General features: G+C 47.3%; 2 protein-coding genes, 1 non-coding gene and 1 pseudogene across 45 annotated transcripts; 3 read left to right on the top strand and 1 right to left on the bottom strand.

The window, feature by feature from the left end:
• The first annotated feature begins 29,526 nt into the window (after positions 1-29,526).
• On the top strand, positions 29,527-76,960 carry GINS1 (GINS complex subunit 1). Of its 2 annotated transcripts, XM_015149631.3 has the most exons (7): positions 29,527-29,670; positions 36,141-36,205; positions 39,717-39,815; positions 40,720-40,810; positions 49,378-49,494; positions 68,922-68,996; positions 74,023-76,960. In XM_015149631.3, the coding sequence occupies exons 1-7, from the start codon at positions 29,596-29,598 to the stop codon at positions 74,089-74,091; spliced, it is 591 nt and encodes a 196-aa protein (XP_015005117.2). In that variant the 5' UTR covers positions 29,527-29,595; the 3' UTR covers positions 74,092-76,960. The 2 variants fall into 2 exon arrangements, with proteins under 2 accessions (XP_015005117.2, XP_077807217.1); XM_077951091.1 differs by lacking the exons at positions 36,141-36,205; positions 39,717-39,815; positions 40,720-40,810.
• Positions 76,961-81,413: 4,453 nt separating this feature from the next.
• On the bottom strand, positions 81,414-217,725 carry NINL (ninein like). Of its 41 annotated transcripts, XM_077951055.1 has the most exons (28): positions 217,601-217,694; positions 214,511-214,596; positions 211,094-211,184; positions 201,557-201,751; positions 197,380-197,417; positions 151,209-151,399; positions 142,189-142,285; positions 139,707-139,879; positions 137,711-137,777; positions 131,567-131,757; positions 130,646-130,798; positions 127,859-128,029; positions 124,865-125,016; positions 123,325-123,465; positions 118,046-118,220; positions 116,572-116,682; positions 115,934-116,014; positions 109,863-109,995; positions 108,070-108,176; positions 106,861-107,144; positions 104,003-105,043; positions 97,553-97,657; positions 95,193-95,262; positions 89,875-90,033; positions 89,001-89,114; positions 85,848-86,018; positions 84,384-84,497; positions 81,414-82,350 (listed from the first exon to the last, which is right to left on the bottom strand). In XM_077951055.1, the coding sequence occupies exons 6-28, from the start codon at positions 151,386-151,388 to the stop codon at positions 82,159-82,161; spliced, it is 4,182 nt and encodes a 1,393-aa protein (XP_077807181.1). In that variant the 5' UTR covers positions 151,389-151,399; positions 197,380-197,417; positions 201,557-201,751; positions 211,094-211,184; positions 214,511-214,596; positions 217,601-217,694; the 3' UTR covers positions 81,414-82,158. The 41 variants fall into 41 exon arrangements, 40 of the variants coding, with proteins under 40 accessions (XP_077807181.1, XP_028683921.2, XP_077807189.1 ...); XM_028828088.2 differs by lacking the exon at positions 214,511-214,596 and having other exon boundaries at positions 124,865-125,001; positions 217,601-217,680; XM_077951063.1 differs by lacking the exon at positions 214,511-214,596 and having other exon boundaries at positions 108,070-108,146; positions 124,865-125,001; positions 217,601-217,680.
• On the top strand, positions 154,404-155,015 carry LOC706366 (mitochondrial import receptor subunit TOM6 homolog pseudogene; annotated as a pseudogene). The gene has a single exon (XR_001447657.3). The product of XR_001447657.3 is annotated as a mitochondrial import receptor subunit TOM6 homolog pseudogene (transcript).
• LOC114670704 (small nucleolar RNA U13) lies at positions 174,146-174,250 on the top strand. The gene has a single exon (XR_003720399.1). It is a non-coding gene; the product is annotated as a small nucleolar RNA U13 (small nucleolar RNA).
• Positions 217,726-237,699: the final 19,974 nt, after the last annotated feature.

The raw sequence follows: 237,699 nt of genomic DNA, 5'->3' as shown, positions 1-237,699 counted from the left end.
CTGTCGTGCCCCGGTTCAGTGACCCGAAAGGGGTGGCCCAGCGAGCCAGACCCGCAACGCCGGGCCCCTCGCGCTTCTGCGAACGGAAACCCAGAGGTAGCAAATCGCATTTCCGTTCTCGTGATTCTTAACTCTTCTCACAAGGACTTTACCTTTAAAAGTATGCTTTCCGGTCGTCAATTTTTAATTTGAAGCAAATGTATAAACTCAGTTTTTACTTTTGGGCCGAACATATGAACTGCTTGAAAAATTTACTTTTTAAAAACCTGTATTAGATTTTAGATTTTTGTAAAGCAATTAAGACTACCTGATGGGAGGAAAATCCATTTCAAAGATAAATTCGCCCTTGTGAAACCCAAATTTAGTACTAATTCAACCCATCCTAAAAAGAGAAAAGGAAAGAAAAAAGGGCAGTTTCACAAATTTAGTTTTATAACTTTGGCTTTCCTTAATATGGCATTGATTTTATATATAATCTATAACCAAGAGAGATATTTGCTTACTTATTCCAAAGTAACTTTAGAAATTTCAATATTTGTCACTTTGAAAACTATTGGCAATTGGTAATCTAAGGTCAATTGGAAATGCGTTTAGAAATTCAACAGCTTTTTATGTTACTTTTGTAGTGATACTTTGAAATTGCAACGTAATTTGTAGACCATATTACTAAGTGTTACAGCCTGCATTCATAATTGTGTCAATATCTCCAGATATACTTTTTAAAAACATTATGGGCTGAGCTCTGTGGCTCATGCGTGTAATCTCAGCACTTTGGGAGGCGGAGATGGGTGGATCACTTAAGTACAGGAGATGGAAGCCAGACCAGCCTGGCCAGCATGGTGAAACTCTGTCTCTACTAAGAATACGAAAATTAGCCGGGTGTGGTGGCACAAGCCTGAGTGACAGAGCAAGACTGTTTTTTAAAAAAAAAAAAAGACTGGGCGTGGTGGCTCACGCCTGTAATCCCAGCACTTTGGGAGGCCGAGGCGGGTGGATCACAAGGTCAGGAGATCAAGGCTAACCTGGCCAACATAGTGAAACCCCATCTCTACTAAAAATACAAAAATTAGCCAGGTGTGGTGGCACAAACCTATAATCCCAGCTACTTGGGAGGCTGAGGCAGGAGACTTTCTTGAACCTGGGAGGCAGAGGTTGCAGTGAGCTGAGATCATGCCATTGCACTCCAGCCTTGGGGACAAAAGCAAACTTCTGTCTCAAACAAAAAAAAAAAAAGAAAAAAAATAGCTGGGTATTGTGGCGCATGCCTGTATTCCCAGCTGCTTGGGAGACTGAGGCAGGAGAATTGCTTGAACCAGGGAGTCGGAGGTTGCTGTGATCCGAAATTGTGCCACTGCACTCCACCCTGGCGACAGAGGGAGACTCTTCTCAAAAACAAACAAATTAGCCGGGTGTGGTGGCGCACGCCTGTAATCCCAGCTACTTGGGAGGCTGAGGCAGGAGAATTGCTTGAACCTGGGATGCTGGGATTGGGAGGTTGCAGTGAGCTGAGATCACACAACTGCACTGCAGCCTGGGTGACAGAGCAAGCCTCCATCTCAAAATAAACAAACATACTATGAAATGTAAATGATAAATTCTTTATAGTGATGTAGTAACACATCCTGGAGAAATTGGAAATCTAGGAAATAACTAAAACGTAAAAGAAAAAAAAAGTTTTGACTCTATCACTCACTTCAATTGAAAACAAACAGGCCGCGCGCGGTGGCTCAAGCCTGTAATCCCAGCACTTTGGGAGGCCGAGACGGGCGGATCACAAGGTCAGGAGATCGAGACCATCCTGGCTAACATGGTGAAAGCCCGTCTCTACTAAAAATACAAAAAAAAAACTAGCCGGGCGCGGTGGCGGGCGCCTGTAGTCCCAGCTACTCGGGAGGCTGAGGCAGGAGAATGGCGTAAACCCGGGAGGCGGAGCTTGCAGTGAGCTGAGATCGGGCCACTGCACTCCAGCCTGGGCGACAGAGCGAGACTCCGTCTCAAAAAAAAAAAAAAAAAGAAAACAAACAAAAACAACAACAGCAGGGAGCGGTGGCTCACGCCTGTAATCCCAGCACTTTGGGAGGCCGAGGTGGGGGGATCACAAGGTCAGGAGATCGTGACCATCCTGGCTAACACGGTGTCTCTACTAACAATATAAAAAATGAGCCGGGCGTGGTGGCTGGCCGCTGTAGTCCCAGCTACATGGGAGGCTGAGACAGGAGAATGGCGTGTGTGGGGAAAAGAAAGAGAGATCAGCCTGTTACTGTATCTATATAGAAAGAAGTAGACATGGCCGGGCGTGGTGGCTCAAGCCTGTAATCCCAGCACTTTGGGAGGCCGAGACGGGCGGATCACGAGGTCAGGAGATCGAGACCATCCTGGCTAACACGGTGAAACCCCGTCTCTACTAAAAAATACAAAAACCTAGCCGGGCGAGGTGGCGGGTGTCTGTAGTCCCAGCTACTCGGGAGGCTGAGGCAGGAGAATGGCGTGAACCCGGGAGGCGGAGCTTGCAGTGAGCTGAGATCCGGCCACTGCACTCCAGTCTGGGCGATAAAGCAAGACTCTGTCTCAACAAAAAAAAAAAAAAAAAAAGAAAGAAGTAGACGTAAGAGACTCCATTTTGTTCTGTATTTGAGATGCTGTTAATCTGTGACCCTACCCCCAACCTTGTCCTTGCAAGAGACATGTGCTGCAGTGACTCAAGGTTTAATGGATTTTGGGCTGTGCAGGATGTGTCTTTGTTAAACAAGTGCCTGAAGGCAGCTTGCTGGTTAAGAGTCATCACCATTCTCTTAATTTCAACTACCCAGGGACACATACACGGCCAAAGGTCACAGGGACCTCTGCCTAGGAGAACTAGGTATTGTCCAAGGTTTCTCCCCATATGATAGGCTGAAGTAATGCTAAAAGGTTTATGGAGATGTTTGCATATGCATCTCAAGGCACAGCATTTTCCTTTAAACTTATTCATGTCACAGAGGTTTTTGTTCATATGTCTTACTGCCGATTTCCTCCCTACAATGATCCTATTGTCCTGCCACTCCCTTATCCTTAAGATGGTAAAGATAATTATCAATAAATACTAAGGGAACTCAGAGACCGGTGCCGGTGTGGGTCCTCTGTAAGCTGAGCGCCGGTCCCCTGGGCCCCCGCTTTCTCTTTCTCTACACTTTGTCTCTGTGTCTCATTTCTTTTCTCAAGTCTCTCGTTCCACCTAAGGAGAAACACCCACAGGTGTGGAGGGGCAGGCCACCCCTTCAGGCGTGAACCCAGGAGGTGGAGCTTGCAGTGAGCGGAGATCTCACCACTGTGCTCCAACCTGGGCAAGAGAGTGGGACTCTGTCTCAAAAAAACCAAGCAAACCAAAAAAAGGAAGGAAGAGCTGGAGAGGAGAAATCTGTACCGGGTATTGAATCTTTCTTACAGGCACGAGGCCCTGCCCACACAGTGCCCAACTCTTGGTGGTTGAGCCCATGCTAGTGATGCCCACATTTGTATCATTGGTCCACACCCCTCCTTGACCCTTAGGCTCCTCATCATCTCTGGTCTGATTTCTGACAAGTACTACTTCAATGCTGAGCTCCCAGCTCTTCTCCCACCCCCAACTCCATCCATGACCTTTCCCTCTTGGGGAATGGCAGTTCTGTTCTTGCAGTTCCTGGGGCCACAATTCTGCAGTCATCCTTGACTTTTCCTTTCTTGTGCTGTAGCATGTCTATCACCAAGCCTTGTCAGCTGTGCTTTCAAAATCTATGAGAATTTAACCATTAAATTTTACCACTTCCATGGTCCCCACCCTGGGCCAAACTGCTGTCATCTCTCACCTCCATTATTTGAATAGCCTAACTGGTCTCCTGCCTCCACTTTGTCTCACTTCTGTCCACTTAATTCAGCTGCCACATAGGATTTTCTTGTTATTACAAGGTCTAATTCTGTCATTTATTTGCTCAGAACACTTAAGTGGCTCCCCATCTCACTCAAAACCCAAGGCTTACAAAAGGGTTTAACATGGCCCTCCCTGACTGTAGAGCACCCAATTCCGTCGCTGATCAGAAGTGCCACTTGTAACCTGCACGGACCTAGGGGACCTGAACAAAGAGGGATGAATGCGGGAATAAAAGACAAGAGACGAAAGAGTATATTTTGAAGACGGGGTCAGGGGGCACCTTGCCTCTAGTGGACAAGGGTCCTGAGCTTTACACAGCCCTCCATATTTATTAGGCAAAACAGATAGCGATAAATGGGGGGTGATTGTGGGGTAGTGATTGTCGGTATGCTGTTTGGTTCACAGCAGGCTTGCCAGACTGCATCCTGTGAACAATAGGCGCTAGATTTCTCAGTAGATAACTTCAAGGAGCCCAGCGCCAGGGAGTGAGGCCCTCAGCAAACCTTTTGGTGGCAGGCGCTGTGTGAGTTTGCTCACATCCTGCATTCATGATAAACAGTAGCTATTTGACCATATAGCCTCCAGTGGAATGCTGAGTTGATCATGATCCCTTTGTCCTTTTCAGCTCCCAACATCTCTCCCTTCGTGTTTATGTGTTAATTGAAAGAATGTGGCCGGGCGCGGTGGCTCAAGCCTGTAATCCCAGCACTTTGGGAGGCCGAGACGGGTGGATCACGAGGTCAGGAGATCGAGACCATCCTGGCTAACACGGTGAAACCCCATCTCTACTAAAAAATACAAAAAACTAGCCGGGCGAGGTGGCGGGCGCCTGTAGTCCCAGCTACTCAGGAGGCTGAGGCAGGAGAATGGCGTAAACCCGGGAGGTGGAGCTTGCAGTGAGCTGAGATCCGGCCACTGCACCCCAGCCTGGGCGACAGAGCAAGACTCCGTCTTAAAAAAAAAAAAAAAAAAAAAAAAAAAAAGAATGTAAGGCCAGGCTGGGCAGCTCTCATTCTCTGATTGGCAGTCCATCCGATTTTACAGACTATGAGCAGAAGACAGAGACAAAAACAGCATTATTCCAAGAACTACATATAAGATGTTAATGAGGTGCTTTAGATAGGTCCAAGGGCTGAGGCTTGCCAGGCCTTGCTGGAATTTGGTCCAGTCTTTTTTTTTTTTTTTTTTTTTTTTGAGACGGAGTCTGGCTCTGTTGCCCAGGCTGGAGTGCAGTGGCTGGATCTCAGCTCACTGCAAGCCCCGCCTCCCGGGTTCACGCCATTCTCCTGCCTCAGCCTCCCGAGTAGCTGGGAGTACAGGCGCCCGCCACCTCGCCCGGCTAATTTTTTTTTGTATTTTTAGTAGAGACGGGGTTTCACCATGTTAGCCAGGATGGTCTCGATCTCCTGAACTCGTGATTCGCCCGTCTCGGCCTCCCAAAGTGCTGGGATTACAGGCTTGAGCCACCGCGCCCGGCCCAGTCTTCTAAAGAAGGCTGACATTTTTGAGTTCGCTTATTTAAATCAAGAATTTTGTTTTGTCATTCACCAATATCAAAGGTGATGTTGGATGTGAATGCTCCCTGTAAATGAGCTTTCACAAGGTCCCGTGGATACTCACTTTGGTTATATTCTAAGTTTTTTGCACAAATATGAATGTGGTTAAAATGACAACGCAATTGCTGCTGCAACTGCAAGCTCTGTACTTGTTCCCCTAACCATAGGACCGTGGATTTTAACATTGCCACTTCAGTTAACTCAGTGTTAATTTTATTCTGAAGTAGCCTCGTTTGATCAGCTGTGCGTGTCCAGTTCTCCAGGTCCTGAGCTGTTTGAATAGAATTATGCAAAGCTACAGGGAACATCACAACAGAAGTTATTAGTGTGACTAAGGAAACAATAGCAAAAATTATGCCTAAGGCTCTACAGACAAGATGAGTAAGCTAAGTTGGAAGAAGTTTCACAAAATGCAAAGCAGGTGTAGCAGCCCAAGGCTTGGACAGATTAACAGGAATCCATAGCCCAGGGATGTGACCCAAAATCATCAAGGTAGAAATGCTATGTGTTTGCAATGTGCTATGATTAATGCAGTGATAAAACTGGCAAGATTTACAGGTCAATTGGGTATTGTTTACCTGGAGCTGGTTCTCCTTAACTGCCAAAAAGACATGAGGATTAAAAACAAAAACTGTAAATTGAGTGGTGATATTCTTTACAAATGCAACATTAAGATTGTGTCACTTACTATTGCTTTTATTGGAGAGTATTCCAATCCAGATGTTGCCATTCATAAATGGGAGTGCTGCCTTCCATATCGTCTCTTGAATTGGTCCTTTCCTCCCTAGATAATGCCACGGAAGAAGAGGTGGGCTAAATCCTGCTCCATGCCAAGCAATCTGGGTGGCAGACTGGGATTGGATCCCAGTATTGTATAAAGAAGAAGCATTGAAAGCTTGCCACCAATGCCAGTGAAGTTTGTGCCATGATTTCTGATTTTCATCTTTTCGATCTAATTGACCTTTAGGTCCCCAATCCACAATGTCTCCAGTTGACATAGATTGTTTTCTAGCCAGTGGAACAAGACACTGGGTCCACGGAGTAGGGTAGAACTATTGAATGGAATCCATTCCTTAATCAGCACAATTAGGGCAACTGGGCCGGGAAAGGTTGGTTAGCACACCAGTTACATTAATAGAACCAAGACTTAATAAGTACATAATTTTTCCATAGTGACTCAACCATGTTTGAGCTTGAATTGTAAGACAGCTATGGCTGAGCGACGTCTTTGTGGTGATACACAAAGGAAGTCCTTCCAGTGGAGCGGTATAATTAATGCCATTATTCTGAGAGTTTAAGTGTTCTATGTCAGGGGGAGTTAGGGGTCCTGGAGCCCACACTCCCTGATCATGATAAATCTCAGGAGGAGTGTTGCTCCAAAGTATAGGTTGTACTGCTGGGGGATTGAGAACATATGCACAATGTTTTTGCCTCTGCACAGCGAAAACATACTAAGGGAGGAGACCACCCCTCATATTGTCTTATGCCTAATTTCTGCCTCCAAAGAAAGAAGAAGTAAAAACTAAAAGGCAGAAATGAAATCCACAGGCAGACAGCCTGGCGCCACACCCTGGGCCTGGTAGTTAAAGATCGACCCCTGACCTAATTGGTTCTGTTATCTATAGATTACAGACATTGTATAGGAATGCACTGTGAAAATCCCTATCTTGTTTTGTTCCAATCTAATTACCAGTGCACACAGCCCCCAGTCACATACCTGCTGCTTGCTCAATCAATCACAACCCTCTCACGTGCACCCCCTTAGAGTTGTGAGCCCTTAAAAGGGACAGGAATTGCTTACTGGGGAGCTCGGCTCTTGAGGCAGAAGTCTTGCCAATGCTCCCCGCCGAGTAAACCCCTTCCTTCTTTAACTCGGTGTCTGAAGAGTTTTGTCTGCCACTCGTCCTGCTACAATACTGCATAGGACACTATGGCTAACATGGCCAAGAACATGGAATCAGGGGTTTTGCCTGTCACTGATGCTCCAGTAGTTTCTCATCTTCCTGCGTGGTTTTCTTGAGTTGTCCCCAGGTAATGGGGGTGGATGTCATCATCACTCTGGTCGGCCTTCTCTCTATCTTTGCACTCAGGCTCAGCTGGCTCAAGGCTTGAATCGGAGGGACCAGGCCCATGGTTGGCCGCCCTGGGTGTCATGCGCGTCTGTGTGAAGAGACCACCAAACAGGCTTTGTGTGAGCAATAAAGCTTTTTAATCACCTGGGTGCAGGCAGGCTGAGTCCGAAAAGAGAGTCAGCGAAGGGAGATAACGGTGGGGCCATTTTATAGGATTTGGGTAGGTAAAGGAAAATTACAGTCAAAGGGGGGGGGTGTTCTCTGGCGGGCAGGAGTGGGAGTCACAAGGTGCTCAGTGGGGGAGCTTTTTGAGCCAGGATGAGCCAGGCACAAGATAATGTCATCGCTTAAGGCAAGGACCGGCCATTTTCACTTCTTTTGTGGTGGAATGTCATCAGTTAAGGCAGGGCAGGGCATTTTTACTTCTTTTGTGATTCTTCAGTTACTTCAGGCCATCTGGGCATATACGTGCAAGTCACAGGGGATGCGATGGCTTGGCTTGGGCTCAGAGGCCTGACACTGGGTTCCCCCAGGCTCCTACTCCATGGTTGCATGCACCTTGAGGGCACCCACACGGTTTGTCCATCGCCTGTGAAAACAGAAATATACCCTCTTCTCCATGTCAGTAAATCCGCTGGACGTTTCCATTTTCCTTCTTCCAGGGATTTCCATAACACTTTTGGATAAACTTTCCTCTTTTCCTCTAACACTTCCCAATGTCTTTCTGCTGGAGTCTTACCATCCATACCAGGAGTCAAAAAATTTAAGGTAAATAAGGCTAAATGTAGTTTTGATTGAGGTGGTAGTTGGCCTCCTATACCCCCTTTTGTATTTTCAACGTGCATTATAATGTTTGATGCGCCCGCTCTACAATGTGTTTTCCTCTAAAATTGGAATTATAAGGAATTCCAATATTATGGGTTATAAGCTGTAAGACATTTTGAAAAGCATGACTAGTATAAGTGGGTTCATTGTCAGTTTTTAATTGCTTATGTATCCCCATGTGAGCAAATGATGACAGACAATGTCATTGTACATGACCAGCTGTCTCACATGTTTGGCATGTAGCATGCAGCATATGAGAATAAGTGTCTATAGTCATATGAACATAGCTAAGCTTACCAAAGGTTGCTATGTGTGTAATGTCAGGCCTCTGAGCCCAAGCCAAGCCATCGCATCCCCTGTGACTTGCACGTATATGCCCAGATGGCCTGAAGTAACTGAAGAATCACAAAAGAAGTAAAAATGCCCTGCCCTGCCTTAACTGATGACATTCCACCACAAAAGAAGTGAAAATGGCCGGTCCTTGCCTTAGGCGATGACATTATCTTGTGCCTGGCTCATCCTGGCTCAAAAAGCTCCCCCACTGAGCACCTTGTGACTTTCACTCCTGCCTGCCAGAGAACAACCCCCCTTTGACTGGAATTTTCTTTTATCTACCCAACTCCTATAAAATGGCCCCACCCTTATCTCCCTTCACTGACTCTCTTTTCGGACTCAGCCCGCCTGCACCCTGGTGATCAAAATGCTTTATTGCTCACACAAAGCCTGTTTAGTGGTCTCTTTACACGGACCCGCATGACATGTAATATCCATTTGCCAAATTTCATTTGGAGCCAAACCTCGTGGGCAACAGCTTTCTACAGGTGTGGTTCCAGGGACATGCTGGCAAGTAGGACAGGCTTGTATTATAGCCCTAGTTTGGCTGCGAGATAAATGTAACATGCGAGTAAGGGTGGCAGTACTTTGGTGCAGAAGCTCATGAGACACTTGAGCTTGCTGAAACACAGAACCAACCAGCTTGTCTGCTTTCTCATTACCTAGACATAGTGGCCCAGGAAGTTGTGTGTGAGAGCGAATATGAGAAATATGAAAAGGACCTGCACGAGCGTGAATAACTTGTTGAAGTCTTACGTATAAGTTAAGCTGTCCGTGTGCGGTGGCTCACACCTGTAATCCCAGCACTTTGGGAGGTCAATGTGCGCAGATCACAAGATCAGGAGTTGCAGACCAGCCTGGCCAATATGGTGAAACCCCGTCTCTACTAAAAATACAAAAAAATTAGCTGGGCATGGTGGTGGAGGCTGAGGAAGGAGAATTGCTTGAACCCAGGAGGCAGAGGTTGCAGTGAGCCGAGATCATTCCACTGCACTCCAGTCTTGGCAACAGAGCGGGACTCTGTCTCAAAAACGAAAGAAAAGAGAAAAGGGAAGGGAAGGGGAAAGGGGGAAGGGGGAGAGGAAGGGAGAGGAAAAGGGGTAGGGGAAGGGAAGGGAAGGAGTTCTGGGTCTAGTGTACTTTTAATTGTAGCAGTTCCTGTGTGACTGGCTACATTTACAACATAAGCTGAATCACAGACAATGTTGATAGGATCTGAAGCTGTGAGCTGTAAAACCTGAATGACTGCAATTAGCTGTGAGTGTTGCGCTGAAACTCCAGAGGTCATTATTGTTTGAATATGTTTTGGTCCATAGATAGCGGCAGTACCTTTGGAAGAGCCATCAGTAAAATAAGTCTGTCCACCTGGAATAGGCTTGTGATGAGTAATCACAGGAAGAATGAAATAATGGATTTTATAAAACTGTAAAATTTTGTCTTGAGGGGTAGTGGTTATCTATAGCACCCATGAAGTCTGCAAAAGTAGTTTGCCAGGCAGTGGACGTTTCCCAAGCTGCGGCTTGTTGCTGGGAGTATAAAGGAACAATAATTTTGTCAGGGTCGTATCCCGTAAACATTTTTGACCTCTACCTGCCCATAGTCACAATCTGTGTAATTAAAGAAAGATAAACTTGCAGGGTTTTGAGTGTTTGATTAGGTAGAAAAGAGCCATTCAATTACTGTTACAGACTTGTCTATGAACTGGTCCAAAAGTCCTGTTGGAGAGTTGGGGGTAGGAAGAATAAACAAAAGCAAGGGTTTTTGCAATTGTAGCCTTGGGGCATGTCTCTGCAATAACCTTTGCTCTACAAGCCATAATTCAGCTTCTGCCTCTTTAGTTAATTGCTGCAGAGAATTTATAGAAGAATCTCCTTGCAGGGTTTGGTAAAGATGTGTAAGTTGGTAGGTAGCAATACCTAACATCGGCCATAGCCAATTAATATCTCCTAATAATTGCTGAACATCATTTAAAGTCTGTAACCTGTCTTTATGGAGAACTACTTTCTGAGGCTGTACACTTCTAATAATAGTTCCTAAGTATTGGTGTGGGGAAGTTGTTTGTACCATTTCTGGAGCTATTTGGAGATTCCATTTAGTCAAAGCCTGCTTTGTTTCTCTGAATAACTGATGTAGGATTTGATCTGTAGGAGCAGCCAAAAGAATATCATCCATAAAATGAATGGTGTAAGCAGTAGGAAATGTATTCCGAGGTTCCTTTAATGCCTGGCCTACAAAATGCTGACATAGCATAGGACTGTTAAGCATGCCCTGGGGTAAACTCTCCATTGATAATGAGACACAGGTTCTCTTTGATTAATAGAAGGCACAGAGAAAATGAATCGAGGCTTATCCTTCTCGTGTAAGGGTATAGTAAAGAAGCAATCCTTAAGATCTGTTACTACAAGAGGCCAGTCTCTTGGAATAGCCGCTGGAGATGGTAAGCCTTTTTGTAAGGCACCCATCAATTTTATATGTGCATTAATAGCTCTTAAATCATGTAGCAGTCGCCATCTTCTGGACTTTTTTGTAATAACAAACACTGGAGAATTCCAGGGGCTGACTCCTCTATGTGTCTGGCATCCCATTGTTCTTTTACTAGCTGCTGAAGTTGTGTCAGCTTCTCCTGAGATAGGGGCCATTGATCCACCCATGTGGGTTTGTCACTGAGCCATTCTAATGGTAAGGCAGTGGGTGGAGGAGAAATATCAATGACCCCTGTCAGAAATCCTGATGTCCTAGCCCTTTTCTATCTATTTTTCCAGTTACTGATAATCGGGTTAGGATTTCCTTGAAATTTTCCTAAACCTTTTTCCCTCTGATATCCCATGTTCTTCCTCATTTTAAATCCTGGGTTATCAAAGTTTTTTTTTTTTTTTTTTTTTTGAGACGGAGTCTCACGCTGTTGCCCAGGCTGGAGTGCAGTGGTGCGATCTCGGCTCACTGCAAGCTCCGCCTCCTGCGTTCACGCCATTCTCCTGCCTCAGCCTCCCGAGTAGCTGGGACTACAGGCGCCCGCCACTGCGCCCGGCTAATTTTTTGTATTTTTAGTAGAGACGGGGTTTCACTGTGGTCTCGATCTCCTGACCTTGTGATCCGCCCGCCTCGGCCTCCCAAAGTGCTGGGATTACAGGCTTGAGCCACCGCGCCCGGCCCAAAGTTTTTTTTTGTAAGTTTCATATCCCATGCTGTAAGTAAGTCTCGACCCCATAAATTGATAGCTATATTTGAAACATAAGGCTGAGAAGTACATGACTGTCCATCCGAAACAAGACAAGATAAAATCTCAGGGCTCTGTTGAACACTTTGAGCTGTTCCTACTCCCACTAGGGACGTAGAAGTTAATTGCAAGGGCCAGGATGGGGGCCAGTAGTCTTTAGATATTACTGATACATCAGCTCGTATATCCATAAGCCCATAAAATTTCTTTCCTTTAATTTGTACTACACAGGTAGGTCTATTAGAGGCTATGGGTTGGGATACCTAGATTCCCATGTAGTTGTGCTCCCAAACCCTTTATTTCCTTGTTTCTCCTTTTGTGCAGAAGGGTGTAATTTGCAGGGAATAAGCAATAATTAGCAATATATTCTCCTGGTTCAAAAATCTAAAGATCTTGTGACATTAAAACTACTTGAATTTCTCCTTCATAATCGGAGTCAATCACTCCTGGGACTACAGTCCCTTGCAAATTAAGATGGCTTTTGCCTAAAATTAGTCTCATGTATGCTGTTGGTCAAGGTCCCCAAATACCAGTGGGAACTTTGATAGGTTTGTCTTCCGCTACTAACATGATTCTTTCTCTGGTGGGTAGATCTAATCCTGCACTTTGTGGTGTTCCTGGGGTGAGGGAATCAGTGTGCCTCCGGGAACTTATCCCTTCCCTGAAATGGGATTGAGGTCTGGACTGGGAATGCCCTCATTGTTTGTGGGGCCCAGGTCTAGGCCCCGTCTCGTTTCCTGGCATGGGGGTGCCATTCTGATGAAATTTTGAGTGACGGCCGGGCGCGGTGGCTCAAGCCTGTAATCCCAGCACTTTGGGAGGCCGAGACGGGTGGATCACGAGGTCAGGAGATCGAGACCATCCTGGCTAACACGGTGAAACCCCGTCTCTACTAAGAAATACAAAAAACTAGCCGGGCGAGGTGGCGGGCGGCTATAGTCCCAGCTACTTGGGAGGCTGAGGCCGGAGAATGGCGTGAACCCGGGAGGCGGAGCTTGCAGTGAGCTGAGATCCGGCCACTGCACTCCAGCCTGGGCTACAGAGTGAGACTCCGTCTCAAAAAAAAAAAAAAAAAAAAAAAAAAAAGAAATTTTGAGTGACACCAATTAGCCCAGTGATTTCCTTTGTTACAGTGTTATGCCCAGACCGTTTATTCCCCGAAGAAGACCACCAGAGTCAAAGCTAAGCAGCAAGGATCTTTATTACAGGTTCGAACCTGGAACTCTCCCTCGCTCGTGAAACGAGACGGGCAGGAGAGCTCCCCCACTGAGCTCCGAGCAGTGTTATATAGTCTAAGAAAAGTGGGCATAGAGTTATTATACAAATCAGATATATGATTGGCTAGTGTTTGAACAAGGCGATTTGGCTATGATTGGTTCCCGCCATTTCTGATATTTTGGTTCAAACTTTGAGGCGGGAGAGCACGTTTATGGCAGCAAGAGTTTATCTTACTTAAACACGTCTTGTGACCTTGCCTCAGAACTTACAAAATCTCTGGTATGTGCAAAACAAAATCTCTGGTACGTGCAGAAAACCAGGTACTCACAGAACTTACGAAATCTCTGGTATGTGCAAAGATTAGAGAGCAGAACAAGGGTGTAGCGGGTGGGGGGCGGGTACACATCTATCTTTGTGTCCTTTCATTTCCCCCTTCTCATAAGTAACTGGATGTCCAATCTTGGATTTCCAGAGTCTTATAATATAGCCTCACTTTCTGGGTGCAGGAGAGGCTGGTGATGGCTACGGAGGACCATTAGTTGGATGGTATCAAACCTTTCTCTGACAAATTGTAAAATTTTATTTACCACACAGGGGCCTATAGTGAATAGAAGTAGTAAAGACATTAGGGGGCCTAAAAGGGGTGCCAGAAGGGAAAACATTGAAGAGCTCCACCAATTGTTAGCGGCTGTAGTGAATTGTTGCTTTTTCATTTCTAAGCTTAGTTTGTGTAGGCGTTGGACTCTTTCCTCAACTAACCCTGACTCATTTATATAGAAACAGCATTCTTCTTTGAGGAACATACAGGTACCTCCTTTCTCAGCCGTGAGTAAGTCTAAGGCTCTGCGGTTTTGAAGGGTGACCTGTGCTAGGGAGGTGAGCTGCCGCTGAAGAGAGGCTAGGGAATAGGCGGAGTCTTCCATAGCAACAGAGAACTGTTGTAACAGCTTGTCGTTTTCTATCATGGAGTGTTGTAGGGCCCCTCCTGCTAACCCCGCTGCGACGACAGAGGTGGTTAAGGATATTCCGGCAATTAGTGGTAGAAAAACTGCTCGTCTATGTCGCGCAGTTTCAGTTGGGGCAGTCCCTGCCCAGCCTATGAACTCTGCCGGGGTCAGCAGGGTCAGTCGGGGAACTAGTGTAACAGGGATGCACAACTGTCCGTCAGAGATGCTTTTGGACAGAGTTTTTAACAGAGTCATATTACACCAGAAGAACACACCAGGGGGAGCACGTATGGGGCTATTAGGGTATGTAGCTGTCTGGTTGCAGAGGCTGCTACTAAATGCTGAATAACAGTAGGGGTATTTCTCTTGGTATGGGTCACGGTACAGGGCTACATCAGGTATTGCAACTGTTGATGAATTAGAATCTGGCATATAGTTTGTGGGTGGGGAGGAAAGGGGAACAGCGGTTAATGGTGGTCTTCCTAAGGTTGCACACATAAAGCAAGAGGACAGGTCGCCTAAACCGGTGAGGTTGGCGAATGCTAGCCCTTCTTGTAATAGGGTTAGCCAGGAGAAGGGCTGCAAGTCTTGTGATAGCTTGGTTTCCTGTCTGTGGATTTGTGTATGGATTAAGGGTCGAATCTGGACTAGACTCCGCCACAAGTACAGGTGGCTACTAGGCCAGCTACTACTGGCATCGTAGTAGACTGCCCCATGTTGGGGCGATGTCCACCGGGAGTGCCCTGGATCTGTTATTATCCAAGTGAATATGTTGGGAGTCCCTGTCAGGTAGCGAGTCCTGAGGAGGTTAGACTTTCTCCGGTATTCGTCCCATACCCTGGCTGAGTGCATTTTACAATAGTGGTATGGGCAACCTGCATTCTGGTGCCACCAATAATTCTTACAATTATATTCAGTCTGATCATATTCAAAACAAATCATGGGTATCCCCGGTTGGGCAATTTGGAAATTAGTGAAATTGAGGTAAATTGGAGTATTGCACCCGGAGGGGGGGCAGTCTGCACTAGCTAGCAGTTTACCCGCTTGGGGGGTTTCCCCGGGGTGAGTTTTGTTCTCATAGAGCCAGAACCTCCAGACATAGGGATTAGACGGCGCAGCAGTTAGGAGAGTCAGATGTATAAGGCATAAAAGCATAGGCAAGCTAGATATGGTTACGGCTATGTGGGTGATGGCGCAGGGTTAGCTTTAAGGGATTGTTCTTAGCTTTGTCTACAGTCCATGTAACCGGTGCTCCAGACGGCTCGAGAAGGTCGGATGTTGGGTCCACTGGTTTGACGTGTGTGTAGTGGATCCACGAAGCGATGCCTTCTACTTTGAGAGCGGTGGGAGTAGTCAGGAGTACTTGCAGTGGTCCTTTCCACCTGGGTTGAAGAGTTTCTTGCCAGTGGCGCTTGACTAGGACCCAGTCTCCCGGCTGGAACGGATGAGGCGTCGGCGGAGGTCCTGCCTCGTACAGTTCTCGTAGTCTGGGCCAAATTTCCTGGTGAATTTTCTGTAAGGCTTGTAAGGAGAACAGGAGCTCAGAGACATTTTCAGTTTCAGGTTTGAGTAAGTCATCTTTTAGACTGGGGACCAGGGGTGGGGGTCTGCCATACATGATTTCATATGGTGTGAGGCCCAGTCTGTAAGGGGTATTTCGGGCCCGGAACAGAGCGTAGGGGAGAAGTACTACCCAATTAGCGCCAGTCTCCATGGTCAATTTAGTTAAGGTCTCCTTCAGAGTCCGATTCATCCTTTCTACCTGTCCTGAGCTTTGGGGCCTATAAGCACAATGTAATTTCCAATTTGCCCCAAGAATGGAAGCCAAATCCTGACTTACCTTAGCAACGAAGGCTGGTCCATTGTCTGACCCTATTTGGACGGGAAAGCCATACCTGGGGAGGATTTCTTCCAAAATTTTTTTGCTACAACCTGAGCAGTTTCTCTCTTAGTTGGGAACGCTTCTGTCCATCCTGAAAAAGTATCTACAAAGACAAGTAAGTACTGATACCCATATTTTCCAGGCTTTATCTCAGTAAAGTCTATTTCCCAATAGATACCAGGCCTAGTTCCTCTACACCTAATTCCTGCGGTGGTCTGGGTTTGGGGGCAAGCGTTGTTTAGTTGGCAGGCTTTGCAATTTGTTGTGACATCGCTGGCCAGTTCAGCTATGCGCCTGATTCTAAACTTGGTGTGCCTGATTAAGTCCATCATTCGCCGGGCACCCAGGTGGGTTGTCCGGTGGATGTGTTCCAACACCTGCCGTCCTAATTTTTCTGGTAGGATGGTTTGGTCATTTATATCAGTCCACCACCCATTTTTAACCTGTTTTAGGGGAAGCGTGTTCATCCATTCGCGATCCTGTTCGGTATAGTCGGGAAAACATGGCAAATTTCGCGGGCCAGGATCGGGGAGCTGGAGCGCGAGGAGCTGACTGGGAGCTTTTGCTATGCTCCTTGCGGTTTGGTCGGCTAAGAAGTTGCCTCGAGCAATTGGCGTAGTTGGTTTCTGATGCCCAGGGCAATGTACGATAGCCAATTTCTTTGGTTTCCACAAAGCAGTTAATAGAGCTAGGATCTCTTGCTTGTTTTTTATTTCTTTGCCTTCAGCTGTTAATAGTCCCCTTTCTCTGTAGATGGCCCCATGTATGTGCGCAGTAGCGAAAGCATAGCGGCTATCCGTGTATACTGTTAGTTTTTTCTCTGCCCCTAGGGTGAGGGCCTGTGTGAGGGCTATCAGTTCGGCTCTTTGGGCCGATGTCCCTGGAGGCAAGGGTTCTGCCCAGATTACCTCAGTCTCTGACGTTACAGCCGCTCCTGCATACCACTGGCCTTGGTGGACGTAGCTGCTGCCATCAGTGAACCAGGTGAGTTCTGTGTCGGGGAGCGGACGATCTTGCAGGTCCTCCCGCACCCCATGCACCTGAGCCAGTATCTCAGTGCACTCATGGAACGGGGCGTCCAAGTCTGGATTTGGCAGCAGTGAAGCAGGGTTTAAAGAGGTTCGGGGCAGAAAAGTTATTCTGAGGGGGTTTAACAGCAGTCCTTGATAGTGGGTGAGCCGGGCGTTACTCATCCATCGGTCCGGCGGCTGCCGGAGGACGCCTTCAATGGCATGCGGGGTTATAACGCGCAACTCTTGCCCCATGATAAGTTTATCAGCGTCTCGGACCATTAGGGCGGTCGCCGCGATTATCTGCAGGCAGGGTGGCCAGCCAGCAGCCACTGAATCTAATTTTTTTGACAAATAGGCAACTGGCCTCTGCCAGGGGCCTAGGTACTGTGTTAACACGGCTTTTGCAACACCCTTACTTTCATCTACGTATAAGTGGAAGGGCTTGGAGACATCAGGGAGCCCCAGCGCGGGGGCTGATAACAAGGCAGTTTTGATTTGTTGAAAGGCCAGCTCAGCCTCTTCCGTCCAATTGAAGGGCTGCCGTTCCTTTGTTGCCTGGTATAGGGGCTTGGCTAACTCAGCAAATCCGGGTATCCATAACCTACAGAACCCTGCCGACCCCAGGAATTCTCTCACTTGCCGTGTCGACTGGGGTCTAGGGATGCGTAGGACTGTTTCCTTTCGGGCTTTGGTTAGCCAGCGTTGCCCCCCTTTTAATAGGTACCCCAGATAAGTTACCTCCGACTTGCAGATCTGAGCCTTTGTTGCTGAGGCTCGGTAGCCTAGCTCCCCCAGAGTCTTCAAGAGGTCCTCAGTCCCTTGAACACAAGTTTCCGGGGATCTGGCTGCTATTAAGAGATCATCAACATATTGCAAAAGAGTTATTTCAGGGTGTTGCCGCCGGTACTCACCCAGATCTTCATGAAGGGCTTCATCGAACAGGGTTGGCGAGTTCTTGAACCCTTGTGGCAGCCTGGTCCATGTTAGCTGACCGTTGATGCCCCTCTCAGGATCCGTCCATTGAAATGCAAAGAGTCCTTGACTTTTGGGAGCCAGAGGAAGGCTGAAGAAAGCATCTTTTAGATCAAGAACGGTATACCACTGTTTTTCGGGATGTAAAGCACTCAGAAGGGTGTATGGATTGGGCACAGTGGGATGTATGTCCATGACCCTTTTATTAACTTCTCTTTTTTTTTTTTTTTTTTGAGACGGAGTCTCGCTCTGCCGCCCAGGCTGGAGTGCAGTGGCTGGATCTCAGCTCACTGCAAGCTCCGCCTCCTGGGTTCACGCCATTCTCCTGCCTCAGCCTCCCGAGTAGTTGGGACTACAGGTGCCCGCCACTGCGCCCGGCTAGTTTTTTGTATTTTTTAGTAGAGACGGGGTTTCACCGTGTTAGCCAGGATGGTCTCGATCTCCTGACCTCGTGATCCGCCCGTCTCGGCCTCCCAAAGTGCTGGGATTACAGGCTTGAGCCACCACACCCGGCATTAACTTCTCTTAAATCCTGTACTGGCCTGTAGTCCGTACTGTTGGGTTTACGAACAGGTAACAGTGGAGTATTCCAGGATGAGTGGCAAGCCCGTAGGACTCCCTGGTCTAGGAGTCGGCGGATATGGGGCGTAATTCCTTCTCTTGCCTCCAGGGGCATAGGATATTGCCGAACCCGAACCGGGTCCGTCCCTGGCTTAACTTCCACAAATATGGCAGGTCGATGTTTAGCTAGCCCTAAGCCCCCAGTTTCTGCCCACGCTTCAGGGAAACGCTGGAGCCAAGAGTCAATTTCCTGATCGGGGGGCTTTTGCTCTTGATGGAGTCTGTACTCATCTTCTAAGGTGACAGTCAGGATAGATATTGGCCTGTGGCCGGGCGCGGTGGCTCAAGCCTGTAATCCCAGCACTTTGGGAGGCCGAGACGGGCGGATCACGAGGTCAGGAGATCGAGACCATCCTGGCTAACACGGTGAAACCCCGTCTCTACTAAAAAATACAAAAATCTAGCCGGGCGAGGTGGCGGGCGCCTGTAGTCCCAGCTGCTCGGGAGGCTGAGGCAGGAGAATGGCGTAAACCCGGGAGGCGGAGCTTGCAGTGAGCTGAGATCCGGCCACTGCAGTCCAGCCTGGGCAACAGAGCAAGACTCCGTCTCAAGAAAAAAAAAAAACCAAAAAAAACATATTGGCCTGTTTTGGGACTCAGTTATCTTGGGCCCTTCTGGCTCAAAGTGGATTTGGGCCCCCATTTTTGTCAGCAAGTCCCTCCCTAGTAGAGGGCAGGGGCTCTCTGGGATGACTAGGAAGGAATGGGAGACTTTTCCCGTTCCTAAGTCTACAGTCCTCTGGGTTGTCTAGGGGTATTTTTTGATGCCTGTGGCCCCGTGCACCCAGGATGTTTTCTTAGACATTTTTCCAATTGGTTTGGTTAGGACTGAGCGTTCCGCCCCAGTATCGACCAAGAAGCGAACTGGGGACCCCTCCACTTGCAAAGTTACCCTGGGTTCGGGGAGGGGGTCCGAACCCCGTCTTCCCTAGTCAGAGTCCTGGGTAACGAGTACGGAGGTAGGGTTAGCTGGTCTCTGTTTCTTTGGGCAGTCTTTAATCCAGTGACCACGTTCCTTGCAATAAGCACACTGATCCTTTTCTAATCCTTGCCTAGAGCCTTGCTTTGTCTGCTTTCTGCTTTGGCTATTCCCTGCCTGGGGGAAAGCTGCTACTAAAACTTTGGTCATTTCTTTGGTTGCCTTGAACTGTTTTTCTTCTGGAGTATCCCTATTATTATAAACTCGCTGGGCCATCTGAAGGAGGTCCTGAATCTGCTTTCCCTCTAAACCTTCTAATTTCTGGAGTTTTCTTCTAATATCTGATGCTGCCTGGTTTACAAAGGACATTACTACCGCAGCCTGATTTTCCGGTGCTCCCAGGTCCATAGGGGTATACTGTCTGAAAGCTTCCATTAATCTCTCTAAATACACAGCGGGGCTTTCTGTCTTACCTTGTAACACAGAATATACTTTAGCCAAATTGGTGGGCTTGCGAGCTGCAGCCCGGAGACCCGCCATTAGAGTCTGGCGATAAATGAGCAGTTGTTCCCTACCTTCTGCCGTGTTGTAGTCCCATCTGGGCCGGGTCAAAGGAAAAGCCGCGTTAATGAGGTCAGGATTTGCAGTTGGCTGGCCGTCATCTCCTGGAACCAGCTTTCTGGCCTCAACTTGGATTCTTTCCCGCTCCTCCGTTGTGAACAGGATTCGGAGGAGCTGTTGACAGTCATCCCAGGTTGGCTGGTGAGTAAACATGACACTGTCTAACAACGAGGTTAGATCTTTGGGATTATCGGAGAACCGAGCATTTTGGGACTTCCAATTGTATAAATCACTAGTGGAAAAAGGCCAATACATGAGACGGGAGAGCCCGGTATCATCGAGCGATCCTATTTCTCTGAGAGGCAGGGCTACGGTGGAGTCAGGGAGTCGGGAAGCTTGGTCCCGCAGTACGCGGCCTCGCGTTCGGCCGGCCGGCCCCCCCGGGTTACTTTCGCTCTCGGCTGCTTCCGCTTCTTGGTTTCCCTCTACGGAAGCACCACCCTGGGGGACTGGGTCCTGCGGGATAAGGTGTGGATATGGTGGGGGAAGTGTGGGTTCTAACGTTAGGGGGTCCTGGCTGTCTGGCAGCACAGGGGCCGAGGGAGCAGAGGGAGTCCTTTGTCTTGTAGGTCGCATTACTAGGACCTTGCAAGGCTCAAGGATGAATGGAGTTATCCAGGGCGGTGGGTCTTCCACAAGATTTTGCCACACTAGAATATAAGGAATTGGATCAGGATGTCCTGACTGCCCTGGCAGGAAAATCTTAGTTTTTACCTTAGTAATAATAGAGAGACAGAAAATTCCTTCGGAGGGCCACCCTACGCCGAAAGAGGGCCACTCCGAACGGCAGAAAGTAACTAGCTTTCCCTTCTTTAGTTCTACGCTTAAGTTACGCCCCCGAGCCTTCACATCCTTAAAATTGGTAACAAGGAGTGAGAGCGGCGTGCTCTGGTTGTTGCCCATCTTTGGACTGCTCCTACAAAGAGAAGGAGGGACGAAAATGAGTGTGAAGCAGAGGGGAGTATCCGACAGGTCCGGTCCTGGAAGGGGAAGAAAAGGTTTTATGTTTCGTTTTGGACTTACACTTAACAATAACGGACAGACAGTGAGAAACGATGAGCCTTCGCGAGCGCGTGTAGGACTTCCGACCTGAGTGAGACGGGGCAACCAAGGATGGAGGCCCCCAGATGGGCACTGGGGGACGTCTCCCACCAGTCCCGAGTGCCTGTCTTTTAGCGCGTCCGCCAAGACCATGCCACTTATAAAACAGACCAATACAGATTACAGATTACGGATTTCGCGAAATTTCAGGGAGACAGACAGAGACAAAGACAGAGACAGTGACAAAGCCGGCTTACCTACAGATTAAGATCCATTGACTTGGGGGTCTGGTGGGCTTGGGGGAAATCCTGGACGAGCCCCCATTTGTTATGCCCAGACCGTTTATTCCCCGAAGAAGACCACCAGAGTCCAGAGTCAAAGCTAAGAAGCAAGGATCTTTATTACAGGTTCGAACCTGGAACTCTCCCTCGCTCGTGAAACGAGACGGGCAGGAGAGCTCCCCCACTGAGCTCCGAGCAGTGTTATATAGTCTAAGAAAAGTGGGCATAGAGTTATTATACAAATCAGATATATGATTGGCTAGTGTTTGAACAAGGCGATTTGGCTAACTATGATTGGTTCCCGCCATTTCTGATATTTTGGTTCAAACTTTGAGGTGGGAGAGCAGGTTTATGGCAGCAAGAGTTTATCTTACTTAAACACGTCTTGTGACCTTGCCTCAGAACTTACAAAATCTCTGGTATGTGCAAAACAAAATCTCTGGTACGTGCAGAAAACCAGGTACTCACAGAACTTACGAAATCTCTGGTATGTGCAAAGATTAGAGAGCAGAACAAAGGTGTAGTGGGTGGGGGGCGGGTACACATCTATCTTTGTGTCCTTTCATTAGCAAGGACAAAGTCCTGACGTTTTTTTCCGCTGGGTGGGACACTGTATTGTAAGGTCGTTTCTGTCCTGAGATCTGGCAGCATTCCTTTTTAAAATGTCCAGTTTTTCCACAATTATAACATTTTCCCATTTTAGGGTTTGACCCTTGGCTCCTTTTAGATTTGTCAACTGTTAAATTAGCCATTGCTTGTGCTAACATTGCAGAGTGATGAAGCTCAGTTCCCACATCCTGACAATTTCCCAAGTTTTTTGTACACCTCACCAGTGCCAGTGCATGTTTACAATCCGTGTTTGCATTCTCAAAAGCTAGAGTTAAGGTTAGCATTGCAGCTGCGGTATGAGGAATTTGACACTTCACTGCCTCTTGCAATCTTGCAAGAAAATGTGCATAGGGCGGCCAGGTGCAGTGGCTCACGCCTGTAATCCCAGCACTTTGGGAGGCCGAGACGGGTGGATCACGAGGTCAGGAGATTGAGACCATCCTGGCCAACATGGTGAAACTCCATCTCTACCAAAATTACAAAAAATTATCCAGGCGTGGTGGCGGGCACCTGTAGTCCCAGCTACTTGGGAGGCTGAGGCAGGAAAATAGTGTGAACCTGGGAGGCGGAGCTTGCAGTGAGCCAAGATCGTGCAACTGCACTGCAGCCTGGGCAACAAAGCAAGACTCTGTCTCAGAAAAAAAAAAGAAAAAGAAAGAAAATGTGCATAGGGCTCTTGCAACCCTTGCATGATATGTAAAAAGGATTGTACTGGGACTCCCTCTTCAGGAATTGTGGCCCAGGTGCATTTAGTGGCCTGTGCGCACTGCTGATAAGCAGTGTCTGGGAGTGCCATTTGATATTCCAGGTCTGAATAAGGGCCATTACCTAACAGCATATCCTCTGTAATGTCTCGGTGTCTAGCAACATGATTCTGTCTAGCCTGGTCTGCACATATTTCTTGCCAATTTAAATTCCATGTCAGATATGTGCTAGTGGACAACCAAGCTCGCTCCAAGTGTTTTACATCAAAGGATAAAAGACTCATAGCACCAAACACGGATTCTAGCAATCCTAAGGTAAATGGGCTCTGTATGCCATTATTTATCACACTTGCTTTTAATTCCTTTAACAACTTAAACTCTCGTGGAGTGTATTCATGAATAATCTGCTGTGGATTATTTGGATCAGGCCTTACAGAAATAGGAAAAGCACAAGGTCCTAAGGACTCTCCAGCTATGGCAGCAGAACGTAAAATTCTTTGTATTGGGGTCTCTATTTCTGCTACTTGAAGGAAGCGGTACAGATGTTTCTGCAACTGGAGGAGGCGGTATAGGCCAATTTTTATACTCCCTATCCTGTTCTTTATTTTTAATTGGAGCTGTGGGTGGGACAACAGATTCTTTAAGATTTTTAGATTCAGCCTGCTGCCCCGCAGAATAATAAGGAGATAATGGCAGAAGTGCAGTACGAATTAAACTCCAAGTGGAAAAAAACAGAAGAATCAACTTTAGGACCTTTTTGATGAGTCTGTTTTAATCTTTCTCCTGCTCTAGCTCAATTTTCCACATCAAGAGTGCCTGCCTGATGGCCGGGTGTGCTGGCTTATGCCTGTAATCCCAGCACTTTGGGAGGCCAAGGCGAGTGGATCACGAGGTCATGAGATCGAGACCATCCTAGCCAACATGGTGAAACCCCGTCTCTACAAAAATACAAAAAGTTAGCCGGGAGTGGTGGTGCATGCCTGTAGTCCCAGCTACTCGGGAGGCCGAGGCAGTGGAATCGCTTGAACCCAGGAGGCAGAGGTTGCAGTGAGCCGAGATTGCGCCACTGCATTCCAGCCTGATGACAGAGCAAGATTCTGTCTCAAAAAAAAAAAAAAAAAAAAAAAAGAGTGCCTGCCTTTGGAAACCATGGGTTATGTGTAATAACCTTTTATGGCTTCTGCAGGAGATTAGTTAGTGCCTGTGAATTAACCTGAGCTCCAGACTGTCTCAACAGAACTTTAAGCAACTGCACATAATGTTTTCCTTTAATAGACAAATTCTGCCCCTTGTTACCCTGATTCAGAAAACTTCCCATTCCCAGTACTTCTTTAAAGCACTGCTCCCAGTACCTCTTTAGGGCACTGACTTTATATCTGCTGCCAGCAGACTTGTCCTGGGGTCCCTGTTCACCTTGTCAATTTCAGTTCCTCTGCTCCAGCAGACCTTCTTTGTTCACATCCTTGAAGTCCCTGTTCAGGTGCCACTTTGTAGAGCACCTGATTCTGTCCCTGATTGGGGGCGCCACTTGTAACCTGCATGGACCTAGGGGGACTGAACAAAGAGGGGGCAAACGCAGGAATAAAAGACAGGAGACAAAAGAGTATATTTGGAAGAAGGGGTCGGGGGCACCTTGCCTCTAGTGGACAGGGGCCCTGAGCTTTACACAGCCCTCCATATTTATTTATTTATTTATTTATTTATTTTTGAGACGGAGTCTCACTCTGTCGCCCAGGCTGGAGTGCAGTGGCTGGATCTCAGCTCACTGCAAGCTCCGCTTCCCGGGTTTACGCCATTCTCCTGCCTCAGCCTCCCGAGTAGCTGGGACTACAGGCGCCCGCCACCTCGCCCGGCTAGTTTTTTGTATTTTTAGTAGAGACAGGGTTTCACCATGTTAGCCAGGATGGTCTCGATCTCCTGACCTTGTGATCCGCCCATCTCGGCCTCCCAAAGTGCTGGGATTACAGGCTTGAGCCACCGCGCCCGGCCAAGCCCTCCATATTTATTAGGCAAAACAGATAGCAATAAATGGTGGTGGGGGGGGGTGATTGTTGGGTAATAGTCAGCTGTTTGGTTCACAGCAGCCTTGCCAGGCTGTATCCTTTGAACAATAGGCAATAGATTTCTCAGTAGATAACTTCAAGGAGTCCGGTGCCAGGGAGTGAAGCTCTCAGCAAACCTTTTGGTGGCAGGCACAGTGTGAGTTTGCTCACATCCTGCATTCGTGATAAACAGTTTGCTGTTTGATCATATAGCCTCCAGTGGAATGCTGAGTTGGTCACAATCCCTTTGGCCTTTTCAGCTCCCAACATCTGACCTGAACACTGGCCTCTCCTATCATCTCCCTGCTCCAGCATCACTGCCTCTTTGCTGGTCCTCACCCAACCTTCCTGGGGCCTTTGCAGTTTGATTCCTCTGCCTGGAATTCCCTGCCTTGCCTAAGGCCCACAATCACTTGGGTTATTTTCTCCCTATTCAGGTCTGTGCCTTCTCTGAACACTTGAACTCAAAACCCTGACTCTTTCACCTTCACTCTGTTCACCTTCCTTGGGTTATTCTTAGTGCTTTATCACCAATATATTTCTTATCAGTGTATCTGTATGTTGCCGTTTTCCCACACTGGAATGTAGACTCTGTAGAAAGGACTTTGTTTACTGCTTTATTTTCAGTATCTAGGTCAATGCCAGGCTAATACTAGTGTAAACCAAAAATAAAATCCCAAACCCTCCATCCCCTGCTGACTGGATGGACCCCTTCTGGGCCAAAGGGACCCCAGAGAAACCTGAAAACCAAACCAAACCAAACCAAAAAAAACCAGAATTATTGGCTATGGACAAGAAGCAAAGTGGAACACACCTTGTTGTACCCCCTCCCTTTTGGAGTGTAGTCACAACTGGCCAGCATTAACATTAAAATAAAGATCCTAAGACTCACAAACACACTCTTTGTGGCAGTAAGGTCTAAACTCCAACCTGACTGATATAGCATCACATGACAGATAGCAGACTCTGAAGGAAATCAAGATGTTTTACCCCAAAATACATTTCTTTGAAATATTTTGAAATGGCCCTGGAAAGCCATCTTTTGTGTGTGGAATTTGTGTAAAGAATCTCCATTAATGCAGCCAGGTCTTTCCTGAATCTAGGAGAGGTTAAACAAGAGTTTAACATACCTTTTAAGATCCGAAAAGAGACATTTACCATCAATTCTCTCAGAAGGCTGCTGCCTATGAGGCTTCATCCATATAACAAGAACCTTGGTCTCCACAACCTTTCCCTTAACGCAGTAATTTCCTTCTGTTGACAGTCTTTAGACAAAACTTGACTCTTTAAACCAATTGCTAATCAGAAAATCTGTAAACTCCCTGCTTCAAGATATCCCACCTCTTTAGGCTAAACAAAAGTATACCTTCCATGTGTTGATTTATGATTTTACCTATAATTCCTGTCTCCCTAAAACACATAAAACCAACCTGTAACCTGTAACTGCACTGCCTCACGCACGCTTTCTCAGGACCTCTTGAGGCTGTTCATGGGCCATGGTCACTCATTGGCTCAGAATAAATCTCTTTAACTATTTTAGAGTTTGGGTTTAACTTCAACACTAGGCATTTCATAAATATTTGCAGAAGGTATAACTGAATCATCTCAACTCCTTAGAGGTGGTTCCACTGTTCTCATTCTACTGGTAAGGAAGTGAGTCTTGGGGTCATTAAGGAACTTTGCCTCTGGGCGGAAATTAAAAAGGCGTATGGCCGAGGAGGGTAGTGCATGCTGGTCCTTGATTCAGTCCTGCAGCATGGTCCAATCTAGAGTTGTGTATTTGAGAAAAACACCTGGATAAACTATTCCTTACTGTAGAGATGAAAATGAAATTGCCCAAGGGGTTCTCCTTGTCCACTGCCCAGACAGAACTGATCTATCAGGATGGGGGAGTCGTAATAGAGACCAAGTTTTTTGGTTTTTTTTTTTTTTTTTTTTGAGACAGTCTTGCTCTGTCACCCAGGCCCGAGTGCAATGGCACAATCTCAGCTCATGGCAACCTCCTCCTCCTGTGTTTGAGATTCTCCTGCCTCAGCCTCCTGAGTAGCTGGGATTACAGGTATGTGCCACCATGCCCAGCTAATTTTTTTTTTTTTTTTTTTTTTTGAGACGGAGTCTCTGTTGCCCAGGATGGAATGCAGTGGGGTGATCTTGGCCCACTGCAACCTCCACCTCCCGGGTTCAAGCGATTCTCCTGCCTCAGCCTCCTGAGTAGCTGGGATTACAGGTGTGTGCCGCCATGCTCAGCTAATTTTTTTGTATTTTTAGTAGAGACGGGGTTTGGCTGTGTTGGCCAGGCTGGTTTTGAACTTCTGACCTCAGATGATCCACCCACCTTGGCCTCCCAAAGTGCTGGGATTACAGGCATGAGCCACCATGCCTGGCCAGGCTACTTTTTGTATTTTTAGTAGAGATGGGGCTTCACCATGTTGGCCAGACTCGTCTCAAACTCCTGACCTCAGGTGATCCACCCGCCTCAGTCTCCCAACGTGCTGGGATTACAGGCGTGAGTCACTGGGCCTGGCTGAGAAAGAGTTTCATTCATGCAGACCCAGCTGTACAGGAGACTGGAGTTTTATTATCGCTCAAATCAGTCTCCTAGAAAACTCCAAGATAGGGATTTTAAAGGATAATGTAGTGGGTAGGGGATACAAAGTGAGGGGTGCTGATTGGTTGGATCAGAGATAAAATCATAGAGAGTCAAAGCGGCCCTCTTGGGCTGAGTCACTTCTTGGGTGGGGACCACAAGACCAGATCAGCCAGTTTATCGATCTGGGTGGTGCCAGCTGATCCCATCAAGTGCAGGGTCTGCAAAATATCTGAAGCACTGGTCTTAGGTTTAATAATAGTGATGTTATCCCTAGGAGCACTCGGGGAGGTTTCAGAATCTTGTAGCCTCCTGCTGCATGACTCCTAAATTTCTAGTCTTGTGGCTAATTTGTTACTCCTGCAAAGGCAATCTAGCCGGGCGCGGTGGCTCACGCCTGTAATCCCAGCACTTCGGGAGGCCCTGGCAGGCGGATCACGAGGTCAGGAGATCCAGACCATCCTGGCTGACACAGTGAAACCCCATCTCTACTAAAAATACAAAAAAATTAGCCAGGCGTAGTAGCGGGCGCCTGTAGTCCCAGCTACTCGGGAGGCTGAGGCAGGAGAATGGCGTGAACCTGGGAGGCGGAGCTCGCAGTGAGCCGAGATCGCGCCACTGCGCTCCTGCCTGGGCGGCAGAGCAAGACTCCGTCTCAAAAAAAAAAAAAAAAAAAAAAAAAAAAAGCAATCTAGTCCCCAGGCAAGAAGGGGTTTTGCTTTGGTAAAGGGCTGTTACGTGTTTGTTTCAAAATTAAAGTATAAACTAAGTTTCTCCCCAAGTTAATTCGTCCTAAGCCCAGGAATGAACAAGGATGGCTTGGCGGTTAGAAGCAAGATGGAGCCAATTAGATCAGATCTCGTTCACTGTAATAATTTTCTCAATTATAATTTTTTCAAAGGCGGTTTCAAAAAGGCAATGTTTGCTGGGCGTGATGGCCCACGCGGTAATTCTAGCACTTTGAGAGGCCCAGGTGGATGGATCCGTTGAGCTCAGCAGTTGTAGACCAGACTGGCCAACATGGTGAAACCCCGTCTCCACTTAAAATGCAAAATAGCCAGGTGTGGTGGCCTGAGCCTGTAGTCCCAGCTACTCAGAGGGCTGAGAGGGGAAAATCATCTCGGCCCGGGAAGTGGAGGCTGCAGTGAGCTGAAATGCCGCCACTGCACTCCACCTGAGCAACGGAAGTTAAGACCCGGTCACCAAAAAAAAAAAAAAAAAAAAAAAAAGGCAATGTGGTTATTCAGCATAAGCCTGAGTAGGCCATTCCCATGCCCATTCCTCAGATGACATACTTACTGTATATTTGCAAAAGATCAACATAGTTTATAGGGTTAGCTAGAATTAATCCAAGATTGCTTGTTAGAAATTAACATTGCTTTTTGAAAAATTGCCTAATAAAACAATTCTTTAGCAGTGATTCCCATCTTCTATTCTATGGTTAAGAAATATTCCATAACCATCTAGCCAAGAAAACGCCTAGTGAATTCGTGTTACTCTAAGGCAGATACTACAAATATTTTAAACGACTGCTTTAAAATCAAAGGGTGGTACTGTGGTGTTGGAAATGGAAAGCCTAAATGTCTAACCACTCAGGAGCTGTGTGACCTTGGGCAAGTTACCTAACTTCTGTTTCGTTATTAATCCCGGGTCTTAAAACACTTCGAGATAATCGTGGGAATGAAATACACACTGCAGTCCCTACCAGCACTAGGTACCCAATAAAAGATAGCTTTATTTTAATATCAAACAGAAAACCCGCACTGAAAAACTGAAACGCTTGCGTCCTACCAATGCATACCAAGTTTTTGGGCCTTTCCTCTTAACCTCAAAGTGCCGCCTTGAACCTAAACGAGAATGAAAAGGAAAATGAGAAGGAAGCTGCGGGGCGTGCATTTATTTCCAGCTCTGCTGCCTGTAGAGTCGCCCGGCCCGCCGCCTGAGAACTCGAAAAGCCCTCTCTGCTCAGCCGAGGGGTTCTCCCATCTCCCGGGCGCGGACCTCACCTTGGAAGGACCCCTCTCACTCCGCCCCTCCTGGAATGCGGCTGAGCGGCGGATGTCCCTTTTCGGGCGCCATAGGCCGCGTTCCTATTGGCTAGCTTTGTTTGGCGCCAAAGAGCGGAGGCGGAGGCGAGAGCCTGGCGCTGTAGGTCTTAGAACAAAAGGAGTCAGGCGGCCCAGAGCGCAGATACCGTTTTGGCGTGCCAGCTGGCAGTTGGTAAGGCTGCAAAAGCGGAAAGCGTCCGCCATGTTCTGCGAGAAAGCCATGGAACTGATCCGCGAGCTGCACCGCGCGCCGGAAGGGCAGCTGCCTGCCTTCAACGTGAGGGGCGGATAGACTCGGACGGGGCATGCCGGGGTTGGGCCCGGGGCTCTGGGGCGGGGCGGCCCCCCGGCAGGGTTTACTTTCGCACCTTGTTCCCCCCGAGGTCCGGAAAAATGTTGGGAAGCAGCAAAACAAAATTCGGGAGGAAAAAGCATTCGTGCTTACGCTACCCAGCGATTTGGTGAATTTCCTCATCTGAGCACGTTTTAGCATTTTTCCTTGGACAGATTTGTTCCGGACCCTTAAACAAAACGTTTACAGGTTGCTTGATAATTTAGCATATCTTGCCCACTCAGGCATCTAAGCGTGGTCAGGAAAAGCTAGGCCTCTGGAACCTGGCTGAGATTCTGGTTCTGTAGTGTGACTTTGGGGCAGTTACTCAAGCTTTCTGTGCTCTCTGTTTTCTCATACGCAAAAATGGGGATGGTGACGATAATAGTACCCAACGCGTGATGTAGTGGACGCAAAATGAGTGGCCCGTGTAAGGGTCTGTGCCTATGCCTTACATACAGTAAGGGCTGAGTCAGTGTTAGCTATTAATATTCTTGTTCTCCTGCTGCTACTATTAATATTATGATTATTTGTATTTTTCTACCGCTGCTACGCCAGGGAGAGTGCTAAGCACTTCATGTACATTATCTCCTGTCTTTCTGATAACCCTTCGAGGGCCCGGTGGCATGACTCCTGCCTGTAATCCCAGTACTTTGGGAGGCTGAGGCGGGAGGATCGCTTGGGGCCCAGGAGTTCAAAGCTGCAGTGAGCCATGATAGTGCCACTGCATTCCAGCTTGAGTGACAGAGGGAGACCCTGTCCCAAACAAAACAAAAATAACTTTTTGATGTTTAAACTATTGATTTCCACTTTTTTCAGCTATATATGCATAGGATTGGGGAGATTTAAGTATATTGCCTAAGGTGACACAGCAGGAAAGCTAGGATTTGAACCCTGGCACTCTGGCTCCAGAGCCTGCACTCTAAATTCTGTATTTCACTTCTGTCATAGAGCAGGCATTATATGGATATCAGGACACATTTTGCTGGAAGAGGGGCACAAAAACAGATAATGGAGTTCACCACAATAAGTGATACCAAGGAGGTGTAGCAAGGAGCACGAAGGAGAAACACCAGTATGAGCTGTGGTAGAGGAGGTGACATATGAGCCTTTCCATCCTCAAGGATGCGGTTACTGATCTGAGAAGGAAGTGAGGCATCCCAGCCAAAGGATGCTGCAGCACAAAGTCACGTGGTCACATTGGAGCAGGTGATCAATAGAATCTTTGGGGAGGCTAGGAAGGTGGTTCACAGCCTACATGAGTTTGTTGTTCACTCGTAAGGCATGCTGAGAGCTGGTAGAGGATTTTAGACAAGGAAGTGATAGGGTAATTTTTGTGTTTTGAAGATAACTGCGACAGCAATATGGGGAATGGATTGAAGAGAGGAAAGAATGGAACAGAGATGGCTACTGGGTGGCGGATAGAGCAGGTGAGAGGTGTGTGGTCTGAACTGTGTCAGGTCAGTGGCACTGAGATCAGTGTCTGGGTTTTAGAGGCATGAAGCAAACACGACTTGTAACTATTAGAGTAGGGGCTGAGATGGAGCCCATAATGAATGAGAAGGAGGAATCGGGATCTTGGAGGATCCTCAGGAAACTGGGTAAACGACATCAGAGTTCAGGAGATAGAGTGTGTTGGGAAAGGTAATGCGTTTTGTTTTGAACACTAAAGAGCACCTAGCCGGACAATTAGATTGTCTTACAAATCAAGAAACTGAGCCAACACAAATTATGGGTCCAGTTAAGGAACTCGTCTGAATTTACAGCATATTGGAGATAGAGCTTCAACTTGAACCCAGGTTTTCCAGTTTCCAGTCAATTGTTTTTTCAACTTCAGAACAGTTACCTCATTTAAAAAGTTAGAAGGCAGCAGTCTGCAGCTCAGTAGAGATGCTGGAATGCAGGAGCATGTAAGTGCTAAAATGTGGCTGGAGAAATAGGAACTTTAGAGGCCATCGTACATATCAGGACATGGGCCTAGAGAACAGAGAGACTGTGCCAGCAGCAGGTGCGGCCAAGCTGGATTTTGGACCTGACTCTGACACTTAGTTTAGCTCTGTTTTACTCAAATATTTTTTTTTTTTTTTGAGACGGAGTCTCGCTCTGTCGCCCAGGCTGGAGTGCAGTGGCGCGATCTCGGCTCACTGCAAGCTCCGCCTCCCGGGTTCACGCCATTCTTCTGCCTCAGCCTCCCGAGTAGCTGGGACTACAGGCGCCCACAACCGCGCCCGGCTAATTTTTTGTATTTTTAGTAGGGACGGGGTTTCACCGTGGTCTCGATCTCCTGACCTTGTGATCTGCCCGCCTCGGCCTCCCAAAGTGCTGGGATTACAGGCGTGAGCCACCGCGCCCGGCCGTTTTACTCAAATTTTAAAATAAATGTTGGGTTATCACTTTGTGGGGCTAGGGGCTGGTCTTAGAAGTTGTAGAATCAGGCCAGGCGCGGTGGCTCATGCCTGTAATCCCCCCACTTTGGGAGGGCAAATCACAAGGTCTGGAGATTGAGACCATCCCGGCTAACACGGTGAAACCCCGTATCTACTAAAAATACAAAAAATTAGCCGGGCGTGGTGGGACGTGCTTGTAGTCCCAGCTACTCGGAAGGCTGAGGCAGGAGAATCGCTTGAACCTGGGAGGCGGAGGTTGCAGTGAGCTGAGATCGGGTCACAGCACTCCAGCCTGGGCAACAGAGTGAGACTCTGCCTCAAAAAAAAAAAGTTGTAGAATCACTCTTTTGTAGGTCTTAATTTGGTGGAGCACCTTTTGTCTCACTAGTGCCTTCCACTGACAAACCCACCTGATGATCTCAAGGTGATTCAGCAGCCTGGAACACTCAGTCAGCCTGCGGAGGCTGGCTTCCGACTCAGTGGCACAGAGGAAGGCTGACGGTGGGTCTGAGAGGCCCTAGGACCACACAGGCTTTTCTTTTTTTTTTTTTTGAGACGGAGTCTCGCTCTGCCGCCCAGGCTGGAGTGCAATGGCCGGATCTCAGCTCACTGCAAGCTCCGCCTCCCGGGTTCACGCCATTCTCCTGCCTCAGCCTCCCGAGTAGTTGGGACTACAGGCGCCCGCCACCTCGCCCGGCTAGTTTTTTTGTATTTTTTAGTAGAGACGGGGTTTCACCGTGTTAGCCGGGATCGTCTCTCGATCTCCTGACCTCGTGATCCGCCCGTCTCGGCCTCCCAAAGTGCTGGGATTACAGGCTTGAGCCACCGCGCCCGGCCAGAATTGATCCTTTTTTTAAAAAGTGCATTTTTAGTAAAATTAGACCAAGCATGGTGGCTCATGACTGTAATCCCAGCCAGCACTTTGGGAGGCCAAGGTGGAAGGAACGCTTGAGCCCAGGAGTTCGAGACTATTCTGGGGCAACATAGTGAGACCCCATCTTCACAAAAAATAGAATTATCCGGTGTGGTGGCACAGATCTGTAGTCCCAGCAACTTAGGAGGCTGAGATGAGAGGATTGTATGACTCCAGGAAGTTGAAACTGCAGTCAGCTGTGGTCACGCTATTACACTCCAGCCTGGGTGACAGGCTTAATCCCTGTCTCAAAAAGGAAAAGGTAAAAAAATTACCTTGGGCTCATGTAGAAGTCATGCTTGCATTTTTCACCAGGAATTACATCTTTTGAGCAGAGTTGAGTAGTTGATTTTGGAATTGTGCCATTTGTATATACCACAGCATTTTTGCCAACGCGTATATTTTGGCTCTAAAAATAGATTGCGAAAAAGAGATGGGATTGCTTCTCTTTGGATTGTTGGCAGACCTATTGGGCAACGTTTAATCATTTCAGGCTGGACACGGTGACTCCCACCTGTAATCCCAGCACTTTGGGAGACCATGGCAGGCGGATCACTTGAGGTCAGGAGTTTGAGAGCGGCGTGGCCAACGTAGCGAAACCCTGTCTCTACCAAAAAAAAAAAATTACAAAAATTAGCCAGGCATGGTGGCTTACACTTGTAATCCCAGCACTTTGGGAAGCTGAGGTGGGTGGATTGCCTGAGGTCAGGAGTTCAAGACCAGCCTGGTGAACATGGTGAAACACTGTCTCTACTGAAAATACAAAAATTAGCTGGACGTGGTGGTGGGCGCCTATAATCCCAGCTACTTGAGAGGCTAAGGCAGGAGAATCATCGCTTGAACCTGGGAGACGGAGGTTGCAGTGAGCCAAGATTGCACCATTGTACCCCAGCCTGGGTGACAAGAACAAAACTCTGTCTCTCAAAAAAAAAAAAAAAAAAAATTAGCCGGGCATTGGTAGTGCACACCTGTAGTCCCAGCTACTCGGGAGGCTGAGGCAGGAGAATCACTTAAACCTGGGAGGCAGAAGTTGCAGTGAACTGAGATCACACCACCGCACTCCAGCCTGGGCCACAGAGTGAGACTCCATCTCAACAACAACAACAAGAAAAATCAGAATTCTAATGTTTTATTTTTCCAAGGGAAAATTTGCCCCAAACTGGATATTAGAAAAACTCTTATGGCCAGTTTTTGCAGTGCAAACCAAAACCACTATTCCTTTTTCTTTTTTTGGTATTAACGTTTTAAGATCACTTTTTAAGCTGGGCCCGGTGGCTCATCCTTATAATCCCAGCACTTTGAGAGGCTGAGGCGGGTGGATCACCTGAGGTCAGGAGTTCGAGACTAGCCTGACCAATATAGTGAAACCCCGTCTCTACTAAAAATACAAAAAATTAGCCAGGCGTGGTGGTGGGTGCCTGTAATCCCAACTACTCGGGGGGCTGAGACAGGAGAATCTCTTGAACCCAGGAGGCAGAGGTTGCAGTGAGCTGAGATTGTACCATTGCACTCCAGCCCAGGCAACAGTGTGAGATTCTGTCTCAAAAAAAAGACCATTTTTTAGTAAATTATGAATTATTTGCATTATTTTTCTTTATACCTCGTGCTTCAGTAGGACAATTGATATGTTTGTTCCTCAATTTTATTGATGTATAATTTACATACAACAAAATGTGTATTTTAATAGATTTTTGAATTTTGACTAATATGTACATCTTTATAACCAGCACCCTGATCAAGATTTCTGTAATTATCAAAATATCTCATGTACCCCATAAATATATATACCTACTGTGTACCTACAAAAATAAAAAAATTAAAGAAGATTTCTGTAACTTTGACCCCCTTTTGTAGCTACCTCCCACCTATAGCCTTAGGCAACCATGAATTTGCTTTCTCTGACTATAGATGGCATTATTCTTTTTGGCAAACTTTTCCTGTAAAGAGCCAGATGGAATAATTTCATTTATACTCTTAAGTGAGGCCTCTCTTGCTCAGTATAATGTATTTCAGTTTATCCTCGTTGTGTACGTTGTCAGTAGTTCATTCTTTTTTTTTCTTTTTTTTGAGACGAAGTTTCGCTCTTGTTGCCCAGGCTGGAGTGCAATCGCATGATCTTGGCTCATTGCAACCTCTGCCTCCTGGGTTCAAGCGATTCTTCTGTCTCAGCCTCCCAAGTAGCTGGGATTACAGGCGCCTCCCACCACGCCTGGCTAATTTTTGTATATTTAATAGAGACGGAGTTTCACCATGTTGACCAGGCTGGTTTTGAACTTCTGACCTCAGGTGATCCGCCTGCCTCAGCCTCCCAAAGTGCTGGGATTACAGATAAGAGCCACCGCCCCGGCCGATTCTTTTTATATTATTATTATTATTATTATTATTACTAGAGATGGAGTCTTGCTCTGTCGTCCAGGCTGGAGTGTAGTGGCACAATCTTGGCTCACTGCAAGCTCCGATTCCCAGGTTCACACCATTCTCCTGCCTCAGCCTCCCAAGTAGCTAGAACTACAGATGCCCGCCACCACGCCCAGCTAATTTTTTGTATTTTTTAGTAGAGACAGGGTTTCACTGTGTTAGCCAGGGTGGTCTCTTGACCTCATGATCCCTCCGCCTTGGCCTCCCAAAGTGCTGGGATTACAGGTGTCAGCCACCGCACCCAGCCTTTTTATTATATTAGATATTTCAGATAAGTGGAAGGTTTATCCATCTATCAGTTGATGGACATTTGGGTTGTTTCTGCATTTTGACTGTTATGAATAATGCTGCAAAAAACATGTGTTTTCTGTTTTCTTGAATATATATAAACTTAGGAGTAAAATTACTGGGTCATATGGTAATTCTGTGTGTAGCTTTTGAGGAACCGTCAAGTTTTTGCCCACAGGGCTATCGCATTTTACATTACCATCAGCAGTGTACGAAGATTCCAGTTTCTCTGCATTTCCAGTTTCTCCGCATCTCACCAACATTTGTTATAACCATGCTAGTGGGGTGTGAAAGGATTATTGCTTTTTGCTAAAGTATATAAATAAAATACACAGTTCAGTATTGATAGAATATTGCCACAGAATTGGCGAGGAAATCAGTGGATTTCAATATCGGTTTATATGTTCTAGGAGGATGGACTCAGACAAGTTCTGGAGGAGATGAAAGCTTTGTATGAACAAAACCAGTCTGATGTGTAAGTTTCATAAGATTGATATTCTAAAACAATTTAATAATTAAGATGTTGAAATCGGCTGGGTGTGGTGGCTCACGCCTGTAATCCCAGCACTTTGGGAGGCTAAGGCGGGTGGATTACGAAGTCAGGAGTTTGAGATCAGCCTGGCCAACGTGGTGAAACCTCGTCTCTACTAAAAATACAAAATGGTGTTGGGCGCCTGTAATCCCAGCTACTCAGGAGGCTGAGGCAGAATTGTTTGAACCCAGGAGGTGGAGGTTGCAGTGAACCAAGATTGCACCACTTCACTCCAGCCTGGCAATAGGGCAAGACTGTGTCTCCAAAAAAAAGAAAAAGAAAAAAAGATGTTGAAATCAGATAACCTTGCATTAGTTTTTGGATGTGATTTTTAAAAATTGTCTGTAAAATTATCTGCTCTAGCTGTACAAATTAGCAGAAGTCTGAAGGAATTTGTGCTGATCACTGCTTAATAAATATCTGTTGTTTCTCTGATAGGAGTTGAAAGGAATTAGAGTGGACCTAAAATAAATGACATACCTAAAATAAAAAGTAAAAATAGGCCGGACACGGTGGCTCATGGCTATAAGTCCCAATGCTTTGGGAGGTAAGTCCCAATGCTTTGGGAGGCCAAGGCAGAAGGATCAGTTGAGGCCAGGAGTTGGAGACCAGCCTGGACATATAGCAGGACTCTGTCTCTATTTAAAGAAATAAAAATTAGCTGGGTGTGGTGACACACACCTGGAGTCTCAGCTACTCAGAGGGTAAGGTGGGAAGCTTGCTTGAGTGCAGGGGTGCTTGAGTGCTTTGAGGCTGCAGTGAGCTATGATCACATTATGGCACCCTAGCCTGGGTGACAGAATGAGATCTCCATCTTTAAAAATAATAAATAAAAATTAAAACCTAACAAAGTGAAATACATGGTTCCCACTGTTTTTATTTTTATCAACAGATGCCTTAGTGAGTTTGTTAAAGGAAGAATAGGCAGTTTATAAATGGATATAAATAAGAGCAGCAATGATTTCTGATAGTTTGAGTGGAGTTCTCTGAGAACTAGCTATAAAAGTCTTCAGTGTAGTAGGTCCAGAGAGGTGACTAGATTTATTGACTCTTTAGAACTGAGCATGGTAGCTGGCACAGTAGAGAATTTGGGCTGTATGACAAACTTCATATGTTCCTGTGTGACACCAAAGGGAGTCAAGTACTAGATCAAAGTTGAAGTATTTAAGGTCTCAACTTAGAAGTCTGTCTGTGACATGAGGTTTCCTCTTTGGACTTGTTCGCTACAGTGTTTTTATCCGTTACTTGAATATAGAAATCAGTGTTATGGCTGGTAAGATTTGTAGGGCACATAAAATGATAGGAGCGTTTCCAACTCCTGTGTTTAAGGAGAGATACAGAAAAATCTTTACAGGTGGACTTAGGAAGTGAACCTCAACAGATCTGCAGTAAATATAAGGCAAATGTAAAGTCCTGAACTCAAGTCCCTAAGCCATTCATTGATTTACTCATGAATATGTACTAAACAAATATGTATCAATAAGTGGCTCTACTATTTCAGTGGTAAACAACAGTCAAGATGGCTGTCCCCGGGCAGGTGGATCACCTGAGGTCAGGAGCTTGAGACCAGCCTGACCAACATGGTGAAACTCTGTCTCTACGAAAAATACAAAATTAGCTGTGCATGGTAGTGCATGCCTGTAATCCCAGCTACTCGGGAGGCTGAGGCAGGAGAATCGCTTGAACCCGGGAGGCAGAGGTTGTGGTGAGCTGAGATCGCGCCATTGCACTCCAGCTTGGGCAACAGTAGCGAAACTCCATCTCAAAAAAAAAAAAAAGACAGATAGATATGAAATATAGATATGCCAAATTGGGATTCATGCAATGAAGGAAATCAGAAAAGAACAAGGAGAAAGAAAAACGAATAGAAGGTCTAGCTTAAATTGAGGGATCAGGGAACTTCTCTCCAAGGAGGAGACATTTCAGCTGAGGCTTGCAGGAGAGGCAGGCCTTACTTAGGGAGGCAGTAACTGTGGGCATAGAACATTCTAGGTGGAGAGAACAGCATATGCAAAAGCCCCTGAATCATGGAAGGGAATGGAGCACTCTAGAAACTGACACTTAAAAGAAGACCTATGTGGCTGGAGTTTGGCAAGTGGCAAAGGGTGGCACCAGATGAGGTGTAAGTGTGGACAGGTGGTGGCGTGTTTGTGTCTTAAAAGATCATCCTGGCCGGGCGCGGTGGCTCACGCCTGTAATCCCAGCACTTTGGGAGGCCGAGGCGGGCGGATCACAAGGTCAGGAGATCGAGACCATGGTGAAACCCCGTCTCTACTAAAAAAATAGAAAAAAATTAGCCGGGCGCAGTGGCGGGCGCCTGTAGTCCCAGCTACTCGGGAGGCTGAGGCAGGAGAATGGCGTGAACCTGGGAGGCGGAGCTTGCAGTGAGCCGAGATTGCGCCACTGCACTCCAGCCTGGGCGACAGAGCGAGACTCCGTCTCAAAAAAAAAAAAAAAAAAAAAAAAAAAGATCATCCTGGTTGCTGTGTGGAGGGGCTGAGAGGAGGGGGAAGCTGGTCACCACGTTACTAGAGAAGTGACCCGGACTTGGTAGAAAGCGAGAAGGTTATAGATGTTTTGGAGGAGACCCTATAGACATTGGTTCCGTAAGGGAATGATTTTCTTGTATTCTCTGTGTTTATGCCATTTGCAAATTCATGATCCAAAATACTGTCTTCCACCTTCCTAGTTTCATCAGACTTTCATAGGGTGGCAGAAGTATATAGAACAGCCCTAGAAGACATGACAAGATGGGACATGTATTTTGCCTGTATTATCAAGGCCTAGCACAGTGCCTGGCATAGAGGCAGGTACTACATGAATGAATTCTTTTTATATTCATCTGGTTGCTTAAAAACTCCAACGTAAATTCTTATTCATTCAAAAGTTATATGTACTTTTTATAGGGTAAAACCAAAATTTTCAGTGTGAAAAATACTGAAGTATAGTACGTACACGTATTTGGAGATCAACAGATATTTGTTAGATGAGTGAAAGACCATTTTGACTCCATTTTAGCTCACTTTATTGTAATGAGGATTTGGAAGCTCCACTGGAAGGGAGGTACTATGTAGAATAACAACATAATGTAAGTCCATAACCTCATGTCCATCGTGTTAGGTTTGTCTCTTATTTCAGCATGATAATGGAATCCCGAAAAGTGAACACAGTGTCTTTTAGAAAGAATAGAGATTAATCAGTGTGCAAAAATGCAAAGTACCAAATGCCTAAACAAAATGTATCTGATAGCATGATCTTAGGCAAGTTGTTTAGGTTTTGGCTTTTTAACGTATTAGTAAAAGCTCTGATGTACAAATAGTTATTATTTGCTTAGGTTAACTGCTAATCACAAATGGATTAAAAACAAGCATGTGACTCAGTTGTTAGTTGGCTTTGAAAATTTTACTTAGCCTGAAATTATGTTTTTTTTTTTCTTTTTAAATGCTCCTATCAGGAATGAAGCGAAGTCAGGTGGACGAAGTGATTTGATACCAACTATCAAATTTCGACACTGTTCTCTGTTAAGAAATCGACGCTGCACTGTAGCATACCTGTAAGCTTCTCAGTTTTTGCTTGGGTGGCAGGATTTTCTGTGTGGCTTCCCAGTTGACCATCTCAAATGGGTAACATGAAATCTTAAGATTTTTCTCTCTTTATAAGCATTCTAAATTTTTCCTCTGTTTTTTCATTTTTTAAATTTTTTATTATGAAAAAACACTTTTAAAAGTAGGGAGAATAATACTATTATGAACCCAAGTGGAGCTATTGTAGGGTTTTAACAATTTTTATTATTTTGCCATATTTTCTTCATTGTGTTTCGCTTGTTGGTGCCACACTATTTAAGAGCATCATGGTCTTTCACTACTGAATATGGTAGTGATCTTACTATTTTTCTTCTTTGTCTTAGAAATAAGGACCTTTGGCCAGGCACAGTGGCTCATGCCTGTAATCCCAGCACTTTGGGAGGCCGAAGCGGGTGGATCACCTGGGGTCAGGAGTTCGAGACCAGCCTGGCCAACATGGTGAAACCTCGTCTCTACTGAAAGTACAAAAATTAGCCGGGCATGGTGGTAGGTGCCTCATCCCAGCTACTTGGGAGGCTGAGGCAGGAGAATCGCTTGAATCCGGGAGCCAGATGTTGTAGTGAGAGGAGATCGTGCCATTGCACTCCAGCCTGGGTGACAAGAGCAAAACTCTATCTCAAAAAAAAAAAAAGAGGGGGTGGGGAAGAAAGAAATAAGGACCTCAGGGACCTTTTTCCCAGGACTACTGTGCTGTTGTCACATGTGGAGGAGGGGACAGTGCCTTCAGGCTGACTCTCAGACTGTGCTCATGTTCCTCTTGTTGTCCCTAAGATGTCTTTTTAGAGCTGGTGTGTTTGCATCAGGGGCCAAATGAAGTCCACACATGATCCCTCTTTTATTCTTATGCCACCCAATACCTTCTTGATGTCCTAGGTATGATCGCTTGCTTCGGATCAGAGCACTCAGATGGGAATATGGTAGCATCTTGCCAAATGCATTACGATTTCACATGTCTGCTGAAGAAGTGAGTTAGCACTGTTCAAGTTTATAAATTTTGAAAATGCTGAAGTTCTGGCATTGTTCTATAATAGTGTTTATTGGTATTCCTCTTTCTGTTTTTAATGTCTGTTTTCCCCCAATTTTTGTCTGGTGTTTAGTATACAATGTGAGGGGAACTATGTGGTGTGGAGTAATTCTAAATGATATGTGGAAAATTCTATTATTACTTAACAAAATGGAGTCCTATGATGTTACTTATTAGTGATCCAATCAGTGGGATTAAAAAGCTGGCATTATTATTTGGGGATATTCCATAAAATGTTTATGTGTATATATACTTTCCTAATGAAAATTCATATTTGCCTAGTCATTGAGGCAAAGAGCTAGCCCATTATTTAAGGACATAGGATTGGGCCGGGCACGGTGGCTCAAGCCTGTAATCCCAGCACTTTGGGAGGCCGAGACGGGCGGATCACGAGGTCAGGAGATTGAGACCATCCTGGCTAACACGGTGAAACCCTGTCTCTACTAAAAAATACAAAAAACTAGCCGGGGGAGGTGGCGGGCACCTGTAGTCCCAGCTACTCGGGAGGCTGAGGCAGGAGAATGGCGTAAACCTGGGAGGCGGAGGTTGCAGTGAGCTGAGATCCGGCCACTGCACTCCAGCCTGGGTGACAGAGCGAGACTCCGTTTCAAAAAAAAAAAAAAATGGACATAGGATTGGAGTCACGTGGGCTTAGGTTCAAATCCTGGCTCTCTTCTGTCTAATCTTGAGCAAGTCACTTGACCTGTTTCTGTGCCTAAATTTCCTTGTTACAGGATGAAGATCATATTACCTATCTATTACAGGTTGCAATGACTTCTGACACTAACTACCTGTAGTTATTGTCAACTAAGGAAGCTCACACAAGCTTTGATGTCCAGAGTGTGTATTGGGGCTTTATTACATAGACATGATTGATTAAATCACTGGCCCTGTGATTGAGCTCAATCTTCATCCCTCTTCCCCTCCCTGGAGGTCAGACTGACATCAGGAGGCCCAAAGGCCCAATACTTTAATCATATGGTTGGTCTTTCTGGGGTGGCCAGTCCCAACTCTGAGTCATCTTGTTAGCACAGACTATCTAGGGGTTCACCCCAAGTCACCTGAGTAGCACATACTATCAGGGCACATCATGAATAACAAGACACTCCTACTAGTTGAGGAAGTCCAATAATTTAGAAGCTACCTCCCAGGAATGAGGGAGAGAGGCCCACCAAATTATTTATTCTACAACAGTGTTATTACAAGGCCTATCAGAGGGTTACTTCAGGTGATCCATGTGAAGCACAGCATAGCATGGCACTCAATAAATGTTTTGTTTTGTTTTGTTTTGTTTTTTTGAGACGGAGTCTTGCTCTGTCACCCAGGCTGGAGTGCAGTGGCCGGATCTCAGCTCACTGCAAGCTCCGCCTCCCGGGTTTACGCCATTCTCCTGCCTCAGCCTCCCAAGTAGCTGGGACTACAGGCGCCCGCCACCTCGCCCGGCTAGTTTTTTTGTATTTTTTAGTAGAGACGGGGTTTCACTGTGTTAGCCAGGATGGTCTCGATCTCCTGACCTTGTGATCCGCCCGTCTCGGCCTCCCAAAGTGCTGGGATTACAGGCTTGAGCCACCGCGCCCGGCCAATAAATGTTAACAGTTATTACATTACAGTTGCATAGGACAGAGCTTAAGAAAACAATTATTCAGTGTAGCAAACCACCATGGCACATGTATACCTATGTAACAAACCTGCATGTTCAGCACATGTATCCCAGAACTTAAAGTAAAAAAAAAAGCAAATATTCAATGTGTTTGTCATTAGATTCTGCACATTTTTGAGTGATCTATTTTTTGTCATAACTTCGTTTTCATTCTCTTCATTTTCTGCATAAATAAATGAGTAATCTCTACCTCAGATTTACCAGTAACTACAAAATTGGTAACATGTTAGTACCTCACTTTATGCTGTTTGTGTTCAAATCAACTTATATTGATTGAACTTTGGGGTACTTCCTATGTATTATGGTGAGATGAACAGAACACTATGTTGTTTCTCTAACGACAGTAGCTTTAATGATTTTTCTCATACAATATTTTAGATTAATTTTTTAATGTATTTTTTTGAGATGGAGTCTTGCTCTGTTGCCCAGGCTGGAGTGCAGTGGTGTGACCTCTGCTCCCTGCAACTCCGCCTCCTGGCTTCAAGCAGTTCTCCTGCCTCAGCCTGCCAAGTAGCAGTGATTACAGGTACTTGCCACCATGCCCAGCTAATTTTTGTATTTTAGTATAGACAGGGTTTCACTATGTTGGCCAGGCTGGTGTCGAACTCCTGACCTCATTATCTGCCCCCCTCGGCCTCGCAAAGTGCTGGGATTACAGGTGTGAGCCACAGCGCCTGGTGATTAATATGTTTTTTATAGTTTTGTAAATGATTACAAGCTACATTTATTCAAGCACATCAATTAGATTTCATATTGGGCATTGTTTCTGTAAGGGTGGCAGTTTTCTGTGATGACTGAGTTCCCAAAGTCAGTTTCTATTTTTTTTTTTTTTTTTGAGACGGAGTCTCGCTCTGTCGCCCAGGCTGGAGTGCAGTGGCGTGATCTCAGCTCGCTGAAACCTATGCCTGGGATTACAGTGCTGGGATTACAGGCTTGCGCCCGGCCGTCAGTTTCTATTTTAATGAAATAAAACAATGTTAACAGCAAATAAAATAATTTTTTTTTTTGAGATGGAGTCTTGCTCTGTTGCCCCGGCTGGAGTGCAGTGGCGTGATCTCAGCTCGCTGAAACCTATGCCTCCCGGGTTCAAGCGATTCTCCTGCCTCAGCCTTCCGAGTAGCTGGGATTACAGGTGCCTGCCACTACACCGCGCTAATTTTTTTGTATTTTTAGTAGAGACGGGGTTTCACTGTATTGGCCAGGCGGGTCTTGAACTACTGACCTCGTGATCCACCCGCCTCAGCCTCCCAAAGTGCTGGGATTACAAGCATGAGCCACAACGCCCGGCCTTATATAAAATAATATTAATGGGTCTAGAGATTAAGTTGTTTGAGAATAGTGAAACCTGAGTTTCTTGGAAGAGTTTGTGAATTACTGCAAAACTGGCAAATGACTTCCTTCTACCCCAGTGACCTCATCTATAAAAAGGAATATACCAGCCTGGCCAACATGGTGAAACCCCGTTTCTACTAAAAATACAAAAATTAGCTGGGTGTGGTAGCGTGCACCTGTAATCCCAGCTACTCAGGGAGGCTGAGGCAGAACAATCGCTTGAGCCTGGGGCGATGAGCCGAGATCGCACCCCTGCACTCCAGTCTGGGGGAGAGAGTGAGACCCTGTCTCAAAAAAAAAAAAAAGAATAAAAGGAGTATACATGGTCTCATTCTCTTTTTTTTTTTTTTTTTTTTTTTTTTTTTTTTTTTTTTTGAGACGGAGTCTCGCTCTGTCGCCCAGGCTGGAGTGCAGTGGCGCGATCTCCGCTCACTGCAAGCTCCGCCTCCCGGGTTCACGCCATTCTCCTGCCTCAGCCTCCCGAGTAGCTGGGACTACAGGCGCCCACAACCGCGCCCGGCTAATTTTTTGTATTTTTAGTAGAGACGGGGTTTCACCGTGGTCTCGATCTCCTGACCTTGTGATCCGCCCGCCTCGGCCTCCCAAAGTGCTGGGATTACAGGCGTGAGCCACCGCGCCCGGCCTTTTTTTTTTTTTTTTTTGAGACGGAGTCTCGCTCTGTCGCCCAGGCTGGAGCACAGTGGCCGGATCTCAGCTCACTGCAAGCTCCGCCTCCCAGGTTCACGCCATTCTCCTGCCTCAGCCTCCTGAGTAGCTGGGACTACAGGCGCCCGCCACTTCGCCCGGCTAGTTTTTTGTATTTTTAGTAGAGACGGGGTTTCACCATGTTAGCCAGGATGGTCTTGATCTCCTGACCTCGTGATCCACCCGTCTCGGCCTCCCAAAGTGCTGGGATTACAGGCTTGAGCCACCGCGCCCGGCCTAATGGTCTCATTCTCTTAGTAGTGTTTTGGAAAAACTTAAAAATGAGAACAGATTAATACAGATATACTCTGTAGTAGACCACAGACATCCCTGCTTGAGCAATTGCATGGTGGCAACTTCATCAACCATTTTGGACCAGTAACAAAGAATATTTCCAGGTATCCCTGACAACTTACAGGAGCCTATGAGGTCTGAATGTCATCATAGGTATCTGTGTTACCCAAGGATAGTGCTTCAGTGGGTGACTGAAGCACGTGGACTTGAGTCTGCCACCTAAATTCAGATCCTTGCCTTGTTAACTCTGAGCCCTTTGCTGAATTATCTAATTCTCAAAGCTTCATTCCTTCATGAATAAAAAGAAGATAATAATACTAGTTACATCATGGGGCAATGACAAAGAGTAAATAAAATAAGCATATTAAAATTTTAGCAAATTCCTGGTATACAGTAAGCACTTTATTAGAGGGAATGATGATCTCAATATTGTTGACTTAGGGTAACAATAAAAGTAAAAGCAGAGCTAAAATAAGGTTACTGTCATGAAACAGATGATCATGTGTTAATAATGTTTAGAGAAAATACCATTGAAAGAATATGAAAGTACATGGATTATAAGTAAAAATCTTACTATCTGATTTCAAAATAGTAACATCTTTTGTTTTCAAAATAGTAACATCTTTTATGTTTTTAAAATAGTAACATCTTTTGTTTTTTGATTTCCTAAGTTTCTGTTTAGAATCTTCAAGACATTAACATATGAGAGATAGTGAAAATAGGGATTTTTTCTTTCCTATTAATATTTTTCCATAAGGAAAAATAAAATAAAAATTTGTGACTATATCAGTATGTTCTTTTGTGGAAGTAATGTGCTGATTCTACATTGCCCTTTTATCTGTGAAAAAGACTAAATGAGGGTAACACCCTCATTGTCAAAATAGCTTCTGATTTTTCTTCCACTTCATCTTCTCTTTTTTTTTTTTTTTTTTTGGAGACGGAGTCTCGCTCTGTTGCCCAGGCTGGAGTGCAGTGGCCGGATCTCAGCTCACTGCAAGCTCCGCCTCCCGGGTTTACGCCATTCTCCTGCCTCAGCCTCCCGAGTAGCTGGGACTACAGGCGCCCGCCACCTCGCCCGGCTAGTTTTTTTGTATTTTTTAGTAGAGACGGGGTTTCACTGTGTTAGCCAGGATGGTCTCGATCTCCTGACCTCGTGATCCACCCGTCTCGGCCTCCCAAAGTGCTGGGATTACAGGCTTGAGCCACCGCACCCGGCTTCATCTTCTCTTTGGGGTCTGTTACACTCTACTGTTCTCAGTGGAGACACCCATGTTTGACTCATTTGTCAAGATCTCTCTCAGAGAACTCTTCTTCATACTTATCAATACAAAATGTCATTTTTTTATCCTTTGTATTGTAAAAGGCAATGCAGTTTTTACCACCTTGGCCTACATACCTTTTAAATCTTTTAAAATCACTTAATTAACAGACACATGCAAACACATCTGGAAAGGTGCAGAAAACGAACATGTACAGCCCAACGATGTAACACTGAGGAATTCCTATGTATCCATCACCCTGTTCAGGAAAGAACATTGCTCCAGAACCTTTGTGTCCCTCCTGCCAGTGATCACTACCCTCCTGGCTTTTGTGCAGACTGATCACTTCCTTGTTTTTAAAAATCTTATTGCTCTGGGTGCAGTGGCTCACACCTGGAATCCCAGCACTTTGAGAGGCCGAGGTGGATGGATTGCCTGAGCTCACGAGTTTGAGACTAGTTTGAACAACAGGGTGAAACCCCATCTCTACCAAAAAAAGAAAAAAAACAAAAACAAAAACTTAGCCAAGTGTGGTGGTGTGCGCCTGTGGTCCCAGCTACTCAGAAGACTGAGGTGGGAGGATCGCTTGAGCTTGGGAGGCAGAGGTTGTAGTAAGCCGAGATTGCGCCACTGCACTCCAACCTGGGTGACAGGGTGAGACCCTGTCTTAAAACAGCAACCAAAAAAACTTGCTATTTACCACCTAAGCCTGCATTTCTAAACACTATAATTTAGTGTTCCCCATTTTTTGAACTTCATATAGATTCATGCAGTATCCTTTAATGATTGATGACTTTCACTAAATGCAATATTTTTGAGATTCTAACCTGTTGAAATATTAGCAAGAGCTCATTCCTTGTTTTTGATATATTAGCAAGAGCTCATTCCTGTTTGTTTTTTTTTTTTTAAGACGGAGTGTTGCTCTGTCACCCAGGCTGGAGCACAGTGACACGATCTCGGCTCACTGCAAGCTCCGCCTCCCAGGTTCGCGCCATTCTCCTGCCTCAGCCTCCTGAGTAGCTGGGACTCCAGGTTTTTTTTTTTGTATTTTTTTTTAAGTAGAGATGGGGTTTCACCGTGTCAGCCAGGGTGGTCTTGATCTCCTGACCTTATGATCCGCCCTCCTTGGCCTCCCAAAGTGCTGGGATTACAGACGTGAGCCACCGCGCCCAGCCCATTCCTTCTTTTTTATTTTTGTTTTTTGATGGAATATTTTGCTCTTGTTGCCCAGGCTGGAGTGCAATGGTGTGATTTGGCTTATCACAACCCCCGCCTCCCGGGTTCAAGCGATTCTGCCTCAGCCTCCCAAGCAGCTGGGATTACAGGCATGCACCACCACGCCTAGCTAATTTTTTGTATTTTTAGCAGAGACGGGGTTTCTCCCTTGTTGGTCAGGCTAGTCTTGAACTCCCGACCTCAGGTGGTCCACCCGCTCAGACCTTCCAAAGTGCTGGGATTGCAGGTGTGAGCCACCGTGCCTGGCCGAGCTCATTCCTTTTTATTGCTGAATAGTATTTCCTTTTTTTTTTTGGACACAGTTTGACTCTGTCACCCAGGCTGGAGTGCAGTAGCACAATCTCGGCTCAGTGCAACCTCCGCCTCCCCGGTTCAAGTGATCCTCCTGCTTCAGCCTCCGGAGTAGCTGGGACTACAGGTGTGTGCCACCATGCCTGGCTAATTTTTGTATTATTAGTGGAGGCGGGGTTTCACCATGTTTGCCAGGCTGGTCTTGAACTCCTGGCCTCAAGCAATATGCCCGCCTTGGCCTCCCAAAGTGCTGGGATTACAGGCGTGAGCCACCGTGCCCAGCCTACCCAGAGGATATTAAGAATTTTTTTTTTTTGAGACGGAGTCTCGCTCTGTAGCCCAGGCTGGAGTGCAGTGGCCACAATCTCAGCTCACTGCAAGCTCCGCCTCCCAGGTTCACGCCATTCTCCTGCCTCAGCCCCCCAAGATATTTTTCTGTGTAATCTTTTAGGAGCTATATTTTACCTTTTACAAAGAGATCTACAGTACTGGGATGAAGTTTTGTGTATACTATAGGAAGTATGCTTCATTTTGAATATAGATACTGAGATGACCCACCACCATGTATTGAACAGATGTGCCTCTCCCATCACTGTGTGCATGGTACCACCTTCATCATACACTGAGTGTCAGTATTCCTGTGGATTTTGAATGGGAGGACTTTTTCTTCTGTTAATGCTAGTCTATCTGTTCTTATACCAATTCCACTGTTGTAATTACTGTAACTATATACTATAGTTGGAGCAAGTTCCCCTCTTGTTCTTTTTTGAGAGCATTTCAACTATATTTAGCCCTTTGCACTTCCATGTAAAATTTAGACTCAGTTTGTCAGGTTCCATTTTAAAGAAAGTTAAGATTTTGATTGAGATTGAATTGAATCTATAGATTGTTGACATTATTACAATATTGAATCATCCAGTCTGTGAATGTGGTATATATTTAGGTCTTTCATTTTTTTCAACATTTTTAAAAATAGATTTACTGATATATGATTCATACACTGTGAAGTTTACCATCTTAAATTGTACAATGCAGTGGTTTTTAGTATATTCAGAGTTGTTGTGTATCCAGTACCACCATCTTATTTGAGAATATTTTCATCACCCTACAAATAAGCCCTGTCCCCTTTATATTTACTCTATATTTTCTTCCTTCCTCCCAGCTCCTGGAAATCCCGAATCTACTTTCTGTCTCTATAGATTTCCCTATTACAGGTTTTTCATATGAGTAGAATCATGTAATATGTGGCCTTTTGTCTTTCATGTGGTAATGGCAATATGTTTCAGAACTTCGTTGCTACTTATGGTTGAATAATGTTCCATCATATGGGCACATATCCATTCATCAGTTGGTGGACATTTGGGTTTTCTTAACAATGTTTTATAGTTTTCAGAAATAGCAATAATGCAGAGTTTGAAGATATAATTCTGAAATGGCATCTTTTTCTTGGTTCTGTTTCTGGTCAAAGATTCCTAAGGCTTATTATTAAGTATGCTGAAATGTAATCTCTCTGAGAACAGAGAATTTTGTTCACTTTATTGAATAATTCATCCTAAGTACCCAGACCAATGCCTATATCATAGGAGGCAATTAATAATATTTTAGCATAAATGAATGAATGGTTACAATAGTGATTTGTGTTGGGATGTGTACTGTTTTCAAATGGATGAGTACGCAATGTGTGTAAGTTTTCCTAGAATTTTGTCAAATGATCATCTCTATGTTTGCAGATGGAGTGGTTTAATAATTATAAAAGATCTCTTGCTACTTATATGAGGTCACTGGGAGGAGACGAAGGTTTGGACATTACACAGGATGTGAAACCACCAAAAAGCCTATATATTGAAGTATGTATATCTTTTTAAAATGCATTTTTCTTTAACGTGTAGATTGTGCTACCTTTTAAGAAGAGGGGAGTATATGAATATGTGTTAGCTTCTATTAAAATAGAAAAGAAGCATAGACCAAATCAAGCTACCTATAGGGGGATGACAGAATACGATGGAAGAGCTATAATTTTCTGAATATACCTGTTTTAATAGTTTTGACTATGGAACACTATAAATGTTTCATCTATTACTTAAACAAAGTTAAATCAAAATGGGAAATCAATCCCTAAATTTTGAAAGTAAAATGAAACAAATGTCTTTCAAGTTGGTGGATTAGTCAAAACAGGAAGTATTTTTGTTTCATTTTGTTTAATTTTTTTCTGTTTTTTAAATTGTAAAATACATATAAAATCTGCCATTTTAGCTTTTTTTTTTTTTTTTTTTTTTTTGATTCGGAGTCTCGCCCTGTCGCCCAGGCTGGAGTGCAGGGGCGCGATCTGGGCTCACTGCAAGCTCCGCTTCCTGGGTTCACGCCATTCTCCTGCCTCAGCTTCCCCAGTAGCTGGGACTACAGGCCACCATGCCCAGCTAATTTTTTGTATTTTTTGTCTTTTTAGTAGAGGCGGAGTTTCACTGTGTTAGTCAGAATGGTCTCGATCTCCTGACCTCGTGATCCTCCCGCCTCAGCCTCCCAAAGTGCTGGAATTACAGGCGTGAGCCAACGCGCCTGGACTTAGCTATTTTTAAATGTACATTTAAGTGGTATTAAATATTGTTTAATTTTCTATATTTTTTGCAACTTTCATATTGTTTTGCAACGGTCACCACCATCCATATCCAGATTTTTTTCATCTTTTAAAATTGAAACTCTATACTCATTAAACAATAACTTCTCAATACCCCCGCCTCCCATCCCCAGCAACCACCATTCTACCATCTGTCTCTATGATTTTGACTACTATAACTAGTTCATGTGAGTGGAATCATGCATGATTTGTCTTTTTGTTTTCTTTTGTTCTCATTAGAAAATAATTTCTGAGAAGCTACAAATGACAAGTATTTGTCTTTTTGTGACTGGCTTATTTCACTTAGCATAATATCTTCAGGGTTTATTTCTGTGGTATCTGTGGTAGAATTTGTGTCAGAATTTCCAGGCAGGCCCGGTGGCTCATGCCTGTAATCCCAGCTCTTTGGGAGGCCGAGGAGGGAGAATCACCTGAGGTCGGGAGTTCAAGACTAGCCTGACCAACATGGAGAAACCCCGTCTCTACTAAAGATACAAAATTAGCCGGGCGTGGTGGCGCATGCATGGAGAAACCCCGTCTCTACTAAAGATACAAAATTAGCCGGGCGTGGTGGCGCATGCATGTAATCCCAGCTACTGGGGAGGCTGAGGCAGAAGAATCGCTTAAACTTGGGAGGCAGAGGTTGCAGTGAGCCGAGGTGCCATTGCACAATTTTTTCTTTTTTTTTTTGAGACGGAGTTTTGCTCTTGTTGCCCAGGCTGGAGTACAATGGCGCTATCTTGGCTCACTGCAACCTCCACCTCCCGGGTTCAAGCAGTTCTCCCGCCTCAGCCTCCCAAGTAGCTGGCATGCGCCACCACACCCAGCTAATTTTGTATCTTTAGTAGAGACGGGGTTTCTCCATGTTGGTCAGGCTGGTCTCGAACTCCCGACCTCAGGTGATTCTCCCTCCTTGACTTCCCAAAGTGCTGGGATTACAGGCATGAGCCACTGCGCCTGGCCCAGAATTTCCTTCCTTTTTAAGGATGAGTAATATTCCTTGTCTGGCTATACCACATTTTGCTTATCCATTTATCCATCAATGGACACTGGATTGCTTCTTTATTTTAGCTATCATTTTATGATTAATGCTGCTATGAACGTGGATATATAAATCTCTTTGAGACTCTGCTTTTAATTTTGGGGGACATATATCCAGAGTGGAATTACTAGATCATATGGTAATACTATGTTTGAGGAATTGTCATACTGCTGTCCGCAGCAGCCATACCATTTTACATTCCAACATTACACAAGGGTTCCAGTTTCTCCACATCCTCATCAACACTAAATATTTTGGGTTGTTTTGTTTTGTTTTTGAGACAGTTTCGCTCTTGTCACCCAGGCTGGAGTGCAGTGGCGTGATCTCAGCTCACTGCAACTTCCACCTCCTGGGTTCAAGTGATTCTCCCGCCTCAGCCTCCCGAGTAGCTGGGATTACAGGTGCACCACACTTGGCTAATTTTTGTATTTTTAGTAGAGACAATGTTTCACCATTTTGGCCAGGCTGGTCTTGAACTCCTTACCTCAGGTGATCCTCCTGCCTCAGCCTCCCAGAGGCATTAGTCACCATGCCTGGCCTTGTTCTGTTTTTTAATCATAGCCATCCTAAAGGATGTAAAAATGTGGTTTTGACTTTTATTTCCCTAACGATTAGTGATGTAGAGCTTCTTTTCTTATGCTTATTAGCTATTCCTATGTCTTCTTTGAAGAAATGTTTATTTAAGTAATTGGCCCCCTTTATGGGGCCCATTTTCAAATAGGATGTTGTTGTTGTGGAGATTTAAAAATCCTTTATGTATTCAATATATTAATTTGTTATCAGATATATTATTTGCAAATATTTTCTCCCATTCTCTGGGTTGCCTTTTTATGCTGTTGATAGTATCTTTTTTTTTTCTTTTTCTTTTTCTTTTTCTATTTTCTTCCTTCAGTGGCATGTTAATATTTTAAAATTTTCATGCCGCCCAGTTTGTCAGTTTTTTTTTTTGAGATGGAATTTTGCTCTTGTTGCCCAGACTGGAGTGCAGTGGCGTGATCTCAGCTCACTGCAACCTCCGCTTCCTGGGTTCAAGCAATTCTCCTGCCTCAGCCTCTTGAGTAGCTGGGATTACAGGCATGCGCCACCACACCCAGCTAATTTTTGTATTTTTAGTAGAGATGGGGTTTCATCATGTTGGCCAGGCTAGTCTTGAAATCCTGACCTCAGGTGATCCACCCACCTGAGGCTCCCAAAGTGCAGGGATTATAGGCATGAGCCACCGCACCCAGCCAACTTTTTTGTTTTGTTGGCTGTGCCTTTGGAGTCATAGCCCGGAAATCATTGCTAAATATATTGTCATAAAACTTTTGACCTGTATTTTCTTCTAAGTGTTATGTTGTTTTACATTTACATTTCAGTCTTTGATCCATTTCGAGTTAATTTTTGTATGGTGTTAGGTGATGGTCCAACTTTATTTTTTTGCATGTGGAAATCTAGCTTTCCAAGCATAATTTCTTAATAAGACTGCCCTTTCCCCATTGTGAATGATTTTGACACCCTTGTCAAAAATCATTTGACTATGTAGGCAAGGGTTAGTTTTTATCTCTTTATCCTATTCCATTGTTCTATACATCTGTCGTAAAAAAAATTTTTTTATATACACATCTGTCTTTATGCCAGAACTGTAGTATTTTGATTATTGTAGCTTTGCAGTAAGTTTAAATTAGGGATTTTGGGTCCTCTACCTTCATTCCTCTTTTTTTTTTTTTGAGATGAAGTCTTGGTCTGTTGCCCAGGCTGGAGTACAGTGGCACGATCTTGGCTCACTTCAACCTCTACCTCCTGGGTTCAAGTGATTCTCCTTTCTCAGCCTCCCAAGTAGCTGAGACTAAAGGCGCCTACCACCATGCCTGGCTAATTTTTTATATTTTTAGTAGAGACGAGGTTTCACCATGTTAGCTAGGCTGGTCTCGAACTCCTGACCTCAAGTGATCCGCCCACCTCGGCCTCCCAGAGTGCTGGATTACAGGCATGAGCCACCACATCCAGCCCCATTCCTCTTTTTTAAGGTTGTTTTCACTATTTGAGATCCCTTGAGATTTTATATGCATTGTAGGATGGGTTTTTCTCATGGAGAAAGGTGTCTTTCTCCAAAAGACACCTTTGAGATGATAGTAGGGATTGTGTAGATCACTTTGGGTAGTGTTGACACTACCCAAATCTTAATATTAAATCTTCCAATCCATGAATATGGGATGTGTTTCCAGTTGTTGATGTCATCTTTAATTTTCTTTGGCAGTGTTTTTTAGTTTTCATTGTACAAATCTTTCATCTCCTTCGTTAATTTAATTTCTGTATATTTTATTCTTTTCACACTGATAAATTGAATTATTTTCATAATTTTTATTTTCAGATTAGTCATTGTAAGTATATAGAAATGCAACTGATTTTTGTGTGTTGACTTTGCATCCTGTTACTGTGCTGAATTCATTTATTCTAAAAGTTTTTTGTGGAATCATTAGAATTTTCTACATGTAAGATCATATCATCTTCAAACAGGTAATTTTAGTTCTTCCTTTTTAATTTAGAATCCTATTTCTTTGTCTTGTCTAATTATTCTGACTGTAACATCCAGTTATATGTTGAATAGAAGTGGCAAAAGCAGAAATCTTTGCCTTGTTAGTGAACTTAGAGGAAAATCTTTCAGTCTTTCTTTTTCTTTTTGAGACAGAGTCTTGCTCTGTTGCCCAGGCTGGAGTGCAGTGGCGTGATCTCAGCTCACCTCAACATCCACCTCCCAGGTTCAAGCGATTTTCCTGCCACAGCCTCCTGAGCAACTGGGACTACAGGCACATGCCATCATGCCTGGCTAATTTTTGTATTTTTATAAGAGACAGGGTTTCACCGTGTAGGCCAGGCTCGTCTCGAACTCCTGACCTCATCATCCACCTGCCTTGGCCTCCCAAAGTGCTGGGATTACAGGCGTGAGCCACCGCGCCTGGCCAGCTTTCAGTCTTTCACCATTGAATATGATGTTCGCTGTGGAGTTTTCATATATGGCTTTTATTATGTTGATGTATAGTTATCTTCTCTTCCTAGTTGGTTGAGTATTTTTATGAAAGGAAGTTGAATTTTGTCAAATGCTTTTTCTGTATCAGTTGAAATGATCATGTTGGTTTTTTCCCTTTGTTCTGTTTATTTTTTTTTTTTTGAGACGGAGTCTCACGCTGTTGCCCAGGCTGGAGTGCAGTGGCGCGATCTCGGCTCACTGCAAGCTCCGCCTCCTGGGTTCACGCCATTCTCCTGCCTCAGCCTCCTGAGTAGCTAGGACTACAGGCGCCCGCCACCGCGCCCGGCTAATTTTTTGTATTTTTAGTAGAGACGGGGTTTCACTGTGGTCTCGATCTCCTGACCTTGTGATCCGCCCGCCTCGGCCTCCCAAAGTGCTGGGATTACAGGCTTGAGCCACCGCGCCCGGCTTCCCTTTGTTCTGTTAATGACTTATATTAAATTGATTGATTTTCATATCTTGAATTGTCCTTGCATTCCAAGAATAAATCTCAATTGATTTATGATGAACTCTTTTACTATGCTGCTGAATTTGATTTGATACTATTACGTTGAGAATGTTTTTTATTTTTATTTTTTGAGATGGAGTTTCAGTCTGGTTGCCCAGGCTGGAGTGCAATGGCATGATCTTGACTCACCACACAACCTCTGCCTCCTGGGTTCAAGCGATTCTCCTGCCTCAGCCTCCCAAGTAGCTGGGATTATAGGCATGTGCCACCACGCCTGGCTAATTTTGTATTTTTAGTAGAGATGGGGTTTCTCCATATTAGTCAGGCTGGTCTTGAACTCCCGACCTCAGGTGATCTGCCCGCCTCGGCCTCCCAAAGTGCTGGGATTACAGGCGTGAGCCACCATGCCCGGCCTGTGTTGAGAATTTTTGCATCAGTGTTCATAAGGGACATTGGTCTGTAGTTTTCTTGGAGTATCTTTTCTGGCTTTCGTATTAGGGTAATGCTGGCCTCATAAAATGAGTTAGGGAGGTGTTCCCTCCTTTTATATATATATATATATATATATATATTTTTTTTTTTTTTGAGACGGAGTCTCGCTCTGCCACCCAGGCTGGAGTGCAGTGGCCAGATCTCAGCTCACTGCAAGCTCCGCCTCCCGGGTTCACGCCATTCTCCTGCCTCAGCCTCCCGAGTAGCTGGGACTACAGGCGCCCGCCACCGCGCCCGGCTAGTTTTTTGTAGTTTTTAGTAGAGACAGGGTTTCACAGTGTCAGCCAGGATGGTCTCGATCTCCTGACCTCGTGATCCGCCCGTCTCGGCCTCCCAAAGTGCTGGGATTACAGGCTTGAGCCACCGCGCCCGGCCCCTTTTATATTTTTTAGAAAAGCTTGAGAAGAATTGGTGTTCTTGAAATGTTTGATAGAATTACCCAGTGAAGCCGGGCACGGTGTCTCAAGCCTGTAATCCCAGCACTTTGGGAGGCCGAGACGGTCGGATCACGAGGTCAGGAAATCGAGACCATCCTGGCTAACACGGTGAAACCCCGTCTCTACTAAAAAATACAAAAAACTAGGCCGGGCGCGGTGGCTCACGCCTGTAATCCCAGCACTTTGGGAGGCCGAGGCGGGCGGATCACAAGGTCAGGAGATCGAGACCACGGTGAAACCCTGTCTCTACTAAAAATACAAAAAAATTAGCCGGGCGCGGTTGTGGGCGCCTGTAGTCCCAGCTACTCGGGAGGCTGAGGCAGGAGAATGGCGTGAACCTGGGAGGCGGAGCTTGCAGTGAGCCGAGATCGCGCCACTGCACTCTAGCCTGGGCGACAGAGCCAGACTCCGTCTCAAAAAAAAAAAAAAAAAAAAACTAGCCGGGCGAGGTGGCGGGCGTCTGTAGTCCTAGCTACTCGGGAGACTGAGGCAGGAGAATGGCGTGAACCCGGGAGGCGGAGCTTGCAGTGAGCTGAGATCCGGCCACTGCACTCCAGCCTGGGTGACAGAGCAAGACTCCATCTCAAAAAAAAAAAAAGAATTACCCAGTGAAGTCATCAGGTCCAGCGTTTTCTTTATTGAGAGATTTTTGATTAGTCATTTAGTCTCCTTGCTAGCTATAGGTCTATTCCAGTTTACTAGTTCTTCATCATTCAGTCTTTGTAGGTTTGTGTTTCTGGGAATTTGTCCATTTCATCTAGGTTTTCCAATTTGTTGGTGTACAATTGTTCATAGGACTCTTAGAACCCTTTTTATTTCTATAGGATTGGTAGTAATGTCCTCACTTTCATTTATGATTTTAGTAATTTGAGCCTTCTTTTATTCTTAGTCTGTCTAGCTAAAGGTTTGTAAGTTTTATTGACCTTTTAAAATAACCAAATTTTGGTTTTATTGGTTTTCTCTATTGTGTTTCTATTCTTTATTTATTAATGTCTGCTCTAATCATTATTTCCTCCTTCTAGCTTTAGGTTTAGCTTGCTTTTCTTTTTCTGGTTCCTTAAGGTGTAAAGTTAGGTGGTTGGTTTGAAATTTATCTTCTTTTGTTTTTGTTTCTTTTTTCTTTTTTTTTTTTTTTGAGACAGGATCTCACTCTGTTACCCAGGCTGTAGTGCAGTGGCACAATCTCAGCTCACTTCATCCTCTGCCTCCAGGGTTCACGCGATTCCCATGCCTCAGCCTCCTGAGTAGCTGGGACTATAGGGTGTACCACCACGCCTGGCTAATTTTTTTTTTTTTTTTGAGACAGAGTCTTGCTCTGTCGCCCAGGCTGGGGTGCAGTGGCGGGATCTCAGCTCACTGCAAGCTCCGCCTCCCGGGTTTAGACCATTCTCCTGCCTCAGCCTCCCGAGTAGCTGGGACTACAGGCACCCGCCACCTCGCCCGGCTAGTTTTTTTTTTTGTATTTTTTAGTAGAGACGGGGTTTCACCGTGTTAGCCAGATGGTCTCGATCTCCTGACCTCGTGATCCACCCGTCTCGGCCTCCCAAAGTGCTGGGATTACAGGCTTGAGCCACCGCGCCCGGCCGGCTAATTTTTGTATTTTTTGGTAGAGAGATGATTTTACTGTATTGTCCAGTCTGGTCTCCAACTCCTTACCTCAAATGATACACCCACCTTGGCCTCACAAAGTACTGGGATTACAGGTGTGAGCCACCATGCCTGGCCTTGTTTTTGTTTTTGAGACAGAGTCTCACTGTGTTTTCCAGGCTGGAGTGCAGTGGTGCCATCTCAGCTTACTGCAACCTCCGTTTCCCGGGTTCAAGCGATCCTTCCACCACAGCCTCCCGAGTAGAGTACCCAGGACTATAGGAATGTGCCTCCATGCCCAGCTAATTTTTGTATTTTTAGTAGAGACAGGGTTTTGCCGTGTTGGCCAGGCTGGTCTTGAACTCCTGACCTCAAATGATCTGCTGCCTCAACCTCCCAAAGTGCTGGAATTGCAGGCGTGAGCCACCGCGCCTGGCCGTGAAATCTGTCCTATTTTTTAATGTAGGTGTTTATGGTTGTAATTGTAAATTTTTCAATTAGTACTGCTTTTGCTGCATTCCATACATTTTGATGTGTTATGTTTTTGTTTTTTCACCTCTAAGTATTTTCAGATTTTCCTCGTGATTTTCTCTCTTTTCTTTTTTTTCTTTTCTTTTCTTTTCTTTCTTTTCTTCTTTCTTTCTTTTTGTGTGACGGAGTCTCACTCCGTTGCCCAGGCAGTGTGGCACGATCTCGGCTCACCGCAACCTCTGCCTTGCGAGTTCAGGTGATACTCTTGCCTCAGCCTCCCAAGTTACTGGGATTACAGGACTGCACCACCACACCTGGCTAATTTTTGTATTATTATTACTATTTTTTTTTTTGAGACAGAGTCTCGCTCTGTTGTCCAGGCTGGAGTGCAGTGGTGTGATCTTGGCTCACTACAATCTCCGCCTCCCGAGTTCAAGCGATTCTCCTGCCTCAGCCTCCCGAGTAGCTGGGATTACAGGCACATGCCACCATGCCTGGCTAATTTTTATATTTTTAGTAGAGATGGGGTTTTGCCATGTTGGTCAGGCTGGTCTCAAATTCCTGACCTCAGGAGATCTGCCTACCTCGGCCTCCCGAAGTGCTGGGATTATAGGCGTGAGCCACCACACCTGGCAGATGAATTGTTATTAGGTGTGTCTATACTTGTTATATCTTCTTCTTTGTATTATATATTTATTACATATTATGTTATATATTATGTTTATTATATGTTAATTTATTACATAATATTATATTTTTATATATTCTGTAATATATAATATTCTTTTTTGTCTCTGGTAAACTTTAAATTTAAAGTCCATTATAGGTAATATTAGTATAGCCACCCTGGTTCTCTTTTGGCGGCTATTTGCATAGAATATCTTCTTCCACCCTTTCACTTTCTTTTTTTTTTTTTTTTTGAGACGGAGTCTCGCTCTGTTGCCCAGGCTGGAGTGCAGTGGCCGGATCTCAGCTCACTGCAAGCTCCACCTCCCGGGTTGACGCCATTCTTCTGCCTCAGCTTCCCGAGTAGCTGGGACTACAGGCGCCCGCCACCTCGCCCGGCTAGTTTTTTGTATTTTTTAGTAGAGACGGGGTTTCACCATGTTAGCTAGGATGGTCTCGATCTCCTGACCTCGTGATCCACCCGTCTCGGCCTCCCAAAGTGCTGGGATTACAGGCTTGAGCCACCGCGCCCGGCCACCCTTTCACTTTCAATCTATTAATGTTTGTGTCTTTGGGTCTATAGTGAGTGTCTTGTAGACAACATGTGATTGGATCCTTTTGTTTAATCCATTCTGCTAATCTCTGTCTTTTGCTTAAAGAATTTAATCCATTCCCTTTAACATAATTACTGATAAGGAAGGACTTCTGTCATTTTGTTGTTTTTCTATATGCCTTATAACTTTTTTTCCTTGCAATGGACTAGGAAATTATAACTTTTTTGTCTCTCATTTCCTGCATTATTGCCTTCTTCAGTATTTAGTTGATTTTTTGAAACATTTAGATTTCTTTCTCATTTCCTCATTACCCCCTAAAGATACCAAGATCCATGGTTCTCAAGTCCCTTATATAAAGTAGTATGGTATTTGAATAGTACCTAGATACATGCTGTTGTATACTTTAAATCATCTCTAGATTACTTACAATACCTTATACAATATAAATGCCATAGATACAGTTGTTATACCATATCATTTTTAGGCAATAACAATAAGGAAAAAGTCTGTACATGTTCAGTGCAGATACAGCCATCCATTTGTTTAAAAAATGTTTTGATCCAGAACCCACAGACACAGAGGACCAACTATATTCTATAGCTATTTTCTTTGTGGTTAGTGATAGCTAGTACATTTAGTATCTTAAAATTATAACACTTTAATTTCAACTTACAGCAGCTTGACTTCAGTAACATACCAAAATTCTGATCCTTCCAAGCTTCATCCTTATTTTTTTCTATTGTTGATATCACAAAACTACATCTTTATATGTTGTGAGCCCCAAAACGTAAACTGATAAATCTTTTAAATGCATTAGTTTCTTAAATTGTGTAGAAAACAAAATGTAGGTTTGCGAAGTTACAGTAATACTAGCTTTTAGACTAATCAGTGTTGTTTTTAAAATGTGTTAGTCACTGAAATCATGTTAAAAACAAAAAATAGGGGCCGGGGGTGGTGGCTCTTACGCTTGTAATCCTCGCACTTTGGGAGTCCGAGGTGGGTGGCTCACAAATTTGAGACCAGCCTGGGCAACATGGCAAAACCCCATCTCTACTAAAATTACAAAATATTAGCCGGGTGTGGTGGCACGAGCTTGTAGTTTCTGCTGTTCAGGAGGCTGAGGCAGGAGAATCACTTGAACCAGGAGGCAGAGATTGCAGTGAACTGGGATCGCACAATTGCACTCCAACCTGGGCGACAGAATGTGTCTCCCTGCTCTCCCTCCCAGAAAAAGAAAACCAACAAAAAATAGAGTTATAAAATGTTACAATATTGCTAGGTTTTAGAATTCTCCATGTATTCACTGTCTTAGTCCATTTGAGCAGCTAAAACAAAATACCTGAGAGTAGGTAATTTCTAATGACAGTAATTTTTTTCTTTTCTTTTCTTTTTTTTTTTGAAGAGACAAGGTATTGCTCCGTTTGTCACCCAGGCTGGGGTGTGGTGGTACAATCATAGTTCACTATAGCCTTGAACTCCTGGACTCAGTCAATCCTCCTGCCTCGGCCTCCTGAGTAGCTATAACTTACAGGCATGCACTACCATGCCTGGTTAATGTTTAAATTCTTTGTAGAGGCTGAGACGGGCGGATCACGAGGTCAGGAGATCGAGACCATCCTGGCTAACACGGTGAAACCCTGTCTCTACTAAAAAAATACAAAAAACTAGCTGGGCGAGGTGGCGGGCGCCTGTAGTCCCAGCTACTCGGGAGGCTGGGGCAGGAGAATGGCGTGAACCCGGGAGGCGGAGCTTGCAGTGAGCTGAGATCTGGCCACTGCACTCCAGCCTGGGCGACAGAGCGAGACTCCCTCTCAAAAAAAAAAAAAATTTTTTTTTGTAGAGACGTGACCTTGCTGTATTGCCAAGGGTAGTCTTGAACTCCTAGCCTCAAGCAGTCCTCCTGCCTCAGCCTCTCAGTGTTGGGATTATAGGCTTGAGCCACTGTGCCCAGCCAGCCTGTCTCAGTTAATTCTGGAAGCCAAGATCAAAGTGCCAGCAGATTCATTTGTCTTCTGTGGGCTACACTCTGCTTCCAATGTGGTGCCTTGAATGCTGCATCCTCTGGAGGACTGAAATGCAGTGTCCTTGCGTGGTAGAAGCTGGAAGGACAAAAAGGACCAAACTCCTTCCATCAAGTCATTTTATAATGGCATAAATCCATTTATGAAGGCAGAACCCTTGTGCCCTAACCACCTCACCAAAGTCCCCACCTCCCAACACTGTTGAATTGGGGATTAAGTTTCTACCACATTGATTTTTGGGGACACATTCAGACACAGCATTTACCTATATTGAGATCTTTATTTCTTAACATGGGTTCAAGTTACTGTCTTATGATAGTTACCATATATAGGATTCTTGGTTGGCGATGTTATTTTTTTAGTACTTTGAATATATTGGCTCACTGCCTTCTGGCCTCCAAAGTTTGTAATAAGAAATCTGGTGAAAATCTTATTGAGGATCCCAGGTATGTGATGACTGACTTATCTTTTGCTGCTTTCTTTTTGAATTTTTTAGAGACAGGGTCTCACTGTGTCAAGCAGGATGAACCGCAGTGACACAATCATAGCTCACTGTAATCTCAAACTCCTGGGCTGAAGCAATCCACCTCAGCCTCCCAAGTGGCTAGGACTAGAGGCACATACTTCCAAGCCTGGCTAATTTTTAAACTTTTTGGGGCCAGGTGTGGTGGCTCACGCCTATAATCCCAGCACTTTTGGAGGCCGAGGCAGGCAGTTCATGAGGTCAGGAGTTCGAGACCAGCCTGACCAACATGATGAAACCCCATCTCTACTAAAAAATACAAAAATTAGCCGGGTGTGGTGGCGCACGCCTGTAGTCCTAGCTACTCAGAAGGCTGAGGGAGGAGAATTGCTTGAACCCGGGAGGCAGATGTTGCAGTGAGCCAAGATCGCTCCACTGCACGCCAGCATGGATGACAGAGCGAGATTCCATCTAAATAAAACAAAACAAAACAAAACAGAAAAAGCTTTTTGTAGAGTTAAGTCTCACTCTGTCACCCAGGCTGGAGTGCAGTGGCGTGATCTCAGCTCATTGCAACCTCCACCTCCAGGGTTCACATCATTCTCCTGCCTCAGCCTCCCAAGTAGCTGGGATTACAGGCATCCGCCACCATGCCCAGCTAATTTTTTTTGGGGGGTATTTTTAGTAGAGACGGGGTTTCACCCTGTTAGCCAGGATGGTCTCGATCTCCTGACCTCGTGATCCACTCACCTCGGCCTCCCAAAGTGCTGGGATTACAGGCGTGAGCCACCGCGCCAGGCCGAATTAAACTTTTTGTAGAGGTGAGGTCTCACTATGTTGCCTAGGCTGGTCTCAATCTCTTGGCCTCAAGTGATAATCCCAACTTGGCCTCCCAAAATGCTGAGATTACAGGTGTGAGCCACCCTGCCCAGCCCTCTCTTGCTACTTTCAAGATTCTTTGTCTTTTGAAAGTTTGATTATAATGCGTCTCATTGCGAGTCTCTTTGAGTTCATCTGGTAGTTTGTTGAGCTTCTTTGATGTTTATATTTATGTATTTTATCAAATTTAAGGAGTTTTCAGTTATTATTTCTTCAAAGATTCTCTCTGCCCCTTTGTCTTTCTTTTCTTGTTTTGCTTGATGGTGCCCGTTAGGTCTCTCAGGCTTCGTCCTTTTCTTCGGTCTTTTTTTCTTTTTGTTCTTCAGACTTAGTCATTTCTGTTGTCCTGTCTTCACGTTTGCTTATTCTTCTGCCTGCTCCAATCTGTCTTTGAATCTCTCAAGTGAATTTTTCATTTTGGTGGTGTGATCTCGACTCACTGCAACCTCCGCCTCCCGGGTTCACGCCATTCTCCTGCCTCAGCCTCCCGAGTAGCTGGGACTACAGGCACCCGCCACTACGCCTGGCTAATTTTTTTGTATTTTTAGTAGAGACGGGGTTTCACCCTGTTAGCCAGGATGGTCTCGATCTCCTGACCTCGTGATCCACCCACCTCGGCCTCCCAAAGTGCTGGGATTACAGGCGTGAGCCACCATGCCCGGCCCAAATCTTTATTGAACCCATGCCTTTCCTTGGACATGCATGATCACTTTCTAATTTTTACTGTATACACAGTTGCTTTTAATGTCTGGCTCCTGAAAGGGGGAAAAAAGAAAAATGAATGGGGGTGGGAAAATGGTGCTAGCTCTTTATTTTTATTTATTTATTTATTTACTTTTTTTTCTTTTTTTTTTTTTGAGGTGGAGTCTCGCTCTGTCTGTCGCCTAGGCTGGAGTGCAGTGGCCCGATCTCCGCTCACTGCAAGCTCCACCTCCTGGGTTCATGCCATTCTCCTGCCTCAGCCTCCCGAGTAGCTGGGACTACAGGCGCTTGCCACCACGCCCGGCTAATTTTTTGTATTTTTTTTTTTAGTAGAGACAGAGTTTCATCATATTAGCCAGGATGGTCTCGATCTCCTGACCTCATGATCCGTCCGTCTCGGCCTCCCAAAGTGCTGGGATTACAGGCGTGAGCCACCGCACAGGGCCGGTGCTAGCCCTTTAAATCCCCTGGAATTCACTTCAGTGGAATGTGGGAGGGTCTTGCAGCCTTTGAGAAGGTATGACAAAAATGTCTGCCAGCCTCATCATTTGCGCCTCTGTGATCAGAAACAGCAATCAGCAGTGAGGAGCAGGGTGCTTTTTGCACACACTGCTCCAGCAACCCATGTACAAGCTACTCCAAGAACATGCTCTGTGGCCTGCCACAAAGCTAGGAACAGGGGATGGTTAGCTGTTGCTATGCTAAGAGGCAAAATGGACAGTAAATTGCAGTGAATGTTTGTCAAAGCTCCAACCTCAAGCCTTCAGTAGACTCCAGAGTTCCAAAATACTGACGTCAGACAGAGTCTGCTCGTGCAGTTGTTGTGGACGTAGGGAGACAGATTCCTGATGTTTCCTACTGTACCATTTTACCTGAACCTAGGAGTTATTTACATTACTTTAAAACACATAAATTGTATATTCCTGGTACATATGTTCTGAGGACAAAAGAATTGCAAAAAGTTCTTAACCTGTTTTTACTAATCATATTATTAGTAATAATTTTGTTACTGTTATTTTGAAACAGTTTTCATATTGAAGAATAGAGCAAAAGGGTAATTGACATTACCAGCAGTTTTCAGAATAAGAGAAAAGGGGCTGGGCACAGTAGCTCACACTTGTAATCCCAGCACTTGGGGAGGCCGAGCGGGTGGATCACCTGAGGTCAGGAGTTTGAGACCAGCCTGGCCAACATGGTGAAACCCCATCTCTACTAAAAATACAAAAATTAGCCAGACGTGGTGGCAGGTGCCTGTAATCCCAGCTACTCAGGAGGTTGAGGCAGGAGAATTGCTTGAACCCAGGAGAAGGAGGTTGCAGTGAGCTGAGATGGTGGCATTGCACTCCAGCCTGGGCAATAAGAGCAAAGCTCCATCTCAAAAAAAAAAAAAAAAAAAAAAAAAAAAAAGAGAGAGAGAGAGAGAGAAAAGAGATTCAAAGTTGAAAAACTTAAGGGAAAATCCTATATTCCTAAATTTGAGTTTGAAACATAAGCAGATAGCCGGGCGAGGTGGCGGGCGCCTGTAGTCCCAGCTACTCGGGAGGCTGAGGCAGGAGAATGGCGTGAACCTGGGAGGCGGAGCTTGCAGTGAGCTGAGATCCGGCCACTGCACCCCAGCCTGGGTGACAGAGCGAGACTCAGTCTCAAAAAAAAAAAAAAAAAAAAAAGAAACATAAGCAGGGACTCATGAATCGTCCCTTCTTTAAAAAACAAAAAGTAGGGGTCAGGTGCAGTGGCTCATGCCTGTAATCCCAGCACTTTGGGAGGCTGAGGTGGGCAGATCACCTGAGGTCGGGAGTTTGAGACCAGCCTGACCAACATGGAGAAACCCCATCTCTACTAAAAATACAAAATTAGCCAGGCTTGGTGGCACATGCCTGTAATCCCAGCTAAGCAGGAGTCTGAGGCAGGAGAATCACTTGAACCCGGGAGGTAGAGGTTGCGGTGAGCCAAGATTGCGCCATTGCACTCCAACCTGGGCAACAAAAGCGAAACTCTGTCTCAAAAAAAAAAAAAAAAAGTATTGATTAATTCTGCCCACTGAAAAGGCCTAGAAACAATGACAAGCCAGTTAGCCATGAGTGTCCAGATTCTGTATCTAAATGCCACTTCCCACTAAAGTAAACCAGGACTCCTTGCACAAAAATAGCTGATTCCAGGTTCTGAATAAAAAATGTACAAACTGAGCATGAAACATCTTGTCTTCCCAGAAAGGAAGGAAGGTGTCAAGGACTAAGTGGGGACTGCTGGAAGGATGTGGGGGCCAATTTGAAGGAGCTCTTGCTAACCAAAAAATGGACAATTTTAGCATCAACGTGAATAATAACTGCTGTGAATTGGATTACATCAATTATGTTAGAAGCATGAATGCATAATGACACCAAAGAACAACAAATTTTTTTTTTTTTTGAGGTAGTATCTGGGTCTGTTGCCCAGGCTGGTGTACAATGGTACAATCTTGGGTCATTTGTTATTTAGGACGTGGAATCAACTATTTTAGTGCAAGGAGTCCTGGTTTACTTTAGGAACCTCCACCTCCCAGGCTCAAGTCATCCTCCCACCTCAGCTCCCACCTCAGCTTCCACAGTAGCTGTGACTACAGGTGCTCACGACCACATCCAGCTAATTTTTGTATTTTTTGTAGAGATGGGATTTCACTATGTTGCTCAGGCTCATCTTGAACTCCTAAGCTCAAGCAATCCTCTTGCCTCTCCCTCCCAAAGTGCTGGGAATACAGGCATGAGCCACCGTGCCTGGCCAACAAAATTTTTAAAAAATAAAACATTTTTGAGGTTTCCTTGGAGAATGTGAGGGATCCAACTCATGTGAAAGGTGGCAAGTTAGAGAATGGAATCAAAGCATCCATTGCCTTTACTATACAAACTCTATCTTAATGTGGCCCAATAGTTTACAAAGGAAATTTCTTTTTATAGAAGAATTCCAGCTAACAATTGTAGTAGGAATATAAGAATTAGATTAATGCTTGTAACCCTTTATTTACTAAAACCTTTCAGTGGATAATGGAGATCTTTATAATGCATAAGTATGGATGACACTTGGGCCCACTGATTAACCTCAATATCCAAAATGAGACAGCCAGGCACTTTGTGTTTTATGGGGTCTTGTAATAGAAAGTACATAACACCATTTGCCACAAAGTCACCTTATCTGATGTAGACCTAACTTCCATTTTATAGGAAACGCAGGGACAAAGGAACATGTTAAATGACCCCAAAGAAATTAACAACAAAATCTTGATTGTGAAAAGTTGTACTGACCCTGTGCAGTGACTCATGCCTATAATCCCGACACTTTGGGAGGCCAAGGCAGGAGTATTGCTTGAGGCCAGGTGTTCAAGTCTGCAGTGACAAACTACTCACCCAATTTTTTCAACAAATAAAATGGCAAGAGGAAGGAAAAAATAAAGAGGAAGTGAAACCTATAGATTAAAAAAGACTGACAAGACATAAAAAAAAAAAAAGTGATGTGTGGCTTTGTTGGATTCTGATTTCAACGTGGAAACCTTAAAAAAATTAATGAGACAAGTGGGAAATTTTGGGTACTAACTAGATAGTTCATGATATTAAAAATTATTAAATGGCCGGGCGCAGTGGCTCAAGCCTGTAATCCCAGCACTTTGGGAGGCTGGGACGGGCGGATCACGAGGTCAGGAGATCGAGACCATCCTGGCTAACATGGTGAAACCCCGTCTCTACTAAAAATACAAAAAACTCGCCGGGCGAGGTGGCGGGCGCCTGTAGTCCCAGCTACTCGGGAAGCTGAGGCAGAAGAATGGCGTAAACCCGGGAGGCGGAGCTTGCGGTGAGCTGAGATCCAGCCACTGCACTCCAGCCTGGGTGACAGAGCGAGACTTCGTCTCAAAAAAAAAAAAAAAAATTATTAAATAAGGCTGGGCACGGTGGCTCATGCCTGTAATCCCAGCACTTTGGGAGGCTGCAGGTGGATCATTTGAGGTCAGGATTCGAGACCAGCCTGGCCAACATGGTGAAACCCTGTCTCTACTAAAAATACGAAAAAATTAGCTGGGCATGGTGGCACACTCCTGTAATCCCAGCTACTAGGGAGGCTGAGGCAGGAGAATTGCTTGAACCTGGGAAGCGGAGGTTCCAGTGAGCCAAGATCACACCACTGCACTCTAGCCTGGGTGACAGAGTGAGACTCTGTCTCAAAAATAAATAAATAAATAAATGCCAGTACTCTCTCATCTTAATAATTTTTATTTATTTATTTGAGATGGAGTCTCATTCTGTCACCCAGGCTGGAGTGCACTGGTGTGATCTCGCTCATTGCAACCTCAGCCTCCTGAGTAGCTGGGATTACAGGCACGCACCACCACACCCAGCTAAATTTTGTGTTTTTAGTAGAGGCAGGGTTTCACCATGTTGACTAGGCTGGTCTTGAATTCCTGACTTCAGGTGATCCACCTGCCTCAGCCTCCCCAAATGCTGGGATTATAGGCATGAGCTGCCATGTACAGTCAGTATTGGGATTTTAAAAAAATTATCTGGTTTTATAGAAGTAGACAGTAGAGTATTTACAGATGAGGTGAAATGATATCTAAGATTTGCTTCAGAATAACCCACAAGTGGGTGAGGGGAACAAACTTGGCCATGTGTTGATGTCGGTTGATGGGGACATGGAATAGTCTTTTTACTGTTGAATGTGTTTGAGATTTTCCAAAATAAAAGTCTATTTAGAGAAGCCAACGCGGCCAGGCGTGGTGGCTTATGCCTGTAATCCCAGCACTTTGGGAAGCGGGGGCAGGCCGATCATTTAAGGTCAGGAGTTCGAAACCAGCCTGGCCACCATGGTGAAACCCCGGCTCTACTAAAAATTTAAAAATTAACCGGGCATGGTGGTGAGCACCTGTAATCCCAGCAACCCAGGAGACTGAGGCGGGAGAATTGCTTGAGCCTGGGAGGCAGAGGTTGCAGTGCGTGGAGATCACACCACTGCACTCTGTCCTGGGCAACAGAGCAAGACTCTGTCTTGGAAAAACAAACAAAAAGAAAATGCAAAGGGCTTGGAGGATTTTTCTGGAGTGATATTTCTCATATTTAATTAAAATATTTTGAGTGCTTTGGTAAAGTTCTGGAGGGATAGTAGGACATGATAAAATTATCTGGAAAAGTGGAAGACATAGTTGTTGCTGGCATTGACTCTCCTGGCGACAATAGCAGTTCATTGCTAGTACTTGTGAGAATAACCTTCAGTCTGAATTCTCCTAGAAGAGGAAAAGTGCCCGCTTACTTCCTGTGGCAGCACTTAGTGCTGTAGCAGGTCTGTAACCTGTACCTGGGAACACCTTTGCAGTTGCAGAGGTGGATGTCAGAAGGCTGCCATTCCTGAATCCTGTCACGTGAGGTGGCATCTGCTCCTCCATGGTGTACTTCTAAGTATTCCTGGGAAATCATCTGAATTTTGAATGGGATTGGAAGAATTGCTTCCAAAAACAAATACTGCAGACTTACCTGTGCCCCATTCTCAGATATTGATATTTTATGGGAGGGATCTATAAGAAGCAGGTTGGAGCAGATCTAAAGCATTCCTTGTGGATAGATATTTCACCTACTTAATTTTTCAAGATTTCAGAGGGGAAGGAGACAACATCGTTGTCTTCCTTCATCGCCTTGCTGTCAGCACTGACATTTATTTACCAGCAGAGATTTTGCGATTCTTCTTCCTCCCTGTCAAAACTGGACACTTGAAACTATTAGAATACCACAGTAGTAGTACTAGGCCTAAGTACACAGAGAGGAAACACAAAGTCCTTACTGTCTGTGTATTTGTATAATGCCGATTTATTTTTTGGTCACTGCATATTAAAAACTAATTTAGATAAAAATGTCTCACGTTTTTTCTTTCAGGTCCGATGTCTAAAAGACTATGGAGAATTTGAAGTTGATGATGGCACTTCAGTCCTATTAAAAAAAAATAGCCAGGTATTTCTTATCTTCAGATACTTTACTTTTTTTTTTTTTGGAGACGGAGTCTTGCTGTGCCGCCCAGGCTGGAGTGCGGTGGCCGGATCTCAGCTCACTGCAAGCTCCGCTTCCCGGGTTCCCGCCATTCTCCTGCCTCAGCCTCCCGAGTAGCTGGGACTACAGGCGCCGCCACCACGCCCGGCTAGTTTTTTGTATTTTTTAGTAGAGACGGGGTTTCACCGTGTTAGCCAGGATGGTCTCGATCTCCTGACCTCGTGATCCACCCGTCTCAGCCTCCCAAAGTGCTGGGATTATAGGCGTGAGCCACCGCGCCCGGCCCAGATACTTTACTTTAAATCTTATGAGTGCTGAATGGTGGAAAAGTTGGAATAGCAAAATAAATATCAACTTGTGATGATCGTTTATATCTTAGGCATTATCTTTAGTATAATACACCCTGTTCTGTACTTTTTCTGAATATTAAGACTGGAAGCAAATGTTGCATATATTAAGAAATGATTAATTCATTTAGTAAGATATTGCTTATATTTAAAGTTCCTAAGCAGTTTTTATACCTTACACTTTGCCTTATAAATCCTAGTTCTTTAGCAAGCCAATAGTGATACAGATTTTTCTATTTTCAAAAAAAGAATTTTCAAGTATTTGGTATGTAAACATAACAATTTAATAGAGGAAGATTAAAATTGTAAAGTTGTAACTTAAGCTAAATTTGTCCTTATAAGGAATCTCTCTCTCTATCTATCAATCTATCTATATCTATCTATGTATCTATGTATCTATCTATCTATCTATCTATCTATCTATCTATCTATCTATCTATCTATTTTTAAAGAAAATAGAGATGGGGTCTTGCTGTGTTGACCATGCTAGTCTCGAACTCCTGGGCTCAAGCAATCCACCCACCTTGGCATCCTAATGTGCTAGGATTACAGGTGTGAACCACCATGCCCAAAGTAATCTCAGTATATTAATTATTTCCCTAGAAATCTTCAAATTCACATTAGATGAATTCACATTGGCTAAATTATTACTTTTATATATTTATTTATTTTTGAGACAGAGTCTCGCTCTGTTGCCCAGGCTGGAGTGCAGTAGCACAATCTCCACTCACTGCAAGCTCTGCCTTCTGGGTTCACGCCATTCTTCTGCCTCAGCCTCCCAAGTAGCTGGGACTACAGGCGCCCACCACGACTCCCAGCTAATTTTTTTTTTTTGTATTTTTGGTAGAGATGGGGTTTCACTGTGTTAGCCAGGATGGTCTTGATTTCCTGACCTTGTGATCTGCCTGCCTCTGCCTCCCAAAGTGCTGGGATTACAGCCGTGAGCCACTGCGCCTGGTCTATTATTATTTTTTTGAGGCAGGGTCTGGCTGTGTTCCCCAGGCTGGAGTGCAGTGGCGCAGTCTCTGCTCATTGCAACGTCTGCCTCCTGGGCTCAAGTGATCCCTCACCCTCAGCCTCCCAAGTAGCTGGACCACAGGTGTGCACCACTGCACCCGTTTAATTTTTGTATTTTTTGTAAAGATGGAGTTTCACCAGTTGGCCAGGCTGGTCTTGAACTACTGAGCTCAAGCAATCCACCCACCTCAGCCTCCCAAAGTGCTAGGATTACAGGTGTAAGCCACTGTGCCCGACCACTAAATTTTTTATCCTATCCCTATTTTCTGAAGTCGTGAGGAGGAAAAATGACCTAATAAAAGCTGTTCTTTTTCTTTCCTTGCCTGCCATCTTGGGGTCAGCCATTTAGGATCTGATGACCCTAAGGATTTGGTGTTCACTTTGTTCATGGCAGGCAGCAAAAGAATGTTTCAGGTCATGTGGTTCTTGAGCTTATTTTCCTAACAGGGTGAGTTGATCTGTTATTTTACTAATACTCTTGGAGCTTTAAAACTGTTTTACTAATAGTTGACTAAAATTGTTTTACTAATACCCTTGGAGCTTCTAAAACAAAGGTTGAATATTTTTAAAAAAGATTTTGAGGGTTCCCTAAAGTCTTTGGTTGTTAAGGCAACAATTTCTGTCCCAGTATTCTCTTAGGACACTAATGAATTGAAAGTGGATAATGGGCCGGGCGCGGTGGCTCAAGCCTGTAATCCCAGCACTTTGGGAGGCCGAGACGGGCGGATCACGAGGTCAGGAGATCGAGACCATCCTGGCTAACACGGTGAAACCCTGTCTCTACTAAAAATACAAAAAACTAGCCGGGCGAGGTGGCGGCGCCTGTAGTCCCAGGTACTCGGGAGGCTGAGACAGGAGAATGGCGTAAACCCGGGAGGCGGAGCTTGCAGTGAGCTAAGATCCGGCCACTGCACTCCAGCCCGGGCAACAGAGCCAGACTCCGTCTCAAAAAAAAAAAAAAAAAAAAAAAAAAGAAAGTGGATAATGAACTAATGTTCTGATAAGCAGCTATATTTCTGGGGGGCCCAGGAGGAAGCTCTGGTTCACAAGAACAAGAAAAAAGCCATCCTCATAAAGCAAGATATGCGAAATGTCCCTTCATCCCAAATGCTGTCCTGTGGTTGAATTTTTTTTTTTTTTGAGACAAAGTCTCGCTCTTGTACCCCAGGCTGGAGTACAATGGCATGATCTTGGCTCACTGCAACCTCTGCCTCCCGGGTTCAAGCGGTTCTCTGCCTCAGCCTCTCAAGTAGCTGGGATTACAGGTGCCTGCCGCCATGCCTGGCTAATTTTTGTAGTTTTTTTAGTAGAGGTGGGATTTCACCATGTTGGCCAGGCTGGTTTCAAATTCCTGACCTCAGGTGATCCGCCCACCTTGGCCTCCCAAAGTGCTGGGATTACAGGTGTGAGCCACCACACCTGGCCTGGTGGTTGAATTTTTTAAGTCTGTTTCTCAGCTGTGACCCTACCCTCAATTACAAAAATGGAGGCATTAAAAAGAAACAATATCAGCCACAGTTGATGGTTGGTATTAGGGGCTTCTAATGTTCAACCACATCTAAATTTTCTGTAGAATCTGGTGTAGGTCATTCACATACTCTAAAGAATTAGTAGGAAACATTTTATATGTGTATATATATATATGTGTGTGTGTGTGTGTGTGTGTGTGTGTGTGTGTGTGTGTGTGTATGGTTTTTTTTTAGATGGAGTTTCCCTCTGTCACCCAGGCTAGAGTGCAGTGGCGCGATCTTGGCTCACTGCAACCTCTGCCTCCTGGGTTCAAGCGATTCTCCTGCCTCAGCCTCCTGAGTAGCTGGGATTACAGGCGCATGTCACCATGCCTGGCTAATTTTTGTATTTTTTTTTTAGTAGAGATGGGATTTCACCATGTTGTTCAGGCTGGTCTCAAACTCCTGACCTTGTGATCCACCTGCCTCGGCCTCCCAAAGTGCTGGGATTACAAGTGTGAGCCACCGTGCCTGGCTGGGAAACATTTTCTAATATACATTCTTTTATATTTGTCACTATGGCAAGCACTGTTTATTTTTATCCAGAAATCAATAATCTCCATCTGTTTTAATATCAGCATTAGTATGGATATTAAATGAACAACTCAGTTATTTTGTTTTTGTTGTGTTGTTTTACATTTTTCTTGGCTCATGTATCTTCAAGATTGGTTTAGAAGAATTTGGTCATGGATCTCTTGTAAGGCCTTTGAGTTTGTGAGGCAGGACCTTCACGTGCACATAGCTACTGAGGTTACATTTTGCTTCCTTGAGATCTTCCTTTGAGATTTTTTTTGACCCCCTGTGGATCGGAAAGCCTTCCTGCCTTCCTCAGCTTCCCTCCTCCAGGGCAGTCAGTGTTTTCTGTAAGTCCTTGTGTTTGAGAGGGAAGGGGACATCTTTCCACCTGCCCCTTGTTCCCTTAGAGCAAGAGCGACGTCCTCTTAGGAAGACACAGGACAAGCAATACCTGGGTGCTGGCATCTTCCCACGCACCATGTGAATAGCACCCGCACTGTGGGTCATGGATACTTTTCATCCTTGAGAAATAGAGGAGGAAGGTTGTCACTTGTTATTGGAAGAATGTTCAGACTCTGAAATCCTAGAGCAGGTTTTATGGAGAAATGAGCCTTTCATGCGTCTTCCTGATAGGCTGTTGGGCCAGTGATAATCCACATCACACCTATCTGGATTTCTCTGTGCATAAATTTAAAAAATACAAACACTAAGGACAATACCTACTAGATTCAGAAGTCCTAGTTGAATTGAACTGAAGCAAACTGAATTCATTTGTAAAAGTCAGAATTCCGTACAACTCTAAATAGCATCAATTTCACTGTGATTAACAGCAAATATAGTTAAATTTAACTTTTTTTTTTTTTGAGATGGAGTTTTGCTCTTGTTGCCCAGGCTGGAGTGCAATGGCACGATCTCGGCTCACTGCGGCCTCCACCTCCCAGGTTCAAGCGATTCTCCTGCCTCAGCCTCCTGTGTAGCTGGGATTACAGGCATGCGCCACCACGCCCGGCTAATTTTGTTTTTTTTGTTTTTGTTTTTGTTTTTTTTGAGACAGTCTCGCTCTGTCACCCAGGCTGGAGTGCAGTGGCATGGTCTCAGCTCACTGCAAGCTCCACCTCCCAGGTTCATGCCATTCTCCTGCCTCAGCCTCCTGAGTATCTGGGATTACAGGCGCCTGCCACTGTGCCTGGCTAATTTTTTGCATTTTTAGTTGAGACTGGGTTTCACTGTGTCAGCCAGGATGGTCTCGATCTCCTGACCTCGTGATCTACCCGCCTCGGCCTCCCAAAGTTCTGGGATTACAGGCGTGAGCCACTGCACCCGGCCCAATTTTATATTTTTTAGTAGAGACACGGTTTCTCCGTGTTGGTCAGGCTGGTCTCGAACCCCCGACCTCAGGTGATCCGCCCGCCTTGGCGTCCCAAAGTGCTGGGATTACAAGTGTCAGCCACTGCGCCCAACCCCTTAAGTTTAACTTTTAACTACTTACTTGTTGGAGTTTGAAAACTAATCAGTGCTACTTTTTAATGATACAAGAAATAATTTCAAATTCTTTCCCAATCATTTATTTTACTCTTTCTGCATCCCTTCTTGTCCCCTCAGCACTTTTTACCTCGTTGGAAGTGTGAGCAGCTGATCAGACAAGGAGTACTGGAGCACATCCTGTCGTGACCATGCACTGAGGCACTCCCACCCAGGCTTCACCCAATTCATGGATGCCTCTGTACTCACTCTCTCCACCCTCCCTTCACCTCCCTCTTTGATTTTACAAGCTGTAGACATTGTTGAAGGTAACTAAGAATACTTGGCTAAGAAGTATAATTTGCTATTAAAGACTTTCTTCTTTTTTTAATGTTGTACACTATTCTTCCTACTCCTTTTTGGTGTTGGTTTTGTTTTGTTTTGTAGAAACAGTGTCTCACTATGTTGCCCAAGCTGGTCTCAAACTGCTGGCCTCAAGCAGTCCTCCCACCTTGGCCTCTCAAAGTGTTGAGATCACAGGTGTGAGCCACTGCACCTGGCCCCTACTCCTTTTTCTAATAAGCTGTATCTATAATCACAGCATTCCTACACAGTTTTGTTACAGTGTATTTTTTAAATGAAAGTAAACATGGTTACATTTGAATCTCTTAAATAATCAGTCACTTGGCTGGATAGGAAGAAGGTAGATCCTGTGTGTCTTGTTTTCTGGTCATGTGTATTGTACAAGCTAGAGATGAATTTCTGAGATACACATTTTCAAATCACATAAGCAAGTGAAGATGATGGTCTGTAGAAATTTCCGGTATATGTAATGTTTAATGACATACTAATTTATCACCTGGATATTTGGAAAGGAAGGACACACATGGATTTTGCACATTTCCACCATGGTGGCTGGTGTGGCTTGTGGCTGTGGGATGGTCACCAGTATCACCACTTTGGAGAGGGACAGTGAAATTGGGGCTAGAGAAAGAACTTTGTACAGTTTTCCCTGAGATTCAGATTGACTGAAAAGTCACATGAAGAGTTGATTGGCTTTCAATGGTATTTTTTTTTTTTTTTGATATGGAGTCTTGCTCTGTCATCCAGGCTGGAGTGCAGTGGTGCGATCTCAGCTCACTGCAAGCTCTGCCTCCTTGGTTCACGCCATTCTCCTGCCTCAGCCTCCTGAGTAGCTGGGACTACAGGCACCCGCCACCATGCCCGGCTAATTTATTTTGTGTGTTTAGTAGAGACGGGGTTTCACCGTGTTAGCCAGGATGGTCTTGATCTCCTGACCTCATGATCCGCCTGCCTCGGCCTCCCAAAGTGCTGGGATTACAGGCTTGAGCCACTGCGCCCGGTCCTAATGGTATCTTTTAAACAGCTGACATTTTAAATTTTGATGAAATCCAGTTTATTCGTTTGTTCTTTTATGCTTTGGATGTTGCATCCAAGAAATCTTTTCCCATCCCAAGGTCACAATTTTTTTTTCCTTTTTTCTTCTGGAAGTGTTATAATTTTAAGCTTTATACTTTGGTCTATAACCCGTTTTTTTGTTCTGTTTTTTTTTTTGTTTCTTTGTTTGTTTTGAGACGGAGTCTCGCTCTGTCACCCAGGCTGGGGTGCAGTGGCGTGATCTCGGCTCACTGCAATCTCCATCCCCTGGGTTCAAGTGATTCTTTTGTCTCAGCCTCCCAAGTAGCTGGGATTATAGGTGCAGGCCACCACACCTGGCTAATTCTCGTATTTTTAGTAGAGACAGGGTTTTACTGTGTTGGCCAGGCTGGTTTCGAACTCCTAATCTCAAGTGACCTACCTTGGCCTCCGAAAGTTTTGGGATTACAAGTGTGAGCCACCGCGCCCAGCCTGCGATTCATTTTGAATGAATTTTTTATATGGTGCAAGGTGTCGATCCACCTTCACTTTTTCTTGGGCATATAGATACCCAGCTGTTTCACTACCATTTTTTGAAAGGACTGCCCTTTGCTCTATCAGCTTTGCATTTTTGTTAAAAAGTAGTTGTCAGTGTGTATGTGGGTTTATTTCAGGACTCTGTTTTGTTCCATTGACCTGTTTTTCTCTCCTGAATGCCAATACCATATTTGTATGTAGTGTATGTAACTTTTCTAATAATTCTTGAAATAGATAGTATTAATGCATCTTATTTTTGCTGTTGTTTGTATTTTTTGGAGATGGGGTTTCACCGCGTTGGCCAGGCTGTGTTGAACTCCTGAGCTAAAGCAGTCCACTCGCCTCATCCTCCCCATGTGCTGGGGTTACAGGCGTGAGCCTTGGCACTGGCCCAATGTACCACATTTTTTTTTGAGATTTGTTTTGGCTATGTTAAGTCCTTTGCTTTTGATGTGAAATTTGGAAATAGGCAGGGTGTGGTGGCTTATGCCTGTAATCCTAGAACTTTGGGAGGCCTAGGTGGGCGGATCGCTTGAGCTCAGGAGGTCCAGACCAGTCTGGGCCCATGGTAAAACTCCGTCTCTACAAAAAATGTAAAAAATTAGCTGGGTGTGGTGGTGCATGCTTGTAGTCCCAGCTACATGGTGGGCTGAGGTGGGAGGATCACTTGAGCCCCAGAGGTCAAGGCTGCAGTGAGCTGAGATCACACCACTCCAGCCTGGGTGACAAAGTGAGACTCTCTCAAAAAGAAATTAGGATCAACTTGTCAATTTCTACAACAAAAACCCCTCTTAGCACCTTGATTGAGATTGCATTGAATTTATATAAAAATGTTGGGAGAATTGACATCTTAGTGATACTGAGTCTTCTGGCCTGTAAACAAGGTCTGTCTTCCCATGTATTAATGTTTCTGTCTTCTGTTTCTCTTAATAATCCTGTAGTTTTCAGTGTACAGGTCTACCATGTCAGCGTTTCATAGTTTTGATGCTAAATGGTATTTTAAAATTTCAAATTCTAACTGCTTGTTGCTAGTAAATAGAAGTACAATTGATGTTTAACTTGTATCCTTCAGCCTTGCTAAACTGTGAGTTCTCATGGTTTTTTTGTAAATTACATCAACAGTCATGTGTTCTATTAATAAAGAGTTTTACTTCTTCCTTTCTAATCTGAATGCCTTTTATTTCTTTTTCTTGCCTGATTGCATTGGTAGAACTTTCAGTGGAGTACTAAATATGTGGTCAGAGAAGACACCCCTATCTTGTTCCTGATCTAAGAAGAAAAACAGTCTTTCATTATGATGATGTTAGCTCTTAAGTTGTTTGTAGATGCCCTTTATTGGGGTGAGGAAGTTTCCTCCTATTCCTAGTGATATGGTTTGTCTGTGTCCCTACCCAAATCTCACCTTGAATTGAAATAATTCCCACGTGTCAAGGGCAGGGCCAGTCGAGATAATTGAATCAAGAGGGTGGTTTCCCCCATACTTTTCTGGTGTTAGTCAATAAGTCTCACGAGATCTGATGGTTTTATAAATGGGAGTTCCCCTGGACACGCTCTTTTGCCTGCCAGCATGTAAGACATGACTTTGGTTCCTGTCCATTTGCCTTCTGCTGCGATTGTGAGGCCTCCCCAGCCATGTGGAACTGAGTCAATTAAACCTCTTTCCTTTTTAAATTACCCACTCTCCAGTATGTCTTTATTAGCATGAGAACAGACTCATACACCTAGTTTACTGAGAATTTTTTTAAAAATCAGAAATGGATGCTGGATTTTGTCATATCTTTTTTCTGCATCTGTTGAGATGGTTTTGTCTTTTAGTTTGTTAGTCTGGTGAATTACAGTGGCTGATTGATCAATTGAGTTTTCAGTGTTAAACCAACCCTGCATTCCTGGCATAAACCACACCTGGTCATGATATATTATCGTTTTTGTAGGATTTTATTTGAAATTTTTTTGTAGAATTTTTGCATCAGTGTGCATGAGAAAGATTGGTCTGTGGTGTTCTTGGGAAAATAGTCCCTCCTTTTCAATTTTTTGGAAGAGTTTTCTAAATAGAAAAAAAAACTGTTCTGTCACTCAATAACACAGAAGACTTCTGTGACCAAATGTGTGGGGGTTTTCCCCACATACCAAGCTCTGCAGTGGACACCAGGTGTGTCCTCTACTTCTACTTCAGTTCCAACACTACCTGGAGATGGCGTCAGATCCCACAGGCTCAGGGCTCAGTCCAAGACTGCCCTCCCTGCAGACACCGTCGCAAGTCTGGGCCTCTGAGATTCTGACCAACTAGCTTCAAGTTGGAGTTCCCATGATCCCCTCTTTGGATTCAATTAATTTGCTTGAGCAGCTCATGGAACTCAGAAACACTTAAGCTTACTGGTTTATTATAAAGGATATGGTACAATATGCAGGTGAAAGGATCCAAATGGAAGAGGTACATAGGGGAAGATGTGGGGAAGGCACATGGAGCTTCGATGCCCACCACCCTCCAGGAGCCTCCATTGTTCAGCAATCCGGAAGCTCTCCAAACCCTGTCCTTTTGGGCCTTTTATAGAAATCTCATTAGATAGGCATGATCGACAACCAAGTAGAGAAACGATTGGACAAAAAGGGTATGATCTAATGCTCATAGTCTGAATGGCGCCATCCAGCCAGGCCTGTCTGCTCAGGTTCTTAGCCCTGCCGCATTCCTTCTTTCAGAGTATGGGGCAGTGCCCCTTCCTATCAGAGAATTTATTTACAGCCAGCTCCAAGCCAGAAAGGCGGGAAGATTCTTGCCGGGGAGAGAAAAAGCAGCAGGTGAAAGGAGGGCAGAAAGAGATTATCTTCCCTGAGGCCTAAAATGCCCCAGCATTACAACAAAAGACTGCAACGAAGGCCATGGGAGTTATGAACAAGGAGCCATGGATGAAACCAATATATCTATCATACGTTTTACATACATGGTATTATTTATTTCTTACATGTTTACAGAATTCATATTTAAGCCATCTGGGCCTGAAGTTTCTTTGTGGGAAGGTTAACCACAGTTTTGGCTTAATAAATACATGGCTATTTTGGTTATCCATTTTTTTCTTGAATGAGCTTTGGCAATTTATGTATTCTCCATTTTATCTAAGTTACTAAATTTATTTATATAAAGTTGTTCATGAGCTGGGCACAGTGGCTCACGCCTGTAATCCCACCACTTTGGGAGGCCAAGGCAGGAGGATTACTTGAGCTCAGGAGTTTGAGACCAGCCTGGGCAACATAGTGAGATGTCAGGAAAAAAAAAAAAATTGCCAGGTGTGGTGCTGTGCACCTGTAGTCTCAGCTACTCGGGAGGCTGAGGCAGGGGTTGGAGGCTGCAGTGAGCTATAATCATGCCACTGCACTCCAGCCTAGGCAACAGTGAGACCCTGTCTCAAAAAATAAAAGTGTTCTTCATAATACTGCCTTATGATGCTTGTATGTCTGTAGATTATAGTGATATCACCTGTAGTGGATATCACTTCTCATTTCTGATATTAGTAAGTTTTTTTTTTTCTTTTTTTTTTTTTTTTTTTGAGACGGAGTCTCGCTCTGTCGCCAAGGCTGGAGTGCAGTGGCCGGATCTCAGCTCACTGCAAGCTCCGCCTCCCGGGTTCCTGCCATTCTCCTGCCTCAGCCTCCCGGGTAGCTGGGACTACAGGCGCCCACCATCTCGCCCGGCTAGTTTTTTGTCTTTTTTGGTAGAGACGGGGTTTCACCGTGTTAGCCAGGCTGGTCTTGATCTCTTGACCTCGTGATCCGCCCGTCTCGGCCTCCCAAAGTGCTGGGATTACAGGCTTGAGCCACCGCACCCGGACAAGTTTTTTTTCTTTTATTCTGACTGGACTAGAAGTTTATCAGTTTTACTAATCTTCTGAAAGAACATGCCTTTGGTTTACTTTCTCTATTCTTTGTTTTCTATTTCAAGGGTCAACAAATGTTTTCTGTGTATTAGGCTTTCTGGGCCACATGACCTGTTACAGCTGCTCTGTGTTACTGCTGGAGCACGAAGCAGGCATAGGGAATTGGTGGGTGTAGGGAATCTGTGACTGAGTGTGGCCGTGCCAACCAAACTTAACACAACCACTCTAGCCTGCAGCATGTCATGGCCAATCTGTTCTGTTCCTTGGTTTCTGCTTTGATCATCATTGTTTTCTTTTGACTTTGGGTTTAATTTGCTCTTCTTTGTCGAATTATTTAAGGTGGAAGCTGAAGTTGTTGACTTGAGGCTTTTCTTCTAAGCTGGGTGTTTGGTGCTGTGACTTTTCCCCTAAGTAATACTTTCACTCTAGCCCACAAATTTTGATATATTGTGTTTTCATTTCCATTCAATCCAGAATATTTCCTAATTTCCCCTCTTATCTCTTCTTTGCCTCATGGGTTATTCAGCAGTATGTTGTTTCCAAATATTGGGGGATAGATTCTTTTTTCAGGGCACATGTAATAATTTAATTTTAAAAAATTTTTCACTTTACCTCATTTTTTATTTTTATTTTTTATTATACTTCAAGTTCTAGGGTACATGTGTACAACGTGCAGGTTTGTTACATATGTATACATGTGCCATGTTGGTGTGCTGCACCCATTAACTTCATCATTTACATTAGGTATATCTCCTAATGCTATCCCTCTCGCCTCCCCTCACCCCACAACAGGCCCCGGTGTGTGATGTTCCCCTTCCTGTGTCCAAATGTTCTCATTGTTCAATTCCCACCTATGAGTGAGAACATGCGGTGTTTGGTTTTCTGTCCTTAAGATAGTTTGCTGAGAATGATGGTTTCCAGCTTCATATTGCGGGACAGATTTCTAATTTAATTCCACTGTGGTCACAGTACATACATTGTATGGCTTGAATCTTCATACATTTTTGAGATTCATTGGCCTGGAATATGGTCTGTCTTGATAAGTGTTCGGCTGCATTTGCTTCTGCTGGTGTCGTGTGGTGGGTTCTAGATGTCAGTAGATCGATAATGTTGTTCAGGTCTCCTGGTTACTCCAATGTCGTTACTCCAGCCTCAGACAGAAAAGCCCAAGTGAATGAATAAGTGCACTCCTCAATGAGTTTTGACAAATGCATACACCCGTGTAACACAAACTGTATTGGGACTTGTATTTTAATAACTGGTAGAACTAGTCCCCATACATTGCTCTTCTTTCTTCGGAGTTTTCCTAATTGTTTTGTTTGCTTATTTAGTTTATATGTAAAAACTTTAGAATGTCTTGTCTAATTCTGGGGTTGATTGGGGCATGGAACATCTGTATTTTTATTGGGACTAATTACATTTATCAGTAAACTCTGAAGAACCAGTCAACTTCATGTTGCCAAATCTTCCAAAGAAACGAACTTTCCATGTGTTCCAGGCTTTATCTTTCCACAGTGTTGTGACATTTTTCTCCTGCAGAAAGGAGAAGACGTGCCAGCTTTGGGATGGCGGATGCCCCAGGAAGAGGGTGGACGCTGAGAACAGAACAGGCTCCGGCCCTCCACAGTGCTGTGGCAGGATATTATTCTTACACATGTTGATGGACACATGGGTGTTTCTTATATAACTATTTTCCTGTATGTTTGAAATATTTTATAGTTTAAAAAAATTAACAAACTTAGAAGTCAATTTTAATAGAAAAGAATTTATTGCAAATACAGTGACTTTTTGTATTACAGCAGTACATTCCAATCAGCCATATGGCCATAATTTGTATACATTTCAAATATAAAACTATACTTTTTTTTTTTTTACATATAGTACAATTTCCAGTGTGATGACATTTCAATGGGAAAAAGATTGTGCATTTGCAATAAACACCGTCATCCCTGAGTCCACAGATAAGGTCCCTGGAGAAGGGGCTTCCCCTCTTTTCTCGCTGGGCTGACGTTCCCAGCGAGTGAAGCCTTTCTGGAATGTGTGTACACACCCGCCACCAAGCGTTCTAATAACCTAAGCTCAAAGCAGAACAGTGAAATGGCAAAACTGTACAGAGCCCTGATTTTACATTTCAATCTGACAGCCGGGTCAGAAGTGCCACATGGAAAGTGCCGTCCTTAACTGCTCACTTAGCTGCTCCTTGCTGACAGCTCCCAGAATCTGCCTCCAACAAGTGGCAAAACGGGGAATTTTGCCAAGGAAAATTACTCAGGACCGCTAATAAAAACGCAGGCTTTTTCAACATGCATATTCCCCCAGCCCCCGACCCCGATCTTGCCCAGGGCAGGGCATTAACTGTCTGGGGGGTGAACAAAGAATCCCAATCCTCAGATGTCCCAGGACTCATGGCTCATGACCCATGGAAAACTAAGGCATCACAGTGGCTTAATTTAAAAGATGTGCTTCCGAATGAATCCTGGAAAACAATCCGTCTTTACACGGAGAGGGCTGCGGGGGCAATCCTACCGACGAGTTTGTTGAGAGCGCGAACTTTTTCTTCCAAGATGCGGCTTTGTTTCTCCGCGCCTCGCTGCTTCTCCTCGGTGGCCTGAAGTGCTCTCACCAGGTGGGCATTCTCCACGTACAGCTCCTTCAGCAGCAGGTCGGACTTCGTGTTCTTTTCAAACTAGAGAGGGGAGGAAGCCAATACTTTGCATGAGGCCGGTGGAGAAACGCTACAGATCAGCCTGCTGTCTTTTATCCTCCTACATTTATGCAAACCATAGTTTTGGGCTCTTAGAAATCTGACCCAAGGCCGGGGGTGGGGGCTCACGCCTATAATCCCAGCACTTTGGAAGGCCGAGGTGGGTGGATCCCAAGGTCAGGAGATCGAGACCATCCTGGCTAACACGGTAAAACCCCGTCTCTACTAAAAAATACAAAAAAAATTAGCTGGGCCTGGTGGCGGGCGCCTGTAGTCTCAGCTACTGGGGAGGCTGAGGCAGGAGAATGGCGTAAACCCGGGAGGCGGAGCTTGCAGTGAGCTGAGATCCGGCCACTGCACTCCAGCCCGGGCGACAGAGCGAGACTGTCTCCAAAAAAAAAACAACTGACACAAATACTGCATTATAATAATAAGTTTTGTTACCCTGGCATGAGAGGAAATTGAGAATCTGCTGGGCTATGTGGTGGAGAAAACTTGAGGCAGCTTTGTGCCATGAAACAAGGACTTCAGGGACTTCAGGCCAAAATGGACAGTCCTCAAAAGGCCCTGGGATGGTCGGAGTGTGGAATAGGTTCATCTGCGTGTGCTCTCCTGGCTGTGATGTCAGCAGGGCCATGAGCCAGGGGAAGCAGGGGAGGAAGCAGCCACAGGACAGGCAGTACTGAGGCCCCGAGCTGTGGCCTGGGCTCAGGGCCAGGGCAGGTGTGCAGGAGCCACAGGATTTAACCAGAAGTCAGGTGTTACTGGCCAGACAGGCAACTGAGGACTGTGGGTGTGTGCCAGGGAGAAAGGATGAGAGGGACTGGGGGCACCAGCAGGGGAGGGAGCTGGGCAAGGACGGTGGCCCCAGGGAGGAACTGGGCACCTTCCACAAATGCCTTGTCTAGTTTGGGCTGAGCTCGGGATCCCTCATGTAGACCAAACCATACTGGATCACGATGGAGCACAAATACTTCTCCAGGTTTTCACATTTAATATCTCCTAACAACTGAATGTGGTCCGCGGCCAGGCCTCTTCTGTGTGTGTACCCCACACCCGTGGGGTCCACCCACACCCTGTGCCATCAGCCCTCGGGGCACAGCACTGCCGCACGTCAGTTCCCACCTGCTGAGTTAGACTTCGAGCATCCATAGATCAGGTGAGCTGTGGCACCTCATTGTTGGTCTTTGCTCCTTATAGCAGCCCAAGTGACTTTTTCCCTAGTATGGTTTCTTTTAAAAGATAGATCTTGTCATGCTTTTACTTAAAATCTCCCAATGCCTTCTAACTGCCATTATGATAAAACCCAAACCCCTGACCTTGGCTTCCAGGACACACATGACAGGTGCTGCCTACCTGAGCCCTACCAGTTCACACCAGCCATGGCGACCTCCTCCATGGCTGTGCGCTGCCTGGAATGCACCCTCCTTGGGGTCCCCCAGACATGAGGATATGTGTCCATCTCCCACCGAGTGAGCCTTCCAAATGCCACCTGGCCTCTGCCGGGGACACAGCTGGACCTTCCTGTGCTGGTCACTGGGCATCTGTCCAAATGCTGGCTCTTCAAAGTGGCCTTGACCACCCCACCGGCTCCCTCCACTTCTCTTGTCTCATTTTCAGAGCATTCATCATGGCCCGAGGGCATGTACGCTCTATGGAAGCATCTACCTCTGTCTCCAGAGGGTCAGGTCCGGGATGTAGGCTCAGCCCTGCTCATCTCCGGTCTACCTAGGAAAGCCTCGACCGGAGGTGCTTGGGCACGCCCGAATGACTACAGGAACAAATGAATGGATGAGTCCTTTCTGAGTGTATGTGAACACCCACAGGACAGATCTTAAAACCATTCCCGAAGGAAAATAAATGCAATGTGCACCTGCAGTGTAGGGTATGCATTTAGTTCCCTGGACTTCCGTGACAAGACAGCCTTTTCCTGTATTAGCTGCCTGCACACCCATAAAAGTGGAGAGCGCTCAGAAGAGGACGCGAGCACAAAAGCAGCAGCACCCATCACTCACCTGCTCCTTCAGCTCATCCACTTTCTCTTGGAGGAGCATTTCCATATTCTTCAGAATCATCTCCGCCTCTTCTACCCGCTCTTCTGTGGCTTTCAGCTGTTTCTCATGTTCTTCCTGCCATAAAAGAAGGTTGCAGGTGGCCAGGCTCACGCCTGTAATCCCAGCACTTTGGGAGGCCGAGGCGGGTGGATCACCTAAGGTCGAGTTCAAGACTGACCTGGCCAACACGGTGAAACCCCATCTCTACTAAAAAAAAAATACAAAATTTAGCCGGATGTGGTGGTGCGTACCTGTAATCCCAGCTACTTGGGAGGCTGAGATAGGGATTCACTTGAACCCAGGAGGTGGAGGTTGCAGTAAGCCAAGATTACACCACTGCACTCCAGCCTGGCAACAGAGTCAGACTCTGTCTCAAAAAACAAAACAAAACAAAACAAAACAAAAATATGTTCTGGCCCAAACCACACAGCTTTCCTTTCTCTTTGTCGTTCAGGGAGACTCAGCAGACTCATTTGTCCTCAGAGAACTGGTCCTAAGATTTTAACCATAAATAACTCCAAAGTGAGATTTCCTCGCTGTGTTACTGTCTTTTTCTAGGAGGATTCTCCTTAACTTTGTCAATAATGTAGCATCACTTAACTTTAGCTTGACCCCTTTGTGTGATGTTACAAGGTTGTTCTTCATTAGAATTTACACTTTACAAACATCAAATGTTACCCACTTTTCAAGTCGTGTGCCAATTCCTTTTCCATAAGGGTGTCCCCTGCCCTCTGGCTCCTGATCTCTCCTGAAGTCTGTCCCTGATGAACTATGAACTATGTTGGGAATTTCAGGCGTGAGTTATTCCCTCAGCCTTTTGAATTAAACTCTTGCACAGGGCAAAGCGGTGCCGGGGCCTCTTCAAGTGCTCTAAAAGCGCCAACCCATTGATGCCTCCCGATAAGCCTTGAGGTGGACGCCACTGCCAGCAGGACTTGACAGATGAGAAACGGGCACAGAGAGGTTCGCTTGCCCAAGGTCACTCAGCTGGGAGGTGGTGGGCGGGATCCCACCCTCCACAGTCCATGCTCGGAGCCACTGTCTCCCATCGCCCACCACCTGCACGGTCTGTGGCACCTGCTGGGCCCGGTCTGTCACCCTCTGCTCTCTGCCCTCAGCCTCCGGTCCCTGCTCCCCTGGAACATGCCAAGAATCCCCTACCCCAGGGCCTCTGCTGCTCCCCTGCCAAGCCGCTCCCTCACCTCCTTCAGGTCTCACCACCTCGGGGCCACCTGTGAGGCCTTGTCTGGCCACCCTGTTTAAAACCACGCTGCCCCTCTCCCTACAGCCCTCCTCACCATCTGACATGCTACATACGTGACTCACGTATTCACACTTGGCAGCTTCTGGGTAACTGAGGACCGCTGGGCCCGCCTCACCCTCCTCCTCATCTTGTCAGCCGCCTCTCGCTGCACCCCCACTCACCCGCTGTGCATCCAGGCGCCTCCCAGCCTGCTCTCCCTGAAGGCTGAGCAGGCGCTGCAGCTCAGCCACACGGTCCTGGGGCACCAGCCGGCTCATCTGCTCCTGCAGCTGCCGGACCTCCTGCGAGTGCTGGGCCTGGGCCTGCCTCAGCCTCAGGTGAGCTCCTTGCACCTGTACGGAAGAGGGGACACAGCTCTGGTGGGGCTGCTGAGACGTGGCACAGTGGGGCACCCTCTCCATCCAAGGACACCCCCACCCGCAAGGACAAGGAGGGCATGTGCTCCTGAGTATGCAGCAGCACCTGAAGATTTACAAGGAGCCCATTTCTTTGGAATTTGGACACCCGGGCTGCTGTCAGCCAGCGCTTCCACAGGGCTAGAGTGCAGAAAACGTGTCCATCACCCTCAAAACGGTGACGCTGACTTCCTGTCACACTCAGATTCTGCTGCGTCCAGTGTTAGCTTTCAGCGAACCTCACTGGGGCCTGATTCTTTTCAATGACCCATGCCAGTCCTTTCAGCGGAGACCCCACACTCTGAAACAGGGCTACACTGGCCACAGACTACCCAGACAACACGGACTGCTGAAGGGAAGGTGGGGCCGGGGCTGGAATCCTTGGCAGCGCCTGGTTTCCTGGACGGCACCGTCTGCTGGAGTCGGGCTGAGTTGTTACGGTAAACTGTGCACCACTATGCCAGCCCCTTTAATGAAGCAGCTCGAGGCAAGATCCAAATACAGTTTACATCCAGCCAACTGGAGGCTTCACCAGGATTTCTTTGGCACCCTGTAAGAACCGGCCACGCCACCCCTTACTCATTTGAGACCCCACAGACGGCATGGGAATCACACTCCATCGAGGTCACGTTTGGGCCGGGCCTGGCATCACCGCATGGTGGAGGAAGAGGGAAGGCAACGCCCTGCGCCCGCACTGCCAGGCCTGGCTTCCCTTCAGTAGTCCCTGCACTGACTCAGCTGAGCTGGGGGCCCGTCTTGGGGGGCCAGGTCATCACTGTAAAGCTCACCCTTCTTCAGGACGGGGGTCACCCCAGAGAGACGCCACCTGCACCCCACATTTTCCAGGCCCTGGGGGGCAGCTTATGGTTTGAGACAGAAAAGGAGGGAAGAACCAGTTCTAAATCGCATCTCTACCAAATGCAGCCTTCTCCCGAAGGCTCATTTCAGACGGTCACTCTGGCTGCTGTCCCCCAGACCTGCGGGACTCCCAGGCGTCAAGCACATCTACCCACCCAGGAAGGCTCTGGCCCGCACCCCGACTCCCTCGGCTCTGATGCTTACAGGTCCTCAGACTGCACCACCCCCCACCGCCATCCTGGGATCGAACCCCCACGAATTAAGCCCTCCATAGCATAGCCTGGGTCCAGCCCAAGGGGGGTCTCTGCCCATGGTGGGCAGCCTGTAAACATCTACTGAACAGACAGCCATCCAGTGCTCTTCATCTCCTTCCTCAGCAACGCGAGACGGGCCACATCTACAGACCCTGACAGTCACAGGGACAGGGAAAGACGTCCCCAGGGGAGCACTGGAAACAAGGACATTTGTGTTCTGGGTGCTGGAGTGAGGCAGAGCCTCAGACGGGGCATCCTCTCCCACCCTGAGTGCAGCCACCCTTCCTGTCCTTCCCGTGGAGAGGGCCCTGTGGGTCCCCGTCCCTTTGCCCTCTGAGCTCCCCTGGGAGACCCTCCACCCTCTGAGCTCCTCCATGAGGCCCCATCCCTCCTGTCTGCTCTGGCCTCTGGGGCCTTCCTCCTGAGCCACACATGGGCATGACAGTGACTGCCCTGGCTTCCCTCCCACATGGAAACGGTGACCACATCAGCTTCAGGCCCAGCCTTTTGTGGCCACTCTTAGGGAGCCCCGTCTGCCTTTTCCAGAGTGTCCTGAGCTAGCCTGGAAGCTCCCAGCTTCCTGATGCTGACTGGAAGCCACTTGCTTTGGGGGAGCGTCTTCCTCTAAATCATGAGGAAGAAGGGGTGACCCACATGGCTGCAGGGCAGACTCGGTGAGGTGCTTCCCGACGGAGAGGCTGGCGGCAGGCATGGCCTCAGGGGTGTGGAATGCTCTCCCTTGGCCCTAGCGGTGCCTCCAGCGCCAGGTGCTAAGGAAGTGCCGGCCTTTTCAGGTGGTCTTACTCCTCAGCCTCAAAGGACTCGAACTGGCCCAGGCAATTTTCCAGGGTTCCTTTTAGACTCAAAAGTAGAGAAGGGTGCCCCAAATAGGCAGAGCACCTCTGGGAAACTGACAGACTGTAGCTGCAAGGCCAAGAGCCTATGGGAGCCCCAACAGCACCCCAGAAAGCTCTGGGGTCCGTGCCCAGCTGACCCCTCTGTGTCTCAGGACATCTAGGGGGTGCCTCTGCACAGGGCACCAGGGCCAGCACTGGGGGGGACTGGGTACAGAGGCTCAGCCAAGCCTCACAGGCAGGCGGGGAGAGACCCTCTCCCACAGCCCCCTTTCCTCTCTGCAGCCCCCAAGCTTCCAAGTGTGCCCTGCACCTGTGTCCACACTGGGCACTCGCCCTCGGGGCACCTTTGGCCGTCACACACCTGCTCTTCTCTCCCTTGAGCCACCCCTCCACAAGCATCCCCTGAGCCGGCTCCCCTCCCTGAGGCCCCTGCTCGGCTGCCCCTGCACACACCTGTCTGTCCCAGACCACGAGCTCCTGCCACCATAGCCCAGCCTCCCGTGTCTGCACCTCCCGCGCCTCTCACCTGCAGGGCCAGCAGGTGTGGCACCTGGGGCGTGTACAGAGGCCAGTGTCATGCATGTCCATGAGTGCCCATTTCACCCCACCCCCAGGGCTGGAGCCTGCTGCCTTGGTTCTGATGACACAGTCCCCAGGCTTGCCTCTGGCTCCTCCATTCTGTGGAGGGCTCACCCAAAGGCATGGTGACCGCACTCCTTCCCTCGGGAGTAAACTGAGTCACCACTCTTCACGGGGCTTGCTCACAGTCAAACCAACTCTGCACTGGGAGCAGCTTTTTCCTGGGCCCAGTAAGCACCTGGACAGCTGTGTCCAGGCCAGCTCAACACCTTCTCTGGGCTGGAGGAGGCCTGGCAACACCGTTGGCACTGTGGTGATGCTGCTCCCGGGTGGGACTGGACGCAGTGCCTCCAGCCACCACTCACACCCACCTGGCCTTGACTTTCTTCAAGGGTCTGGGTCAGCTCTGACTGTGACAGTTGCAGGCTCTGATATTCCTGATTCAGGCATTCAAGTTCAACTTTAAGTTTTTGGATTTGGTCACTCTGTTTTTAAAAAATCAATTGCACAAGTCAAGAAGTATCTGAAGAGTCTGGTATGTAATTCGTGCAGAAACCTCAGAAAATTACAGAAAAGAAAAAAAATTACAAAATTTAAATCCCCATGAACCCACCAACCAAGGCTGGCCCTGTATCCTGCAGCCAATCCCCGGCCCCTCCTCTACACACACGCATCCCCCTGGTGAGACAGTGTTGGGCGCGCCACGCACTGCAGGAAGCGCCTTCTCCTCACCACAGCGGGAGCGTTTCCCAGGGCATTAATTGTGATTTGAAAACATGCTTTTCAATGGCTGTGCTGTGATCCAGTGACTCCCTCAGCTTCTGTTGGTGACTCGGCTGATTTCATTTCTGCTTTGCTATTATAAACAGCACAGCAAGGAAAATGCTGCAGCTGCATCCTTCCACAAGGCTCTCGGGAACATCCCCATAGGAATCATGACGTCAAGGCATGTGGACTTTCTTCAGCCTCTAAGTGTATATTTTGCCAAACTGCCCTCGGGGAACTTTGCACCAATTCCCTCCTCTGTCAGCAGCATGTAAAGCTATTCTGCTATTTTCTTTAGATACTGGAATTTGCCAACACAGCACCGTCCACCTATTTCTCCAAGGCATGCTTGGGAAGTCCCTCACTTCCCTCCAGGCTCCTTAGCGCCTGTCCTGACCTGTTTGCAGCCGCCTCCGCACCTTGCGGCTCCCAGCCTCCAGCACAGCCCAGGTGGAGCTGCCGGCGGCTGAGGCCACCCACCTGCTGCTGCCCGCTGCACGCCACCTCCTCCAGGCTCTGTGTTAACAGCTGAATGGTCACACGATGCTCCTCACTTTGGGCCTGGTGGGTAGAAGCCTCCTGTCCCAGTTGAAGAACCCTGTCGTTGAGCTGGGATAATTGATCCTTGTAGTTCTGATTCTAGGGGGAACAAGTTTTTAAATACATAAGAAAAAAATGTTTTTAATTTTTATTATATATATATATTTGCCCATCATTGGCTATATTTTTATTAAGTAGTTTTTTGCTTTGTTTTGTTTTTCAAGACAGGCCCTCGCTCTGTTGCCCCAGCTGGACTGTGGTGGCACATTCATGGTTCACTGCAGCTGTGACCTCCTAGGCTCAGGCGATCCTCCCACCTCAGCCTCCCAAGTAGCTGGGACCACACGCACACATCACCACTCCCACCTGGTTTTGTTTTTTGGTCAAGACAGGGTCCCTCTGTGTTTCCAAGGCTGGCCCTGAACTCCTAGCCTCAAGGAATCATCCCATCTCAGCCTCCCAAAGTGCTGGGATTACAGGCGTGGGCCACTGAGCCCAGCCCCACCTTGCCCCGTAAAATACTTTTAAGCCAGCAGCTCAATTCGTATCATTGTAATTGCTCTCAACCAGGTACAACTTTGCTCCTGAGGAAATGTCTGGCAATGTCTCTAGGTATTTTTGGTGATCACAGCTGGAGATGGAGGAAGCTGCTGGCACCAACGGCATGGGGCACTCAACACCCTACAACGCAGATCATCTGGCCCCAAACGTCACCAGTGCCGAGGACAGGAAGCCCTGCTCCGGCCCCTAGGAGAAACACACACACATCTAGGCCAACAGAGCGGAGTAGATGCCATGACCATCCAAACCACTGTTTGGAACACTTTTCACGTTTTTCTCATTTCCTCCACGATTATTTTAATATATTTAAAAATATATGGACATTTTAACAAAAAAGCAACCTATTTAAACTTGAGGTATATGAATCCCTTAAGTCTCCTCTGATCTCTGTCACTGAACACACAAGCGTAGCTCTTGGCAGGGTACATGGGTTCAACAAATGGTATGTTTTGCTTTTTCTCAATAGCACCCCCCATAGATAGTGGATTTCAGCACACGTTCAGTGGGTGAACCTGTGAGGGCACCGTGCAGTGAAACAGTGGCAGGAAAGCGGCCCTGCGGTCTGGACCACGGAGGCTCTGCTGTCTGCAGTCACCTGTCGGGAACATCTTCATGCAACCACATTTCTACTTGTTTTTTCCCACCGCAGCTCTTGGGGATTCGAAGCGATGTCCTCTGACCCACTCTCAGCACAATCGACCACGTACACGTCACCTTCCCAGAGTGATGCCAACAACCACTGCCTTTGCTTTTATAGGTTTTACAGGCACATAAGAAAACTGGGACATTGTTTCCATTTGGATTTACTCAAGATTAGGGAGTTCGGCCGGGCGCGGTGGCTCAAGCCTGTAATCCCAGCACTTTGGGAGGCCGAGACGGGTGGATCACAAGGTCAGGAGATCGAGACCATCCTGGCTAACACGGTGAAACCCCGTCTCTATTAAAAAATACAAAAAAACTAGCCGGGCGAGGTGGCGGGGGCCTGTAATCCCAGCTACTCGGAGGCTGAGGCAGGAGAATGGCGTAAACCTGGGAGGCGGAGCTTGCAGTGAGCTGAGAATCGGCCACTGCACTCCAGCCTGGGCGACAGAGCGAGACTCCGTCTCAAAAAAAAAAAAAAAAAAAAAGATTAGGGAGTCCACGAATTTTTCTCATGCAATTCCTTGCAAATTAACCTCACCTCATCCCTTCCCTAGAACCTCGAGCCTGAAGTTAAGAGAAGCTTCCACCACAACATAAGCATGTGGCAGTTATGTCTGGTATAGAGCTCACGTGTTCTATTACATTTTATTGTGAAAATTAGAACTGTTTTAATACTGACACACATTCACCTTGCCCTCTAAAGACAGCCTTGATTTCATGAGTAGAAATGGAATCTTCCTTCAGTTCTTGAGATAAACACAAAGTGGATTTTCTTCTGTTCACCTTTAACATTTAAACTCTTCATTTGGTGGCTGGGTGTGGTGGCTCATGCCTGTAATCCCAGTGCTTTGGGAGGCCGAAGTGGAAGGATAACCTGAGATCAGGAGTTTGAGACCAGCCTGGCCAACATGGCGAAACCCCATCTCCACCAAAAATACAAAAATTAGCCGGGCTTGGTAGCGCACACCTGTAATCCCAACTACTTGGGAGGTTGAGGCAGAAGAATCGGTTGAACCTGGGAGGCAGAGGTTGCAGTGAGCTGACATTACACCACTGTACTCCAGCCAGAGTGACAGAACAACATTCCATCTCAAAACAAACACACACAAAAAAAACTCTTCATTTGGAAATAATTTCAGACTTGAACAGTTGCAAGACTAGAACATGACCACGGAAACCCACCTGCCTTCCATCCCGGCTCCTAGCCAACAACACCCCCCAGAATCTGCTTTGCCCCCCTACACACACAGGCACACACATGTCTTCCCTCCTCCACAGCTGCCTGCCTCCCGGGGACAGCAGCTGTCACACGGCTACTGTGCAGCTACTGCTTCAGGACAGTGGCTTCCATGTCCCCACACTTCATTTTGTCAACGAGCCTGGCAGCATCCTTCCGGGCACAAGATCAGCCGGGCCCTGTCCTGTTGTTTCAGCCTCCTCAAATGTGCAATGTCTCCTCAGCCTCTGTCTCTCATAACTTTGACAGTTTTTGACAAATACAGTTCCATCCCCTCCCATTTGGGGTTTGTCTGGTGCTTCCTTGTGACTCGGGTGACAAGTTCTTGGGCAGATACTGTGCAGGGAGCTGCATCAGGAGGCAGAGATGCTATGTGCTCCTGGTGGCGTTCACGCTGGCCACCTCTTAACTTCGAACTTGCACTCATCTGGCTCTCACTGCAGGAGCCAGCATGAGATGTCAGCAGTTGTCTCCTGGCCGTGTGTTAAAACAAATGACATCTGTGTCAAATATGTTCACTCTGCATCTGCTCCAGCCTTTAGGCCTAATTTCCAGTTTACAAGACAGACAAGTGACATACGACCAGAGTAGCCTACACTCTCAGAAAACAACTGGACAGCTCCAGAACGTGGGATGGCCCATGGGACCACTACCTGGGCTCTTCCAAAAGCCAGTGTCATGGGGAAAAACAGGTCTTCCAGATCAAAACACCAGAGCGACCCTGCAGGGCATGTGTTGTCCAAAGAAGCCTCCAGCAGCTTCTCCCATCCCACGTCCTCTTCTGCAATGTGACCTGAACACTTACCCAGCAGAGAAGCCTCACCGCAGCTCCAGGGACTCAGTGGGAATAACGTGGAGTGACTTCCGAGGAGGGCCTGGGAGCCGTGCCTCCCACCAGCTGCCCCGGAACACTAGCTCCCTGACACCCCCATGACACTCCCTCCAGGTTCAGCCCCATGAGGAGAGGCCCCAGACAGACATGAGCAGAAGGGGTCCCCAGATGACTCTAGCCCTGGCCATTAGGTAACCCCAGCTGTCCAGCTTTCCCAGCTGAGGCCCCCGCATCACAGAGTAGGGACGGCTATGCAGGCTGTTTGTCTGAATGCCTGACCCACAGGTGCCATGAATGCACTCAAGTGGCTGGTTTATGCCAATAAGTTGATCTGACAGCTAAACACAGCTGAACAGAGGCACAGTTACACACAACGTGGCACCCCCAGCTGCATCCTACTGTCAGAAAACTTACTGTACAGGACACTTTTTAATAACTGGAGAAATGAGAATATGGTCTGAATACTGATATGAGGTAACTACTGCTATAGCATTCCTTCAACGTGGCAAGGCAGGAGATGCACTTCCTTTTAAGAGATGCCTGTCGAAATATTGAGGAGTGGAGTATCATGACATTTGGAACTTATTTTCTATTTTTATTATTATTAGAGACAGGGTCTCACTCTGTCACTCAGGCTGGAGTGCAGTGGTATGATCTCCGCTCACTGTAGCCTCAACCTCCCAGGCTTAAGCCATCCTCCCACCTCAGCCTCCCAAGTAGCTGGGACTATAGGTACATGCCAGCACACACAGCTCATTTTTCTTTTTTTGTGGGGAGATGGGGTTTTGTCATGTTGCCCAGGCTGGTCTTGAACTCCTGGGCTCAAGTGATCTGCCCACCTTAGCCTCCCAAAATGCAGGGATTATAGGTATGAGGCACTGCACCCAGCCTACAACTTATCTTCAAATGGTTCAGAACACACACACACACACACACGCACAAGTGAAATACATAGATATGAACAGAACTAAAGTGCACGTGGCAATGTTGATAACAGTTGCATTAATGTTGTGGTAGGTTGGTATATGGATGATCACTGTATATTGTTTCAACTTTCCTGTGTTTAAAGTTTTTCATGATAAAATTTTTGGGGTAAGCAGGGTACACTGGCTCACACCTGTAATCCCAGCAATTTGGGAGGCCAAGGCCGGCGGATAGCTTGAGGTCAGGAGTTCAAGACCACCCTGGCCAACGTGGTGAAACCCTGTCTCTACTAATAATATAAAAATTAGCCAGGCATGGTGGTACATGCCTGCAATCCCAGCTACCCAGGAGGCTGAGGCAGAAGAATTGCTTGAACCTGGGAGGTGGAGGTTGCAGTGAGCCAAGATCGCACCACTGTACTCTAGCCTGGGTGACAGAGTGATAATGAGTCTCGAAAAAACGAAAAACAAAAAAAAAAAAACCCAAACTTTGGGGAGTGTCCAGGCACAGTGTTTGACACCTATAACCCCAGCACTTTGGGAGGCCGAAGCTGGAGGACTGCTTGAGGCCAGGAGTTTGAGAGCAGCCTTGGCAACATAGTGAGACCCCGTCTCTACTAAAAATACAAAACATGAGCTCAGCATGCTGGTGTGCGGCTCCCCAGGTGGGTCATCTGCACAAGCAGCTGGGCCTCGGGCCAGTGCAGAGCCTCAGGCACTCACAACATAGACAGTGCCTGCCTGCCGGTGTCTGTGAGAAGCTGCTCACAGTTTCTAGATCAAAACACCAAAGAGACCCTGCAGGGGATGCCTGTGGTCCCAACTACTGCGTGCCACATGATTCTGAACATCCTTGGGACCACCAGCAGATCTGACTGAGGCAGGGGTCTTCACAGCCACACTCAGTTCCTGACTTCGATGACGCCTGGGGGCCGGTCAGCAACTCACTCTCAAGTCTTTTAGAAGAATGTTCTCCACTTCCTTTTGTAAGTTTAAAACGCTTTCAAAATAATAAAAAAAAAGAAGGGTGGCATGAGCTCCATGCCAGGCATCGATACATCACCTGTCTGGTGAGCACCTCCATCTCAGAGCAGGCCTTTTCCTTGTCTTTCTTTAAAACCTCAATTTCCTTCCTGTTGAAGAAGCACAATTAACAGTGATACCACTTGTGACCAACCAGTGCCTTCTTTCCTGGTCAGCACCCAGGGTAAGAGCAGCATGCGGGTTTGCAGCCACAGTACAGACGCCCACACCTGCCCCTGGCATTCTCCAACCCCTCTTGGTCCCTGCTGTTACCGCTGCTAATGATGACGACGACCCCGTCCTCCGTGGTTTATCCCAAACCACGAAGACTTTAGGAACGTGAAACTGTCAGATTACTAGAGAGCCTCTAGTAATCTACACTGCCAGCATTGTAAGAACGCAAACCCTGCATGACATTCCTCAATCAAATATGTGAATATTTCTTTTGTAAAACATGTAACAGTTCACACTCAGCAGAGTGAACAGAGACTGAAACAGCCTGGCATCTCCGGAGGCATGCCATCAGCGGGGTCCTGACAGACTCAGGAAACCCAGAGAAAAAATGGTTTCTAAAGGAAAACAAGCTTTGAGATTTCAGAAGTGCTGTCATGGAAAGGCAATCCTTGGGTACCTGCTTGGGACTCGCTACTTTAATCACCGCGGCAATTCTGTCATTTCAGAATTACTGTCTATGAGAGCTAAGCTCACCTTGAGATGCATACTTGGGGAAAAAAAGGCCAAACAGTTGTCCTTGGATATGGCTACAGTAGTGACAGCAGAAAGCCACTCTCTCCAGAACACACATTCTCTTCAGTCCCAGCCCTTCCCCAGCTGCACTGAGGGGACACTCCTGCTGTGTCCCCTGACTCTCGCTGATGAATGCCCCCTGCTCTGTCCCGCTGACTCTGACGGGCGCCTCCCTGCTCAATCCCTCGACTCTCACTGATGGGTACCCCCCGTCCGGTCCCCCAACTCTCACTGGTGGCCTCCCTGCCCTGTAACCCCTGACTCTCACTGGCGGGCACCCCCTTGCCCTGTCCCCTGACTTTCCCTGGCGGGCACCCCCTTGCCCTGTCCCCTGACTGACTCTCACTGGTGGGCGCCCCCCTGCCCTGTCCCCTGATTCTCACTGGTGGGCGCCCCCCTGCCCTGTCCCGCTGACTCTCACTGACGGGCACCTCCCTGCTCAGTCCCTCGACTCTCACTGATGGGTGCCCCCCATCCGGTCCCCCAACTCTCACTGGTGGCGTCCCTGCCCTGTAACCCCTGACTCTCACTGGCGGGCGCCCCCTTGCCCTGTCCCCTGACTCTCACTGGCGGGCACCCCCCTACCCTGTCCCCTGACTCTCACTGGTGGGCCCCCCCCACCCTGTCCCCTGACTGATTATCACTGGTGGGCGCCCCCTGCCCTGTCCCCTGACTCTCACTGGTGGGCGCCCCCCTGCCCTGTCCCAACTCTCACTGGTGGGCGCCCCCTTCCCTGTCCCGACTCTCACTGGTGGGCGCCCCCTGCCCTGTCCCGACTCTCACTGGTGGGCGCCCCCTGCTCTGTCCCCTGACTCTCACTGGTGGGCGCCCCCTGCCCTGTCCCGACTCTCACTGGTGGGCGCCCCCTGCCCTGTCCCGACTCTCACTGGTGGGTGCCCCCTGCCCTGTCCCGACTCTCACTGGCGGGCGCCCCCTGCCCTGTCCCCTGACTGACTCTCACTGGTGGGCGCCCCCCTACCCTGTCCCCTGACTGACTCTCACTGGTGGGTGTCCCCCTACCCTGTCCCCTGACTGATTCTCACTAGTGGCCACCCCCTGCCCTGTCCCCCGACTCTCACTGGTGGGCGCCCCCCTGCCCTGTCCCCTGACTCTCACTGGTACCCCCACCCCCATCCTCTCTTGCCTCAGTGCTCAGGTTCCTGACCCTCCCCACACACGTCCCCTCCCCCAGCTCTTGTTCACTGAAATTGATAAACCAGCAATGACCCTCCGAGGAAGGCAGAGCTGAAACTGTTATCAGGAGAGGAGCCTAGGAGCACCTCTGACCCCTACAGACACTGTTGTGGCCTCCCCCAATCCCTAAGTGCGACGTGGAGCATCTCCGTGTGGTGAGCAGCGCCCGTGCTGGTGCTGGGGCTCTGCTCGCAGTCCCGACCATGCTGCGGGCGCCCTGCCCCACTTCCCACACCAAGGAGCTGGGGTGTTCAGGTGCCACCCACACGAGGAAGGAGCCCAGAGCCTCCCACATCTGCCGAGTCGTTCAGAAGTTAACAAGGCTCACAGTTTAGGGTTTTCCGGAATGCAGGGCTAATCTGAGAACACTTCCCATGGTCTATATGGAGACTGCATAAGGTCACTCTATGGAGGGCAAAACGCACCCCCAGAAGGTCTGGGTGGGGGCGTGGCCCTTACCTCTGTGCATTGTGAGTGCTTTCTGCAGCTTCAAGCTCTTGCCGAACCCTTCCCAGGTCGTTTTTCAACAAAGCGTTTTCTTCGGAAAGTCTATGGAACTCCAGTCTGCGTTAAAATTGAGGAAAGACCGGTGAGCACCTGGGAAGCCACATGCGGTCGCGGAGACTGGCTCTGCAGCAGGGAGTCCTGAGAACTGTGCGTCGCCATCTCCCCGTCCCTGGAGGTGGCGCCAGACACCCTTCCTTTCCCTCTTCCTGTACCAGGTGTTAAGGTCTTGGATCTCCCATGAGCCAAGCCACAGAAAACCAAGCTCTCTTAGCTTCTAAACTGCCACGCTGTCAAGTCACAAATGCACTCAGAACCTTGGGTTTTGCTTATGCTGAGTTTATAGCTGACCTGCTCCTGCATCTGTGGCCTCTCACCAAACACATGTGTGTCCTGGGTGCCAGTGCTGGGTGTGAGTTCTCAGGTACTGCAGGGTACTCATCCCTGGCAGTGAACCCAGCGTGGAGCTAAGAAACCCAGGAATCAGAAGGCCAAGATATACGGGAAACCTTTGCTAGGTGAATCTCAAAGTGGGAAAAGGCAGGGATAGACAGCCGCTACGGGAACCAAGTCTGCCTGGGGCCGTCTTTGTTCTCTGACAACTCAGAGAGTCCCTGCTTGGGTAATGCCATTGATTTGACAGAGGAAGATGGCAATTTACCAGTGAAGATCACTAATGGGAGCCAGGTGTGGCATCATGCATCTGTAATCCCAGCTACTGGGGAGGTTGAGGCAGGAAGACTGCTTGAGTCCAGGAGTTTGAGACCCTCCTGGGCAACACAGTGAGACCCTGTCTTTTAAAAAAAAAAAAAAAAAAAGATCACCAGTGAAGTAGCTTAAGACCCCTACTTGCAACCCAGAGAATGCATTCTTAATACTGACTGGTAAGGCTAACGTTTATTCCCCAAATAGGTCTCTATATGGTACTAGCTTCTTATTTTTTCAGTCTGAAAATACTGAAAGCCACATGATCTCACCATGTTCACTTCATGTATTTTTTTTTTTCTTTGAGATGGGATCTCATTCTGTCACCCAGGCTGCAGTACAGTGGCACAATCATGGCTCACTGCAGCCTTGAACTCCTGGGCCCAGGAGCTGGGACTACGGTAGGCATGCGTCACCACACCTGGATAATTTTTGTTGTGGTTGAGATGGGGTCTCGATATGTTGCCCAGGCTGGTCTTGAATTCCTGGTGATCCTCTCACCTCAGCCTCCCAAAGTGCTGGGATCACAGATGTGAGCCACCATGCCTAGCCCGCTTTATGTATTATGCTTATAATAGTAAACATAAGTTCTTCTTCATATGCCTTCATTTTATCTCATGAGGAACTAAAGACAAAAGTAAATAGAAGTCACTGGAATTAAAAGCAGCAAAAGGTTTCAAGCAGGAGAGTTCTGTGTTTTTAAACTATCACTCTGGCTCCAGAATAGAGAACAAGTTGATGCAAAGCTGAAAGCTGAGGGGTGCCCCACCCCATCCCCTACACGACGGCCAAACAACTAGATCCTGCGCAAAGCTGATCGTAACCTCTGTGACTCTCCTCATGAAAAGAAAAGGTAACCTGCAACAAAATCCTGGAAGCTGAAACCAACGCGGTGAGCATTATGCAATACAAAGCTGTGGGGACCCTGCAACCAATGCCTATGTCAGCACTACTATCAGCAGAATGGAAAAGCTGCATTGTGGACACCTGCACCAGCCAGGGCCCTGCAAGGAGGTTCAGATGGTTCCAGATTAGCAGCCTCCCACTTCTCTGCAAAAGCAATAGCATCCCATATAAGGCTCTTCACATTCCCAGAGATTAACGTCAAGCAAATATGAGCTCACAATCAAAGATCACCATAACATACATGGAGCAAAGCCACCCATAAAGGACAGCAGAAGCCAGAAGCCAGAATTCAATCCCCTAGAAACTGCAGGTATTGGAATTATTAGACACAAACTAAAAATAAGTGTTATGAAATGTTTACATAAATAAAAGATGGAAACAAACAATGAACAAGCAACAAGAAACTATTGACAATGATCAGATAGGACCAAACAGAATTTTTAGAAATGAACAAAAAGTCAGTGTCAAAATTAAAACTCATGGAATGGGTTAAATAGCAGATTACACAGAGCTGAAAGAAAGAGATACTGACCTGGAACACAGAGGTATGTAAAAAATATCCCAAATGTGATACAGACAGAAGACGGAAAATATAAAAGAGAGGCTGAGAAATAAAGTGAAATGCTCTAACATTCATATATCTAATTGAAGAAAATAGTGGGAGGAAAGGCTATATATATATATATACACACACACACACATATATATACACACACACATATATACACACACACACACATATATATACACACACACACATATATATATATATATTTTGAGACAGAGTTTTGCTCTTGTTGCCCAGGCTGGAGTGCAGTGGTGCAATCTTGGCTCACCACAACCTCCAGAGAGGCAATATTTTAATAGTGATGGCTGAGAGGTTTTCATGAGATACCAATGCAATCCATACATTCAACAGAGAAAATATTTCTTTTCTTTTTTTTTTTTTTTGAGACGGAGTCTAGCTCTGTTGCCCAGGCTGGAGTGCAGTGGCCGGATCTCAGCTCACTGCAAGCCCCGCCTCCCGGGTTCACGCCATTCTCCTGCCTCAGCCTCCTGAGTAGCTGGGACTACAGGCGCCCGCCACCTCGCCCGGCTAATTTTTTTTGTATTTTAGTAGAGACGGGGTTTCACCGTGTTAGCCAGGATGGTCTCGATCTCCTGAACTCGTGATCCGCCCGTCTCGGCCTCCCAAAGTGCTGGGATTACAGGCTTGAGCCACCGCGCCCGGCCTCTTTTCTTTTTTTTTCTTTTGCTCTGCCACCCAGGCTGGAGCGCAGTGGTGCAATCTCAGCTCACTGCAGCTTCAACCTCCCAGGCTCAAGTGATCCTCCCATCTAGCCTCCCAAATAGCTGGGACCACAGGTGCGTGCCACAATGTGTGACTAATTTTTCTTAAGTTTCTGTAGAAACAGTCTCCTTACGTTGCCCAGACTGATCTTGAACTCCTGGGTTCCCAAAGTCCTGGGATTATAGGTGTGAACCACCGTGCCTGGCTGGGACAATATTTTCCAAGTAGAATGAACAAAAAGAAAACTACGCCTATACCCACAATACAACAATCCCATTTCTAGGTACGGCCTAACATAATGCTCCAAAAGACACATGCAAGAACGTTCAGTGCCGTTCCATTTGTGAGAGCCAAAAACTAGGAACTACCCAAATGCCCATCAACAGGAGAAAATAATAAACTGTGGTATGTTCACACAACAGAATACCATATAGCAATGCAAATGTATGAACTACAGCAGCAACACAGGTGAATCGCACAACCAGGTTGAGCCAAGAAAGTCAGACACAGAAGAGTACACGCTTCATGATTCCTCTCCGTAAAGTAAAAACACAAGCAAACTGAATCTATGCTGTTAACAAGTGGTTACCCCTGGGGACTCTGGTGAATTCCATCTCTTGTTCTGGGCGCGCTGGTAACACACATGTGTTCAATTTGTTGACAGTTCTCCTAATTGTACATATATATGCCTTTTCTTATGTGTATCACACTTTAATAAAAAGTTAAAAAGAGGCTGGACATGGTGGCTCACACCTGTAATCTCAAGGAGGATCCACTTTGGGAGGCTGAGGCCAGAGGATCGCTTGAGGCCAGGAGTTTGAGACCAGTCTGGGCAAAATAGTGAGACTCTATCTCTATAATTAATAAATTAATAAATAAATAAATAAAATAAAATAAACAAAAAGTGGCCAGGCATGGTGGCTCAGGCCTTATGTAATTCCAGTACTTTGGGAGGATGAGGCAGGCAAATCACTAGAGGCCAGGAGTTCAAGACCAGCCTGGCCAACATGGTGAAACCCTGTCTGTAGTAAAAATACACACACACACACACACACACACACACACACACAAATCAGCTGGGCATGGTGGTGGGCACCAGTAATCCCAGCTACTTGGGAGGCTGATGCAGGAGAATTGCTTGAACTCAGGAGGCAAAGGTTGCAGTGAGCTGAGATTGTACCACTGCACTCCAGCCTGGGCAACAGAGTGAGACTTCATCTCAAATAAACAAATAAATAAAATAAAAATAAATAAAAATAAAGTTAGAAATGCACAGCAAAGAAAAACCACTAAAGATAAAGGTCTGAGAAGTAGCCAGAGCACAAAAGTCAGATACCTACTGTGGATGGCACAATACTGGCCTCTAACGGAGACTATGTGACATTACACAGCAGGGGGAATGAAGGCTGCTCATTCTCTGACTGTAGATTACTCTGGATTCTCCAGAGGAACCCAACATAATCACGAGGGTCCTTAGAGGTAGAAAGCGGAGGCAGAAGAGTCAGTGTTGGAGTGAGGTGATGTGAGGAGGACTCGGTCACCCAGGGCTGGCTTCCAGGATGGAAGGATGCCTCAAGCCAAGGCCGCTGGAGAAGGCGAGGCAGGCAGCTCCCTTCGGGGCCTCTGGATGGCCCCGCAGCCCTGCCAGCACTTCACTCCTAGCCCAAGGAGACCCTTTCCTCTTCCAACCTCCAAAACTATAACATTGCGCTTTTGTGCCTTGTTAAGCCACCAAGTCCGTGGAATGAAGAGCAGATGGATCAAGGGCCTTTCACGCAGCATCAGCAACCAGGTCTCTGACACCGAGAGAAGACATTCCAAGGGTAGAAAGGCGGCCCTTTAATGGCTAATCTAGATTTGTGTCCCTAAGAATACTGTCTTACAAAAATGAAAGAACATTTAAGACACTTTTCAGATAAGCAAAAACAGGAAATTTACTACAAACAGAGTTTCACTAAAGGAACTTCTTTTTTCTGAGATGGAATCTCGCTCTGTCACCCAGGCTGGAGTGCAGTGGTGTGATCTTGGCTTACTGAAACCTCTGCCTCTTAGGTTCAAGCAATTCTCCTGCCTCAGCTTCCTGAGTAGCTGAGACTACAAGCATATGCCACCATGCCCAGCTAATTTTTGTTTTTTGTTTTTGGAGACAGAGTTTCGCTCTTGTTGCCCAGGCTGGAGTGCAGTGGTGCGATCTCGGCTCACTGCAACCTCCGCCTCCCAGGTTCAAGCGATTCTCCGGCCTCAACCTCCCAAGTAGCTGGGATTACAGGCACATGCCACCACACTAATTTTTGTATTTTTAGTAGAGACGGGGTTTCACCACGTTGGCCAGGCTGGTCTCGAACTTCTGACCTCAGGTGATCTACCCACCTCGGCCTCCCAAAGTGCTGGGATTACAGGTGTGAACCACCACACCCCAGCTGTTACGAAGTTTTAAATTCCTGATTCCTGGTGGTGCATGCCTATAATCCCAGCTACTTAGGAGGCTGAGGCTGGAGAATCGCTTGAACCCGGGAGGCAGAGGTTACAGTGAGCTGAGATAGCACCACTGCACTCCAGCCTGGGCCACAAAGCAAGACTCTGTCTAAAAAAAACAAAAAACAAAAAAACCTCATAACGAAGCCCAGGAGCTGATGGCTTCACTGGTGAATTCTACCACTTAAAGAACTTCTACCACCTCTTCTCAAACTCTTCCAAGAACTGAGCAGAAGGCAACACTTCCAAACTCATTCTATGAGGCATTACTTGATACCAAAGCCAGGCAAGGACACTACAGACCAAAAAAGAAAACTGCAGACCAATCCCTTATGATGCAAAAATTGATGCTAAAATCCTCAACAAAATACTAGCAAAAAGTTATTGTTTAATGGGTATACAGCTTCTGCTGGGAACAATGAAAAAGCTTTGGAAGCAAGGGCTGTGCGCAGTGGCTCACGCCTGTAATCCCAGCACTTTGTGAGGCCAAGGCGGGCTGATCACCTTTGAGGCCAGCCTGGCTAACATGGTGAAACCCCCTCTCTACTACAAGGACAAAAATAGGCCAGGCTTGGTGGCAGGCGCCTGTAATCCCAGCTACCTGGGAGGCTGAAGCACAAGAATATCTTGAACCCAGGAAGCGGAGGTTGCAGTGAGCCGAGATTGCGCCACTGCACTCCAGCACCAGCAACAATGCAAGACTCCGTTGTTGTTGTTTTTTTTTTTTAAAAAAAGGCAGCAGGAACTTCCTAACACCAAAGGCAGGACACCAGGGCAGTCACAGCTGCCCCAAAAGGCCGTCCTGCCCTCTCTCTGCGCAATCGTAGAGCACCAGATTACCGTGGGATTCCGGAACGGGGCTGGGCTCACAACTCGTACTCAGGCTGAAGGGCTACACAGCCCCCATCAGGGGCTGCGAGCTTGTCGGCAGAAAGGACCATGCAGCATGATTAGCAACAGGGGTCAGTGGGTTAGTTCTGCTTCTTTGGTTTTAAGTTCTTAGTTTTAAGAACAAGTAGAAGCCAAACCTGTCATTCTCTCTCAAATCTACATGTTTCTCCAGAGCCCGGACGACGTCTTCCAGATGTAGAAGTTTGGTTTCCATGTCATCCTTCTCTCTTTCCAGCGCTGTTTTGGTCTCTCCCTCTTCCGGGGCGGCAAGCTGCTCCTGCCTGGAAGCCCGTGGGTCCGCGAGCTGGAGGTGGGATGGCAAGGACCCTCTCCTGGCGACCTCCACGCCGTGCTCCTGGCACGCAGACTCCAGGGCGCCCTCGGCCCAGGCCTGCTCCTCCGAGGCCTGCCCCTGGGTGCCCCTGCTCCAGCTTCGCGCTCGCTCTTCCTGAATGGACTGTGGCTTCTCAGCCTGTCCCCTGCACGAAGCGGCCGGGCTCAGGGGTGACTCCCACATCCGTGGCTGGGTTTGCGAGGCGTCCCCCTCTGTTCCCAGCAGAGGCAGCTCCCGGGGTCCAGGCTGCTCCAGCCCCACGGGCACACCAAAAAGCTCTAGCTCCTCTGGGACAGTTCCCCCATCCACCCCACAGGGCTGTACATGTGACCACCTCTCTGAAGGCCCGTGGGATGCCGGGGCAGGGGCGGGGGTTGGCCTCTTCGTGGCTTCTGTGTCCTGGGCTTGCCTGCAGCGAGACCCGGCTTCTGCCGCCTCCTCTGACTCTCCGCCATCGCCTGGGGTCAGCCAGGCCAGTGGCCGCTCCCCATAGCCCGGGCTCAGTGGCAGGAGGCCACGTGCCCCCTCCCGGCCACTTCCTGCCACCAGCCCTTCTTTTGGCAGGGCCCCCAGCATCTCTGCTTCCCGGGAGAGCCCGTCCACTCGCTTCCCACCGGCAAGCTCCAACTCCTCCTCGAGGGCCAACGATGCGCACATCTGGGCGCCCTTCTCGCTCGCACACTCCAAGTTCAGTGCACTCTCCAAGTTCAGCTGCTCCGACCTTCGGCTCCCGCGTGGCAGGGGTCCCTGCAGCGGCTCCTCCAGCTCCAAGGTCAGGTCTCTGCGAGCGGGCAGGGCTCTCAGCCCCAACAGCTCTCCGCTCAGCTCCGCCTGGGCCTCTCTCCTGCAGAAATAGAATCCTCACACACCACAGCCCTGCCTCCCCCAGCCCCTCTCTCGGGTTTGAAAAGTCTGCCCAGCTGTTTCAATGGCTGCGACCTCCTCCCTCTGTGGCTGGCTTTCTTTATCCCTCCTCGCCTCCCTCAGCCCCAGCTTCAACCTATACCCTGGGCCCTACTTAAGAGTCCACAAGAGGATCTGCCCCACGGGGCGAGGTTCTGCACGCGGAAGCCCAAGCACGAACCCTTTCCATGTGGAGTGTTCATATGGAAGATGGCCGCCACCAAGCAGGACCCGGTTGCAGCCCCTCGGCCATGCAGGTCGCGTTCTAAGCCCTCACAAGCTCCCAACTGGACAGGGCAAACATAGGACATGGCCCACACTGCAGTGGGTTCTACAGGATCGCGCTGGAGACCCAGAGCCAAAACTGTCCCCTAAATCCCCAAAGCTGCTGGACCTTGGGACCTCCGGCGGCCCGCAGGAGAGTCCAGTGGAAGTGAAGTGAGGGCCTGCAAGACTACAGCACCGGGAGGGGTATGTGGTCCATGCCTGGCCAGGGCAGGGGAGCAAGGAAGTAGTCAGAAGGGGCTCCACCTCTAAGCATTGGCAGATCGGGAGTCCTGCAGAGTGGGGACAGCAGCTCCCCAGGAGCAGGCTGCCAGAGACAGCTAGGGGTGGGGGTCAGGTGCACAACGGCCTGGATGCTGAGAGGAGGGGGGCTGCTCGTGCCTGCCCCCCTGTCCCCATTGGGGTCAGCAGGGACTGTGACCCAGTCTCTTACCACACGCTCTTGGCTTTAAGGGGAAATAGCTGAAAGCCTGGGGAGGCACAGGATGGAAAGATGACTTTTTTTTTTTTGAGACAAGAGTCTCACTTTGTGGCCCAGGCTGGAGTGCAATGGCGAGATCTCAGCTCACTGCAACCTCCGCCTCCCAAATTCAAGTGATTCTCCTGCTTCAGCCTCCCGAGTAGCTGAGATTACAGGCGCCTGCTACCATGCTCAGCTAATTTTTTGTGTTTTTAGTAGAGACAGGGTTTCACCACGTTGGCCAGGCTGGTCTTGAACTCCTGAGCTCAAGCGATTTACCCGCTTTGGCCTCCCAAAGTGCTAGGATTACAGGTGTGAGCCCCTGTGTCCGGCCGGAAAGATGACTTTCTGTCTGTCAGGCTGGGGGTGGCCCGGTCAGTGTGGTGGGAGGGCCCATCCTCTTCTAAGCCGGGGCCAGTGCTCTCCACAGGACAGTGGGTGCCAGCTGAGCAGCAGCCTGTGTGCGATGACCAGGCACTTCCTCTCCTACCTCACATGCCCCCAACAAGAACAGACGTGGTCACTTCACATGTAGCCCACACCAGAACACACAGAACACCAGTGCAGGCTTTCCGTAAGCCTTCTCTCTCGCTTGCACACCTGAGCCTTTTTGGGACTCTCACTAACCCCAGCTGGCCATCTTTCCCATTGTTCAGGGCTTCAGGCCTTTTCCCATTTCCCCACATGCTACCCTGCCTGGCCCTGGAGAAGTGGGCAGCTCTGAGCAAGGGAGGTGATGCTCCTGCCAGGCACGGCTGAGGCAGAGGGTACAGAGCACTGGGCCGTTTCTACACAGTGAACGGCTTCACGGCCCATGCTCCAATGTATATTTTAAATTTAGAGCCAGAATCCTCGTGCCAGGACCTGTTCTTTTGGCACTCACCCATCTGCCCAGAGGAAAACCACCCAGTCAGGAGGCACAGCAATTCTGAGTTGTTTCCTAAGTCTAATTTCAACTTTTGGTTCTTGGCAAGAAACCCCAGACTTGAAATCTCGAAAGAAGCCAGCCGGACCTGATCTGCCGCAGGTGGCTCTGATGCCGCAGGGCCAGGCCACACAGTGCCTGGGTGCAGCAGGGCGCCAGGCCCATCCGCTCAGGCTCGGGGTCGTGGGCTGTGTCCTGCAGCTGCTCCTGCAGGCCCCAGATGACCTCCTGAGACTTCTTGTGGAGCTCCTCCAGGTCAGCCTTCTGACCCTCCAGCACGCTGACCTCACGCCTGCGAGCCTGCTCCATGTCCTTCCTCTCCTTCTCAAAGTTCCTTTTCAGTGCCGCAATTTCCCTTTCGTAGTGATTTACCTAAAACGAGAAACAGGAGCCCCATGGACCAGGAGGCCCTAAAAATGATCTGGCTGCTGACACAACACAGAAACACGAAGCCGCCTGGCACAATGTGCAAAGACCGGCATCCTGGCCCGCTGAGGTGCCAGGGTGTGCTGAAGGGGACAGGGACATGAATGCTGGTGGTGCTCCCCAGGGCCTAGTGAGGTGTGAGTCACCTATTCCCCCTGAGGCAGGGCGGCAGGCAGGGACAGGAAGCTCAGGGCTCACTAGAGTATCCGGCCAAGCACTGCAAGGGACGCAGAGGGTGACTCTGAACAGTGTGGAGACCCTCAGTGGAAGGAATACCATCCAACCATGTGTGGGCAGGGCTCATCGGAGCTTCCAGTTAATCCTTCAGGGATCCCCAGGGCATGGCCGCAGGCAGCTCCACCTAGCTGCCACTCAGACGGAGGAACTGGACACATGACAAGTCGTGGACACTGTCCCTCAAAAGCCACCACAGTCTAGGAACAGAACAGGGCTAAGTTCATCCTGACAGCTTCATCCAGGATGGCCCTGGCCTCAAAGCCACTGAGCTACCTAGGGGGCAAATGCCAGGTCGCTCAGGCTGGGAGCACAGCCAGTAACTGATTCCCACCCGCAGACCGGCAAGGAGGGCTGGCCACGGCGCTGCCTCAAGTGTCCCCTTGTGACACTCCAGAGCATCACACCATTCCCTTCCCATCAGTTATCCTATGTCCTGTGTCCTTCCAAAGAGGGTTCGGGCAGCATGTCAGTTTTATTTGCATTTCCCTACAAACTTACCTCCTGACAGGGGCTCACAATGAGACAAAGGATTCCGGGGCAGACACACGTGGAAATGTCAGTGTGGCCAAGTAAAGCTGCCCAACACACAGCAGCTGCTCCCAAGGGCCCCACAGCCCCACAGCCCCACGCTCACCTTGGTCTCCAGCTGGGTCCTGAGGTCTTCGTAATGCTCCTTCACCTGCTCCATCATCAGCTCCGTTTCTATACTCACTGGAACAGAATTACCCAGGAATGAAATGCCTGCAAACAAGAGGACACTTCCGTTTGTCACACTGAGGATGCCATGGGGGCCCCTTCTAAACCTTCCAATCTGATATTTGGGCAGCATCCATGAGGGGCAGGCGGTGCTGGCCGTGAGGATGACACTGCGTCCTGAAAGTCAGCACTCCTCAGTACGCAGCATTCCGTTATTTACCACAACACTCAGAGATGAGAATAGGTAGCTCCCCACATCATTCACAGGAGCCCCTTCAGTCTCTAAAATACACTGCGCTGTGGTACATTTACTGCACCCTAAATCTTGTTTGCTGAAGATGTCAGGGTCACGGAGGAAATGGAAGGATGGAGTGGGCTATGGCACAGCAGATCCCCGGTGGTGCAGGGCTTTAGATGATGTGCAGATGACCAGAGCGCTGTGCACGGAGATTATCTATCTATTTAGATAACCTTTTCTTGGTGGCCCTATGTTATTATTTAATCACACAAATGATGCCAGGTTCTGAGAGGCAAGTCTGGCACACTAACCCCTGCTGGAATTAGCGCTCTGAGGCTGATGGGCAGGGAGGTGTGATGGCCAGCGGCGTCCAGGTGGGACATCAATGGGGCTACGGACCCACAGTCACCACTCTGGGTGCAGGCAATCCTGGATATGTGTGTTTCCGGGATGGGTGGCCGGCAGGGTCTTGCTCCTCCCTGCAGCTTCCTGAGAGTCTGCCAGCTGTCGGGGCTGCGCCTTGGGAGCCTGACTCCAATCCAGGAGCCAGCAAAGGAGGGGGTGCCTTAGGGGTCCCAGGAGGTCGGTCTCACATGCACAAAAGCCCCCACTAGGCTCCCCTAGGAGGTTCCCATATTGCCCATTTTTTAAATTTTATTGAGTAAACAGTTTCAGGGCAAAAGGAGAACTCTGAAGTTCTCCCAGGGTTACAGATGGCAGCAAAATCTCTGAGGGGCTGAGGTTGCCATGACGGGGGAGCGAGGGAAGCAGCTGGGACTGCTGGGTCCCCATGGGCTCCTGTCATAGCAGTGGACACGGAGCCACGTGCATTGAATGCTGCTATTGGGTGGGCAGAGGCCACCCCATCCTCCAAAAGGAGCACTGCAGACCTCAAGGGCGGCTGCAGCACCTGGACCCCCATTCTCTCTGCAGAGGAGCCAGAGACACTTCGATGTGGGTTCTGGGGCCTCTGGGTCTGTGGAGTTTGTCCCAATCCCATTGGCTGGGAGCACAGGGGCACTCGGTCAGGTGGGGCCGCTCCCCTTGGTGCCTGGTGCCTCCCTGCCTCCCTCAGACTTGGGGGGTGGCGCCAGCTACCACATCACACAGAAGCAGCAAGGGCAAGCCTGACAGCCTCCGTCTGAATAGGCCTGAGTACTGGGAGGCCCCAGCACATTCACCGGGATTTAGCTCTTCAGTCTCAGCAAATACCATGTCACTGAAACAACTCTCAGATGTGGGAAGAGGCTGGGCCAGACCTGGGGCTGCCCAACCTCAGCCTCCCTTCCTCCTCCCTCTCCAGGTGACCTTCCGTGTTGCAAGGTCACCCTGTGGCATCACTGGATCCTCCTTGGAAAGACCCTGCAGAGCAGACCACCTCCCTTCAGGTCACAGCAACATCATCATCTTCATCATCTCCACTCTTTCCTGGCTCTGGGCCTTGGTGTCAACAGCAGGCCTTGGGTCACCCCCTTCCAGGGACGGGCTCCTACCTGCTGGGCCAAGTCCAGAGAGCTGCCGTCTGCACCCACCTGGGCTCCATGAGGGGCTGTGCTGGTTCTTGGGCAGCCGCGCCCACAGGCCTTCCAGCTCAGCTTGCAGCTCATCGTTGCGGTCCTGCAGGTCCTGCGGGGACAGAGCCAGACACCTCCTCTAGCAGCTGCAGCTATTCAGCCCAGTGAGATGGCTGAGCTGGCCTCCAGGAGGGTCCCCTGCAGGTGAGGTGCACTGTGAGGTGACAGCCTGTTGCTTCCTAGCTTCCAGCAGGAAACCATCTGGATTTTAAGTTGCTAACGACATGGTGAGACAAGCCAAAACAAAGGTCCTTTCTTGACTTTCTCTGCCCTACATCACTTTTTAAAACTTCTATTTTTACTTTATTTATTTAGAGACAGAATCTTGCTCTGTTCCTCAGGCTGGAGTGCACTGGTGCAATCTCAGCTCACTTCAGCCTCTTCCTACCAGGTTCAAGTGATTCTCCTGCCTCAGCCTCCCAAGTAGCTGGGATTACAGGTGTGCGCCACTACGCCAGGTTAATTAATTTATTTATTTTTGTGTTTTTAGTAGAGATAGGGTTTCACCATGTTGGTCAGGTTGGTCTCAAACTCCTGGTCTCAAGCGATATGCCCGCCTCAGCCTCCCAAAGTGCTGGGATTACAGGCGTAAGCCACCATGCCCGGCCCTTACATCACTTTCTATCACTGGATATATGGGAGGTACCCAAAGAAAAAAGCAAGGCGGCTACTGGGGAGAAATGTAGAAAATGCAGAGTACGGCTGGGCATGGTGGCTCACATCTATAATCCCAGCACTTTGGGAGGCTGAGGTCGGCAGATCATGAGGTCAAGAGATCGAGACCATCCTGGCCAACATGGCGAAACCCCGATCTCTACTAAAAATACAAAAATTAGCCAGGCGTGGTGGCGGGTGCCTGTAGTCCCAGCTGCTCGGGAGGCTGAGGCAGGAGAATTGCTTTAACCCGGGAGGCATAGGTTGCAGTGAGCCGAGATTGTGCCACTGCACTCCAGCCTGGTGACAGAGTGAGACTCTGTCTCAAAAAAAAGAGAAAAGAAAATGCAGAGTACTGTCACCACCAGAAGCTACAGTCTTTGTTGGAACCGCAGTGGTGCTGCAGTGTGCATGTTGCATGTCAGGCAGTGCCCTGGGTAAGGGTAGGATTCCTTCCTCAGTGGCTGCTGAATTTGCAAAGGGTTCTGCAGCTTTAACCACCAAAGAAGAAACCATTTGCTTCAGATCATATGCCGCAAAGCAGAGAAGAACATGTCAGAAAGAAAGGATGATGTTGTTAAGCAGACACTGGAGCAAGTGGAGGCCGCGTGGGCGACGGGAAGGCTAGGACACCGTGGCAGCATGATGCTAAATCCAGGGAAAATTCTGATGAAGGCAGGATATTTGCACGGTCTTAGAGTGTCTCTCCGCTGACTGTGTATTATTAATAGTTGCAGAAAAAATGGTGATTACAGAGCAGGGAAACCAGGTGACACCTCGGTTGAGAGATCAGAAGCAACACCAGCGAGCGGGGCACATCACCACCCACGTGCTGTGCCAGTCGAAGACGCACAGCCTCAGGGCTGTGAACAGGAAACATCAGAAACGCACAAAATGAGAACGTTGCTATGAAAAAGCGAGGAGGACAACATTCTTCAAAAATATCAATGTCATAAAGACAAAGAAAGGAAATGAGTCAGAGTAAAGGACATTAAAGAAACCACCTGGCCCTGGGTGGACGCACTGAGGGAAGCGGAACGCGGCCAGCAGGTAATATGTTGCTTCGATGGCAGTTCATGAAGCTAGCAAGCATGCCTCAGTCATGGAGAAAATATTCAGTCGGGTGTTGGAAAACTTACTCTCCAGGAAATAAAAGCCCTCACTTGTGGCTTTTACAAATTTCTGTGGTTTAAAGCCTGTGTCAATTTGAAGCCTACCAAAGGCTTAATAAGCAACCTGCAAATCCTTGAACTCTGCATGATCATCTGTAGCATCAGGAAGCTGCACAGCACTGCCAGCAGAACAGGAGGAAGCGTTTCTTTTTTTTTTTTTTTTTGAGATGGAGTCCTGCTCTGTCGCCCAGGCTGGAGTGCAGTGGCACGATCTTGGCTCACTGCAAGCTCCGTCTCCCGGGTTCACGCCATTCTCCTGCCTCAGCCTCCCGAGTAGCTGGGACTACAGGCGCCCACCGCCACGCCCGGCTAGTTTTTGTATTTTTAGTAGAGACGGGGTTTCACCATGTTAGCCAGGCTGGTCTCGATCTCCTGACCTCGTGATCCACCCGCCTCAGCCTCCCAAAGTGCTGGGATTACAGGCATGAGCCACCGCGCCTGGCAGAGGAAGCGTTTCTTAGGAAGTGCACACAAGCCCTGGGCCGTGAAGGGTCAGGATGTGCGTATCTGACCCTCGGATGCTAAATCACGATGTTTAGTATCTTTATGGGTACTTATACACTTTTTTCTTATTAGGTAACGTATTCATATTCGGAGAGAGTTTTCATATATTCTGGATCCAAGTCTTTTATCAGATAAATACATAATTCACAAACATTTACTCCCATTTGTGTCTTTTGATCAATGGGTCTTAATTTTTATTAAATCAAACATTATTATTGTAAAAATCTATTATGAACTAGGCTTTAGAAGGTATAGTAAATAAAACTTGGATGTTGTGAAGATCACAGCGTTTTCTCCTTTTCTCAGTGGATTCTCCAGTGTTTTGTCCAGGGCCAGGTGCTGCCTTCAGTTGTCCTGTTCCTTTAACGTCCTTGACTCTGAAACATTCCCACAGCCTTTGTCTTTTATGACATTGATAATTTTGAAGAACACTGTTCTTCCTGCCCATTTTTCATAGAAATGGTCTCATGTTGGGGTTTGCTGATGTTTCCTTTGGATTACTTGAGGCTGTGGTTCAGAAATAACGATGTCTACATGTTCACACCCACACCAACAAGCCAGTGAGCAGGTATGCGAAGGCAGAGCCAACGGGGTGAAGTGTGAACAGGTGCATGTGGGTAAAAGGTACACAGACAGGTGTTCTGTGCACTAGTTTTGTTTGTAACTATGAAAGTTTGAAATTGTTTTCATATAAAAAGTTTTTAAATGTTCTAAATGTTAGTTTGAAACAGACAAAAAATATCCAAAAAAAGGAAAGGGGAAATATCTGAATAAATAGGTTAGCATTTAAATATAAAATATCTCTGCTGTTTCAAAAAATAAAATTGAAAGAACCCCAGATGAAAAGAATAGCATGTCTTTAAGTAACAGAATCACGTTAAAGAAAGAAGAGTTTTACATTTGAAAAATCCAGGGCACTAAAGGAACCTATTAATGGCAGGTTATCTCTAGGTTCTGAGTCTGCTCCAGCAGCTACAAGAGGAGGAAGCCGGCAGCCCACATGCAGCTGCAGTCCTAGCAGCGCACTGTCTAGACCCCATCCGCACGGCAGGCCCCACCCACCCCACACACACCAGTCGAGGCAGAGGGAAGGTGACGCCGCTCACCACACACAGGATTCTCAAAAGGAGAATGAGACGTGCAGGGAATGATGGTAGGGTGCCCAGATGGAGGCAAACCACAGACAGGAAGGGGGAAGCACAGCCACTGAGAACGCAAGCTCGGGCTCACCTCGATCCTCTGGGGTTGCAAAGCAACGTGCGGCAGGACAAAGTCAGGGTCACTTTACATGGGAGGGAGATCATTCACAGTGAATCGAGAACAGACCCTTAAAATCGAACAACAATGCTTTATCTGGTTCTCTGACTATAGGGCAGCCCATGACTTACCAGCTTCACAGACATATTTTCTCCATAATACCTGCTCAAATTTCAAATTTCACATCGATTGCTCACTTAACAATGACCATCACAGTATCCCCAGAAACAATCACAGATTTTCAGCATGGGGTGATGTGGCCTTAAGATTCACACATGGAAAGAATGAGCTGTAACTAAAACCAGTTGTGCTGTGGCATCACCACCCAAGGTAACTTACAGATCACCGGGTAAAATTAAGTCAGTTTCAGATCATCACCTGTTCATATAGTTATAAACTATGGTTGCCCAACTTGAAAATTTTTATTAAAATTATTATTAAAGCTAACTTGCAGGAGAAATGAATGAGTGAAGAGTAAGCAAGCTCTACTGATACCTTCAGATATTTTTCTCATTTTTGCTGGGTGGGGGGAGCGGATTATACAGGGTCTTAAATGGCTGTTATTTGTGGAGGCAGGTGACTTATCTCTGTTCACCTGGCAATGCCACCTGGAGAGAATTCCATGCCTAAAATCATCCGCTTCCATGTTATTTTCAAGCCTATACAGGGTTCTGTTAGAACAACAGTCGTAACATGCCCAGCCATTCCTGATGCTGAGCGCTTGGCTGGGTTCAGTGCCTACTGTTATAACTCGTTTGGACCTAACCCTCTGTATGCCAGGATGTAAGAGGGGCAGCTGGGTCAACGACTGGGGTTTTGATGGTGAAAAAAATGTTTCTGTGTAAGTTTTGCATAAATTAACTTTTGGCAAATTAAAACCTAACAAGGAGCTGCCTATGAAAGAACCATGTGGTGAATGACTAGAGATAAGGTAACTTTTCTGTATTGTTAATAATCAACCTAACTCAACTCTAGTTTGTTTTCTTCTACACAGAATTTTCTTCAAGAGGATGGGTCCTGTGGGGTGAGACCCACGGGGAGCTGCCTGGGCTAGCCATCGGCTCGTCTGCGAGGCGGCCTTCAAGGCACTGGAACCGGGCTTTCCTCACAGAACCATTCTTGCAGATCTAGGGAAACACCTGAGCTTTAAAACATTCCACGGTCTCTGCATGCTCAGGTGAGCAGGGAGGGGAAGAAATGGAGGCTTTGGAATGCCCCAGAACCTGGCAGCTTGCATTCAAAATGTGCCAAGGAGGGTGGTGGTCCAACTGCAGGCTCTGAACCTGAACAATCAGTCACTCTGTGTCTGACAGAACCAGAAACACAGGCTGTGAGGGTGGACGTCCAGGCCTCCCAGCAGCCCACACGTGACCCAGCGGGGCAGATGAATGTGTGGCACGTTGAGGTGTGAAGTGACTTCTTTGCGCTCATTCTCTTTTTTTGGAGGGGGGGGAGGAGTCGCTCTGCCGCCCAGGCTGGAGTGCAGTGGCGCGATCTTGGCTCACTGCAGTCTCCGCCTCTTGGGTTCGAGTAATTCTCCTGCCTCAGCCTCCTGAGTAGCTGGGACTACAGGCATGCACCACCACACCTAGCTAATTTTTGTATTTTTAGTAGAGATGGGGTTTCACCATCTTGGCCAGGCTGGTCTTGAACTCCTGACCTTGTGAGCCACCGCTTCCGGCCTCCTTGTGCTCATTCTCTTTCGGGGCACATGGCAGTTCCAGATGCTCTGCGTCATGTGATCACGAGGGACTGATGCAGCAGCAGGTTTGAGCATCCCGTCCTCTGTTGGGCTGGCCAGTGAGGAGGCTGGCAAGAATGCAACACCACAGCACATGCCTGGCTAGTTTGTCTTTCTTTTGGAAAACAGCTATGTTCCCCAAAATAGGCTATTTATGCTAACCTATTATTACATTACTATTCTTAAATAAATTAATAAATTTAAAAAATTTCCACTTTAATTTTTACCATGGTAAATGTTAAATTTAATCCACATAACCTACATCAACAAAAGCTGTTTGGGGTCCTTGAGAACATTAAGGGTGTACGCGGGTCCTCCTGGGTTTAAGATTCATTCACCGCGTCCACTGCACCCTGCACTCCTGTGTCTCCAACTGACAAACGGACACGCGTGGCAGGTTTGGCCCAGGAAAGCTAAACATGAACAACAGAAGACGACAATGCCCTGCATGGTGCCTGGACACACAGAGGTGGCCTTCAGGATAGGTGGCAATGAGAACCAGGGAACCCTAAGTCTAGGAGTGTGGCAAGGCCATGGTCGAGAACGGCCGCAAGCAGAGGCTCTCCCTGGAGCAGACACTCCTGCGTTCCTGTGAACCACCTGCGTGTGGAGACCCAGAGCCTGGACATGAGACTATAAGGCAGACAGAGCGGGGCACGTACCCGGCACTTGAGCTCGTATTCCTTCAGGACTGCTGCGAACCGCTCCTCCTGGGCCAGGAGCTCTGCACTCTGTGGCTCCAGCTGAAAGTCAGACACGCAGGAAGTCACAGGTGGGCCTCGGACAGAGGGGGGACCTGCTTCTCCAGCCCCTGGGCTCCAAGAACCTGCCCAGCTTCCGCCAACACCAGGCGCTGCATCTCCAGGTACAGCAGCCATCCCCCCTCCTTCTCCCTACTCCCCCGTCTAGAAGGTCACAAGGCAGAAGGATTTTCCAGATTTATCTAAGGTGGCCACACTCATCCCTGGAGCCCAGACCCTGGCCCTGGGCAGCCCCTCTCCCCGTCCTCCTCCCGAGGTGACAGCCAGGGAGGGCCCTGCTCTCCCTCCATGCCCCCCACCACTGAAGCTGTCGCTAGTGAGCAGTTGTGCTGTGCGGGCAGACAGCCCCCCACATCGTCACGCAGAGGAAGCAGAGGGAAGGCCTCACGCTGACTTTCTCTTCATTCAAAATTTTAGGAGAATAACCGAATTCCGTTACCTGCTGCATCTCTCCCCCGCCACCCCCGCCACCCCCGCCACCCCCACTCTGCCCAGCAGGCCCTTCCCTCTGGAGGCGCACTGTCAGCAAAGGGACGCGCCTTGTCCTTCAGCACAAACTCCAGGTCCTTCTGCAGCTTCAGGGCCAGCCTCTCTGAATCTGAAAGCTTTTCTGCCACTTCCACAATCTCCTTCTGTAGGCGACTGTTTTCCTAGGAGACACAGGCCAGTGGCTCGTCAGGCTCCTGCAGGACGGAGGGGATGTGTGCAGGATGTAGGTGAGAGGCTTGCTCCCCACAACACTGGGCATCAGGAAAGAACCCCCACCCGCCGCTCTCGAGGCAGCTGGTGCTGTGCAGGCGGCTGTGCCGGGGATGGCCCCCAGCCTCCCAGGACAGACCCCAGAGCCCACCCAGACTGTGGCTACCCCATTGTCTTCACTTCTCTTGTCCCCTCCCTTACTCTGTGCTCAGAAAGGCCATGAGTCATACAAGAAAGGGTGGGGAGCCGGGTGCGGTGGCTCACGCCTGTAATCCCAGCACTTTGGGAGGCCGAGGCGGGCGGATCACAAGGTCAGGAAATCAAGACCATCCTGGCTAACACGGTGAAACCCCGACTCTACTGAAAATACAAAAAATTAGCCAGGCATGGTGGCGGGAGCCTGTAGTCCCTGCTACTCAGGAGGCTGAGGCAGGAGAATGGTGTGAACCTGGGAGGCGGAACTTGCAGTGAGTGGAGATCGTGCCACTGCGCTCTAGCCTGGGCGACAGAGCGAGACTCCATCTCAAAAAAAAAAAAAAAAAAAAAAAGAAAGGGTGGGGAATACAAAAGCATTGCAAAAGTATTACAGAAAAGGCATCCTTTCAGAGCCATACCTAAACCATCGATCTGATATTGCACCAGGACAGCTCAGACGGCCATCACTGGGGGAGGAGGCAGCATCTGCAGACGGTGGGGGACTGTGGTGAGAAGGGTGGAGAGCAAGGCTGTTTGGGGGCTCAGGCTGCTCAGTCCCTCCTTCCGGGAGGTGGGGCAGGTGTGGGGAGTTAGGAGAGGAGGACACAGGTGGGAGCAGAGCAGGAACCAGCACAGGAAGGGCCAGCACCTCTGTCCCACTGCAATGCCTCACTGGAGTCAACGTCCGGCGACAGGTGTGAGACACTCACCAAAGCCCATCAAACCCTATCAGCTCCAGGCCACAAACCCAGCCTCAGGCAGGCTGGGCTTTAGGTTCTGGTCGCTTTGCTGCCCCCACAGGTGTTCCTGGTTTCTGGGGTTGAAGCACTGCTGGCTGCACGTGCTGGTCCTCCCTGACCTCAGGTCCACCTGGCCCAGGGCAGAGAGTGGGAGTGGCGGGGAAGGAAGGGCAACGTCCTGCTGGCAAGCCAGGACCCCTTCTGCTCTGCAGCGTGTGGGACACCTCCTCACTGTGGCAGGTGCTCCCTCAGGCCCTGCCCTGAAACATAAGCTTGAGGGCACTGGCAGGTGTGATCTGGATCCTCAGCCAGGATGACGTGGGTATGGGGAACGCTCAGGCTCCCCCCAGATTCTTGGATACCCTGGGGACGCCCCTACCTTCAGGGCCAGGGTCAGCTTCTCCCGGAGGCCAGCCTCCTCAGCCTGCAGGCGCCCCACGTCCCACTCTAGCGCGGCCCTCTGCCTGTGGGCCTGCTCCCAGAACAGCTCTCGCTCTGCCTCCACCTCAGACCGCAGGAGGCTCAGCCTTTCCCGGTACCCCTGCTCCAGGTGCCTGTAACATGTCACACATCACACGTCAGACATGTCATCTCAGGGCCACCCAGGCCCACGTCACCACCTTCCTAGCCTCCTCCCTCTCAGAAACGCCCCTGTCCTCAGCACGTGCAGGGCCGTCCTGCCTTGGCTGAGCTGCCCATGCTGGGAGGCAAATCTGAGGGTTGGTGCTCCTCCCTCATGGGCTGGTGGAGGTGACCCCAGACAAGGGGATCTGGTGGGTCACATGGCAAATGCAACCAGCTGCCCCCTCACAGTGAGGAGCACAGCTCCCTGGGCTGAGTCCCAAGGTGGCCCCTCCACCCGGTGTGCATGGCAGGCAACAGCCCTTTAAAGACTTTTGATACCAAATGCACATGAAAATCGCCTCCCTCCCAAAGAGGGAGGCAGCATGAAACCCATGGGCAGTGAATTCCCAAAGCAATCTGAGGAAGAGGTGGGGGGTACTTTTTTCTCAGATGCTACATTCATCTTTTGCAATAACCACTTCCATTAGCAGGAAAAACAGTGTTCAACGCTCAGTCTCATCTCTGAAACAGCAGCTTCACAGGAATTCTCAGACCACGTCTACCGAGACTGAAGACCAGTGAGGCTCCGATTCTGCAGAAGCCTGGTGATGCCCATAACCAAGTCCGAGACACCTGGGCCCCAGAGCCCGGGCTTTTAATCTTGGCTCAGAACTTTAAAGAAACAACACTCTAAAGGGAAGAGTATGAAGGAAGTACAATAATCTGAGTAATATAATACGCCACAAATCTTTTGGGGTAGTGTTAAAGCTACATCAGCCTACTCTTTAAAAACTTTTGAAATATACAAAAATGGGGAAATGGTCAAATAAATTACAGCAGATCCACACAAAGATCCATGTGAGATGCTCTGTGGCCATCAGAAAAGCATATACAACATGATATCTTTTTTTTTTTTTTTTTTTTGAGACGGAGTCTCACTCTGTCGCCCAGGCTGGAGTGCAGTGGCGCAATTGCCGCTCACTGTAAGCTCCACCACCCGGGTTTATGCCATTCTCCTGCCTCAGCCTCCTGAGTAGCTGGGACTACAGGCGCCGGCCACCACGCCCGGCTAAATTTTTGTATTTTTTGGTAGAGATGGGGTTTCACCATGTTAGCCAGGATGGTCTCGATCTCCTGACCTCATGATCTGCCCGCCTCGGCCTCCCAAAGTGCTGGAATTACTGGCGTGAGCCACCGCGCCCGGCCACAACATGGTATCATTTTTTAAGAATTATGTGCATAGAAAAAAAAGGTGAAAGACATATAGAAAATGTAAACAGTGATACCCCCTGGAAAGTGAGATTTCTAGGTATATTTTTCCTTTAATTGTATTTTCTAAAATGTGTGCAATAAACATATATCACTCATTACGTTTATAATAAGGAAAACCTAATGCAATAATAAAAGCTACTTACAGAAACCTACTCATAACTCCCATTGCTCATAGGACAAAACCCAAGCTCTCAGGGCCACGTGGGTTCTGAGGCTGCAACTTAGCACCTCTAATGCATCCCTTCACCAGGTTCAAGAACAGAGGTGCTGCCTTAGTGTTTCCAATCCTCTAACCCTGGGAAAGACAATTCACACAAGTCTTTCCAAATGGTTGGGAGAGAATCAAGCTATACATGTGTGGACAGAAGCAAATCAGTTTTCAGTTACTCAAACTGAGTATCAAAGTCAACTTACTTCTAGCTTTGAACACAAGTGTCTCACAAGGAGCACCCTTGTCTAGGAGCTCTGCTAACCCCCAGGCTGGGATGAGGCTGTGCTCGGGAGAGAGAGGTTGCTGGAGGTCAGAGCCCAGCCCCTCAGGTCCTGAGAGGCAGCACCAAGATCCCTGTGGCACCAACAGGGATAGCTGGATCCCGACACTCAGGGTGAAAGTGAGAGACAGACGAACCAAGCTTACAACAGAGCCATCAGGAGAAAGGAGGGGGCGTCCAGGGAGAGGAAATGAGTTCCTAGAGCTCCCCGTGGGTCTCCATGACATACTTTCAGCTCCTAAATGTTAGCAATTGTCTCCTCTGTGGAGATCCAAACTGGCCTCATGTGAGCCCTGGAAGGCAGGGAGCTATGAGAACGTCTTAAGCAACAAAGCCAAGGTCACCTCCCCTGGGGGTCGGGAGCATCTTTTGGTCCCTCCTCTAGGAATTTCTCAGCCAGTTGGGAACGATGACGCTGCAAGGCTGGCCCCAGAATAGCTCAGCTGACGGAGACCACAGAGACTCTTCCTGCCCACAGGAGCAGGGAAATACCGCTTCCTAATGAAATGCCTTCCACGCTCAGGGCAGGGAATTCGGGCCTTGAGGCCTGGCCCAGCTCTTCCACGTGGAGGGCAAGGGCCCCAACCACTGCCTGTACCTGTCCCTGTACCCAGTTTTTGGCCTCACCAGACACCTCCTCATGTTTGGTGAAAGGAGACTTAACTTTTAGCTTCCCTGAAAATGACCACTGTCCTATAGGGGCTTCTTACCACCACCACAGCCACAGGAGCCAGTGGCACCAAAAATGTACACTCCAGGGGGCCCGCAGGCTGCAGAGGCCCCATGCACTCACACAGCACCCCCCACTGCACCCCACGCACACAGCACCCCCACTGCACCCCACAGGCCCCACGCACACTCACAGCACCACATGGCACCACACAGTTCCTACATATACTCAGCACCCCCACTGCACCCCACAGGCTCCACACATGCACACAGTACTCTCCACTGCACCCCTCTAGCCCCACTCACAGTACCCCCACTGCACCCCACAGGCCCTAAGCACGCTCAAAGCACCCACATGGCAGCATACGGGCCCCACATACACTCACAACACCCCCAGTGCACCCCATGGGCCCCACGCACACTCACAGCACCCCCAGTGCACCCTGTGGGCCCCACGCACTCGCACTGCACCACCGCTGCACCCCACATACCTGAGGCCCCATGCATGCTCACAGCACCCTCATTGCACCCCACATGCCCTTGCACTCCACAGGCCCCACGCACTCACACTAACTCCTCACACCATGTAGAGGCACATGTAGATCTGGACCTGCTGTGTACGGCTGTCCCCAGCCAGCACTGGAAGGAAAGAGGACTTGGGAGGTGCAGGCGAACAGAGGTGCGGTGAGGCCCCGCCCTGTCCCAGCCGCCCCTATGGACTGAACCACATGGAGGTGGCGGCTGCAGGAGGTGCAGCAGGGACGCCCTTCTGCCCAGAACAGATCCGTGGAAACCCTGAGGATATGGGTTATGGAGATGGGGGGTCCACTGGTCTTAGAGCTGGTCCCGGACTGTGCCTGGCTCTGGGAGGCCTGAAGGAGAGTGGCTGGGCTCTGCCCTCAAGCTTCTCCCACCTGAGATTCTTGCTCCCCAGAAAGCTGACCAGTGGCCTTCGGCTGTCCCAGAAACAGTGTAAGGCCAGGAGAAGGGAGACCTGGGTGTCAGCTTCACACACCCACGCTCACTGCTGCAGGACGGGGCCGGTTACTGAGCTGCTCTAGGACTCCATTTGTTTGGCTGAACAATGGGAATAAATGGCCTATTTGGTCCCAATGGCCGTTAAGTGAGACAACCCCTGGTGCACACAGGAGACACACCACAGCCGTCTTACCAACCAAAATCACTTCCCCAGAGGCCATGGACCTTGTTGCTCAGGGTTTCTTTGGTGAAGGAGAAGCAGCTTCAGGCTTTAGCCCGCGGTGCAGCTGGCACAATTCCAACATGCGATGTGGCCAGCGGCCGGGCTCCCATCTGCAGGCTAACTCACCCTGGGGACCCTGCAGCACCCTAGGCAAACTGCCCGCATCCCTGGCGGGTGCCACACCACATGGCTCCACCGTGCGTAGCTCTTCTCTGCGAGCCACGCTCAGCTGAGCCACCGCCACCAGGGCCATGGCAGTGAGTGCTGTGTCTGTGTTGTGCAATGCAGAGGGTGGGCCGACCTGCAAACCAAGAACCCAAGGGCGTGGGGACAACAGGGCCAGGACTGTGGCCTTGGGCAGACCTCCCGAGCCACCAGAGGACCCACTGACAAGGGAGAATGGCAGGGAGACCAGCCATGTCTTGCTGCCCCTGCCCAAGAGCTGTGACTCAGAGCCAGGAAAGCCTGTCCTGAGCTACCCCTGGAGGACCCCCAAGGCATGAGCAAACTTCAGGTGAACAGCAGCTGAGCCCTGGCAGACATGTGCCCCACCAATAACACAGAGAAGCCCCTCTCCCTGCCTGAGCCTGGGGCGCCCTCTTGGGTGGGATTTCTTCAGATGTGCTGTTCATGAAGCAGTGCGGTGGTTGTATCCTTACACAAATCAGAAATCTAAGGCCAGGCGTGGTGGCTCACACCTGTAATCCCAGCACTTTGGGAGGCTGATGGGGACGGATCACTTGAAGTCAGGAGTTGGTCAGCCTAGCCAACATGGTGAAACCCCATTTCTACTAAAAATACAAAAATTAGCCAGGTGTGGTGGCGGGCGCCTGTAATCCCAGCTACTTGGGAGGGTGAGGCAGAATTGCTCGAACCTGGGAGGCGGAGGTTGCAGTGAGCCAAGATCACGCCACTGCACTCCAGCCTGGGCTACAGAGGGAGATTCCATCTCAAAAACAAAAACAAAAATAAAAACAAATCAGAAATCCTTTTCTCTGGTCTATCCAGCCACTGTTCCACACAACTGTCCCCACACTGGGGTCACTACAGCTGTGATACCTGGAGTTGGGTTCCTTCTCTGGGCTCCTTCTACCTACTGGGCCAAAAGGAAGCCATTGCCAGCCCTTGCAACACAGCCACCTGCCTCTTGCATCACAGGCATGCAGCTAGGGGCAGAAAGGCTTGGCTTGTGTGAGAAAGAGACCAGCAAAGCAAGGGCAGGAGGCAGGACCTCCTCAGCCCACGGGGACGCAGCCAGGGCCAGGCACTGCACCAACCCCCGGAAGAGCAGGGCTCCACTTTCTCAAGGTTTTGCCCCCGGGATTCCCCCTGGCTCAGGTGAAATAGAGGGGTCTCCACTCAGCCACACTCGCAGCTCTGGCCCCTGGCAGCCCTGTATCTACTACCTGCCCTCAAAGGGGCTGGGGAGGCCCAGGTAAGAATCCTGGGCCTAGAACCCACTTGATTTTCTTCTCGGTGAGCTGCTCCAGGGCAGAGTGGCAGTCATCCATCTCTTTCACAAACTCCAGGTTCCTCTTCTCGGCCCTCTCCAGGTCCTGCCTTGCCTTGTCACGCTCCCTCACCAGCTGCTCCACCTGCCCTCTGCCACAGGAAGGAGACAGGGTCAGATGGGACCCCACTGCTGGCCTGACCCACCGTGCCAGGCAGCTCTGGGCCCCGTATCCGCATCAGCAATAGAAACCAGCACACCAGCTGTACAGCGGGCGCTGCTCCACCAGCCTGCTCCTGAGGCAGTTTCTACAACTGCTATGCCCATTTTCCAGATGTGTACACTGAGAGAGAGGGGCCGCATGACTTGGCAAGGAAAGTTTCTTGGTGGTTTCTAACCCAGGAAGACTGAGCCTGGAGTTCCACAGCATGCCACGTTGCTTAGGCAGCCCCAGGGTGTGTGGTAGTTGGTCTGTGAGCCCTCTCATCGGCAGCTGGGTGTGGATCACAAGTGCCTAATTCAGTAACGGGCACATGGCGGGGAGGAGGCTGGCCACCTGTTAGCCCTGCATGGGCATCCCAGCACCCTAGTGAGCACACAGTGAGTCACCAGAGCACAACACAGTGGGTGTGTGTGGTCTCAGCTCTGTGGCCACCCTGACCTGGCTGAGGCACTGTGTAAATCACTGGTGGCACCTGCTATTCCAGTGACTATTTCCCCGCCGAAGGAGCTTTTCTCCCTTCCTGTCCCAAGGCCAAGGGAGGGACCTGGTCAAGCCTTTCTCTGGTTCTATCTGCAGAGCTGCCTGAGGCCAGAGGCTCCGCTGTCAGCATGTGGACAGATGCAGTCTTTAGGACTGAGATTGTGGTTTCTGTCAATCTTTTCTGCAGCTTCAGAACATTGACAAAAACACAACAATCTTTTTGCAAATCTGCTTAGCAGACGGATGGCCTGAATGGTCAGCCACAGCAAACAGACACAATTAAAAGGGAATGGGTTCTCGGCCCCTCACGGGGTACTTTGTGACCACGTTTGAAAAGCACCTTTTCTTCCTCCTGTTGACAGCCCAGTCTGGGAGCCCCCTGGCGCTAGAGGCAGCGGCAGGACCCCACCTGGCGCTGGTGACCGCCTGCACCAGCAGGATGAGGCGGGGCCTCAGGTCTGTCCTTTAGAAACCTCAATAAAAAGGGCTCAGTGGGGGCCCCCAACATACAGATCCCAAGCCTCAACAAGTGGGAGGGAAGCCAGCAAGCCTTAAATTGTATGGACTCAGACAGCCCAGGTCTTCAGGCCCCACCCAGCCCACACACATGAATGAGCGGCTGCCATTCACCTGTCCATGCTCCGTGGCTAGATTCTACTCCTATCCCTCTGCGAGCGCCGGCTTCAGGGACCAGAGAGCACGGGACAGACGGTGTGCAGAGCCCTGCCCCAGGACTGACCATGTGGTGTGGACAAGAGCCAACTGGTATCCTGTGTGTCCCAGACACCCCTCCAGGCCCACCTGGCCAGCCACACTGCCACGTTCCCCAGTCCCCTGCGGCCTCTTACTGCTGGTAGCTCAGTTCCTGGTGGTAGCAGGCCAGGGCTGCCTGCTGGACGGCACTGTCCACTGTCATGAGCTCGTTGTCAAGGGCCCAGGTCAGCTCCAGAAGGTTCACCTTCTCGTCCACACTGAAGTCCAGGCTCTGGAAGCAGCAAGCCTGGTAAGCAGGAGAGGCTGAGGGACTTCCCCAAGCAGACACCTCTCTGCTCCCTCCCTGGTCCAGGGCCTAGCCCAGCATGACTGTCCCAGGCAGCACCCGCCCCTCCTGTCTGCCAAGGTCTCTGCGTCTTGAGGGGTGCTCCTCCTCCATCCCTCGCAACTCTGGTGGGCTGTCAATGGCCTGGTCCTCCTGCCTCTGCCTCAGGGGTGCATAGGCCCAGGCTAGACAGAATCCCTCTTCCTGGACAAAGTGTCAGACACAGGCAGGGGCAAGTCCCCTGCAGGCCCTTCATGGGGACTGCTGTGAGGCCAGAGCACAAGGCCCTTTTCCCTCTGAAATAATCTGTTTTAAGGATGTGAGCCTTGGGATTCCCTGCGATGAGGCCTGCCCTGCAGCTCATGCCACCAGGAAGAGTTTAGAGAGATGGAGAGGGTCCCCACAGCAGCCCTCAGGCTTAGAACCAAAAAGCTTTCCAGAGCGGACTGTTCTTCCCCTCAGAAGTGTGAAGAATACACCTCACAAACTTCAAAGCACAGAACAGCTGGCATTCTACTGATACAACAAAAAATAGAGCCACACACACCCTAAGCCCCTCAGCTCAAGGGAGCGGCAGCTAACGTTCTGTCGCGTTTGCTTTTTCTGCCTCTGCCTTTTCCGCCTTGGGTATTCCTGGCTCTGCTTTCCACTTGTGGCTACAAACGCCCTGCTCAGGCCAGCGGCAGGCACCATGGCAGGGTGGCTGAAGCAGGTGCCAGGAGAAACCCGGCCCAGAGTCTCCCGTGAAGTAGGGGCTGACTTTCCACGCTGCCCACTTCCCAGCAGCTCCTGAGGAGCAATAGCATCTTGGCAGAGGCTGGGGAGCCGCCTGGAAAGCTGTCCCTACACAAGCACACGCTCCCCGCCACGTCACTGGATGGCATAGAGGGACAGAGCCGCCACAGCAGCCTGAGGTCAGAAATGACACTGAGTTGCAAGGCAGAATTTGGCAGCAATCTATTATGAAGTGAGGGAGAAGCCACCCAGGGTGTCTTTGCAGAGCAGCACCAGCAGCTCTAGTGCAAATGGGAAAGAGAATAAGTTCTGAAAGGGCAGAGGCAAGATGTACTCATCAGAGCCAGGGCACAACAGCAGCCAGGGAACTCCCAGAGCTGTGGAGTCAGGTGTCGGGCATCTTGGAACTGAGAGACCTGTGCTCTCTGCCCTTCCTGCAAGCGATTTTTGGTGATCCTGCCTCCGCCTGTGGCTCTCAGGACAGTTGTGAGGCCAGCTGTACAGGTCTGGCTTTGACATCTTGGGGGACTCAGTAACAGATGAGGTTGGGCCTATGAGGGTCTTGGTCCGTGGAGTTGGGTGGACTGTTTCAAGGGCTGTCTGGGCTCCTTCCTGTATTGTCTGTCTGTGCCAACAGGACATTTTCTCAGGGAATATGACAGAGCCTCCAAGAGTTACAGGGTGCAACTCCAGGAGTCCAGCCTCAGAGAAATGCCAGCATAGCAGCAAGAGGACATCGATGCATATAAATGCTCAGATTTTTCTTTTCTTTTTTTTTTTTTTTTTTGAGATGGAGTCTCGCTCTGTCACCCAGGCTGGAGTGCAGTGGCCGGATCTCAGCTCACTGCAAGCTCCGCCTCCCGGGTTCACGCCATTCTCCTGCCTCAGCCTCCTGAGTAGCTGGGACTACAGGCGCCCGCCACCGCGCCCGGCTAGTTTTTTGTATTTTTTAGTAGAGACGGGGTTTCACCATTTTAGCCAGGATGGTCTCGATCTCCTGACCTCATGATCCGCCCGTCTCAGCCTCCCAAAGTGCTGGAATTACAGGCTTGAGCCACCGCGCCCGGCCAATGCTCAGATTTTTCATAGGAAAAGTGAAGGGTTGCATAAATTTGCAAGACAAACGGTATGACACCAATTTTGCAAAAAAAACATATATATATTGTCAGAATGTATAAATAATATGCATCTCTCATGTGCCAGGGAAAAGTTCTGCAGGACGCCCACCACACCAACAGCTGTCACCCCCTCCAGGGAATGGGGGAGGGGCAGGTAAGCTTTCTTTCTTATTTAATAGGTTTTTGTTCAGTTGACATCCTTTCTAACAATGGAAAGTAATGAAAATAATAAGTCTAGTCCACTGTACCTCATGAGGCTGTCTTTCCTCACCCATGCTGGGCCCCCGCACACCTCTGCCCCTGCACAGGTGTCACCAAATTGTGCCCAGGGCAGAGCTCCTTCCAAATCTCCAGGGCTGGCCTGCGTCCCTCTGGGAAGCCTGAGCCTGTGAGGAGCTGTGTCCCATGCGAGGACCACATCTTCCCTCCCAGGCAGCCCCAGCAGAACACAGAGGGAAGGGTGCGCCTCCTGACACCTGGCCCATGGCGGGAAGGGCCTGGGGTAAGTGGGTGCCATGGGGGAGAACAGCCCAACCAGCCAGGCAGGGGCTCCAGGAGAGTTCAGGCTCACTCTGAGCTCATCAGTAACTGCAGTGACAGTGGTGCCCAACAGACATCGACATCACAACAGGCAATTTCCTTCCATTCATCTAACCTCCTTGGCCCAACATTCAGGGAAAATGTCTAAGCCACTAAAGGCTACCTTCAAATTGACTTTTTCACACTATCTTTGTATTTTATTTCTTATCCTTTTAAATTATAATGTCCTATATTTTAGTAGCAAAAATTAAAAGATATAGGTTTCTACCTGGACTTCCTTGCATGGCATTCTCTGCACAGAGCACAAACCCCTGCTGGGTCCCTGGCTTGGGGTGCTCCATCCATCCTCCTCTGCAGCAGACGGGCCCCCCAGGTTCCCTGTCCAGCTCAGGCATCACCCAGTTCCAAACCTGCAAGATCTCCCTGCCATTCTGAATCCCCTCTTGGGTCCACATGGCCAGGACCTGATCAGGAAAAGCGAAGCCAGAACCATCGTCAATGCTGGAGAAGAGGCGCAGGCTGGAGCACAGGGACACGAGGGATGAGGTCGTGGTGGTGTGGCAGCCGCTCTCCTCTGGGACCTGCACGTCAGGAAGACTCCCATAGCACCCAGCGTCCAAAGCCTCACGCCCATGCGCTGCTGATGTGCTCTCCATCCTCCCCAGCCTGTGCTCAGAGGGCCTCACAGGAACAGCTCATGAGACCATCCTCAGCTCTCAGAGGACAGGTCAGAGGTGCAGCCCCTTCACATGACCTCTCCAAGGTCACATGGCTGTGCAGGTGAGAAAGCCGGGACCTGCAACCAAGGCCCCCGACACCCAGGACTCTGAGGCCTTGCACCCACGTGGCCCAACTGGCCAGCCCCAGTCAGTACACTCATCATCACTTGGAGAGGGACGACAAAGGAGTTTTGACGTTCCACCCTTGAATTCACAGAGGTGGGAGCCTGGCCTCACAGAGGCAGGGGCCCAGAGAGTCCATGCCAGCACCAGGAAAGTCTCAGCTGTGAAAAGAAACCCAAGGCAGGTTGGAAGGGCAGAAGTGCGCTGACCCAGGCAGAGGCGCACACACCCCCAGACCCTCAGAATGCAGCATGGGTGGCTCATGGCCAAGTTGACTTGGCGTTCGACAATGAAGGCAAGCCAGTTCAGGAGGCATCTCCCCAGCCCACACTAAGCACGACCTGTGGGACCTCATGTTGATCATTCTGGCCTTACATGGCCGCCTGACCCCTTTCCTCAGTGCTGGCTCCTGAGTTTCTTCTTTGTCGTTCTCACTGATGTTAGCCTCACTGCAGCCTCGACCTCCTGGACTCAAGTGATCCTCCTGCTCAGCCTCCCAAGTAGCTGGGACCACAGGCATGTGCCACCGCACCTAGATAATTTTTAAATCTTTGAGATGGGGTCTCACTATGTTGTCTCACCTTCTCTCAAACTCCTGGGCTCAAGTGATCTGCCTGCCTTGGCCTCCCAGACTGCTGGGACTATAGGCATGAGCCACTGTGCCGGGTCCTCATTGATTTTTTTTCACCAAGTTTCTAAATTATTTAGGTTTTTAAATTAAATTAAATTAAATTAATTTATTTGTTTGAGATGGAGTCTCACTCTGTCGCCCACGCTGGAGTGCAATTATGCGATCTCAGCTCACTGCAACTTCTGCCTCCTGGGTTCAAGCGATTCTCCTGCCTCAGCCTCCTGAGTAGCTAGGACTGCACATGTGCACCACCACACCTGGCTAATTTTTGTATTTTTACTAGAGACAGGGTTTCACCATGTTAACCACGCTGGTCTCAAACTTCTGACCTCAAATGATCCGCCCGCCTCGGCCTCCCAAAGTGCTGGGATTACAGACGTGAGCCACCATGCCCGGCCCTCACTGACTTTAGAATCAGAAACCTAGATTCTCAGGCATACCTACGCCCGGTATAGAATAGCACTACAGGTCCTGCAACACCACTCACCAAATTCAGGACCAATTGCAGCAGCAAAGAAGTATCCAGCCCCTCAGCAGCCATGCCCTGGTCTCCTCAAACTGCAGAGAGACCCAGTATTTGTGCAAGAGATAGAGCATGGGTTAAGGGACATTATCAGGACCAATCCTAGACAGACTCACTGGATCCTCTGGCAACTGATATGGCTTAGATCTGTGTTCCCGCTCAAATCTCATATTAAAAAGTAATCCCTGATGTTGAAGGTGGGGCCTGGTGGGAAGTGACTGGATCTTGGAGGTGGATTTCTCACAAATGGTTTAGCATCATCCCTCTTGGTACTGTCCTCGTGATAGTGAGTTCTCATGAGACCTGGTTGTTTAAAAGTGTGTGGCACCTCTCCCCTTGCTTTCTTGCTCCTGCTCTGGCCATGTGACCTGCCTGCACCCCTTCACCTTCTGCCATGATTGTAAGCTTCCTGAGGCCTCCCCAGAAGCAGCCGAGCAGACACTGGCACCATGCTTCCTGCACAGCCTGCAGAACCGTGAGCTCACTAAACCTCTTTTCTTTATAAATTGCCCAGTCTCAAGTATTCCTTTAGCAATGTGAGAACAGACTAACACAGAAATATTGCCCTTGCTATTCCACAATGGGGAGGATGGGAGGGAGTTTTCTTGCTGGGGCATATCACACCACAGGCTGAGGAGCTGCCACATTCCTCACCTGAGCACTGCCTTCTGTAGCCCCGGGAGGTGGGCACCTGAGCAGCCCGTTCCTCACCTGAGCACTGCCTTCTGTAGCCCCAGGAGGTTGGCACCTGAGCAGCACGTTCCTCACCTAAGCACTGCCTTCTGTAGCCCCAGGAGGTTGGCACCTGAGCAGCACGTTCCTCACCTAAGCACTGCCTTCTGTAGCCCCGGGAGGTGGGCACCTGAGCAGTCATGTTCCTCACCTAAAGCACTGCCTTCTGTAGCCCCGGGAGGTGGGCACCCAAACCACCCCCGGCTTACATGTGAGCCTGAGGCTTGGAGAATGTAACTCCCCTAGTGACACACAGCCAGGGAAGAACAACACTGGACCCACCTCAAATCTAAGTGGCTCCAGAATCTACGTCGTGTGGCCTCCCACATACATGCGTGTGTGCATGGCCTATCCAGTTCTTGGACAGCTCGTTGTGTGGTGACACAGGCAGGGAGGGAGTCAGCAGTTTTAGTCACCAGAGAGTGACATCAGTGGTTGCTGGGTTCAGGATTTAACTGTTGCATTTTACCTGGTAATGAGACCAAGGCTTGCTCAGTTTAACTTGAGTGGAACACTCCAGAAGTAGCGCGGGCTCATGACTGAAGAGGCCAAGCTGGAATTCCTCAAGACTCACTTTGCCGTCTCCGTCTTGATCCAGTTTGTTAAACAGGTCTTCAAGTTCCTAAACAAAAGTCCTCATACCTCAGGCCCACCCGTAAGAGCTCCACCCAGCTGCCCTCACCGGGGCCTCCCTCCCTCCCTCCCTCTGGTTCCAGGTACCCCACAAGGGCCGTTTCCTTGTCTTATCCAGCCTTAAAACTGTGTAGACCATGAGGGCTGTATTTTCCCAAGGCACTCCCTCCCTCTATCTCGCAAAACCCACAGGCCTTGGTTTCCATTTCACTGTGAGTGGGTGTCACCCGAACTTCTCAGTTCTACAAATGCTTATTCAGTGTCTGCTGGGGCTGGAGCCTGCGGGATGCTGAGCAAGGCCAGGTCCTGCAGTGTGAGGCCCAGCAAGGACACAGGGCTGAGAAGAACTCCAGCAAGGCAGACTGGCCTCCCACCCAGGAGGAGAAGGAACATGGCCACTGGGGAATGCAGACAGGCTTGGGGGTCTTGTCTTGGCTGTGCAGTGGAACCTGGTCACACAGAGAAGAGGGAAAGGCATCCAGGCAGAGGAAGGATGTGGGTGAAGGAACGGGAAGTGCCTGCTACACCTGAGCGTGGCAGGGAGTTGGTGGGACTGGGCAACTCCATCAGAGATGGGCTTTCAAAGGTGTCTGGAGGTTTTAGCTTTTGGCAGAAACGCCAAGAGCCACCAAAGGATTTTAGATTAGAAAGTGATGCACCTAAATGAGTGGCTGAAGGGTAGAGGGGTTTCCAGACCCAAAACTAAACCATGACCATGGCCAGGAACACGTGGCTGGGTGGCCTGCTGTGCCCTCACCTCTTTCTCGAGTCCCCGGAGCCCGACGCTCTGGCAGACCACAGCCAGCTCCTGCTCGCTCAGGTGCCCGCGGCTGCCCACCCCCAGCTCTTCCCACATGCCCCGGATCTGGCTCTCTGGGGTGTCAAAGGAGGGGCTGCAGGACTTCTGGGGGCTCCCAAAGTCCTCGGTATCCCAGGTCTGCAGCTGTCCTGAAGCAAGGGGGGAGTCACAGTTAGACTCTGATACATACACAATGGAGCACAACTCAGCCTTAAAAAGAAGGACGTTCTGCCCTTTCCAACAGCGTGGATGAATGTGGAAGACATTACACTAGGTGAAATAAGCAGACACAGAAAGACAAACACCATGAGATCTCACTCACATGTGGGATCTAAGGAAAGAGGAACTCATGGGAGCAGGGTGTAGAAGGGTGGTTACAGAGCTGGGTGGTGGGGGAGATGCTGGTGGAGGGGGGTCACTTTCAGTTATAAGATGAGTAACTTCTGGAGCCCCAATGTACAGCACGGTGACTACAGTTAATAAGACCCGACTGCTTCCTCGAAGTTTGCTAAGAGAGTCTATCTCAAGTGTTCTCAGCACACACACATAACTAAGAGAGATGGATGTGTTAACTGGCTGGACTGTGGTCATCATTTCACAATGTACACATGTCTCAGATCATCACTGTACACCTAAAATATATACAATTTTTATTTGTCAATCACACCCCAATAAGGCTGGGGAGAAAAACCAGCAACAGTTAAGTCCTGTGCTCCAGGCTGAAGCATGCGGGGGACGCACAGCAATGCTGGTCAGTGACTCTGAAATCAGATGGACCGATGGATAGAGGGCTGGATGGACGGACCAACAGAGGGATGGATGGACGGACAGAGGGATGGACAGACCGACAAAGGGGAGCTGCAAAGCACCAAAGGTGGAATTAGGTGGTTGGTACATGGGTTTTTATGACACAGTTGTTTGTACTTCACTCTGTTTACAAATTTTCAAAATAAATGTTGGGGGAAAATATCTGCCTCTAATGGGGAAATTCTTTCTGAAGAGAACCTTCTATGGTCAGCTGTGCGAGCATTTAAAAGAGGCAGAGGGGCTGGGCACGCTGGCTCACACCTGTAATCCCAGCACTTTGGGAGACCGAGGCGGGTAGATCACGAGGTCAGGAGTTCAAGATCAGACTGGCCAAGACGGTGAAACCCCGTCTCTACTAAAAATACAAAAATTAGCTGGGTGTGATGGCGGCCGCCTGTAATCCCAGCTACTCGGGAGGCTGAGGCAGAGAACTGCTTGAACCCAGGAGGTGGACACTGCAGTGAGCCGAGATTGCACCACTACACTCCAGCCTGGGCTACAGAAAAAGACTCCGTCTCAAAAAAAAAAAAAAAAAAAAAAAAAAAAAAAAAAAAAAAAGAAGGAGAGGACTCTATTATTTGTATTTACAATAAAAAGACGAGTCTTTTAATAAGTTAATTTTTGAAAACTTCCTAACTTACACAGAGCAAAGAGTAAAGTGAAGCCCAGAGCACCTGCTACTCAGGCTCCACTATGACAGCACCCTGCCACAGGTTTCTTCTCTACCCGCTTTCCTTACGGCTGAAGTATTTAGAAGTATAGATGCTCCCTGACTTACGATGGAGCTACAGCCCAACAACCCCACAATAAGCTGAAAACGTCAAGTCAAAGATGTACTGAATATACCTAACCCACCGACATCGTAGCTGGACCTGGCCTACCTTACACATCTCAGAACACACTAACCGACAGTGAGGCAAAATCCTCTAACACAAAGCCTATTTTAGACTAATATTATGTTCAATGTCTCATGTAATCTACTGAACACTGTACTGAAAGTGAAGATCAGAACGGTCGCATGGACACTGAAGGACGGCTTCTACTGAATGCATATCGACCTCACACCATCACAAAGTTGAAAAATCGTTGAGTCAAAACACCATGAGTCAGGATCCATCTCGGTTATTTGAAATCACGGATCTCATGTTACTTCTCCCCCACATATTTGATCCATATCTCTAGAAAAAATATATATATTCTTACATCACCACAATGCCACTATCACACCTAACAAAATCAACAGGATTTTCCCAAGCATCTCGAAAATATATTCTTACAGTTGATATGTTTGAACCAGCATCCAAACTCCTCAGGGTGCCCTTGGCTGTTATTCCTCTCACATCTTTCAGTCACAAGCACCTCTCCCAAATCCCCACAGCCCATGCCTTTTTAAAGAAATCAGACCCACTGTTCTGTGGAATGTTCCACATCCGGATCTATCTGCCTGCTTCCCCGTGTTGTCGTCTAACAAGCTCCTCCATCCTTAACATTTCCTGAAAACCTGAGTTAGCATCAAAGTCTAGTTTGGCTGCAGGCTCAAGTTCATTTGTTTGTTTGGCATAAATGCTTGGCAGGTGGCACTGTGTCCTCCGTGCCTCACTCAGGAGGCACTGGTGTGTTTAGGACTCATCAGTGGGCTCGGGTGGTGGAAGGCCACTTTTCCTAACCTTTGTCTTCAGTCACTTGTCTTCTTGATGTGTTTGAAGCTGTGGAAACAGCTTGAGAATGAGGACAGACACTGGGTGTCCAAGAGAAAGTGTCTGTGGTGAGCCAGCTGTCCAGCCAGACATGTTCCTATGGTGACCTATGTGTCCAGCCAGACATGTTCCTCCATGCCTCGTCCACACCACCTAGCCCAGAGCGGACATGTCTGCTTCCACCCAACACAGACTTTAGTGTTGCAGTTCTGCTTCAGCGGTCTGGATCTTTCAGGTAGATGAGCCATGTGGGCATGAATGACTGATAATCCTGCTGGTAATAGGAAAGCCACCATCCCCCAAAGGAAGGCAGACTGTGTGCTCACAAATGACACTCTGGGTTGGGTTGAGGAAAACAAGAGGAAAGGGACGGGTAAGAAAAGGCCACCTCCGAGGTCCCTTCCAGCCTAAGGTGCCTGAAATCTCCAAGGAAAAAATGTGAAAGCAATCCTGATACTGGGTTATTTCTCAGGCTGGCAGAAGAGGTCGGGCAAGTCCTCCGAGTTTGACACGAGTGTGTGCGCACTACCGTCTGTCAGCTCTGATCCTGCACAAAGCTTTCTGTAAACTGCTGGGAGGAACCCCAACCTGCTCTCCAGGCTGAGCACTGAAATCACTGGGTGAAAAACAGCCTCCCCCTGCGAGCCCTTCCCTTCGCTGCCCTAGATCTAGACATCAAGTCAAGGATGGAAGACACGGCGGCTTGGCTGACTTTTCTCAGCACATAGGAGTCTCCCTGCTTTGTCCAGCACCACAGCTAGAAGCTCAGGTCAGTTCCCCTGACATTTACTGAGATAAAAGTTGAACAAAGGCCGGGCGCGGTGGCTCACGCCTGTAATCCCTGCACTTTGGGAGGCTGAGGCGGGCGGATCACAAGGTCAGGAGATCAAGACCATCCTGGCTAACACAGTGAAACCGTCTTTACTAAAAATACAAAAAATTAGTTGGGCATGGTGGTGGGCGCCTGTAGTCCCAGCTACTCGGGAGGCTGAGGCAGGAGAATGGTGTGAACACGGGAGGCGGAGCTTGCAGTGAGCCGAGATCACGCCACTGCACTCCAGCCTGGGCGACAGAGTGAGACTCCGTCTCAAAAAAAAAAAAAAAAAAAAAAAAGTTGAACAAAAAATGGCCCAGGCATTCAAGGACCATGGTCCAAGGGGTGCTAACTGTTTACTTTGGCAGAAATCCCAGGGCAATGCCCTCTATCGAAGCTATGTTTCTGCACTGTCAGCCCATGTGACCGCCTGTGTGGGGAGGCCTCATTAGGGCATCCACTGACTCACATGGAAAAGCCTGGAAAGACAGTGAAACTGCTCACAGGACTAAGGAACACAGACCAGTGCTACTCCCTGCCCTGCATGGTCAGCGGCCTGCCTGGCCTGCAGCCCAGCCCAGGGCAAAGAGAATGGCGGGGCACCCTGTCTGGGGTTGGAGGTTCCTGGGGTACAGGGCACTGACTGGGAGCCACTGACCCTGCCCACGCCTCACCGGTGGGATCCAGTGCAGCCTGCAGCCTGATGACTTCCTGGGATGGCCTCATGCCTCCTGCAAGGGGACACACCCAATGCTGCCACCCTGATCCTTCTGCAACAGGGGGAGACGGGGGGCGCTGGCAGCCTGAAGAGGGCTCTCAGTGTTCAGCCGGGCTCCAGCCTCTCCTCCCCAGTCACCTGCATCCCTGCAACCTGAAATACTAGCTCCTCTCATCACTGCCTCCTCAAAGGCCATGGCAGCCTCCTGCACTCCCCTATACCTGCACCTTACATGCCTGGCTGCTAAGGATCCTGCAGTTTGCTCCCTACACATCCATCAATGCCTCCAGCCTTCCTGTTTCCTGAAGCACATGACACCCCTGTTCTAACTTCTCCCCTCTTTGCCTTCCTTCTTGCTTTCAGCCTGCCCATGTGAGGCAGTTTGGAAATGCGGCTTCCAATTTCTTTGGTACTCTTCGCTTCAGGTCTGTGTCCCTTCTCCTTGAATCTGGTAGCCTTGTGACAGCTTTGATCAACAGAACGTGGTGGAAGGGATGCTTTGTGACTTTGAGGCTGGCCTGAACTCAGTGAGGAAATCCCAGCCCTGTTTTTGGGACAACGTGTCCTTAGGGCCCTGAGCCACCAGGTGAGGCAGTTGACTACCCAGAGCCACCATGCTGTAAGGAAGCCCAGCCACGCTGAGGCCTGCTGCAACCCCTCCGAGGCTGTCCTCAGCTGAGCTCCTCCAGCCCAGACGCATCAGTGACGCTTCATATGATTTCAGACCCAGCCTTCAAGTGTCCCAACAGAGGCCCTAGATGCAATGGAGTCCATCCTAAGTCTCTCAACTTCTCCAATCCTTCCTTGAGCACTGCAGCCCTGCTCCTCGGAGAAGCCTGCAGCAGCGATGTAAAAGCTTGTGCTGTGATCATGAGGGCCTGGTGTGAACCTCAGCTCTTGTTCCCAAGCTCAGCAAGACGTCACCCCTGAGCCCCAAGCTGCTCTGAGAGGAGGGATGCTCGGATTATGCCAAGCCTGCTGCAAGGGTTAGCCAGGTTGCCGGCTTCACACCTGGGTAGTTCCTCAGAGCTCAGCGTCTGGCCACCACGCTGATCCTCTCACACCCACCTGTCTGTGGGGCCCCTTTCTTCACTCCTGCGGGCATCAGGTAAGTCAGCAGTCACTTCTACGGAGTCTTCTGTTTTTGCATTGTTTGCATAGGTGTTGGTCTTTTCTATCCAAAATACTCTGGGATTCACAATTAATATTTTTGTTCGCTTTTTAATGTCAAGGAAGTATTATAGGCAAGCACAAGATAATTAAAATTAAAAAGAAGTTCTCCTCTCCCAGAGCCTTTGTTCCTCTCCCCAGGGGGATCCACTGGGAAGTTTTTTTGTCTAGCTTTCTGTCCCCACAACACATGTAATGCATGTCACTCCAGAAACGTGGTGAGGGAGCTGAAGTCTCGATCATGCCCCTGCATGCAGCTTCTCTTCCCAAAATGTCAGATCTTGCAGAGGGCACCACGGCAGCACGGATGGTGAGCCTTCCCTGCGCGCTGCACAGCGCTGTGAGGCTGCACCCTGTGATTTGCTTCTGTGTCCCAACTGCTGGCCTTCTGCTATGTAAGGCTCTAAGCTCCAGGACCAGGTATTACACTCCATTTGTGGGACAGATGAAACCCTGGTGGGTGCTAAGAATGCCCCTGCACAGCAGGGGAGAGGCTGTACCTAGCCCAGCGTACCAGAAAGGAGGTATAGGGGCAGTCTGAGGTGATGGGGCCAAGCAAAGCCCTCCTGCCTGAAACCACAGGGCCATACCTGCCAGCTAGGGTCACAGCGGTACTTGCAGACCATGAAGTGTGACAAACCACACTGCTCCCTCGGCCACGGGCCTCTGCCCCAGGGTCTGACCTTGGGAGAATGAGGACCGAGTGATGGCCTCACTGCTGAGATGATGACATTCTGACCACTCCTGGAGAAGGAGGAATCCAGCGGGACACAACCCACCCCACGCATTTCCCAGGATATTAAACTTGTGGTGTGTACTGCCCAGTGACCCGGCTCTTCAGCTTTCAATGCTCTGGGCAAAGGCAGAGTGCACCAAATGCGAGGCTGAGGCTTTACCTTGTGCTTCGAATAATTCATTCTGAGCTTCTTTAGTGCTCTCGGCCTCTTCATCTGACTTGAGACTCTGCAGAAAGATGCAGAGAGAAGGCTGTGAGTTCCAGGGGGTGCTGCTGGGGACGGAGCACCGGGAACAAATAGAGCAGGATGTTTGGGGAAGTGGCAGACGGCTGAGTATGGAGTCAATCCCTCAGAGGAGAAGCCCACCCCCACCTTGGGGCTGCCCTGCATGCCAGCTAGCAGCCCCAGGTGAGCCCCGCCTAGCAGCAGTGAGGGGCTGGACCAGGGAGACAGGGGACACGCCTTGTTCCGCACGCTCGGGCTCCTCAACATAAACCCATTCGTCAACAGTTGACCCTGCAAATACAATCAAACACTTGTGTCCAGCAGCAGAGAAGCCTGTCCGCCTCTGCATGGTGATGATGGCGATGGCTTCAGACCCAGCACTTGAAAGAAGCCAGCCCTGCAGCCACAGTCAATCATTCAGTCTCGGGACACATTCTCCATACGAGGCTTGCAACGCGCCTCTCTGCACCTTTCCCTCATCAACCACATCAGTTCAGCAAACAGCCGCAGGGTGAGAGAGCAGGTTTCTGTATCCCTTCAAGGGCTTGGGATAGCACAGCACCTGGTAATCACCTCACACCCCAGCAGCCTTTGCAAACCTGCACCCAAGACAAGAGCCGGGGCCATCAAGAAACGTGCGACTTAAGTAAAAACCTCGTGCTGCAGTGACTGCGTCAGCCAACCAGAGTCAAAGTCTGCTTTTGTCCGGGTGTTGTGTGTCCCCACAAGTGACTGTGGAATGGATGCCTGGTGACCAAGACTCTGTATGCTTCAAAGCTGGCACTGGCTTTGACTGGGGAGAATCTGTGAGTTGGTGATAAATACTCAACCCCATTTTTTGAGTTCAACTGCACTGACAACCCTAAAGGCGGCTTTCCCCGCGTTCAGGTTTTGGGAATCAAAGATGATTTAAGAAGCAGAATGGCACCAATGAAGATCCACCACAAGGAGGAGATTCACTATCTCTCCATCCCTGAGGTCCAAATTTCTAAAACAGAACGAAAAAGGAATATTCTGGATTTACTGGCATCGCCTAGATGTCACATACCCCTGAGAAAAGAGACTCTAACATTTAAATATATTTTGGTTGTTTTTCCTCTTTGCCTCCACAAATGGTGAAGACAAATGGTAAACAAGTCCACTGGGGCCCCGACCTAAGAAGGAGGTGCTCCTGATGGAGGCCCACCTGGCAGAAGCTGACGGTACAGAGAGCAGGAACCAGGAACCTTTTGGAATCATTGAAAATGGTTCAACCCAGTCCATGATTAACTTACAAGCTGTGGACCTGCCCCATGGACATATTTCTTAACATGAAGCCCCACGAGACTCTGGCAGCCATCTCCTGGGCCCATCCCCCTTTCACTGGGTGATCCCTGCATACCAGCCACCTGCAGCAAATGACCCAGGGAGCCTGGGGGACAGGGAGGCAACTTCCAAGGCCCCAGGAGGCATTGGCTCATACAGGCCAGTTGTAAGTGCTGGGCCTCAGTATAACTAAGTGTTCAAGATAGGCAGGGCTGGGGGTTGACACACTCACACTCCTGACCTCGAGGCTGTTTCAAAAAGGCATCTTCCCTTTTCTACTCTTAGCACGTTGACCCTTCACTCCCATGAAGCCATAAACATTGCCTTCTAGAGTTGGTGGTGGTATCGGGGAAAAAGAGATATTGTACACAAAGGATTGATGCACAAATTCTCTATTGCACCAATTCAGGAGAGAATCCTGTGGCCAGGACTGTCCTGAAGACAACCAGACCCAATTTAAATGAAATGGCATTCCCCAAAGTGACCAAGCTTCTGGTGACTCAAGGTGCCTGAGAGTGCCCTGCCCTCCCCACATCTTGTGATCACGTGCTACAAACAGGGATGAAAGGAAGCATTTGTTATTCCCAACACTGGGCAGCTGGGGTGGGAGAGGGGCCTGACCCACCTCCACGCTCTCCAGAGACGCTGAGCGCCAGAGCTGACTTTTCAGGCTGGCCTGGGTTTGCTGCTCGGGCACGTGTCTGGCTTCTGTGGCAGTGTCACATAGCTCGGGCCGGCTCCGACGGCCGTACCACTTAGAACCATTCACATACTTTGGAGGGATGGCACTGGAGGCAGCTGGAAAGAAAACAGGAAATTTGGTGGGAGTCCTTTATAGCAGTTATGGGCCCGTGCAGGCCAGCAGGTACGCTCTGAGAAGATGCACACTCAGCACCGAGTGCGCCTCCCAAACACGCACTGCTCTGCACATAGAAGCCTCTGGAAAGACCCGAGAAACAGTGAACAATGGCAATTCTATGCCTTGGTTGGGAGACTGTGAAAGCAAGGGTGGGGAGAGGAGGACTTTCCCCTAAACTCTATCTGCTATTTATACTTTTTCAAGCATATTTTGCTTTTATGTAATGAAAAACTAATAGGAAATCTAGCTATCTATGCAAAGGAGCAATAAAACCTCCAAAAATCCAAGAACATATACACCTGACTCTCAGTAACCTGACTGAACACGATAAATGTCAGCTGACAATAAGCAGGGTGACCAGAATATCTCTCACCCCACTGGGACAGAGTCATCATGGGCCTGATTAACAATCACCCCAAGACAGCAGGCACCATCAAGGACTGGCCTAGCACATTCTCACCAGAAAGGTCTGAGCATATGGGAGGTTAATATGGTTTGGCTCTGTGTCCCCACCCAAATCTCATGTCAAATTGTAATCGTCAGCGTTGGAGGAGGGGTCTGGTGGGAGGTGATTGGATCATGCAGGTGGATTTTCCAATTGCTATTCTCATGATAGTGAGTTCTCATGAGATCTGGTTGTTTAAAAGTGTGTAGCACCTTCCCCTGCTCTCTTCCTCCTTCTCCATTCATGTAAGACATGCCTGCTTCCCCTTCACCTTCTGCCATGATTGTGAATTTCCTGAGGCATCCCCAGCCAGGCCTCCTGTACAGTCTGAGGAACTGTGAGTCAATTAAAACTCTTCTTTAAAAACAAATTACCCAGTCTCAGGTAGTTCCTTATAGCAATGTGAAAACAGACTAATACAGAAAATTGGCACCAGGAGTGGAGCACTGCTACAAAGATACATGAAAATGTGGAAGCAGCTTTGGAACTGGATAATAGGCAGAAGTCGGGACAGTTTGGAGGGCTTAGAAGAAGACAGGAAGATGTGGGAAAGTTTGTAACCTTCTAGAGACATGTTGAACTGTTGTGACCAAAATGCTAATAGTGATATGGACAATGAAGTCCTGACTGCAGCAGTCTCAAATGGAGATAAGGAGCATACTGGGAACTGGAAAAAGGTCACACTTGCTATGCTTTAGCAAAGAGCCTAGTGGCATTTTGCCTCTGCCCTAGAGATCTGTGAAACTTTGACCTTGAGAGAAATGATTTAGAGCATCTGGTGGAAGAAATTTCTAAGCAGCAAGGCATGGAAGATGTGCCCTGGCTACTTCTAACAGCATACGCTTATATTCATGAGCAAAGAGATGATCTGAAACTAAAATTTACATTTAAAAGGGAAGCAAAGTGTGAAAATTTGGAAAATTTGCAGCCTGGCCATGTGGAATAGAAAAGAAAAATCCATTTTCAGGGGAGGAAGGAACTCAAGCCAACTTCTTTTCTCACCTGGGGCCTCAGTTTCCTCATCTGAATAACTGGTATGGTAAGTAATGCCACAGGATTTCTATGAGGGTTAATTGGACTCTTTGTAAACGTACACAAAGCTCAATGCCATATGCTCACACAGAAAACCTCTGTGTGAGCCTGGTCCCTTCCACTTTCTCGTCCTCTGCCCCAAACCCTGTGACAGCCTTATCTACTGCCGCACACCCCTCCTGACCAGGACATCCTGCTGTGAGACACGAGGGAGGCGCTCCCTCTGTAACACACTAATCAATACCACAAACACAATACCCCTGCAAAAGGGAAAGAGCCACCCCCATTTCACACCCTCCTGACATGGGGCCATCTACAACCAAGAAGCAGGCCACCACGACCTCAACACTCCAGGCCTGGGTAGCCCTCCCTCTGACCTTGCCCACAGCCTGTTACCATCCTGGCACCCTGAGGCTGGAACCAAGGCCAGGTGGCTTTCCCCAAGGATGCCACTTCCACTTAAGGACATAGCCTGTGTCCCAGCAGCCCTGTCCCTGTAACAGGATTCTGATCACTTACATCAGCACAGTGCAGTGTTATCATCCACGGCGGGCACAGCGTGCATTATTATATGACACCATTTCACAAATAAACAAAGGAAGAAAAAACATCAAGTGTTTTTTCCAAGTCCATATACCTTGTGGGTGACAGAAAGTAAGGTAGAATTCAGTTTTCAGAACTGCTGGATTCTTTCATTAGAATATTACACTCCAAAAGTTAACAAACAAATAATGAAAAGAAAATATGGCCAATAGGATTAAATCCTCTTACCTGATTCCAAAGAACTACTGTCTTCATCTGAGGGGCGAACACCAGCATTTGATGACAACACAGCCACAAAACCTTCTTTAAATTCCTCAAAGTTAACCTGGGTGAATTGAAGGTGAGAGAGGACAATGTCACTTTCAACAGATCACACATTTCATATGCGAATCTTTTGGATTTTCTCTCAGATAGAAACATATTATTATTGCCTTTTAGAATGAGAACAGTCATGTTTTCAAATATTTACTTAAGATTTTTAAAAATAGAGGAGCATGATAAGGAAAGTAAAAGTGGACCAGAATCCTACCACCAAATAAACACTATCAACAATTTTGTAAATCAAACAACATAATTAGGAAAGAGGGATCTGATGACCACGAAACGTTACACATAAGGTGAACGCCCCCATGGTGTCCCCAACGCCACCAGCACTGCAGAAGGCCTCTCCACCATGACCCTTCCCCCTGCATCTCCTGAACCTTACCCTGACTTTTATGGTGACAGCTTCCTTGCTGTTCTAGACCTCATTTGCATGCATACCTACAGCTTAGTTTCATTTAGCTTCTCTGTGTCCTCAGAGGCTTCGCTATGGTACCCATCTGAGGAGGGGATTGCTGGGCCATAGAATGTGCCAATAGGCATATTCCCTTGGTGAACTGAACCTTTTATTGTAATAAAATGCTCACACTCTTTAATTCAGTAAAGCTTTTCACTATAAAGTCCATTTTCTCTTTTATCGAGAAACTACCCCAGCTTTCTTTTGGTCAGTATTTACATGATATCTTTTTATTGAACTTTTAATTCCAATTTTTTATATACTTTATGTTTTAGATATATCTCTTATGAATGGTAACAGTTGGATTTTGTCCAATCTGACAAACTCTATCCTTCAACTTAAATATGTAATCTAATGACATTTAACGTGATTACTGATTTACTAGATTTAAATTGACTATTTTGCTTTCTGCTTTCAATTTGACTTGCTTGCTTTTTCTCTCCCTTCCCCCACCCCGCCTTTGGATTCACTGTTTTAGGATTTCACTTTTCTCTTATTAATTTAGATGTTATGGCCAGGCATGGTGGCTCATGCCTGTAACCCCAGCACTTTGGGAGGCTAAGGCAGGTGGATCATGTGAGGTCAGGAGTTCAAGACCAGCCTGGCCAATATGGTGAGACCCCCATCTCTACTAAAAATACAAAAATTAGCTGGGCATGCTGGCGTGCGCCTGTAATCCTAGCTACTTGGGAGGCTGAGGCAGAAGAATCACTTGAACCCAGGAGGCGGAGGTTGCAGTGAGCCGAGATAGCGCCATTGCACTCCAACCTGGGCAACAGAGCGAGACTGTCTCAAAAAAAAAAAAAAAGTTATACAGTCTATTTCCACTTTTCTACTGATTACCCTAAAATTACAACATCCATTCTTAGTTTACCAAAGTTGACTATTAATCAATACTTTTACCCTCTTCTATGACAATATAAAGCCAGTGAAATATATTAGCTCCAGTTACCACACTCCTGACTTCAATGTCTTTGTTATCACATATTTTATTTCTATATGTTTTAAACCCTCACAAAATACTATTTTTGGTTTTATATAATGTTCATTTAGAATTATCCACATACTTATTCTCTTTTTCTTCTTGCATTTCTGACTTTCCATCTGGAATAATTTTCCAACTATTTAAAACACATCCTTTAGATCTTTGTTTTTCTTGAATATGCCAGTGCCAATTTTTTTATCTAACATGTTTTTATTTTACATTAATTCTTTTTTTAACAAAGAAATCATTTATAACTTATAAATTATCCTTTTAGAATAGTGGAAATGACTCTGCTGTTCATTCAAACAGAATGGATAAACAAATTGATACAGGCATAGTCATACAATGAAATACATGACAATGAAAAAGAACAAACCACTAATAGACACAGTAACATGAATGTATCTCAGAGACATACTATTGAGTAAAGAAGCCAGAGAATGGCTGGGTGTGGCGGCTCATGCCTGTAATCCCACTGTAATCCCAGCACTTTGGGAGGCAGAGGCAGGGTGATTGCTTGAGCTCAGGAGTTGGAGACCAGCCTGGGCAACATAGTGAAACCTCATCTGTACAAAAAAACACAATAATTAGCCAGGCATGGTGGCGTGTGCCTGTAGACCCAGCTATCTGGGGGGCTGAGGCAGGAGGATTGCTTGAGCCCAGGAGGTCAAGGCTACAGTGAGCCAAGATCACGCCTGGGTGACAAAGTGAGACCTTGTCTCAAAAAAAAAAAAAAAAAAAGAAAAAAAAAGTCAGAGAGTATGTACTGAGTATGTGCTGTATTAAAATATAGAATTTATATAAAATTCAGCAACAGGCAAAAAAAAAAAAAAATCTATGGTGTTGGCGTCCAGACAGTGGTTAACCTTTGGTAGCAGAGGAACCAAAAAGACATGATGAGGGATAAGGGTGTGATGGTTACAAAGGTGCACTCAGTTTGGAATATTCACTGACCTTGTACACTTGGAAACATGCTCTTTTCTGTAGGTACGCTTCAGTGAAAGTCACACAGAAAGAAATCAACAGAAGGGCTATTAGGTTGGTCAAAATATCACCATTAAGTGTTGGAAAAGAAGGTTTGGGGCCATAGGTCCAAGTAGGATTCCACAATCTGGCCAAGAATTTGCATGAGCACATCTCTGTTGCTGCCACTGAATGCAAAATGTGGCTGTTTCTTTGCAGACACCTCTGCCTGGGACACACATGTATTACTCTCTGAATTAAATTATACATGCATTTGCTTATTTTCTGCCCCCCAGTTAAAATGTGAGCTCACTTTAGTAGCATATAGTAGAGACTCAACAAATATTTATTGGGTGTCTTTGCCTCTATATCCTTTCACTGCTAAGCAGAACTCTCCTTCTCACAGAGGCATTCTTTCACCTTTATTCTTAAAGGTTATTTTTACTCGGTATGAAATTCAGGTTGGCAGTTATTTTCTTCTAGCATATTGGAGATATCTTTCCAGAAGTCAGAAGTCTTCTGACTTCTACTGTTACATTAGAGAAAGCAATGGTCAATCTAACTATGGCTCACTTTTAGGATATGTCTTTTCTCTAGCTTCCCTTTTAAAATTATTAAACTTTTCATCTTGAGATCATTATAGACCCATATGCGGTTGTAAGAAAAATGCAAAGAGATCCTGTGTACCCACTTCTGGCTGTTTTTAAGATATTCTCTCTGGCTTTGTTTTCCTTCAGTTTCACATAGTAAGCCAGATATAGATGTCTCTTTATCCTGCTTGGAATTTCACAGGCTTTTGGAATCCCAAGACGTATGTTTCATCTGTCCTGAAAATGTTTTAGCTATTACTTCTTCACATAATGCCCCTCCAGCATTCACTTGTTTCCTCCCGGGACTCCAGTTAAAGAGATGCTGGACTTTCTCACGCCATCTGTACCACCTCTTTTTATATCTTCATGCTGCATTCTGGATGACTCCAGTTAATGAATGGTTTCTTCAGCTGTGTCTAATCTGCTCTTAAATGCTTCTATTTAAATTTTGGTGATCATACTTTTCTTTTTTTTTTTTTTTGAGATAGAGTCTGGCTCTGTCGCCCAGGCTGGAGTGCAGTGGCCGGATCTCAGCTCACTGCAAGCTCCGCCTCCCGGGTTTACGCCATTCTCCTGCCCCAGCCTCCCGAGTAGCTGGGACTACAGGCGCCCGCCACCTCGCCCGACTAGTTTTTTTGTATTTTTTAGTAGAGACGGGGTTTCACCGTGTTCACCAGGATGGTCTCGATCTCCTGACCTCGTGATCCGCCCGTCTCGGCCTCCCAAAGTGCTGGGATTACAGGCTTGAGCCACCGCGCCCGGCCTTATACTTTTCAATTCTAGACATTTTATTTGGTTCATTGTTCAGATTTGTTACTTCACTTTTTAGAGTTCTTATAGATATTTTTTAAGCTTTAAAAAAATCTCTAATATAGTAACCATAGTTGTTTTATATTTTGTGTCCAACAATTCTAATATCTCACATTTTTGTGGGTCTGTTTCCATTGTCAGTTGTTTCTGCTGGTTCTTGCTCATCCTGTCTTGTTTCTTTGCCTAGTTATCCTTTACCGTATGCTGGTCATTGTATTTGGCTATTATTTAGGAATAATTTCAGATTTGGGATGATGGCACTTTTATTGTTTGCTTTGGCTAGGTGCCTATCCATGCAGTGCCAGTAATCTAAGTGCAGGATTTGAGATTATCTAGTGTACTGAGGGATATAAGATCAGACCACAAAGCAGTATAATGACTGACTGCAATTCATCTTTACCATACAGGTCTTACCCTTCAGGATTCTTCCTTAAATTCGGGGTTGGTTTGCCAACCCTGGGTTTCTACCTTAAATGAGTCCAGGTTTTGACATATGTTTCTGGGGCCCTTTGAGGTCCTCAAAGCCACAGATCAATTTCTCAGTTGCTTACTTAAAATCACAAAATATTCTCAAGGAAAATGGGCTTTTGTGTGCTAACCTTACCTCTCTGGGTACTTAATTTACTACACTTTTTTTTTTGTTTGTCTCTGAGACAAGATCTCACTCTATCACCAAGCTGGAGGGCAATGGGCACGATCATAGCTCACTGCAGCCTCAGTCTCCCAAGCTCAAGTGATCTTCCACCTTGGCCTCCTGAGTAGCCGGGTCTACATGTGTGTACCACCCCGCCCCCCAGCTAATTGTTTTTTATTTTTAGTAGAGACAAAGTCTGGCCATGTTGGCCAGACTGGTCTTGAACTCCTGAGCTCAAGTGATTCTCCTGCCTTGGCCTGCCAAAGTACTGGGATTATAGACCTGAGCCACCATGCCCAGCCTATCACAGATTTTTTGACTGGCAATTTCTCACTGATTTATTTGCACTTTACTGTTTTCAAAATATTTGTTTTTATTATTTTGTTCAGTTTTTCTAGTAGTCCTCCTTGAAAGCTCGGCCTGAGTTAGCTCACTTGCCACTATCAGAACATCTGAACTACTTCTTCCTTTTTTCAGGGCTGCAAAAGATTTCAACAAATGGAGCTACCAGGATTATGTAAACGATCCCATACTGAAAAAGCTGTTTCCAAACTTTTCCTGTCTGAATGAATGCCAGAATGCATCCCTTGAATGCATGTCATTTCACAGGAAGATAGAAACTGTGGGTCTTTCCTCCTTGCATCCCTAGCATCTGGTGTTGCCTAGCACATAGGAAGTCCCCCAAAAATAGCTGTCAAATACTAGACAAATAATGAAATTGCAATTTTGCTCGTTCTAATCACAGATTCTTTTGTGTTGTTAGTAATAATTACCAGCTGACTTTCTTCCATCCATCAAAGAGCAGGGGGATCAGATGGCCCAGTCTGGTGTCACTTCAGTCTGACACCATCTTGACCACACTTGTTTGTTTTCTTATGTCATTCTTTACAGTTCACAAAAGGCGAGCAGCAACCCCATATATTCAAGTATTTTATCAACAAGATACACCATCCCATCTCCGCATGATCTCAGACTCATTCGCCACAAAGTAAAGGGGCTGGAATGTGTGATCTAGAGGTACTTTCATCTTCAAATTACAATTGTCCCTCAGTATCCCTGGGGGATTGGTTCCAGGACCCTTGGCAGATACCAAACTCCACAGATGCTCAAGTCCCTTATATAAAAGGTAGTATTTGCATATAACCTACGCACATCTTCCTGTATATTTTAAATTAGCTCTAGATTACTTACAATAGCCAGTACAATGTAAATACTATGTAATTAGCTGTTAGGCTGCATTGTTTAGGAAATAGTGAGAAGAAAAAGGTTTGTACCTGTTCAATACAGATATGACCATCTTTTTTTTTCTCTGAATATATATATATATATATATATATATATATATGAGACATTATATATATACATATATATATATATGAGACAGGGTCTCATGCTGCTGCCCAGGCTGGAGTGCAGTGACACAATCACACCTCACTACAGCCTCAAACTCCTGGGCTCAAGCAATCCTCCCAGCTCAGACTCACAGTCGCTGGAATTACAGGTGCGTGCCACCACACCCAGCTACCTTTAAGACTTTTCTGTAGAGACGAGGTCTCACTCTGTTGCCCAAGCTAATCTTGAACTCCTAGACTTAGGCAATCCTCTCACGTTGGCCTCCCAAAGTGCTGGGATTACATGTGTGAGCCACTGCACCTGGCCTGTTTCATTTTTATGAGATTCCTGTATCAGTAACATTTATATAATATCGTATATGTTAATTACTACAAGGACTGGATATGTAGTATTGGTTTGTTTGTTTGCTTTTTGAGATGGAGTCTTGCTCTGTCGCCCAGGCTGGAGTACAATGGCGTGATCCTGGTTCACCGCAACCTCCACCTCCCGGGTTCAAGCGATTCTCCTGCCTCAGCCTCCTGAGTAGCTGGGATTACAGGTGTGCGCCACCATGCCCAGCTAATTTTGTATTTTCAGTAGACATGGGGTTTCACCACATTGGTCAGGCTGGTCTCCAACTCCCGAACTCGTGATCCGCCTGCCTTGGCCTCCCAAAGTGCTGCGACGACAGGCGTGAGCCACTGCACTTGACCTGGATATGTAGTATTTGAACCGAAAAGCCAATCAATTCTCCTGGATAAAGAGTTTATGTTGGTTTTCTCTGAGACTACCTGAAATCTCGACCATTGGGTTTCTTGTAGAAAAGTGGGGACACCTATATGGATATTTCTGGCTTAATACCGCTTCCCTTAAATCTCTGTATGATGTTCCACCTACAGGGGCTGTGGGAGCTCTGCCCTGTCTGTGGGACGAAGCAGAGAAGCAAGCAGAGCCTGAAAAGAAAAATTATCCACCATGACCAACCATCTCCGAGGAGATAGGATCAAGGGACAGGCAGGGAGAGGTGAGCGCTAGGCACCTGCAGCACTGACGGGGTGCTCTCAAAATGTTACAGAGAGAAGAGAAAGATAACGTCAGAGCACAGTCAAGAGCACTAGTGCAAACAAAGTTACTTCTTAATTTATCTAACATCTGACTTGCTTTCTGGGAACAGAAAATTATGGCTGTAGGAGGGGATGGAGCTGGGACAGACAGACGGACAATGGCTGGACATGCATGGCTGTCCCAGGGGGAGCTGTGTCAGAAAGGGCCCGGCTCCTGTCACCGCTGTGGTACCCAACTTTCTTCTCATCCCCTCTTCACAAACATATGAGAAGCCTCAAGCCTCCTGAAGGAAATTCCGTCTCAGATGAGCCGCTTTTCAGGACGTGTGTGACCGGGTTCAAGTCAGAAATCTCACATAACCCAAGCGAATTTTTCTCCTTGCTGATGCTCTAATACTAATCATGGTTATTCTATCATAATTGGATGTTTCTGTCTTGTATCATTCCTATAAATATAAAATGAAGAAAGCCTTGGGAAGGACATGGCTTATTCAATCAGCAGAGCCTGCAACCTGAACGTGGACCCAAAAGTTACTCTTTTGGTTTTGAATTTTCCAAAGTTTGATTTCCAAATTCTTGATTTTTCAAAAATATCAATTCAGCAAGACACAGACTCAAATTAAAAAAAATATATATATAAAAACTGGACCACCTGTCTGTATTACTTAAATAACCAGAGCGCTGATTTTTCACCAGTGTGCCTTTTGCTCATCTAGCTCCCAAACACACTTCCAGGTGATACCAAGAGAGGCTAGATCATTATCTATCAATAACACATTTGCCTTCTTCAGCGCATTTTAAAAGGCAGGAATAGAAAACGAAGTCAGAGAAAGGACATGAATTTGCCTGAGGAGAGCTCCCTATGAGGGAGGCACAGTGGCCTGCTGACAGGGCAGGTGAGGCTTCTTTGAGGAACTCACAAGAGGTCGGATTCACCCGGACTCTCTACTAGGCCAGCAGTGAGTGGTTCTTTTCTTCATTTGTTTTGGTCCAAGGGCCATTTCAGGAAAATTTACTGGCTGGTTTTTTTTTTCCCCCATTCAAAATAAACGTACTGGCGGGTGTGGTGGCTCACACTTGTAATCATAGCACTTTGGAAGGCCAAGGCAGGTGGATCTCTATAGAGCTCAGGTGTTTGAGACCAGCCTATGTAGCATGGCAAAACCCCATCTCTACAAAAAAATATAAAAATTAGCCAGGTGTGGTGGCGCAGGCCTGTGGTCCCAGCTACTTGGGGGATTGAGGCAGGAGGATCGCTGGAGCCTGGGAGGTGAAGGCTGCAGTGAGCCGAGATGGCTCCACTACACTCCAGCCTGGATGACAAAGTGAGACTGTCTCAAAAAAACAAACAAAAAGAAAATACTGAGTCTTGTCGAAAAAATATTATTCCTTCAAAGTTAAGATGACCAACAAGATAAGGCACTGCTGTTAGCACTAACATCCAGACACGTTTAAGAAGTAGGAATGGGGAGGTGCTTTTTAGCGTTTTGATCATGAAAGCAGGCTGCAGTCTAGGACCAAGATCCCCATTCTAGATGATCTTGACCTTCTGATAGAAAAGAACCCTCCAATTTCACATTTTCCATCTGGCCTAGATGAAATTATGGGATACTTTTGGACATGGGTATCCTTCGTTCTTTCAACAGCAGCTTGCAATTGTTTTGTCCAACTCCTAGATGCACTTCAAACTGTGAAATTGTATAAGACAATCTGCCTTCAAGAGACTGTGACACTCTCTCTGATTACCAGTGTGATTACAGCAGGCCCAACCCATGTGGTCTTTGTGAGCCACACACCACTGGCCCATATCAAACCCCTTCACCATTCTGCCCCTGTGACAAACCACTAAAATATCTTTCTGGAAAAACAAAACCAAACCTCTGGAAGTTACCACATTAAAAACAAGTAATCTTAAGAACCACTTTCTACAATGTAGAATTTCCATAGAGGGAAAAACTAGGACACTGTTCCGTTTGCTAATAACTTTCCTTTGACACTTGTATCCTTATTCAGCTGATACTTACCAAATGCCCACAGAAGCCAACTACAGACCCCTGTGCTTTCCTTTATGACAATGAAGTCCGACACTCACCCTGGCGAAATGGTCGTTTCCGAGAAGCGTCTGCAGTAGGACAGGCAGCTGCTGCTCCAGGTGAAGCTTAAGGCAGAGCTGGGTCAGCTCCTGGCGGTCCAGAAAGCCGGTCCCTGTGGTGTCACAGCTGCTATAGACTTCCCTGAGCTGCGAGACATAGTGGTTCTCTTCTTCATCCATCCCATAGCAAGCTGGCAGTGTGCAAGGGAAGAAGAAAACATCAGGACACTTTCCCGCCTCCTCTCCCATTCCCACACTGCTGGTGAGTGCCGAGCTACGTGGTCCAGGCAGGGGTAGGAGCTGGCATGTGGGGAAGGCACCAGGGACCCTTGCAGGGCCAAGCACAGTGGGAGGACTGAGCTCCACCCTTGCAGGAGAGGCCAGAGCAGGTTAACAGGGAGTGAGGATAAATAGTCCTTCAGTCGTCAGTCACAGGAACTAGAATTTCTTTGTTGTATGAAAAATATCCATTAGGCCAGGTATGGTGACTCACGCTTGTAATCCCAACACTTTGGGAGACAAAGGCGGGAGGACTGCTTGAACCCAGGAGTTCAAGGGTGCGGTGGACTGTGACAGTGCCACTGTTCTCCAGCCTGGGCAGCAGAGGGAAACCCTCTCTCAAAAAGGAAACTATTACAGAATAATTAGAAAGTAGAGATATGTAGTATAAAGAAAACTAAAACCATCAAAAGTTCCACTACCATATAAAAACACTACTATTAATATTTTGACCAGCATACAATCTAATTTTTTTGTGGAGGGGAGACAGGGTGTTGCTCTATTGCCCAGGCTGGAGTGCAGTGGCACAATCTCAGCTCACTGCAACCTCTGCCTCCTGGGTTGAAGAGGTTCTCCTGCCACAGCCTCACAAGTAGCTGGGACTACAGGTACATGCCACCACTCCTGGCTAATTTTTGTATTTTTACCAAAGACGAGGTGTCACCATGTTGGACAGGTTGGTCTTGAACTCTTGACCTCAAGTGTCACCTGCCTTGGCCTCCCAAAGTGCTGGGATTACAGGTGTGAGCCACCACATGCAGCCCAGATTAATTTTTCTGTATACATGTACAAATGTAGTTTTTTTCCTTACAAGGTTTTCTTTCTTGTAGTAAAAAGGCAGTAAACATTTTACTAAATTGTACTAAATAAAAGTGCTTACAATAAGGAAAAAAAGGAAACTCTAATAAAAATATACAGAGGATGTTAATAAATCACAAAAGAAATATATATAATTAATAACCATCTAAAAATGCTCAAATTAAAACCGAGATATGCTATTTGTAACTGTCAAATTATCAAGACTAAAAATCCTGGATGCCTATTGTAAGCAGGGATCTCGCCCACTGCTGGAGGAAGGAATGGGCAAACATTTCTGGGGGGTACTTTGTCTGTATATGAAGAATACTTAAAATATTAACTGTCCGAGTGTCTCACTTACATGAAATTCCTTATATTTAAGAAAACAGAGCTACAGACAAAAATGTGAGTTCATCAGAATATTATTTATATAAGAACAGGAAAGAAAATAACCTAAAATATCCAACAGAAGAATAGTTTGTCAAATTATTGTGTATTTATATGACAGAATATTAAACAGTCTTGAAATTCACATTTTATTTATTTTTGATTGTTTAGAGACAGGGTCTCACTCTGTCACCCAAGCCTGGAGTGCAGTGGTACAATCATAGCTCACTGTAACCTTGAACTCCTGGGCCCAAGAGATCCTTTTGCCTCAGCCTCTCAAGTAGCTGGGACTATGGATGCATACCACCCTGCCCAGCTAATTTATTTAAATTTTTTTTTACCAAGATGGGAGTCTCACTATGTTACCCAGGCTGGTCTCAAACTCCTGGACTCAAGTGATCCCTTGCTGTGGCCTCCCAAAGTGCTGGGATTACAAAGTGTAAGCCACTGCACCCAGCCGAAAATCACATTTCTGAAAAATATTTAATAGCATGGGCAGTGTAGAAGAATAAAAACTTTATAATAATAACTAATACACTTACTGGTCACTTTACATATAATAATCCATTTATGCCTTATAACAATTCTACCAAGAAGTTTCTGCAACTTTCAGGAGGAAAATATATTTTAAAAAAGGGGAAAAAAGAAACAAATACACCAAAATGGTAAGAAATGCTTTCACTGGCCCGGGCGCGGTAGCTCACGTCTGTAATCCCAGCACTTTGGGAGGCTGAGGCAGGTGGATCACGAGGTCAGGAGATCGAGACCATCCCGGCCAACATGGTGAAACCCCGTCTCTACTAAAAATACAAAAAAAAATTAGCTGGGTGTGGTGGCAGGCGCCTGTAGTCCCAGCTACTCAGGAGGCTGAGGCAGGAGAATGGTGTGAACCCAGGAGGCGGAGCTTGCAGTGAGCCAAGATCACACCACTGCACTCCAGCCTGGGCAACAGAGCGAGACGCCATCTCAAAAAATAAATAAATAAAAATAAGAAATGCTTTAATGGTATTACACATTTATATTTCCTATGTTGTATATTTTTATATCTCTCAAAAATTTTAGAACAAGTAGAACACGTTAGTAACTAGAAAATGTTACTAAAACATAAAAAACATTAAGGCCCTAAAGACATTAAGATAAACCACATAAAACCACCAATATTAGGCCATCATTCTGACCCACAAAAATGGCAATTTCACACGGTTCAGCCTATAAGGTAGGCACAACAACTAAGGAACAATTCTAAAAAACAGAAAATATAAGGAAACAACAAGATGAAAAGTCAATCAAACTCATTCATAATCAAGTAATTCGTAAACATGACACAATGAAGCAACATCCCTTTCCAGTAAGGCACAGCACAGTAAATGCCAGTTCTATATAGATGTCACTTTAATGTGGTGGGTGGCATTTACTCGCCATCATCCACATGGAGTAGGGAGGTCGGAGTCAGAAGAAGAATGTATGAGGAGTTGAAAATCTGTTCAGATCAGCTCCCCAGTGGAAAATGTGCATGCTCCTCATCTTACTCAGGAAAATAATATAATCAATGATATAAAAATTAACGTTGGGCAGGTACGGTGGTGTGAGCCTGTAGTCTCAGCTTCTCAGAAGGCTGAGGCAGGAGGATAATTTGAGCCCAGGATTCAAGGCTGCAGTGAGCCATGATCACACCACTGCACTCTAGCCTGGGTGACAGAGCAAGATCCTGTCTCTTAAAAATTAATTAATACGGTTCCTCCACCGCGGCCCATGCGAAGGTTCCTACTATGGCTTCCAGCGGGGTCCCGGTGAGCGCTGCTGGCTCGGCTAATGAAACTCCCGAAATACCGGACAACGTGGGAGATTGGCTTCGGGGCGTCTACCGCTTTGCCACAGATAGGAATGACTTCCGGAGGAACTTGATACTAAATTTGGGACTCTTTGCTGCGGGAGTTTGGCTGGCCAGGAACTTGAGTGACACTGACCTCATGGCACCTCAGCCAGGGGTGTAGCCAAGTAGACAAATGGAATCCTGTGCTGAACCCGAATCTTCCAAAAAACAGCCTACAATCTGTGACCACCACAAGATGTGCCCTGATGGCAGCTGAAGTTTGATTCAGATGGGCACTTTTCTTCCCTCTCCCTGCCTAGTTTCCTTTTGTTCCTTGAGTCCACGCAGAATTCCATTCTCTGGTCAGCAGACAGGCTTAAGCTAAAGTATGGCCTCTGTTCTATAAAGTTCTGTACATAGTTCCCAAGCTTCTGCAGGGGGTGATCTTTGCTCTTGTCCTGAGAAATAACAGTGCTGTTTTAACAAACATTTGAAATAAATACCGCACACAAAGGCAAAAAAAAAAAAAATTAATTAGAATCTTCACGGTGACATTAAATTGATTGTAGAAAGTGAACACAGCTGACCTTTTAATTAAACACCTGTTGATAAGCTGTAAAAACAGTCAGTATCTACACTGAGAATGAACAAACCGGTTCATAGTCTCAGACGGCGTGCAGGTGAAAATGATAATCTGCTCAGCATCTGCAACGGCCTGCCCTATTTGCTAATCAAATTACTCAACCCTTCTCAGACAGGAGTACACAGAAGTTCAGACAGGGCGAAGAGGAGTGAACTGTGAACATCTGCCTCCTCTTTCAGACTGTTTTGAGATGGTAACAAAGAAAATGGACAGAAAACCATAAACGATAAATCGGAAAGCAAACAGCCTGGGCAACATGGTGAGACCCCGTCTCTACAAAAAATAGAACTAGCCGGGCATAGTGGTGCATGCCTGTAGTCCCAGCTACTTGGGAGACTTAGGTAGGAGGATCACCTAGAGGCCAGGAAGTAGAGGCTGCAGTGAGCTGTGATAGTGCCACTGCACTCCAGCCTCAGCAACAGAGCCAGACCTTGTCTCAAAAAAAAAAAGAAAGAAAAAGAAAGAAATGAAACAGACAGACAAGTGGTAAAATCCAGAAAGTGAAAGGCAGGGAACGGGGAGAGAGGGCAGAGTGGCTGGTGGAAGGACCCCAGGCGGAGGTGAGCAGGATGCCTCCAGGGTTCACTCAGCCCACCAGGGCCCAATTTCCAGCCCTTTCCTGTGTCTCCAAGAATCATGAAAAAAACTGTTTTGAAAATTCCTCCACTTTTTTTCTATTTTATGTTTAGTTGTAACCAATTCAACCATTTAAAGTATATGAAATAAAGAAAACAAAATAAGCCTGTCCCTCTACCCTCCCTGCTTCCCAGAAGAATCACTGCTTGGAACACAGGCTTTGAGATCATTTCTAAGCCTCTAGAACAGATGGGCGGTGAGGCACACGCATGTACATAACACACAGACACACATGTATATACATACTTATGTATAATAAGTATAACACTGAATACATTATTTTCCAACTTGTTCTGAAACTTGCACTGAGAGATCGTTCCCTGTCTCCCCCATTTAAAAAAATACAACGCGCTCTTGTGTGCAGGGCTGTAACATGATGTATCTAACTAAGTATTCTCAGAGAGACGGGTGAATCCAGGGTTTTCTCTTACATCACCTCCTGCTTGTATGGGCATATGTAATCTGAGGGGCAGGGGAGAAGACAAAACCTCCTGCATCAAACACCCCTGCTCCTTCCTCTTTGTGAGCTCTGAAAGGCGTGAACCAACCACTGTTTCCTCCTGACCATGCCCCACAAGCCATGCCTTTGGGAAGGTCCAGGAGTGCTTCCCAAACAGCGAGGCTTGGAGGAAACATGCGGCTGGGCTGTTTTCCCAACGTCAGAGGGTAAAAAAGGGATCTCTTCATCTCCTGGCTGTGGGCAAGTCCTGCACCTAAGCCAGTCGGGGGTGCCTGGCCTTGGCTCTCAGCTCTCCCTATACCACAGCTATTTGTACTACACAGGAGAAGGCACCAAATGGGGACTCAAAGTTCTTTCTCATGGGCATCTTTCCCTTTCTAAACAAGATGGGGAAAGTCTCAAATTGGGGCATGCAGAGCCTTGGCTGCCCCTAGAAGGACAGCTCTCTGTGTGGCCAGGCCTGGCCCATGACACTGCAAACCCTCTGTGGAACTAAGAGAGGCACAAAAAAGGAAAGAGCCTGCCACGGCTGGGACTGCAGGGGCAGCAAGGCTGGAGAATGAGCTCCTTCCCCGCCACCTACAGCAGCTGGGCCCGCCGGTCCCTTCCATGTGTGGGGCTCTCAGGAGGCCCCAGCCACACCACTTCCCTTCCTCTCAGAGCCCCAGATTCACGTTTCTGAGGCTGGGCTGGGATTTCCAGAAGAGGGAAGGAGCTTCAATTCCCATATGACTACGAGTTAGGCATCCACAGGAGGGCTGGCCAGCAGGGCCGGCGCGTGGGAAAGAGCGGTCCCCTCTGGCCCTGTCTTCGCGGGCTCATGGCACAGGCAGTAGGGCAAGCCCACCCATCTGACCAGCCAGCCCCCAAGGGGACCTGCAGCTCTGCCCCACCATCCCCATGTGAGCAGGGAAGTACAGGCAGCCCCTGCCCCTTCTCAAGACTGCACCGAGCCTTCTCAAGCCCATGGCTGAGTTACTGAGCATTCAGAGCCGCCCCTCTCCTCTCTTCTCCCTCACTCCTGCGTCTCAGACTCTGCCCAGAGAGCAGGTGCTTCACCTACTGGTGAGTCAGGTGTGGGCAAGCAGGTGAGTCAGACACAGCAGGTCTACAAGCCAGTCGAAGACCTTTCTGTGACAATTCACCAGCACATGGCCTAATCCCCATCCAAGACAACATCCAGCCAACATTTTCAAAATAAAGGAAACGAGGAGGTACTGTCTGTATTCGCATACACCCAATAGAACTTGTCCTCCCCTCACCCCAGGAAGAGGGCCGAAGCGTCTTTCTGTAGTCTCTCAAATACCCCATGACCAACTTTAGCAAATGAGGCAGTTGGAAACCCTGGCCAGGAAAGCTTAGAAAAACCCCAAGGCTCCACAGAAGACTGCATTCACCTGGAAAGCGGCCTGGCTCAGCCACATGGAACCCCGCTGCAAAGGGGCTGGCCGCTTCAAGGGGCTGCCCTGGGATCCAAGAGCCCCAGAACACAGCCCAGGCGACAAGACAGCAGACAAGCCATGAACCCCGCGGAACTGTGGAGGGTCTCAGAAGCAGTGGAGCAGCCTGAAGGTGGGGCTCAGAATTCCAGCGTTCACACACACACTCCACTCCCTGGAGTCTGGAGCCGGTGAGGCAGGGAGGATGTGGGAGAGGAGAATAATGAAGGGGCTGAGCCCAACACACACACGCGCACACTCACAGAAACTGCACTACCCACAGAAGGAGAGAGGAAAGTCACTTCAGCCAGGAAACAAGACTGCTGGGCAAAAAGAACGATCCGATACCAAGGGAGGTTTCCTGGACACTGACATGTTACAGTGGCAAAACAGACATCAACAGCAGGATCAGAAGACAAGGAAAGCTCCTATCAAGTGTACCTAAACAATAAAGATAAAAAATGAGAGAGAAAAAAAGGGAAATTCAAAATCGATTCCATACATTAGTCAAATCAGTGTGGTCCTAGCACAAGCAGGCATAGACCCATGGAACAGAAAACAGACCCCAGAAATCAACCCCCATGCATACCGTCAAACGATCTTCAACAAGGGGGTCAAGACCACAAAACGGTAAAAAGACTGTCTCTCCAATAAATGCCGTAGGGAAAACTATAGATATCCACAAACAAAAGAACTCAGTTTAACCCTTCCCTTCTACCACATACAAAAATTACCTTTTGTATAATTTACCAAAAATGGATCAAAGACCTAAATGTAAGACCTAAAGCTATAAAACTTTTTATAGTTTTAACTAAAATAGTGGAATAGTTTTATAAACAGAGAGAAAGCTTCATGATGTTGGATTTGGCAGTGATTTCTTAGATCTGTCAGTAAGAGCACAGGCAACAAAAGCAAAGATACACAAAGAGAACTACACCAAACTTGAAAACTTGAAGGCACTGCAGGGCCAGGCTGGTGGGAGCAGGGGAAGCCAAAAGAAAAGTAGGTAAGCTCTAAGTCTGTCCTTCTTCCTGGCCCAGGATACACAGTCCTCCTGTGCCCAGCTTCTCACCAGACACCTGCACATTAGCTCACTGCAACCTTGGCCTTATCAGTACTGCACAAAGCCCTCTTCAGCATGCAGCATAAACACTATTCCATAAAATCCCCAACAAAGCTTTGTCTCTTTGCAGTCAGCTCCTCTCTTCCTGCTGTGCCTGTTGCTCCCTTGCAACGTATTTTTCTATTTTCTTTCCGCCCTTCTTACAGGTAGGTAAAAATACCTTACCTACCTGTACGGTATTTTTCTATTTTCTCTCTGCCTTTCTTGGTAAATTCTTCTTACCCCTGCGCTGCCAACCCCAGATAGTTGCCGCTCAACTGTGACAATAACCAAAAGAATTCAAAACAGCATCTCAAAGAGATACAGTCATGTATCACTTAACAATGGCGATAAGTTCTGAAAATGTGTTGTTAGGTGATTTCGTTGTTGTGCAAACATCACAGAGTGTGGTAGGCATGGCCTACCACAAACCTAGGCTACAAGCAGGTTCGTGTACTGAATACTGGAGGCAACTGTAACACAATGCTAATCTAAACATATCTAAACACAGAAAAGGTACAGAACTACAGTATTATAATCTTATGAGACCACCACTGTATATACAGTCCACTGCTGACTGAAACATTGTTACGTGGTGTGTGACCATACATACAGTCATCCCTCAATATCCACAGGGGGCGGTTCCAGGACCCCTCATGGAAACCAAAATCATAGATGCTCAAGTCCCTCTCTAAAATTACGTAGTATTTGCCTATAACCTATGCATATCCTCCTGTATACATTAAATCGCCTCTAGATTACATATAATACTTAAGACAAAGTAAATGCTGTGTAAGTAGTTGTTATACCATATTGTTTAGGGAACAATGACAAGAAAACAAAAAGCCTCTACATGTTCAGTATGGAGGCAACCGTCACAGGCCTTACTACATTTGTTATTCATGGTTAGTTAAATCCACAGATGTGGAACCCATAGATACAAAAGACTCACTGTACTTCTGTGTACAATGGAATATTATTACACCTCAAAAAGGAGGAAAATCTTGTCATTTGCAACAACATGGATGCACCTAGAGGACATTAATGCCAAGTGAAATAAAGCTGGCACAGAGAGACAAACACCACAGACCTTACTCAGATGTGGACTCTAGAGCAGCTGGCTGCAGAGAAGCTAAGAGTGAACAGGAGTGACCAGGGGCTGGTGTCGGGGGATGTGGAGGTGTTGGGTAGGGGTGCAAAGTTTCGGGTAAGACATGAGTAAGTTCTGGCGATCTTATTAACGTGGTGACTATAGTTAATAATAACATTTTATACTCGAAAATTGCTACGAGAGTAGATCTTAAATGTCACCACAAAAAGTATTAAGTATGAGAGGGGACAGATACGTTAATTAGCTAGATTTAACAATTTTATAACGTATACATGTATCAAAACATCATTTTGTACACCATAAATACATGCCATTTTTATTTGTCAGTTATACCTTTATAAACTGGGGTGAGGGAGAAGTTCTACAGATCTGTTACAAACCTAAGCGAATCTAGTTAACATTACAGAACTGTACACTTAACAACGGTTAAGAGGGTAAACTTCATGTTGTGTTTTTTACCACCATTAAATTTAAGTAAAATATATTTTTTAAAAAGAAAGAAAGAAAAATGTTCAAAATATGGTGGCCTGCTTTCTGAAACTGCTCAACTCTGTTCTCCTGTAGCACTTCTATCTGGATTTTCTCCTTGCCTCCCTCTCCCGCAAAATAATCAATCCCAAAGCTCTACACATCCTCAGAAAGCCCAGAAAAGGGAGCCAAGGGAAAGCAAAGGGGAAGTGATTAGAATAATACAACACTTTTCCCAGCACAGAGATGGAAAAGTCGTTCCGCTTGAGACAACAAATGAAAAGCACCTGCGCCAAGCACACCCTCGTGAACCTCAGAGCAAACTAACGAGTGAGCCCGACAGATGTCCAGAGAGAAGGAGCAGCCCCACATCACAGCAGCAGGGATCAGAACAGCACCATGCCCGCAGCAGCAAGGCTGAAAGCTCAGAGCCAACCCAGGGCCTTCCACGTGCTCAGGGTAGTGGATGACTTTCCATCTACCCAAGAGGCTATAAAATCCACGCTGAGCACACACTTCAGCAAAACAAGGGGTGAACCAAGAAAGTCGAAGACAAAGGCTCACGATCTGGGCTCCATCCAAGATGGGAGGCTTTGGTGTAGGAGCTCAGCCAGGCCAGGGATGGGAGGTGACCGACCCCAAACAGATTGCTGTGTACTGCCCACTGAGCATTTGGGAAAAATAGGGATAGGCTTTTGACAGGGCCGATGGAGCTTTTGGAAAAAATAAGAATAAGTTCATTAAAAAGCGAGCCAGGGCCAGGTGCAGTGGCTCACGCCTATAAACACAGCACTTTGGGAGGCCCAGGCAGGCAGATCACTTGAGGTCAGGAGTTCGAGACCAGCCTGGCCAATATGGTGACATCCTGTCTCTACAAAAATACAAAAAATACAAAAATTAGCTAGGTATGGTGGCGGGCGCCTGAAATCCCAGCTACTCAGGAGGCTGAGGCAAGAGAATCGCTTGAGCCTGGGGGGCGGAGGTTGCAGTAAGCTGAGATCATGCCACTGCATGGTCCAGGCTGGGCAATAGAGTGAGACTGTCTTCAAAAAAAAAAAAAAAACAAAACGATAAGCCAGTAAAATCCCAGACAACATCAGCCTCTATAAAGCCAAACCTAGCAAAAGAGTAGAAGTATAATCACGGCCAACCTGTGGGTTCTGCAGTGGACAATGTTATGCAGTGACAACAGCAAAAATGCACAGTGGCCACTGGGGAGCCTAAAGAGTATAAGAAATAACAGCAGAAAGAGGTTCAATTACCGTGTCCATACTCTGTATGCCATAAAACAGTATAGTTAGGGTATGGACATGAGTATCAGGAGAAATGTCTAAGACTGAAACGTGGTTGCCTCTAAGGAGACACATGGAGAGATGAAGGCAACAGAGCAGGGTAGCTGATGTCAACATACACTTTTTTAAACTTTCTGCCTTTCTTTGTTTTTGAAACAGAGTCTCCCTCGTGTCGGCTGTGGTGCGGTGGTGTTGATCACAGCTCACTGCAGCCTCAACCTCCTGGGCTCAAGCGATCCTCTCACCTCAGCCCCCAAGTAGCTGGGACTACAGGTGCGAACCACCCTGCCCAGCTACTTTTAAATTTTTCTGTACAGATGGGGCCTCCCTATGTTACCCGGGCTGGTCTCAAACTCCTGGGCTCAAGTGATCCTTCTACCTTGGCCTCCCAGAGGGCTGGGATTACAGGTGTGAGTCACCACACCTGGCCTGAATGTTTTCATTTTTAAGCCATGTGAGTATGTTATTTGACGAAACAAAAATTGACGTCAAAGAGCCGCGCACCTGCTGGCTCTGCATATACAACACAGCAGTGCTCCTGGGGAGGCGTGAGGTTCATTATGGAGCCAGTCCTCCCCACACACAAAAGTAAAACAGAGTACAGAATACCGGAGTAAACACTGAACTTCACAGATGCAGCACCGCACATGCACAGCAGCGTGGCTGTCAGGTAGCACCACCCTCTGCAGGGGACAGGGGCCCGTCACTGGGAGGCCCCCTGGAGGGACAGCCCTGGGCTGCTGCCGGTGGAGGGTGGTTCTGGGGAGGAGGAACCCAGAAACGAGCTTTGTGCCTTCACCGTCCCATTGTGTGGGGCGCAGCTACCTCAGGACACTGTCTCCTTCAGGCCCACGGTGGCACCACAGGCCACCATTAACGGGGATCCTGACAAGAGTCGAAATGCACGTCACGTTAATTGCACATCTATACTCGCATGCTTGCCGCTTGGTCTCTCTCCCTCCCCCTTTCTCAGGGACCCAGCCTCTACCCGCCCCAGCAGCATTCATGGGACCAACACGGTGCCCCGCCCAGGCTGGGGACTTCCCTGGGGTTGGAGCGTGGCTTATCTGGGTGAAAGACACCTCGGCGTGAGATGCTGGTGGCCGCCCCTGGCCCATCCCAACCCCGCAATGCCACTGGAAGATGAACATGTGTCGCCGAATGAAGGGCAGGGAGGCATGGGCGTGGACTGTGCACCTCTGGCCCTGTCCTGAGAGGGGACTCCTGTGGTCGCCAGGCGAGGGGAGCTCTGTTTCTGTCCAGCTTCTTCCTCGGAAAGCAGGGGCTGAGAGGGGTGGGCTCCCCTACCTCTGCTGTGGCCTGTGGTCCTATGAAAAGGCCTCGCTCCTGGACAGTGGACCACCATGGAAGGAAGGAGTCTGCCAGGTCCTATAAAAATACTGCGTGATATATTTTCTTTCTTCCCCCACAACATAAATTACACCCACATTTGCTTTCCAGAGTTCTCTCAGCTCACCCCAGCTTCCTCTGGGTAAGGAATCCTTTGACGCCCTGGACCTGGTATAGACGGTGGGCAGCCCTCAGGGGCACAGCCAGGGCAGACATGGTCCTAGGCTGCCATGTGTGGCTGGCCAACCATGGCATGGCCTCTGCTTCCAGGCATGGACACGGCCTGGGCCCAAGGTCACAATGATGGGTGGGGCTGGGGAGCACAGAACTGGGGAGCATAGGGGTGGGCAGCACAGAACTGGGGAGAGCACAGAACTGGGGAGCGCAGGGGTAGGGAAGCACAGAACTTGGGAGCACAGGGCTGGGGAACACAGGGTTAGGGAGAACAGAGCTGGGCTTCAGGGTGGCAGCAGAAGACACTTGCCAGCCAGGGCTCTTGGGCTGTCAGCTGCTGCTGGAGAGGCCCTGCCCACTGACCTGCAGTGTTTGATCAAATGACATGAGTGTTGCCCTTAGTGACCGGCAGGCACTTGATAAATGTTACCAAAACGTACACTAACATGGGCAGGACTGGGGTCAGCTAGCCCTAGCAGTGCTGATGCCCAGAATCCAGTGTCCGATTTCCCTACAGCACAGCTGTGTGCACACTCATGGAATCAGCTGGGACAGCAGGGGTAAGGAGTCAGCAAACAGCCATGCTCCTGCTGCCAGGGTCAACGGAGAAAGGCCAAGGTCACATGACAGGGTTCATAGCAGTGGGATCTTCCTGACCCATGCAGACAACCCTGGATAGACAGACGTTGGCAATGCTGATTCCATAGCCACAGAAAAACAGCAACCTGGCCCACACCTTGCTGAGAGGCCGCAGGGCCCCTGCATGGCCAAGGCAGGCAGCTCAGCTCTGGGCAAGTCCCAGCTCCTGCCACTTGCGGCCTCATGGTCTACAGGGTGGACTAAAAACCTGCTACTAAGGGGGTGATGACTGAAAGGGCCAGGCGCTCCATACAGAGACTGCTGCTTACTCACTACACGCTGTAATACTGCCACCAGGGACACCAGAACTACCATCTCACGTACATACAGGTGCCCAGAATCCGAGCCTCATGCTGCTCAAACCCTATTTCCAGGGGTGCCTTGCTGCAAATCAGCCTTCCCCTCCCTCCCTACTTGGAAATACAACCAATGCAAATGACAGAACACTGACGGGAGAAAGACAGCCGCCCTAACTCTCCCCAGGGAGGCCACAGCGCGTGAGCCGCCCACCCACAGCCCTCTGTTTAGACTTCCTAAAGCCTCTGCATGAGGGCAGAGGCAAGGACACCCCTTCTCTATCATCCTTCCACAGACCACGGAGAGGAGGAAAGAAACAGGGAGCTTTCCCTGAACTCTCAGGACCAAGACATTCGTTCAGCACTACCACTGCACACCCCTGCGGGTTCCCGGGGGGCTCCCAGGCCTACGCAGGCGCCTCAGTGCAGTCTCACAACAAGCAGCTCACTATAATAATACACACTGTTTACCTGGGCAGTTCAGAGGCCTCTTCAGTTTCTTCTTCATGCAAACTGAATTATTAATACTCAGTATTCCACATGTGCATAAAATGTTTGCATATCAAAATCACTGGAAAACCTGGCCAGCATTCAGCAGCTGACTACAAAATTGCTAAAAAGCAACACAGTTTCTCTTAGTTTCATTTTTGGAAGCTGGAATGAGTAGGCTCTCAATAATCCTAATGCTATAAAGCTTAATTTAAGATACAAACATAAACTTTGCCAGCAAGTGAAAGAAAATCCTGTTTTCATCCAGAGGCGAAAAGCCTGTCCCCCAACAAACTGGACACTGCCCCAAAGACAGATGATGTGGCCATCGCTCTGCAGGACCGTGCAGCCCTCTGGAGGCCGGAGGAGCAAGGTGTTGGTTTGCATTTAATTAAGTTAATTTATGCACAGTGACGAGCAAATTTAAGCTATGCCCCCCAGAATCCACTGGGCATTAAGGGCAGAGAAGGGATTCATGACCACTCGGAGGCAGCCTAGGTGTGCCGATCACCTAGGGACCCAGAGTGTCTGTAACAAGAAGCCATTCCCAACAAGGCTCTCTGTAAATCCCGCTCACCCAGAAAGAACAGGGCTGAGGCAGCCCTTTGAGGGTGCTCCTTTTTTATCTGGAAAGATGTTATAACCCCAATAAAACACTGAAGCTGGCGCCTACCTTCCAGCTGAGCGGACCTCAGTGCTACTTCAAACGGCCTTGCCAGCAGGAATCAAGCTTCACACTCCGGCAGTTCTGAGCTATTAGGATTAACTTCTGCTTTAACTGTTTTCATGGTTTTTGCTAATTTTTCAAAATTTTTGCTATTTATTCGTTTTGCAGGCACGGGCCTGAAATATCTCAACAATCGAGTTTGAAAGGCTATCCCTTTTTTTAAAAAAAAATCAAATAAGGTTTAAGAAGCTTTTTTATTGTTCCAGTCCCAAAAATATAAAAATAAGCTTATACCTCATTTAAGTGTTAATCAGTATAATACTTACTTTCCCTACAAAGTAGATTTTCAGACTAAAAACTACAAAGATACCAAATGTTAAAACTGTCCTAGAACACCTATCTTTCTATGGTCTCCTAAAAAAAAGACATCTCAGTACCTATCAATGCCAGACTGTGCTGTCAAAGTCTCTGGTGTTAATGTGGGTTCTGCCACTTTCTAGCTCTGTGGCCTTGGACACGTTACTTCACTTCCCTGAACCTCAGTTTCCTGATCTGAACAACCCGATTAGGACATTATGAGCATTAAAAGAGCTAATGCTAAGCATGCTAACATGTTAGGTACTGAGACCTGTGCCTAATAGATGGCAAGTACTGAATAAATGTTACCATGCCCCATTAAACAGGCAACTGTGTCTGGGACTGTACACGTTTCTAACCATCTACAAGCTGGGTGGGCATTTATAGCTTCCAAGATAAATAATCATATACAGCTAATCCTGTAAGTTCCTACTGTATGTCAATATATGTAAAGACTTTTATATCCATACATACTTATATTCATGCTAGGACTATAGCAAATTTATATGTGTATCCATATAATTACAAAATACCCATACAATTAGTTATAGACATGAGATTATCCACAAACACTTCTATGTATATAAAATGAGCTCTCTCTATATATATCATTACAAAAATAGGAAACTTTATTCTCAGCATCAATATCAACTTCTAACATAAATCTACTGTAAAGAAAGCAACAGTTCCTCTTTTTTACTGGAAATAGCCAATAACAGAAATAGAAGAAATGAGAGAACAAGAAGAGTACATTTGCAGCTACCACTATAATAGCTGTAATAAGACCAGAATCATCTATGTATGATCAAAAACACTGGGAGGAGTGACATTGTGCACAATAGGGGAGCGGGAAGCTCTAGGGGGTCAGACACTCCCACAGAACTGAGTTTCCCACAGAAACTGAGCAACTTCAATCAACTATTTCAAAACTCTGGAATCATTTCAGATCCTTACGGGCCTGCTACCAACCCTGTTCCTCAGCCCCTGTTCCTGCTGCCCTAGAGCTGGAGGACAGCAGCCTGCACTCCTGGGATATCCGGCTGGTGCCAGAGTGGGCAGTGGGGACCCTGTCCTCCAAAGCATGGGTTCAGGGTTTTGGTTGGTCTAGTGGTTCCTTTAGGGAATGAAGCAGACCTTGCCTTGCATTCAGCCTTCCTGGTCTGCAGAAGCTTCCCTCAAAAGCATCTATCAGAAGATACAAAGGGATGGGAGTACCTTTTGGGAAGGAATAAATTTTGTCAGGTCACTGGCTGACTGTGAAGAACAAAAACTTCAGTCACTGCACACAAAAGAGATTATACAATTTGAAGAATGAAGAAAAAGAATGAAGAAAAATGAACACAGTCTAAAGGTCAAGTGAACAATCATACACATCAGAGGAGACTAGAATGGGGCAGAAAAAAACATTCACAGAAAAAATGGCCCAAAACTTCTCAAATCTGATGAAAGACATGCATATTTTGATCCAAAAGGTAAGAAACCCAAAAAGAATAGTCTTAAAGAGACCCACATTGAGACTCACTATAGCCATATGGTCAAACCCTAAAGGTAAATAGAGAATTCTGAAAGCAGCCAACCAGCAGCCCTCGGAGCTGCTCTACGGAATTGCCATTCTTTTGTTTCTTCACTTCTCTAATAAACTTGCTTTCACTAAAAAAAAAAAAAAAAAAAAAAAAAAAAAAAAATGCCCAGGCATGGTGGCTCAAGCCTGTAATCCCAGCACTTCTGGAGGCTGAGGCAGGCAGATCACTTGAGGTCAGGAGTTCAAGACCAACCTGGTCAACATGGTGAAACACCCCCCCCCCGCTACTAAAAATACAAAAGTTAGCCAGGGGTAGTGGCAGGCACTACTTGCCTGTAATCCCAGTTACTCAGGAGGCCGAGGCAGAGAGAAGAGGAGAGGAGAATTGCTTGAACCCGGGAGGTGGAGGCTGCAGTGAGCCATGATCACGCCATTGCACTCCAGCCTGGGCAACAGAGCAAGACTCTGTCTTCAAAAAACAAAAAGAAAGAAAAAAAGAAAAAGAAATATGGCTGTAGAAAATCCTAAAGATTACACAGACACCCCCCCCCCCAAATACCCACCTGCCTGTTAGAAACAATAAGTGAATTCAGCAAAATTGCAGGATACAAAATGAGCACTTAAAAATCAGTTGCAGCCGGGTGTGGTGGCTCATGCCTGTAATCCCAGCACTTTGGGAGGCTAAGACACACAGACAGCTTGCCCTCTGGAGATCCAGACTAGCCTGGGCAACATGGCGAAACCCCATTTCTACAAAATATACAAAACTTTTACTTAGCCGGGCGTGGGGGCGTGGTGCTCTGTGCCGGTAGTTCCAGTTACTCAGGAGACTGAGGTAGGAGTGAGGCAGAATAGGGTCTGGGGGAGGGAACCTATGGCTGTTTCATGCCCAACTAAATTGAAAGGAAAACTCTAACTTTCCATGCCTAAGTAACAAAAGGACCAAAGGCTACTCCCTTTGCAAACCCCCAACCTTTTCTGCGTGGTAGATGGGAAATTGTCTGTCGGCAACCAATCAGACTGATTGTGGGTGGAGTCCTCTTTTGCAACTTTGTAACTTTACCTTAGCCTCTGATTGGCTGCAAAATGCAACCAATCAGATGTTGCACAAGAGTGTAACATTTGTAATTCCATTTCAGCCTCTGATTGATGCTGAAAGCAACCAACTGCAGGCCACCACTTCATTTCCATGAGGTGAGCATGAAGTGGCCAATGGCAAACCTCTAGTTGGAGGATTTTGGACAGGATATTCTGTATGCAGGCCCTTGAGGTGCTGCTCAGCCCGCTCCCACCACACACCGTGGAGTGTACTTTCGTTTTCAATAAATCCTTGCTTTGGCTCTTTCATGGCTTCATTCTTTCTTTGCTTTTCTGGGTGTTTTGTCCAATTCTTTGTTCAAAATGCCAAGAAGCTGGACAACTTGGAGTCAACACCCTCTACCAGTAACAGGTGGATCACTTGAGCCCAGGAGGCAGAGACTGCAGTGAGCGAAGACTACCCCACTGCACTCCAGCCACAGCAACAGAGTAAGACTGTGTCTCAAAAACAAACAAACAAACAAAAAATCAGTTGCAATTCTATATACCAGCAATGAACAACCTGAAAAGGAAATTAGGAAAACAACTCCATTCATAATAGCATCAAAAGGAATAAAATACTTTCAAACAAATTCAATGCAATCCTCAACAAAATCCCGAAGTCACATTTTGGAGAAATGAAAAAGCCCATCTTCGAATTTATATAAAATATTGAGTGACCCCCAATAGCCAAAACAATCTTGAAAAAGAAGAACCAAGTTGGAGCACTCAAACTTTCCAGTTCTGGAGCTCACTACAAGGCCACAGAGTAATCAAAACACTGTAGTAATGGAAAGAATGAAGCTGGACTCTTACCTTACATCATATATAAAAATTAGGCCAGGTGCGGTGGCTCACGCCTGTAATCCCAGCACTTTGGGAGGCCGAGGCAGGTGGATCACCTCAGATCAGGAGTTCAAGACCAGGCTGCCCAACATGGCAAAACCCTGTCTCTACTAAACATACAAAAATTAGCCGGGCCTGGTGGCAGGCACCTGTAATCCCAGCTACTCGGGAGGCTGAGGCAGGATAATCACTTGAACCCAGAAGGCAGAGCTTGCAGTGAACTGAGATCGCACCACTGCACTCTAGCCTGCGTGATAAGAGCGAAACTCCATCTAAAAAAATAAACAATAAATAAAAATGGGTTAAACAAAAAGGTAAAGGCTAAAACTATAAAACTCTTAGAAGAAAACATAGGAGAAAAGATTCAGGACACTGGATTTGGCAAGCATTTCTGGATGGCACCAAAAGCACAGGTAACAACAGGAAAAATAAAATCAGATAAATTAAATTCATCAAAATTAAAAATTTTGTGCATCAAAAGATATTATCAAGAGAACAGATACTCCAAATACCTTGATTAGACTATTATACATCATATGCCTATATCGAAACATCACATGTACCTCATAAATATGCATAACTATTATGTGTCCATAATAATTAAAAATACTTTTCTATTTTTGAGATAGAATCTTGCCTATGGCCCAGGTTGGAGTGCAGCAGCACAATCATGTTTCACTGTATCCTCAACCTCCAGGGTTCAAGTGATCCTCCCACCTCAGGCTCCTGAGTAGCTGGGAGTACAGATGTACACCACCACTCCTGGCTATTTTTTTTTTTTTTAATTTTTTTTGTTGACATGGGGGTCTCATTTATATTGCTTAGGCTGCTCTCGAACTCCTGGGTTCCAGCAATCCTTTTGCCTTGGCCTCCCAAAGTGCTGGGGTAACAGGCATGAGCCAGCGCGCGCAGCCAAAAAAACTTTTTTTTTTTTTTTGAGACGGAGTCTCACGCTGTTGCCCAGGCTGGAGTGCAGTGGCGCGATCTCGGCTCACTGCAAGCTCCGCCTCCCGGGTTCCCGCCATTCTCCTGCCTCAGCCTCCTGAGTAGCTGGGACTATAGGCGCCCGCCACCGCGCCCGGCTAATTTTTTGTATTTTTAGTAGAGACGGGGTTTCACTGTGGTCTCGATCTCCTGACCTTGTGATCCGCCCGCCTCGGCCTCCCAAAGTGCTGGGATTACAGGCTTGAGCCACCGCGCCCGGCCTTTTTTTTTTTTTTTTTTTTGAGATGGAGTTTTGCTCTTGTTGCCCAGGCTGGAGTGCAACTGCACAATCTCAGCTCACTGCAACCTCTGCTTCCCAAGTTCAAGCGATTCTCCTGCCTCAGCCTCCTCAGTAGCTGGGATTACAGGTGTGTGCCACCACACCCAGCTAATTTTGTATTTTGTTTTTAGTACAGACAGGGTTTCACCATGTTAGTGAGGCTCATCTCAGACTCCTGACCTCAAGTGATCCACCTGCCTTGGGCTTCCAAAGTGCTGGGATTACAGGTGTGAGCCACCGCGCCTGGCCAAAAAACACTTTTTAAAGACACTATTAAGAGAGAAAACACAGATGGACACACAGTGGTGCGTGCCTGTAGTACCAGCTACTTGGGAGGCTGAGGCAGTAGAATTGCTTGAGCCCAGGTGCTTCAAGTCCAGCCCAGGCGAATAGCAAGACCTTGTCTCTTAAGAAGAGAGAGAATCTATGCAATAGAAAATACCTGATAAAGAATTAATATCCAGAGTAAAAAACACTACAAGTCAACAACAAAAACTCAATTCAAAAATGAGCAAAGGGGTGCGGTGGCTCACACCTGTGGTCCCAGCACTTTGGAAAGCCAAGGCGGGCGGATCACTTGAGGTCAGGAGTTTGCGACCAGCCTGGCCAACATGGTGAAACCCCATCTCTACTAAAATTACAAAAATTAGCCAGGTGGGGTGGCGGCTGCCTGTAATCTCAGCTACTCGGGAGCCTGAGGCAGAAGAATCACTTGAACCTAGGAGGCAGATGTTGCAGTGAGCAAAGATTGTGCCAGTGCAGTCCAGTCTGGGTGACAGAGCCCTGTCTCAAAAAAAAAAAAAAAAAAAAAGGCAGATATAAAAAATTCAATTGTAGGACGGGCATGGTGGCTCATGCCTATAATCCCAGCACTTTGGGAGGCTGACGGGGGTGTATTACTTGAGGCCATGAGTTCAAGACCAGTCTGGCCAACATGGTGAAATCCCATCTCTACTAATACAAAACAATTAGTTGTGATGGTGAACGCCTGTAATCCCAGCGACTTAGGAGGCTGAGGCAAGAGAATCACTTGAACCCAGGAGGTGGAGGTTGCAGTGAGCCAAGATCATGCCACTGCACTCTAGCCTAGGCTACAGAGAGATACTCTGTCTCAAAAAAAAAAAAAAAAAAATTCAATTTTATTTCTATATACATGCAACGAACAATCCTACTAGAGCATCAAAAAGAATAAAATACTTAGGTAAAAATTTAATTTAAAAATGTAAAACCTATACTCTGGAAACAAACATAGTTGAAAGAAACTTAAGCCAGGTGTAGTGGCTCACATCTGTAATCCTAGCACTTTGGGAAGCCAAGGCAGGCAGACTGCTTTAGCCCAGGATTTCAAGACTAGCCTTGGTAACATAGTGAGACCTCATCTTTACAAAAAATGAAAAAAATCAGCCGGGCATAGTAGCGTGCACCTATAGTCCCAGCTACTTGGGAGGCTGAAGTTGGAGGATCTCTTGAGCTTGAGAGATTGAGGCTGCAGTGAGCCAAGACTGCACCACTGCACTCCAGCCTGGACCCTGGGCAATAGGGCAAGGCTATGTCTCCAAAAAAAAAAAAAAAAAAGTTTAAAAGTAACTAAATAAATGGAGACACATCTGTGGTAGTTCCTCAAAGATATATTCACTTCTTAATGTCTGGAACCTGTGAATATTATCTTATATATTAATAGCAAAGAAAGTTAAGTAGATTAAGGATCTTGAGAGGAGGAGTTTATCCAAGATTATCCAGGTGGGACCTGATGCAATTACATATAGCCTCATGAAAGGCAGAAAGAATTTTGAGAGAGAAGAGGAGAGGGCTGTGTGACAAGACGCAGAGGCTGGAGTGACGCGGCCATAAGCCAAGGAATGCCTGCAGCCCCCAGAAGCTGAACAAGCCAAGGCACAAATTCTTCCCTGGAATCTAGAGAGAGCAAGCAGCCCTGCCAACACCTTGTGTTTAGACTTCTGGCCTCCATGACTGTCACAGGATAGATATTTGTTGTTTAACCATAACTCAATTTGTTGTAATTTGGTACAGCAGCCCTAGTAACTAATACAACATCCCAAGTCTCAGTGTTGTTAAGACGGCTGTAACTCCCTCACCCATCACAGAGTTGATGCATTCTCTACCAAAATCCCAGCTGGCTTCTTTAGAGAAATTAACTAGTTGACCTTAAAATTCAGATGGAAATTCAAGGGACCAAGAATCACCAAAACAATCCTGGAAAAGAAGAGCTAGATATTCCCACTCAAGTGCAAAACTTACTACAAAGGTACAGTGCAGTATGGTACTAGCATAAAGACAGACACAAAGACAAATGGAATAGCACTGACAGCCCAGAAATAAACCCTTCGATTTACAGTCCATTGATTTTCTTTTTCTTTTTTTTTTTTTCTGAGACGGAGTCTCGCTCTCTTGCCAGGCTAGAGTGCAATGGCGCCATCTCAACTCGCTGCAACCTCTGCCTCCCAGATTAAAGCAATTCTCCTGCCTCACCCTCCCAAGTAGCTGGGATTACAGGCATGCACCACCACGCTCGGCTAATTTTTGTATTTTTAGTAGAGACAGGGTTTCACCATGTTGGCCAGGCTGGTCTCAAACTCCTGACCTCATGTGATCCACCTGCCTCAGTCTCCCACAGTGCTGGGATTACAGGTGTGAGCACCTGGCCCAAAGAACTCTTAAAACTCAACAAGGCCGGGCGCGGTGGCTCAAGCCTGTAATCCCAGCACTTTGGGAGGCCGAGACGGGCGGATCACGAGGTCAGGAGATCGAGACCATCCTGGCTAACACGGTGAAACCCCGTCTCTACTAAAAAATACAAAAAACTAGCCGGGCGAGGTGGCAGGCGCCCGTAGTCCCAGCTACTCGGGAGGCTGAGGCAGGAGAATGGCGTAAACCCGGGAGGCGGAGCTTGCAGTGAGCTGAGATCCGGCCACTGCACTCCAGCCTGGGCGACAGAGCGAGACTCCGTCTCAAAAAAAAAAAAAAAAAAAAAACTCAACAAGGCCGGGCATGGTGGCTCACACCTATAATGCCAGTACTTTGGGAGGCCAAGGTGGGTGGATCACCTGAGGTGAGGAGCTCAAGACCAGCCTGACCAACATGGTGAAACTTCATCTCTACTAAAAATACAAAACTAGCCAGGCGTGGTGGTACACGGCTGTAATCCCAGCTACTCGGGAGGCTGAGGCAGAAGAATCACTTGAACTCAGGAGGCAAGGTTGCAGTGAGCCGAGATCGCGCCACTGCACTCCAGCCTGGGCAACAAGAGCAAGACTCTGTCTCAAAAAACAACAACAACAACAGAAACTCAACAATAAGAAAAAAACCTCAATTGGACAATGGGCAGAAGACGTGAACATCTCACCTAAGAACATATGCAAATGGCAAATATGCATATGAAGATGCTCAACATTATATGCCCCACGGGAACCACAAACAAAACGAAGAGACACCATGACACACCCATTAGCATAGCCAAAATGCAAAATCCTAATACCACCAAATACTGACAAGAATCAGGAGCAACTGAAACTCATGTTCACTGCTGCTGGGAATGTAAATGGGACAGCCTCTCTGGAAGACAGTTTGGCAGTTTCTTACAAAACCAAACATATTCTTACAATGCAATCCAACAATTGTACTCCTTGGTATTTCCTTAAATAAGTTGAAAACTTATGTCCACACAAAAACCGTACCTGGATATTTATCGCAGCTTCATTCAGAACTGCCAAAACCTGGGTGCAACTAAGATGTCTTTCAGTAGCTGAATAGATAAACTGTGGTACATCAGATAATGGACTATTATTCAGCACTAAGAAGAAATGAGTGATCCTCTTGTAGTTCCTAAGTGTGATAGCTGGGTGTTCACATGCATGTGTGAGATGTGCTACCCTGAAACCTTGTTATGATGATGGGGGCATTACTCATCTAACATGAAAAGAAAAAAAAGAAAAAAGAAAATTTCTGAACTATGAAGGCATGAAAATACATGAAGGAATCTTAGATGCATATTGCTAAGTGACAGAAGGCAATGTGAGAGGCTACATTCTATACAATTCCAACTATATGACTTTGTAAAAGCGAAAAGTGTGGAGATGGTAAAAAGATCAGTGGTTGCCCGGAGTGGAGGGAAAGGAGGGGTGAACAGGGGGAGTACAGAGGAATTTCAGGTTAGTAGAACTTTTCCGTAATATACTACAATAGCGGATGCATGTCATTTTACATTTGTTAAAACCCACAGAATGTACAACACCAAGAATAAACCCTAATATAAACCTTGGTCTCTGGAGGGGGATGACGTGTCGATGTGGGTTCAACAAGTACAATGAAAGCACCAAGCTGGGGCAGGACACTGATGGTGAAGGAGGCTGTGCACGGCAGAAGCGGAGGGCGTGTGGGATCTCTCTTCTATCCTGCTCAGTATTGCCATGAACCAAAACCGGCTCTAGAAAATAAAGTCTTTTTTTTACTTTTGAGACAGTCTCACTCTGTCGCCCAGGCTAGAGTGCAGTGGTATGATCTCGGCTCACTGCAAGCTCCGCCTCCCAGCTTCACACCATTCTCCTGCCTCAGCCTCCCGAGTAGCTGGGTCTACAGGCGCCCACCACCACGTCCGGCTAATTTTTTGTATTTTTTTTAGTAGATGCGGGGTTTCACCATGTTGGCCAGAATGGTCTCAATCTCCTGACCTTGTGATCTGCCCGCCTCAGCCTCCCAAAGTGCTGGGATTACAGGCGTGAGCCACCGTGCCTGGCCAATAAAGTCATCTTTTTAAGTAAAGGGGAAATTAAGACATTTTCAAATAAACAAAAACTGGAAGAGTTCTTCAGTAGCAGATCTAACCAACAAGAAATACTAGAGAGTCCTTAAGGCTAAAACAAAAGGATGCTAGACTAAAATCAATATGAAGAAATAGAAAGTACCAATAATGGTAACTGTATCAGTAAATAAAAAGTTAATATTAATCAATTTTTGTATTTAACTTCATTCCCCTTCATTTGGTATAAAAGACCAATAATACATAATTTGCACAATACGATAATTATATATCTATCTTGATGAGTACAAAATGTTTAAAGATGTAATTTGTGATAATAACAGCATAAAGAGGGGAGGAACAGAGCTATCCAGAAGGAAAGTTTTTGCATACTATCGTGATATTATAAGATATACATATATGTTGGTTTCATCCACAGCACATTATCCAACTTTTAGATATTTTTTACAATCTGATAGGTTAAAAAAAAAAAATCACATCTTCCTATAGGTTTCATTGACAAACAGCTCTTTGAAGGAATAAGCAATTTTGTTTTAATGTTGGGGAACTTGAGGTCTCAGATGCAGATACTGGAGCTGACGTGAAGCCCAAGTCAGCCTGACTGGGAAGCCTGTCATCTTCCCCATGGCTGGGTTGCCCTGCCAGGCTCTGCCGATACAAGAAATCCATCGACACCCATGTGGGGTCTGGAATCAGTCTAGTGACTGTTCTCCTGCTCTCAGGGTTGAACCCTCTGGTCCCTCTGCCACAACATCTGTGAGATCCCAGCCTCGCTCAGTCCTGATCCTGCCACGCCACCCGCTGTGGGCACACACGACCCCAGCGATGAGTGTGTGGCAGCTTAACCAGCCTCCTATCAATAGACACTTAGGTTGTTTCCAATCTGCTGTGGTTTGGATGTCCGTCCCCTCCAAATCTCATGTTGAAATGTGATCCCATGTTGGAGGTAAGTCCTGATGGGAGGTGTTTAGGTCCTGGGGGCAAACCTGGCATGAATGGCTTGATGCTGTCCTCACAATAATGACTGAGCTCTTGCTCTGAGTCCATGAGAGATCTGGTAGTTTAAAGATGTGTGGCATCTCCCTGCCTCCCTCGCTCCCGCTCTCAGTACCTGCTCTCCCTTCACCTTCCACCATGACTGGAAGCTTCCTGAGGCCTCATCAGAAGCAGGGCAGATGACTGTGCCATGCTTGTACAGCCTGCAGAACTGTGAGCCAATTAAACCTCTTTCCTTTATAAATTACCCAGTCTCAGATATTTCTTTATAGCAATGCAAGAGCAGCCTAACACACAATCTTTTGCTAATATAAACAATGCTGTAATAAATAACCTCTGAGGGATAAATTCCTAGAAGTGGAGCCCTTGGGCCATGAGTGTCCATCTTTTCCATATGAAAAGCTATCGCTAAAATGTCTTCCACAGAAGTTACACCAATGCACAGTCCCATGAGCAACAGATGAGGCTGCCTCTCTGTCCCTTGGCAACACAGCCCATTATCCAACTTTCAGATATTTTTTACAATCTGATAGGTTAAAAAAAAATCACATCTTCCTATAGGTTTCATTGACAAACAGCTTTTTGAAGGAATAAGCAATTACTCAATGTCTGCTCTAGGTAAATCTTAGATAATCTGATGGATTACAAAAGATATAAAAGAAACGTTCTCAGCTCGCAAGCCCGAAGTCAGGTGTGACTGACGGAATACGCACACGACACCAGTTAGGAACATGAAGCAGCATGTCTGGTCAAAAGGGAGATGGGACGCAGTAGCAAGCACCTCAGGCTGTCTCCATCAACACCTGCTGGGCCTCAGTTTCTTCTTATGTAAAATCGGGCCATGAAATCAGATGAATCCCAAGATCCCTTCCATTTTTGAAATTCTATATTGAATAGAACATAGTCGAACTCATTTTAAATCTGGGTTCTTTGCAAATAACCCATGTTGGCCAGCAGGGTGTGACAACGGCACTGTGTCCCCACCCTCCTGACTCTGGGCACGAGGCTGCATTCAGTGCTGGAGCTTTACGACACTGCTGCCCTTGCCCCAGCCTGGAACCATAATTTGGTTCCAGACACCACAACAGGCAAGTGTTAGAATGGAAGGTGTAAGAGGAACCTTGTCCAGTAGTGGTGACGAACCCACACTCAACTAGCCTCACTCACACATATTCTTACCTCTGTTCACTGCCCACAATTTGACACGTGGAATCTGGACGGGAAAACAGTGATGCTGAGTGGCCCCAGGCAACTCCTGGCTCTGGCCTCACCAGCACCCATATAACAGGATAAAGGAGGCGCACAGGGCTGATGGGCCCACAGAACCATCTATCTTTAGACCCAAGACAGTGAAGGCACAGGAAGGGATCTTTCGTTAGTTCTACCCTGCATCTCCTATTTCTCAACTTGTAGTAAAAGTATGGATTACTTTCAAGGAATGAGCAGGATGCAGACAGATTAAAAAACAGATTTGCACGTGACCTGACTACGCTGAAAGGCCACTCTGGCATAAAATATTTGAGGTGCTTTGGAGAACAGGAAGTGGAATCTTTGGAAACTTCAGAAGTTCAGTCCCAGGGGCCAAATCTTTGTTTCAGATGCATGGGTCCTTGTGAGAAGTCTGGCTGCTCTGAGCCCCACAACGCTGGAGTCTGTATTTTTCACATTACGATTCCTAAACTCAACTCTCTCCAAAAGCTAGCATTGGCATGAAACAAGCAGCCACAAAAAGATTTTTCCTCTGGCAGGAACCAAGCTGGCTGCAGGGAAAAGACATTTGCTAAAACAAACTTCTGGTTCCTGAGCACCCCAAACAACTTTTACTTGGTCTAATCATTGCTGGCCAATCTCCCTTGACAGGATGAATTCTTAAATAAACAAATCTGTCTTCAAGCTGCATTTGTTAAAACAGCAGATGGAGATTTAACTGAGCGGAGGAGGAACAGAGCTCTTTATCTCAGTAAGTAATGACAAGCGAGATGAGGGACTGAGGCAGACGTCTCAACCCTCAGGGCCTATTAAGCAGCTTTAGGAAGCATCCAGGAAAACCCGGAGCCACAGCTACATAGGTGGCTGTTTTCCTGAAGAGGTTTTCTGGAGGTTTAGTATTTACATATTCCTTTAAAGTGGGGAAGGCATGTGGGAAGAGGGACAGGTAGGCAGTAAGGCGAACGGTTCTATTCCCATGGGCCTTGAGCTGGTGCCCAGTAAATCTATATTTTACATAAGATAAGGTGAATGTCTGACGAGGAGGAAGGACTAAAGAAGTCAGTTCCACAGACATCTCCCAGGTAGGTAGAGAAGGGAGTCTTGTCTTTGCTCTGCACATGGGAAGCTAAGCTTGTAATCAACATTATCAGTGTGGAGTTTCAGGAGCCAGACTTAGACTGTAGACCTAGAGTCTCCCCTTTTCCATACATTGGCATGTCCTCATGTATGGGAGGTGAAAACCAAAAATAAAATTCTGAGCCCCCCCAATCATCTGAATCTGAGCCGCCCCAGTCATCCCCTCCTCTCAGCCAAGGGCATTCCAAAGTTAACCTAAAGAACCAGTTCAGGCATGATGGGATGGGGGGTTGGACTGTCCCATTATACCCTCCTCTCTTTAGGAGAATTCAGGCCCAACTGACCAGCATTAACATTAAAACAGATCTCAAGACTGACAAAGCCGACTCCTATAGCAATAAGATACCAGATACCAGCTTGACTCTAGTACGGCGTCACAAGACAGATAGCAAGCCCTGGAAGTACTTTGTTACACACTACATTGCTTTGCCATATCTTGAAGTAGTCCTGCAAAGCTGTCTCTTGCGGGGAAAATCTACATTCTGAAGAGAATCTCCTTCCTTTTCCAGGCCTTCTTCCTGATCCAGGAGAGAATCAGCTCTGATAAGACACATTTACAATGGATTCTCTCTGAAGCCTGCTTCCTGGAGGCTCCCTAAGTATAATGGGAACGCTGGTCTCCATAACCCCTTTTCTTTCTTTGTTGTTTTTTTGTTTTTTGAGATAGAGTCTCGCTCTGTTGCCCAGGCTGGAGTGCAGTGGTGCAATCTCAGCTCAAGGCAACCTCCACCTCCCAGGTTCAAGCAATTCTCCTGCCTCAGCCTCCTGAGTAGCTGGGACCACAGGTGCATGCCACCACACCTGCCACACCTGGCTAACTGTTTGTATTTTTAGTAGAGACAGGGTTTCACCATGTTGGCCAGGCTGGTCTTGAACTCCTGGCCTCAGGTGATCTGCCCACCTTGGCCTCCCAAAGTGCTGGGATTACAGGCGTGAGCCACCTGTGTGCCTGGCCTCACAGCCCCTTATCTTAACCTAGACATTCCCTTCCATTGATTCTCTGTTTTTAGACAATAACTTAACTTTTTCAACCAATTGCCAATTGGAACATCTTTGAATCTACCTATGACCTGGAAGCCCCCACCCTACCGCTTTGAATTGTCCCACCTTTCTGGACAGACCAATGTACATTTTACATACACTGATTGATGTTTTATGTCTCCCTAAAATGTATAAAACCAGCCTCTCACCTGACCACCTTGGGCACATGTTCTTGGGATCTCCTGAGGCTCTTGTATTTGGCTCAGAATAAATCTCTTCAAGTATTTTTCAGAGTTTGACTCTTTTTAACAACAGAGACCAGCAAAGAATTGACCAGTGAAAAATCTGTGGGGGCAGACCTTTACAGATACCCGAGGTCCGTGACCTTTCCTTAGTAATAGTTGTTCATTTGGAAACAACACCTCACATGACTCAGCCTCTGGGCTTAACCTTCCCTTTTACATAAGAAGTTTTGGAGTCCTGAGATTTCTAATTGGCCTTTAAAAACTAAAAATAAAATCTTAAGCCCCCACTCAGTGAACCAAGGGGACCCCAGAAAAAACTTAAAAACTGAATTTCCAGCCATGATGGGAAAGTCAGACATTATATCCCGCTCCTTTTGGAGTTCAGGCACAACTGACCAGCATTAATGTTAAACAACAGATCCTAAGACTGACAGAACAGACCCTTTGTGACAAGAAGATATCAAGTTATAAACAGGACACAAGGCCATGCCAGACAAAGTTTACGTCATGCACCCCTGCAAGTCGCCCTGACCCTGTGTCCTAGGTAGCAACTTTCTTAATTCCAGTTTTCCCTTCTGCTGAGTCCAAAACTTTAGACAATGCTTCACTCCTTTAACCAACGGCAAATTAAAGAATCTCTAAATCCACTCATGACCTGCAAGCCCCTCACTTCAAGATATATCCCACCTTTGGGGGCCAAACTAATGTCTGGCCTCCACATACTGACGTCTGACTTTGCCTGTGACTTTTGCTTCCCTAAAATGCGTGCCCTAACTGCCTCGGGACCACTTATCAAGGCTTCCTGGGTTTGTGTTTTCCCCAGGCCACGGTCAATCACATTGGTTCAGAATAAACCTCCTTAAGACATTTTACAGTTTGGGTTTTCCATTAACACCTTCACAGCATAAACTTGAGTTTTTAAATTTGAGCAGGTCCAGCAGGTTTCCCCCAGGTGGATTCTGACTGAACAGTTTATGAGTCATTTCTCTATCCCTGTTATTCAATCCAAGCTTTCCTGGGTAAGTGCTTTCTTACCTGCCTGTGCCCCTCAATCAGAACATCAGAGTCAGAAGGTACTCAGAACCAAGAAAAATTTTACCCAAAAAAGATCTAGAATAAAATGCAGCTTTTGCTTCACCCCTAAAAGAGTGGGAAATTTGACTACATAAAAGTCAAAATTTCTAAATAGGGAAAAATAAAATCAGAAGATAAATGACAAACGAGAAGATAATTTTAATGTAAATCACAGGCCAAAGGTTAATCCCCTTAATAAAGAGCTCCTAAAATCAGTACTGAAACAACTTACCCTGCCCCCACCCTCCAAAAGCAAAGGATCTAGATTACAAAGAGGGAAAAACAAACGGCTCTTGAGCCTGTGGAGAGCTGCTCCACTGTGCTCATCGGGAGAGATACCAAGCCCACTGAGAGGACTTTTCGCCTGTCAGACTGCGCCTCGGGTCGGCTGGGCTGCTGTGACGAGGCACCGTGGCCGGGTGGCTGAAACAGAACGTAATTCCCTCTGTTCCAGAGCCTGGAACTCCCAGATGAGGCGTCTCATCAAGAAGCAGGCGTGGCTGCTTCTTTGACCTCTCCTCGGCTTCCAGATGTCTCCCCTGCATGTGCCTGTGTCCTCATCTCTTCTCATAAGGACACCAGTCGTACAGAACCAGGGCCACCCTTATGGCGTCATGTGATACTGTGGTGTAGTAAGAAGTGTATGTTTAGTCTTGGTTCTAAATTCCTGACATACAGCTCCCAAAACCCTCGGAATTTCCTGACTATTATGGGTGAGAGGGGCATCTTCTGTTATTCATAATAAGCCCCTTTCAACTACACCAGTGTTTATACTACTGCAGTGACTCTAGGAGGAAACGGCTGGTTACCAGATGGACCAACACTGGGATTAGGATAATCCCACCCGCAGCCTCCAGGGTGGGCGGGGCTGCAGCTAAACCCCATCCGCCTCTTCATCTGCTATTCATCCACATTCTTGGTCACAGCTTCATAACAAACCGGTAAACATTTGTAAATGTTTCCTTGAGTTTTGCAAGCCACCCAATCAGATGATCAATCCCCAGAGATGGTCTTGGGGACTCCTGATTTAAAGTCAGTCATTCAGATGCACAGGTCACAACCTAGGACTTGTGACTGGCTTCTGAACTGGGGGAAGCCAAATGGAACTGCGCCCTTAACCTATGGGGTCTATACTAACTCCAAGTAGTGTAGAACTGGGTTAAATTCTAGGATATCCAGTGGTCTCTGAAGAGAACTGGAGAACTGCGTGGTGTGGAAAGACCACACGTTTGGTGTTAGAAGTGTTCTGTTGAGCAGAGAAACCATGTTTTCCATTTTACTTTTCACTCGATTACCTCTTTAAAGAATCTGTCTCCAAATACAATCACATTCTGAGGTACTGGAGGTTAGGGCCTCATACACACTGATGGGAAATAAACCGGAGCAACCTCTATGGACAGCAACTTGTCAGCATCAAAATTTTAATGTGCATTTCACAAAAGACGACGCATTAATGGGCAATAAGTGCACAGAAAGATGCTCAACAGTATAAGTCATTAGGGAAATGCAAATCAAACTAATGAGATAATGCTGCACACTGCCTGGGATAGCTATGCTCCTGGGATCGACTGGGCAGATGCACTGCAATGCTGGTCTTCCCCAAGGTTCCTGCCCTGTCCCTCCTTGCCATGGGGGCACATTTAAGGAGGGCCACTGCCACTCACGCCAGTCTAGTGCAGCTTGGTCTGGGGAGTTCTGCTGCACTCCTGGGCAGCTGTGTGTCCTGAGTCAAGCTGCTTATGCTTTCTGGGCCTGAGCTTTCTGAGATACCAAATGAGGAAGCCAAACCTGACCCCAGGCCCCTTTGTGCTCCAAAATTCTCATTCTCTTGGGCCCAGCACAATGCCTCCTGGGCTCCCCTCACCGCTGAGCTCCACGAGTCCTGAGGGGGAAATCAGAGGACACCAAGCAGCCTGGTCTTGAACAGGGTGTTCTGGAGATGGCCATTACCTGAGCGTGCCAGATTATGGGCTGGCCCTGGGCACCCACGGCCACAGCTCCCACACCCAGCCTCACCCAGGCCTGACCCCAGCACCATGGCCACAGCTCCCACACCCAGCCTCACCCAGGCCTGACCCCAGCACCATGGCCACAGCTCCCACACCCAGCCTCACCCAGGCCTGACCCCGAGCACCCACGGCCACACCTCCCAAACCCAGACTCACCCAGGGCTGACCCCGAGCACCCACGGCCACACCTCCCAAACCCAGACTCTCCCAGGGCTGACCCCAGCACCATGGCCACAGCTCCCACACCCAGCCTCATCCAGGGCTGACCCCAGCACCATGGCCACAGCTCCCATACCCAGCCTCACCCAGGCCTGACCCCAGCACGATGGCCACAGCTCCCACACCCAGCCTCACCCAGGGCTGACCCCAGCACTCATGGCCACAGCTCCCACACCCAGCCTCACCCAGGCCTGACCCCGAGCACCCACGGCCACAGCTCCCACACCCAGACTCACCCAGGGCTGACCCCAGCACTCATGGCCACAGCTCCCACACCCAGCCTCATCCAGAATCCAAGCTCGCCCTGGACACTGTCTCTCTGGCCATTGCTCAGCATGGACCTGGCTCTTAATGAACCCTCCATCGAGGTCTGCTGAGTCTCACTTCCTCTCTCCCTCTCCTGCTCTGTGCTAGGAAAAAGGCAATGTGAGTTTTTCTTTTACATCCAAACAAAAGCTGGCCGCTCATCATGCATGAGTGGAAGCAAATCAGTTTCGTGGCCTGAGGTTGTGCAGCACACGGTGAGCAGGTAAGCAACCTTAGCGGGGAAGCCCACTCGGACCTCGGAGCCCCAGCACGCCCATTCAGCCGTCTGGGCCACTCTTTCCAACCAACTCCACAATGTCCCTAACGTGTTTTTAAAAAAATGTTTCCACACAGGAAAAGTCAAAAGTTAGGAAAATTGCAGAACTCCAGCTATAATATTTACAAGGTTCTAGCTAAGCTTGCCATACACATGTCTGCCAACATGCTTCTAAAAGAGGAAAACTTTTAGAGCCAAAAGAATGAAATAAAGTGGATCAGAAGTAAATTCAACACTGACAGGGCAGTGAAAAGAACACATGAAACACTTGGCATCTATTTATCAAAAGGAATTTGTCTCTCCAAACACTGGCTCACATCATGTTTACTTAAAGAAAAAAGGGGGTGGATACAGTGGCTCATGCCTGTAATCCCAGGACTTTGGGAGGCTGTGGTAGGAAGATCACTTGAGGCCAGGAGTTCAGGAACAGCCTGAGCAACATAGTAAGACTGTCTAGAAAACAGAAAAATTAGCCGGGCATGGTGGCATGCGCCTGTATTCCCACCTACTTGGGAGGCTGAGGTGGGAGGACCACTTGAGCCTGAGAGGTTAAGGCTGTGGTGACCCGTGACTGTACCACTGCATGATGAAGGGGGCCTGCCCCTCCACACCTGTGAGTATTTCTTGCAAGGTGGAGATGAGAGACTGAGAAAAGAAATAAGACACAGAGGAAAAGTGGGTCCAGGGACCAGGGCTCAGCAAGCGAGGACCTGCACGGGCACTGGTCTCTGAGTTCCCTCAGTATTTATTGATCACTATCTCTACTATCTCAGCGAGGGGGATGTGGCAGGACTATAGGGAGAGGGTCAGCAGGAAAACATGTGAGCAAAGGACTGTGTGTCACAAATAAGTTTAAGGAAAGGTGCTGCGCCTGGATGTGCACATAGGCCAGATTTGTGTTTGACTTTATACAAACATCTCAGTGCAGTAAAGAGCAGTACTGCTGCCAGCATGTCTCACCTCCAACCATAAGGCGGTTTTTTCCTATCTCAGTAAATAGAATGTATGATCGGATTTTATACTAGACATTCCATTCCCAGGGACGAGCAGGAGACAGATGCCTTCCTCTTATCTCAACTGCAAAGAGGCCTTCCTCTTTCACTAATCCTCCTCAGCACAGACCCTTTACGGGTGTCGGGCTGGGGAACGGTAAGTTCTTTCCCTTCCCACAAGGCCGTATCTCAGGTTTTCTCAGTGTGGGGAAACCTTGGACAATACCCAGGCTTTCTTGGGCAGAGGTCCCTGCAGCCTTCCGCAGTGCATTGTGTCCCTGGGTACTTGAGAATGGAGAATGGCGATGACTTTTACAAAGCATACTGCCTGCAAACACATTTTTAACAAAGCACATCCTGCACAGCCCTAAATCCATTAAACCTGGAGTCAACACAGCACGTGTTTCTGCGAGCACAGGGTTGGGGCTAGGGTTACAGATTAACAGCATCTCAAGGCAGAAGAGTGTTTCTTAGTTCAGATCAAAACAGAGTTTCTTATGTCTTCCTTTTTCTACACAGACACAGTAACAGTCTGATCTCTCTTTCTTTCCCCCACACATTCCAGCCTGGGCAACAAGGGTGAGACTGGGCAACAAGGGCGAGACTCTGTCTCAAATACATTTTAAAAAAAAGAAAAGAAAGAAAGAAAAGAATTATGAAACTGCCCCTAACAGATGTAGAAAAAAGAAGGTAGGGTGTTCAACAAAAATGGTCACTGAGGCAAGTGTCTCGATCAGCAGAGGTTTATTAAGCCAAGTCTGAGGACTCACCCAGGAAAAACACAAGCCAGTGAAGCATCTGTGACCTGTGCTTTTCCAAAGAGGATGCTGGGAACTTAGTGTGCGTGTGAGGTGGGGGCAGGCAGGAGGGAAACAAGGGCAGGGGCAGGGAGGCAAATGGTTATTCTTACGAGGCTCTAACACTGCTCAGCACCTGTATGTTTTATATCAGATAAGGTAAATGTTTGAAAAGAGGGAACGGAGGAGAGTCAAGCAGGAAGAGTGACCGATGCTGTCTTGTGCGTGTTCTGCACTTGGGAAGGTAAGCTTGTCATCAACATTGTCAGTGTGAGATTTAACAGAACTCAGTTTGAGGAGTGAAACTTGGCTTGCAGACCCAAGGTTACAATTGGCATGTACTGGTTTTATAGGAGATATGTATCCTGAAAGGTTTAGGAGCTAGCAAACGACGTCCTTGTGAGCAATTTGTGAGGGAGGCCATCGGGAGGTATACGTCCTTTTGCCATCCTGGGACTTGGCTTATGTCTAACACTAAGACCCAGGGTTGTGAAGTGACAGTTCTGTTTAGGGAAAAAGAATGGCAGTTGCATGACTCCATTCCCAGGCTTAACTCTCCCTTTGGCATAACTAGTCGGTGGGGTGGGGATGGGGAGGTACCAAAATTTCATTTTCTTTTACAGAAGCTGTTTCCCTTAAACCTTTTACCATTTTTGTTCTTCCAACTCAAGTTAAAAATCTACTAAAAGAGCTAGGCATGGTGGTGTGTGGCTGTAATCCCAGCTACATGGGAGGCTAAGGTGGGAAGACCATTTGAGCCCAGGAGTTCAAGACTAGCCTGAGCAACATAGCCAGACCCTCTCCACCACCAAAAGAACCCCGATAAACTAACCATATAAATAGGTTAAACCACTTGTCTAAAAGAGCTGTGAAAGAAAAAAATAAATCTACTTAAAAAAAAAAAAAAAAGTAACCTAATCCTCTGGATTTGTAAGGCCAATTGCATGTTTATCCTATTAATCAAACAGTGAAGTGGATTCCAGAGCTTTTGTTCCAAGCCATGCTGGCACTGTACAGACAGAGGCATGCTTGCCCACCCTTCTGTCTAAATCACGGAGGGGCCACAAGCCACCAGCATTTGGTCAGGCCCTCAAATCTGAAGTCAACTCAGTCAGGTCTAGACACACCCCCTTGCAAGACTGAGAGGTCCTGGAAAGAACCACATCCCGGGCTACATCCAAGAGAGAAAAACAGAGGTGCTGAGCAGGGACAGGAGAAGAAAGGAGACACAGAAAGTAATTCAGAGTAGCTCCAGGTGGCTCTTACAGCTTGGAGGACAAGTTTGGGAAGAGCTGAGCCTATCTGCGAAGGTCAGTAAACACACCGGGTTACTCAGGCCTCTCTGGAGAATCGGGGTCTGGCTAGAGTCAAAGAAAGGCTGAGTGAGACACCCAGGGAAAGCGCTGGTCTGGTGAAACACTCATGGAGCGGGGGTCTCAGCTCACCTTTTGCATCCCCACACAAGGGCACTGGTGCAGAGGCCTTGCTCACTGTGGCCCTCCACTCCAGACCCCACTATGCCTGGACGTTATTTCTCACCCTTGTTGGGTTTTGGGTTTTTTTTTTTTTTTTTTTTTTTTTTTGGAGATGGGGTCTTGCTATGTGGCCCAGACTGCTATTCACAGGTGCGATCATAGCTCAATGCAGCCTCACGCTCCTGTGCTCATGATCCTCCCACCTCAGCTGCCCAAGTAGGTGGGACTACAGGTACCTGCCACCATGTGCAGCTTACTGGAATCATAACTGGCCTCAGACACACTGTTACAAAAGAAATGTGTGATCTAAGGCAAAGGTTGGGAAGCTCGGTGGCTCATGCCTGTAACTGCAGCACTTTGGGATGTGGAGGCGGGCAGACTGCTTGAGCTCAGGAGTTTGAGACCAGCCTGAGCAACATGGTGAAACCCCATCTCTACCAAAAATACAAAAAACAATTAGACAGGTGTGGTGGCACATGCCTGTGGTCCCAGCTACCCGGGAGGCTGAGGTGGGAGAATTACTTGAGCCCAGAAAATGGGGTTGCAGTGACTTGAGACTCCAGCCTGGGTGACAGCATGAGACCCTGCCTCAAAAAAAAAAAAAAAAAAAAAAAAAAGAAAACGAAAACAAAAACAAAAATCCAAAGGTTGGGGAAATGGTATTTTAAACAGAGCCACTCCCTGGCCCCCGCCAGTGCTGAGGACACACACAATACTGGCCCCGGTGTTTCCACTTCTCTAACCAATGGCTTGTGGGCCACATTGAGAAAGATACTTTCTGATTTTCTTTAACATTAAAAACAATTTTAAGAAAAATTATCATCATTCCCATGGAAAAGGTATTTTCCTCCAATGTGTAACACAGATGCATAGTAGGCTGAAATAAATACAGTTAGGTTAGCATGAACACGTGTCACAAGTAAAGCCCAAATAAAATCTCATTCCTTTAAACATGCACACAATTATATGAACTTGAGTCGAAAAAGAGTGTCCTTCACGTGTCTTTCTCCCCAGGGAAGCTAAAGAGGAAGGAAAGAGCATCTCAGGTCAACAGGCACGATGGGAAGAGGTTCTGAAACAGTGGCCCATGGAGGTGACCCCGTTTCCTGCTCCCTGATCACTCTGCCCCACTCGGGCAGCAGGAGGATATTCTGCACTTGCTGCCTCCAGGAGGGAGACAGAGCAGAACACCACAAACTGGGAGGCTCTTCTTAGTGTCTGAGGTTCAGACGCTCAGTTCCCAGACAGCAGCCAACAGTTACAAATAATAAACATGCAAGCCTTCCAGGCAGCTATGGCTGGGCCTGGCAGGCAGGGCACAGATCAGGGCAGAAGGACAAGGCCTTCTAACCTAACCTGCAGGTAGATGTGGGGGAAGTGAGAGTGAATTCACTCTTTCAGGCAACATTTAGGAAGGGGCAGGAGCCCAGCCAAGGAAGGGCAGCGAGGTGTGTACAGGCAACAAGCAGCAGAAGCTAAACAAGGAGCCACACAGCAGGAGTGCTGCACTCTGCAGAGCACGGGGTCAGCAGAAAGGTCTGTGTACAGGGGACCCATGGGAACCAACGCCCAAAGACAGACAGAAGGACAGCCCAGTGAGTGCCAGAGTGGAAAGAACATGGAACACCTGCCAGGTAGAGACATAGCCCTGGGTGACCTCTGGATGGATAAAAATGAACTTTCTGCCACCTGGAAGGGTATGGGCTCATGGAGGAGAACACAGTGCATCTCAGACAACAGAATGGCAATCTGCACACTGGAGTTTCAGGATCACAATTTATACAACACCTATGGCTCTAGCCAGGCATGGTGACTCACGCCTGTAATCCCAGCACTTTGGGAGGCCAGAGTGGGTGGACTGCTTGAGACCCGGAGTTCAAGACCAGCCTGAGAAACACAGTGAGACTCCCATTCTTTACAAAAAAAAAAATTAGCTAGGTGTGGCGATGGGGGTCTGTAGTCCTAGCTATTCAGGAGGCTGAGGCAGGAGGATCACTTGGGCCCAGGAGGTCAAGGCTGAAGTAAGCTGTGATTGCACCTTTGCACTGCAGCTTGGGGGATAAAGCAAAACCATCTTAAAAACAAACAAACAACCTGTGTCTGGTAATTGCAGCATCAGGGACCCTGGGGAGCCCGCTTTGGCAGTATGTGCCACTCAGGTCTTTCATTCATATCATCATAGCTCCACAGGCCTGAATATCTTCATTGTGTGCCGATATATTTAAAACTAGAAAAAATATGTGCCCTGGGATGATATTTTTTTTCCTCTACAGAGCAATGGCCATCAGCACCCCTGTAACAACCTGAGTCGAGATCACAGGCTGAGATGAATACAAACAGTGTTTGGTTTCTGAGAAGGCCAGTTTGCTCCCAGTTCACTCCTGTTCCTAGGGAATAATCTTCCTCATGGTCCTGACCCAAAATGTAGGCAGTCTATCAGGCGTCTACCTTGGTGGGGCCTGGACATCAACTTGTGTCTACCCAACCCTGTGACACCGTCAGATGTGACTCTCAGGCACCTCTTCCGGAATGTACAGATAGGCCCCACAGCAGAGCCGCCCATGCCACACACACCTGCCGAGGCTCCTACCTCTTCCTACTCGCTATTTTGATGGATATAGCCAAATTGCTCTCCATAGAGGCTGTATCTATTTACACAATACATCATGGATAATGTTCCAGGTAGATAAATGAGAATTGTAACACATTTACTCTAAGTAAAATTTGTACTGAAAAATAAATACTCAAAAGTAAATGTACACAAATCATGAGCATATGGCTCAAAGAATACTTACAAAGAGAACACACTCATGTAACTACCATTCAGAACAAGAAAGACACATCAGGCCAGATGTGGTGGCTTCTGCCTGCAATCCCAGCACTTTGGGAGGCCAAGGTAGGAGGATCGCTTGAGTCCAGGAGTTTGAGACCAGCCTGGGCAACACAGTGAGGCCTCCGTCTCTATTTTCCCTGTTGCCCAGGCTGGTGTGCAATGGTGCAATCTCGGCTCACTACAACTTCCACCTCCCGGTTTCAAGCGATTCTCCTGCCTCAGCCTCCCAAGTAGGTAAGATTACAGGCATGCGCCACCACACTTGGGTAATTTTTGTATTTTTAGTAGAGACGGGGTTTCACCATGTTGGCCAGGCTGGTCTCGAACTCCTGACCTCAGGTGTTCCACCCACCTCGGCCTCCCAAAGTGCTGGGATTATAGGCATGAGACACCATGTCCAGCTTATTTTCAATTAAAAACAAAACAAAACAAAAACAGGCTGGACATGGTCCCTCATGCCTATAATCCCAACACTTTGGGATGCCAAGGCAAGGGGATTACTTGAGCCCAGAAGTTCAAGACCACCTTGGGCAAACATAGTGAGACTTCATTTCTACCAAAAAGCAAAAAATTAGCCAAGCGAGGTGGCAGATGCTTGTAGTACCAGATATTCAGGAGGGTGAGGTGGGACGACTGCTTGGGCCTAGCAGGTCAAGGCTACAGCGAGCCATGATTATGCCACTGCACTCCAGCCTGGGTGACAGAGCAAGACCCTGTCTCCAAGACCCTGTCTCAAAAAAAAAAAAAAAAAGTTTCATGTAACACAAAAAACTTTTATCTATTTAAAATCAAGGCCAGGTACAGTGGATCATGCCTGTAATCCTAGCACTTTGTGAAGCCAAAGTGGGAGGATCACTTGAGCCTACGAGTTTGAGACCAGCCTGGGCAATATAATGAAACCCTGTCTCTAAAGAAAAATACCAAAATTAGCCAGGCATGGTCGTGTGCAACTGTATTCCCAGCTACTTGGGAGACTGAGGTGGGAGGATCACTTGAGTCTGGGAGGTCAAGGTTGCAGTGAGCTATGATCATGTCACTGTACTCCAGTCTAGGCGATAGGGTGAGATTCTGTCTCTAAATAAATTAATTAGTAATTAAATAAAAAAAATTAGACAGGCATGGTGGTATGTGCCTATGATCCCAACTACTCAGGAGGTTGAGGTGGGAGGATCACTTGGGCCTAGGAGATCGAGGCTGCAGGGAGCTGAGATCGCACTTCAGCCTGGGTGATGGCGAGACTCTGTCTCATGCATGGATACATATACAAGGGCCAATAATCCTACCAAACTGACCTTTCCCCAAATACAAATGATAAACTTCGGATATAATACAGAACACAACTATTAAGGGCAGATACCTGAGAGCAACCCAAAACAGGAGGACTCTGGAAGGGAGCTATGGGCACCAGGGGAGTTTCCCACCTCCACAGCTCCCACTCGCAGCTGGAAGGAAGTAGGGAGTGATTGCTAACGGGTACAAGGTTTCTTTTGGGTGTGATGAAACTGTGTTGCACAACTCTGTGCGTGTATTTTATTGTACACTGAACTGCATACTTTAAACAGGTGAATTATATGGTATTTGAATTATATCTCAATTAAAGCCATTATTTTTGAAAAGTGGCTATAACCTCTACCATGCATACTGTAAACAAGCATACTGGAGAGATCATATTAATAGACTCCAAGAGGTACAGTATTGGTCAGGTGTGGTGGCTCACACCTGTAATCCTAGCACTTTGGGAGGCCGAGGCGGGCAGATCACTTGAGGCCAAGGGTCCGAGACCAGCCTGGCCGACATGGTGAAACCCTGTCTCTACTAAAAATACAAAAAAAAAAAAAAGGAGCCAGGTATGGTGGCATGTGTCTGTTATCACAGCTACTCGGGAGGCTGAAGCATAAGAATCACTTGAAGACAAGAGGCGGAGGCTGCAGTAAGCTGAGATCATGCCATTACACTATAACCTGGGTGAAAGAGCAAGACTCTATCCCAAAAACAAACAAAAAACAAAGATAAACTTGCTGAGTAGAATAGGCAGTAATTAAGCCTTCATTTATTTATTTATTTATTTGTTTTGAGACGGAGTCTTGCTCTGTAGCCCAGGCCGGAGTGCAGTGGTGTGATCTCAGCTCACTGCCACCTCTGTCTCCTGGATTCAAGTGATTCTCCTGCCTCAGCCTCCCAAGTAGCTGGGATGACACACACCCACCACCACATCGGCTAATTTTTTGTATTTTCAGTAGAGACGGGGTTTCGCCATGTTGGCCAGGCTAGTCTCAAACTCCTGACCTTAGGTGATTCGCCCACCTCAGCCTCCCAAAGTGCTGGCATGAGCCATCGCACCTGGCCCAACCCTTCATTTAATAATAATTTATTTAATCTCCTTGGAACTTATAATGATTTTTCAAATGGTCTTGTCTTCCCAATGAAACTGACCAAGGTAATTTGCAATGATGCCTTTTTCCTTCTTGACCAAATTTTCTGAGTATGAAGACTCATTCAAATACATTCCATTGTCCTCAACGTGCAGTCAGGTTGCTCCTTGCTCTTACGTTTTAATATTCTTACTCTCCAGCACCAAGGGACAAGAGGTCCTGGTTCCCTTCAGATTGTGTTTAGGCCAAGAGCAAGTAGGCAGGCAGAGGCACAGAGTATCTGAGAATAGGTATATTCTGAGAACTGCAAACACAGAGCAGTAAAAAGCAGAGACGGCCTGTCCCATTTCATACCCACAGCAACAGACACTTGCAGATTCAACTGTTCATTTCCCAATATCAAGCTGCAGAAGCGAGACACACGCTTGCACCTCCTGCTTTTCCCAGCCAGGTTGCTTTGCTTCCAAGATCTTGTGATATTCTCCAGAGTTTCACATGTTTTGTAACACTTTACTTTTCAGCAGTTACCTGTGAGCTTCAGTCTCAAGAGACTTACTTGCACAACTTTGCTCAACCTATGTGATTATCACGTGATGACCTGCACAGAGCCTAAAAATAGGGCCACGTAAGGTAAGGTATCTGCTCACCCAGAAAGCCTCCTTCCTGTAAATGAAGCCGTCATTGGCTTGGGATGAGGCAGTGTGCTCAGCTGGAGGAGCAGAGGAAGGCCTTTTTCTTTTTTCTTTGAGATGGAGTCTCGCTCTGTCGCCAGGCTGGAGTGCAGTGGTGTGATCTCGGCTCACTGCAACCTCCACCTCCCGGGTTCAAGTGATTCTCCTGCCCCAGCCTCCCAAATAGCTGGGACTGCAGGTGTGTGCCGCCACACCCAGCTAATTTTTGTATTTTTATTAGAGATGGGGTTTCACCATGTTGGCCAGAATGGTCTAGATTTCTTGACCTCGTAATCTTCCCGCCTTGGCCTCCCAAAGTGCTGGGATTACAGGTATGAGCCACCACACCCAGCCAGGAAGGTCCATTTCATCTTCCATCTGCTTGGTCACCACTAATCCATTTTCTATCTTGCCAGGTGTTTTGTTTTGGTTTTGAGACAGAATCTTATAGTCTGTCACCCAGGCTGGAGTGCAGTAGCCCGATCACAGCTAATTGCAGCCTCGAACTCCTGAGCTCAAGCGATCCTCCTGATGCAGCCTCCCAAGCAGCTGCGACAACAGGCACATACCACCACGCCCGATTAATTTTTTTTTTTCATTTCTTGTAAAGATGGGATCTCACTGTGTTGCCCATGTTGGTCTCAAACTCCTGGCCTCACGCAATCTTCCCCCTTTAGGCTCCCAAATTGTTGGGATTACAGGCGTGAGCCAGCATGCCTGGCCTTGCATGGTGCTTTGATGCCAATGGTTTACACTGATTGACTGATTGATTGATTGAAACAGGGTCTTGCTCTGTCAACCAGGCTGGAGTGTAGTGGTGTGAACATGACTCACCACAGCCTCAACCTCCTGGGCTCAAGCGATCTTCCACCTCAGACTCCTAAGTAGCTGGGACTACAGCCATGTGTCACAATACTCAGCTACTTTTTAAAATTTTTATAGACAGGTCTCGCCTTGTTGCCCAGGCTGGTCTCCAACTCTTGGTCTCAGGCAATTCTTCACCTTAGCCTCCCAAAGTGCTGGGATTACAGATATAAGCCACCACGCCTGGCCTATTAAATACTGTTTAATGCCTATGTATGTAATTGACAGAAGTTGGTCTGAGACTCCCTTTCATCAAAACCAGAGAGCAAGGTTATAATGAGGGGGAGCACTACCTTTCATTCATTTCCAACTTCCTACGTGGCTAATCTCCTCTAACAAAAGGAACCTAAAATTTGTAAATGATCAAACTGGCTGAGGTCAGTAAGCACACGTTATCCTAGAAGTCAGGTGGCCCTAATATATCAGTGCTGCGATGAGCACAGGCCTGGAGCCCAGCAGCCCTGAGTGCTGCATCAGCCGGTAACCGCCTCACTCGAGTTTCTGTCACCTCCTCAGGATCTTCAAGGAGTGGGTGGAAGATCTCTTTTTCTCCAGGAATTTATAGCCCCCTGTACCTTTGCTGGTTTGGGGGGATCTCTCTCATAGAGTTTAATGTCTCCTTGCAAGGTATTCACTGTCTCCTCTCTCTAACCATGACCCCTCAAAGGAACCTAAGAGCCCTACGATGAAAGACAAGGAAGGAGGCAGGATCTGAGGGCTCTGAGAAGTAAATGACAACAACAACAACAAAGACAGTAAAAATATCTTTCACAAATTAAGGTGAAAGAAAGACATTCTCAGATGAAGAAAAACCAAGAAAATTTGCCACCAACAGACCTGTTCTAAAAGAAACGCTAAACAAAGATCTTCAGATAGAAGGGAAGTAATACCAGAGGGAAAACTGGAGTTTCAGGAATAAAGGAACAGCACCAGAAATGACAAAGAGCAGGCCAGGCATGGTGGCTCAAGCCTGTAATTCCAGCACTTTGGGAGGCTGAAGCAGGTGGATCACGAGGTCAGGAGATCGAGACTATCCTGGCTAACACAGTGAAATCCCATCTCTACTAAAAATACAAAAAATTAGCCCGGCGTGGTAGCAGGCACCTGTAGTCCCAGCTACTTGGGAGGCTGAGGCAGGAGAATGGCCTGAACCTGGGAGGCGGAGCTTGAAGTGAGCCGAGATGGCGCCACTGCACTCCAGACTCGGTGATAGAGCAAGACTCCATCTCAAAATGACAAAGAGCTATATAAATAGACTATTTTCCTCTTCTTATGCTAGCTGAAGGCAAAATTTGTAACACTGAAGCAATTTTCAACACACATAGATCTACAACATAATGTGGTGGGTAAAGGAACTTGTATGGTAGTATGGTTTCTACATTCCACTTCAAGTGGCACAATATTATTTCTAAGTAAACAAAGTTAAATATGAATACTATAATCCCTGCAGTCACCACTAAAATACCTATACAAAGATATATAGTCTAAACCTCAATAAACTGATTAAATGGAATACCGAGAAACATTCAAGAAATCCCAGAAAGAGAGAGAAATAAAACCTAATGAACAAAAAGAAAATAACAAAATGATACATCTATATTCAAACATATTAATAGTTACATTAAGTATAAATGGTCTAAACACACCAATTAAAGAGAAGGACTATCAGATTGAATGTTCTTTAAAACAGACCCAAATATATGCTACCTACAAGAAATCTTCTTCAAATACAAGTAGAAGGATGGAGAAAATATACCACGCAAATTATATTTTTTAATGTGAGATAGCCAAATTAATAGGAAAAGAGAGCGACTATGGAGTAAAGAAAATTACCAGAAATAAAGCACGACATTAAATAATGATTTTTATAAGTCCATTTGCCAAGAAGACACAGAAATCCTAAATGTATACTTGTCCTTAGTGTCAAGAAATGAAAAAAGAGAAGAAGGAGAAGAAGAAACAAATAATTAGACCAACAAAATACATAAAGCAAAAATGGACAGAACTGGCTGGGTGTGGTGGCTCACGCCTGTAATTCCAGCTCTTTGGGAGACCAAGGCAAGAGGATTGCTTGAACCCAGGAGAACAATCTGGGCAACAAAGCAAGACCTCATCTCTACAAAAAAATCAAAATATTAGCCTGTCATGGTAGCTGGGTATGGTGGCATATACCTGTGGTCTCAGCTACTTGGGAGGCTGAGGTGGCTTTTCCTTCTTCTTTTTTTTGGAGACAGAGTCTTGCTCTGTCACCCAGGCTGGAGTGCAGCTGTGCAATATCAGCTCACTGCAACCTCTGCCTCCTAGGTTCAAGCAATTCTCCTGCCTCAGCCTCCCAAGTAGCTAAAGGTGCATGCTACCACGCCCAGCTAATTTTTTTTTTTTTTTTTTTTTTTTTTTTGGAGACAGAGTTTTGCTCTTTTTGCCCAGGCTGGAGTGCAATGGCACGATCTCAGCTCACTGCAACCTCTGCCTCCTGGGTTCAACCCATTCTCCTGCCTCAGCCTCCTGTGTAGCTGAGATTACAGGTACTTGCCACCAGGCCCAACTAATTTTTGTATTTTTAGTAGAGACAGGGTTTCACCATGTTGGTCAGGCTGGTCTTGTGTCCTGACCTCAGGTGATCTGTCCGCCTCAGCCTCCCAAAGTGCAGGGATTACAGGCGTGAGCCACTGCACCTGTCCAATTTTTGTATTTTTAGTAGACATGGGGTTTCACCATGTCGGCCAGGCTGGTCTTGAACTCCTGACCTCAAGTGACCCACCCGCCTCAGCCTCCCAAAGTTCTGGGATTACAGGTGTAAGCCACTGCCCCATTTCTGTTCTAACATGTAAAGAACTTGAAAGGTGCCATTTAAGTCCTCCTCACAATTAAAAAAAAAAAAAAGAGCTGAATGAAATAAAACTTCTCATATCCATCAGAGAATGAGGTCACAAGGTAAACTCCTACCTAAAAACTGAAGAGATAGCGGGCAAATACAGAGATCACAGTTTTACTGAAGCAAAAGCCAGGTAAGCCATAATTGGTAGAAACACATGGCAACTGATGATTGCTGGAAGCTGATTATAGACAAGTATGAGTTCAAAAATCCTGAGGCCCAATCTTTCAGGGTAGGGGCAGGAAGTAACATACTTTCATAAGTTTTGTTATATCTTCAAAAGCCTCACCAGATGCTCATGATGAAGACTGGAGGAAAAAATAAATCCCCCACTCTTCGGACAAGGGGAGAGAAAAAAAAAATAACCATTTTGAAATGCACTCAAAGAAAAGTAATCATTTTGAAAAATGCCCAGAACATTCTGTTTTCCATAACAAAGGCCTTCCATCAAGGAAAACTACTTTATCAGAACCTTGTCTGGCCAAGGGAAAGGAAACCTTGAAAAATGAAACCTCCAGTAGCTTTCTGGATAACTTAATGGGGTGGGTGGGTCAGGGGAGGAAGACAGAAAGAGGGAAGAGGAGGAGGAGGGAGAGGGAAGAGAGGCAGGGAGGGAGGGAGGAAGACAGGCAGGGAGGCAAAGAAACTTCTAAAGTTCACAGTCCAGGGACTCAGATTTACTAAAAACCTGAGACTGAATCATAGGATTACAGGACATTTTCCTTCCCCAATACCTTACCACCACATCAACAGGGCTGTAGTATAATCACATGAATTACAATGGAGGGGCAAGATAAAGACTCCACTTGTAATGGTTAATTTTAGGTGTCAACTTGACTGAATTAAGAAATATCCAGAAACCCGCTAGAGCATTATTTTTGGGTATGTCTGTGAAGGTGTTTCCAGGGCAGATTAGCAAGGGAGTCTGAGTGGACAAGGTGGGGAAGACTTACCCTCAACGTGGGCAGGCACCGTCTAATCTGCTGGGGGCCTAGAGAGAACAAAAATAGAGAAAAGGCAAAGCTATCTATTGAGCTGCCGTGCACTCTTCGTCTCCTGCCCTGGGACAACAACTCCAGACTCCCAGTATTTGGACTCCAGGACTTACACTGGCGGCCCCCCGAGGCTCTCCGAGCTTTGGCTTCAAATTGAGTTACACCATTGGTTTCCCTGGCTCTGAGGCCTTCAGACCTGGCCTCAGCCATGCTATTAGCATCCTCGGACCTCCGGCTGGCAGCCAGCTGGGCACTGGACGTCTCAGCCTCCATAGTCACATGAGCCAGTTCTCCTAACACATCCCTTCTCACACACCTATTATCCATAGATACACAGACAGATACCCTGTTGGTCTGTCTGGAGAACCCTCATACACCACTTAAGAGGGAGTTTCTAGAAAAACCCAAAGACAGTTGGGAAACAAAAATGGACACAGGAGGAATGTGAAGCCTCTGCCAGCTACAGCTACAGCAAACATTAAACACGGCCTAACTGCCCGCCAGAGAAACACAAAACCTCACACTAAAGATCCATTTACTTAAGTTCCTATAGCCCAATCAATATATCATGTCCAGCTTTCAACAAACAATTATAAGATATATTAAAGTCAAGAAAAAAAAAGTCTGAATACACAAGGCAAGCATCAGAACCCACCTCAGATCTGACAAAGATTTTGCAATTATCAGACTGAGACTTTCAGATAACTATGATTAACATTCTAGGGGCTGTAATGGGAAAAAGTGGACAACATACAAAAAGATGAGTAAGGTTCATAAAAATATGCAAACTCTGAGAAAGAATCAGAAGAAAATGCTAGAGATCAAAAACATTGTAACAGGCCTGGCATGGTAGCTCATGCCTGTAATCCCAGTGCTTTGGGAGGCCCAAGGCAGGAGGCTTGCTGGAGCCCAGGAGTTTGAGGCTGCAGTGAGCTATTATTATACCACTGCACTCCAACCTAGGTGACACAGCAAGACCCATCTCTAAAAAATACAAACAACAACAACCAAAAACATGAAAACAAAGCCAACACAATTGTAACAGAAATGAAGAATGCTGGCTAGGTGCAGTGGCTCACACTTGTAATCCTACCACTTTGGGAGGTTGAGGCAAGAGGGTCACTTGAGGCCAGGAGTTTGAGACCAGCCTGGGCAACACAGTGAGACAAAAAAAATCTAAAAATCAGCCAGGCATGGTGGTGCATACCTACAGTCCCAGGAGTTTGAGGCTGCAGTGAACTATGACCTCACCACTACACTCCAACCTGGGCAGCAGAGTGAGACCCTGTCTTGAAAAAAATTTTTTTTAAAAGAATACCTTTGATGGGCTCATCAGTAGACTGCTTATGGTAGAGGAAAGAATCAACAAGCTTGAAAATATTTCAATAGAAATTTCACAAACTGAAAAGCAGAGAGAACAAAGAATAGGGGTGGTGGAGTAGGGGAAAAACAGAATCTTCAACAGCTATGAGACAATTATCAAAGGTATAACACGTGCATAATGGGAACATTAGAAGTAGAAAGACAGGGAGAAGCAGAAGAAATGTTTGAAGCAATAATGGCTGAGAATTTCCCCACACCATAGACTCAGGAAGCTCAGAGAGCACCACACAGGATGATACCAAAAAATTGATGCCGAGGCCTATCATATTCCAATTGGAGAAAACCAAAACAAAGACCTAGGCCTATCATATTCAAACTGCAGGAACCCAAACAAAGAGAAATCCTGAAAGAAGCCAGAAGAAAAAAGAAATCTTAGGAGCAAAGTTAAGTATTACATCAGACTTCTCAGATACCATGAAGCCAAGAAAAAGATATTCTATATTTTGGGCCATAAAACATGTACCAATACATTCAAAAGAATAGAAACAAAATAAAATATGCTATCAGACCATAATAAAATTAAATCAGAATTCAGTAACAGAAAGATGCAACTGAAAATCTCCATACACTTGAAAACTAACACATTTCTCAATAATCCATGGGTCAAAGACGACATTGCAAGAAAAAAATTTAAATATATTAAACTGAATGAAATGAAAATGCAACATACAAAAATCTGTGGGATACAAATAAAGCAGTTCGCAGAGGAAAATTTATTATTAAATGCTTATATTAGAAAAGAAGGGCTCAAATCAATAATCTCAGCTCAAGTAACTAGAAAAAAAAAGAGCAAAATAAACTGAAGCAAGCAGAAGAATGAAAATAACAGGGGAAATCAATAAAACTGAATGCAGAAAAGTAATAGAAAAAAAAAATCAATAAAACCCAAAACTGATTTTTGAAGTTCAATAAAATTGATAAACCTCTAGCAAAACTAATGAAGGGAAAAAAAGAGAAGTCACAAATTTTCATTTGTCAGATCTCCAAAAAAAAAAAAAAAGACGGCCGGGCGCGGTGGCTCACGCCTGTAATCCCAGCACTTTAGGAGGCCGAGGTGGGCGGATCACGAGGTCAGGAGATTGTGACCATCCTGGCTAACACGGTGAAACCCCGTCTCTACTAAAAAATACGAAAACACTAGCCAGGCGAGGTGGCGGACGCCTGTAGTCCCAGCTACTCAGGAGGCTGAGGCAGCAGAATGGCGTAAACCCGGGAGGCAGAGCTTGCAGTGAGCTGAGATCCGGCCACTGCACTCCAGCCTGGGCGACAGAGTGAGACTCTGTCTCAAAAAAAAAAAAAAAAAAATGCCATTATTGTCAATAAAAGAGAGAATTGTTCTTTACAGATTCTGTAGACACAATAGGATAATAAAGGAATACTATAAACTCCACACACATAAATTCAACAGTTTAGATTAAAACGATCAATTTCTTTCTTACTTTTTTTTTAAAGACAGGGTCTCACTATGTCACCTAGTCTGGAAGAGTAGTGGCATGATCATGGCTTATAGCAGCCTCAACCTCCTCAGTTCCAGTGATCCTCCTACCTCAGCCTCCTGAGTAGCTGTGACTACAGTCACAGGCCACCACGCCTGGCTTATTTTTTAAATTTTTTGTAGAGACAGCATCTCGCTATGTTTCCCAGACTGGTTTCAAACTCCTGTGCTTGAGTGATCCTGCCGCCTCAGCCTCCCAAAGTTCTGGGATTACAGGAGTTAACCACCACACCCTGCCACCAATTTCTTAAAAATCACAATCAGAACTTTCCCAAGATGAAACGGATGATCTGAATAGCAGCCCTGAAATTGAAGAAAGAAATTGAATTTAGAATTGAGTGTGGTGGCTCCTCCCTATAATCCCAGTGCTTTGGGAGGCTGAGGAAGGAGGATCACTGGAGGCCAGGAGTTTGAGACCAGCCTGGGCAACATGTTGAGACCCCTCCCTGTCTCTATAGAATAATTTTTTTTTTTTTTTTTTCTGCTGGGTGTAGTGGCTCACGCCTGTAATCCCAGCACTTTGGAAGGCCCAGGTGGGCAGATCACTTGAGGTCAGGGGTTCGAGACCAGCCTGGCCAACATGGTGAAACCCCATTTCTACCAAAAAAATATTAGCCAGGCATGGTGGTGCATGCCTGTAATCCCAGCTACTAGGGGGGCTGAGACGGGAGAATCACTTGAACCTGGGAGGCAGAGGTTGCAGTGAGCCAGGATGGCACCATTATACGCCAGCCTGGGTGACAGAGTGAGACTCTGTCTCAAAAAAAAGAAAAAATTAAATTAGAAATTATATAAATTGGCTGGGCGCGGTGGCTCAAGCCTGTAATCCCAGCACTTTGGGAGGCCGAGACGGGCGGATCACGAGGTCAGGAAATCGAGACCATCCTGGCTAACAGGGTGAAACCCCGTCTCTACTAAAAAATACAAAAAGCTAGCCGGGCGAGGTGGCGGACGCCTGTAGTCTCAGCTACTCAGGAGGCTGAGGCAGGAGAATGGCGTGAACCCGGGAGGCGGAGCTTGCAGTGAGCTGAGATCCCGCCACTGCACTCCAGCCTGGGCGACAGAGCGAGACTCCGTCTCAAAAAAAAAAAAAAAAAAAAAGAAATTATATAAATTAAATTAGTAATAGAAAGATACAACAGGAAAATCTCCATACACTTGAAAACCAAATAAGTTTGAATAACTTATCCTGCTGCAGGGGTATACATGCTAAGGAGTTTATACCTGTTTTTATTAAACAAGATAATTTACATTTACCTGGGAGGATCTGTGATAATGCTTCCCAAGGGAGCTCCACAGTGCTGGGTCGGAGCAGCAGCGGGGTGGGATGCTGGTGCAGAAGCCACTGCGTGCCTGCAGCTCTTCCACAGCAGCCAGCAGCCCGCGTCTCAGAGCCCGGAGGGCAAGACAGCGATGAACGGAAGTGAGCAGGTCACCCCCTCCTGGGAGGCCCTGCAGGAGGCAGGAGAGATGTGGGCGCAGATATGTTCTGAGCGACACCTGAGAGGCCGAGGACTGGTAACCCAGATTCCCTCTGAGGTAGAAGGCACGGCCTGGTGCGGAGCAAGCATGGAGGCGGGGGAAGCAGCCACAGGAAGAGCAGTCCCTCCTGAATGCAGCAGGGCCACAACTGAGCCCCACTACCCTTGTCACTATGGAAATGTCACGACTGTCATGGAACCACCCAGAGCTTTTTCAGGAGCCTCGCTGGCATATCTGATTCTCCATCAAAGCTAGGTACTGCAGCCGGGCACAGTGGCTCACACTTGTAATCCCAGCACTTTGGGAGGCCAAGGTAGGAGGATCACTTAGAAGATGGAGGCCAGCCTGGCGAAACCCTGTCTCCACTAAAAAAATAAAAAAAAAAAAAAAATTAGCTGGGTATGGTGGGCGCCTGTAGTCCCAGCTACTTGGGAGGCTGAGGCAGGAGAATCATTTTAATGCAGGAGGCAGAGGTTGCAGTGAGCTGAGATTGGGCCATTGCATTCCAGCCTGGGTGACAGAGCAAAACTCTGTCTCAAAACAAAAGCTAGGAATTACAGAGAAGAATTCATATAGACACCGATATGGTTTGGGTCTGTGTCCTTGACCAAATCTCACGTTCAACTGTAATCCTCAATGCCGGAGGTGGGGCCTGGTGGGAGGCAACTGGATTGTGGGGGCGGTTTCTCATGGGTAAGCACCATTCCCCTGGTGCTGTTGTCAGGATAGTGAGTTCTCGTGAGATATGGTTGTTTAAAGGGGTGTGGCACCTCCTCGCTTGCTCTCTGGTGCTCCTGCTCCCACTGTGTGAGCCACCTCACTCCCCCTTCGCCTTCTGCCATGATTGGAAGCTCCCTGAGGCCTCCCCAGCAGCAGAAGCTGCTATGCTTCCTATATAGCTTGCAGAAACCTGAGCCAATTAAACCTCTCTTCTTTATAAATTACCCAGTCTAAGGTATTTATTCATAGCAGTGCGAGAACGAACTAATACACACACTTTTTTTTTTTTTTCCTTTTCCAAAATGTCAGAGATCCTGGGCAAGTAGATGTTTGTTTGTTTGTTTATTTGAAAAGAAGTCTCACTCTGTCACACAGGCTGGAGTGCAGTGGCGCAATCTCAGCTCACTGCAACCTCCACCTCCCAGGCTCATGCGATTCTCCTCCTCAGCCTCCCAAGTAGCTAGGACTGCAGACATGTGCCACCATGCCTGGCTAATTTTTGTATTTTATCTTGTCCAGGCTGGTCTCGAACTCCTGGCCTCAAGTGATCCATCCACCTCGGCCTCCCAAAGTGCTGGGATTACAGGTGTGAGCCACCACGCCCAGCCAAATTCTGGGCAAGTAGATGTTATTATTCTGAAAAAACACTGATGACTGCTCTGTAAGTAGGTATTGTTACCATGAAAGCTCCCCGTTTTCACTCATTAATGAGTAAGCCCCGGCGGCTGGTTGGGTGAGGATGCCACGGCTTGCTATGACTATGATGTCTTTACTCCTATAAGAACCATGTCAAAATATCCAGAAAAAGGAAGGCTGATCATGTAAGGGCATAATCTTGCTTTTCATTATAATAAGCATGTTTCATAAGCACAGTACTGCTCATCATTAAGTAAATATAAATTAAAACAACTTAAGAAAGGGTTTCCCTCCCTTTTTCACCAGGGGCAAGATGAGATGACTCCATGTGTCTGGCACGCCAGGGTCAAGGAGAGGGCATGTGTGAGCCTGGCCAGCCCAGACCCTCCAGCAGTCCTCGAAGGAGCCTGCTGGGAGGTTCTGATAAGAGAACTCAGTGCACACCTGCCCCAGCAGCAGCCTGAGTACTCAGTGACGGGACTGCAGGGAGGAAGGAAGGTGGAGACATTTCAGTCCAGAGAGAAGGGAAACAGGAAGACTCGGAAACTCTTCATGGAATGCTCTTTAAAAGTTGCTTTAGGCTGGACGTGGTGGCTCACGCCTGTAATCCCAGCACTTTGGGAGGTTGAGGCGGGTGGATCACTTGAGGTCAGGAGTTTCAGACCAGCGTGGCCAACATGGTGAAACTCCGTCTCTACTAAAAATACAAAATTAGCCGGTCTTGGTGGCACACGCCTGTAATCCCAGTTACTCAGGAGGCTGAGGCAGGAGAATCACTTGAACCCTGGGAGGCAAAGGTTGCAGTGAACCAAGATCACGCCACTGCACTCCAGCCTGGTCAACAGATTAAGACTCTGTCTCAAAAAAAAAAAAAAAAAAAAAAAAAAAAAAAAAAAAAAGTTGCCTTAGCTCAGCAAAAAATCAAAATCCTAACAAAAGGGAAACACAGAACATCACGGTATATATTTTCAACAGCACTGAAGCTAACAGGCCATGTACTGTGTCAACATGCAAACACCTGTCTATAAAAACACTAATCAAGAGAACTCAGCAGAAGCCTAGCACACACAGCTTTCAACTCTGCAGAATGCACATGCAGACACCGGAGGACATGAGGGCAGAACCTGCAGGGTCACCACAGGGTCTTAGTAATACAGTCTGTTCCTTTAAGTTGCCTAAGTTTATACTTGTTTGAAGTATTTGCACATTTTGCCATTCTGAGTAGTTTGTTGTTTTTTTTTTTTAAATGAGAAAATTGTTGCAATTTATTTTTGTTTCAGTCAAGTGACCTTAAAGGTTGAGGGGATAAAAAAGGACCCCAGGAGATTTTAACACTCACTCCCTGGGAGTGCAGTCCTGGGGACCACTCTCTGAGCTGTCAGAGCCGCTGGAGAGGTGTCTACCACTGACCCCTCACTAGGGTGCTTGCTTTTGTAATTATCTTTTGATGATACAAAAAACATATTTCTTGAGTGCTCATCATGTACTGGACACATTCCTAAGCACTTTGGAATTTATCCTTTTGAAGGAGGGACTATTATTACCCATTTTCCAGGTGAGGAAATTGAGCCACAGAAGAAGCTATGCAATTTGCCCAAGGTCACAGATCTGGTAAGTGAACTCACAGTGAGTTATAACTCCAGAGTTGGAACACAAACCTTTACATACTGCCCCATACCTACTAACAGCACACAAGCATATAAGACAGTTTAAAATAGTTTTCTAGAAGTTTTTCCATGAAATAAGTACAGGAATTTGATATCCAAAATACACGGAAAATGTCCCTTCCAGCTCTAAATCAACCTGAAAAGTCCTAGTGTCATGTAAGAATTTGTATTAGTAAACTGAATTATAAGGAAAGAGTATTAATTTGCTTCCTCCCCAGAACAAAAAAGCAATACTTCAACCAAACATTCCATGTCCCGATCCATTCTATCCATCTGTTATAAAACTGAGACACTTTCTCTTCCCCAGAACCTGGGTGTAACCTTTCTAGTTTCATGTTGACTATAAAGAAATAAAAGAATAGGCCAGGCGCGGTGTCTCACGCCTGTAATCCCAGCACTTTGGGAGACCGAGGCGGGCAGATTACCTGAGGTCTGAAGTTCCAGACCAGCCTGGCCAACATGGTGAAGCCCTGTCCCTACTAAAAATACAAAAATTAGCTGGGCATGGTGGCACGCGCCTGTAGTGCCAGCTACCCGGGAGGCTGAGGCAGGATAATTGCCTGAACCTGGGAACCCAGGAGGTGGCGGCTGCAGTAAGCCGAGATCATGCCATTTGCACTCCTGCCTGGGTGCCAAGAGCAAAACTCCATCTCAAAAAAAAAAAAAAAAGAATAAAATAACACAGCCTATAAAATCTATGTTGAAAAATCCTAAGAACAGTCTACCCCTTTTCTCATGATTATTCCAACTTTCATATCTGAAATTCCAGCCATGCAATTAGGAGCCTAGAGGCATAGCACACAACACTGATGCTCTTCTACGACCTCTACACGTATCCTAAAGTGCACAGAATCTGACAAAGGTCTGAATATTTGGGGCTTCTATTTCTAAAGAATGAGCCTGCTGTGAAGGTCAGTGTCAATACCAACAATTCAAAGGCCCTAAAAGAGGATTCAGAATTGCCCATCCCCCTAAATGTAGATAAAACACAGTAGTCTGAGGAGCCCACTGATGGGAAAATTACCATATTTTGCTATTGCAACTACTTGAAGTCCATGCCAAACAAACTAAAATAAAATGTTACAATCCTGGGCTGATGCAAAGTTTCCCCTGAGTCAAACGAAAAAGACTTTGCATGGAACCGTTTCTAAGTCTGACACACATGGAGTTCAAGGTCTGAATAGACCTGAAAAGTTTCCAACATGGTGGTGACTAGGGACCCTGGAGCAGACAAGAGCCCAGGGCGTCAGGCCACATAGCCTGTTCCATATAGCACACCTGTTCCTGGTGGTCGGAAATGAATTCCCTGCGAACATCCAGTGTAAAAATCACCCAGAAACAGGAACCAGTACGGGAAAGTAACCTGGGAAGGAGTGTGGGGAGCCAGGAAGCAGAGAAACCAGCCACACACCTGCCTTTCACTGACGACTGTGCTCAGAGCTGTTTGCCTAAAGTGTATCTGTTATTTGAATGATTCTAGTAAATGACTGTTTCAAAAGTCCCCTATTTTAAATCACAGAATTTTAGAGCTCTATGGCACCTTAAATTCCCTTGTCCATTATCTTAACTAACTTGGGGAAACTATTCTCACTTGACTATGGAGAAAATGAAGCACAGACATCTGGATCCCAAAGTCATTTCAAGAAACAAAGCTAGTGTCTGTGCCATGGCATGACTGGGCAAGGGCCTTGTGCCCGCCACCGTCTTTTTTTTTTTTTCTATGAGAATGCTTTATTAGGCATAAAAATGCCATTAAAATGCTTTAAAATGCAATAGGAGGAGATATGAGACACAAAGAACAAGTACATAGTGACACATGGCTATCAGAACACTCAAAGAATCCACACCACTTCCACCCTTTACCCAGAAAAGGAAGGATCTAGGCCACCTCCTCCTCATGCATGCCCCACTTTACAGGAAGTGTCCGCATCTCCCCTCCTAGACAGGTCCTGGAGCTCCTCCCATTGTACCTTCTGGGGCCATCGGTGGCTAAAAATCAGGTTTCTGTTCCTTGAGGGAGGAAACAGAGGAAGCACAGATTGGCATGGTAGATAGAGGTGCAGACAGAAATCCAGTCTGGAATATATTGAGTTTACTGTAGCTACATGGCATGGGAGTGGAATCCTGGAGTGCAGATGTGGGCATGAGGGTCTGAAAAAACGTCACATGCAAAGCTCCTAGGAGTCTTCTTTTTTCCCACCTCTTCACATAACAGAGCCAGAAAAAAATATAGTATTTCACCAAATTTGAGATGCCACTAATTCTAAGACAGATGACGACGAAAGACTGCTGTCAAAATGTGACCCAGTGCTAAGATGGCATCAGTTTTTAAATGTACCCCCAAATCAAACATATTATCATGTAAAGAAAAAAAAAGGTTTATCTTAGAATAGATGAAATATAGTAAACTTTTTATTGGTAGGTCTTTAGATGGCAGTGAAGACAGGACTGACTTTTTAACTTGTTATTCTGAAAAAATTTCAAACGTATAGAAAATTTAAAAGAATAGGCTGGGCTCGATGGCTCACACCTGTAATCCCAGCACTTTGGGAGGCCGAGGCGGGCGGATCACGAGGTCAGGAGATCGAGACCATCCTGGATAACACGGTGAAACCCTGTCTCTACTAAAAATACAAAAATTAGCTGGGTGTGGTGGCGGGTGCCTGTAGTCCCAGCTACTCCCGACACTGAGGCAGGAGAATGGCATGAACCCAGGAGGCAGAGCTTGCTGTGAGCCGAGATCGCGCCACTGCACTCCAGCCTGGGCGACACAGCGAGACTCCATTTCAAAAAAAAAAGAAAGAAAGAAAGAATAGGCCCGGCATGGTGGCTCACGCCTGTAATCCCAGCACTTTGGGAGGCCGAGGCGGGTGGATCATGAGGTCAGGAATTCGAGACCAGCTTGGCCAACATGGTGAAACCCCGTCTCTACTAAAAAATAAAAAATTAGCCGGGTGTGGTGGTGTGCACCTGTAATCCCAGTTACTCGAGAGCCTGAGGCAGGAGAATCGTTGGAACCCAGGAGGCAAAGGTTGCAGTGAGCTGAGATTGCACCATCCAGCCTGGGTGACAGAGCAAGAGTCCGTGTCAAAAAAAAAAAAAAAAAATTGTTAGAATAGTACAAAAAATTATCTAATACTCCCTCACCCGGCTGGCTTCAACACCTGTTTCCACTTTCCCCCTTTATCATGACCATTTTGTCATTTTCTCTCTCTCACTTCCTCCCTCCCTCCATATCATCTATCTACCCCCACTCCTCTCCTTCTCCATTTGAAACTGGGTATCAGACTTTGTGTCCCTGTGTCCCTAAATAGTTCAAAATGTATTCACTAAGCTCAAGGAGACAGTCACGGTACAACAAACGAGGGAAATTTGACATTTATACAATCCACCATTCAGATTCAAATTCTGTCCATGGTGCCAACAATGTCCTTTACAGCTGTCTTTTTCACCCCAGTCCAGGTTCCAATTCAGAGTCAAGCACTGTACACAGTTTTCCTGTTCCTTTAAACCAGACCATTTTCTCAGTCTCTGTGTTTCCTAACTTTGAAATTTTTGGAGTACACACAGGCAGGGCTTTTTGTAGACTGTCCCACAGAGTCTGTCTGGTGTCTGCACAATTAGATTCAGGGGTGGCAGGAACACCTGGGTCAGGTGTGTCCTTGGCACATCTCATGGGGGCACGCATGTCTCATTACTGGTGACAGTAACTGCAGTTGCTTGGTTAGCATGGTGACTCCAGCAGGGTAGTCACCTTTACGTGAGTTTGAATTATGAGAAGTTTATTCATTTTTATTTCACTTCACTTTTTTGAGACAAGATCTTGCTCTGTTACCCAGGTTGGAATGCAGTGGTGCATCTCCACTCACTACAGCCTCCACTTCCCGTGCTCAAGTGATCCTCCTACCTCAGCTTCTCAAGTAGCTTGGACCACAGGCACATGCCTTTGCACCTAGCTAATTTTTCCTTTTTTTTTTTTTTTTTTTTTTGTAGAGATGGGGTTTCAGTACATTGCCCGGGTTGGTCTTGAACTCCTGAGCTCAAGGGATCCTCTCACCTCAGACTCCCAAAGTTCTGGGATGACAGGCATGAGCCCACCGTGCCCAGCCTGAGAATTTTAAGTGGTAAAAATCTACAATTCTAAGAGTCTTACTTTATGTGCACAGTTGTAAATAATAAAAACCCAATAAGAATTTAAAATGTATCAAGAATTGCTTAGTTTTAAAGCTGTGCAACCGTGTACACTATCAACTACAGTTTAAAACTTTTGCCACAGAGCAAGGCCTGGCTGGTCTTGAACTATGCAGGCTGTGGACTGTGTCCACTTCGGACCCGCCCCTGCAAACGTCCTGCTTGACACAGTTTCCTGAGGAACCCTACTAGAAATCAGTACAGGTCATTAATGTAGATTCTGGGGTTCCGAAATTGGGCATCCACGTTTCTGTCCCTAACCAGAGTCGGGGAAAATCTCCACCTGTCACTTACTTTCATTTGGGGCCTTGGAGAGCAGTGACACCGTCACCTGAAGCAGGAAGCTAACTGGCTGGGCTGCAGCCCGCCCTCCGGAGTCCCTGCTGGTCATCGCAGGACTGTGGGTACTCAGTTTTACTCACCGGTCCACATGGAGATATGCGTTCCCAAGTCTGTTCAAGGCCCTGCCCCCTCTCCTGTGTTAGAGATCTGTCACGCTACCCACTTCTGCCTGCCTGGTTTTGTCCTCATCCCGAGCATAGCTGAAGCCCCAAGGCCACGTGGCTGGACAGTCCAGCACATCCTTCCTCAGGTCACCTGAGTACAGGACAGGCAGAGGCCTTCCAGATACAAGGAGCTCATCCTGGGGTTGGGACAACCTGCTCAAAATCTGCACCGAGCAGACTCTCCCTGTTGATTTTTAAATAATTAATAAGCTGTTTACTACATTCCTATGCCCTTGAAATGAAAACTCCAAGTCAGTGAATATTTCACTATATTGACTGACGCTGGTTCTCATGTTTAGGGTCTGACACCACCCGTGACTCTAAGGGGAACCTGGAGGCCCTCAGTGTGAATGGAGCTCCTGTGAGGTCCATCCTGGCAGGGGAAGCCCACCACCCCTCTTTGTGTGGGGCCAGCAGAAGATCGGGCCTTGTTATTTCCCAGTCCCAGGAACAGACTCATTTTTCTGAAATATTTTCTTTTCCTTTTTTTTTTTTTTCTTTTTGAGACGAAGTTTCACTCTTGTTGCCCAGGCTGGAATGCAATGGCGCAATCTCAGCTCACCGCAACCTCTGCCTCCCGGGTTCAAGAGATTCTCCTGCCTCAGCCTACCGAGTAGCTGGGATTACAGGCATGTACCACCACACCTGGCTAATTTTGTATTTTTAGTAGACATGGGGTTTCTCTGTGTTGGTCAGGCTGGTCTCGAACTCCCAACCTCAGGTGACCTGCCTGCCTCGGCCTGCCAAAGTGCTGGGATTACACACGTGATTTTTTTTTTTTGAGACGGAATGTCACTCTGTCACCAGGCTGGAGTGCAGTGGTGAAATCTTGGCTCACTGCTACCTCTGCCTCCCAGGATCAAGCGATTCTCCCACGTCAGTCTCTGGAGTAGCTGGGATTATAGGCGTGCCTATAATCTTTTTCTATTTTTGGTAGAGATAATTTTTTTATCTCTACCTGGCTAATTTTTCTATTTTTGGTAGAGATGGGGTTTCACCATGTTGATCAGGCTGGTCTCAAATTCCTGACCTCAAGTGATCTGCCCGCCTCAGTCTCCCAAAGTGCTGGGATTACAGGTATAAGCCACCTCACCCAGCCCAGAAATGTTATTTCCATGGGCGCACACACTCACACAAAGCCCACAAAAGGCAAAGCACAATTCATTAAGTCCTCAATACTCTTGCTTAAAAATGGAATTTGATCGGCCAGGCTTGGTGGCTCACACCTGTAATGCCAGCACTTTGGGAGGCTGAGGCAGGCGGATCATGAGGTCAGGAGATCGAGACCATCTCGGCTAACACAGTGAAACCCTGTTTCTACTAAAAATACAAAAAATTAGCTGGGCAAGGTGGCGGACGCCTGTAGTCCCAACTACTCGGGAGGCTGAGGCAGGAGAATGGCGTAAACCCGGGAGGCGGAGCTTGCAGTGAGCTGAGATCCGGCCACTGCACTCCAGCCTGGGTGACAGAGCGAGACTCCATCTCAAAAAAAAAAAAAAAAAAAAAAGGAATTTAATCAAGCAGTAAAGCTCAAGCAAACTTAAATTAAATTAAATTAAATTAAATTAAATTAAATGGAGTCATGCACATACCTGTAGTCCCAGCTACTTGGGAGGCTGAGGTGGGAGAATGCTTGAACCTAGGAGTTCAAGTCAAGCCAGGCAACACAGTGAAACTCTGTCTCTAAAACATAAATAGATAAAATAAAAACGGGACTTTGAGCTAACAATCCTCATACTGCTTCTCAACCAGCATGTGTAGACAGGATCACATAAGTCACAGCTTTTCTCTAGCACTGAAAACACCCCGTTTTCTTGTTAAGGTAAAGAAATGATACAGTCATAGGCAGTAAGGTATGCTGGAAACCCCATTGTGTTGGGAGGCACAGTGGGGGACATGGAATTTGCAGAGCCTGCCCAGACCCGAGCACCCTGACCTCCATGTGACCTTGAGCATGTTATTATCCTCCCTGACCCTCGCACTCTGTGCTTGAGATGGGGGCAACAGCACACCCGGCTCAGCCTCCTGCTGTGAGTACTCCGTGAAAGAATTTAACAAAAACACTGAGAACAGTACCTGGCACCTACTGAATGCTCATTCAAAATTTAAAAACAAAACACCAGGAGACCTGAGCTCCATTTCTGGCAGCCACAACCAGTGCACAAGTCATGCACGGGGACTGGGCACAGGTGACACGCTACCTGTATGGTGAGGCTCACACAGCCCCCATGGACCAGGCACCCGAAAGCCTGTCCTTCCTGTCCCCACACCCCCACGGCACCCTGCCTCTGGACAGCCCAGGGGAGGCCTCCTGGTGACTGGTTCAAACGGTCCAGGACTCCACTACCCTGGCTGGGGGCACCAGCTGTCACTCCTCCCTCTTCAGAAAGGCACAGAAGCCACAGAAGCCAAGCTCCCTCTCCTCACTGATGTGAGAGGCTGTGTGCAGAAGAGGAGCCATCTGGGTCCCTCAGGGCCACTTCAACCATGGAGCAGCCCATCCTGAGGTCTTCTGTGAACTCCCTGTGTATTTAAGCCAGACTGAGTTGGGTTTTCCATCACTAGTGGCTAAAATATCCTAACTCATATACTCTATAAATGTAAAATTCTTTACCAAAGGCTTAAAAACTGAGAGATTTTGAAGAGTGACTGACCCTCAGGTCTCTGACCACTCTTAGAAACTCCAACAAACCAAAATCATTACTTTACTCAACAAAGTAGATGCAAAAACAAGGTTGTAAGAGGATGTGTGGGCCAGGCACAGTGGCTCAAGCCTGTAATCCCAGCACTTTGGGAGGCCGAGGCGGGCTGATCACCTGAGGTCAGGAGTTCGAGACCAGCCTAGCCAACGTGGTGAAACCCCGTCCCTACTAAAAAATACAAAAATTACCTGGCCATGGAGGTGGACGCCTGTAATCCCAGCTATTCAGGACGCTAAGACAGGAGAATCACTTGAACCTAGCAGGCAGAGGTTGCGGTGAGCCAAGATTGCGCCATGGCACTCCAGCCTGGGTGACAGAGTGAGACTCCATCTCAAAAAAAAAAAAAAAAATTGTGCCAATTGCCCCTTATGAGATACAAAGTAACAATCAATGCACAAAAATTGGTATATCCTAGAGCTTCTCAAACTTGATTGCCTCAGAGGTACCTGGAGAGTTCTGCTGTTTCAGAAACTAACAAATGACTTTTACTCCAGGGAGACTATACAGCAGTCTTGGGGAAAACGGGTCACCTCGCTTGGAGGATGATGGAAGGCTCTATTATCTTTCTGAAGTCCGAGGAAAGACAATCCGGGTTCAGAGAGGGGAGTACAACCGGGCAGCGCCAGATGCATGCTTGAACCTAGGTCAAAAAAGGATGAAAATACAAGCCATGCTCCAAAAGACTCCTCTGTCCCAGAAAACTGTCCATCAGGCCGGGCACAGTGGCTCAAGCCTGTAATCCCAGCACTTTGGGAGGCCGAGACAGGCGGATCACGAGGTCAGGAGATCGAGACCATCCTGGCTAACACGGTGAAACCCTGTCCCTACTAAAAAATACAAAAAACTAGCCGGGCGAGGTGGCGGGCGCCTATAGTCCCAGCTACTTGGGAGGCTGAGGCAGGAGAATGCCGTGAACCTGGGAGGCGGAGCTTGCAGTGAGCTGAGATCTGGCCACTGCACTCCAGCCTGGGCGACAGAGCGAGATTCCATCTCAAAAAAAAAAAAAAAGAGAGAAAACTGTCCATCAATTCACAAACAACAATAATCATAATCTAGGAGGCTCAAAGTTACCCCAAGGTGGGAAAAGGAAAGCCTACCTCCAAATAGCTCCAGGTAGAGTTATGACCCAAACTTTTGGTCTCCGCTTGTGAGTAACCAAATGTCTTTGCCTTAAGCCTGAATTCCTAATCTGCACTTGAAGCCAAGGACTAAGCTAAACTCAAACCTAGATTCCAGTTACAATCACCGCTGCTCAACTACCTGTGCAATAACCAAGGAATGGAACAGTAAAGTGGCCACAGAGCTGGAAATGCCTTCCAGGGCAGAGGACACTATTACCTGCAGCTAGGAAGCCACACCAGTTCAGGTGTGAGGCCAAGACACTGCTTCTGTTTTTGCTTCCTGCTTCCAAATCTGTCTTGTGCCAGGAAAGAGGAAAGCTATCTAGTAGCTACCTGCTCGTGGCAAGATCCAAAAGTAGGCTTGGCGCAGTGGCTCACACCCGTAATCCCACCACTTTGGGAGGCCAAGGCAGGTGGGTCATTTGAGGTCAGGAGTTTGAGACCAGCCTGGCCAACATGGTGAAACTGTCTCTACTAAAAATACAAAAATTAGCTGGGCATGGTGTCAGGCACCTATAATCCCAGCCACTCAGGAGGCTAAGGCAGGAGAATCGCTTGAACCCGGGAGGCAGAGATTGTAGTGAGCCAAGATCATGCCACTGCACTCCAGCCCGGGCGACAGAGCGAGACTCCGTCTCAAAAAAAAAAAAAAGACTTACAACATGCTCTTAGCAAATGACCATATCAATTCACCCACCTCAGAGCAGTCCTATAAATCACAACGTATGGGGTAAGTATGAGTTAGCAAAAAAGTTTCCATCCAAGTTAATATAAACCGCTCAATTAAATTTTGCTTAAGTCCGGCCAGGCGTGGTGGCTCATGCCTGTAATCTCAGCACTTTGGGAGGCTGAAGCAGGTGGATCACGAGGTCAGGAGATGGAGACCATCCTGGCCAACATGGTGAAACCCCGTTTCTACTAAAATACAAACATTTAGCCGGGCGTGCTGGTGCACACCTGTAATTCCAGCTACTCAGAAGGCTGAGGCAGGGGAATCGCTTGAACCTGGGAGACGGAGATAGCAGTGACCCAAGATCATGGCACCTGGCGAAAGAGCGAGACTCCATCTCAAAAAAGAAAAAGAAAAAAACTTTTTGCTTAAGTCCTAGTTATTCCTCTATAAAGTGCTTTCTTTCTAATTTGATGGAGTTAAATGTTATCTGATGCCAGGTGTGGTGGCTCATACCTGTAATGCCAGCACTTTGGTAGGCTGAGGCAGGTGGATCACTTTAGTCCAGGAGTTGGAGACCACCCTGGGCAAGACTCCTGGCTCTACATTTAAAAAAAAGAAAAAAAAAAAAATTCTGAAGTCCAAGTTCCTCGGAGAAGGCTTGCTATTTTCTCATTCTACAAAAAAGAGTTATCCTCTAATATTTATTGCACCTGAACTTCATATTCATGCACCTGAACTAATATTTATTGCACCTGAACACATTCCACTTTTATTTGACAATACAGATCGGTTCAATCTGTCATCATTTAAACCACTAATGGATGATGTATAAGTGAAATGAAAGGGACAAGCGTGAAAGTAGACTGCTTCTCTAACACCTGAGCATTTTCCTTTTAATATAAAAGTATTCTTGCACACAGTTCATAAAACTGCTAGACTGCTGATTCAGTGTTCTGTTTAACAGATGAGTTTTAACTACTTAAAAACAAAACAAAACTGCTTTCTACAACTATCTGATCTTTGACAAACCTGACAAAAACAAGCAATGGGGAAAGGATTTCCTATTTAATAAATGGTGCTGGGAAAACTGGCTAGCCATATGCAGAAAACAGAAACTGGACCCCTTCCTTACACCTTGTGCAAAAATAAACTCAAGATGGATTAAAGACTTAAATGTAAAACCCAAAACCATAAAAAACCTAAAAGAAAACCTAGGCAATACTATTCAGGACATAGGCATGCGCAAAGACTTCATGACTAAAACACCAAAAGCAATGGCAACAAAAGCCAAAACTGACAAATGGAATCTAACCTAAGAGCTTCTCCACAACAAAAGAAACTATCTTCAGAGTTAACAGGCAACCTACAGAATGGGAGAAAACTTTTGCAATCTACCCTTCTGACAAAAGTCTAATATACAGAATCTACAAGGAACTTAAATTTACAAGAAAAAAACAACCCCATCAAAAAGTGGGCAAAGGTTATGAACAGACACTTCTCAAAAGAAGACATTTACGCAGTCAACAAACATATATATAAAAAAAAAGCTCATCATCACTGGTCATTAGAGAAATGTAAATCAAAACCACAATGAGATAACATCTCACACCAATTAGAATGGTAATTATTAAAAAGTCAGGAAACAACGGATGCTGGAGAGGCTGGGGAGAAATAGGAAGGCTTTTACACTGTTGGTGGGAGTGTAAATTAGTTCAACCATTGTGGAAGACAGTGTGGCGATTCCTCAAGGATCCAGAACCAGAAATACCATTTGACCCGGCGATCCTATTACTGGGTATATACCCAAAGAACTATAAATCATTCTACTATAAAGACGCATAAACGTGTATGTTTATTGCAGCACTATTTACAATAGCAAAGACCTGGAACCAACCCAAAAGGCCATCAATGATAGACTGAATAAAGAAAATGTGGTACATATACACTGTGGAATACTATGTAGCCATAAAAAAGAATGAGTTCATGTCCTTTGCAGGAACATGTATGAAGTGGGAAGCCATCATTCTCAGCAAACTAACACAAGAACAGTAAACCAAACACCGTATGCTCTCACTCATAAGTGGGAGCTGACAACGAGAACACATGGGCACAGGGAGGGGAACATCACACACCTCACACACCGGGACCTGTGGGTGGGGGGAAGGGGAGGGAGAGCATTAGGACAAATACCTAATGCATGTGGGCCTTAAAATCTAGATGCCGGGTTGATAGGTGCAGCAAAATATCATGGCACATGTATACCCATGTAACAAACCCGACCGTTCTGCACATGTATCCCAGAACTTAAAGTAAAATAAAATTTAAAAACAAAAACAAAACAAAACAAAAACTTGGCCGGGCACAATGGCTCAAGCCTGTAATCCCAGAACTTTGGGAGGCCGAGGCAGCTGGATCACCTGAAGGTCAGGAGTTCGAGACCAGCCTGACCAACATGGTGAAACCCCCATCTCCACTAAAAATACAAAACATTAGCTGGGCGTGGTAAGAGGCGCCTGTAATCCCAGCTACTCGGGAGGTTGAGGCAAGAGAACTGCTTGAATCCGGGAGGCGGGGGTTACAGTGAGCCGAGATCACGCCATTGCACTCCAGCCTGGGCAACAAGAGTGAAACTTCGTTGTCAAAAACAGCAACAACAAGAACAACAACAACTCTGCTTTTAAAAGTATTTTAAGTCCGGTATGAAAAATCTGGAAGTCATAGCAAACGCCTCTAAGAAGAAACTTACCATCACTCATGACCCCTCTTACTACTGACCTTGAAAATCACTTGCCCTTCTCCAAGGCCCCGCCAGCTTCATGGGTCTGAACCTCCTCCCTAGTTCCAGGGCTTGGCCTAAGTCTCACGGAGCAGAAAGAAACGTGGCCACCCTTCCTCACCTGAGTCCCGTGCAAACATACAACCCTACACAGAGCTCCTAACAATGGAGCATCAGTACCCAGGCAGGATGAATGAGTATGAATGCAACGCGATCAGAAACTCCCACGTCGTGTGTGTGAGTTGTGCGCACAGGCGAGAGGAAGGGAGCGAATCTGCAAAACGAGTACAACAGATAAAACTCGCAACAGACTTCACCCTTTCAATCAACCGACCGAAGCGCCACAATGCGGGACACGCTCCGTAGGGGGCCGCAGCCACACTGGCGGGAGGAAATCCTGGGCCTCGACAGGCGCCAGGAGAAACGGCCCGCGCTGGGCAGACGGTGGGCACCGCTGCGCTCAGGACCGCGGGGAGCCCCGGCCAAGGCCGCCCGCCCCCCGCCGAGCCTCGGGGCTCTGCTGGACCCGGCCCTCGTTCCCATGGCGCCCGCGCCGCCGCCGTCGGGAAACCAGGTTTTCAAGCGTTCGGCCCAGCGGGCGCGGTATTTTAGGGCGTGACCCCCGCCCAGCCCTCGAGGGCGACCGGAAGAGCAGGCACCACTGCGGATGGGCCGAATCTGAGCCCCGCACCGAGAGGAGCACCCGAGGCCGCGCTCCCGGAGCCGGGTCCGGTGACTGAGGCGCGGGTCGCGAGGCAGGGGCGGCCCCGGACTTTTGACCCCACCCGCTGCCCGAACGGCCGGCCGGAAGCCCTGGCCCATCTCACCTGGGAGGCGCCTGGGCCAGAAGCGCGGCACCACCCCAGTCCAGCCGGCAGCTCTTTGTGTCTGGAGGCCGCGACGCAACACTCCTCCCGGCCTCGAGGCACCGCCCCCTCGGTGTCCTGGCGCGGCGGGCGAACGGGGGGCGGGGCGGGGCGGGTCCGGGATTGCGGGGCGGGGTGGGGGCAAGGCGGCCGCAAATCTCAGAGCGGCTCGGGCCAGTTTGGAGCCTGGGGTGATCCTTGGAGCTGACCTCGCTGGTCCCTGTCGGGGCCCTGCGCGCTGCGGAGCTTGGCGGTTCGCAGCTCTGGGGGTAGCATCTTCTGTAACAAGCCCGGAGGCCGGCCAGGCAGGGATAATACCCCAAACCCACCACTGAGGAAACCGCGATTTAAAACCTAGATCGTCACGTTTCCACCGCATATTAAATCAATACAGGTTGAGCACCCCAATCCAAGCATCTGAAATCCGAAATGCTTCAAAAGCTGAAAGTTTCTGAGCGCTGACCTGATGCTCAAAAGAAACGCACATTGGAGCATTTCTTTTTTCTTCTTTTAACTTTCTTTTGTTTGAGAAAGGCTGTCACTTCTGTTGCCCAGGCTGGGATGCAGTGGAGCGGTCATGGCTCACTACAGCCTCGACTTTTCCGGCTATGGCGATCCTCCCGCCTCAGCGTCCCAGCCCCCAGTAGCTGGGACTGCAGGCACCTGCTACCATGTCCGCTAATTTTTGTATTTTTAGCACAGTCTCACTGTGTTGCCCAGGCTGGTCTCGAACTCCTAAGCTCAAGGGATCCACCATCTTGGCCTCCCAAAGTGCTGAGATTGCAGGCATGAACAACCAGGCCCAGGCTCTGGCTAATTTTTGTATTTTTTGTAAGAAAGGAGGCTTCACCATGTTGCCCAGGCTCGCCTGGAATTTCTGGCCTCGAATGATCCTCCCACCTTGGCCTCCCATAGTGCTGGGATTACTGGCATGAGACACCGCGCCTGGCCTCATTGGAGCATTTCTGATTTGGGATTTTCAGATTAGGGATGTTCAATTGGTATAATGCAAATATTCCAAAATCTGAAATCCTAAATGCTGCTGGTGCCAAGCATCTCTGTTAAGGGATATTCAACCTGTATGTATTTATCGAGCACCTACTAGGGTCAGGCATCGTCCTAGGGGCTGCCAACAGGGGGGCAAAAAATCCCTGCCCCTTATAGAGTTTACACGGAAAACAATTTAAAAACGTAAATACCCGGCCAGGCATAGTGGCTCATGCCTGTAATCCCAGCACTTTGGGATGCGGATGCAGGCAGATAGATCACCTGAGGCCAGGAGTTCGAGACCAACCTGACCAACATGGAGAAACCCCGTCTCTACTAAAAATACAAAAATAGCCGGGCGTGATGGCACGTGCCTGTAATCCCAGCTACTCAGGAGACTGAGGCAGGAGAATCGCTTGAACCTGGGAGGCAGAGGTTGTAGTGAGCCGAGATCATACCACTGTACTCCAGCTTGGGCGACAGAGCGAGACTCTGTCTCAAAAAAAAAAGTAAATACAGCCAGGCACGGTGACTCACGCCTGTAATCCCAGCACTTTGGGAGGCCACTGTGGGCAGATTGCCTGAGGACAGGAGTTCAAGACCAGCCTGGCCAACATGGTGAAACCCAGTGTCTACTGAAATACAAAAAAATTAGCCAGTTGTGGTTAACACGCGCCTGTAGTCCCAGCTACTCAGGAGGCTGAGGCACAAGAATTGCATGAACCCAGGAGTCAGAGGTTGCAGTGAGCTGAGATCTTGCTACTAGACTCCAGCTTGGGTGACAGATCAAGACTCTGTCTCCAAAAAATAAAAACATAAATATACAAAAATGTCAGAGAGTTATAAATATATCAGAATTACAAAATGAGCTCTACACTCTAGTACAGTACACTCTAGCATGAGAAAGGTGCATATATTTTGTAGGAACTCCACTTTAGAGGATGTGAGGATCAGAGGCAAAATTACTGGGGTGAGAAGGAACCAGGATGAAAGACAGGCTCTGAAGGCAAGCACAGGGAGGCACTCACAGTGTCTTCTAGACTGGGAGGTTTCTCTGACCTGCTGAGTGTGCCCGGATACCTTTTGCTATGCCTATGACCTGTCCCAACCAGTGTAGGGTACAATGGCAGGGCACACCGTGCAAAGGCGGTCCCCGTGGGATGCGCAGCCAAGACCCTGATGACTCCAGTTTATAACCCTGGATTCCCAGGGGTGCTCAGAGCCATGGGGGTTGCCATTGTGAAAAATGTCTTCTCTTCAGTGCTCCTGATGGGCTCCCACTCACTGGCTGGAGAATGAATTTGGTGTCAGAAGATATGGATAGTGCCACTTACTAGCTGTTTGACTGTGGATCACCCAGTCATGTAACATCTGTAATCTCAGTTTCATTTCCAAAATAGAAATGTAAAAATTACCCATTGCACAGGAGTGTACTGAATTTATTTGTTATTTTATTTCTTGAGACAGGATCTCAGTCTGTTACCCAGGCTGGAGTGGGGTGGTGTGATCACAGCTCACTGCAGCTTTGATCTCCTGGGCTTAAGTGATTTTCCCACCTCAGCCTCCCAAGCAGCTGCACTACAGGTGCACCCCCACACCTGGCTAGCTTACTAATTTTTTGTAGAGATGGGGTGTATGTTGCCCAGGCTGGTCTTGAACTCCTGGGTTCAAATGATCCTCCCACCTTGGCCTCCCAAAGTACTGAGATTGCAGGCATGAGGCACCATGCCCGGTAGAGCATACCGAATTTAAATGACTAGGAGTTCTCCACTTTGACTACTTAAAAATTAAAAACACCAGTGCCTGCATCCTACCTCCAGACATTCCAATTTTATTGTTGTGTAGGGAAAACTCTCTACTCCCACACCGCACCGACAGTCAACACAGAAGACCTATGACTAAGTGTGTGGGGGGTTTTCTCCACGCACCAACCAGCAGACACCAGCTGGGCATCCTCTAATTCAATTCTGTCACTACCTGGAGGGAGCGTCAGATCCCACAGGGTAAGGACTCAGTCCCCAAGACTCCTCACACACACCAGTCGCCAGTCCGGGCCTCCACAGAACTTCTGACAGATCCACTTCAAGTTGAGGTTCCCATGACCCTCTGACCCCCTGTTTGGTTTCGATTAATTTCCTGGAGTGGCTCACAGAACTCAGAGAAACGCTTATGTTCACTGGTTTATTTTTTTTATTTGTTTTTGAGACGGATTGTTGCTCTGTCGCCCAGGCTGCAGTGCAGTGGTATGATCTCAGCTCACTGCAACCTCCGCCTACCACGTTCAAGTGATTGTTGTGCCTCAGCCTCCCAAGAAGCTGGCACTACAGGCATGCACCACCACACCTGGCTAGATTTTATATTTTTAGTAGAAACAGGGTTTCGTCATGTTGGCCAAGCTGGTCTCGAGCTCCTGACCTCAGGTGATCTGCCTGCCTCGGCCTCCCAAAGTGCTGGGATTACAGGCGTGAGCCACCATGCCTGGCCCGCTAGTTTATTATAATGGATATTGTAAAGGACACAGGTGAAGAGATGCATAGGGCAAGGTTTGGAGGAAGGGGGAGAGCTTCCATACCTCCCTGGGTGCCACCATCCAGGAACCTCCACTGTTCAGCTACCCAGAAGTTCACTGAACCCTGTCCTCTTGGGGTTTTATAGAAGCTTCGTGACATCAGCATTCCTTCTCCCAGGGAGTAGGGTAAGACCCTCTCATGGGAGAGTCTTAAGACCCGCAATTGATGGCAGGGCATGTTGGCTCACTCCTGTAATCCCAGCACTTTCGGAGGCCGAGGTGGGCGGATCACAAGGTCAGAAGATCGAGACCATCCTGGCCAACATGGTGAAACCCCATATTTACTAAAAATACAAAAATTAGCCGGGCGTGGTTGCACATGCTTATAGTCCCAGCTACTTGGGAGACTGAGGCAGGAGAATCGCTTGAACCCGCGAGGCGGAGAGGTTACAGTGAGCCAAGGTCACACCACTGCACTCCAGCCTGGGCAACAGAGTGAGACTCCATCTAAAAATTAAAAAAAAAAGACCCACAATCAGAAAGCCAGGAGAAGGTCAGGGGCCTACCCCTGAGGCCCAACACAACATTATAACAAAGGACTATAACAAAGGACAAGGGCTATGGGAGTCATGTGCCAGTAACTGTGGATGACAATCAATGGATATCTTAACACCACAATTGTTCAGGAAAGAACCTTTGAATCAATCTTGACTCTCTCTCTTATACCCTACAGTGACATCATCACATCCTGATCGCTCTTTTTAAAAACTTTTTCTTGGCCAGGCGCAGGAGAGGCCGAGGTGGGGGTGAGTCACCTGAGGTCAGGAGTTCATGACCAGCCTGACTAACATGGTGAAACCCCATCTTTACTAAATACAAAAGGAAAACAGCCGGGCGTGGTGGTGCATGCCTGTAATCTGAGCTACTTGGGAGGCTGAGACAGGAGAATCGCTTGTACCTGGGAGGCAGAAGTTGCAGTGAGCAGAGATAGCGCCATTGCACTCAAGCCTGGGCAACAAGAGTGAAACTCTGTCTCACAAAAAAAGAAACAACAACAACAAAAAAAACTTTTTCTTTTGAATTAATGTTATCTTTACATAAAACTTGGAAACGTAGAAAAGAGAGGTTCCATATACTTCTCACTCAGGTCCTGTAAATATCAGCATCTTACATAGCCATGTTTTTTTTTTTTTAAGTAAAAACAAATACTTTTAAATAAAGTATACTTTATTTTTTTTTTATTTATTTTTTTTGAGACGGAGTCTCGCTCTGCCGCCCAGGCTGGAGTGCAGTGGCCGGATCTCAGCTCACTGCAAGCTCCGCCTCCCGGGTTCACGCCATTCTCCTGCCTCAGCCTCCCGAGTAGCTGGGACTACAGGCGCCCGCCACCTCGCCCGGCTAGTTTTTTGTATTTTTTAGTAGAGACGGGGTTTCACCGTGTTAGCCAGGATGGTCTCGATCTCCTGACCTCGTGATCCGCCCGTCTCGGCCTCCCAAAGTGCTGGGATTACAGGCTTGAGCCACCGCGCCCGGCCAAGTATACTTCATTAAGTATAACGTAGACAAGAAAAGTGCACATATCATAAGTGTACAGTTTGATAAATTTTCACACCGATGTAACCAGCAAAAGAACATTACCAGTGCCCCTGAAACCCTTCTTCCCTCCCATTCCAACACTACTGCCCCAAAGGGATTATCTTTTTTTTTTTTTTGAGAGGGAGTCTCGCGCTGTCGCCCAGGCTGGAGTGCAGTGGCTATCTTTTCATTTTAATGGAATATTTAGATATATTTCTTTCAATGCCTAGAACTAATCATTATCTATATTAATCTTCAAAACTGGACAAAGGGCAGAATGCTTTTAATTCTCTATCTCTTCTTCATCTCCCGTAAAATACTATCGGAGAATTCAATTCTCTATTGTTACTACTTTTAAGAACAGCTTATTTAGATTAACCACTTTCCTGGCTCATCTGCTTCCTATATCTCCTGTCTTTTTGTAGGGGTCTATAGCCATGTTTGATATTCTTTTCAGTTGTCCTCTTTCTCATCCCCCTTTCTATAGTTTGGAAATTTTCTACCTCATAATCTAAACCTTGCTTACCACGAGAGGATTTGGAAGTAGCAGAGATTTGTTTTCCCTGGCTGCCTTGAGCTGGCAGCTGCTTCTGGTCTCCAGAGGCAACAGGGGTGGTTGTTCTAGTGGGAGTAGCCACTCAATATGTTTCTGAAATATTTCCATGGTTATGTGTTCAGAACCTGCATCTATAGTCCATTTTACTGCTGTAGAAAATTTCCATTGTATAAATGTTACTGGGGGGTTCCTGCTCACAGAGCTCCCAGGATGGTGGCGGGCCCCTTCCAAGATGGTGGCAAGCCTCGTGTTCTCTGACCTGGGATTCTTGGCCTCACGGATTCCAACGAATGGAATCTTGGGCCATGGGTGAGTGTTATAGCTCTATTAGAAGCCGTGGGTCATGGAAGAGAACAGTGGAACCCAGTGACTAGTGTTGAGCTCGATTAGGATGAACCCAGGCACTTAGCCATGCAGGAACAATGGCAAGCCTTTAGCCCAATCGGGAGCGGCAATGGGCGCCTTGCTGGATCAGGAGCACAGCGGACACCCTGCTGGATCCGGAAGGATGGAAGTCAGCCTCAGGTCTGGCGGCAAACAGCAGTGGTGGACCCTGAGGGAAAGCTCAGCTCCAGCGGTAACAAACACGGACCAGAGGAGCGCAGTTGCAAGATTCAATAGAGTGAAAACAGAGCTCCCATACAAAGGGAGGGGACCCAAAGGGGGTTGCCCAGCCATGTTTTTTTATAATGGTGTAGTTATCGAAACCAGGAATTTAACATCAGTACATTACTATTAACTAAAGACTTTATTCAGGTTTTACCAGTTTTCCCACTAATGTCCCTCCCCTTTTCTTGTCAGTGCCGGATCCTTCCAGCATCCCATCACGGCCATTCCAACCCACTTACTCCCACCTTTAGTCCGTGTAATAGTCTCCTGGGCCTCCTCTTGCTTCTACTTTTGCCTCTCAACTTTCCATTTAAGCATTGCTGTTTTTAATTACCGACTCCTCTTGTAATAATCCAGCTTTCGTCTTCAGTTTCTTTCCTCAGGTCCGCAGCATTCCTTTCATCCCACGCTGTTGTTTTGTCTGTTCTGGAGCTCCTGTTCACGAACTATATTATATTCTTAAGATATTGTAGGCCGGGTACGGTGGCTCACGCCTATAATCCCAGCACTTTAGGAGGCTGAGGCTGGAGGATCGCTTGAGCCCAAGAGTCTGAGGCTACAGTGAGCTATGATTGTGCCACTACCCTCCAGCCTGGGCGACAGAACAAGACCCTGTCTCAAAAAAAGGAAAAAAAAAAAAAAAAAAAAGAATGCTTTGTCTTTGTTGATTGTGGTATCTGATCTTAACTAGATAGGCTGAAGGCACATGGTTCCCTCCAGAAACCACTATTGGTACCACTGCAAAAACAAGCCAGCAAAAAGACAGTGTAGAGAGGTTGGCTTGCTTCCCTCTCTTCCTAAATGCATGTTGAAAAATAAGCCTTTATTGATCTTAAACATCTGTCAGATGAGTCATACATTGGGTTATTTTTTATATACATGTATACACAAAATATTTCAAATTGAAAGCAGCATCTTAATGGATTCAAAACTATTACAAGCTGTTGTCTAAGACAGAGGCGAAAATTTATAACTATAAAAGCAAATGCACATGTTGATATTTAAAATGCATAATTAAGAAAAAAAGAATACTCTGTCTCTTATTTTATTTTAAGCCTTACAGTAATAAATGCCTTTTCCTCAGGTGGTTTAAAGCAGGTTTCCAAGGAGGCCCGTCTTGCTCCTTGCCTGCTGCTGTCCTGGGGGAACTGCACAGTTCTAACTGCCTGTAAAACTCAGCCTCCTTCCCGAATGTGAGAACCAGCACTGTTCACTTTTGAGATGTGGGGCATTGTTCTAAACCCTTCAGAAGGTCTTAGAGGCCGGAGAGAAGTGGGAGCTGTGTGGCTGGGGCCAGACACATCAGATAATGAAGACAGAGAAGGCAATGGCAGGTTAAGATGCCTGCAGGAAACTCAGCTGGAAAAACAGGCAGGAAGGGACCAGAGCTAGTGGGAAAAGTGGCCCATGAAGCAGATACAGCTGACATGTAAAAGGAAGCAGTAGAATTTAGCTACAAACTAAATGGTGAAGTAAGAGGCAAAGAGAAATGAACATTAGAAATGCCTCCCGCCGGGCACGGTGGCTCACACCTGTAATCCCAGTACTTTGGGAGGTCAAGGTAGGTGCATCACCTGAGGTCGGGATTTCGAGACCAGCCTGACCAACGTGGAGAAACCCCGTCTCTACTAAAAATACAAAACTAGTTGGGCATGGTGGTGTATGCCTGTAATCCCAGCTACTCGGGAAGCAGGAGAATCGCTTGAACCTGGGACGTGGAGGTTGTGGTGAGCCGGGATTGTGCCACTGCACTCTAGCCTGGGCAACAAGAGTGAAACTCCATTGCAAGAAAAAAAAAAGAAAGAAAGAAATGCCTCCCAAGAGCTGGGCACAGTGGCACATGCCTGTAATTCCACACTTTGGGAGCCTGAGGTGGGCAAATCACTTGAAGCCAGGAGTTTGAGTCCAGCCTGTGTAACGTGGCAAAACCCTGTTTCTACGAAAAATACAAAAATTAGCTGGGCATGGTGGTGACCACCTGTAGTCCCAACTACTTGGGAGGCTGAGGAGGGAGGATCACTTGAGCATGGGAAGTCCAGGCTTCAGTGAGCTGAGATTGCACCACTGCAGTCCCAGCCTGGGCAACAGGAGTGCTGTGCCTTACCAGGTTAGAGCCTTGCTGCCTCCCCAGTGTTTCTCCTCTAGTCTCTCTATCTGCTGTGATAAAATGAGCTTCATCTTCCTGAAAACCTGCTTTAATCACTCCTCCTTTCTCCAAGGCCTTTGGTGACTCCACACTAACTAGACAGAGAAATCCAGATTCACAAACCCTCATCCAGCCTCCTTCACAGAAATCCCAGACCCTGTTTCCAACTTCTCCCATCACATCCCATGAGCCCTGCCTCCAGGAAAACCAGTACTTGCTGACTCTGGGGAGTGCCCCTGGCACTCTTGCCTTGTGTTTTAAGCACACCATGCCTCCTTTCCATCAACTTGAATCTGTCCATTCATCAGGTTGTGCTCAAATCTGTCTTTTTCTGAGAAGACCTCCAAAGCAACTGCAGTCCTCCACCCCATCCATTGAATAAGGAGTCCTGTTCTGCCTTGGACCATTCATTCTGGTGTCCTGGTCTGTTAAGTCCTATGACACTAAGATTCCACTGGTAGGTCCTACTTGTTTGAGTCCCAACAAGATTGTAAACTGCCACAGTCAGGAATGATGAGTTTTTTATCTTTACATCCTCAACAACACCTAGTATTATAGAAAGCCTGATAAACAGTAAGGGTTCCTTATTTTATTGAACTCTAGTGTTGATTTTATGTTTCTGGCAATGGTTTCAATTAGTGGGGGTATAGCTTTTTTTTTTTTTTTTTTTGAGATAAAGTTTCGCTCTTGTTGCCCAAGCTGGAGTGCAATGGCGTGATCTCGGCTCACCGCAACCTCCACCTCCAGGGTTCAAGCGATTTTCCTGCCTCAGCCTCCCAAGTAGCTGGGATTACAGGCACGTGCCACCACGCCTGGCTAATTTTGTATTTTTAGTAGAGACAGGGTTTCTCTATGTTGGTCAGGCTGGTCTTGAACTCCTGACTTCAGGTGATCCACCTACCTCGGCCTCCCAAAGTGCTGGGATTACAGGCGTGAGCCACCGCGCCCAGCCCACATAGCTTTTACTCTATGATATAGACATCTTAATTTTTCTTAAATAACCCATCATGAAATTGCCATCAGTGAATTCCAATGTGATGCTGGAAGTTGAGAAATGCCAGCAGCCCTCAGACGGCTGTGTTTTGACAAGTGGCCACAAGATCCTGCATTTGTTTTACAGTGTTGTTAGTTCACATTGATCTCCCACAGTTCAATCAAAATAACAACAATCAGGTGACTTAACAGAGAACATTAGCCTTTAGAGGAAAGATTTGCCACATTCAAGTTCTTGTAACTTCCTTAGGAGTCATTGCTAAGTGCTCATTTCAGAACATTTCGAAAATATATTCATTTGTGGATATTGTTGCTTCATTAGCCTTTAAAAAGCTTTGATAACTCAGATATACCCAGTTTAACTCAGTCTGAGTATATCTGATTCTTCTTTTTCTGAAACAGAGTCTCACTCTGTTTCCCAGGCTGGAGTGCAGTGGCGCGATCTCTGCTCACTGCAACCTTTGCCTCCCGGGTTCAAGTGATTCTTCTGCCTCAGCCTCCTGAGTAGCTGGGACTACAGGCACGTGCCACCATGCCTGTCTAATTTTTGTATTTTCAGAAGAGATGGTGTTTCGTCATGTTGGCCAGGCCGGTCTCAAACTCTTGACCTCAGGTGATCCACCCGCCTCGGCCTCCCAAAGTGCTGGGATTACAGGCGTGAGCCACCGTGCCCAGCTGAGCATATCTGATTCTTTCAGTAAATTCCATGTTCTTTTCTTCATAATAAGTTTTATTTGAACATTTTTAGATGCATAGAGTAGGTGTCAACATAGTATAGAAAGCTCCATGTACCCCCCTTGCCCACTCTCCCTTAATGCTAAAATCCTACGTAACAATGGTACAATGACCAGAACCAGGGATTTAACCACTAATGACACAACCTATCAGCTAAGCTCCAGACATTGGCTGGATTTCACCAGTGTTCCTGGATCCCATGTGGCATTTACTCACTGTGTCTCCTTAGTTTCCTCTGGTCTGCGACAGTTTCAACTCTTCCTGTTTTTCATGACCTTCACAACTAGGCATTTCATAGGATGTCCCTTACTTTGGGTTTGTCTGATGTTTTCTCATGATTAGACTGGTGTTAGGGGCTTTTAGGAAGAACACACAGAAGTGAAGTGCCCTTGTCATCCCATCACATAAGGGGTGCCTGACATCCACATAGCATGTTAATCTTGATCACTTGGTTCACGTGTTGTCTGCCAGGCTTCCTCACTGCAGTTTCAAATTTTTGTCTTCATATTCTGTTTTGTTTGTGTTAGACAGGGTCTCCTCTATCACCCAGGCTGGAGTGCAGTGGCGCAATCTTGGCTCACTGAAGCCTCGACTTCGCGAGCTCAGGTGATCCTCCCACCTTAGTCTCCCAAGTAGCTGAGATTACAGGGGGTCAGCACCATGCCTGGCTAACATTTCTATTTTTTGTAGAGATGGGGTTTTGCCGTGTTACCCAGGCTGGACTCAAACTCCTGGCCTCTTTATCTGTCTATTCTCTATCATCTATATATCTGCCATCTACCATCTATCTACCAACCTACCTATCTACCAATTAAATTAAACTTGAGTTCATGCTGATGTCTCCAAAATAAGTCCAGTGCTCTAGGCTTCATGCTAGCATTTCCCCCTTACTCTTTATAACGCTTTCAGATTTTTTTTTCTTTTTTTGAGACAGAGCCTCACTCTATCACCCAGGCTGGAGTGCAGTTGCACAGTCCTGGCTCACTGCAGCCTCCACCTCCCCAGGCTCAAGTGATCCTTCCACCTTAGCCTCCCAAGTAGCTGGGACCACATGCATTTGCCACCACACCCAGCTAATTTTCATATTTTTTGTAGAGATGGGATTCCACATGTTGCCCAAGCTGGTCTCAAACTCCTGGGGTCAAGCGATCCACCCACCTCAGCCTCCCAAAGTGCTGAGATTACAGGCGTGAGCCACTGTGCCCAGTCTACTTTCAGAATTTTTAACCCATAGCCTGTGAGAAACAAATTTATAAACTAGAGTACAGTGCTTAATATAGTTCTTTAGCCTTACAGTTTCTGGTTAAAATACAAGCTTTCAAAATTACTTAGGCCAGCTCCTTTTCCCTCAGCCCCTTCAGTGAGGTTATACCATACATTTAGAACAAGGTTAGATTCATTTATCACAGTCTGTTTTCCATATTAGGTCTTTAATATGCTGTTTGATTATTTTTTAATCTGCATGCAATAAAGTTCATGCAGTATGAAAACATAAAGTATGAAATTGACAATTATGTAGACCACCATATATCCACTATCCTGGTACCATAGGTAAAGTTTCATTACTGTGAAAGTCACTGGTATGGTTTGGCTCTATGTCCCCATCCAAATCTCACCTTGAATTGTATTACCATAATTCCCATGTGTTGTGGGAGGGACCAGGTGGGAGATAATTTGAATCACAGGGGTGGTTTCCCCTATACTGTTCTCGTGGTAGTGAATAAGTCTCATGAGATCTGATGATTTTATCAGGGGTTTCTGCTTTTGCATCTTCCTCATTTTTTCTTGCTGCCGCCATGTAAGAAGTACATTGCACCTCCTGCCATGATTCTCAGGCCTCCGCAGCCATGTGGATCTGTAAGTCCAATTAAACCTCTTTTTCTTCCCAATCTGGGGTATGTCTTTATCAGCAGTGTGAAAATGGACTAATACAGTCGCCCTATGTGTCCCTGTGCAATTAATTGCTCCCCTCCCCCAAGTCCCTGGCAACCACTGATGTGTCTTCTGTCCTTGTAGTTTTCCCTTTTCTAAAATGTCATATGAATGGAATTACACATGTAGACTTCAGAGTTTGACTTCTTTTTCTTTTTCTTTTTTTTTTTTTTTTTTTGAGAAGGAGTCACGCTCTGTTGCGAGGCTGGAGTGCAGTGGTGCAGTCTTGGCTCACTGCAACCTCCGCCTCTTGGTTCAAGTGATTCTCCTGCCTCAGCCTCCCGAGTAGCTGGGACTACAGGTGCGTGCTGCCATGCCTAACTAATTTTTGTACTTTTAGTAGAGGTGGGGTTTCACCATGTTGGCCAGGATGGTCTGGATCTCCTGACCTCGTGATCTGCCTGCCTCGGCCTCCCAAAATGCTGGGATTACAGGCGTGAGCAACCGTGCCCAGCCTGGCGTTTGGCTTCTTTCACTTAGCAAAATGAGTCTAAGATTAATCCATGTTGTCATGCGTATCAGTAGTAGCTCCTTCCTTTTGGTAATTATGAATAGAACTTCTAGGCTGGGCATGGTGGCTCACACCTATAATCCCAGCACTTTGGGAGGCTGAGATGGGAGGATTGCTTGAGCCAAGGTGTTTGAGATCAGCCTGGGCAACACAGCAAGACCTTATCTCTACAATAAAAGTTAAAAAATTAGCCAGGCATGGTGTCATGTACTTGAGGTGCCAGCTACTCTACTCAGGAGGTTGAAGTGGGAGGATGGCTTGAGCCCAGGAGGTCGAGGCTGCAGTGAGCTATGATCGTACCATTGCACTCCAGCCTGGGTGACAGAGTGAGACCTTGTCACTAAAAAAAAAAAAAAAAAAAAAAAAAAAAAAAAAAAAAAGAGAGAAAAAAAATGAATAGAGTTCCTAGAAACATTTCCATACAGGTTTTTGTTTGTTTGAACATAAGTTTTCTATTCACTTTGGTAAATACCTATGATTGGGTCACTGGCATCTCTGGGTTATAGGGAAAGTATCTGTGTAACCAGAGAAGACAGTGCCAAATGGTTTTCCAAAGTGGCTACACCATTTTGCATTCCCCACCAGCAACCAGTGAATTTCTGTCCTCTGCATCCTTGTCAGCATTTGATGGTGTCACTTTATTTAATGATTTATTTTACAGTAGAGTCTATTTTCTTTTTGAGGGCAGTCTTATTTTGGTGAAAATATTAGGTATTAAAATTCAGCTAGCTAACAGAAGTTAGCTGAGGGTTTTTACTGTAAGCCAAAGTAGAGGTCATCCTTACCATCTTCAGTAAAAATGCTGTTGACAGAAGAAAGTTCATTTTGAAAATTACTCTAATCTAAGGGTCTTTCATTTCTAGAGAAAATGGTAGAAGAGTTAATTGAGAAAGGGAAATATGATGTTCTTGCTATGGGATTTATTTCCTTCTACACTGGAATTTTCTGACTTAGAATAAAATTCCCCTTTAAAAGCAGGTATGGGGCTGGGCACAGTGGCTTGCGCCTGTAATCCCAGCACTTTGGGAGGCCAAGGCAGGTGAATCACTTGAGGCCAGGAGTTTGAGACTAGCCTGGGCAACATGGTGAAACTCTGTCTCTTCTAAAAATACAAAAATTAGCCGGGTGTGGTGGCACACGCCTGTAGTCCCAGCTACTCGGGAAGCTGAGGCATGAGAATTGCTTGAACCTAGGAGGTGGAGGTTGCAGTGAGCCAAGATGGTGCCACTGCACTCCAGCTTGGGGGATAGAGCGAGACTCTGTCTCAGAAAAAAAAAAAAAAAAAAAAAAAAGGAGGTATGATTGCCTGTGGTCAAGGCTCTTGAGGGCCCACAACCCTCATTTGGTTCTGGCATCTGAAGAGGGTTTATATTGCACCCCAGTGGGTGAAAGACCAGCCCCCAAGGGCCTGCTGTACAGAACACCCAGAGATCCAGGGCCTCTGTGCTGTTGTCTTGGCCAGGAATTGTGGGAGCCTGAATCCCATTCGCACACGGGAGCTTTAACAGCACAGGGACCCCACTGAAAGGTCCCATGATACGGCTACATCCTTTGAGCCGGTGAGCTCCAAGAGAGCAGGTCTGGGCCCCTTTGTTTCCCTTCGGTAGACTCAGAGCCTAGGACACCCTACAACACTCAATACTGCTCAAATGTTTGACTGAATGGTACCAGGGCCTGCAAAGACATCACAACCATTACTTCTTGTTTGAGTCTGTTTGGGCTGCCAGGACAAAATATACAGCCTGGGTGGCTTAAATAACAGAAATATATTTCCCACAGTGCTGGAGGCTGGGAGTTCAAGATCGAGGTGTGGGCACTCAAAATCAAGGTTTCTCTGACCCTCTCCCCTTGGCTTGCGGACAGCTGACTTCTCACCCTTTCCCCACTTGGTCTTTCTCTGTGCACGCCCATTCCTGGCATCCCTTCCTCTTCCTATAAGGACACCATTCCTATCGGATTGGGGCTCCACCCTTAGGCCCTCGTTTATCCTTATTTACCTTCTTAAAGACCCCATGTCCAGATACAGTGACATTAGGGGTTGGGGCTTCAGCGCATGAGTTTTGGAGGGACACAGTTCAGTCCACTGTACCTATCCTGACTCACAGGTCCCTCCCTCTCCCTTGCCTTGCAGACCCACTTATCTGTCTCCACAGACTCCCTTTCTCTGTGACCATGGCTTTACCTCACTTGCCCTTTCAAGGGTTCACGCAACAGAAGAGGAATGGGCTGTGTGCACAGACCAGGAGCCCCACGGTATTGCCTGCAGACCTGATTGGCTTGGCCTGGTGCCCAGGCATCCTTTGGGTCATCCCCTCGTGGGTCTGCCACAGCCCACACCACTTCTGTGTGCTCCTCCAGCCTATGTGGCTCACCTACAGGCTGCCCTGGCCCCTCTGGACATTCGTGAATGGCACTCCCAAAGCAGAGCCTGTGAGTCCCGAATTCCCAGAAGAACCTGCCCTGCACAGTTGGGCTCAGTTGGAGGCGGCCGCCCACTCACTGGAGAAGTTCAGTCCGAGAAGAGACCAAGGATAGGTTCTCTAAGAAGGAGGCTGGGGCTTTAGAAGAATTGACTGCAGGAGAAACAACAGGCACCCCTGGCCGGCATCACACAGGAAATTCTAGGTCTCTCTCTGTCTCTCTTCATCTCTCTCTGCTTCTCTGTCTCTGCCTCTGTCTGCCTCTCTGCCACTGTCTCTGTCTCATCTCTCCATGCCACTCTGCCTCTGTCTGCCTCTCTGCCACTGTCTCTGTCTTTCCCTGTCTCTCTCTCTCTGCCTATGTCTCTGTCTCCACCTCTGTCTCTGTCTCCCTGTCTGTCTCTGCTTCTGTCTCTCTGCGGCTCTGTCTCTCTCACCCAGGCATGTTTTAATTCAATAAAGCAAGCATCTGTTCTTCACATAGTTCTTATTCAGTAACCACGACACACACACACATACACACACACACCCCTAACACAACACTGCTACACATACCACTCTCACACACACAGTGTACACAAACACAACTATATAACTCACATTCACCACATCACTGCTTACACCCACTAGGCACACACACACAACCCTTCTAGACACACTCAATGTAACATGCACACCCCCTACACACAATCCCACTATACAGACACCCCACTCAGCACACATACCCACCACTCACACACTCCCCACTTCTTACAAATACGTGTGACTAAAAAATACTACTATACACCCCTACACACATACAACCCACTACTACATACTCCACCACTCACACATAGTTCCACTAAATGCCTGCCACTACATACACAACTCTCTACTCACAGCACTCATAAATCACACACACCCCACTAATAAGCACCCACTGTACACACTTCACACATATACTGCATCACTCAACACAGACCACTCACACACACACACAGTCCCACACAACCACAGTCCCCCATATGTTCATACAACTCTACTACACACGGCTGTGCTATACAAACACAGCATGATATACACACACCCACTCAATGCTGCTAAACACCCCACCACATACACACGCCCCACTACCCACATACACACATGCACACACCTGCACTCCCCACACACACACCCACACTCTAAACTTGCCACCCACTCACACCCCACACATAGGGCCTCCCGATGTACATATATATGCACCACTTCTACATACACGCACACAACCATGTCACACACACACCTCTCCACACTTCTACACACACACACACAACCATCTCACACACCTCCCCACACACCTACACAACCATCTCACACACACACTTCACGCACCTACATACACACAACCATCTCACACACCTCTCCACGCACCTACATACACGCACACAGCCATTTCACACACACCGCTCCACACACCTACACGCACACAACCTCTCCATCTCACACACACCTCTCCACACACCTACATTCATGCACACAACCATCTCACACACACTTCACACACCTACATACACACATGATCATCTCACACACCTCTCCACACACACACACAACCATCTCACACACATCTCTCCATGCACCTACATACATGCACACAGCCATCTCACACACCTCTCCACACACCTACATACACACACACAACCATCTCACACACACACCTCTCCACGCACCTACATACACGCACACAACCATCTCACACACACAGCTCTCCACACACCTATGTACACACACAATCTCATACCTCTCCACACACCTACATACATGCACACAACTATCTCACACACACCTCTCCACATACCCTCCTTTGCCTTCACTATTCACACACCTCCACACTGCACATCCTGTTCCACACAGACTCACAGACACATGCACACAGGTTTCCCCGCCTTCCTAAAATGCAGAGGACAGTGCTCTCTGACTCCAGGCCTACGTCCACAGCCCACTTTTGACAGTCCATCCTACCTGTCCAAATTTCACTTCTCATCCCCCTACTCAGATCCCTCTCTGTGGAGATTGTAAACTCTTGGTTGCTTGGTACTCAGCGCCTGGCACTGAGGAGCAGCTCTCTATGCTTGTGTCGAACTGAATGAATTCTCTCCCTTCTTTGCCCCAATTAAATGTTTCACTTCCCTCAATCCTCAGCTTAGATTCACATCCCCAGTCAAGCCACTGCATAGTAGCTCCCTTATGAGACTTTCTTTCAGGAGGTGTTCATCTATATTGGACTGTATTCCTTCTTGCTTATGTACCAGGGTATCAAAATTGTAACTTTTTCTCCTCCGAAACAACGGGTTGACTGAGGAATGGCAAGGAATTGCAATTCAGGACACATGTGCTCTGGTGGATCACAGGCGCGGCCTCAGAATGCAAACTTTGACTTAAGCCAGTAGACATCAGGCACCAAAGTTAGTGTGACACTTGCTGGAGGAGTTTTCAAATTAATCAGTCAAGAACTTGTTTCCTGACTTTTGAAGTCCCCTACCCATTTCAAGAATATTGCAGTGGAGAAAGTGCAGATGGAAGAGAAAGGGAATTTACAGGATTTTTTTGGAGAGCGAGCTACTGCAGCCTGCGGCTGCTGTTCCCTCAGGGAGTGAGAGAGGATCTTCTTCCTTCACCCAAACCCAGAAAATGGGACGACCCAGTGGAATGGGATGACCCAGTGGTGAAATCCAGAGAGAGGTTGGCATGCCTTTCCTGCAGAAAGCATGAAAGTTCCGGGGACAAAGGGGAGTCCACTGGTGAGAACCAGTGGGGGAGGGTCCTGCCTGAGACCTAGGGCCAGAAGACAGCCCAAGGAGAAGAGGCACAAGCTAAGCTGCAGCTGGAGGGGGTCTGCCAGAGGTCTTTAAAGAGCCCCTGAAGCCAAGCCTAATGGCTCATGCACAGACTTCCAGCTCCTTGGGAGGCCAATACAGGAGGATCACTTGAGGCCAGGAGCTCAAGACTAGCTTGGGCAACATAGTGAGACCCTATTTCCAAAGGAAAAAAAAAAAAAAAAAAAGGAAATCAAGGTTTCAGCTGGACAAAGAAAAAAACAGAAGAGCCCCTGAAAGTGCCCACTGGGTAGGCAGGTTGGGCCTGGAGGATATGGAGCCAACTCAGGACAAAACCAGGCTTTGGTAAGGAAGTCCCAAGCGAGAACTTACTTTCCTGCCCAGCCTCCCACCTCACCCCCAACTTGCAAAGAGGAGATGAGTGGGGAAGAAAGACTCCAACTATCCCACACCCCACAGGGTGGCTGCGTCAGGCAGGCCTTGAGGGAGCAGACAGGTGCAGCCAGTTCTCCTTGGAGCAAAGCCTGAAGTGTGGCCGCCTCCACTGGGCTGAACCCTTCATGGGTCTACACCAGGATTGTGCTTGTGATGTCAAGTCATCACAGGACGATTTCCTAGGACTGAGCAGAAAAGGCTGGCGTCCACATCTCCCTTCAGTCCACTGCCAGGAGAAAACTTCCCACTCTGAGTAGATGTGAAAGGGACAGCAGGTGACTGAAAAGTTCACTTCCACTAAATTCCAGTGGCTTATTTATTTAGAGACAGAGCCTTGCTCTGTCACCCAGGCTGGACTGCAGTGGCAAGTTCTCAGCTCACTACAACCTCCGCCTCCCGGGTTCAAGTGATTCTCCTGCCCCAGCCTCTCGTGTAGCCAGGATTATAGGCATGTGCCACCACACCCATAATTTTGTATTTTTAGTAGAGATGAGGTTTCACCATGTTGGCCAAGCTAGTCTCAAACTCCTGACGTCAGGTGATGCGCCTGCCAAAGTGCCTCCCAAAGTGCTGGGATTACAGGCGTGAGCCACTGCACCTCATGGCATCCTTGTTCAGCACACTGGTTACACTCGTGTTTCTAGTACATTGTTCTCTAGTTTTTGTATCTGGTGTTCCAAATGTGACCCTCAAAATTTAAATACCTACCACACTATCTAATGCTGCCTAGGGAGTTCCCATGGGCAGGAGCAAGCATAGCATTTGGCAGACCAGGAGGGAGCAGGGCCGGCAGCGCTGATCCACCGTGGCAGGAACATGTGCCAGTTGTTTCACCAGTCTGGGCTTCACTTTCCTCATTGCAGTGAAGGTTTTAGAAAACTGTTAAAAACACTGTGGACACTAACACTTTTAGTCAAAAACACTCAGCCAGGGGAAGTGGCTCGCACCTATAATCCCAGCACTTTGGGAGGCTGAGGCGGGCATATCACTTGAGGTCAGGAGTTCGAGACCAGCCTGGCAAACATAGTGAAACCCCGTCTCTACTAAAAATACAAAATTACCTGGGCGTGGTGGCAGGCACTTATAATACCAGCTACTCTACTCAGGAGGCTGAGGCAGGAGGATCGCTGGAACCCAGGAGGCGGAGGTTGCAGTGAGCAGAGATCACACCATTGCACTCCAGCCTAGGTGACAGAGCAACACTCTGTCTCAAAAAAATAAATAAACAAAAAACCTACACACATTAAAAAAACCCTGGACGGATGCTGGCCTCAGTATGCACTGAGCATCTGAGCTGTGTTCATCCTTCCCAGAGGGAGGGGCTTGCCCAGGAATTCCCAGAAACAAAAGAGCTGTTTCTGGAGGAGCAGCATCAATATCTTATTTTAGTGGCATCTGTTGGACACTCAGTAAAGCACTGTCTGTGTGGTTTTCAAAGTGTATTTTATTATTTAATTTATTACATTTTTAAGCACATATTTCAAGCTTGGGAGATGTACAAAAAGATGACAGAGACATCCCTAATTATTAAGAACTTGGCAGGTATAACAAGGTGGTAGACATCAAGGAATAAACTAGGGTTGTATTTCATAGAGGTGTCTATGGATGGACTTGTGTGGGGTTAAGGGGGATTCGGTGGACCCCTAAAATAATATGTAAATGTTTAATGTTATCTGAATAATTTTGGGGAGAAGAAGGTCCATAACTTTTCCTAGATTTCTTGATTTAGCAGCGACTGAAAAAAAAAAATCACCAGTATAAAACGAAGCAATGAGGGCTGGGCATGGTGGCTCACTCCTGTAATCCCAGCACTTTGGGAGGCTGAGGTGGGCAGATCATGAGGTCAAGAGATTG

The sequence above is a fragment of the Macaca mulatta genome, chromosome 10 (assembly GCF_049350105.2).
Source record: "Macaca mulatta isolate MMU2019108-1 chromosome 10, T2T-MMU8v2.0, whole genome shotgun sequence".
NCBI classification, from domain to species: domain Eukaryota; kingdom Metazoa; phylum Chordata; class Mammalia; order Primates; family Cercopithecidae; genus Macaca; species Macaca mulatta.
Note: the sequence above shows the minus strand (reverse complement) of the source record. Positions and strands in the feature narration are given on the sequence as shown.

Excerpts from the sequence above, each read along its gene's own strand:
- NINL (XM_077951049.1), bottom strand. The coding sequence starts at position 168,478 with ATGAAAGAGCCAAAGCAAGGATTTATTGAAAACGAAAGTACACTCCAC. Across the intron at positions 151,400-168,429 it reads AAACGAAAGTACACTCCACG|CTTGCTATGGGATGGATGAA; the intron begins GTGTGTGGTGGG and ends GCACACTGCCAG. Across the intron at positions 116,683-118,045 it reads AGCTGACCCTGGCCCTGAAG|GAAAACAGTCGCCTACAGAA; the intron begins GTAGGGGCGTCC and ends TGTGTCTCCTAG.
- GINS1 (XM_015149631.3), top strand. The coding sequence starts at position 29,596 with ATGTTCTGCGAGAAAGCCATGGAACTGATCCGCGAGCTGCACCGCGCG. Across the intron at positions 29,671-36,140 it reads GGCAGCTGCCTGCCTTCAAC|GAGGATGGACTCAGACAAGT; the intron begins GTGAGGGGCGGA and ends TATATGTTCTAG. Across the intron at positions 39,816-40,719 it reads CGCTGCACTGTAGCATACCT|GTATGATCGCTTGCTTCGGA; the intron begins GTAAGCTTCTCA and ends TTGATGTCCTAG.